Source organism: Apis florea, unplaced genomic scaffold (assembly GCF_048593485.1).
Source record: "Apis florea isolate Af1SG1 unplaced genomic scaffold, ASM4859348v1 contig_2492_pilon, whole genome shotgun sequence".
NCBI classification, from domain to species: Eukaryota; Metazoa; Arthropoda; class Insecta; order Hymenoptera; family Apidae; genus Apis; species Apis florea.
Window position 1 is genome coordinate 2,861,152 of NW_028256593.1, and position 263,824 is coordinate 3,124,975.

A 263,824-nucleotide genomic window follows, 5' to 3' on the forward strand; every position below is an offset into this window, starting at 1 on the left:
CGTGATGCAAGCGAGAACACGATCTCTTAATTAATTCTTGGTTCCCGTATTCGTTATGTATTTTAACTCGTTCGTATATCTCCATTGTGAGCAAAAAAGAAAAAAAAAAAAGGTATCCGATCGGTAAATAATCGAGGCATAAATTTTATACGTGCATATATATATATATATATAAGAGCAGATTTCAATTACGTACGTGTTGAACCATGAATAACGAGAGCCTAATTAGCGGTGAATACAAGCTGTAAATTGGCAAGAGTGAATTAATTCATTCGTTACGTAAGGGTAAGAGGTAATCTTTATTCTCCATCTCTATTGCACTACAGCATGCACCGGGCGGGTTGCTCGCTATCAGGAGCCTAACTTTCGCAACTTCGAGTCTTTATTGGTGAGGAATGGATCTAGATCGGGCATACGTTCACTGGACAAAAAATGTTCCTTTAACGCACCTCTATCGGCCTTTAATTTAAAAATCCGCGTTTCCCCATCTTTATTCTCCATCTCTATTGCACTACAGCATGCACCGGGCGGGTTGCTCGCTATCAGGCGCCTAACTTTCGCAACTTCGAGAGTTTATTGATGAGGAATGGATCTAGATCGGGCATACGTTCACTGGACAAAAAATGTTCCTTTAACGCACCTCTATCGGCCTTTAATTTAAAAATCCGCGTTTCCCCATCTTTTTCTCCATCTCTATTGCACTACAGCATGCACCGGGCGGGTTGCTCGCTATCAGGCGCCTAACTTTCGCAACTTCGAGACTTTATTGGTGAGGAATGGATCTAGATCGGGCATACGTTCACTGGACAAAAAATGTTCCTTTAACGCACCTCTATCGGCCTTTAATTTAAAAATCCGCGTTTCCCCATCTTTTTCTCCATCTCACATTTTATCCAATTATCACGAAACACTCGATATCAAAGATAGGAAAATTCTTTGAAAATGTTGCATCATCGACACGTAAGCTCTGTTTCACCTGTATCAAACGACCAATTTCCACTAATTTCACGATACAAACGCGTTTGTACCTGAACCACCGGTGATTGGTCGAACGCAATTGAGCCGCGATGGACGAGAATATCGGAAGTACTAATTGCTGTTACTCTCTGTGTGTACAAACTCCCCATAAACTCCTTTGGCCGTCTTATTGAGCGAGCCAGAGACAAAGCAATCTCTGTCGACGTTATCTCTCGAAGAACTTTCTTAATAACGATTTTTAACGATTTCGATCATTCTGTAATAATGAAAGGAAAAATAATTTTTAATCAACGTGAATTGTATAATGAACAACACTTTTTAATTTTAAGAATATGTTTACGTTACGACAAAAGTGATCTCAAATGATCTTTGAGATTAAGATCGATATTACTCGAAATCTTGGAATCGGTTATCTTTATAATTGTGACGAATCAATCGGGTAATTAATCGATCATTCGAACTGGTAGACGAAGGTGAAACATCTCTCCCGTTTAATTCCGCATCGTGCTAACAACGTATAGATCCTCCTGTTTATTGAATCAGCGCCGGAAACGCACCTCCAGTTTGCATAATCAATTTTAATGCAACCTGTAATGGCGGCATGATGCGTCTCGATAAGCTAAATGCGATATTAATCAGGATGTATCGATAGTTCGCTTGTTGTTGGCCCCTGTTTTCGGCTAGACTCGAAGTTTAATAACGTTGCTCAACGATTGCCTTTGCAAGTCGTAAAAATCCAATCCACGACGAATATTTATTTCTTCTTCATTTTTTTTTCTTTTTCATAAAGAAAACGAAGAAAATAAATACATGAATTTTATTCATTAATTCTATCCAAGTTTTTATTCAATCGAAACACACAAGAGGGACATAAAATGGCAACCAATTTTTATAACAGGATGTCGGATAATATTGGAAGAAGATAAGAAAAACGTTGTTTTCAAAATTATTTGTGATTTGTGCAACACGTAATGGATAATTTTTGCCGAGAACCGAATTCGAGCGCCAGTTTCCACCTCAAAAGTGTGTCAAAAGCGAAAAACTTTGGTTTGAATACAGCTGCGAGCAAAAAGCACGATAACGATGGAATTCCTTCACGGGAATGGACAGAAAATACTAATGATTTTTTTTTTTCAACCGTCGCTTTTCTCTTGTTCTTGCAAAAGAATCGAGGCGAAGGATTAAGCGGACTCTTAACTCCGAGGAGAAAAGGGAAGAAAACTTGCGAAAAAAAAGGTTGGAATTGCAGAGCGACAATAATAACAATAATAATAATAAAAAAGCTCCGTGAAAGGCGATTGGAATAAAATTTAATAACAATTTCGAAAGCGCTTTGAAAGTTGTTCGATAATTTGTAATCTATGTTCCCCTTCTCCCCGCGCGAAAGTGGGACGAAATCGTTGAAGTTCGAATAACGTTTCGATATCATTAAGGCCTTTCCACGACGTGCTTACCGACTTTAATGAATACTATAATTACCTCGAGAACTTTGCACAATTGTTATTGTAATAAGAATTTCTTCGTCGATTCTTCGTTTTATATACGTCGGGTATTTTAAGTAACAAGAGTAATTAATCTTAAACGAATATGAATTACATCGTGATTAATGTAGGAGAAGTTGGGGCTGTGTCAGATACGAATCTACAATTTGGATCTGGAAAAGATAATTGGAATTTAATTTAAATTTAATCACGGTTTAATCTGTATTTATTAATGTAATTCTAATTCGAGTCTGTGTGTGTTTAGAACGTGTTTATAACATACGTCTGCACTATCGAACGTTTGCTTAATCGAAAGAAATTCTATATATGATCCAAATCTAACCTAAATTTGATGCAAACTGAACACGAATCAAATTATGGAAGTTAATTCCACGAAACGATGTATATAACTTAAATTTAAACACAGATCTAGTTTATAGGTATACTTTTTTCGAAAATTATTCGAATGTTACGTGTGATTAAGAATAAAATAAAACTATGATCCAAAAGTAAATGTAAATGGAGTTTAATAGCAATTTTCATCATTCGAGAAGATAAAAAAAAGAAAAAAGAAAATTATAAAAAATGTATAATACACGATAGATATAAATTTCCAATTATTAAACATAAAGATATATATTAAAAAGAAAAAGGGAGAGGTTATGACACAACGCAGATTTCCTCCTCCACTTGATATTTAATTATGTACAGAGGTTATGTTCTTTTTTTTTTTTTTTTGTCCAAACAACTCACTTTAATACAATGTCGCGTTGATTTAATCAAGAAAGCGATATTGCTGATATTCGATTATATCTACGGTGTTTCTTATCATAGGAATTACATGATCCTTTCACATCCTTTGGGAGGAAAAACGACTGAGAGATTCGATCTCGTGAACAAGAATTTGTTGGACAACAAATTGAAAGGATTAAGACTTGGATTTTTGTGAACTCATCTCCCCGTCATTTAAACCCAATATTTTTGTATGAAACGTACTAAATCTTGTGCTTTTTCCATTCTTAAAATCAAAAACTTTTCCTCCGATTTTCTTCGGAGTACAAATATAATACTACGAAATATACAGAATATACACTCGATCAAAAATCACTTATAAAAGTTTATCTATTTCGTGATTACTCGAATTTTAACCTCAAAATTCCGACGTGTAATTTATATAATCTCTCTATTAGCTTTTCATCTCCCAAAAGGATGGATGTCATGGACCGATATGCATAATTAAAAGGTTTACGTGATAAGTAGAGTCTCGTGTCAGCGTGGCGTCAATGAACGGCCGTGTCGAAGTCGCCTGACGATTGTGATCGACGATTGGCCCGATAACCAACTATCGTGGCGGTGATCAATCATCGTCTCGCGGCGCGGACAGCACGTGCAACCCGGAAAAGTGCCTAGACCCTTGTCGTGATTAGTTTAATCATCGTGGCGATTAATCGTCACCCAAAGTAGAGTTTACCGATCCGAGTAACAGTTTACGACTCAATTTAAATCTAACCGAGCGAAGAGATCGTTAGTATTTCTCGAATTGTCACAATTTTATCTTTCTTCGAGTGTAAATAATAATTGACGAACAAAGAAAAAGATTTATATTTGCGCGATGATCGAAAGAATTAAAGAATTAAAAAAATAGTAATAAGAGGAAGAGCTGTTATCGATAAAGTAGAAATTCGAGTATTAAGCGCTATCTGGTGGCAAAAGCACTTTGGTCTAGGGATCACTATAAAATCACTAAAAGTATATAGTAATTTTTTTTTTTTTTTTAAATTTACAGATCTGTTTCACATTTAACAAAATTATTGCGTGTAGAAAATTTCAAGCAAATTTCTTTTCGATTGAAACGAGATGAGAGCGCGTAAAACGGAGCGAAACGGATGTATTGAGTTTCGAGAAACGGCGGGAATTACAATGGCGAGTCAGAGAAGCAATATCCTGACGAGATAACGAAACTATATAGGATATACCGCGGATGGTTTCAAAGGAAATTTCACTGATGAAGCTTCGCGTATCGAAGTGACGTTTAATCGATACGACTCGAACAAATTAATGCTTCGGTTTCGGAAGATAGGAAATCAATTAAATTACTGTTATCGCGAAGAGGATCAGAGTTTCATTACACGGTATCAAACCAGATATAATTCATAAATCGAATTATCATTTGAAATTGTTAGGATAACGTGTTATTAGAATTTGATCCATTTTATTATTATTAAATTTTTATTAATCTTTTTTTTTTTTATAAAATTATATTCTTCTGTATAATGATGATTAAACAAGATGTTAAATAAAGAATATTTGAAAAACTAATACATCTTTAATTAAAATAACTAGTCTTATAAATATTCTTGTATATCGATAAATTGATATCGATAATAATTAAGGGACAACAATTCTATCCAATTGTCGAGGGAATCTATTTCTTTGAAAAAAATAAACACGAATAATTAAACAACAAGAATTTTTATTCATTTCACGTAAAATAATTCACTTTGTATAGCGCTAAAATTAAATTCCAGTTTGGAATCAATTATGGCGAAAAGTGATGCGCGAAAAAAGTCCCTAGATAAAAAATAATTTATTCGAAACATACTATTGTACTCCTCCAGAGTTTCTCTTTTCATCGAAATAACAGAACTCGAAGAACAAACTATTTTCACGAACAGTTGAACTCGGATCGATAATTCTCCTCCTAACTCCTCGCCATCTTTCCATGCTTCGATTCCCCTATTCGATTCGCCTGAAAAATTTTCATTTCTATCACGTGATTACAATTCAACGATAATTCGATAATTAGCTAAGTAATCTCGCGATCTCGTAACAATGAAAATCGATCGCGATTTAATCTAGTGGCAAACTCGTTTTTTGGCGCGTATTTATTTACAAACGTATTTACAATCGTTCGGCTTGATATGAGAAGAGAAAGAGAAAGAGAACGCAGGTGGATCGTTTCCTCGATTCACAACTCGTGGCGCTTCGATCGTGATCCACTCGAAATCGACGAAAAGCTTGGAAACAAATTTTTTTTTTAAATCTATCTCCTTCTAAATTTTTATTACAAATTTGTTTAAAATAACGTTTTAAATTTTGATAAAAGAAACAATATAACGATACGATATTTGAATTATTCATCTTATGTGATAAATAAATAAAAGCTTGTTTCATATAAAATTTTAATTTCTTAAATTTCCAAAGAAAAATGTAAAATTTATTGAGAAATAATAAATGTATCGATTGCTTTTCGTCGATTTTTACATTATAATTATATACGTATGCGATCATTTGCATATATTTGGAACGGTTCCGTGTGTTTTTCGTAATTAATTCCATTTGTATATTTAGCAATTTTATTTACAAATTCGACTTAATTCTTACGGCAGAAGACTTCGGATAAGCGGCTACAACGATATTTGTAGAAAGCTTGTTCGCGAGGTTCGATTCATCACTTTCGTGCCGGAATTTCTCAGCGTATCCCAAATAGAATTCCATGTGTGTGCTCGGCAAAATAAATAAATAAACACGGTCTCGAAAATCATCATAAAATCGACTCGAGGATGGAATACAGAAAATTTTCTTCTGTAGAGAGTAAATAGAAATATTTCGATCAAATAAGAAGCTGTTTTGTCCGAAAAAATTTGACATGTCTATTAAGTATATTATCTCATTCATCGTGCAATTCATCATCTTTCGTATTGGCAATTAAAATGAACGAATAGTATAAGAAATAATTTTGGATAAATATTTGCAACAAGATAATATCCTTATAATTTTTTATTTGTTAAAAGCATCCCATTGATTGTGAATATTATTGTAAAAGTTTTGTATGGTGGTTTATTAAAAAACAAAAACAGTTTAAGTAGAGTTATTTAGTTATTTATTAAAAAGTTATTAACTCAAACTAACTCAAACTCGGCTATGAAGCAAGAAATTAAATATATTTTTGTTTAACATCAAATTAATTTATGTTGATTTCACTTCAAATTAAAATCAAATTAAAAACTCATCTAACTGTTAGCCAATTTAATGTATTGGGCTATTTTTAGTTTTGATCCGGCCATCAATTAGCTATAGTTATAAACTTGGTCAAAACTAAACTGTTTCGAAGGAAAGAAAAATTTTTGTTGATAAATTTTTAACGAACAACTGTTGCAAATAAACTTTTCAACAATGTGAACCCAAAAGTAACTCGATTATTTCAAAATTTCCAAAATTAAATTTCTTTTATCGATGACTACATCCAGAGAAAGAAGTGTATTCTCGCAAATTTTTTCGTTCCAGCACGTGTATTCCTTCGAGTATCCGCTTCGCTACTTTTGGAAACGTCTCATTGTTTTTCCATGAATCGTCCGAAAAAACCAAAAACTTTCGCACGGCAAACGTCCAACAAACATATTTATGATTCCATGTTTTCGAAAACTGGCGACTCCTCTGCCATTTTTCTTTAAAAAAATGAAAATAAAATTGTGTCCAGCAGGAGATTCCCTGAATAATTCTTATTCCAGTTCTTCTGTCTTCTCTCGAGTATCCCCTCGCTGTAAGCTTCAAAGAAAAGGCGATTGCTTTTGCGTATAATCGACTCGAATTTATTAGAATTTATTTCCACGTTCTTCCTCTCTGACTTTTTTTTTTTTTATTTCGTTCGAAGTAACGTTCAACTTACTGATGAAACACGTAGTTTTTTCACTTTCATTTTTTTTTTTCGAAACACGTTTCAGGTCGCTTGTCATCACGTTGTCACAATTTTCTTTTAACGCACTAAATAATTAAAACGTTCGTTAAAATATTCGTGCTCACACACAGTTCGTTAACTTGTACGTATTTACAAAGTTCGCACGTTTGTTAAACTTGTTTCAATGTCGAAATGAAATAGAGGTTAAAACTTTCGTTTATTTCAAGAGAAAATTCTAAATTTAAAATGGAAAAGTTAGTCTGGGAAAGATTCATTATTTCCTCTCTTTTTTGTGAATTTTAAACAAAGAAAATTTCAACTTAATGTCGTTTTAATTGAAAAAATAAATTATTAAATGGAATTATACTTTTCTCTGTTTTTATTAATTAATACAAACGTTCGTATTAGACGTAACTTTTCGAAAGATCAGATCGATCAATGGTCTAATTCGAGTTGAAAAATCAGAATTTCAATTTGGTTGGGCACTGTGTTTTACAACGAACGAAGCGATTCGATTATTCAATCAAAAATTATCTGTGATGTAAATGCAGCTCAACAAGATCGAAGATTTTACTTTGAAATTTGTATTTTTTATCTAATTTTTTTATCGTTAAGAAATTAAACGAAAGAAAAGATAGATGTCAGGATCAAATTGAATAAAGAGAAACGAAATATTCTAGAGTCACGTTACATTATATTACGATGCCTTTAGATTAGAACTAACGAAGAAAATTATCCTTTTCAAAATGAAGAATCGAGAAAAAGGAAAAAAATTAAATCCTAAGAAAATTTTTCTCGTATTGGCATCTCACTGCAATTATATATTCCATCTGAATCGAATATTTCCAAAACGTATTTTTATAAAACATAAAACGATAAAAGAAAACCGGGATCGAAATGAAACACGAACACACCAGCACCAAAATTCCCTAGCTTTACACTCTCTAGAACAAAATTTCTCTTTCTCCTTCGAGTTCGTTCCATTTCAAATTTCTTTATATTCAAATATAACTGGAGAAAGAAGATTTTCACCGGACTCACAGAAACCAATAATCCTTTACACGGTGACTTCCTCAGAGAATCTGCTTTTATCGTCCAGATTGATGACTATAGCATGCGTCCTCGCATGGCCGGATTTACTCTTGCTCTTGTCCCGTTCCCTAACCTCGCTTTTCCTCTCCTCGTGTTTCGTCTCCGTTCCGATGTCCTCGGTGGCGGGCCTACCAGAGGTTGAGACTGCAACGTCGTTGGTTCTCATTGGTTTCTTCATCTCGACGGAAACGAGTGCCTCTCCTCCTTCTTTCGACGAGCCTTGATCCACGCCTCTGATTCCGTTCTTTTCCACGCACGCCTCGCATTTCTTCCCTCCTTTCACTTCCCCACCTAAACATACGTTCGTTCATCCGTGTGTCATGTGTCGTGACTCGTCTGAAGATTTTTTTTCGTTAATTCGAGCGAGAAACATCGAGTGGCGCGATTACTTCTTTCGCGAATGGAAAATTTGTGAGAATTTAATTGGTGCATAAAGAGTGATGAGTGATTCGATGTGTATTCGATGCAACATGGCGTTTAGCGAGATTTTGAGGTTAGGTTCGATTCGTTTATGATTTATATAATAATAATAATTCTTTTTGCCGTGAAATTTGTAATAAATAATATCGATTATTACCTTTTCTGTCGCCTTTCAAGGAACCTCCAACATCCGTCTCGGCGATTGTCGTAGATCCATTGAGATCGTTCAGTCTCATACTGGAGGAGATCGCCTGGATCGTGGACACCTGCGTTTCGGCTCGATTCGCGGCTTCTTGCATCGCTGCGAGCTTGTTCACCAAATGGTGATTACCGAGCAGAACGTTCTTTTCTTTCAAAACTTCTAATTGATTGATGAATCGACGGAATTCCTCCTGAAACATTCCGGAAAAGAAAGAAAAAAAAAAAAAAAAAAAAAGAAACGAAAGCGTGAGACGAAGATCAAACGAGAAATTAAATAAGAAATATCTTTTCGCTTTTAATTAACGATCAGTGTTTCGAACATCAACTTTTAGAATTTTACAATTCCATTGAATTTTTGTTTGGATGTTTTAAGGAAGAGGAGACATTATTCCCAGTTTAGCTGCATCATTGGTAAATCTGATTTTCCAATGTCGATATCGTAATTAACGCGGCATGGTGGGCTATTAATCGGCTTTTCACACAATGGATCTCGACGGTTCAACGCCTATTAATCGGTATTTGCCTGCATAGAACGTCGATATATGAGGAGGCCTTCCAGTGCAGCTAAACGCGATTAATCTTAAATAAATTTTTACCTGCAGACCTGATGACTTGTAGGAAATAAAATATACGACGATTTTTTAAAAATTCTCTTCTCTGAAGAAAGCTCTCTTCGTATTGTGCTACTCTTAAAAAAAAAAAAAAAAAATTGCAAATCGAAAGATGATATAAATAAACGAAAATAGATCCATAATGTGTGAATATTTGGTTAATTTTTACGTGAAAAGTGATTTTACTATTTTTTTTTTATATCATTTTTATTTAAATTTTTAGAAGATACAAAAGGGATTCTGTTTTATTCGTGTTTGCTCATCATAATTTGGAAAGTTTATATACAGCGGATAGATATAAGGAGCGTGATGACTGCCTAAAAGCAGGGATTTAATATCGTGTATATTAAGGAGTGAGGGGAGAAGCATCCAACCCGACCTGTAGAGTTCGATAACAGCATATTAGTCGGTCGTATGAAAGGGGAGGCGCAATTAATGGAAGATCAAGTGGTAGCTGGCTCAATAGGCTTTTACTCTGCCACATCTTTGGCCAAAGTAAAATAATAGAGCATTCAACAAGGCATGCAAACAAACAAAGATGTGACGTTTATCAGAATTCTTTTGCATTCCATTCTTTTTCAATTCAATGAGGATATTTTCAATATGAAATATTTCTTGTACTACTTTAGAGAAAGAAATTAACGATTCTTTCTTTCAAGTTGAGAAATAGAAAAGCTTCTTTCTTCGTTGGAGAAAATTGGAATGATAATTTCTACAAATTAACTATTGAAATTAAAAAATTCAAAAATACATACGTATATATATATTTTTAATGATCACTGAAAAATTATTAATACATAAGAAAAGATCTTTTACACGAGGCAGAAGTATCGTAAGAACAAAGGAACGGAGAATTTTATCTCTAGGAGAGCTTTTATTTCAGAAAAGAGAAACCTTGCGGAAGATGACGAGCCAGAAAGTCTTTCCAAGAGCAATTTTTCGTCTTCCATGGTTAAGTAAAAAAAAAAAAAAAAAAAAGAAAAAGGAAAAAAAAAGAGAAAAAAAGAATTCCTTTCTCTCCACGTATCTTTGCAACCGAGAAACCCGATATCACGCCCGACGCCTGTGATCCAAGCCGTGAAACGAGCTTCAGAAATTACATCCACCGGAGCCATCACTCCATCGAAACGATCGTGTCGAACAGCAGGTTATAATCAGCGCTCGAATGTCAAAGCGGCCACGAACGACGTGGCTTTCAAGTCGACGGGATTCGCTTGACTTTTTGCCACGGTGGCTTGCCAATTTTTCCCTCTCCTCTCTCCCCCCTCCTCCCCACCAATGACATTCACTCGTCGCTAGGCAGTCCTTTTCACGCGTCGCCTTTTTATGTAGGCCAACAATACGCGCCCAACAATCCCAGGTTGAGGAGAAGGGAAATCTTTGAAATCAACGATTTCCATTTCCATGGTAATTGTTATTTATATATATGTATAGGATGATGCTCACGAGGAATTTTAAATTCAATATTCCTCACACATTCCTTGTGGAGTGATATAGGTTATGTTCGAATTTAATATGAATTCTATCCTGGTTTCGTAAATGGCGGTGTGCGTTGAGTTGAGAATTTTTTTTGGGAAGGGAAGGGGAAGATTGGATCGAAATTGGATTCTTTTCATTGGGATTTTTCAAGATTTCGAGATTTTCAGTATTCGTAGTTTGAATTTCGATGAATGTTTACTCGGTTGTGTACATTCTTCTAATTCATCGTCGTGATATTTAACATGAGAAAATGGCATGAGAAAATTCAAAAATTTCGAGGTGTGTAATAGTCTTTTTAGGTTAACCTTCGATGAATTCAGGCATTTGTTTATGAATTATTAATTTTTCATTTTTAATATAAAGATTATGAAGATTTGAAATATTCGATGGACACTCAAATTGGATTGTTCTCGAAAACGTGCGAAAATTTCAGATATCTAATAATCTTTTTAGGTTAATCTTCGATGAATTCAGGCATTTGTTTATGAATTATTAATTTTTCATTTTTATTGAAAATATATATAAGAGCTTGAAGATATGAAATATTCAATGGACACTCAAATTGGATTGTTTTCGAAAATATCTCATGATGCTTAAGTATTTAAGATTTTTTGTTAAATAATTGAACTGTTTGTAGAAAATACTAATTTAGATTTATGAAATTTTCAAAGTTTTCACACACTTTTATCACGTTCAATCAAGTGATATATGGAATTTTTCTCTTCTAATTGATGCACATTTGTTTCGAATTGCGTTCAAAGAACACTTTGAGTTCTCGAAATCTTGTGTCGTGTGTCACTGTCAAGGATTAGAATTTACAATAAAATTTACTAATTTTATCCAATATTTACATCACATGATTCGATCAAAATTCGATCTATTTAATTTAATATAAGAAAAATATAAATCGTAAGACGATGATTTTTCTATACATATGAATTATCTGATTTTAAATAATAAATTGTATATTGATCGATTCTTCACGATGACGATCGGTAAAAAAAAAAAAATTAATCTTCCAAGTTTCAGAAGGAGTCGTAGAAGTTTTCGTTTAGTTTCACATAATTTCCAACGATGATATCAGCGTTATAAGACAAAACAACCTGCCCTGAATTCAGTCTTTTAATAAGCTTATAGAGGGTATTAGGTTTACCCAGTACAACTTTCATAGCCCCCTTAAATGTCTCTTGGAAACTTCGTTAGAAGAATCTGCTTGTGTAAGCGGATTTCTCGAAATATATATAAATTATAAAACCCGTAAAATTAAAACGATTATTTTTAACCGCGATCTATATGCCTGATTTCATCATTGATTTCGAGTTGTTCTAACTAAATTTTATAAACAGAAAATTCAAATCTACGAAAATTTATCCAACACTTGTTCTCATCGAAATATTTCGATCGGAATGGCAACTGAATTGGTGGATTCACAGATTGGACAGTTTTACTTGATTATGATCAGAATTAAAAGCTTACGAATACGTATAATAACAATTCAGATTGGATTTGGAAATGTTAGGCTCCCATCATCAACTGTTTGACGAATATATAATATTAGGAAAATATTCGTTGTCAATAGACATTATGACACGTTTCAACGTAAAATTAGGATGCATCGATCGATAATATAATTTCGAATTCATTTGTCGTGCCCCTCGTCGATAATGTACTAAACGTATCAAAATTTTATCCATGATAAAGTATCTAATATATGTGTAATTATGAGGTTAGTTCAATATATAACAGTATATTAAATGAAAGCAAAATTTATTTATATAACTTGGAAAGATATCGTCAAAAAAAGTTGAAAACTGTTTCAACGTGATCTATTTCTTTCGCTGCTTCATTCCAAAGTTTCTCTCATCTGCGTTATTATAGTTCATCCAATCGCGAAAATCCAACGAGAATTTATGTTACGTGGAACAGGAGGTAGAGAAGAGGCGAAAAAAAAAAAAAGAAGAAAAAAGAAAAAGAGTAACCGATATCCGAGGATACATACATACATATATATACGTACATATATACACACAGAATCACGCGAACGTGCCATTAAAGACATATTTTGACGGTGGCTCGAATTCGCCATGGGAATTTAAATCGAACACTGCTGCCCTCTACCTGCCCCTCAATCGTTCACCGATTGTAAAGCAGCACACGTGTGTCCCTATTTCACAGTTTCATATTTCACGTTCAATCGACTAGAATCTTGACTTACGAAATGATGAAGCTTTTCTGTATAAGTAACATTTAGTTTCACAATTGTGATGCACAGGATTAAAGCCAGCTTAGGTGGTTAACCACTTTAGATGAGACAGTCGATATTAACCTAACCTTATTTTCCTCTGTTTATTTATTTATTTAATTATAAGTGTATACTTTCAGAATTTTTCTTGTATTTATTACATATATTGGCCACTTTGGATAATATGATCAATATTATTTTCCTCTATTATATTTATATTCATTTACTTACAAGTGTATAATATTTTCAGAATTCGACTAAATTTATTCTCGCTAATATTCATCAATTTTTAACTAGCTCGCGTCTCGTTGATTCATATAGATCGTATAAATCGCAATGTAAATTTAAAAGAAGCACATTACGAAGTAGAAAACTTCAGTCCATTCGTGTTCAAATCGACCAATTGCGTGTTTCCAATGTATTATTCATCTAGTGGCACACCTTCAGTAACTACTAACTAAACGTATCTCCCAACGATATAAAAGATTGAAAAATTATTGTAATCAAGTTCTTTCTATTACTCGTTACTTTCTATTATTTATTAAATCGCGATCAATTTAATTCTGTCCCTAATAAACAAATTTAAATTTTAATTAATAAATAAGTCTCGATCTCTAGAATCCACCTTTGAAAATGTGTTCGATATATTAACGACCGATTAATATATTAGGAATAAGATCGAACCTCCGATTAATCGTAGAAGAAAAATTTGTTTCATTCGTCCCTTCTCTCCGTTCCAAGGAGAGAAGATCTATTCTAGAACAGATCTAAATAGATCGGTGGATAAAGATACTCTTACCGTCGCTCCATCACTTTCGTCCGTGAAGTTTCCTTGCTGAAGGGATATCGAGTTTGTCTGATTGCTGGTACCAGGCGGGCGGCCACCTTTCCCCAGAAATTTCCCAGTGGCTCCAGAGTGTTTCGAGTCCTCTTTGCCCCCGCTACGGAACACCATGTAGGCCTGCGTCGAGCAACCAAGCTTCGGTTTATTTCGTTTTCTCGAAAGATCGTGGCGCCATCTCGCGGAACAATTTCAAAACTTTCTTTACGCAAACAAAGGATTTCATTACAGGAAGAAATACACGAGACGTTGACCGAAAATTATTTTTTTCTTTTTCTTTACTTTTCACTTTCGTTCATCTTTCGTTCTCTTTCATGAGTTAAGATAAAAATCTTCGAGAGAAGGAAATGCACTGGTACAATAAACTATAGTTTTGACCAGTTCGGACCAGTTACTGAATTGTAAGAAATTTAATATTGAATTTGCCCAGAGGCTCACAGCATTCTCGTTGCTGTACAACTCTATAATTTTCTCTCTTCAAAGCATTCATCCGTCGAATTAAGCGGTCAGATATATTAGGAAGAAGAGAATTACGAGGAACTGCTTTTGTTCCGTGTTAATATATTCGCCGCAGTTTACAATTGCTCCTCAACAAGGAATTGACTCTCCAGTTCAATAACCAATTAGTTAGTAAAACAACGATTTTCCGTAATTATTATTATTATTATTATTATCAAGAGATAAAGATATTTTCTCTTTCTTGGCAACAAGAAAGAAACATTTCCTTAAAAAAAAAAAAGAAGGGAATATTTCCTGACTCTTGCCAAAGAGAAATAACGTTTATCCAGAAAGGAGGGTGGGGGGGGTGGGGGTTAAGACGTTTTATATATTCAAAGTTCGACGTTAAGCGACTTTCAATTTCAAACGCGTGGAAAGGAGGGAGGAGAAGGGGGTGGTTCGCAGGCGATTTTTCATCGGCGCCACATCGGCCGGAAATAAATTAGACCACGGCTGTTCGTACACAACTATTTTACAAGTTGCAGTTGGGGCGCCAGCCGTTACTTTCGAATGATCGATATGCAAGCCGCGAGATAAATAAATTTCAACGGGTTAGCCGCAACCTTTTAGTGGTGGCCGCCATTTGTCGCGAATGAAAATATAGAAAAAAGAAAGAAAAAGGTGGGGGAGACCGATTCGATTCTTACCTTGCTGCCGAATATGAGGCAGAGCAGCAACGTGACCGTGAGCTGGGTGTGACAGAAAAATATCACGTACAGTAAATCCGGATTGGCTGGTGACTGCAAGAACAACCTGTAACCGGAAGCATCCCTCTGAACTCTATTTTTCTCGAGCGAGTATGTGATAAACTTCGCGAACAAGTTGTGTGTAAAATTTTTTTGAAATTCTAGTGAAATTCTCGTTAATTGGACTTTTTTTTTCTTTTTTTTAATTATATTTCTCTTCGTGAAATGGATCAGATTTGAACGATAATGCGATTTAAGTTTTCGTATATTTTCTCATGTTTCTTCGACGTTTTCGAGAACAACGGTCTTCCAATGGTTCGACATTAAATTCTGTGAATTGTATTTTTCCTCCAGAGTTGATAAAACACTTCGACACAATTCGATACAAACTGACGTCCATTTCTGCGAGAGAATTACTCTGTTTTTCCTTCTTTAGAAAGATAACAATGAAGGTTGAAAGGATGTAGCGGTGGATAAGAGTTAAAAATTCTGGATAACAAGAAAAAAGAAAAATAAGAGAATAAATAGATCCTAATTGTACCTGCGTAGTGTGTATACGCTTGTTGGACTTTTAGTGTGTACCACAGATGTATGATCATAATCAAATATATTATAGCCAGGCTAACAGATTAACAGAATAGGCATTTCTATTGATATAAATATAGAGTAGCATAAAATAGTATAATTGTAATAAAAAAATAGAAAGAAAAGTATAAATACATTATATTATACTAGATTGTGAATGACTTTTTAACAAAGAGATTGTTAATAGATTGTTTTTTTTAAACACATTTTTCTTTAGATAGTGAGAAATGTTTTGAAAATCGTAGTAATAATGTTACCATGCGTCTATAATTATTTAAATATACTCGCTGATTGATTTTTGGAAAATTTTCAAATTAATCAATCCTTTAATAAAACATTTACTCGAGAATGAAATAAATTAATTATAAGGAACTGTAAAGAAACAAATATTGAAGAAGTTTATTCATTTATCACTCAAACTAATTCTTAAATCCCATTTCTCAATTAATAATTCTTCGTCAACTCCCTCGCTCACATTCATTTACATATTTACATAATTAGATCACGTAATCTTAATCTCAGATGTCTGAATAATTTGCATCAACATCACCAAATATCCGCTCCAAGGAACACTTCCTTTACACACGACTGGATGTGTCAATAAATGATGTTTCACCAAGAGAATTCCAACTCCAAGGAGAGAAGAATCTTCAATCTTGATAACCTTTCTACTCTGTTCTCTCGCACACGTGTACACATATTCCAATTCAAAACGTAATAATTCCTTGATCCAGATTGAGATCCATTGATGCCTGTATCAAATCCTTCATAAAAGAAACCGTCTGTGATCATTGACACTCCAAGAATCAACTATGAATATCATAAAATCTCTCGTTTGGCCATTTTGAGGTAGTAATGTCTGTTTTACAATGGCGTCATCTGTTACAACCACCAACCTGGTGGCTGTTAATATTTAGAGAGCAATTTTTAGCGGGTCCAGGCTGATTTATTGCTATTCCAACGAATTGCTAACCGCAATGCATAAAACACTAACTGTTGTAAATTATCCGAAAGTTTCGCAGCCATTATATAGGCTTTCAAGTGCAAAGAGGCAGAATTTATCTTCCTCCCTTTTCGGAAGACGGACGAATTTCTCGAATCTGCTTGCGGTTCGTTAAAATACAGTTCATGCAAGATGGCTGTTACATCATCACCTTCACCTTCGTGGCTTCGCGTGCCACGCCAATTAATTATAATCAAGTTCTAAACGAGAACACACACTTTCAACCGATGGATCTCGTTTTGTTTTCCTTGCATCTTTTCTTGAATAAAGATCTTCAAAGATTATTTGGAATAGCGTTTTAATGAGCATTAAAACAATTGTCTACGGTTTGCCTATTTAAATTATATTTCATTTTCAACTCGTCGATTCTTTTTTCCATCCCTTCTCTTGTTATTAATTTCAACCATTAACAATAGGATATCTCAATTATCGCGAAGCTCTCCATCGAACCAGCCACTCCGTTATACGATATCTTTTGTTTATGAACACTGAACGCTTCTCCTTTTTCCATGATTAAATATCTCCCCATCGGTTATTCGTTGCCTTTTAAATAGCAGCAGTCAAATACTCGTTCACGGATCAGCATCGTAACACCTTCAATTGTAAACGAATATATTCAAAAAATTCATTCCACTCGTTTTATCTTCTTTTTTTTCCATTCAACAATTATACCACTTCAACGCTTGATACATAAATCAAATCTTTAAATGATATATAATTTCTAATATACAATTACACTGTAATCAAACCTCTTCCTGAAAAGGGTTTCATCTCCTCGACTTGGAAACAATTTTTCAAATTGGTTTGGTTTTCTTTTTTTTCGGCAACATTATTTATGCGGAAGCGTGTCGAGGCATCGAGGCGTAATAGTTTCCGGTGTTCTGCTCCAGTTCGAGAGGCATCCGAGAGGGATGGGCGCATTATTAAAATTAACGATTCGAACGTTGCCAGTTTCGCGAACTGAACAGGGGGCTGTTCGACGAGCATTAAATTCGATGACGTTTCGTGTGACGGGTGAAAATTATTCGAATGCCGGGGATAATCCGGAAAAGAGTCGGGAAACCCGTTAATTTCTCGCGCGGAAAAATTTGCATTTGCATAGGGTCGATAAACTTTTATAATATAATCCCTGGAAATGATGAAAACGGATGCAAATTTTATTATCCTTGTTTAACGCGTTTCATTTTTGGCTTGTCCACTTTGAGATCCACCACCGCGTGCACCATCAATCAGCTGAATTTTCTTTCTTCTTCTTTTTTTTTTTTTTGTACGTCACAGTCGAAAATAATTTTTGAATAAAATAAAGAAGGGAGAGGGAGGGGGGGGTGGAGGGGGAATCGTTGGATTTTTTTTATTCTTTCGAATGATAATTTTATCACTCGTTTAATTTTAAGACAAATTTCTTTCGAAATAATTGTACTTTTCTCAACAAGATTGAGGTTAGGTTAGGTTAGGTTTAAAACGTGAAATTGTTGGTTCTTGTTTCCTGTTTGGATTTTTCAAACGGATACTCACATAGAGACGTTGAGGAAGACTGACAATAGAAATTCGTTGTAAATGGCCATCGAGATGAATCGACTCTCGTTAAACTCCGACGGCGTCTTTCTCACCACGATGCACAGCCTGATGCCCCATATGAGGAACATAACCTCAACTAGAACGGAAGAGAGAAATTTTTCCCCTTTGTTATCGTCATTAGAATCATAGCTTTATATATAAGAGAGAGGTTCAATTGTGTAAGAAGTGTTGTAAAAAAAAGAAAAAAATAATTAACATTTGTAATTTATGGAAAGAACGGGTTATTCCACATAATTTGGAAATTCATAGTGTTTATTTACAGAAGTGTTTGCGTGTATCGTTTCGACAACACATCAGTTTATAAAAGAACGAATAAATCTCTAGAAATAAATAAAGAAAGAATTTTCGTTCGTTTTGAGAGGAGAATTGCTTTGTTCCTGTTTGTATCTCTTTCGAATATCTCTTTGAGGATTGGCGACATGACGGCCAAAAACATACGTCAACGTATAATAAAAGATAAAAGGAGAGATAGGAAATAGTCTTGTGTGTTCTTCTGTGTGATCAATTTGCTTTTTTTGATTGTTTGATTGCTTAGCAAAAGAAGCAATGAGATATCCAAAGTTTTTTCAACAATTTTGTTGAAATAGTTAGTTTCAAGACTTGCAGGCCGAGATGTGAGATTAGTTTTTACATTTTTTCTTTTTTTTTTTTTTTTTTGGAAATTAAAAATTTTTCTTTTTTAAATCATGTGCCTATTATATCTTTGCTTTTTGCACTGTTCACACTTTTTGAGAAGATAAGGGAAAAATTTCGCGAAGCTTATGCCAAAATATAAATTTTCCTGTTTTCCCTAATTTTCCATTTTGTACTCTTCTTCTTCTCTTTTTTTTTTTTTTTTTTTTTTTTGGAATTAAAGCGAGATACTTTTGCTCACACTCGTGCACTTCGTTCATCGATCTTCACACTTCAAACACGATAATTTAAAAATATTCTCTGAGTGAGATAATAAATTTTTAAATTTCCCATTTTTTTGAAAAAAAAAACGTTGTTATGGATAAACTGGTGGACCGTTGAAACAAACGAGTTGAATCAAAAGATTTGCTCCATTCGCAACTTCGTTCAAAACCTTTTATAAATACATTACGCGATATAATGGCGGAACTTGTATACGCGTTTTTCGTTTCAAATTACAAAAACGAATAAAATGATATATATATATATATATATATATATATATATATATATATATATATATATATATATATATATTTTTTTTTAATAATACAGAAAAATGGAAACAAGCCGTTTTTATGTTATCACGTATCACACGTTTCAGAGGAGAAAACTGTTTTGTAATTACGAAAATTCATCGCAATTGTACAATTTAATTCTTTTCGTTTCGATTCCGTCAACAATGGAACGGTTCTTGTTCGTATAATAAAAAGGAAAATGATCGAGTTCCGTTATAATAATTTACCTCCCCAAAAAGACGTTAAAATAAAACTCTCTCGCCCAATAATTCTTTTCGAAACGTTTTGTCGAATAGAAATAATTTCCATTTTTCATTAGTTATAGATAAAATTCACGTTAGAAAAAACGTAATTTTCACGATTTCACAAAATGATATTAGATCGAACTTGTGAAAATCTATATCTATATATAATATCTGCACAAGAAAACACTTATTTAAAGTGTCTCTTCCTGTGTATTTATTTCTTAGCTACATTGTATTCGTTGTTTAAATACCGAGAAAGGGATAGAAAAGAAGATTATGAACGAAACAAAGATGAAAAAGAAATAACAGTGGCAAAAACAGCTTCAGAAAGGATGGTTTTTTTCTCGTCAAGAAAGCTCTCGCGCTAATGCGCACGCGAAAAACGTGCTGTTTTAAAACCCGTGAAAAAAAAGAGCAGGCAACTTCCGGCTAAGCTGTACGCGAGGACATTCTTTGTCTGAGAACAGTAGAGCCATCTGTACCGTTTGAATTAAATTTATCGAATCAAACGAAATTCTCGAAGTCATCTTTTCAAGGAAAATTTTTAAAAAAATTCATCAGAATATTATAACACAGGATTAATATATATCTGAAATATCTTCTGAGTCACGTTAAATAACTTAAATATAGAGAATTTTTGTTGCTACTAGTGAAATTAATAAGTTCTGGGGAAAATATTTATTACAAAATTTGACTCGACGATTATCGTGAAAATTTAAATTTTGATTGCAACAATTTTTGGAAGAAATTTTTGTCGATCAATGCTTTTCTTTTAAATTCCAAAAAAAAAAAAAGATCGAAAAATTTATGTGAGAATAAAATTTCTCAAATTTTAATCAAACGGTGATTTTTGTATTTCGAAAGTTGTGAAAATTTCTTTGCGAAATTTCGAGTTTTTTTTTTTTTTTTTTTTTTTTTTTTTGCCACAATGGCATGTTCATTCATTGACGGTTTTGCTTACACCCGGTGTTTCAAAAAGAGGATTGCAAACTTTTGATTTCGACAAACTTTTTACAGCTTTGTCGGTCAAAGCTCGTATTTTCATGGCAATTTATTTCCTTTGACAACGATTAAATATTTTTTTCACGTTCTTTTACGAAGCGCGGCAATTTCAAATATACAGAATTTCTTAGTTGGTTATTCTTAGTTGGATCAAACGTCAAATTCGGTGAAATAATTGATTTCAAAAATTTTTAAAGATTTCTTATTTTTTTTTTTTTTATATCATAATTCTATCGATCGAAAAATGCAACAATTTTTGCAAAATATACACAATGAAATAGATATATTTTATATAAGAAACAAATTAAAATAAAAAGAATAAATTAAAGAAGTACAAGCAAATATGTATATATTTTCAGATTTTTTAACGAAGAATATTGGAGGCAAATTAACGTTTTTAAATGAGAATTTTTGACCATCTGGTTAGTTGACGAGACGTTTATAGAATTTTAGAGTGAATTTTATGAATGATCTGATCAAATATTTGTTGTAACGACACCAATCGATTTGTTTTTATCAAAAATATTTGTAATACCAACATTAAAGATATTAATTTTTTTAGCAAATTTAAAAATAATTTAATTATCTTGATTCGATCGATCGTGATAAATTAATTATTAAAATTAATATGGTAAATATTGTTAGAAGGAAGAGGAAAAAAAAAATTTATATTTATAGCAATCTAACGACTGCCATTTTATATCAGTGGCCATCATCTCGAATTCTCTGCCCTATCCCTCCTTTTCAAGCGGCTAAATTCGTCTTTTGAGAGCGTTGAGACCGATTGGTTTCAAGCGATGATGTTCTAATTTGCATTTTCGAATCAAGATCCCACGATACTGTGCACATCGAAGGGACATTCGAATTCTTAGAGAGATAGCGAGATGCTGCTGGGGACTCGTTAAGTTGAATGTTCTACTCGGTCGATGTCGATTTAAATTTAAACAATCAGGTGAAAAAGAGCTGTGAAGCTGTTTAATTGTAATAATCCAAATTCGAAAAGTTTAAAAAATCTAAATATTCGAAATATTCAAAACATTGAAAGTATTTTGTTTTTGAATTATCTGAATTTGTGATTTTTTTTTTTTTTTTTTTTGAAATCCTTGAAATCGTTTTCGACTTTTGAAATTTTAAAAATGTCAGTCAATAGTAAGAGTATCATAATATGAAGTAACACGAGGAAAAGAAATTTTTCTAAATGAATAAAAGTTAGATTATTATCTCTAGAAATGAGGAAAGAAAGGAGAGAGGAAAAAGTAGAATGGTTATTCGGACAAAGTTATATCAACAGCCAAATATATTCCAAGGGTAGTTCAAACACAGTTCTTTGCAAATAAAAGTTGAAACAAGCAGGAAGGTATAAGAAATTACGTCCAATTTAATCACGAAATGAAAAGTAAGTACTGTAGTTACTATTTCATCTCTCTGATCACAAATTTACTCCAGATTTGAAGCAAATAATCCGGCAAAGGTTACGCTCTTTAAATAATTTTTATATTTTAATCCATTAAATAATAATTGATCGTCAAAATGAAAATTAATAATAATACAATAATACAAGTACGAGTAAAAATATATATTGAATAAAAATTAATTTGAATATTAATTTTGAACTATGTAAAATAAATTACGTATATTTTCTGGCACGTGAACTTTTTAATATTCCATGTCTGTGAAAATCTGATGAAAAAATAAAATCTTTTATCGTCAGAAATATTCTTTTTAAATTCCCTGATGAAATTTCATTGCCAAATTTATTTTTTTTTAATTTTTGAATCTCTGCGTAATCTCAATTTTCAATTCCATCCGAAAATCAACGCACAAAGAGAAAAAGAAAAAAAAAAAAACATAAAGAGGCGTTCGAATTTAATTAATTTCAAAAAATATACACGTGATCTGAAATGTCAATTTCAAAAAAAGTTTCAAGTATCGTAAATCTACTGAAAAAAAAAAATAAACAAATAAATAAAATAAAAACACAATATCAACAAATATTCGATTTTGATCAATCCCAGAGAAAAATTCATACTTGCTTACTCGTTATAATAATTCAATTTCAAAAAAAAAAAAAAATTCCTAAAATTAACAAGAAAGAAAAAAAGAAAAGAACGAAACAAATAAGTTCAATTTCAACAATGAAATATATTAAATTTAATACTTCACTCCCCCCTCATCGATTCCAACTTTTAAATCATCTCTAAAAAAAAAAAAAAAAAGAAAGAAAATATCAACAGACGTTCGATTTTCAATCATCTTGTAAAGAGAAACGTATATATTCACTGTTTGTTCAATTCGATTCGATTCGAGTTAGCAGGTAATCTGATGAATAAATAGAACGAAAGAAGGAAGGAAGGAAGGAAGCCACGGTTTCTTTTTCTCGCGGCTTCTTAAAGTCGTGGAAAAACAGACGGCATACGTGTTTTCACGGTTCTGATAGGTAGAGGGAAGAAATAGATGAAGAAGGGATTGAAGAAGAAACAGTATAGCTTTGCCAGGCAAAACATCGAATTAGTTTGCGGTTTGTTTTTGAGAGAGGCGTGTGGCAGACGGTGAATTACATTAGAGAATATTATATAGACAATAATTCACTTCATAACGATCTTATTAAGCGAAAGGATGATGATTCGAGTAAAATTTAGCATTGCTCGCAGTTCTTTTCTTTTCTTCGGAAAATGTATCGAAAGATGAAAAGATTTCTTTGCTGTTTTGAAGAATAGAAAATTTGGATAATTGATTACAGGAAGAATAAATTTTGAACAATTTTAATTTCTTTTGAAATTCTTTTAACTCTTTAATTTTGGTGAATTAGAAAGAATGGAAAATTCGAATTATTATACGCAGGGATAATTTTTGGAAATTTCTTCTTTACGTTTGCAAGGAAACTTTTTGAAAAATTAATAATTCTTTATTAAGTTAATAAAATTTCGAATTTTCGAAGGATAAAATTTCTATCTTAAATTATTAATCCATTTCAAACAATTCATGATATTATATTCCTATCGTAATTGCATAACTTAACTGTAACATCCCCCTTCCCCCTACACTAATCCTTTAATCTCGCAAAATTCTTCGAAGCAGATTCTTCTTTGTATGAGGAAGATGGAACAATGCATCCTTCGATCGATGCATTCGATCTACATGCTTCTATTTTTCTGAATATTTCTTCTATATCACCTGTATGAATTTTTCCATTAAAAATAATTCTAACCAATTTATTGTTTCATCAGTTTTTCAAAATACCATGTTGGAAACATTAATAAAATTCCTTCCTTAAATTTGAAATACTTTATGCTGGATCGTGGCCAAAGGAGAAGGAACTGAAAGAAGCTTCTACTTGTTAAAACTTTGGCATTATTCCCGAAAGAGGTCCATTGGATCACCTGAATCTTTATCCAACGAATATCTTGGTCGATCGTATATTTCTCCAAAAAAAATATCTCCTCTCTAGATCTCGAGAAAAGTATGGAGACGAATGATTATCGTCGATCGAATTAATTTATCGTTCATCGAGCACTCTTCGTGAATACTTGGCAGAGATTCCACCGGAATGATAAAACCTTTTAATTAAAATTCTCCTATGGTCGTCTTTAAACCAATTAAGTTTCTTAGTTAAATCGTTTTAAAGATGGAAGGCTAATTTTTCGTAGAGGGATGTTACGATTTATAGCTTACAATTTATGAAAAACGTTAGAGTGGAAAATTGATACAATTCAATTGTATATATCGTTTATTATAATATCGTTTCAGATAATTCGAGATATTTCAAAATATATATACATAAAATTTTCGAATATTTATAATTTTTTTCCTTCGAATAAATCGATTTATTATTTCTCGATATTTAGAAATTATTTCGATAAAAGAGAATAATTCATCTTTCGCATTGGTTTGGTTAAAACTTTTCGAGGAATCGATATTATAAACTCTATGCGTCTCTTTCGTCGCATTTCACCATTTAGAACTTCCATTTCCCTTTAATAATGAGACCAGGACCGCGAACTTTCGGCCAATAGCGGGCCAACAGGAACAATTTCCAAACGAGAGCATGCATTTAACGTGGTTCACGAACATTTGTCGATTTATCTTTTGGAAAAGAACGATGACTCTCCACTTACTTTTTCTCAGAGAAAACTTTGTTCGTTCCTTTACAAAATTATTCTCCATCTTCAATTTGCTTAACCAATTCAATTTTCCTAATTTTCTGATTTACTTCTAAAAAAGAAGAAGAAGAAGAAGAAGAAGAAAAAATAAATTATTCAAATCGAATTATTAGCGCAACGTAAATTCTCAATTTAGTTTTGCGTGGTTACTTAAATTGATTAAAAGATAAAATATAGTAGTTGGAGTTAAATGGAATTTAGCTGAAATTTCCCATCAAAGTGCGAGAGAGCATATCTATCCATGTTTGATCTTCTCCACTTTAAAATTCATTCTCGTAATTTCACGCTGAATTAATCCCAATCATTCCATCAAAGAGTAGATTAAATCTATTTCCGTGCGTGACGTAACGTATTTCATCAAAGCAACAAAACAAGAAAAATATATATATATAAAGGAATCCAAAATGATTGATTCGAACGTTTAAAGTACTCACGTGTGGTGAAACTGTGATCCCACCAGTCGGTCCGGCACAGATAAGCTTTCAGATCGTCCGCTGTTCGCGCCACTATCACCACAGGTGGCGCCACCAATGTACGAATGCTCAGGAACACGCTGAATATCATTACGATGACGCCCAACCGCTTTAGAAGGCTGCCATCGGTTATTTTCACAGCTTTCGCCGACTTCACGCGAAATATCACCGATATCCTGCAACCGAAACGACCGGAGAAGGATTGATTTTGAGCCAGCGTCAAATAAAAATCGGATACGTCTTTTTTTTTTTTTTAGGTTAGGGAACAGGCAATTCGAAGAGTAACGCACGTGGTTATATTATAAAATTCATCGATTCTATTTCTACTCTATATCTCTTGTTGTATGTTATTGTATATTATTAGTGGAGAACGATCGATGCACAGTGTGACACGCTTTCATCACCAATTGTGGCTTGGACGTGAAAATGTGTAATTACTTGCTCATATTATGTGACACACGGTTTATAACATGACAATAGCAACGAATGGTAGTACATGTGAAATGCAGAATATTTATCGTACAGATATTGGAATATCTGTTAATCTTGCTTGACTGTCCTCGATTGATAATTACAGACAGAATAAATAAATAAATAAATTCACGAACGATATGTATTGCACGCATTGATTCTAGGATTAAATCAAGGTGGGAGAGGAACGGGTAGAAAAGAGTCTATTTCGTCGAATCGGATCAGAGTTTTTTAAATTATTATTACTTAAATAGATGTAACGAAAGAGTTCGAAACATCGACAAAGTCGAATAACATGAAAGAGAGATGGAAAAACACGAAATGGTCCCTAAATAGTCGACAGCAATGTCATCTCGAGGAGCAAAAGGGTGCTTGAGATTTAGTAGCTCGGCCGTTTTCCTGGTCAACGGAGCATGCTCAAAGGATGAAATCTCTTCAGGAATAAAAATCTCTTCCCGTAAGAGGATGCACTCGTGACAATAAAGGTAAGGACACGGACAAATTGGAAACGGCAGTTTTCCTGGATCTTTACCACTCGCCTTGGAATCCATTTGACATCATACGTCATAATGTCAGGTGAACGTTAAGTTTTAAATGAAATCTACATCGTGTATAAAATTAGAGAGAAGTTTTTTTTTTTTTAATATAATTTAAAACCCATCACAGAGATTAAAATGTGCAGATAGATCTTTCGAACTTGAAATAACGAATTTATCATTTTTATTAATAATAATGACACATCTTGACAAGATATTTTTGCAATTATTAAAAAATAAAAAACAAACGCTTTTGTCAAACTTAAAAGATATATATTTATTCGTAATGAAAATATTAAAATTAAATATATCCAATTATTTCCAATGATTGTCTATCTTTGTCACTTATAAGTATATACTCATAATTTGTAAAGTCTAGTGTTAAAATTCTAGACTCACTTTGTTTGAGCGCCAATCAAAGGAGAATCGTTCTCACAAACAGGCCTCGACTGTGTGTCACTGGATGAAGTAACCCAAGTCTCCTCCTTCGTCGATTCTAACCGACTTAAATCGGTCGATTCGTACACCGAAACAACAAAACTTGATCTCGACTCGAGCCAAGAACACAGTTCGATTACAGATGTTGTATGCAAACGTTCGTTTGACCAAGGAATCTTCTTAATCACGTGTATACCTACGTGCTGACCCAGTTAATATCACTCGAAGCGATCCTTAACGACGAATAAGCTCCACTCTGGAACTTTTCCCGATAGAGGAAAAGTTTCTTCTATTCTCTATGCTTTTTAGGAAATTAATCGATTCTCGAACAACATCGATGATGTAACTTTGATGTAAAACAACGGGTGGATGTCCGAACTAACGAGCGAATCGACGAATTTTCAAATAGCCGGGCAAGCGGAAAGTTGGAGACGTGTTGGATGAAACCGACCTAAATGTCTTTAACGTCTAAAGGATACTTTGCGACAACTTTGCTTCTTCTTAGTTTGTTTTTCACGAAAAAGGCGGTTCTCCTTGCGAATATTAACTTTTCTTGTTGCTTGGAAAACGTGTCGATCACGCGCTTTGTCTCGTCGATGATTGTCGCTCTTTCTCTTGTCTGATCAGTTTTTGTCTGAACAATAATAAATTAAAATGATGGAAGTGACTTTATCCGCAATTTCAACTATCAAATTTTGCCCATCATTCAGAGCCTTGGAATCCTTCGAGCAATTACTGACAGATCTTCAATTTATAAAATCTAAGTAATAATAAATATTTATGGCTTAGGAATTTTCTTTTTTTAAATGAAAACGTTCTAAAACAGGTTCTTCCTGAAAAACTAGGAGGAAGATCTCGAGAATCTTCGGGCATCATTTCACTCTCACTGGCAAGAACATGTTCTAAAATTAAGGGGAGAGATTGGTTATCAAAAAAAAAAAAAAAAAGAAAATGTTAATTCAAGAATTCTCTAAAAAAATTCTAAGCCACAAAATATTTATTATTTGCTTTATGGATTCCAGGACGGGCAAAATTTAATAATTGAAGTTAAGAATAAACTTACTTCCATAAGTTACCCTAACAATTTATTGTTCGTGAAAACAATAATAATCGCAATTAATTGTAACTGTCATCAATTATATAACAATTTTAATTAGTTAAAAATAACTTTATTCGAAATTTTTCTTATTTCAATTACTTATTCGATTGAATGAATATAGCTGCACAAATCGAAATTTTCACGAGGCGACTGCTCTCGAAGAAGAGGGAGAAGAAATTTTGAATTTCTTAATTATTTAAAATAATTTCTCTCAATGAATATAGCTGCACGAATCGAAATTTTCACCAGGCGACTGTTCTCGAAGAACGGACAGACGTGAAACGAGGGGGAAGAAATTCTGAATTTCTCGATCGTCCAGAATAAATTCTCTCGATGAATATAATCCCGAGTCGAAATTTTCGCGAAGAAGAGGGGGAGCAAGAGGGAGAGGGGAGGGTGTGTGTGACACGAGGGGGATGAAATTTTGAATATCTCGATTAACGGGCGCGGCGATCCTTCCGGAGCTGGCGATCGACTTTCGTTAATTATAAGTTGGAACTTGGGAAGTTGCGCGTCGATTAAGCTGCAAAGTTCGCTAAATAACATTAGAATGCCGGAAACACGGATGGCGAATGAGGCGTGGACGGCGGGGAGAAAGAGAAAGTTGGACCCCTCGGTTGTTGGGGCAAGTTTAACCAAGCAAGTTTCGGGCCCGGTTAATTGTGTTAGCTCCGACAACACAGGGTGAAAGTATACGGTTCAGATATTGCTGAAACTTGCCCGCTAAAAGGGACAATTTCGGCTCGAGATCCCAAGTTTCCAACCTGTCACGAAATATTGTATAGAAATTGCGCGGAATATGAGTAACCTTTCCTCTTGCGACTTGAGACAGAGACACGAGATCCCATGACTCGAGGAAGAAGCCTTCTTCTCTCGAAACTCGACGAAATTCTGCAAAATTTTTCAAAAGAATTTTTTATTCGTAGATGAACTAACTATCGAATTTTATGTAATCTTTGTCTCCCCAAATAACTCGTCGAAATCCAGACGAATAGAAAATGCTTTGCTTCTTTGAATTTCTTGTACTTTTATCTTGTTTATATGTGCGAAAATGTCGTATGTTGGAAAATGTTGATGAGAAATTTCAATATGCAATATATATATAATGTGAAATAACATGCAAGAGGATGGAAAATTGTAACAATATTAACACTCTTGGTATTCTTTTTAACATGTATACTGAATTTATATGGAAAGCTGCGAAATCTTGTACATTTACGTATGTCAATCAGGTGTCACTGGACATGATCGCTGTTTCGATTCTATTTTCTTCGTGCCTCTTTTTTTTTTTGAGCTCAGAGTAGTAGTAGGAACAAAGGCATCGACACGATCTTCCTATTTCCTTTATTAAATACACTTTTCATTCATTTCACAACCTGATATAATATAATGAAAATCAAATTTTAACGAATTTTTTTATCCTTTCCGACCAATTCGTTTGTCAAAATCGAATTCGCTCACAATTGTTCCATTCGAGCAAATTGAGCTAAATAAATTAAGATCCTTCAGAAATAAAAGTCACGTAATTATAATTTAATCCTATTTTATTTCCTTTGTTAAATACAATATTCTTTCTCGCTGTCGATTTCTGCTCGAATCGATTCCACGATCATTCCCTATTCTTTGCCTTCCCTATCCAAAAAATCCAGAAAACGAAAACTTCGATGGAATATTTGTCAAAAAAACGATCATCGAATTCCAACGAGCTTCGATCGAAGAAAAAGGCTTCGCGGATAATTGTCGAGATCCAGAAACCCTCTCTTCGTGAAGAAATTCTCGCACACCTAAACGGGTCGAGACGTGTTTAACGGTCTGGGGGAGAGCTCTTTAACCCTTTAACCGCGGGTATGGTTTATAAACCACGTACTAAAATTACGGCCAGAGGCGGGTGTGGTCTATGAACAACGTGTTATAATTTTTGCTAATATCAAAAATAGAGGGTGCGGCTTATCGTTAAGATAAAAATAAAATAAGTAGAATATCACTTGGGTGATGCAATTTAAAATTAAAATTTGTTTTTCTTTGCTCTAGTACAAGTTTCATTTTCACTGCTATTCTCTTTCCCTAATATAGATGAGCCTTTTACTTCTTCCTCGAGAAAAAGGCGTGTTCAATAAACTGTTGACGAACATAAGGAAGTTTTAGTATAAATTTTAAGGTTTTAACGTTTCTGTGATAACAACTCGTACGATTACTCTCTTACTTCCTACACTTTTCCTAATTTATAAAAATTAATTATATCGTCTGGTATTATTTGGATTTGATTTTAGTAAAATATTTCCTTTTCCCTTTTTTTCCTTTTTGCGTTCAGAGCAAAAGATCGACTGCGCTAAAAGTAGCCGCGATTAAAGGGTTAATAACCAAGCTCGGACAATTTACGAAGAAGAAAAGATCATGGTCGAGGCTGGTGGCCCGACTCACAAATTCGCTTGCTCGAAACGAAAGAAGAAAGAAGTCGAAAGAGGGGCGGAAATCCTGCAACCGTTTCTCGAAACTCTGGTGGAAAGAAATTTTCTAAAAAAAAAAAAAAAAGAAGGACGTTGTCACACTTGTCGACCTTTCTCCCTCTCTCTATCCTTTCTCTTCGATCATCGAGATTGATCGGCTCGAAAATCCATGGAAGGGGATGAAGAGGGAGGAATATAAGGAGAGACGATGCACCTCTCGAACGATCCCTTTTCGATTCTTTTCGGAACGGAGGGATAAAGAAGGATGGATGGACGGACTCTCCTCGTTGAAGAAGAGATTCTCGAGCTTGTGGAAAATTGGCTCGATGCTGTATGCCGAACCATTGTATGAAAAAGGATTTCTAGTTGAGAGGAAGATTGGGTACAGGGAAACCCTGTTAAAAAATAAATAAGGAAAACCTGCTGCTTTGAGGTTTTTTCCTTGGAATTGGGGAGGAAAGATACCCTTCGACAAGATTCATTTCTGAGCTTCTAGAGCTCTATTTTAGAAATTTAACGCTAAATCTACCGCGCGCGGTCAAATGACCGTTTTTCAAATTTTTTCCTTTAGAATTTCTTGTATACAAAGTTACCACATGACTTTACAATAGCACAAAATTCGGTGCAGATATAACCGATCACGCATTACTGTAGCACCAGAAAAATATTTGTTTAACATCCAATTAGCCAAAATCTCTTTCTATATTAATATACAAATGTTTCTTTGCAGCGGTCAATTGATAGTAGGAGTAGGTATACGTGAAATGTCGGTAGGTTTAGTGTTAAATTATATCATTATTTATTTATATATATTGAATTTCGTTCAAGAGACTTCTCAAAATCGTACCTTTGCTCAATTCAACGAGGAAAATGAAACTATGTAATTTTCATTGTAGTATAAACACGGATGATCTATGAATAAAATGCAAACTCGTGAGTGCGGATCATATTACGCCGCGTTCGGAATTAAATAATGTTTTTATCATCGTTACACCTTACTCACCGCCAAGTCTTGAGCATGAGAGCGCCGTAAGTGAGGGAAAATCCAATCTCGCGAAGCCAGACACGCACGGTGCAGGTTATGACGTTTGGACGGGGGTACATTACTATCGTCTGAAACAAAGAAATTGATTTCCGTTTCCATAATTCATTCCGCTCCACCCGGAGGAGGAAGGTATCCTCAGAGATTCATCAGAGAAATTCAATTTCCCTCTGGATGGGTTCCCCCCCCCTTTCCCCTTGTTGATCGAGGAATCGAAATTTTCTTCTTCATCGTCGAAACGGACGGCTCGTGTTTGATAAAGAGATTATGTTTATATTATACACGTTTGCTGAAAAGTATACGGGGAGATATATTTCGGTTGGGAAGAAAATTCGATGAAAATGTTGAATATCGAATAGAATTCCCTTTCAACACCGAGCGTTTTCAGTGCTGTGGTTCGTGGAACTTTCGCGTGGGAGATCTTCGTACGTTAAGATTCGTATAGAATTCGATTCCAACTGAAAAATTTGATTTCGAATGAAAATTGCGAAAAATCGTGGATTAATTTCTTTGAAAATTTTCATCGGTTTTTATGTTTGTAACTTTGCCTGCAAGTGTTCTTCACGAGAAGATAATCATTTACGAAGTTACGTTTTATAAAATAACATTAAAACTCGAACAATAATGAATTTCACCTTTTCGAAACGGCGTTCCACTAATAAAAAGAAATTAGACTCTGTAACTCTATGGTCTAGGCTCGCAATCTTCGTAAATTTTCAATAAAACGAGTTATTCGATCGAGCTAAAAATATAATACGAAAAGTTTTTGCGACCGACTGTATCACTGTATAATAATATCACGAATCTGAAGCACGAAAACGAAGGCTAAATGACACCGCTTCGAATAAAGGTCGAGTAATTTTGCAAAGGAAGTGAAAGAAATTACGGGATTGCACGTGATCCAATATCGACGACGACGATGTTAATGTTCTAAAAATCTAAAGTTTGAGAGAGAGAGAGAGAGAAAAGAAGAGAAAGAACGATACTCGGCATTCTTTTAGTTGGCAGAAAAATTTTCTTTCTCGTTTCACGGTGCATCGCGTGGGTATAATTGCCAATAGATTGCCAATATCGAGAGAATACTTTTCATAGGGAAACGCGAAATCGCGTGCCGCGTCACGCCACGATTGGATTAACTTTCGTTCAACGGCGCTGGCGTCGCTTTTATCCCGCCATTTTTGTGCCGCCAGTTTCACGGCCGAACGAGGGGCAAGTGTGCTCAAATTGCCGGATAAAGGGTTTCCAAACGAACTTATCAATTGTTCCAACAATGGGTCGGGACACGAGAATTTAAACGGCCGTTGCCGTTTTAACAGCTCTCAAATTCTACGATTTGGTTATGATTACTATAGTATAGTAAATTTCCCCCCTCCCTCTCTCCTACAAATCGATACATTTGGCTATTTTCTTTAATTTTAACTTTGGATTAGATCCAAGAGATTTGGATTAAATTCAATTTGAACTTCGATTAAACTTCGATTAAGTTTAGACAATTGAATAAGATTATTGGTTCGAGTTAAATTTTAGGTTAGGTTTATTGGATTATACATCTTTCGATTCAATGCATTGGGATATAAGAATTTAAAGGGATAGGTGTTTTAACAAGCTCTTGAATTGTAATTTTTTTTTTTTTTTTTTTTTTTTTTTATATTTAACTTTTTATGGTTATTTGAATTAAGTTTAATTTAAACTTCGATTAAGCCTCGATTAGATCTAGATTAGACATCGACGATTAAATAGAATTTTGTTTATCGGTTCAAATTAAGTATATAGATAAATTGGATTAAATTTTTATCAAATTAAGTTAATTAATTAATTTAAATTTCTTTGATGTAATTACTTAAAAACAAAATGCAAAATGTACAATAGAGTTTTATCAGATGATCTTTCAAAACACAAAAGTGATCTACTTACAGTGCAGTATATGAAGAACGCACCAAGCACAATGACTCGTAGAAGAACTGGGCTTGCAGCTCGTACCACCTGCGACAGCAAAAATTACCATTAAAAATTCGGAATAAAAAGGAAATCGTACGCGCCAGACAAAATTGTAACAAATCTTGAGTTTCTCAATTGAGAACCACTGGTGGACGAGCGATTCACTTTAAAAAGTGGGGGTGAAACTTGACAAAGTAGAGAAAGTATCCAATGTATTTTTAATTATCCAAGAGCAGTTTCCCTCCACTCTGTTCAGCCTCACAGTGACACAGGGATACGCAAGGGATAGACACGTTATCGAAACTCTGGGCTGGGTTCATTAAATACGAAATCGGAAGTTGGCGAATTGTATTCGACGAGAAATAACTAGTGTCGATCCGAAGTTTCTTGGACGCACAATTGTGCCTTCCCTTCTTAATCCAAGACAAGATTTCTATGACTCTCAACCCTCTCGAATCCTTATCGAATCCGCGCCGAGGACGTAAGGATAAGCATCTCTCTCGTTTTTGAACTTAATATCGTCCCCCGTCTACGGTTTTGGGATTCTTCCCTCCCCTTTTCTCGTTTTATCATAGCTCGTAAGCTTCGGTTCAATTTCAAAGTTGAGCAAGGAAGGAGTGGAAAAAGTATTGTCACGCGATTCCCTCGAAAATCCTCTCTATATACGCGATATAGTGAAATATTCAGATTATTCGATGGGACAACAGTCACGAATTGGGAATGATTTCTCGTTTTTCAGGATTCCGTTTAGCAAAGAGAAATATTCTCTTGTTCTCTGATCTGTTTTAAAATATTCTTCTTTTTTAGACGTATCGGTATTATAGTTGTAAGTCTGTCAAATCAGATTTGTAATATGATATTTTCAATTCTCGGTTTTCATTGTTGCATAGTGAAGAAATGTTTCGCATAAAGTTTTACTAGTTTTTTTTTTTGTTTTAGATTTTCATTGTTGTATAATAAAAAATATTTCACATAAAGTTATATAAAAATATTTCAAAAAAATACATATTCTGTAATTTTTTTTTTTTTTCTGTAGGATACAAAGAATGTATAAAAATCATGTGTACATATTTTTGAAATAGGATCATAGATTATTTACCAATTTGATACAACTTGATATTCTCTATTTAAAAAAAATATATATATTTTTTTTCAAAAAAAAAAAAAAAAGAAACACGCAAAGTGATACTCTATTGTTCATGTTGCAAACTTCAAATTGAAATATCTCTTAAAAATAATGTTTAAATCGTATAAAATAGTGATAAAAACATATATATATATATAATCCCTTTTAAAAAATATAATTGATCTAAAAACCATCCTTATCCAAAAAAATAATTTTCTATATTACACGAATAACAATCCGAATAATATCCGAATAAACAGAAACTCTCTAACCTGAACAAACCAAAATATTTACTCGAATATTAATCACGTCGACGAGATTAAAAAATTCGTAGAATTGGTAAAAATTTTTTCACCGCAAAGCAACCGCGGTTTAAAGATAACCAGCTCCGAGTTCCAGCTAATCTCCCTTCCTTATCTCTTATCTCGCTCCAAGGAGTGCAAAAAACTTCTCCCCACTCCTTTCCCCAAGGGAGAGCCACCACAGCCAGAGCCGCCCAGTCCGGATCCTCGCCTACGATTCTCGAAAAAATAAAACTCGAAGCAGCCTGCTCTTTCTTTATATATATATATATATATTTATATAAATGTATTCTCATTACTCTGGGGCTAAAAAAACGCGGCTATATATACACATATATCTTTCGGAGGGAGTGAATTCGCAATAAAAATGAAAAATCGACGGAGCTCGTTTTCTCTGTCTCTCGTTCGCTCGGCTCGCGAGCGACATGGGCTGAACATTTTACGACCGACTGGCCGCTCGTGCGAAATAAAAGTGGCTGGAAGGAGGGGAGGGAGAAAGGAAGGAAGGAGAGGGGACACGTGCAACCTGCCACCACTCTCCACTCGAACGTCACCGAGCATTTATATCCATGCGGCACGTGGTATCATCGCGCGTGCTCGACCATTTACGTTCCAACGATTTATTCCTTCCTTCGCCCTGTTGTGGATTATTCGTGGATCTTGGTAGTCGGACTACGGGCTATGTCGCGATATTTTATCGTTCGGTGAAAATAGGGGGGAAGGGAAGGGATTTAAATTGCATTTTTTATTTCGTCCACAACTCGCTTGCCTCGATTTTAAAAGCAACGCGGTTTTCGTTGTTGTTGTTGTTGTTGATGATGATGATGATGCAGTGGGTGAAACGCGAGCCTGTTCAGTCTTTGAAATTGAACCAGGATGAAGTTTCGCTCGAGTCGTGGTGGATTGTAAAGGTTTCGTGAACGAAGATCGGTTAGTTATGAACACTGTAATTAGAAATAGCGGATGGAATGTACATTAGAACTCGGTTGTGTGTTACATTCGCAGGAAATTTTTTTGTGCAATGGAGAAAGATAGACGCTCGAAAGAAGGAATCTCGTTTTCAAACAGGCGACTCCTCTTGCATAATTCAATTTACATAGTTAAAATTTATTAGAAGATCTGATTGATTTTTGACTATCCATCGCGTGAAAAATTACAAAATTTATGAAACAACGCGAGGAGTTCTTACCACGAAGAGAAATCTTCGTTTTATATTTTATAGAATAGAGGGAGGTGTTAACAAAGGGGGATAAAATTTATCGAATTTCTCCTAATAAAATATAACCGCAAAGGGAAGAAAGGCGAGGAAATTGAATAAAGGAGGGGGTTCGAAAACGAACAGAAAATCGTATTTAAATGAGGCACGATGAAAAAAATGAGTTTTGAACATGAAGAGGGTGAAAACGCGTTTAATCAGCGGATAGTAGATGGTAAGTAAGATGAAAAGGAACTCTTTAATGAAATTTCGGATCGTAACGCGTAATGTTTCGCGTTACAAGAGTAACGCTCGAATAAAATAAAGTAGACGAGCCCGAAAAAAGGAAAAAAGAAAGGAAAGCCACTTCAAAGGGAAGCGAAACGCTTGTCGTGTTGGGGAGGTGAAGGAGGGGAGGAAAGGAAATCCTGCGACGCGTGACGGGTCAGAGGAAAAAAACTAATGCGTTTCAACGAGACACTTGTGTGGATAAGATGCGTTGAAGAAATTTTATTTACTCGAATTCATTTTCGATTTTAATTACTCAAAAATTTCGAAATTATTATTAGTAATATGCGGATAATGAACCTTTTTGTAGAATTCAAATTTATAATGTTAATTAATCGAGACGAATGAATTTGGAGATTGTTCAATATTTATTAAAAGTTATTAGAGAATTCAAAAATGTCGACTATTCGGATCAGATTCTTCAAAAGTATCATCGAGTTTCCCATCAAAATTTCAAGAATCGTATTTTGGATCGATTCGATTTTGCAAAATTCGGCAAAATTTCTTCTAAAAGAAAATTCGATTCGATTTTATCTTTGATGAATATTCGCTCAATTCGATTTTACTTTCAGCAAAATTTCTTCTAAAAGAAAATTCGATTCGATTTTTCCTCGAAATTTGATCTTTGATGAACATTCGCCCAATTCGATTTTGTATTCGACAAAATTCGTTCTAAAAATTCGATTCGATTTTTTCTGGAAATAGTTTTCGAGAACCCGTCTTTCAACGCGCCATTCAGCGCTGTTCATTTCCTCGAAGTAAGGAAATGGCGATAACCCATTTGTTCGCGCACTTTAGTTTTCCTATAAGAGCTATGAATAACGTAAATACGGCTTACCTTCATTCGAAACGCTATTCCCCTTGTTGTTCGCAGTGGATTAGTTCCAGTAATATTCTCGACGAAATATTATCGTTCGCGGTAATTTTTCCATCTTTGCTTCATTTTCTAATGGATCGAGACTATGAATTTCACGGGGCGAGAACGTTTAAACAAAATATTTTAACAATTTTTGTTTTAAATTACGAAATTTTATCTTTTTGATAAATTTCGCCATTTACTCTTCGCTTTTTTAATTCTATTCTGCAAATTTATCACCTTTTCTCTTCTCACGAAACGATTAAACACATAAATTATTTTCCAATTTTATCTTTACTCGATAAATTACTTTTTGAGATTAAACGTAAATATATATATATATATATATATTTATTTTTTCTATTTCCTTTAATATCTTTAAAAACCAATTCTAATGATATAATTATTCTTGATTCCCTCCCCTCCTCTCTATTTTTAATCATTTTCTTATTGAGATTAATTTTTCTTTCCGCTCCAAGTTTTTCAAAAAAACTCGACAATAATTCGTAGACATGCGTTTCCCCACACATACGGCGCTTCCATTATATTACACGACCCTTCGTCGAGTCGAATATTTTATCGAAATATTTTTTAAAAAAAGTAAAAATTCAAAAGAAGAAAATTCTCTACAATCGTAAAACGCTCTTTCTCTAAAATTTAACGTGTTATAAACCCTTCAACCTCTTTATCAAAAAAAAAAAATCCATAATGTATCTCATAATCGAAAGGAAAAAAATTGTAATTCGCATAAATATCCGCAGTTTTAATTACATCGCTCAACAACTGGTATACTCTCGCGAGATTATTCGTAAATATTTTGATCCGTGGATGATTCTCGATTTATAGTGTATACTCGAATATGAATCGGCGTATAATTCGAAACGATTGGAGGAGCACACAGTGCACCGTGTACCGTAACGTGTACCGTCCACGTTTAAATATTTGCCACGGCAGGAAATATTTGCGGTGCGAACAGTTTGAACAGCATTCATCGATTTCACGGAATGGAATTCGAAAGAAATAATTTCTCGATCTCGGTTGAGAAAAAAAAAAAAGAAAAAAAAAATCTTATCCACCGCCAATTCGGAAATATTTCTTTCTCTTTCGAAGAGATGGAGGAAAAATTTTCCTTCTTCGAGATATTCGCGATGAAAACGTCAATAAACGTTCCTTGGAAACGTTTAAAATCAACTCAACCTCGTCTCGACGTACACACAAGAAAATTAGTCGGACCGTTGTAGCGATGTTACGTCGGCTACAGTGGAACGTGTCTGTCGGTAGTCAGCCCAGCCGTGGGATATTGGAAACGTAGCAATTTTTAACCGTATAGATAGACTCTACTCCTTTCATATCTGTCTTTGCGAAAAATCAGTCACAGATGGCACGAAATCAGGAACGAAGGAAATTAAAGTAAGCTTCATTTTTCTCTTTTTCTTTTCTTTCTCGCGTCCTTTCGTGGAAACTTTTCAAGAGTTAATAGAGTAGAACGAGACGAATAAGTTTTGCGCAATTGAACCGAATATTATTATTTCGCACAAGTTGGATCGATCGTTATTTCTTCTCGTTCGAAAAATTTCCAGAAAATTATTTCACTTTTAATTTCTTTCTATTTTCTTTTTATTAATTTTTTTGCACGCAAGCTTTACTCGCACCTACTTAAATACTAATCTTTCTGGGATTTTAATAATAATAAAAAAAATTATTAATCAAAAGTTAAGCAATGGATAAAAAATTGACAAGCAAGTCGCTTTTAATTTCTAAGGAAAAATTAACTAATACATTTATTTTTTTTTTTTTTAATTTTTTGCTCTACATACAAGCTTCAACGACCTAAATATCGATCTTTCTGGGATTAATGAAAAAAAAAAAAAAGAATAAATAAAAATTACAATTAAAGAATCGATAACGAAGCGGGGGAGCAATATTAATTGAATATTTTATCGCTTTCCCTCAAATATTAAACACCGAGATATCCTGTAAAAGCTGTAATTACTCTTCGAATATTCGCGTTAGAAATATTTCTCCGCGGATGCACGATGAATTTATCGATAAGCGCGATGGTGGCTGTTGATTTCAGAAGAACCTTTGGTAGGAAAAGGGAAAAGATCCCTGCCGCTAAGGAGAATAGCTCCGTTTATTGGAAGGATATACCGGCATCATCGAGCCTCTGCTTTGTAACGAACCTCGAGGGAAATAAGGGTGGAGGGTTGCTAATACAGATTGAATCGCGTTGTTCTCTTCCAGCCTGGGAGGCTGGATTTTGTATTTCATTAGCGGTAACGCGCCCTGTTTTTCCTCCAGTTTTTTTAATTCTAATCTTTCTTCCCTCTTAGCCCCACTGCGGTATGCAAAATATGGTTTGTTCCATCTTCTTTTATACACACACACACACACACACACACATACATATACGTATATTTCTTCCTCCCTTGTTTTTTATTCGTTCCAAGAGATATCTTGGGAAACAGACAGGTTTCTCTCTTTTGATGAAAATAGATAATTACAAGAAAACATATGATAATATATCTCTTCAGGAAAGACTTCTTCATTCACTTCTTACATTTCTTATCCCATAATTAACTTTGATATGTTTTAATGTTCTTCAATATTCTGTTGCATAAAAAAAAAGTTTATTCCATCTTTTTTTACATATCCATTTTATCCACTCTATATCTTGAGAAACAGATATTTCTCTCTTTTAATGAAAATAGATAACTATAAGAAAATATGTAATAATACATCTTTACTTAAGGAGAGACTTCTTCATTCACTTTTTACATTTCTTATCCTATAATTAACTTTGATATGTTTTAATGTTCTTCAATATTCTGTTGCATAAAAAAAAAGTTTATTCCATCTTTTTTTACATATCCATTTTATCCACTCTATATCTTGAGAAACAGATATTTCTCTCTTTTAATGAAAATAGATAACTATAAGAAAATATGTAATAATACATCTCTACTTAAGGAGAGACTTCTTCATTCACTTCTTACATTTCTTATCCTATAATTAACTTTGATATGTTTTAATGTTCTTCAATATTTTGTTGCATAAAAAATGATTTATTCCATTTTCTTTTATATACACATATATATTTTACATCTCTTATCCCTGGTCCTATTATTAACTCTCATTTTAATATGTTTTAATGTTCTTCAATGCCCTATTGCATAAAAAAAGTTTTATTTATCTTTTTCATCTTTTTTTACATATATACATATATATTTCTTCTTCTCTTTTTTATTCATTCTAAGAGATATTTTGAGAAACAGATATTTCTCTCTTAAATAGATAACTATAAGAAAACATATAACAACACATCTCTACTTGAAGAAAGACTTCTTCGTTCACTTCTTACATCTCTTATCCCATAATTAACTTTGATATGTTTTAATGTTCTTCAATGCCCTGTTTTATAAAAAAATGGTTTATTCCATCTTCTTTTATTTATATATATATATGTAAGATATCTTGAGAAACAGACATGTTTCTCTCTTTTAATGAAAATAGATAACTATAAGAAAGCAATAACAACACATCTCTATTTGAGGAAAGACTTCTTCATTCACCTCTTGCAACTCTGCTCTCATCTCTTGTCTTATAATTAACTTCCCCTTTGATATGTTTCAATGTTCTTCAATGCCCTGTTGCATAAAATGAATCTCGAATAAGGATTATTATTTAACAAGATAAAAATCTTCCCTTAAATTGTCTGCAAAAGTTAGGAGGGACGTTTCAACGTTGCTCTACTCCACTCTACTCCTTTGATGCTTCTCGAGAAGAGCTTTTAATGAATCACTTCTCGTGTGCTCGTCACATTGCCTGCGATGATAAAAGGCGGATAGTTACTTTCCTCTTTGCAGGAAGGGACGATTGGTCAACCTTGAAGAGAAAATTCTTGAAAGGGTTTCTTGGTGCAGGATTTGATGCATGGACTCGAGAGTTTCGCGGCAGATTGTCACCAGGGCATGGAAGATACGAGGAGCGTTCTTCTCTGTTCTCCGAATCTTATGAATAACTCATAAGTCACGTACCGTCTGGAGATTGCCAAGGATCCGGGTGATAAATCCTATTTCTCAAGAATGTCAATGTTTCTTTCTTTCTTTCTTTTTTTCTTCTCAAACTTAACCTGCGGGCAAAATATGAAACGTGAACCCGACGTAACAATCTCGTTTCGAAATAATAAGACGCGATACCTTATTCTTCATTTATATAACCAACCACAATCTGAACTCTTGTCTCACAAATTTGTAAAATACAAATTTTTGAAAAACCTTTCTATTCGTCAACAAACTGATCCAAATTCTAGAGTAGGCATTCCATATTCATATATGATAATAATTCAGTCCGATTTCTAGAATTTCTAAATTATAGGGGTTAGGCTAGGATTAAAGACTAGGCATTGATTAGATATCGTATACAACTCGAGTTAATCTCTTATTCTACGTTGTTATCGATAAGTTTGTTAATCAAATATTCCTTTTTTATTGCTGTGAGAAGAGGCTTGCTATTTCCACGAGTAGAGAAGAAAATCGATTCGACGCTTGGATAAGTTTCTCCGCAATGAGCTTGCATTTGACGAGTTTCAATTCGATTTCGAAATTGGATTGTTATGCCCCTCGAGGCTTTCTTCTTTTAATTGGCTCGATTTCGACGAAGCAAGTCACACTCAAAGATCCACGATCGGACCTCGATGGATTGAATTATGACATTTTAAAGAATGGCCTCGAGGAAAGGGAAGAAATTGAATAAAAAGAATCTATCGAGGTAGGCGGGCTGAAATAGGTGGTAGAATAGGATCTTTTTCCAATCCTTTTATATATTCCAACAATGTTGTAAAGAAGAGTGAGAGGTTAGTTGTTATCGGAGAGTGTTCTATTATTACGTTTGTCGAAGAATTAATAATGAAATTTAGGCAAAAATTTAATGAAATTTCGTAAAATAAAACACGTGACTTTCTTCCATTTATGGATGATTTGATGAACTTTTTTTAAGAAAGTTTTCGTATCTTACAGAGTTTAGAGATGATACGATTATACAATGTTTTGAGAGAATTAAAATAACACAAGTGTATTATATTTGTTCATATATAAACTCGAGAAATTAAATCGTTTTCAAAATACAACGGAAGACGATTGATAATATTGGATAGACGATGTTTCGAAATAAAAAGATTCGATCAATTGTTCTTGTTCTTGAAATATCTTTTCTGTATAATCGAGTATAAAAGATTTGTATTTCAATCGAATCACAATTTAACTTCCTCCCAAAGTTTATTTGTCCCGAAGAAGGCGTTTTGTGTTATTAATTTCTCTTAAAATTCGAACAATTCAAACTCGAAATAAGAGAAGAAAAAGAAAAATCTAGATTCTTTCAATAAATTTCTTCCTCCTCCTGTATATCAATCTAAAATCAATCTTTCATAGAATAGAATCGACAACGTTCGACGAATGGAACGTTGGAAATTTCAAACGTGTTCCGTGAAATAATAACTCTGGGTCTCTGAAAAATCTAAATTCTTCTCGTGTCGTGATAAATTTCTTCATCACCCTTAGAAAACATCATCAACGTTGGCAACGTTGCGACAAGAATTAATTCGGAAACCGACATTTCATTTCGTGCATGCGGGGATTCTGATATTTTTCAGGGAAACGGCCATGTTTTTTCTTTTTTCTTTTTTTTTTTTTTTTTTTTTTTTTGGTCGAAGAAGGTCAGTCAGCCCCGTGACTCGCTCTTCCCTCTCGGCTCTTAATTTCCCTTAGTGGTTTCGTCGTGTCGGGCAAAACGGTTGTTCCGTTACGGGGAGTGAAAAAAAAAAAAAAAAAAAAAGGAAGAAAAGGGAGAAAAGGGTCTCGGTTTTCGCATATTTCACCGTCTTTTCCCCATTCCACCCCATCGACCCGTTGCCGTTTCTTGTTATTCGGCTAACGACCAGCGTTACGAGTGTTTATTTTGAAGCTTGCACGAGAGAGAAAGCTTGCCCCGTCCCTCTTATTTTTTTTTTCCACTTCTTTCCAAATCCATGATCCGTTTCTTCAAGAAGAAAAAATTTTTCCCTTTCGCTCCCTTCCCTTCTTTCTCATTTTATCCTTTTATTTTTTTCTCGTTTTTTCCTTTTATTTTATATTTTAACTAATAATAATTGAATTTCGTCAACAACGAAATTTTTCAGTTGTGCTTCTGCTATTTTTAAATAATTAAATATAAATAACTCGCCTCGTGTTTCAACGATAACGATTTCCTCGAAACGTTGGATGAATCTTCGAGTATGAGATTCGAGCATGAGACGAGAGATAGTTGCCCTCCCTCTTTTATGAGAAACATTAAATTAATTAATCTCGCGTATAATTATTTTCCTTTCTTTTCTTTTTCGAGGAAGCTTCCTTCTTCTTCTAGACTATATAAAGGATACGAATTTTAAAATTATAATTTTTTCTTCTTCTTATTAATTTTTTAATAACAATTACAATTTAATAATAATAATAAAGATTAAATTCTATCTTTTCATTTACAGTTCGACCAACTTCTTCGCGCCATATGCACAATTTTTCAATTGCAAAGCAAATTGGAAATTATAAATTTATTTTCCACTTGATAGGATCGAATGATAAATAAATAATTGGTTACAGAATAGTCGTCGAATACATTACGAGAGTAATTTAAATATTGGATTGTTTGAAAAGTAATTTCGTTTTTTTTTTTTTCACGACAATGAACATTATGAACAGTTGAATTCGACAAATTTAATTTCGTGGCATATTGTTATTCGTCGATTCGCTTCGATCTACCTTTATTTTGTCTTAATTAGTTTCGTCGAAATTTCCGGAACGAAATTTTGAAAACCAGTTTTTACACTGGCGCATCGTTGATACACCTTCTTCTCTACAGACTTCGTATAACTTTTTTTCTTGCCTGAACGGTATTTTTACTTTCTCAATGATAAAAAACTAAAATGATCTTCTTTTGGCCTCGCATCTTTGTGATCATAAGCGAAAAACACAAGCAAAGCGAATTTTTCTTACAGATAAACTGTGAAACGCCAATTCTCGAAATATATAACAAGAACACGGTTTGGAACGAAGTTGGCTGAATAAACTAGCGACACAGGTGTGAGAAAACGGAATTACTTTCCGAGCAACCAATAGCTTGTGATCCAAATTCGAAGTCACAAACGATTGTAGATGAGAATGACGTTGAATATGTTCGATCAAGAGTGACATTTTATTTTATTTTCGAATTTTAAATTGAAAACTAATTCACATTCTAGGATTCGATGTTTAAATATTAAATTTAAGAATCTTAATTTCTGGCTACCAAATTTACAATTGATTTCTCCAAATTCAATTTATCTTAAATACCAAATATCACTCGAACTACGTATGATAAATCTCTAATTTAAAGTTTGAGTTCTTCGAGCGATTGACTCTTATTAAATACTTAAGAAACTTGGGCCTCTAATTTCCAGTTTGCTTTGCAATTGATACCCTCGAGAACAGCATTTTTACCTTTTCGATAATAAAAAGGTAAAATATGTCGAAAATAATTTCCTTTTGATCTTGCATTTCTGTTATTTTGTAATTTTTCTTATGGATAAAGCGTGAAACGCCAAAGTATATAATAAGAACACGGTTTAGAACGAAGTTGGCTGTATAAACTAGCGACACTGGTGTGAAAGAATGGAATTACATTTCCGTACAATCCAATACCATATTGCGAGCGATATTTGGTAAATTACTCGGTGCACGTTCGATGCTCCATTAATGGGCCGAGATAAAAATGTAATAGGTAGGTGAAGGCGAGAAAAGCCGGAAGAAAATGGAGTGGAAAAGACAAAGTGAAAGGAGGCGAGGGGAGGGGGTTCTTAACGGGTGCTCGAAGTGGAGGAAGAACAGTGGAGAAACCGCTCTGCGAAAGCTCCCCTTCGGCTAATCATTTCTCCTGTATTCTTGCCCCGAAGGACACTCTTCTTAATTTTCCACCAACAGATCTCCACGATCGCGTTAATTCTCCCTCACGATTTTTCCTCCTCCTCGAGATCGTTCCCAAGATGGCTTCCAAATCCATAAAAACTCGATCCTCCTCCAATTTTCTTCTTTTTTTTTTCGAACGTGATTTTCAGAATTTTTTCAAGCGAATCGATACAAAAATGGAAAATGGAATATGTATAGATATATATATCTTTCATTTTGAATAAATGAATTTGGTATTAAGCGATAAATAAGGTTGAGAATAATTAAACGCTGAACAGAGAAGCGGTTTATCATGTTTTCGATAAAAAGATCTCATTTGGTGTGTTTTATCGATCTATACTACTGACGAGCAAGAAAGAGATGTAAATTAATATTCTTGCCAGGTTGTTTGCTTTGTTCAATTTGGTCATATGTTTTTGTAAACATACCGTTGTAAAGTTTAACGAGAATTTGTACGTTTTATCTTAATTGTCGTATTTCGTCTGAAATGACTGACCGCTACTACTGGAATAATTAATTAAAGGCACGTCTAAGTTTCAATATTGCATACGTGTTCATATGCATGGATTGATATGTATAGCCACCAACGATGAATATTCCAGTTATACATGTTCAGTAGTTTACCATTGATTATTAATTATGAAGGCATGTAACGAGCCATGTCGATTCAAGTTTTTATCAATATTAATTATTTCATTTATAAATTGACCTGTACTACTTGCAAACTTCGTTGCAATCAGAAATCTATCGTAGAAACGATCGAGTGTATCGAATAGTTGCTGCTTAAAATTTAATTCAAACTGACAATTTTGAGGATACAACCTTTTTTTATTCAAACATTATTCTGTCAAATTTGTAACAATTAGCTACACTACTAGCTTCAAACATCGATGTTTCGATTCATTTCCATTCGTATTCACGAAAACTGTCTCTGTTCTTTTCTACGTTCCAACCATTCGTCCATAACCATATGTCTGACGATATGTTATCCAATACTACTGGCTATTCTAACCAGGCGACGATTTCCTCGAACTTTTCCCTTCGTAAATAAGAATTTATTCAAACTTTTCAACCCGTTGGATAAACTTCCCTTTCCTATAAATCGTTCTGACCAATCGAATCGAAGTCGAAGAATGGAGAATGAAGAAAAAATCGCAGAATGATCGAAGTTGGAAGAACTTTAACGCCTGTTCGAATATTTTTATGATATAGGCCGTGAGATTGACTGACTGACTGACTGACTGGCTGGCTGGCTGGCTGGCTGGCTGGCTGATTGGTTGGCTGGCCTCGCTTGAAGAAAGCGATACCGACAGTAATTAAGCAAACGCCAACCGATCCCCCCTCGAAAGAGTTTCTAACATTAAATCACGGGAGAGTGGCAGACTAATTTTCTTTCCTCGTGCAAATCCTTTTCTTGCGAAAGTGAAAAAAGAAGAAAAAAAGAGAAAAAAATAGATTCACGAGACCAGGCACGAGATTACGTCTGTGCGCCAGCCACGTCGCGGATTTGCATTCATCTTACTTCCTACTTCTGTAATTACATTAAACGTTTCGAAGAAAGAGCGAAGTAAGACTGTAAATGAACAAATTTAGTTGAATCCCGACCCCTTAGTTTTCATTCAATCTCTTATTCCGCGTGAAAAATTAATTTTGTTCAAAATTTAAGATCGGATACTCCTGCAATTGATTTAATTACTTTTTCTTTTTATTTTAAGAATGTTAAAAATGTAAACGAAAGAAATACTTATGATTTTACTTTTCTTTCTTCCTTTCTTCGAAGACATCAAAGTTTCGGTGAACGAATATTTTTTTTATCATGAAAATTATTTCGCTCGATTTTTCTTTCTTAGTTTGTAGAAATATTTTGTAAAGGTGTTGTATTAATGCTCCCTGAAAAATAGGTTTGACTATGTATCGGCTTATACCACTAGTCCTCGTGAAAAGTTTCTTCCGAGAAATTTCTTACTCGACACCGTCTCATAAGGTGCTTATCGTTATTTTTCTTGTATGCACATTATCGGTCGAGAGTATCTAAATATTTTCTTATTTTTTCGCGGAATGCCATTTATATTTTACTCCGTTTAAAACTTCGAGAGTGTACAATTCTTCGAGAAATCCTCTGCTTTATTTATCCGTTATTTATCAATTTAAAAATAAAAAATTGATTCCAAAATGATCGAAAAAGAAATTGTTTTTTAACAAAAATTCCAACGTAATAATTATTATTATTATAACTCCAATTTATTGGATAAAATCACGATATTTAATTTATAAAATTATTAATATCACTTTCTAATATTACAATAATAATAATAATAATGGGAATGAAAAAAAGTCGTATCGATTAGCCACGTTTTTAATTCAATTTGGCAAGCCCCGATGAATAGAAATTCGGGCAACGAATACCAAGTCTAAAATCAGGTGCACGATGAATAATATATGCGGCAACGTTGTATCCATTGGCCGCAAAAGCAGCTTTGCGCTGCTGACTCGGCGCAGTGAGCTAGAATTTTCAAGAAGAAAATTCCACTCGGTTTGGCACGTGTTCCGCAATTCGCGGATGGCTTGAGCACAATTGTCCCTACGTGATTCAGCTGTTGTGCAATAATTTCCGGGATAGTAACCGTCACAACTGTGGCAACTTGTTACACTAATGGGCTATGGGCTAAAGACCGTATGTGCGGTCTCATTACCACTTTGTGATCGTCGAATCGGAGGGTCAGTTTCGCCGTTCCATTAAACCGCCTATTTAATTGTCTTCGTTCCGCGCTATTCCCCACCCATTTGTCTTCTCGGAAGAAAAACGTTTAAGCGCGCCACGAAACGGCGGCGGCCGGTAAGTGAATCAAATTGATTGTCGGCAATCGCGAGCGTAAATCTAACCTCAATTGTTGCAGCTGCCGGACAAATCTTTGATGATATAGTTTTATGTTAACGTAGGATTTAGAGGGAGAAAGTATTGTAATATTCTAATTTCTATGAAAGAAAAATTTAAAAAAAAAAAAAAAAAAAAACAATTTTAATATGGGTTAAATATCGTAGAAAAAATTTTAATTTCTGTAGTACAATTTGACGTAAATTTACAGGGGAAAAATATTTCAAGTAGATTTTAATTTCTATACATATGAAAAACTGAAGAAAACAATTTCATAGGTTAATATTGCAAAGAATTTTTCGAAAGAAAACAATTTTATAGGTTAGATATCGTAGAAAAATTTTTAGTTTCAATAATACAATTTGACGTAAATTAAATTTACAGGGGAAAAATATTTCAAGTAGATTTTAATTTCTATACATATGAAAAACTGAAGAAAACAATTTCATAGGTTAATATTGCAAAGAATTTTTCGAAAGAAAATAATTTTATAGGTTAGATATCGTAGAAAAATTTTTAGTTTCAGTAGTACAATTTGGCGTAAATTAGATTTACAGGGGAAAATGATATTCCATGTAGACTTTAATTTCTATATATACGAAAAGCTGAAGAGAACAATTTCATTAATATTGCAAAGAATTTTTCGAAAATCTAAAGAAAACAATTTTATAGGTTAGATCTACAGGGGAAAAAATATTCCAATTTAGTAAATTCTAATTTCTACATATAATAAGCTAGAACAATTTTATAGGTTAACATTGCAAATAAATGTTCGAATTCAATAGTATAACTACTTCATATATATATATAGATCTAAATCAAGACAGCACGTAAGTAAAAGACAAGCCAAAAAAAAAAAACGAAGAATCGCAAAATGATCAGGCGGATAAAACAGAGTTCACAGTCCGAATTCGGCTTGGAGGCTCGAATTGAACAGGCGAATTATCATTAATTATCACTTCAACAAATTGGCCATGTTTAGATTTGGGTTATAATGGCGGGACATCGAAACTGGCCATTCGAACGATTATAAATTCACAGCTCGGCTTAGGTTCAGATCAGCCACTCCGTTGGGGAGGCGTTGGGAAAAGACGACACATATTGGGAGATATCGCACCCAACCTATGCGCATTTAAACGCGTCAGGTGTAACTCGCGTGCAATAAGCAGCTCTCAGCCCCTCTACGACCCTCGCCCTTGTTGTTCAATTGACCTTTGGCCACGGTCACCGAGAGGAGGCAAAGGGTTAATCTATCCGACATGGCGATATTACCTTCCTCCTCCTCCTCCTCCCTCCAGACGCACATATGGCGTAAACGTAACGCGTTACAACCGGCTTAATAATTTCGACCAAGCCAGGAAATCCCAGCCAAGTTCAGCGTTCAAAGAAACTCATTAAAACTGCTGCCGTGCCGACTAAATTACATTCCTCCACTCTCGAAAATCTTGAAAGAAGGGAGAGGGGGATGCTTACGACTCGTCCTTAAATAATCTGAAAGACTCGGCTGAAAGATGCAACGGTACGTGAAAGTAATACACTAGTTGTAATAAGTTGGGAAAGTTTGATTATTCCCAGAGCTGGGAAATCCAGATATACATACGTATGCGGGTGGAGACAGTTGGAATATTCTCCTTTTTAGGAACAACCATGATGTTAATTCAGAATATTTTCCCCGTTATTTCTTTATTACGTGTTATTTTTCTAATTAAATTGTTTTCATCTTGTTTGATGTTATCTGTATTGCTCTTGCCTCTTCTTACTTTTGGCAATTCTTGCCTTAGACGTTTCATTCCTTGTTGCTCTCACGTTTTCTGTTCGAGTTGATTCTCTTTTATTCGAGCTGCTTTTTGTAAATGGGTTGCCATAGTTTAAGGCTAGGCTAGATTAGTGCTAAGTTTATAATTGTCACTGTCTGTTTTGTCTATTCCTTTTTCCGAGGCTTATTCCTATCTCATTTATACATTAAATGAGATAATATATATTTAATATATTTTTTCTCATTTTATATTAATTTTATATTAATCAAATCAAATCATTTCCCTAATAATTTCAATGAGTAACATTTTTTTGGCACGACAACATTGATTTATACACTGATATATATATATATATATATATATATATATATATCTATTCCATTTATATGTAGTTCTAATAATACCCTTTTCTATTTTTCTCGTTGTTCAAGAGAAATATCAAAAAAAAAAAAAAAAAAAAAAAAGAGAGATCTTTTTACGCCAGAAACTTGATTGTCATTCAGGGCTTTCAGCTCCGACAAAACAGAGGAAAGCAATTATTTTTCAAGCGCGTGAATGCTTGTGATATCGGTGGCATTCCCACGATAGCTTTTGTGCATCCGCTGAATGTTCAGAAGAAATGTAGAACTGACTTAGGTCGGAGAAATTGAATTGAACGACTACGATAAAGGTCCATCGAGAGTGATCTATCTTCTTGAAAACTGTTTATTGTGACGTGGAATAGTCTCTAGATGGAATTGTCGAGGCAGAGAATAGCTTTCTTGGAGTTATAATAAAATTGTAAGTTGTTCGAAAAGTAATTTCATTTTTTTTTTTTTCACGACAATGAACATCATGAACAGTCGAATTCGACAAATTCAATCTCGTGGTTATTTCATTGATTCGCTTCGATCGATGCCTTTATTTTGTCTTCATCAGCTTCGACTGACAACGTCGAAACGAAATTTTGAAAACCAGTTTTCACACTGGCGTTGATACATCTTCTTCTCCACAGACTTCGCGTAACTTTTTTCTTGCCTGAACGGCATTCTTATTTTTTCGATAAAAAAGTAAAATGAAATGTACCTTTTTTGGCCTTGAATCTTTGTAATCATGCGCGAAAAACACAAGCAAAGCGAATTTTTCTTACAGATGAATCGTGAAACGCCAACTCTCGAAATATACAACAAGAACACGATTTGGAACGAAGTTGGCTGAATAAACTAGCGACACTGGTGTGAGAAAACGGAATTACTTTTCGAACAACCAGTAACTTATGGTTCAAATTCGAAGTCACAAACGATTGTAGATCAAAATGATGTTGAGTATCTTCGATCAAGAGTGGCATTTTATTTTATTTTCGAAATTTAAATTGAAAATTAATTTACATTCTAGGATTGGACTTTAAATATTAAATTTTCAAGAGTCTTAGCTTCTGGTTACCAAATTTACAATTGATTCCTATTACAATTTAATAACTCTTAAATACCAAAGATCATCATCCGAGCTATGTATGATAAATCTCTAATTTTGAGTTTAATTTGAGTTTCAAGCGATTGACTCTTATTAAAAACTCGGCCCTCCAATTTCCAGTTTGCTTTCCAATTGATACCTTCGATCTCGATTCCCCGAAACATCAAAGACACGCCATATACGTTTATACGTCCTCGAGAAACTTACTGAAATATTTACTTGTACCTGGATTCCCACTTTTTAGTTTCCAACTCTACACTCGGCCTCTTTAAACTTCAACGATTGGAACGTGAATACACCATCCATAAATTCCAATCTTCTGATGACGTCTTTACACGTGGAACGACGATGGAATCTGGTTCCACAACGCAGGCTAACGAGCCTCGCCAACCTATTCTCTCGATAAACAGACAGACGTCGCTAATTCTTGCCACCAAAGGACGAGAAATCCTTCGTTTCTCGGTATATGCCGACTCTGTGCAACCAAAAGTTGATTTATCGCCTCGAAAACGCAACGAAAACGCAATCAAGCTGGCGACGATATAGGATGTTTGCACCAACGATTCTCGCGCGGATGAATCGTCGGATGGATCGATTGGGTGAGGGGAGGAGAAGAGGATGTTCGCGCGATTCATCGGGCGGAAAAGCGGAACTCGGCTAGGTACAGCAACCACGCTACGATATGAACGAGGTAGTGAATTAAAGCAACGTGTAACACAGGGATCTGCCTGTGTGCCGACACCCATTGTGTCGCGGGATTGTATATTATGGAGAGACGCGTATGGAACGAAGATTCGTGATTGCATGGGTCGTTAGAATTATGAAAAGAGGATCTCGAGTCTTCTTTTCGTAATTAATTAAGAAAATTAGTGGAAATTTTGGGGAAATTAATTTTGTTTAATTGCCTATCGAAAGGGAGAGATTAATTTTAATTCTTATCGAGAATCGTTCGTGTAATTCTATTATTGAAAAAAAAAAAAAGAGGTATAAAATAATTTGGTATCTATCGAGATCTCTTCTCTTTTTAATTTTGAAACAATTAATTTTAACTTTTTTTTTATTGAGAACTATTCATTTTGTTTCATTGGGAAAAAGAATTATAAATTTCGTTCTAAAATCTATAAAAGAATTTAAGAGTCTTCTTTTTGTAATTATTAAAAACGTAGAAATTTTGTTGAATTATTTATTTATCGAACGAGGCAGAGATCTCAGGTCTTCTCTTTTTAATTTTGAAACGATTAATTTTTTCATTTGAGAATTCTTCGTGCAATTCTACTATTCATTTCATTGAAAAAGAGAACTGTTATTCCATCTATCACAAAAGAACTCAAAAAATCTCGAGTCTTCTTTTCGTAATTATCAGACAGAAATTTTGACAAAATTAATTTTAACTTTTTTATTGAGAACCGGTCGCGTAATTCTATCACGAGTCAAGTAATCGTCTCGATAATTTAATCGAAAAAATAGAGCTAACAAAAAATATCGTCTCAGCCGCTACAGAAAATAGGATCACGCATTGTGAATTTTCAATTTTCCTCAAAGATTGAAAACGTTAAACGAAAAAAAAAAAAAGAAAGAAAGAAAGAAAGAAAGAAAAAGAAAAAGAAAAAACTGTATTTCTGCTTTTTCGATGGATTTTTACACGCATGGAATCTTCTCTGGTGTCTCGGTTGTCAGCCACCCATCTTAGAGATAACTTGTACACGAGCGGGATGCATGGCTTCCGGCCAACTTTTGCGCGTCCCTGTTTATTCCATTCACGCCCCACACTGACAGCCTTGCAACCGTACGTGCATCCACGATTTCCACCGGCTCGCCTTTTATGTTCTCTCGCGATTTATTCCCTCTATGCTCGCACGAGGAAACGATATTTTCGTGAATTTTCTTCCTCCCTACCCGAAAAATTGACCCGCCTCTACAACCACTCAATACGATAGGAATAATAATTTTTTGGAATTTGTCGTCGAGAAACGTCTACATATATATATATATATATATTGGATTTTAGAAGTAAATCCCACAGAGAAGTGTGTGAAGATTCGTGAAGAGAAGGATTTATTCGTTTCGATTGAAGTGTATTATCATTTGTTGTGCATCGATTTGAATTGTTATTAATTCGTTATTTCTATCGTATTCGTGTGTAATTCCATCGATATTTCAATCCGTCAATTTGTTTCATCAATTGTTGAAATTTTTATATAAAAATGCAAAATTCGCGATTTCGATGTATATATATATATATGGTGTTATATTTAATCTGTTTAAATTCGAAATTGTTACCATGAAATCTATCAAAAGTATTTTTCGTTTCAAAAAAAATTGAAAAAATTAAAAAATAATATTTATAAAATTTTTGCTTCTGTTACATTAATATAATATATAATATAAATTATTGATAAGATAAAGAGAGAAAGAGAGATTTAAGTAAATAATTCATAATTATATAAAAACAATATACAAAAAAATACATTAAATTAAATCTTGTTTAAACTAAACTTCAGGTTAATTTGTTATCACTCAAGAATAATTTACGCGTCACGTATATCGATTAAGTGCCGATCAAAAAAAAAAAAAAAAGAAAGAACATATCAGTTCATAGCAGAATGCCTCGATAATTGATTAATCAAGTGGAATATCCCTGTTATTAGTCAGACAAATGGAATACACCGATAATTGAATAGATTTACTTCTGTTTAATCTGTTGAAATATGTATATTCCATTTACAATATTGTTAATTATCTAATCGTGTTTTAAAACATCTGCTTTTTAAATATTTGCACAATGAAACGAGAAATGTTTATATAATTGATAAAATGTTTGACCTCTGGTCGTAGAAACGAGATCAAGTTTAATAAATAATAACGTAATAATCATCAATTATTATAATTAAATATTGATATAAAATGTTAAGAAAATTGTATACGTACGAGATTATTATTTCTATGTCAATTATTCAAATAGTCACGAAATTTTTGTAATTATTTATATTTATCACGTAACTTCTTAAAATTAATTCTAAAATTTGTTGTTCTCCTGAATGAATCTATAACATTTTGACCTTTTTCATCTTTCGATCTTTAATATTTCTGAAACAAACTTAAAATTAAAATCTCACGTAATTTTCCGTGAAAAATTTATAATATGTTTCTTTCTCCATTACGAATATTTTACCTTTCAAAACTTCGTTTCAAAAAGAAAAAAAAAAAAAACGCATTCGGATTTACCATTTTTACCATTTTTACCATTTTTACCATTTTTACCATTTTTACCATTTTTACCATTTTTACCATTTTTACCATTTTTACCATTTTTACCATTTTTACCATTTTTACCATTTTTCATATTTCATAAAAATTTCCTGCAAACTTACATTAAATATAGAATTTGTTACAGTTATCCCTTCTTGGCCACGATCTTCAATTTTTAAAACACGAATTTAAAATTTGAATTAGAATCGTAATTACTTCATATTATTTCCCACGAATGTAAAAATTTACACTGTTTCACAAAAATTATCTTTCCTCCTTTCCCTCTTTCACAACGATCTTCCCAATTTTTCGAAAAAATTAAAAAATGCGAAAGGACACAACTCGTTCCGAATCTTGGATTCTCTCGTGTCTCCGCGACGCAAGTAAGTGGATACTCGTTCGTACGTGGCGCTGCACGGATGAACGAGCACACGTATCAAGAAAGACTAGAATTCTGCAACTTGTTGCATTTCGCACACCACCGGTTTGGAGCTCGTGGTGGTCAACTCGTTGCAGATTCGATAGATGCGTAACATCATCTCGTGAACGTTATTTCGATTAACAAGCCTTTGTATAACGATATTTCGACGCGATTATACCACGCATCTGAGCAATAATCGGATATAACTGCGAGATCGATTTATCGGCCGACGGTAATTAGCCACCGATTTCACGTTTCGATGCGATTCAATGCGATCGTATATAATCCTTTTTCTTTTTTCTTTTTCTCAACAATTTGTATCTTGTATTTCAAATAGCTTCGATAAAGTCGCAATAATTTAAACAAGCAATAAACTCGAATCATAACTCGATTGTTTATATCCATTTTGTAACTACCGTTGATTATTAATTTTATTTGCATTCCTAATTATCGATTTGCCCCAAAAGTAATTGAATTTTCCCTTCTCGTGTAAATATACCAGCGCAATACGATACTGTGCCAATTTGATGCGCAGTGTAATTATTTAAAAGCGGTAAACAGAATAACGAGAACGAATCTGGAGAGAGAAAGAGAGAGAGAGAGAAAGAGAGAAAGAAAGACATTGATGATCGATATCGAAATAATTCAATGGATGTTGTTTCTACGTGTCGTTTCTCCCCCGACATATTATCCAAACTTAATATTCCGTGAAATTAAAACATCTTTATCGAACAAAACTGTATTTTATACGCATATATATACATATCCATTGTAATTGAGAACATTTCGAAGTGAAAGAGCAGCGCGCTTTATTCGAGGAAAAAAATTAAAAAAAAAAAAAAAAAAATATCTTCAACGAGGAAAGAACTTTTCTATAAAATCGAGGTTGGTCATCGTCCCGTGGTCTTTCGAGCGCGAGGAAAAGTTTCGACGGCCAGTTTTCCACGAGAGATTACGGGAGAATCCATCCAGACTTGAAAGACTCGAAAGAAGAGAGGGAGGGGAGGAGGCAAAAATATAAATGGCGGAGTTGGCGGAAGTCAGTCCCGGAATCACGGAATCAGGAGAGTTTCGAAGAATAATTCGAGAGAGAGAGAGAGAGAGAGAGAGAGAAGGTTGTCCAGAAGAGAAGTGAGAAATTGAAAAGGAGAATTTTTTTTGTTTCTTTTTTCGAATCGTTGAAGAGGAAATATGTTATTTCGTGAAATAAGGAACGGTATTTGTAACCGGATATTTCCCTCCCTTTTCCTCTTTCTCTCGAGGAAAATACACAGTGTTTTTCTCTCGACAAATTATTTTTCGAGCGTAATTTACGAGCCAGAAAAAGTGGAAAAAGTATCACGCGAGTACACAAGTCGACTGTAACGAAGTTGAAATTCCACCTTTTTTACGAAAATGTCGACGACGGTCGGATGCACCGCGTTGGATGACAATGCATGTTGCAGCAAAGAAATAGGAGAGATTGATTCATCGTAAAATCTATTATTCTACTGTGCACGATAATCAATTTATATTTTTACACGCGTAATGATTAATTGTGTCCTTCGTATTTTTTACAATGATTTATTAGAATTAAATTTGTGATTCCGTTACACGACATTGATTTTATGTTATTAATAATTAGTTGAATAATTAATTAATCAATTATTTTATACTATATTAAAATTGTAAAAATATTTTACAATTTCCTTTGAAATTATTTCGTTTTCAATTCCTTTTTTTTATTTTTATGTTTCAATTAACAGGCATTGAAACAAGTTTTAATTCAGTTATAATAATAAAATATTCTTTGCAGCTAATGGAATTTGTGACAAACATAAAGTATAAATAAAATAAAAAAATAATGATGTGAAAATAATTCTTTAATGGTTAAAAAAACCAATTTGTGTGAATTTCAAAGGATGAAAGAAAAGTAGACAAGTAAAAAACAATTTATTAAATTTCTTAGAGTTCCTTTGACTTCTTTGAGTTCCTTTACATAGAAAATAATAATATGAAAAATAAGATTCATCCTCGCGAAACATCGAGTATGGAAATATGAATATATTTATTGGCTTCTCTAAAACGAAAGTTGCATTGAAATGGTGGTGTTCAACTAACAGAAAGAGTAATGCACATAAAATGAAAATTTCTAGATTTTTTTTTTTTATTTTCTATATCACTATGGAATATTAATATAATCTGGACAAGTAACTGATAAAAGTATCGATTCATCTCCGATTGATATTTACTCGTGCAATATCAAAGGAGAAGTTAAATGGAAAGAAAACGAAACGAAAAAATTTAAGCAACGAAATAGCCAATCGTTAGATGGAGGAAGGGTTAAGTTTACTATTACGTGAAACTTGTATATTAGTTAGTGGAAGAGTTTCATAATCTGTCGAAATCTTATCAGCACCGACTTGGTGGCACAAACTTGCGAAACGGGTGGGAACAATTCTGTCTTTGGGCTATTCGCGTAATAAATTCCCATAACAACTCGATAGTTGCCAGAAACTGCCTCGAAGCTTAGGTTCCCGCTTGTTTCCGGTTAATTAAAGCGAATTTATCAACCCGGACTCTCGATAGTCTTTTAGATTGGAAGGTAATTCCGTTACCGTCTCTCGTTGGACTTGATGGATTAAGGCCACATCCTGATTTATCCAGAATTTGTTTAGAATTCGTTAAAACTTTATTTTATCCAATCCCTGTAAACTCTGCTATTATCTTTCTGCGTTTCTATCTTCAATTTCACAAATTTCTCTTTATATATTTCGTCCCAAACGATCTTCACCACTTCTTTTGCAAATATTTGTTCGAATATTTGTCTCGTATGTCTTATTTTCTCAATTAATTCAACTTGTCAAGTTTTTTCGCAAATATCTTTTTTTTAAGCATCTTATATACCTAGTTTTCTCGTACACCCAGATGCACACTTCCTCTTCACACATATGATTCAATATTATAACTACTCTTACAACTACTTTTCTCTGAAACAAATAATCTCACAATCAAGAGTGAAATCATGAAAGATCAATCGATCCATTTATCCTTTCTTTTAGAAATATTTTTCCAAATGTCTTATGCATTGTTTTCTTAATTCAACTTGTCAAATTCTTTCAGAGATAGTTCTTTTTTAAGTATCTTAAATACTTCGTCATTTTCTCATTGCATTGCACACTTCCTCTTAATAACTGTTCCCTAAAATTTTCTTAGATTTCTTAGATCTATCCTCCACTTTGAGAAAAATAATTTCATAAAATCAGTAGAATTAAAAATCTATATCTTTTTTAAATATCTCGTCATCTTCTCTTTGCAACTTCCTCATCACTTAACAAAACACAATATCATATTACTCTCTAACTACTCCTAAAATTTTCTTAGATTTCTTAGATTTACTTCATCGTTTTCTCTTCCTCCACTTTTCCCTTAAACAAATAATATCACAATCAAGAGTGAAATAAAGATCAATCGATCCATTTACCTTTGCAAAATATTTTCCCCAAATGTCTTATTCACAAATAATTCTTTTTTTTTAAGTATTTTAAATATCTCTTCGCATATAGGATCCAAAATACAACATTGTTTGTAAAATTTTCTCCTTAATTCCTTGTATCTTTCCTCCACTCTTCCCTAAAAAAAAAAAAAAAAAAAAAAAATAATCTCAAAATCAGCAGAGTTCAAAGATGAAAAAGCTAGGTCTATAGGTTTTCGATTCGATGGACTCGAGATTTTAATTTCCTGGAGAGGAAGGTGGACAACATGCCTGTTTCCACTGGCTCACGCGATTATTTTTCAAAAATGCGAATTCGAGACGAGCAATTATCGAGAGGAGGGGGAGGAGGAGGACATGAAGGTGGACCAACACAGAATTCCTCTGTTGGGGAGAGGGAAACAAACGGCCTGTTATTCATCGTTTCGAAGCTTTTCTCCCTTTAATCACGGTGGATGATTGGACAGGACAGGATTCGTTAGCCGAAGAGTTTCCATTATCGGGCAGAAATGGAATACAGCCCCGAATACTGGTTGAAGTTCAACGTTTTCGGGCCCCCGATTGTTCTCTGATCCGCTCGAATCCTACCCATTATCCCCATAGAAGAATCCACTTCCTATCTCACATCGCAGTTAGTGCGATTAAAAAGTGTTAGAATCGATGGTATCTGGCACGAATAATGATCGAGAGGAATAATGAGATAAGAAAATGATCTGTCCAGATGGACGCACGTGTCAGAATGTACGAATACGTGAGAAACTCGATGGAGTTTGTCTTTTAATTCGATATGGAAGTAAGAAGATAATTGAGGATTGAGGAGTGGAATTGGTAGAATGATTAAATAAGTGAGACAGATAGAATTGGACGAATAATAGAAATGATCAAGCTAAGAAAAGAAACGGTTTTTATTTTTTGATAGACTTGTCTTTTCTTGTACACGTGACAAGTGACAAGGATTCTTTTACAAATTGACGTGAAGTGTAATTGAAAGTAATTTAATCCTTCCTGCGAATACATTCTCTTACCCGATCTTAATTATCATCTTATTTAAGATATTAACTGTCTTAATGGATTCCTTTTTTTATCCCTTTTTGTAATACGAAAATAATACGTATTCTAATTCGCAAATATCATGATTTTGAATTAAATAAATATAACAATCAATCAAAATTACGTTTCGTTGTTTCATCGTTCAAACCAGATCATTGCAAAGCTTAAATATCAAATTGCAACAATAAAGTTTAAATCCCTAAAGCAATTTTCCTTTATTAAAAAATATATTTCAATGATTTCAAATAATTGGGAAGCAACTCATTTTTACCATTTGACACAATTGCATCATTCAAGTCAGATCATTGCTCAAATATCAAATTGCAACAATAAACGTTTAAAGCAATTTTCCTTTATCAAATGATATATTTCAATGATCCCAAATAATTGGAAAGCGTTGCAACTCTTTATCTCTAAATACACTTCTGTCATTTGACACAATTGCATCATTCAAATCAGATCATTGCTCAAATATCAAATTGCAACAATAAACGTTTAAAGCAATTTTCCTTTATCAAATGATATATTTCAATGATCCCAAATAATTGGAAAGCGTTTCAACTCTTTATCTCTAAATACACTTCTGTCATTTGACACAATTGCGTAATTTTACTTGTGACATGGCAAAGGCTGCACAGGACAGGGGGCAATCTCGGTTTACATCTGAAAACTGCACCACAATTTTGCAATTCAGAGAAGTGATTTGCATTTGGAAGGGAATAGCGGTCGGATCGGATCACCAACGACAAAATAATCAGGTTTGAAAAGGCAGCTCGGCCCCGAGTTAATTAATTCCCAACTATGGATCAACTTTCGTCCCTGATTCTTTCGTCAAGAGTTTTTAAACTGCTCCACTGAACAGTGCAGCTTGTTAGATTGGATTAAAGACCAGGCCCCCTTTGACGATGGCCGCCAACTCTTATCGATAGAATTTCTTCGAGAATACGAAGGAGGGACTTTTCCAAGGGAAGATGACGTGGGAAAGGACAGCGTCGAGTTTTGATTATTTTAAATCCGGTTTGAAAATTGTTGACTCAAAAGGCAATCTCAAGTTTTGAGATTAAGATGATCGGTTTAAAGATATGCAAGTTTCGATTATTTTCAACGATTGCGTCAATTAAGAAAAAAAGGAAAGGAATTCTGATATAAATAAAATTTCATCATCCATAGTTTTGCTTAAAAAATCTTTACGATAAATTTTATAGATTAAATATATCGATGGAAATAAATTTATCCACGAATGATTCTCTTGAGTTGAGGCTCATTTTACCCGCCATTTTTCGTCCAACCACCTTTGATCGATAAAAACCAAGAATCTATCCCATGTTACGAAAAAAAATTCTGCTAATGGAATTTCTTTCGACGAATACGCCATTTTTCCTCCAACCTTCTTCTCTTTCTCTCTCCTTAATTGACCAAGCTTTAAAATCATTCTATGATAAAAGAAAGGAAAAGAGGAAAAAAAAAAAAAAAAATTCGAACATAATGAAACTATCCTCCTTTTTTAAAAATTAAATTACACCTCCTGTCGTGAGAACAACAAAAAAAAAAATCTATTCATCCGTTATTGTAAAAAAGGCAGCCCACTTGCCTTCACGTTCCCGTATTTCCAAGTGAAAAGGGCGACCGCCGGCAAACAGGCGATGACACAGCACTCCAGGATGAGAATCGCGGTTCTCATCAGCCAGTTCAAGGATACCACGCACGGGGAGTCGTCCTCGCAGGATTCGCAACCCTCGGCACAGGGAAGACACTCGAACACCCCATCCTCGTCGTACTGGCTCTCCTCCCCCTGTTGAAACGCACAAACGAAAATTAAGCTGAGACGAAGAAACGCAAGTATGTATTTTCGATAAAAATTTTTGAAGGAAAAATTCATTTTTCTTTTTCTTTTTTTTCTTCGGATAAAAAGCTGTGAATAAAAGAAAGAAAAGGAAACGAATTATTATACAACTGAAAACAAGTATTCAAATATTCAATTCATAAAGAAAATATAATGTGTTCAAAGTACGTGCGATATATATATATTTGTGCAACAAAATGTTAATAAATTCGTAAATTTACGATTCAACATCAAATTTCTCTTTTCTTGTCTTATTACAAATAATTCGATATTTTTTAATTTACAATAATAATATCGTTGTTCAAGTTGGCACAAAAATTCAAAAGTTATCGCCTAATTTATCGATCGAGTCTATTGAATACATTTCCGTTGACAATTGAAGAGCAAGGAGGCTTCCCCTTTAAAACGCTTCTTTTCGTTTCAACAGAGATAACCGTTTCGTCCCTCGTAACGGATTCTCAATGCGGCATCCCTCTCGCTCGCACGCATCATTGACCTAACCTTCCCCCACTCCACGGCCCATCGAGCCGAGTCAGCGGATTTTTTACTACGCCGTGGCGAGCGCGCACGCATTTCCCTGAAAGTGGGCGGAGCTTAGCTTAGCAATTTCGGCGGCAAGCGCGTCGACGATAAACTTGGATCTTTGCAACAAAACGAACAAATTACGTCTATTATCTACTCGTCGAGTGTCTCGAGTCGTTCGAATTTTCAAAGAAGAAATTTGAAAGAAGGAATTCGAGTCTTTGTTTTTGGAATAGAAGCTGTTTTGTATGAAGAATTTTTTTCTTTTTTTTTTTTTTTTTGGTTTTTATTTCGTTTTACACGATGAATGGGATCGATATAATGATGATGGGTTTGGTGTGAAAGGAGAAACCGATGTTTATGCGCGGAAAGTTTGGTTAGGTTAGGTTAGATTAGGTGATAAATGGAACGGATGTTGGAAGATTAAAGACCTATTGGAGTTAGATTACGTTCTTAACCGTTGATCACAGCGATAACCTCGTTAATTCTGTAACTAACGCGAACAATTAAGGCCTGGCAGAGAAAATGAGGAGGAAGAAATTTAGAAATGGACAGGTTTTCTCAGCGATTGAAAAAAGGGGGTATCAAAAGAGGAGACCGTCAATATTCTCTTATAATAACGTATAAACCCCATTTTTAACCAAGATCCAGCCTCTTTTCTTCATTTTGAAAATTCTTTTCTCTCGGAATAAAATAACGAAAACGCGACAATATATTTTTCAACTTGATGTAAAAATTAATCACACAATTAATACGAAACATCGATAGATTCATCGAGAGACGAGCCATGATATCGAATTCTAAACGCGTTCCAACATTCCGTCACGCATTTCGAACCCACGTTTTCTGAGAAAGATTCACATAATCGATCCCATCGACGGATTCACAACCGGATAATTGGTTCGTTCGATCGATGTCGAATCGTACGACTCGAAATATTTAACAGCATAAACGGATAGCTATTATTTCCTTGTATATACACAAGCTACAAATTACAGTAAATCGTAAATCGTATCGGGACTTAAGTTGGAGGGGAATTTATCGTTGTCACAAATCACTGCCGGCAACGTTATGGTTTAGGATATTAAGGGCGCAAGTAACTACATCCACAACAGTTGCCAGTTCCACGTGTATCAACCTCGCATCTTATTAGGTGGCGTGCTTGTGCTCGAAGTAATTATAATACGTCATCCCGCGAAATTTATTATCTGTGAAAAAAAATTTTCTGTTCAACAATTCTTCCCAATCGTATCGAGAACGATATGGATTTTAACGTTCAAGGAGGAGATGTTCAAGAAAATTCGAAAATTTTGATCGAGTTTTATGGATTGGCAAGATTTAATAAAAACTCACTCGACGAGCGTTTCGTTGTTTTCGATAGAGGTGCGCTGAACCTTGAAAATTTCGAGTGTTCGATATTTGGAATTGGATCGAAAGTGATGAACTTTGTTGAATATTCACTCACGCCTGTTTATAAACACTTACAATTGTACAGAGATATATTAGAAACTGAACATTTCGGGTAATTGGATCGGATTGATTCAGATTCTTAAAAGTATCCTGTAACACATATCGAATTTCCCGAGATTTTAGACAATCCAATATTCGAAGCTTCGAAAATTCATTCAATTTCAACTCATAATCGTATTCAAAATTCAAAAAATTTTCGAATAACCGATACTCGAATCAGGTGAATTCTCAAAAATATTGGCTTTTCCAGAATTCGCTCAATTTCAATTCATAATCGTATTCAAAATCCAAAAAATTTTCGAATAACCGATACTCGAATCAGGTGAATTCTCAAAAATATTGGCTTTTCCAGAATTCGCTTAATCATATTCAAAATCCAAAAAATTTTCGAATAACCGATACTCGAATCAGGTGAATTCTCAAAAATATTGGCTTTTCCAAAATTTGCTCAATTTCAATTCATAATCATATTCAAAATCCAAAAAATTTTCGAATAACCGATACTCGAATCAGGTGAATTCTCAAAAATATTGGCTTTTCCAAAATTTGCTCAATTTCAATTCATAATCATATTCAAAATGCAAAAAATTTTCGAATAATTGATAGTGAAATCAAGTTGAATTCTCAAAAATATTGGCTTTTCCAAAATTCGCTCAATTTCAATTCATAATCGTATTCAAAATCCAAAAAATTGGATTGGATTCTTGAAAGTATATATGACTGACATAAATATTCATTTTTCCAAGATTTCAGATACGTACTCGAATCGTATCTCAAGAGGAATTTTCCTTCCAATCATCAACAGTTTCGTTAACGTTTTAATCGATGATTAATTTGGGGAGGAAATTGTGTGTATCGAGATCACACGAGTATTGAACAAGCATTTTGAGCATGTAAATTAATATATGAATCCAAGCTATTGACCCGATCACTCGACCAATCATCCAAACCTTGTCAACACGGTTTATCGCGTTAATAACCGACATTAAACTTCCAACAACTTTGCGAAACTTGACACTCTGGTAATTAAAGAGGACTTACAAGTTACCTGTTTCCCGCCATATATATTCATGCGAGAAATACGCGGATCCGTAACAAAACGAACGCACAACAAATCAAACCGATCTAATTAATTGCACGAACGAACGTGTCACGTCTATTTGAATTTACGTGTTGGCTATTTGAACAATCATTATCAATCATATCTAGAATAAATCTAATTTTAACGTTACTTTGCAAGCAAACAAACAAACCTTAAATTATACAAAGCCATTTCTCGTTTAAGCTCGATAATATATTTCCTCCACGTTTCTGTTTCTCCATCATCCTGCGCACAAATACACTTTTCCCACAACTCAAACAATTCGAGATATTAAAATACGTTCAAACACTGATCTCGCAATCTTCGCCGCTAATTGACCACCAGTTTCTCAAATAATAACAATAATCGCCACTATACAGCATATTACTATATGCGCAATGAATAACGAAACGTGTTGTGTGCCAGAACAGTATGCGCAATTTCAACCGTGAATAAACGTGAAAACAATAAACATTACGCCACAATGCTTTGAAGCGATTGAACGGAAGTTAAAGTAGCCTTCATTCGTTGGGTAAAATTTTGGCCCCAAAACCTTTCCACCTCGGGTTCGCGGGTGAAATGGGTCACAATCACAGCCTTTTCCACCGGCCGCAAACATCTGTTACGAGTGGCAACAATGAAATAACTCGCGTTAACAGCATACCTGTGCATACGACCGATTCTGACGACCATTCACCCCCCCCCCCCTCCATCCGACGTTGAACGATGATAATAACGATAACGTTATGGCGACGACCATTGTCAAACGAAGCAAAAGTGTGTTGATTAAAATTCAACGCAATTGGTTGTTGCGTACCACCGATTAATTGACAATCGATTTTTCGGTGGAGGGGGGAAAAAAATCAATTAGAATTGGACGAGCGACGAGGAGGATTAATGGAATGGACGTACAACCTATGAATCAATTCATAGAGAGATTGACGGGTTAGTTTAGAATGGAAGATAGTTTAAATGTGGATGAGTTATCGTGAAAAAGAATGAACATGATATTCCGTGACATTTTACTTTTATTTTTCTTTTTTAACAAATGTATATCCGTAAAAATGTATATATATATATATATATATATATGTTGTGTTACATATTCGTGAAAAATCTAATCTAAAGAGATCGATTAAAATGGATTGTATGCTGACAAGATCAATCCTCAAATTTTTGTCACGTTCTTTATAATATATTATTTATAAGTTTTATAATCGATAAAAAATTTGCTCCAACGTCTATAATTACATTTATTATTCATTTATTTGTCGTTAGCAATACGGCTTACTTTCTTATCTGATCTGATGAAGACATATTTGTCAGACACTTGACTCTGAGAAAAAAACTAAAAAATATTCGTCGAAACACAGCAGTTTAATAAATAGATATAAATTTTATCGAACTCGTGCTCAATTATTTTCGAAATCCGATCGAACTTGATCCTACAATGGCCTTTCTCAAAATAGAAACCGACGCTTTCATATTTACGAAGATCGATGAGAGGCGAACAATTTCGAAATACGCTTCTTAGCCAACGTTCTCGATTGGTAAATTAGATTCGAAATCGTAATTTGCCTCCCCTCCCTCCCACCCCTCCCTTCGATTGTTGACAGCTTCGAGAATCGCAATCAACTAGGATAGGAATCGTGGTGTGCGGCCACGTTTGCGCATAAACTTGAAACTGGAATGCCAAGAATGTTGTGTAATCAGAAATGACACGCTTGTCACAGAGGGCGGGCATTAAGCTCGCAATATCGACGACCTCCACGCGAGTTCGATTTCTCTTCGCATCCCCCTCGTGTCTTTCCGACGTGTAATCTCATTGGCCGACGACGACGAGTGGCCGTGACAAGCATTCCTGTGCAATCTGTTACAACGTTTTAGCGAAACGACTGGATCAATCTCGTCCAAGCTATAACCCATAACGTTTTTTTTCTCTTCGCATGTTCATCTTTGTGAAGAAAGAGTTTTGGAAAGAACAAATGAAACAGTATATCGTGCATACGAATATTTTATTTTGGGCAGAATATTTATGGAAGTTAAAATTTTTGTGAACACTTTGTGAACGTAGTTTTGATTGGAAGGAATGTCGGATAATAAAAATAAAATACACAAGATTGCAATGTGGTAATAAGTGTACGAATTATAATATTGGACAAAATAATGGTGTAGATTAAGATCTTTGTGAATATAATTTTGGTTAGAAAGAATGCGGTAAGTGCATACGAATTATTATTGGACAAAATATTTGTGCCGATTAAAATTTTTAATGGAATGGAGTTGAGCTAAGATCATCCTTCGTATCACAGTGTACACTTTACTTTGAATGTGTTCTTTTTTTATCCTTTTGCATCACACGCATTGTGTATATTTAAATTTATCACAAATACATGATTAAGCAATATATAAAACAGGAATAAATTGTTGTGCATTATGTTGTCCAGTGACACTTGATTAAATATACGAGATATGTCCAATCAAATCTATAACTAAGTTAGATCTTAAACTGAACTGCCAGGCCACTCATTTGCAAAAAGCAGCTCGAATAAAGGAGAATCAACGAAGCGGTAAAGGCGAATGGACAACAAGGAACGAAACGACCAACGAACTATATGTAGCGAAAGAAACGGCATGATATATGAATCGACGATCTCAAAAACTATCCGAACATTCGGCTAACGGGACAAATGGTTCCGACTATTACGGAAACGGCGAGAAGAAACGGCTCTTTTCGACGGCAATTTTCTCGTTTCCAAAACTGGCCGCTGATCGATGGGATATCGAGAATGCAATTAAGCCACGAAGGGAAGCAAAGGCGTGATCAAGATTTCCTGCTTCGTCGAATGGAAGTCGATGAATCGTTCATCCTGCGATACAACGAATACAGAAAATTTCGAACATGGAAATTATATTTTGATTTTCACGGAATTCCAGAATGTTCCAATATCAACGTTAGTCTTCAAATTTCACGATCACTTGATTTATTTGTTCATCGACATATTCAATGCGAATTGCAACGAGAATTTTAAGGATTTCTTATGCTGTGGTTGTAAACTTTGACTTAGACGAAAAATGAGTTACGAACAAAGTACTTGTAATCGTGAAAGCACAGCTATCTTGGGTGCATTTAATTCGTTAATTAACCGCTTCTCGAACGTTCCAACGTTAAATTTTGTGATCACTTGATTCATCGAGATATTTTCTGCACAAGGATTTTCTTATGCTGTGGTTGTAAACTTTGACTTAGAGAAAGATGAAAAATGAGTTACGAACAAAGCACTTGTAATCGTGAAAGCACAGTTATCTTGGATGCATTTAATTCGTCCGTTATATTTTTATTTGCAAATATTCATCTCTATCGCGAAGTTTTATTTCAAACTGTATGTAAAAAGGAAAAAATAATATTTGATTTATTATTGACCCGTATCAGAGTTTGGTACTTTTTTAAAAGGGGCTCGTAAAAAAGCTGGAACAGCTCTCTAGAGAATAGGGAATTTCGAGGATGTGTGATGCAACACCGTTCAATGCAGACCCTCAATTACCATGGTTGTAACAGTGAATCGTGGCAGAAATTATTCGCCTTTTTTTCACCCACTTTGCGCTTTGCACGTACGTTTTTTTCCTCCACCAAGAATTGTTTTGTTCCGACGAAATAATGTCCGAACAATGAAGCCAGTTGGCCCCCGTTGGATTTCCTTTTGTTCCCTCTCTGCCTAAGCCTTTTTTCTTTTTTTCTTTTTTTCCTCTCCCTTTGTGAAAACGTGTCGCGTCACCGAGGACACCATCTGGTAAAAAGAGCAGATTCTTCCCTTTAATTGTTCTCCCGATTCTTATTCTTGTTTAAGTTATTCCTCCTGATATTTATTTCCTCTCTTCTTCTTCTTTTTTTTTTTAACTCGTTTACTCTGACGGAAATGTTGTTGGGTCTTGAAAAAAATTTTATTCCACGATAACGAGCTTGGTTTATTTATTTGTTATTTTTTTCTTCTTCTTCTTCTTCTCGTTTCTTTGCGAAATTCTGTTCTAATTGGAAAACTCGTAAAAAAGAAACGTGTGCCAAAGAAACGCACATAATAATACCTGAACGTCACAGTTTGAACATTTTTTTTTTCTTTTTAAATCCTATTTAATGCAAAAAATCACCTAAAAAAAAAAAAAAAAAAAAAAAAAAAATTCGATTGGGTTTGGACAAATTCTACTTTTCCCGGCGTATATAAAAATAATTCAATTATGTATATTTATTACGCTAATTCATTCGACAAATCGAGCGAAACGGATTAATAACGTTTCGTCGAAACACGAATCGGGAATCGTTTCGCCGATCGTGCGCAGATTCTCTCGTCAAATCGAGCACATATTATACCGCATGACATTGTGGATGACAGCACGGCCCCTGTCGATATCCATTTTCGCGCGAAGAAACGAACGATTCAACGGATTCTATTCGATTATATTCCTATATACAGGGTGGTCGTGAAAAGAAAAACGAATGGAAGGAATGCGAAAGGGAACAACAACGACAAAAGTCGAGAAAAGTCGTTGGTTAATTAATTATTGAATCACACACGAAATCTTGGACTTTAAGGGAAATAAGAAGTTTCCTTAAAAGTTTCAACATGTAGAAAACGGTTTTCATGTTTCGTGGAAAGTTATTGGAAGCGAGGAGCAACCATTAGAATCGATGTAAAATGTCAAATGGCATCGCTTGCGAAGAAACTTATCGGAATATTTCCATGCTTGGGGAAAAGGAGTGGCGAGCGCGTCTAGGGAACACTATCGAACGTTACGAAAAAATTTTAGTAACTTTTTATCTCATCTTGGATAGGCATGAATAATAATTCTTGCATCTCAGCATGATTTTTCATTAATTAATTGATAAGAAAAAATTCTCGATAATCTGAGCAGGGATCATTTTCGCCATCGCTCTCGAATGATCTGGAATCTGGTGAATTCTGAATTCAGTAGAAACGATCTGGTGATCCGGTTTATAAAATTGTACTTTGCTGGCTTTTTTTTTTTTTTTCCTTTCCTTTTTGGAAAGTTTCCACGTTTTAAAATAAAAAGAAAAAGATCACAAATGAGTTTTCGAGCGAGTCGAGAAAAAGTTAGTCAAATTTTCTGTCCACGACCAACCTTTGCATATTTAACGCACAACTTCATGCAAACATTCTATAAACGATATATTTGTTGCTTTGGCTCATTGCCAAGAAACTTTTCACCTATTTTTTTTTCCCCTGTACCCCGCTTATTAACTTTGTCAAGTCTCTTGAGATTAATTACAACTTTCCTCTTTAAAACTTTGAAACTAAATGAAATAATTTCTATCGCTTTTCAACGTGACAATTCTTTAATACTCCCGTAATTTTTATTCTTTCATTCCGGATGAAATCTTGATTTTAATCTTAGCTTTAAAAATTACGTATAATCTCATCTCGATCGACGATTCAATTTTGACAGTTTGAGAGTTGAAACGAATGTTTAGTTATCGGTTATGTTATGTTAAACAGTCGTTCAAAAGTTTGGAATTTGGGTCACTTTTTTTCCCTCAAAAAAGTAGTACATTTCAACGTGTACGATCCTGATTCGTGACAGGTTAATGGAAAATACGGCCGAACCAGGCCGACTTCTGTGTCGTTAAGTATATGAAGTAATTTTCGTGCCTCGCGTGATTTCCCTTTCACGGGGTGAGAGTCGCGTCTACGTGATATAATTTAAACATCGATAAAGATCTTTGGCTGGAAGTGCTTGGTTCGCTTTGTTTCTCCTTGAATACATATTTCAAAATATTCTTGAAAAAAAAAAAAAGATACTATTTGAAGTATTTCCAAAAAAAAAAAAATGTGTATCATTGAACACGAATTCTAATTTCGAGAACATGACAAAACACGATAAATAGAAATTTTTTTTTCGATCTCTTGCATAGTTGCATAATAGTTGCATTTACGTTTATCATCATTGCATTCGATTCATTACAATCAACGATTTCTCTTTAAACGAGTACGAATGCGGGTACCGTTTTCTCGGATGAAAGAACAATGCGAGATATTCTCTCTCTTTGCAGTTTGTAAATACATTAATTATACTCAAGGCCTCGCCTTTCGTAACGAACGCGTGTTCCTTAGTCATTTATCAGCAATTACAAGCGACCCGTGGCAACTTCACCATCTAAAAAAAACGAACATCGTATCACGTGCGATCTCGATTGGTAATTAACTTCTTTTTTTTTTTTGTCTTGATACAAAATACACTTGTTTGTCGTCTCAAATATGCTCAATCCTTTCAGGATTGGTGGATTAAAGAAAATATCCATTTTAAAAATATCCCTGTGAATGATATTTCTCAATACGTTTCTTGAAAAATTGAAACCAGTTATAAATACATACAATAAGTTAAAATAGTTGGAAATTTTTTTTTTTACTTTTGCTTATTTTTGTATCATTTAATAATAATTGAAATGATCCTGAAGAATTAAGCGGGATGGAGTTAAAAATGAATCGCTTTTCGAAACAATTGTGAAAGTGTCTTTCGATGTTGTTGGGCGAATAGTAGTCATACAGGGGCAGAGATTCTCGTTGAGTCTCTGAACAGAATGAAAGAGTTGGGCAATTTTTTTTTTTTACTTTTGCTTATTTTTGTATCATTTTGCGCGTTTAATAATAATTGAAATGTTCCTACCAGCAGAATTAAGTGGGATAGAGTTAAAAATGAATCGTTCGAAACAATTGTGAAAGTGTCTTTCGATGCTGTTGGGCGAATAGCAGTCATACAGGGGCTGATTCGTCGAGTCTCTGAACAGGATGAAAGAGTTGAGCAATCGAGATCAACCTGAATCTAATATCCTAATTCAAAGGATAACCCTAATTTAAGGCAAGCCTATCCCAAAATAACTCGAGCGATCAATTCTAACGCAGATGATCCGATCGAGCTGATTGTTGGATGATAGAGCAAGTGCTGATTCGCCAGAATCTCTTGATTAAGTGCAAGAAATTGAAGGTTGAAATAACGATATCGATGGTGAATTTTTAGTGTTCACGTAATTGTGTTTATATAATTAATATTCTTGAAATGAATGATGGTTTCATTCAATAAATTTTTCTTCAATCACATTTTATTCCAAAATTTATTTCTATCAAATGATGCAGCATTACATATCAAAATAACTTGATAATTATTTAACAATGATGGAACTTTAAATGCTATTAAGACAATCTTTTTCTTTACTTCTTAACCCTCTTCAAATTCTTAGATCTTAGACTAAAGTCATTTAGACACCCAAAGAGGTCGAGAAGTTTAAAACTTGAAAGAAGAAATTTTATTTCCTTATTTTCTTTCTTCTTGTCTCTCTCTCTCTCTCTCTCTCTCTCTCTCTCTCTCTCTCTCTCTCTCTCTCTCTCTCTCTCTCTCTCTCTCTCTCTCTCTCTCTCTCTCTCGTGAATCATTCCTGGAGTTTTTCAAGTTTCTGACTTCCAGGGAGGGAATTTAAGCATAGTTTAAAAAGATTCAAAAGTGTTTAAGGAGAAATTTTCGCGAAGAAACTAGAGATCGATTCGAACGAGCGCCCTTTTCAAAATCCTCGAGTAAGAAACAATGATCCGTGACCTGGAAGTAATGATGTGCTTATATGAGAACACGAGTTTTGCCCGGTGAGACATTGACAAATTATCGTCGAAGAAACCTGATCCAAAAGTATATCCTCTAAATCCTTCGAAACTGTACACTAATATTTCTTATTATTTTTTTAAACAACTTAAACCATAAAAATTTTCAAAGTTCTCCTCTCCCAGAATTTTGAAACTCGCTTTGAACAAAGAATTCGTTCGATATCTTCAAAAAGTATAGTTTGTATAAATTTATATCAAAATGGATTTTTTTTTTTTGCAAATAAAATTTTCACGGTTGTAATTTGAGTAGAAAAAGGAATACACGGATTGAATTTTTGCAAATTTTTGTTTCGTTGGGGAAGAAAAAAGAGAGAAACTCACCATCATCAACTTCTCGAATTCTTCCTCGATAACGGTGCCATTGTAGTAACGACTGGTGGATTTGATGTCGGGATAATAAAAGCCACGTTTGCAGATGCATCGATAGCTTCCACGACGAAATCCCAGTCCTGGAATCGCGATGCACTGTAACGGAACGATAATTAGGTGTTGATAAAGAAGAAATGGAAATGAAATGGAATAATCTGGCTGGCTACTTTCGAACCGAATTATCACCGATCGATTCTCCACAAATCGAATCGAGGATGGAAAATTTTCGAAATTTTTACAAAAACATGGAAAACATCGTGAAAATAATATCTGGAATTTGATGAAAATTGTTCGATCCTGTTTCACGCATTGAATCTCATATATTTCTTGTAACAAAAAATTATTTTTATCTTGTAGGATCATCGAAGCTACCAACCTCTGTGGTACGCTTTTTGCATTTGTCACTGGCTGCGAATATGTTCAATTGAGTGGATCCTGGAGGCAGAGGGCATTGATCTATGTCCAGCCTGCGTAGGTCGATATCTATCCCACTCGTTCCCCTGAAACGAATGATTAAAGAGTTACGTTTCGTTCGAGAGAAACGTATTTTCAACAATTTTTAAGCCAGACATGCAATAAAAAAAAAAGACATCGAAAAATTTTTGCAATTATCATTTCATCTGTTAATATTTTTCCAACAATTTTTCGAGCGAGTGAATCGAAAATCTTTTCAAAACACTTCACCGAAAGTTGTTCGCTCGATATCGATCGTTTTTGAATTCACTCACGAAGACGACGAGCTCTAGAAAAAAAAAAAAAAAAAAAAAAACAAGATGCTATTCACCAACAAAAGTTTCATCCAAAGGTGGAGGAATTTTTTTTTTTTTTTTTTCGAATATAAGCAAATAACGATGTTTCGAGGCAGAAACGGATAACAAAGGGAAATAATTAGAGGTTATTGCCATCGAAACTCGTAATGGGCCAATCGAACAGTGTCGAAGGATCCTTTGCCTTTACCTATCTATCGATCCAATTTGTTACGCGATAAATCGAGGTCTGCTTTCGTAAAGCAAAGTTGCATCAAAGCGAGAACGTCTCTGACTTTGGCCAACAATTTCACGAAAAGCCTTGAACGGAGAGTATGCGTCGATTTTAATGCGTGTACGATAAAAATTAATCTACTTACAATCTATATACAGAAATTGAGAAATATATTAAAATTATTGTATTATTAATTCCTCTTCTTCCAACGAAAAAGGTAATCGCTTGGATTTGTGATTCTATTATAATTCTCACTTGTACAGGGCAGAGAAGTTTAATGATCGATAAACTTATTAATATTTATTTTCATCGTGAATATATTAAATTATTAAACTAGCTGAACGATTCCAAAAGGTATCTCTCGCTCATTTGCCAATAATAATCTTTTGATAAAGCAATAAACAAAGTAATATCAAGTAGTTATTACATGTCTGTCTGACTAATGATAATTTTACGGTAAATTTTTCTTTCAATTTTTGTGATGCAATTTCAAGGGATCGTTTCGATCACGTTTTATTTCAAAATTTCTATCGAATAACGTAGCATTATATATATCGTTGAAAAAATATAGATATGAATTTACATCTTTGTTATTTCTTAATCGAGTTTAGGATACAATCGCTTCCTGACAAGTCGGTCACCTTGTATAGGGGAATCGGTTGTCTCGTCGTGCGCTTTCACGTCGACTAATAATAGTTTCGTCAAAGTGGCGAGACTCTATCTCTGTCGCAGCTGTAATGAATATTGCTTGCTCCATACACAGCAACTTGCATCTTGTCATTAGCGTGCAGAACAAGTACTTTGCAGAACGAAGCAAATTGATGCATGTTTCGGTGTATTTTATTTTAAACTCTCCGCAAGATGTTGCAATTTTTTTACACATTGAATTCTGGAATTCTTCAAGGGCTTACTTTCGAGCTTATTTTATTCTTGAAGATAAAAATTTCACGCGTGAAAGAATTTGATGTCATTTGATTGTTTTGCTTATTGTTCCGTATCGAAATTATCGTATTTTAGAATCGTTTAAAATTTTATATTTGAAGTAATTTTAAAATTATCAAGATAGATCTTTAATAAACGAGGATAATTTAATATCCTTCTTCATTGTGGATTCACAATGAAAATAAATATTATATACTCTAATAAGTTCATTGATTATAAACTTCTCTGTCTCTGTAAAGTGCAAGTGAGAATTAATAGAATTACAAATCCAAGTGATTGTTAATTACTTTTCTCGTTCGTAAAAGAAGAATTAATGAATAATATTCCCCCTGCAGAACAATATTCGATTCGTACGCGATTTTTATTCAACATAATTCTGTGTGTATCTATATACCATGTTACTGCAAAACCTTAAATACTATCCTATGCATTCGTGCTTGGTTCGTGAATACAGGCAAAGAGCTCGAGTCGATTAACTACGATACCGGTAGAGAGCAGGTACACGCAATTGTATACGTGAAATTCGATTATCTGATTAGCATTGGAGAAAGATGGAAATAGAGGAATTAATAACGGATCCAGCGGACGGAAGAAGGTAATGAATTTGAAGGAGAAAAATATCGAGATATCGGCCAATATTCCAAATATATAGCTATCGAGGAGGGAAAAGAAAAAATAAAAACGAAGCAGAGACATCGATTATAATGATGAAGAAGGGCAAAAACCTGTTTTTTGGAAATTGCTATGGAGGGGGAAAAATTTTAATCAAAAAATGAAGAAACGAAGGTATCGATGAGAACGATGAAGAAGGAAAAAAAACTGCTTTTAATAAAAAACAAAAAAAAAGGAAATATCGATGATAATGATGAACAAGGGAAAAAAGTTATTTTTTGGAAAATATTTGGAAATTGCTATCGAGGAGCAGAAGAAATTTTAATAAAAAAACGAAGAAACGAAGATATCGATGAGAACGATGAAAAAGGGGAAAAAAATTGATTTTTGGAAAATATTTGGAAAAATGTTATCGAGAAGAAGGAGGGAATTAAATAAAAAACAAAAAAAATAGAGATATCGATGATAATGATGAAGAAAAGAAAAAAGTTATTTTTTGGAAAATATTTGGAAATTGCTGTGGTGGGGGAAAAAGTTTTATTGAAAAACGAAGATATCGATGAAGGAGGAAAAAAAACTGCTTTTTGGAAAATATTCAAAATTGCTATGGAGGGAAAAAAAATTTTAATAAAAAAACGAAGAAACGAAGATATCGATGAGAACGATGAAAAAGGGGAAAAAAATTGATTTTTGGAAAATATTTGGAAATTGCTGTGGAAGGGGAAGAAATTTAAAAAAAAGAAAACAAGAAATAGAGATGAAGAAAGGGGAAAAAACTGCTTTTTGAAAATTGCAGAAAAAATTAAATAAAAAATAGAGATATCGATGAAGAAGGAGAAAAGCTACTTTTTGAAAAATATTTGGAAACTGCTAGAATGCTCGAAGAGGGAGGAAAAAAGAAATAAAAAAAAACGAAAAAAACGAAGATATCGATGATAATGATGAAGAAAGGAAAAAAAGGTACTTTTTGGAAAATTGCTCGATAATATGAAAAATTATTAGTTGGAAAAGAAAGAGCCGGAGCATCGCTCGAAACTCTTTGAGCCATCGAACGAATGCCAAGGGAAATTGGCCTTTTGTGCTCCGTGGAAATCCCAATTTCGAGTGCGATGGAGATAGAGAGAGAGAAAATGGAAATGCGATTTCTCGATTTGAACAATTAAACAAAATTAAGAGACTCGTAGCTCTCACCGACTTCGAGGACCCATACACTTGGGATAATCACTGCTTATTAAGAACATTGTTATAATAATTATTAATTCTCGAGAAAATACACGAAGACAAAACTCTTTATCTTCAACTTTATCCTCAACAACAAGCATATGTGACAAGCGTGTAGTATCGAACAAGATACTGATTCGATCTTTCTTTATTTATGACAATCGCGAAGAATTATGAAAGAAAAAGAAAAAAAGAAACTAATCGAAAAATTTTGATCGATCACAGATTGTGTTGTTATCGCGTGATTCCATCCGTGAAACGGAATAATCCCGGTAATTTGTTTCAACGGAAAAAGATAAGCTGCAATTAACGATTAATCAACCGTTTCGTTCAACGGGAGCGTCTTCTAATCCTTGGAGCTCGAGTTTCTGAAGTTAAATTCACCGTGTTGGCGGAACGTTTCGAGAGGAAAGGGAGAATAACAAAAGAGGATTGTTTGCCACGCGCGTCTCACGGTATAAATATTCTCTTGGCGAGGGGAAAAGGGCGTAATAAAAAGGAGAAACAAAACTGAGTGAATAACTGAGTGAAGATGCACGATCTCGTACTCCTGTTTCGGACCACCATGGGCCAGCTGAAATCGCAGAAAAATAATAAAGAACGATGCAAATTGTTTTGTTCCAGAGAGAGAGAGAGAGAGAGAGAGAGAGAGAGAGAGAGAGAGAGAGAGAGAGAGAGAGAGAGAGAGAGAGAGAAGAAAACTGGCTCGGACAGAGGCCATTATTAAAGCAGTTGGATCGGTATCGCACACTGCATTTAATTATTTACAGGGAGAATTTTTCTTGGAAGGAAACGTGCTGCAAAAAATTCAACCAGGATGATGGGGAAAATTTAATAGTTGGAGTTGCTTCGATAATTTATTGGTGAGAAATAAATAATGATTGTAATGGCGAGCGACCGACGTATTATATGAAAATTATGTTATAGTTTTTGTAAAAGTTATTATTGATAAAAAAAAAAAAGAAAGATGTTATAAATTCACTTATTTTATAAAAAATTAAATTTCCGAAACAATATGTCACATAAGAGATTATTATTAATAAATCTGAATCAGCAATACGATTCCATCCTAAAATAATATATTACGTCTTGAAATCAATATATATATATATAAATAAAATTATTATTAAATAAAAAGATCGATTTATTAATAATTCTTTTAAATTTATACATCTAATTCTATTGATAATTATTACAGAAAAAATATTTCATACCAAAAGAGATAAATATCGATGATTTATAATCAATTAAAATTAAATTTATTTTACTTATTAATAAATAAATTCCAGCTGTGATTAAAGTTGATGAATGGAGGATTAAAGGTGAAACTGGTGTTAGATGCCATTATCGCCATTGGTAACCATGGTTGAAAATATGGTATATAAATAATAATTAAATGTTATTCGAGCATTTTAACAAGTGATTAAAACTTAAACTAACTTTATTATCGAAATTTTTAACTAATGACAATCTCTGAATGCAACTAACCAGTTAATACCGGTAATAAATGTATCTACATCGGGGAAATTTTACAAAACAGCATCAGAAGTTATAATAACTATGTTATTTCATTAGTCTGATTGGCCAATTATTTATTTATCTCGTTTGATTAGCTAGACTGGTCTTATACCTCGCCAATAATTTACTCGCTCTCCTTGACCGATAAGTCAGTTTATTTGATTAATAACCGACCTATTTCTCCGGTCTGATGACCTGTTTCGACCAATAATTTACTTATACTCCTTATCTGCCAGTGACCGATTGCCCGTGTCATCTGTCCGATCAGTAACCTCCCTATTTACCTTGACTGACTAGCGGTTGATTTATACTACTACTTGTCCGTCCAATAATCGACCTATCCTAACGCTTCGCTCTATCTGCTGTGTACACTTAAATGTACACAGTCGTTCGAATTAACTTTAAACGACTAAAGTTAGAAATCAGAGATGATATCTGAGATGAGATCTTTCGCCGAAAAGTAACTTTTTAACAAGGAAAAGTTTATATTCAAGGAATCTCGAACTTAGTTGCAATTTTAATATACTTTCTAAATAATTTTATTCTCGATAACGTGTCTGTATCTATTCTTTATTGAATTTTCATGGGTGATTATATCACTTTTGCTACAAGATTAATTTTGTATTTCAGAGATATATAAAAATTAGATTTTTCGGGTCACGATATCGAAAAAAAGATCTCAAATTATGTTAAAATTGAAACGTTATTTACGAAACGCAATAAAAATATGGTCACAAAATACCTTTCGACAATGACCAACAACACTCTGAGCTTTCCAAACACGAATTACAAATTGAAAACCGTGCTCGCGACACTCTCGCGTGTTCGATTAGCAATATTTTAACCGTAACAATGAAAACCGTAATGGTGGGACCGTAAATCGGATTCGTACCATCGAGGACATCCAGTTCGTCTTCCATTTCCATGACAATATAAATCAAACGTGGAAGATTTACGATCTCTCACCGTCGTAAACATCAACCTGCCCCCCTCCCCTCCAACTTTACCTTTTGACTTCCGATCCGAAGGATACGAGAAGCAAGTCCTAAAAATATGTGTATGTATGTGTGTGTGTGTGTACGATGAAAAATGCGATCGTTAACGTCGCATTAACCGAGTCCATGCACGGTTCCTCGAATAGAATTATGCTGCTATGGATTGGCGAAGAAGAAGCCATCTGCTGCTATTCACTTACATCGTCATCTTCCCCCTATTCATCATTTCGAATAATATAGAAGGAATTTCTCTTTTTAGGAAAAGGTGAAAGAAAAATTCGACTCAATGCACGAGGTCGACTGTTATATATCGGGTAAATATTTTATTGATGCGCGCACACGATTGATTTTTTTGAAGAGAATGTATGGAATTTTATCGGTTCGTTTAAAAGTGATCGTTTGCCAGTTGTTGCAGGCCTCAATGGTAAATGTATGGAGCAACTGGAAAAGTTGTAAAGATCCGTGAGAGTGGAAAATAAAGATGAAAGTTATGACATTGGGTAATATAGGTTTGGAACTTTAAAGAAACGAGGAATATACTTCACTTGCGGGAAACGTGGCAAGGAATGAGACATCTAGCGACGATAAAGATAAATTGTCGAAGATATATTTTTTCCATCGCAAAATTATAATCTTTAAAATTTACACGAATTTATACGTATATATTTTTTCTATAAAGATATCATAATTAAAAGTATCAATTAATTCTTAAACAAAAAATCTTGAACAAAAAAGAAACTAGGCGATATCAATTTTCAAATACTTTAATTATAAATTGAAAAATCAATATCTCTCTCATTATGGATAATAATTATTGGTAAAAGAATTCTTTTTTATTATCGAAGATGAAAACGTATTTTGGTAATTGAAAAGTAATAGCAGAAATAAAAATTCTTTTTGATTAAAAATAATTATTATCGATAGTGGTAAAAGATTTCTTTTTCTTTTAATTATTTCAAATCGTTTGATAAAATAAAAAATACAAATTTAAAAGGGAAATCTTCTCAAACAAAATGTTTAAATTTTCTCAAAAAAACAATACAAACTTAGCGAATTTTCGATCAACATGCTGTGATCGAAAGTAACCGAAATGTATCTTTTCAGATATATTCAATTGATCACTTTATAATCAACAAATACTTCGTCATTCCAAAATATCATTCGCGAAATTGAATTCTTCAAAGAAATTCTCCTAATTAACTTAAAAATTAAATTTATCGTCAATTTAACGAGTGAAGAAAAACTAACATCGTATCATTAACAATCTCAACAGCGAGGACATCCCATTTTGTTTCCAAAAAACAGTTATAAAAAATAATTCATCTTGCACTGTTTCGCCTTCCCAAATCGTTTCCTTCCCACGTCTTTTTATCCCGGTGTAAAATTTCACGATGAAACGAATTCTCTTTTTTTTTCCTCCCCCCACCTTTTGCTGCAAACGATATCCCCCTCCTTCTCGAGATGCTCGGTATCGGGTTTCGGGTATTACGTTGCGGAAAATCGTCGGGTTAAACCGGACGATGTTCGTAATTCCCGCGAACGAGGGATCGATTGAAACCGCGGTGCACACGGTAAACCAAGGGTTACGGGAAGCCGGGCATCGAGTATACGTTGTATATTAATTCGCATCGTCCAGGCAAACCGCCAATCGGTGTACGAACCGTTAAACTTCTACCCGATAATGGGCCTCGCAGCCACTTAAGTGAAACAGAAATTTGAATTTGCCTCACTCTCCTGGCCCTCGAACATTTTCCCCGATCGATTGACAAATAGTTTGACGAAAGTTCGATTCGTGCGTACGCATAATTTTATTAGCCAATATTTTATTATACGAAATTTCGACGCTTGTGTTTGCTCGTCCAGGATAAATAGAGAGAGAGAGAGAGAGAGAGAGAGAGAGAGAGAGAGAGAGAGATGGAGAACGTGTGATACGTCACGTTTCAACTTTTTTTTTTCACAGATTTTAAACAAAGTTCGTTTAATCGTTTGTGAAATAGATTTGTCGTGAATCGTTGTTGTTGCAATGATAAAAGTAATAGCGTAAAAGTTCAAATTCTTATTGAATATGAATTTTATTTTATCGTTTAAGGAGAGGTTAGGTTAGGTGTTATCTATCGATAACGTAGATACAAACTATTCTACTTAACCGATAGAAATGTTATTTCGCCAATTTAATTGGGAAGATCGTTTAACTCGAATTCCTTTTTATTTAGATCGATTTATGATCTAAACCCACTTCACTAGCCCGATGACAATAATACTCCTTATTCTTATTGGAACTTTAAAAAAAGTTCGTTCCACTTCTTTCATTCGATTCGGACGTAGTTTCGTTTATTCCACTTTTCGCTCGTTTCACTCATTTCGAAAAATATCCGTCCACGGAGAATGTCCATCCATGCCATAATTTTACCATAATTTTTCCTACTTCCTTTCCATCTTTCTTTCCTCTCTCTCTCTCTCTTAAGATCCTCGAAAGAACAATCCTCATCGAGACACATTTTTTAACATTCCTCGAAAAGAGTCGGGCGGAACTCCCGCAATTATTTCGCGATCGAGGCCGCGTATAAATTAGCACGGAGAGAACGGGAGGGGAGGGGGGTGGAAATTAAAGCTCCCCTACCCCCTCCCCTTTTTTCCAGCCCCTCAACTACAAAACAAACGTCGTTTTCACGACGGAACGGTTTTAAAACGGATAAGCCCCGATCTCTTCTCTCTCGTTAAAAGGCAAACCCTTCATTTCTCCCCCTTTCATTTCTCTTTCTCGCTTCACTTTTTCTCGCCCTTTTAGACGCCTCGACTCCTTTTTCCCCGCTCTCTCCCCGAAAGAAAGTTCTTCTTCCTCGAAGAAGAAACTCGAAGAAGAGAGAGATCTCGCGTCGAGATTTTTTTTTTTTTTTTTTTTTTTTTTTTTTATTAAACTGCGCGCCAAGAAAAATATGGAAATTATTGGGAGTGGGGGGGGAGAGGGGAGAGGAAGAGGAAACGAGGCGCGATCGAAACGAAAAAGCGAATCTTTCCTCCTCCTCTCCTCCTCCTCCTCATGGTCGGCCTCGTTCGATTGTTTTCGATTGTTTCCAGGAAACTGAGGAGGAGGGATGGAGGGATGGGGGAGGGGGAGGGAATCCCCACGTGGCGCGTTCTTTCGTGATGTTCTCGCATAATTTCGCGGGGAATTCGGTGAGCGTTTAGCGTTTAGATAGAATTTCGGGATTGAATGGAACGGAAATTCGAACGGTTTTCGAATGTGAAAGTTTCGAAGCGGGGGCGGAAGGAGGGTAGATCTGTTTGCTAAACAGATAGGATGAACGATTTGTCGAAAATGTTGACGAGGAATCTTCGTGAGTATGATAAATTGTTTTATATTCATGAGAAATTTGAATATGCAATATATATATATATAATGTGAAATAATATACAAGAGGGTGGAAAATTGTAAACTAATGCGTGTAACAATATTAAGACTCTTAATCTGTGATAATATATTTTTTAATATACACGTTGAGTTTATATGTAGAAGGCTGGGATTCGTATCTTGTTCATGTCAATCGCTGTGCCCCACTGTTTCGATTCTGTTTTGTCCGTGCCCCTTTTTTTGAGCTCAGAATAAGTAGTAGGAGCAAAGGCTATTAAATGCATTCTTAAATACATTCTTTCATTATTCATTCACTTCGCAACCTGCTGATATATAATATATATTTGAATATAATAAATATTTGAAAATCAAATTTTAAATTTTTTATCCTTCCTGATTCCAATTCGTTCTAAATTCTAAATTATGATCCTTTAGAGATAAAAGTCCTCCACGTCTGTGTAACACAATTTAATTCCTATTTCCTTTATTAAACACATTCTCTTCTCGCTGTTACTTCCGATCGATTCTGCTAATATAATAAATATTTGAAGATCAAATTTCAAAAAATTTTTTTATCCTTCCTGATCAATTCGTTTATCAAAATTGAACTTGTTCTCCACGAGTCTTCTATTCGAGCCTAATCAAGCTAAATAAATTAAGATCGTTTGGAAATAAAAATCCTTTATTAAATACATTCTTTTCTCCCTGCTACTTTTGGTCTTACTTATTTACTTATCTCACAATCCATTCCCTGCTAATATAATAATAGATATTTGAAAATTTTTAATTATTCATTCTTGATCCTCGCCAATTCGTTTGTCAACATTGAACTCGTTCTAAATTCTAAATTAAGATCCTTTAGAGATAAAAGTCCTCCACGTCAACACAATTTAATCCCTATTTCCTTTATTAAACACATTCTCTGTTACTTTCGATCGATTTTGCTAATATAATAAATATTTGAAGATCAAATTTCAAATTTTTTTTATCCTTCCTCATCGAAAATTGCACTTGTTTCTCCACGATTCTTCTTCTATTCCTAATTAAGCTATTCGATCTGACTTTGAAATAACAATAAAAGTCACGTAGGTGCAAACTTTGCAAGGGAAGGGAAAAAAAAAAAAAAGAAAGCATCAGATTCGTGGCGTGAATATCAATTTCCTCGGATCAACGTTTCAATAATGAAGAATCAGAAGCGAAAGACAAGGGAGCGTGCTCGTATCGATTTCGCAGCGCCAGTTGCCGATTTTCCCACGCCTTTTCCCCGGAATCGTGTAAGCCAACTAAGGTGCTCGTATTCCCCGATAAGGGAAGACAGTCGTCGAGAATCGTCGTAAATCTGCCGTGAATCCTCCCTCCTTGTCGCCTCAGATCTCAGATTTTTCGCCTGGCTAACCACCCCCCCCCCCCCAGTTCTCTCTATTCGTTCGACTCGAAAATTCGAGCTCGCCTCCATCCCGAGAAATAATTAGCAATACTTTCGAATAACGCTTCGAATATTTCTTTAAAAGTATTCAAGCAGAAGAGTTTGGAGTCTCCTTCTATGTTAAAGAAGAAAGAGACACGGAGAATTCTATATTATTTTTTTTTTCTTCTTCTTCTTCTTTTTAATCGTCAGAAATGACTCGTGCAATGCCAAAGATGTTTGAGACGAGCTTCACCAATCCACGAGATCCATCGGATAAGATATGTAATTACATTATTCATTTTGACAATGTAGCCATTTTCAATTTCAACCTATTTCATTTCCTATAAAAATCAACAGTAAAGAGAACTGTAAAATTCCAAAGTGTATCGCATCCTTTTCACTTTAAAACCAGTGTGTGGCAAAATGAAATATCAAATTATTCTCCAATTATTCTCTGCACCTCTCTAAATTTTCTGCCTACCTTTTCAAGTGTAAGTATAAATATTGTTGAATATTTGTTCTTCCAATGTTTCCACGAGAGATTTTCAAACAATTTTCCTTATCCCATATCTATATCCTTTTAACTTTTGTTTTTCAACTACTCGAATACACGTGTGGGATACAAATCTTGTGGGGGAGGGAGAAAAAAACAAGTATCAAAGCAGCCGTTTCATCTCTTTTTCTCCAAAAGCGAAGAGAGAGAGAGAGAGAGAGAGAAAAGTCGTAAAAGAGGGAAGAGAAATCTTGGGAGTATAAACTCGAAAATGAGATCGTCATGCAAATGGAGCAACTTAGACCAGAGATCTCGAGGATATTGTGCTCGCGTGGAATCACAAGTGAGGTCATAAGTGACGATTACAAGCTGCTCGATAAGTTTGCACGTATATCCACGACTCGAGTGAAAAGAAAAGAAAAAGGGGAAAAAAAAAAACGAAAAAAGGAAAGAAAAGGGGAAAAAAAAGTAATCGCGTGTTGCACGAGACTCGAAACTCTCCTTCCCTCCTCGACGTTTAATTAAAAGTTCGCAGCCAGATATGATTTCAAATATTAATCTCTTTCTCTCTGTGATGATGAAACGAAAGATTTGATATTTTATTTTTATTACAATATAATGCAGATTTAACTTTTAATCGGCCAGGAAATCAGCAGAGAAGTTGAACATTAGAAAAATTGGCAACATTGGAACTTCAAAGAAACTAACCCTCAAAACTTGATTCGACTTTAATTACAGTACAATCGTTTGACAATGTCAAATATAAATATGTGAATCTGAGAAGTCTAGTCTGAAAGTCTGAAAATTGAAAAACTCAAGTACGATCTGATCAAATACAGTCGTATGTTGTGAACAATTTGTATATAAAAGGAAATTTGAAAATAAAAAATAAGTAAGATAATTTTCATAATTTTATTCTGTCAAAATTTCTGGGGAAAAAAGCCTCTCTGATAACCCGAACCTATTGGCATCATTAGCCCAAAAGATCCCAAAGGAAATGAAGTCGTCATAAAGAGTCTTAACCTAATCTTGATTTAACTTTGAACCCAATCCTGGAAAATACTTTCTCTAGCGAGATAAATAAACGCTCTGGTTGCTTAATAAATTTAAGGTCGTTGGTTAAGCTCTAACACCCCCTAAATGAAGAAATCAGTCTTTTGAAGAATTTAACGAGGCAAAATGAAATTCCCTGTTTCCACTTTGAGAGCAATATTGTTGAAGAGAATATTCTCTGGAAGGGAAATTTAGAAGAAATTAATCGAAAAAACGTAAATATTTATTTTTCAATAAATTTGCATGAGTTAACTTTTTATATTTTTTTCTTTTTTTCTTTTTTGTGGAAATGTTAAACGTTCGCAATTTGTATTTGTCTCTCTTATAAGGATCCAATTTCCTCGAGATTACGTTTGTCTTCTTTTCCCTTTATTCCACCCACGTGCTATTAATAAAACCAAAGCGTCTTGAGATACTTGCATAAAGCTCGAAATGCTCCACTTGTTTCTCCATAATTGATCCATATTACTTATGCAAACTGGATATCATTTGATTCAACGTAGAAATGCTGTTTCATTTGTCCAACTATATATGGCTATTACTCCACTTGTCTAACCAACTGTGATTTATGTTCCAGTTGTCCGATCATGTTTGTTCCTTAATCTACTTGCCTGACGTGCTACCGTTTCTATTTCACTTGTCTGACAAGGAATTATATTCTATCCCAGCCATGTAATCAGAAATTCTATTCTTAAAATCGATCATTCGATTTTTTGATTTATACGTTTCTTTTTTTTTTTTTTTTTCAAAATATTCAAATTTTATTCTATTTGAAAACTTCATTTGACCTGTTCGTTTTCAACGTAACCAGTGGCAGTATTTACTTTAATTTCAATGCTTTCTTCACACTTTTTGAATAAAGAACAATTCTCAAGCTGGCTTGTTTGTTGGTTTGAAAGTTGATTGAAAATCCCACTTGTTTTGATGATGAAGCATAAAGATTGTTTGTCCCAATGGTTTAATAAACGACATCGCCAATAGATAGCTCCACTTATTTAATCTAATAAGCATTATTACTTTTGAACTACTTGGTTGATTAAGCATTGACAACATACCCGACCAATTTAATAACAGAGCTAAAAAGTCTTCCACAATCTTATTCCATTGTCCACAAAGATCTACGATGCTTATCAATTCTAGTTAGCAAAACTCGTTCAATTAACCCGAATGCAAGGTATTCCATTAAACCAAACAGAAAAAATTCCCATAACTTTTTATTACCTTGCGCCCCAGTACAAGCAGTGGAAACCTCAAATTGGTGTAATAGTAAAAGTAATAGTTTCATTTTAATAAAATTCTAAACTGGTACTTAGGGAAAAGATGTTTTACAATGTGAAATCACACCCTTCCATTACGACCACTAATAGCAACGTTTTATCTTTATACTCTCTCTGTCGTTTCCTTTTAATGAAATTAATTCTGAACTACTGTACAAGATATTTGCTTTAGCATCCACTCTGTAACTCTGTCATTTATTTCTATCTGTCCAACTTTTTTCACAGTGTTCAATTTTTTTTTTTTTTTTTTCAAGAAAATAATTCAATGCTTTGTACAATTATATACTTTATGTGCTTTATCATTGAATCAGTCAGTACGTTTATCTTCACATATAGTTTCTCTTGGATAGTTGTGCATTACACACTGCATTACATCAGACGTAGATATGATGCTTTTTCTTTATGATACTCTTGATTTGATTTGATAATTCCTTTAAAAATCTTTTGCCTATATATAATATCTTACTATTGATAAGATAAGATAAAGATATTGATCATTTGATCTATTTGATCGTTAAAGAAATTATTGAATTATTACATCAAGCTACTTTTTCATGATATTCAGAATTACTAAAAATTTCTTTGCATTCTTTAAAGTGAATTGCCAGGGAAATTACTTTAAAGTGCTAACCACGATTATTCACAATTAATTGACTGACATTCTTGTCAGATCTCATACATCATCTCTACAGGCTATTCAAAATTGTTCTTTCTTTTTTCTTTTTTTTTTCTTCTTCTTCTTCTTAATAAATCTCTACAGTGAATTATCTTTAGTTGGATTTATTAGCATCGAAAACAAGAGATAATACAATATATTCGTGATATTGTATGCGCATAATGAACGAGTATTACGGGTATTGTGCGAAGGAATTCAGACTCTCGAAAGTAATCATTCTATCAACCAGGTTTATTGGATGGCTCGGGGCTTTTATCGTGCTCTAGTGTAAAATTAAACCTGCAGTGAAATTAAACGCGAAACTTGAATTCCGACCAACACCCAGCATCCATTTTTTTTTTTGCGAGTGCAATTTGAGAAATGCGACGTCATCGAATTTTGACAAAAAAAAAAAAAGAAAAATGTTAGCATAAAGCAATTACCATTACAATATTATCATCGAATCGTTGTTATTATTACATGTGAATTCGATTTCGATCCAAACTTTTGAATTTTTGGCTGGAAATGTTTTTTTGGAATATTCGTGACGCAGAATCTGCTTACAGTTAAACTATTTCGCCATAACCTCAAAAAATCTCGAAATTTTAGAAATCTTACGTGTCATTTATATTTTTAAAAATTGAAATCAAGTCAACACGCAAAATGATATACAAAATTAAATTGTTTATTGTTATTCGAGTGAGTAGACAGTGAAATATCGTTTGTTCAAGAGACTCGAATTTTCTCTTTTAAGAATTGTACGAAAAAAAAAAAACAATGATAAAAAATATATGATAAAACACGATGAACACGTTGAAGTTCCATCTGGAACAGGTTTTAACCGAATTCGTCCCATTGATTGAAACTTGGAAAAACTTAACTCGACTTTGCGACTCGTATATCCTTATCCTACATTTTGTTATTATAAATTACATTTAATATTGTAAACACATATATTTGCATTAATTAATATTACATTCTAGGAACTTGTTGTTACGATATTTTCTTTTAGTTTATGCTTAAATGTGTGTGTGTGTGTGTGTGTGTGTGTATATAAAATAAAATAAATAAATCAAAGATAACAAAGATAATAGAAGATATATATATATATATAAAATATAATGTATAATAATACAATATAATTGAATGAATCTAATATATAAATAAGTAAAATCTCTAAATCGTCGAATTTTAAAAATAATAATTTTGAAACAAATATAAAGCACAAAGGGAGGAAAAAAAAAACATTGCATTGTTTGACAATAAATAAGAACGTTTAAATATTTAATAATAAATTAATTTACACGAAAAAAAAATATGGAACAGATGAATGAAAGGATGAATATTTCGTAACGTTAAAAATGAATAACGAGTCATAAATCGATTTCGATTGGGCGCGTCAAGGTAAGAGAGAGAATAAAGATAAAGTAAAAGGTGGAACAGAGAGAAGAAATATAAAAGATAGAATGGGGGGAAATGCGTTGATAAAAGAGCGAGAATTGCAAATCGCACTTCATTCCAATGAAAAACGAAATCAATTCAAGTATTCTAGTATTCTGAGTTTTTTTCTTTTTTTTTTTAAAGTGACTATCATCCAGGTATGTACATTTCGTCCCATTTAGATCATATATTATTTAAATATCTCGTTTATAATAATAAATTAATTAACACGTAGTGGTATAATTATTATTAAAATTGGAGTACAAGGTATTATGTTATAATTATGAATAAGACTCGTGATGTAACAAAATTCTCATGAAATATTATATATAACATAAATTGTTAAAGGTTCAGGATGTCTGACAGTGACAAAAAATCTTTCGAAAACAATAATAATAAAAATAGCGAGATAAAACACGTACAAACAAGAAGTATAATACAGTCTGGAATGCCAATCTTAAGACGTAATCACAAAAATGAACTGGCTAAAGTTCAAAAGAGATCCCAAAAAGAAATTGATGATGATGATGAATCGAATAATGATGAAGAGAAAAATTCTTCACCTGAATAAAAAAAAAATAAATTTTCATTTCGAAAAGTAAAACTCCTTGTATATACTTTTTCCCAACAACTTCAACAACTCGTGATTCGATAAATTTTAATCCAGAAAAAGAAAAAAAAAAAAAGATATTAATATATAATTTATCGCCTTTTTTCGTCACAATAAAAAATGTTAACGCGTTAATACTCCAACGAAAACTATTCTTATACAAAATACAAATTATCGATGGTTATCCCATGGGATATAAACATTTATCCTACATTTCATTATTATAAATTGCATTTAATATTATAAACACATATATTCATATTAGTATTACATTCTCTTGGAGAGGGCCCCTTGCTCAACAATGTTTTCTTTTAATTTTCTGCTCAAATGTGTGTGCGTGTATAAAATAAAATAAATAAATAAATAAATAAAAGATATATACATATCATATATATGTGTAATATATTATATAAATTTTCACTGATCGAGGGATTGAGATGCGGATAATATACATAATATTTATGTATTTTTCAAAATTTTTCTTACCAAAACGGCAAGTCAACTCGTAATACATTCTCAGAAAGATGTTTTCATCATTTTTCGATCGAGTATGAAAAAAAAAAATTCCCAGTTGATTGGTAAATAAAAATAAGGGTTGAACTTTGTACAGATACACGATTTTTCAGTTGATGGAGAAAGTCCAAGTTTCCAAGAGCGGGGAAATCAACAGGGGGAGGGGGGGAGGGGGGCGGGGATAGTTACTCGCGGATAGTTAGTTAATCCTCGTGGGATGATAGAGCATTAAGAACGATTGAAAAATCCGGTTACACGACAAACACGTTCCCCCCCCCCCTCCCCCGTTTCGAGGAAGAAGAATCGTGGACGTCGTTAAACGAGTTATCGTCCGGATTCGATTTGCGATCGACCAGGCGGAGCTCTTTGCACCGAGGTTCGTTGAACACCGAGGGAAAACGGATTCGCGCGACGAAATTCGTTCGATCACGAATGATGCGAGGCGGGAATCTGTTGAAATTGTTTGAAAATTGAAGAGAAAAGAAAGAAAAAAAGAAAAAATGAGACTCGCGATGCGATGTTTCGTCGAAAGAACGGCACTTGACATTTTGGAAATGGAAATGAAAAGGAGGTGAGTATGGATTATTGATTAAGAAGAGAATCTGTTGAAACGTGAGAAAAAAAATGAGATTTGCGATGTATATTTTGTTGAAAAAATGGCACTTGACATTTTTGGAAAAGAAGAAATGAAAATGAAAAGGAGGTGAGTATGGATCATTGGTTAAGAAGAGAATCTGTTGAAACGTGAGAAAAAAAATGAGATTTGCGATGTATATTTTGTTGAAAAAATGGCACTTGACATTTTTGGAAAAGAAGAAATGGAAATGAAAAGGAGGTGAGTATGGATTATTGGTTAAGAAGAGAATCTGTTGAAACGTGAGAAAAAAAATGAGATTTGCGATGTATATTTTGTTGAAAAAATGGCACTTGACATTTTTGGAAAAGAAGAAATGGAAATGAAAAGGAGGTGAGTATGGATTGGTTAAGAAGAGAATCTGTTGAAACGTGAGAAAAAAAATGAGATTTGCGATGTGTATTTTGTTGAAAAAATGGTACTTGACATTTTGGAAAAGAAGAAAAGGAAGTGGTTGTTGAAAAAAAATTTACGATGTATATTTTTTTTCGAGTAATGAAGATAAAAAGAAGAAAACAGGAACAAAAAAGAAGAAGAAAGAAAAAAAGGAAAGAATAATGGAGAAGGGAACAAAGTAGAAAGGGGGAAAAAAAAGAAACCAAGATGGAGAAATGAAAGGAAAAAAGAACAAATAGAGAAGAGAAAGGAAAATTTTCATAGTTGTATTCTTGACTTTGCGTTCTTTCTGTAGAAAGAAAATATAGGAATTAAAAAAAATTTGCGTTATTATTATAAGTAATCGAGAGAAAGTATTTATCAAGTAACAATAAAAATAATGTAAAATTATCTTCAAATTATACTCTTGTTATATAATCTTTCGATTATAAGTTATTATCATTATCACTTTATATATTTGCTTTATCATCAAATTATAATATCATCGAATAACAAAAATCGCAATTTTAATTGTACGTACGAGTATATTTATCGCGAAATACACAAGTCAAGATAATTTTTTCGATTTTACAAATTGAAAATTGCTTCGTTCATTCTGCCATATAAATTCTCTATACCCATCGATCGGAAATAAATATGAATCTTGCACACTTGTACGAGTGTGAAAAAGAAAATCAGTATTAAACAAGTATTATACGCTCGAGTAGCAGAGAGAAATATTTCGTTTCTCACGATTATCGACTTTGGATTTGCCATTAATCGAAGAGAGAAAACTCGCGTCTATGGAAGCGAGTTTCCATCGATTATATGTCTGGATTATAGACAAAAATAAAAAAAAGTCACGAAGCTGTATGAACGCATGAAAAATGAATTTTTTTTTTTTGTAGAAAAAACATCCATCTCGAACTCTATCCAAGGAATTCGTAACGAAATATTTTGCTATATTCTGATTTTTGGAATTGATAACGTAATTTCAACCCTTTAACCTATTTATACACGTGTACTCAACACATTCCACACTCATGCATATTTCCACGAATGGAACTTTTGAAAAAATGATTATTTTTTATAAAAAAAAAAAAAAAACTGTACTGAATTAGAATATATGTAAATTAAAGGAAAAAGAAAACAATGAATAATAATAAGATCAACACTCACATCGTTCATGAATAATTCATGAACAATTTATTCTCTTATTCGTAAATTAGTTTGTAATTAATGTGTATATGGATTCTCACGAAATACAGTTTTTCACAACTCGGAATTCACAATTCAGTGTTCCGAAATAATAATCACTTTCATCAAAATTATTTCTATGAACATATAACAGTTATTCTGTATGCAAAGATATTTTTTACAACATTTGATATGATAGATCGGCGAACAGATAAAGTAGGAGATAAAAATACAATATCATTGTGAACATTGCTCGTAAACAAACCATTTAAACCAAGGATAAATTAAATGAAACGATTAAATGACTAAAAGAAAAAAGAATCGCGCTGAATCGAAGATGAAACAAAGAATGAAAATAGAAGAAGAATATAATAACAAAGAAACAAAGAATGAAAAATAGGGCATCAGAGCCAGTTCGGTTGAAAACAGAGTTTTCAAAATTCGGTTCATAGGATCATATAGGTCTTATCTAATAGTGCTAATAAAAACGACGTATCGTTGAAATTCAATTTCTATACGATATCTTACGATAAGGTAATAAATTATTTCATAAATTAATTTATTTAATGATCGTTTATCATTTTAAGAATTAAAAACACACTTGTCATTGAAAATTTCTTGAAAAACACGAGTATATTTATAAGTGCACTTCTAGGAAAACTGTATACTACAATTTTATATATATATTTCAATTTATATTAATCTTATTTAAAGCAATGATATCAGATATAATAAAATTTTGGATCGAGTTCGAAGAAATCTGGACGAGATTTTTTTTTTTTTTTTGAATATTCGTTCGATCGTTCGCGAATTCATTCATCGTTGTATTTAATACGAGCAATTTCAGGTACTCGTTTCTCGAAGAGAAAAATGAAAAAGCAAATTTTCCAAGATTTCGTACAGTCGATTCAATTATTTGTAAACATTTCCAATTCACTATCATATTCGAAAATTTATATTTGAGAATTGGAGAATTTTTTTATGAATATTTCGAACACGTGAATCATGTTTCAAATCGATTGTGTCCTGATATTTGTTTATAAATAATTTCAAGACACAATTCTGAAATATATAAAACATGTAAGAACAAGAAAAAAAATTTCGCAATACTTCGAGTCTCGGATCGAATTAAATTTTCAAAAAAAGTATCATATGACACGTGAATATTAGATTTCCAATTATTTCGAATATTGCAAACATTTGTAAGACAGGATCATGAAAATATGGCAAGAAAAATTTCGATTTCGAACTCGATATTCAAAAATCAAACTGAATTCTCAAAATTTCGTAACATTTCCAATTGTTCGAAAATACTTTTCTCCACTCTCGAAATTATATTTTTGAAAATCTGATCTAAATCGATCCGAGCGTTTCAAATTTCGATATTATTAAAAATTTCTCGCGCGTTTATTTTTTTTTTTTTTTTTTTTTTTATTAAATACAATGCGAATTCGAATATTCTCGAAAATTCTCGTTTTTCACGCAAAGAAAAACATTATTATCATTAATCAGATATCGATAAAAAAGATATTAAAAAGTGTTAATAAAGCATTGAGCATTGTAGATAAGATTATAAATAAAATTTAATAATTGAAATTAATAGTTAAAGAATTTTCTTGCTTCTAATAAATAATTTAATAATTAAGTTTCAATAATTCACTATTCAAAGTTACATGAAGAGCAGATCAATAATAATAGCATAAATGAATAATTGAATATCATTCAGGCATTTTAATAAGTAATTACTTAAAATAATTTAGTTATTCGAAATTTTTAACCAGTTACCTTTTTCAACGAGCCAACCACGCTTAAATTCGAACTTTTATTTCTAAAGGGATCTCGATTGAAAACTAAAATGTAATTCTAAATATCTATTACTGATTTTCCAAAAATTTAATACGCATGAAACAAACAGTGCGATTGAGAGAACGCTTCAAGATAAAACAAATAAAAGTCTATTTGAAGGAAAATATGAAGGAAAAAAAATTAAAAAATTAAAAAATTTACTCGAAAAAAAATATAGAACAAATGAATGAATTGATATTGAATAAATGAATGAATATTTCGTAACAAGTGATTTAAAAATAAGTGATGAGTCAAGATAAGATAATGGGGGGGGGGGGGGGGGGAAAGCGTTGATAATATAAAAGAGAACAGCGGAAAAGTGAACTTGATTCCAAGAGCAAGGTCAAGAGCAAGGTCAAGAACAAGATCAAGAACAAGAATAAGGTTAAGAAATGTTGTGAGAAGTGTGTGAATCCAATCATTTTGAACTACTATTTCTTTTGAACTACTTTTTTTTTTTTTTTTTAGAGTGATTATCACTCCAAGAACGTATGTTTTTTTTTCCATTTACATCATATATTATTTAAATATTTCGTTTATAATAATATATTAATTAACATGTGGTATAAATTATTAAAATTGGAGTATAAGGTATTATGTTACAATAATGAATAAGAATGGTTCAGAATGTCGAACAGTGAGCGTGACGAAATATCTTGCGAAAATGAAGATAGATGTGGTTGACACCAGAAATAATGAAAGCAATGATTAAATTCGAATTTTTATTTCTAGAAAGATCTTAATTAAAACTAAAATGTAATTCTAAACATCTGCTACTGATTTTCTAGAAATTTAATATGAAACAAACAGTACGATTAAGAGAACGCTTCAAGATAAACAAATAAAAGTCTATTTTGGATTTTAAATATGAAGGAAGAAAAATTGGTTTTTAAGAATAGGAAAAGTCCAATAAAACAGTTCAATTTCAAAAGATTGGAAGAAAATTTTCGGTCTTAAATCGACGACAGAAAGCAAATTTATTCATATTGTATCGTATATTTTTTTTTTATATTGCTTAATAATTATATATCCTTTTATTTATAAAAATTTAATAAATTGTAATTCGTGATTTTTTAACGATTAATTATATCAGAATTACAGAATTTTCTGTAAATAATTTTTTTATGCTAATTTCATTTCATATTTTTGCGATATACGAATATATAAAACATTTACTCAATAAAATGAATAATATATTAAATAAATAATATTGAAAAATGTTATTGATCTTAACTAATTATTGGGCACGTTACATAACATTGTTACAATTATTAAGTTGTAAATTTTATAAAGATATTCGATATAAGGATGAAAATATAAATATAATGAAATGATGATGAACGAACAATATTTCATTAATGTTTATTCGAAAAATTTATTTATTTTAAATTCCCTATCTAATAATTAAAATTTAAATTCAAAATTTATATAATCAACGTGCACAAAATAATGATTAATTAATATACGTGATTATACATATATAATCGTAACATATTATACTCTCAATAATTAATATTAATCAAATATTCAAATAAAATATTAATTATCAGAAATATATCCCAAAGATATGTGAACCTATTATATAAATAAATAAAATCTCTATGAATCATCATCGAATTTTAAAAATAATAACTTTGAAACAAATATAAATCATAAAGGGAGGGAAAAAAAAACATTGCATTGTTTGACAATAAATAAGAACGTTTAAATATTTAATAATAAATCAATTTACTCGAAAAAAAAAATAGAATAGAACAAATAGTATAGAACAAATGAATGGAAGAATGAATATTTCCTAACGTTAAAAATGAAGTCATAAATCAACTTCGATTGGGCGCGTCAAGATAAGAGAGAAAATAAAGATATAAAAGGTGGAACAGAGAGAAGAAATATAAAAGATAGTAGGGGGGGGAAATGCGTTCATAAAAGAGAACAACGAGAATTGCAAAGCGCATTGCATTCCAAAAGCACGGTGAAAATCAAGAAACGTGTTGTGAGAAGTGTGTGAATCAATCATTTTGAACTACTATCTATTTCTGACCTTTTTTTTTTTAGAGTGACTATCACTCCAGATACATATGTTTTTTTTTTCCATTTACGTTATATATTATTTAAATATTTCGTTTATAATAATAAATTAATTAACACATTAGTGCTATATAAATTATTAAAAGTGGAGTATAAGGTATTATGTTATAATTATGAATGAAACTCGCGATGTAATAAAATTCTCATAAAATATTATATATAACATAAATTGTTAAAGGTTCAGGATGTCGGACAATGAGCGTGACGAAATATCTCGCGAAAGTGAAGATAACGTAGATGAGGTTAACACCGGAATAAATGAAAATGAAGACAAGGAAGATAACGATAAAGGCGAAAATAACAAGGAAAATAAAAATGACAAAAATAACAAAAAGGTACGAATTAAAAAATATATAATAGATGCTGATCCTACGGAAGAGTCATTCAAACCTAATCACTTAAATGAAATGTGTAAAGTTTATAAAAATAATGATAATGATGAAGAGAAAAATTCATCCGAGTAAAAAAAAAAAATAAATTTTCATTTCGAAAAGTAAAATTCCTTGTATATACTTTTTCCCAACAACTCGTGATTCGATAAATTTTAACCGATTTTTAATCCAGAAAAAAGAAACAAGAGAAAAAAGATATCAAAAATTAATATTTATAATAATATTAATTTATAATATTCTAACAAAAATCATCCTTACACAAAATACAAATTATCCCATATTGCGATATAAACATTATTGCTATTTTAGATATTAAATATTGGAGATCATTTTCACCGCCCTCGGATAATCGATCGATCGGATAACCTAAAAAAATTCGAGTAATCAACATTTTGCAATTGTACCAACATCTTCCTCCTTTCTTCCTTTTTAACCCAACGTAAACGTAAACGCAAACAATCGAAGATTATCGCATCGTCGTCTCTCTCCATCGTACGCTTTTTTGGCCGATCAAAGCCAAGTAGTGGCAGCGACAGTTGTTGGAAGAAGGGACAAGACTTGGCCACGAGCCAACATTCCACAGACGATTCTCCGCACAGCCATGAATGCAGCAGCGTTTCCTACATACGCCAAGAACTCTTATTACTGCTTCGCTTAGAATTACTAGACGGCCATTTATACATTTCAGATTTACACGACCGAAATTATTCCGTTCATAACGCGGCGATGCGTTCAAAGAAATTTTTCTGGAAATATCGAAGGAAGGAATAAGATTCTTCTTCTTTAATTTCTTTAATATTCTTTTCCTCTCTTTTTGTTTTTCATTTTAAATTTTCAAACAAATTTCTCTCCGAAGAAAAAAAAGAAAGAAAAAAAAGATACGTATCTCCCCTGTTATTTTTCCTCGCGAGACAAACAATCTTTATTTACTTGGAATTAACCAGACACTTGATTAACCCAGAATACAAAATTGGACGGAATAATATTCGAGTCACGAAACGTTTCGGTCATATCTCGTCGGAAAGAATATATCCTATCTAAAATCCCGCTTAGCTTTTAATCTCGTCCCTTTGAGGATCGGAAATGGATTTCTCAGGATAGCGAGACAATCTCGATCTCCCGATCCGGGCAAAGCTGCATCGAGGGGAAAAAAAAAAAAAAAAAAAAAGGAAAACAAAAATTTCCATCTTTCGAATCGTCCGTTCGAGACGAAACTTTTCGAAACGAGATTGATCGAGTCTTTGACCAACGTTAATTAATTATTTCACCAATTATTTCACGCTTTCATCGAGCATTTTCCAACGCGGATTAAATTCAAATTTGCGATTTGCACGATTAAACGTAACAATAATTATCCTCCGTTACATCATTTCTATCGAGATACACGAAAATCTGAATTTCCCAAGATTCGTTCGATAAATTAAATTCTGGGGAGAGGGTTAAAAATGCTTCGATTAACTCTTTCCTTTTTTCTTAATATTAATTAAACCGCGATAAATTAAATAATAATCTAATTATCCGTTTCAATAATTGAATGTATGTATGATTCGACAATATAATTGATTCGTAATAAACGTTGCAATAATAATGTAACGAAAACGATGAAATTAACACGTGACGTTTGCACGTTCGCAGCCAAAATTTCAATAACAAATTTTCATTAGGGGTTTGCAGTAACTTGTAGAAATTATTAAAACGGCTTAATTAGAAATGCCAACGAAACCCTGGCTTTCCCAGTGAATGAAATTTCGTAAATTCAACGACACGTTACATCTATTATTTTTATAATTACTATTGTTGTTGTTGTTATTATTATCATTATTATTATTATTATTATTATTATTGTTATTGTTATTGTTGTTGTTGTTGTTATTATTACTGTTTTAATTTTCCACCTCGTTACACCATCCCTCGATACGTTACACGTTTCCCAATTAAATTAAATCATTTGCATAACCATTTATCTTTTTGTCGTTCGTATGTATGTATGTATGTATATATACATACACACGTAATGCGTAACGTTTCAATTGTTTGAAACGTGATTTCTTTAACGCGAATAGAGTTCACGAGGGGGAAAAAAAATATGTGTGCACGTGATTTCGAAGCTTCGATTTATTTCTGTTTCTTGAAGACGAAAAAAAAAGAAAAAAAAAAAAAAGTAGCGTAAATGGATTTATATATTTTAATACGAGAAAAAAAATTTCATCGTACAACGCAGCTGTGAAAACGAATGAAATTTACGTATACGACAGAATAAATATGAAAAGGATAGGATAAAAAGAACTTTTTTCGAATACGAAATTTCGAAAAAGAACATCGAAAATTTATCACGGGGCGCGGACAGAATTTGCGAGGCTTTCATGTTTGCCCCAATTTGTTAAAATTTCATTCGAATTACATTTACACGAATTAATCGTGAGCTTTTGAGAAATTTGAATATTTTTCTATCCTTTTCTCGACGCAATAAAAAAGAAACCGATCGGTACGTAGAAGAAGAAGAAAATATTTGCAAACTGACTTGACAAATTGCCAGTTAATCTTAGTAAATTAAGCACAGCAATCGAACATAATTAATCCCACGAACCTGACCCGGATACAATGGATACGATTAATAATTAATTATAATGTACAAATTAATTATTACCGACGAGTTGTAAAACTAACGAGCCTGTAAAAATTAACAAAAAAAAAAAGTCTAAACGCAAAAAAAAAATATTTTTCCAAAATCGAATTCTTAAACAACGTACAATTCCAATTTATTTTATTATGTAATATATTTATTTTATTATACAATTATAATTATTTTATTCTATTATATGAATTAGAAAAAGTGTATAAAGTAAGAAAAATAGTTATCAAGTTTTCGTCACAGAAACCCTAAAATCTCAAAAAAATTTATACTAAAACTTGGTCGCTATATTCGTCAATTGAGTTCGTCCTTTTTCTCTAACCGGAACAACAAGTAGAAGACTTATCCATTATTAAGGAAAGTTCGCGAAAATATACATATTGAAAGAGGCTCGAATAGCGGAACTGAACTTTTATCTACGACAAGAATAAAAAAAATAAAAGCATGGCAAAGTTTTTTATTTCATTTTATTTCTATGATACGTATATCAACAAAAAAAAATTAACATTGTTGTTTAATGTATAATCACACTCGCCTATAATTTTAATAGACGTGACTTTACAAGCCACATCCATTCGGTTAAGAAGGATCGACCAACCGTCGATCAAATCGTTCGAACCAGATCGAACGGATCGAGAAGGAACGTTGTACATCTTCCACCCGTTATTTACAATATTCTTGTTGAGGCGAACGAGTTGGATACCCGCGGAGTGGGAGAGAACGATATGGCGCACGTGGAACGCGACCGCAGCCGACACAACTCGCGTTTCAATCAAGCCCCCTCGAGCCGGGAAGTCACGCGACGTTGAAATACCAGCGGCGTTCCAGGCGGCGGGTAGACCGAATTCCCTCTGTCTCTGCTACAACACGATCCTCCTTCATTTTCCTCGAGACTCTGCTTTCCTCAGCTTTCCACCACCCCGCCCACCCCCGTATATTTACGACCGATCGGGCTGCAACCCGGACACGCGGGGACGAGGAGGAGGAGGAAGGGGGCTGCTAAATCGAGGCATCGATTTCCGGTTGAAATGCCACAATCCGGTTGGAATTATTCTATTCAACGCAGGTCGTGTGCTTTGTGATTTTGAAAAAGTGGTGTCGAGGTGAGGCATCCCGGTAGGAATGTACTTTCTAAGACAAATTAATATTTTAATACATAAAAGTGTTTCAGAGATAAATAAACTTTTTTTATTCGGTTTCTCATCCCCTTTGCGATTGGAAGCGGTTAAAATCATTTTTCCATTTTGAAAAAGAGAAGAGATTTTGCAATACAAACGTCCATTTTGTATTTTCTAATTAATACTTTAATACACAGAAGTGTTTCAGAGATAAATAAACTTTTTTTATTCGGTTTCTCATCCCCTTTGCGATTGGAAGCGGTTAAAATCATTTTTCCATTTTGAAAAAGAGGAGAGATTTTGCAGTGGAAATATTCATTCTGTATTTTCTAAGACAAATTAATATTTTAATACACAGAAGTGTTTCAGAGATAAATAAACTTTTTTTATTCGGTTTCTCATCCCCTTTGCGATTGGAAGCGGTTAAAATCATTTTTCCATTTTGAAAAAGAGGAGAGAGATTTTGCAGTAGAAATGTCCATTCTATATTTTCTAAGACAAATTAATATTTTAGTAGAGAGAAATGTTTCAGAGATAGGCAGATATTTTTTTACGGTTGGAAACGGTTAAAATAAAAGAGATTTTGCAATACAAACGTCCATTTTGTATTTTCTAATTAATACTTTAATACACAGAAGTGTTTCAGAGATAAATAAACCTTTTTTATTCGGTTTCTCATCCCCTTTGCGATTGGAAGCGGTTAAAATCATTTTTCCATTTTGAAAAAGAGGAGAGATTTTGCAGTGGAAATGTCTATCCTGTATTTTCTGAGACAAATTAATATTTTAATGCACAGAAGTGTTTCACAGATAGACAGATATTTTTTTCCTCAGTTTCTCGATTTACGATTGATTCAATTTATGATCATTGAAAGTAGGAGGGATTAAAATCTGAAGCGATTAATAACGATAAATAAGTAAGACAAATTAATATTTCAATACACAATGTTTTAGAGATAGTTGAACTTGTACTTTTTCTTATTCCGTGAATTTCTCATCTCCTTTACGACTGATTCGATTTGTGGTCATTGAAAGTAGGGATGGTTAAAATCATTTTTTCTGTTCCATTTCCAGTTTAAATATCTGTCTTGTATTTTCCAAGATAAATTAATATTTTAATACACAATGTTTCAGAGATGGACTTGTACTTTTTTTTTTATTCTCATCCTCTGAAACGCGCATTTCCTATCGATTCGACTTGTGAAAATAGGGAGGGATTGTGAAGCTGGGAATCGAAGCGTTGATTCGTAATTAAAATCAATTTAATCTGCTGTTCGATTTCGAAAAAGAATGACTTATAAAATGATGATGACGTTCGAGAAAATTAATATTTGTAATGCAAATTGGTTTCAGAGGTATTTTGACGAGTCTATTCTTTCGATCATATCAATATGAAACGCGAATATTCATACGAATATTCGGAATGCAGGCTGTCAATCGATTCTAGATCAAGGCATCATGATTGCTGGAACAATGATCGTTCCAATAACAATCAACCCTTTTAAATAATATAAAAGTGACGTATCCTTGACAGTCATTGAATTTTTACAAAATTTCGTTACTTCTATTTTTTTTTTTCTTTCTTTCTTTTTATACATAAGCGAAGAATTTTGCATAAACCAAGTTCTCAACTTAATAGCAATTTGTAATAAGCTTTGAAAGTTCGAATCGATAAAAAAAATCGAATCAAGAAGGTTATTGATACAGGCAAATTGACAAATCCTCTAAGCTGCGCGTTTATTAAAAAAATCTAGACATAAATTTATTCCGGTTAATCCAATAATCTACGATAAAAGATTCAGCCATTATCTGTTCAATCCCATACTTCAAAAACTGCGTCCAACTTTTTTTTATAAATGAATGAAGGATCATAATTTATCTTTTGAGAAAAATGTGATATTAATCACAGTGTCATCATCGAACTAATTCCGTTCGATAAAATGAGAACTCAACGATATAATATAATATTAATTAAAATTCGATCCCTCTTCGAAAATTTATTATATATATTTTTTTTTTCCCCTAAGTTCGCGACATCGATCGAAAATAATTCGAATCGAATATCGTGCGTGCGAATTTCGATTCGATTGAGATAACCTGGTCTAATATTGATTTACGGAGGATTTTTATCATCGACAGTTGTTCTTTTTTTTTTTTTTTCTTTCTTTTTTCACCGCCACCAGAGAACCAAAAACAAAATATTTGATTTATTTAATTGTTTATACGCGAATCAATTTAAGAGTTATGATTCACTTGTTTTTCATCATCATTTATTCTCGCGTTCTCTTTTTATCTCTACATTTTCCCGCCACTCCCCTTTCTTTTATTTATTTCTAGTTTTCGCATTTTTCTTCTCCTTTCTTTTTTTTTTTTCCCCGAGTCACACTTTTCCTAAGTTTATGACGCGGGGAGAATATTTTCAAAAATTTATACAGCTCCGTTTCATTTATTGGAAAAACTTTTTCGAAAGTTAAATTGATATTTAGTTTGCACACCTGTCGCGCCTGCGTTATTTATCTTAATTAACAAATCTAAATACATTTACGAATTTATTCGATTAGGTATAGATAAACAAATAAAATTACAAAATATTCGATAAAAATAAAAAAAAATATATATATATTTCCACCACGGAACGACTCTATATACATATATTGTTGTAAAATTAGAAATTTAAATTTTATTCTTCGGAAATGAAAAGAAGAAAAAAAAAAATATCGTAAAAAAAATCGTTACGATATTGTATTTTTTCCTATTAAATTTTTATCGTTCCTCCCAATTTTTTCGTGAATAAAAAGAAGAGAGAGAAAATAAAGAAACGGAAGAAACAAATGCGCGCAATCGAGTGGAAAAGATTCGGTTTCTGGAAAATTCGGGAGAGGAGGATATCGCACTCGCTCGTGCGAGATTATTTATATTCCGATAGGATGGAAACCGATAAAACTGTCGAATAGCCAGCACACGTGATGAAATATGAAAATATTGCTCGTTTTTCATAACTCGAAGAGGCTGCATTCGTATATACGATGATTTCGTTATATATATATATAGGTATAAATTTGGCAATGGATCCACTACGATAGTGAAAAAAATCTTAATAAAATAGATGCATAATGCATAGGTATAATGGAAAGGATCGATCGAGTGGAGCAAGATAAAGGCGATGAAAATTTCGAGAGTGATAAATTGATACCGTGAGATGTCAAGGTAACGTAAACATTCTTTTCAAAGCGTTTACTCGTGCAACATACTGATTTGGTCGTTTAAGGACACCTTGTATATATATATGGTTTCACGTCAAAACGAAGGACAAAAAGTTGATCCATAAAAATTTCGAAGTAAGACTCGAAGAAGATAGAATAAGAGAGAAGCGTGCGAAAAGAAAGTTTTGTGCATCGACTTTTGCGTTCGTATAAAATCGATAAATGTCGTGTAAAATATAATGATATCGTGTATAAGCAAATGTTGAGAATTTAAGGGATAAAAAGTTTGTTAAAACTTATCCTTTTAGGGGGGAGGAATTTAATTTTCCATCGGCGAAATATATCGATCGATCATTGTGAATATATATATATATATATATATATATATATATTTATATCTATGTGTTTGCATTTATTACATGTTGTTTGAAAATAATCGACAAATTACTTACATTGTAATAATATAATATCGGATAAGATAATATCGGAAAAAGAAAAAGAAACGCGAGGAAAAATGGAAAGAATCAAATAACATTATGTTTACACGACAATCTTTATATACATAAGATAAAGTATTAAAAATAATTTTTAATTACTATTTCGCGAAATGTATCATTATTTTATAATGTAACATTGATCTCGAGAAAATTATCACGAATAATAGCTCAAACAAGGAACGGCAAGCAAATTTATCCAAAGCAAATACGCGTATCGCGATATTTATATACATTTTCAAGAATGAAAGAATCTTTCATTTCCCTATGGTATTCCATAAAAATTTCAATTACACCGCACAAATATCGAATCCAGTCGTGGCGATATATAACTACAGATATTAAGTTCATTTTATTATACACGATAGATGTGTTACAATACATATATATATATCTCTTTCCATTTCGATTATGCGAATCATTTCCTGCCCCGTACAGGAAGAGACGAGGAAGTAATTTGAAATTTTCGATTGATGAATAATATGTGTGGATAACACGCGTGTATCGTGCGAACATTCACGATGAGATAGATCGCGACGATATCGATAAATGTCCCTCCGAATAATAAAACTGATGACAGATATTCCGAATCGATGATTCTCGGGGAAATGAATGATGAATCTCTGCGCGGGGATCGACGACTGATCGTACGAATTTTCCACGATAATTTATAACTGACCGTATAATAATGTATAATAATTATAATCAAGTTTCGTGGAAGTGGAACACTCGAATCGATTCAACCGATGGGTTATTACGATGGGAATATACCTGTCCTTCTCCTTGATACGTATCAGATATCAACCTGTGATACGATCCACGATATACACTTGTGATTATTAGAGTTTGTTATTTAGTGCCACTCTTCGCTAGTTTCTTCACTTTTATCGGATTTTAATATATCGTCGACTTTTCCCATTGATTGGGAATTATTGTACTGAATATTGCGATAAATATTTTGATATTTATTATATTATTGCAATAAAGATTTATTTACCAAATTTAGTCAGCTATTGAAATAAATATTTTAATCGATGGTTGGCAACAAAATATTACTACTGCATAATATACGCTTTGATATATTTTTCTATCCTTTAGAAATTTTTGTTACTAAATTTAGTCAGCTGCTGAACATTGAAATAAATATTTTAATCGACTGGTTGGTAACAAAATATCACTATATAATGTATACGCTTTCGTATATTTTTTATCGTTTCAAGATTTTAATAAATTTAATCGGCTAATAAATATTTTAATCGATTAATAATTGGTAAGAAAACATTATTATATAATATACGCTTTGGTATATTTCTATCATTTGAAGATTTTACTAAATTTAATTAGCTAATTGAAATAAATATTTTAATCGATGGTTGGTAACAAAATATTACTACTATATAATATACGTTTTGATATATTTCTATTGTTTGAAGATTTTTGTTACTAAATTTAGTCAGCTACTGAACATCGATAAAATAAATATTTTAATCGATGGTTGGTAACAAAATATTACTACTATATAATATACGCTTTGATATATTTCTATTGTTTGAAGATTTTTAATCATTTTTAATCTAAATTTAATCAGCTACTGAATATTGAAATAAATGTTAATTAATGATTGGTAACAAAATATTACTATATAATGTACGCTTTCGTATATTTCTATTGTTTGAAGATTTTACTAAATTTAATCAGCTACTGAATATTGAAATAAATGTTAATTAATGATTGGTAACAAAATATTACTATATAATGTACGCTTTGATATATTTCTATTGTTTGAAAATTTTACTAAATTTAATCAGCTACTGAATATTGAAATAAATGTTAATTAATGATTGGTAACAAAATATTACTATATAATGTACGCTTTCGTATATTTCTATTGTTTGGAGATTTTTTGCTAGTAATTTTTTTACCCCTAGATTTTAATGAACCGTATTATTAACATTACTAAACAATGCAGCTATATCATCATATCGCAATGAATATTTTATTTCCAATATTGTATATATTATATATATTTATTCGCGTATTATCATCGATGAAAATTAATTCACGCGTTATAAATATCTGTTATAATATCTGTGTATTTTATACATTTTTTTCAATTTTATTTTTATCACCAGTTTCATCCCACCAGTTCATTTTTTAAATTTCCACAAAAGAATAAATAACATTTGGAAATGGCAACAACCGTAAACATTAAATAATTACCAATCCATGAGAAAAACAATATTTAGATGAATCGATCATTGCGAACTACCAATACTGCTATCAATTTTTATCCAAGCCTGGACATGGAGAGAGAAAAAGAGGCACAAAACGAAATGGGGAGAAAAAAAACGAGATAAAGAGAAATAAACGAAAGCGTAATTATTTTGATATATATATCGTTATTAAAAAAAAAAAAAAAAAAAAAAAAAAAGCAAAAAATTTCGTCACCCACCACCGATTTCAACTTCTCTTCGAATTTTCCGCGTCGCGAGTTAAATCGCTGCACACGATCGGCCGCACCGACTCGTCGCGTGCATTTGTGCAATAAACCAAAAACAATTGGCAGATTAGAATTCGCCAGATTCACGTGACCCTGGCACGTCGTCGAGCTCATTGATTTCAAGATCGGATCAGGTAAATAATGGACTGTTACTTTCACGCCTGACCACCCATAAACCATAAATTAACTCCATACACAGGAAATTGTTCTCGAGTCCCTTTTCGTTACGGTACTTGCCTCAAGGTAAACGTTATTTTTGGTACAACGGTGATGACAATTATTGTTATATCAAAATTGAGTGTGGCATGTGGCTCTTTTCCAAATCTTTTGAAAGATTCATGAAACGAAAAACGTTAATATAAACGAAAATTGATCTCGACTTCGTCCGTCGCAATAAGTTCTAATTCTAGCAAAGATTACTTTTGGTACAAAGATGATGGATCATTTATATGCGTTTCTTACATCGAAAAGTGCAATTGCTTCGCTTCGAATTTCGATGCTGAAGTAAAAATTGTCCATGTATCCTTGTATCAAAAATTCACAAAAATTTTCACAAATCTTGGAAATCTTTTCACAACACTGGAAAAGAGCAATTGCTTTACAATTGCCATTCGATTTTGATCCTTATATATATAAATAAAAGAATCTTTATTACTTTTATTTGTTGTTTTTCGTTATCTAAATAAAAGTTCGTGTCGAACGCTATGCATTGTCCAATAAGAAAAATAATTGTAGCTCTTGAAAACATTTCGATTGATTCGCATTTGATGCCTTTTTAAGATTAATTAAGATAAAATTTTTAAAATATTTTAATATTATCCTTTTCGTTATACATAAGTATTATTTTCACAATAAAATTTATTAAGAATAATTTATCTGAAGATTCAGATGAATGGAAGATGAATTGTATCGTGCGAAAGAAAAATATTTAAAAAAAAATTATCATCAATATCGAAAAAGATGGGGGGAAAAAAATATATCCATGCGTTTTTCAATATTTGCCTGATGAATACTTACTTCACGCACGCTTATTATAAATTTTAAATTCGTTTTGCAACGAAAGAAATAAGATTTAAACTAATAATTCTCGATAATTTTTAATACGATGAATTTTCTTCTTTTTTGTAAAAAAAAATGTCCCTTTTCGAACTCGCGCCAAAATTTTCCCCTCGATAAAAATCCTTTCATATGTACGCAAGCCTTTGGCAAATAACTCGATATTTGAGAATCGAAGCCGAAAGATTAAATTTCTCTCGTTGTTCCGATTTGAAAAAAAGGAAGGAAAAACTGGCACGAAAGGGGGCATCCCTATTTTTCACATTTTCTCAAAGTGAACAATTATTGCAAAAAGGGATAAAAAAAAAATATTTGGAATAAAAAGTATATCTACAAACACGCATGGTCAACATTTACGAGCATTACGAGAAATTCACGACTCGAGATTGCAGTTGTTGAAAAATTTTTTCTTACACTAAAAAAAGTAGAAAAAGAAGATACATGTACGCGCATAAGCCGCTTCGTTTTCCAAACAATTTGAAAAGCTGGATGTGCGTTCATCAAAACCTTCCAACGAATATTCTGGATTATTTTCCAATCGAGAAATATTCGGGCGGGAAAAATAGTGTTTAACAGTGAAGATGAAGAATAAAGTTCTCGAAAAAAAAGAATAAAATTCTATTATCCGTTAAAATTCGATTAAAAAAAAAAAAAAGAAAAAGGAAAAATAACATCGTATATACAATCGTATAATTGAAAAGAATTCGACGACACTCACTTGAAGAAGTAAGTATCGTTGACGTAGCCGAAGAAGGGGACGGTGTAGGTCAACATCCAAATATTTCCACCCCCGCAATCGTAGTAAGGCTTCGACCATCTTCCATCCTCGTATCTCACCGTCAATATCTCGTCCTCCTCTCGTTCCGTGTGCGTGGTCTCGTTCAACGTGTACGTGTGAAAACCTGCGAAACCAAAGAATCAACCCCCTTTCTTAATTATTATTAACAATAATCGCTCTCAATTCTTATTAATTAAACTAGTTAGAACTAGTATCAATAACCGAAACGTCGTATCGATTAACTACACTACAGCCATCTATGCATACCACCAATGCATAACCGAATTAAATATCACGTGACGTTTCCACGTAATAAACGTTCTTATTCCACACTATTATGACATTTTATTCACGATAAAATTGTGTTCTTACAGGGACCACGCTACAGAGGGAAAATTATAGGCGGAAGAATCGAAGGGAAATACAACGTGAGGCGCAAACACAGTCGAAAGTGTATATAAAAACAGGAGGAAATTGGACGGGAAGGCGGAAACGGATGCGAGTCCCTCGGGTTACGGAGGACATCTACCAGTTTCGAGCCACTCTGTATGTTATTCGACGAGAAGGGAACGTATCGGGAATTTGTCTTGGAGAATTGCGGGAATAAAAATCCTCGTGAATCGTGGAAACGATCGTTATTTATTCCGCCTCCATCATCGCCGCTTTATTCATCGTCCGAAGCCTGTTTCCATTTCCTCTTTAAATCTTGGAATATCTCGGGATGTGTCCTCTCTCAGGGAGGAGAACGAATGTGAGAACGTTCGAAAATATTATCTCGCGCGGAGGAGATTTAAATAAATTTTTTATTCGATCGAATGATAGCGATTTGATTTAAGAAATCTTCCTTGAAATCTACTCTAACGATTCTTCATCTGAGTGAAAATGTGAAAAATGTTACGCGAAGGATTGTCTGTTTATTTTCAATGATCTGATTTAAAGTCGTGATGATTCATGAGAAGAAGTGAAAATTTGAAAATATTGTATTGCATCTTCTTCGTATTTCGTATACACGAGAGGATCGAACGTTTGAAATTTTATGCATCGATCGATCGCAAGGATTGAGATTCTTTCTGCGAATGATAGCGATTTGATTTAAAATCTGCTCTAAAGCGTCTTTTATCGATGATTCCCTCGCGGGAGGAAGGGATATCGGGATGAATGGGGCATTCGAAGTGGAAATCATTTCATAGAAATTTAAGAAAGAGACTTTCTGTCCGTTTCCGTATGAAAAGATTCGATCGACGAGGAATTTTATTGGGTCAACTATAACGATCGCGATCTGATTTAAAGTCTGCTCTACGCCGTCCTTTTATCGATTCTCTCGCGAGAGCAAAAAATAGTTCCGGCCGAGCGTTCCATATATTCGAAAATATCATTTCGTTGAGAATTAAAGAAAGGAATTTTTGTCGTAATATCCGACAAGATTCATGTCAGATGGAATTTTATCAAATCAATTTTTATTAAGAATGAATCGTTGAGTTTTTTTTTTTTTTTTCTGTAATGATTTAATTTAAAATCTAAATTATTCTTTATTGATAATTTGCAAGCTTGGCTACAATAAGAGAGTTTCAAGAGTTTTAAGATAATTAAAGAAGAACGATTCATCACATTAAGAGGAAATAATCCAGCCATACTTTGAATAATATATATTCTTTTATTTACATTCTTCAAGATAAATAGAATTGAATTTGTAATTCTAATGAGAAATATAGTTGATGATGGAATTATGTTATGATAGAATTTAAAATTTAACATAAAACAATAGAACAATAGAACCATAGAATAATAAACCTTTAAGAATTCAAGACATAATACACACATTTATCAATATGCATCTAAAAACAAATATCAAATATTTGTTCATCAAGTATTAATACTGTAGTAATATTGACACAGATTAGAGATAAGATATGATGTAGATATAGGTACATAGGTAACAATGTATATATACATAGTATGATTTCATAGTTAATATACAATATAAATATAGATACTTATATAGATATTAAACATTGATTAAATATCCATCTTTATAACAAAATCTTAAAATTTAAGAAATCTTGTCTAACGAGAATACATATTACAACAATTTGATATTAATGTATTATTTACATTAATATCACAATATCCTTAAACCTATTTTATTCATTTCAAGTTTTTTCAATATTCCAACAATGTTCAAAAGGAAATAACATCTCAATATTCTAACAATTCAAATTAACAAGTAATTAAGTATTTATTAAAAGATTCCTTTTCTAGAAATCTATTTTAATATCTAACAATATATCTAAAAAATTCTTCAAAGAGAAATTCATAGTTATCAAATATCATCCCTGATTAAAAAATCTCTTCAATAACAATCAGGATAGAGCATCTATTTTATTCATCTCTGATATTCATAACTTGATAATATTTAAAAAGAAATTCAGAATTACCATTCTTCAATCATTTTTCCACCTTGAATATTCCCAATATTCTAACAAATATTAAAAAAAAGAAAGATTTAAACCACGTTATATTAAGTCTCCTCTGCCTCATTATCGAGCACATTCTTCGAACCAAGAGCCAAATTACACCAAGAGTCTATAAGACATCTCACCCCACTACCATAAGGCCAACTGACAGTAAATTGTTACTCAATAAAGGTTAAAGTCGAAGAAGAAAGAGAAGCCAAGTTACATCCTCGCTCGCGGAGAGAAATGAGGGCGCAGGAGTCGGGCGGATATAGGGAAGCTGCAATAAAGCGCAGTGATCATAGTTAGCCTATGAGAGTGGGGAACGAGGATAGGTTAGGATGTGAAGTTATCGGCGGAGTAAAACGGGCCGAACGAATGAAGACAGTTCCGTCGATGTACCGGTGCAAATAACGTTTCTCGCATTCCCGGATATGGGGTGAACCCGATAAAGCCGGGGCAATTTCTTCTGGGACGGAAGCCCACGGCAAATAAGAACGTTATCGGGTGGACAGAGCAGGAAACGAAAGCGGCTAAGGAAACAACGGCCTCGACCAACCTTATTTCCGTCATCTACCCTTCGTTTCCTTTTTTGATCACCTCTTACGATTTTCCCTTTCCCTCCCCCCCCTTTCTTTTTTCTTTTCCTTATCGACGTCAATCACGATTCCCTTTAATAATAGTTGGTTCGAACGTTCGAAGCAAGATGTAATTATTCGTTTCTGGATCATTTTTAAGTTTTTGTTTGAGATATTTTATTACTTTTTTTTTAAATAATTATTTCTGGATGTGATTTTAAGAAAAATTTGAAGTGAGTCCTTTTTCGTGGAATCATTAAATAATAATCATTTTAATTGTAATTTAACTAAACATTTAATCAAAGATCAATTAAATTTATCTTAGTTACTAATATTATTTATCTTATCAATCTATTAATACACAAATGTGTAATCAATATCTAATCGCACGCTAAAACGTGTCCAAGATCAAGTAGATATGTATATATATATATATGACATATGATCATACAGATTTGATCTTGACATATATGTATTTCAATTTAATTACTAATTTCTTAATATCATCATAAAAATAACATTATTTTTAATATTTATGATATATTAAGTAATATAATATACGGTATAAATATTTCGTGAAAAGGAACTGGCGCATTATTTTTTATCTTTCCTATACGAGTTATTATCCTCCGAGTGAAAAGGAAAAACGAGCACGACAAGCCGTCCCATTGTTTCCCATTCTCGAGAAATCTGAGAGACAGTTCAGAACTGTTAATTAATTCCTTCGTCGAAAATATCTCGCTCATTCTATAACATTTTTTAATATTTCTTCGTTGGAAAATAAATATCATGCCTCATAATTATCCAATTGAGGATGAGGCAAACGAAAGAAGCAAAGCGTTTTATATCGAAACGTATTCGGACGAAATAATCCGCGTAAACAAATATCTCCGTTCCGAAAACATCTCGAGCCACGTGTTATTTCACGATCGAGAAAAATCTATCGATCGAAGACACGTATTTAACGAAACAAAAATTGGGTCAACGTAACTCTAAACACGCGGATATCCTGATGAAAAACTTTATACACGGCTATTCGATACGAACTAGTTATTCATAAAACATAGAGTATATCCAGATGCTGCGGGTTGTCGTTAAATTGCAAATTTTCGAGTACACCAAAATACCTTGGGAGCGTTAAAACGGAACTATAACCATTGAAAATATACGTTGACCTAAAAATTCCTCTAGGGATACGCGACAGAGAGCGCCACTGTATAACGTTGTTCGTAGAGAGTCGCATCTTCGAGACGCAAATTACTAACGATTTCAACATATTCATAACAGTATAGTATAGTTTGGTATATGTATATACATAAGAGTAAGAAAACCGTGTTAATGCTGTTTCTACATTGAATTATTAATTTGAAACATCGTACGGATCGTAACATAACTTGGCAAGATTTACCAATTAACCTTAGCGTCCTTGTACCTATAATTTCTCTGCCTTGTACCATCAGCATAATTGACCATATAATATGTGAGAAACAACGGAATGTATGATTTTGCACTAGATGTATTAAGCTGGCTTAAGGTTAAGGTTAAGTTATTTTGCTTTGACTTTTAATAATTTAATTATTTGATAAATATATTAAAATACGATTGAGAAAGATTCTTAGATCCTAATTTGACACGATTGCTAATTAATTTATTCGATCCTTAATCATTAACGATTGCTTAATCGTATAAAAGAAGTACATTGTACATCAACGTTGCCAACAAACAAATGATCTTTCTTTATCCCTTCCATCTGATACCGTCACGTGATATGCTAGTAAAAAGAAAGAATTCCCTAGATTGCGTGAGACTAAACTCATATGAAAACAGAATACTTGAGTAAAATAGCAATAAATAATATATTTGACTAACTCGTAGTCAATTTGATTGTTCGTGCGTGTTACAGATTGAACGTTTTGCTCGATTAAGAGATATATATATTTATTTCAATGAAACGTGATCCAATCTACTAACCAATCTCTTAGACATCTTTATATTTAATTTTTGTTTAGTAGAAGGAAATCTTATTGAATTTTTATGAAGTACAAGATAAAAATTATTCGTTTTTTTATTGAATACAAGTAATTTATTCTCTCTATTTTCTCACAATTTTTTACCAATAAAAATCGTATTACTTTCTTTTTTACTTCTCGAAGCAAGTTCGAAAATCTTCGAGGAAAAGCAAAAATTATACCAGTGACCTACTATTACACTCCGAATATCGAATTGATTCTGAATCTTTCCTCCGCCAAGATTCGTTCAGGATCTTTTTTTAATTGGAAACAAGTTTTTTTAAAGTTTGCAAATAGAAAGTTTTTCGCTGAATTCGGCACGGATCGATTGTAACGTGAAAATGAAACGAAGTTCTATCGAACAACTTTCCAATCGAATATTTAGTTATAATACAAAAGATTTCAAGTGGAAGTAAAGTGGAGTTTGTTTTTACAGATCTTCAACGCTGTGTTTCGATCATTTTATCATCATCAATTTTATCATCAACATTCTTTCGAATTGTTCATAAAGTCGTCTATTGATACAATTTAACGAAATCGAATATAAATAAAATCTACCAGAATCTAGAATCTTAAGTGAATGTTTTACGTATATATATATTAAAAATTATTTATAATTCTGATTCTATTTATAATATAAGATATGAATGAAATACACGATACATTATAATCTATTTCGTTATTTAACTATTAATACAAACCAATCCTTAATCCAATCAGTTTAAATAGTAATTCGCTGATACCAACCAAATCTGTGATAAATCTTGTAACAGAATTACACTCTTAACTCGACCTCTTCCTCCATTCCATCTTCAACATCATTTGACACATACAAATTCTCAAATGTTGAATTGGAACAAAACTTTTTAATAAAAAATTAATATTCATAATATCTAGAAATAAATAAACTTCACATCGTAACAGTATACAAATTCAGTGAAGCAATGTTTACTTTTACTTATCTCACATTTTTATACATTCATTTAATCCCTATTAAAAAAATTATCCGGAGCGGAAGATTTTAAAAATGGCGCCTTTGCAAACGCTCGGTTTCTGTAATGCGAAAAACGACCGCTAGTTGCACGAAACAATTAACCTCAAATTTAAACGTCGCTCGTAGCTAAAGTGTCAACCGAACCGTATTGGCTGGTGTGGTGTGATATAGTTTCTTTCTAGGGAGGCATAGTGGCATAGAGGTTGGTAAAAACAAAATAAACAGAAACAAATGATAAATTTTATTCCAAAGAAAAAGCGTTTTTAATTTCCAGCTGCCTGCTATCGAAAATAAAAGAAAAAGAAAGAAAAAAAAATCTTCAAATACTTCATAACTACGTGAAAACACGCTGACGAAATGAGATCACTTCCACTTCCTTTTTTTTTTTCCTCCCCCCTCTCTCCAACCGATAAATATCCATTCCAGTCCAAGCTTGATGGTCGAATTCCGTTCGAGCTAAGGGGATTTTCTTATCCTTGGTATCCCCGGTATCCCCGGTTACATCACAAGAGAAAATGAGGTTCATTGCGACGTGCAGAGGTATCCGCAAACGTTCTCGGCATATTGGTTGAAATCTGGATATATCGTCAGACGACGACGTCACTTGCAGCACCGATAACGAAACGATATTAGCACAAGCGTGTATCCAGCTTAAGCAGGATTTGCCCTCGTGATCACGTGATCGGGAATGCGCTCCCCCCGCCATTTTGCGACGATCAGGCAGCTTTCATTATCAAATACCGTGTTGGACCGTGTTGGGTAATGTGAATTAATTAAAAGGGGGGGAACGTGTCCGGATTACCGTCTCGAATTCCGTGCTTGAAACCGGGCATCCGCTCAAGAAAGACGGTGCTCGGAACGAAAGTATTCGACGAATTTGAAATGCTAACCTTTTTTTGCGTGTTATATTCTCGCCGCTCCGTGTTTGTGTTGTTTCTGAACGAGGGAAATTATGTATACATGTATGTATATGAAAGCTCGAGAGGCGATTATCACGTTGATCGTTGGTTTTTTAATGTGATAAAAATTAAAGATAGCAACATTTATTGATAATGGCGATTATTTTTCAACGAGAAAATTTTATTTATTGTATTTTTAATCTAGAGCTTGTCTTATTTCTTATGGAAAAACTTGTAAAATTATGTAATTTAATCGAGTGGGCATTATTTTGGATCGTTTCAAAATTTGGAAAATTTTAAGGCAGAAATACGTACGATGCCATTTTTTAAATAGATAAAATACAAATTGAAGCACAAACATCTATATAGTACGAAATTCAGTATATTCGGGGAACAGAATCGCATTGGATTATTAATCAGATTCGAAAAAAGGAAAAAAAATCTTTATCCTTGGTGATAGACGGATGGAGAGACATTTATCGAGCTCGAGAAAAATATTTTTGATGACGTCGTTTTCGTATTCGATAATATTGGAAAACGGTTTTCTATTCTTGGCATTTTGGGGATATCGAACATATTAATAAAAATATTAATAAAAAGGGGATTTTGATTGGTAATTTTACATTATCAATAATCCAATACGTATTCATCTGTTTAAATTAGATGGAACGTTTTTAGTAAAAATCGATTAACCACCGGTTAACTTAAGCTACCACGTCAGCAAATTGTCTAAATATTCCAAGAAACGTAACAAAGTATTCCACAAAACAAGTCTTGACCATGAATCGATTCGACCCACCGATCGATGTTAAATTGGCATTGATATACTGTATAAAAATTCATCCACTGAAAATTTACAGCTTGAAAAATAAATGGAATCTTTTAACCGAATATATACATATATATAACATATACAACGTGAAGAAATAGATTAAATATTAATTCCAAATAACGTAACGAAGTAGCAAAATATTTTATGAGACAAGTATGGCTATGGATCATTCAGTTATCATCTTCAAATTCATCTACCAAAAATTTACTTGAGAAATAAACAATAACGAATCGATTAATTAACTATAATTCTTATATATATAACGCGAAGAAATGGGCTAAATATTAATTGCAAGAAGCATAACAGAGTAGCAGAATATTCTATGAGACCATGGATCGATTCAAATTGGCATTGATACGGTATAAAAAGTCATCTACGAAAAATTTACAGAAACAAACAGAACCTTTTAACTGTATATACTATATATACAACGTGAAGAAATAGGCTAAATAATAATTTCAAGAAACATAACAGGGTAGCAGAATATTCTATGAGACAGTATGGCCGTGGATCGATTCGATCAATACGAATTGGCATTGATAAAAATTCATCTACTAAAAATTTACAGCCTGAGAAACAAACAAAACCTTTTAATCGACTGTATATATAGTACAACGCGAAGAAATAGGCTGAATATTAATTCCAAGAAACATAACAGAGTAGCAGAATATTCTACGAGACAAGTATGGCCATGGATCATTCAGATATCATTCCCAAATTCATCTACCAAAAATTTGCCTGAGAAATAAATAATAACGAATCGATTAATTAATTATTATTATATAACGTGAAGAAATAGGCTAAATATTAATTCCAAGAAACATAACAAAATATCAGAATATTCCATGAGATAAAAATATGACCATGGATGCTTGAAATATCATTCTCAAATTCATATAAATTTTCCTGAGAAATGAATATGAATATAATCGTTTAATTAACTATTATTTATATATATAATGTGAAGAAATAGGCTAAATATTCCAAGAAACATAACAGAATATCAAAATATTCCATGAGACAAAAATGACCATGAATCATTGAGATATCATCCTCAAATTCATCTACCAAAAATTTGTCTGAGAAATAAATAATAACGAATCGATTAATTAATTATTATTATATAACGTGAAGAAATAGGCTAAATATTAATTCCAAGAAACATAACAGAGTAGCAGAATATTCCATGAGACAAAAATGGCCATGGATCATTGAGATATCATCCTCAAATTCATCTACCAAAAATTTGTCTGAGAAATAAATAATAACGAATCGATTAATTAATTATTATTTATATATATATAACGCGAAGAAACAGGTTAAATATCAATTTCCAAGAAACGTAGCAGAGTATTCCATTCCACAAGTATGGATCGATTGGGGCATGGGTCGATACACAAGTTGCGGCATCGATCAGCCGCAAGGCCAGCTTATTTTTACAATCAGGCTACACCGACCTTTCGCGCTAACTATCCAAGCTTTCTTTCCTGTCAGATTTCAACGACGCCCTCCTACAAGACTCGCGCGGTTGGATTGGCCTGGATCGTGCGACCAGACCAGGTATCGGAAAACGGGGTTAAACATATTTTCCGCCACGGACAGTCTGTCGTTCACCGGTCAGTTTAACGTTACAACCGAGGATAATTAAATGAACGCTGGCCCCAAGGGCTGCTCCTGCTGCTGACCAAGGCCTCTTTTTTTTTAATCGTTTTAGAAATTGATCTAATCGCTCCACCTTCCTGCTGTGCAACATACGTGTGTATGTGTGTGTATATATATATACTTTTCACCATGTTTGAAAATATTTTCCATTTCCGAAATTGAAACCTCCAAGAACCCTTTTGATTCGAAGATTTTCCCTCGAGGTTCGAACTCGTGTATCGTTAAACAAGCTTGAAAATATTTTCCATTTTCTGGAGACTGTCGTGCCTCACCCGTTTCTTGCAACTATGGCTACGGTATGCAATCATACAGCAATTCGTATCATTGGCGTCCATTCAATGCGACGATCTCTCGTCGAAACTGTCCCTGAAAGTCTCTTCGCGTTTAAAGCGATGGAATCGAAATTTCCATTTGTTCACCGATCCATTCACCATGTTTAACGCGTTTTATCTCGGCTCCCGTGAAAATTATCCTCGTAGCTTCGTGTCAACTTTCCAATCGAAACTGGGGCCCCCTTTTATCCGCACAGAATTTTAAACGAAACGATCGGGATTCTGGGCCGTCTCTCTTCGAAAATATTTTGTTCCTGACCTAGGCAATGTTCAGAATATCGAATTCCAATTCGATCTTAATTCGAATCGAAAAGTGGAAGGCAGGAATGGAATCTGGCTCGCCGATCTGATTAGCTCTGACAACTCTCGTTTCACCGTTCGAAATTAACGAAATGAAATTCGAATCTGTGGAGAGGAAAATTTCGGGGGCGTCGCTTCTATAATCGGATATAAAATTGTTGTATGGAACGCGTAAATGCGTGGAATATTTGTCAATATGTTATTTTATTATCGTTTCGACGATCGGAACAGAATCGAAAATTACAATCGCTTCTGAGCCATCGACGATTCACACTTTGATTCTTTAACGCGTTTCTCTTAATTAATTTTCTTCCAAGTTAAGAGGAACATTTTCTGAACGAAAATATTTATTTGACAAGAGTTCCATTTACAACAGCCAACCAATTTTTAATTTACAGGCGAGAATTGAACAGAAATCTAGATCAAATCTGACAACTGAAATTTCGAATCCTGTCAATTATAAATTCCTAACCTCTCTCGTTTCTTGTTTTAAAATAAGGAAAATCCTAATCCGGGATTGGACGAATTCCCGCAATCTCAACTTTAGATCGAGTATTTTGCTATTTTTATCATTAAAGCAAGAATAGATCGACTCGTCGACTTTACCAATTTTTATTTTTCCACCGAGAGAAAAGAAGGAAAAAGTCAGTTTTAAATACACATCATATTTATAAATAATCCTGGCATTATCCATCAGATCCATCAGGTCTTAGAAATCGAAATTCGTTAAGGCGATTTCCATGATCCAAGATTCCCTTATTTCTCTTTCCAAATTCATCTTGGAAACAATTCGTGCATTTGTCCGATTTGAAACATCGATTCTTAAGAATTTCAAAGTCTTTCTTGTTTTTCGTAACAAAATGACAAAGGTTTGACAATTTTTCGATCTTGGAATTTCTTTGTTGTCGAGTTACTTTTTCTTAGTTTTTCCAAGAACATTTTGCAATTTTTTTCTTATATCTGTGGAATAAATAGAAAATACATTTGCCTCGTAATCATAATCGTGGATTCGAACGATTGTCAAATTCAATCTTCGGGTAATTTTGAATAATACGATGAAGTTGTTAGGTGAACTTGAAACTCGTGTCACAAACGAGTGATATCCGTCGGCAACGATACGAGTTTCTGACACGAATAATTACACGAAGCAACGGATGAAGATTTGATTCCCAACTACGAAAAGATCATTAGTGTATTGCTAAACGTTGACGTTATCCAAAAAACAGGAATAGATCAATTTGATTGTTGCTAAACATTGACATTATCCAAAAAACAAGAATAGATCAATCTGATCTCCATTTAATTGATACAATTGATAAATGTACTAAAAAGAAATATGATAAAATCCAAATATTATAAAAAAAAATCATCATATATTGTTAAACGTTGATGTTACACAAAGTAAGAATAGATCAATCTGATTTCCATTTATGATGCAATTAATAAGTGAATACTACAGAAAAATCATTAATGTATTGTTAAACGTTGACATTATCCAAAAAGCAAGAATAGATCAATTTAATTATTGTTAAACGTTGACATTATCCAAAAAGCAATAACAGATCAATGTGATTATTGCTAAACAATCGACATTATCCAAAAAAATAAGAATAGATCAATCTGATTTCTATTTATGATGCAATTAATAAACAAATACTAAAGAAAAATCATTAACGTACTGTTAAACGTTGACATTACCCAAAAAGCAAGAATAGATCAATCTAATTTCCATGCAAATTAATAAATGTACTAAAAAAGAAATGCAATAAAATCATATATTGTTAAACGTTATCCACGAAGCAAGAATAGATCAATCTCCATTTACTCCATGCAATTAATAAATAAATAAATATATATATTTATAAAAAAGAAAACGATATACAAAGTGTGCGAGTGGAGCAAAATCCAAATGGATTTGCGTGACAACGACACCTTATACCGAATGCGTATGGAAAAAAGGAAAAGTACGTGGAAAATTCTTTTTCACCTTTCACATCTCTTGGAAAAAAGTTTATGGCGTGACAGTGCGCGTCACAGAGAGCAGGAGATCCCTGTGACGCGTACGTTCGCGTCATTCGCATTCACCGTTGGAAAAAAAAAAAAAAAAAAAAAAAGAAAGAAAGAAAAGTCTGAACATTAATTTTAGACGAGTACATACGTGGTGTACGTTCGATCGACGGTGTGTTCCAACGTATTCTCTGACACTCTGGAAAAAAATCTGTTGCCGTTTTGCCTTGAAACGAGTCGGTCAATGGTGGTTGCATACGTGCAGGCGGGCGAATGGCTAGGAAAGAGAGAGAGAGAGAGAGAGGGGGGAGAAAAAGGTAGCTTCGGATGAATGGAAGATGAGTGTTCAGGCTTTCGTGCAGATAAATGGAGGCACGCGAGATTTTGTAGGGAAAACTCGGCGATCTGGAATACTCGCAGCCTCAATCTGAATGTTCATCTATCAGCCGCGATTCGAATTTGAATTTTCAAGATTCCAAAGATCTTTCTCGTGAGATCGTTGAGAGGATCTGTCGAGACGATTATCCGTTTTCAGGATTTGGAAATTTTAACCATAACTTTTGTTACGTATTTCCATTTGTTTTATTATTATACGTTCATTTGGATTATTTTATTATTGTTAGATTCGTTGAAACGATTCTTAATGCAAAGAGCTTTTTGAATTGAAAATAACATTGAACGAAGTTCGAGTCGATAAATTCGAAGAGAATGAATTAATTTCTTTTATTTATTTAATTATATTCAATCAATTACTACCTAATTTTTCATGCTAAATTCATATTAAATTTTAAAATGTGCTAATTAAACCCTTTTACGTATTTTTTTTTAATGGATTTGCAAGTTTTGCAAAATTTTGCATGCAACAAAAAATGATTGTAATTTTCGTCATATGCGAAAGAAAGTTAAGAAAAACAATATCAAGCCTGTTCGTGCAAAAGGAAATAAATGAACGAATGATGATTAAGATGCGTTTACGTGTTTTCAAATCATTTGAAATGTTTGATAATATACGAAGGAATTTTCCGCCTTTAAACTTTATGTTAAACAGTATGTTAAAAGCATTTCAGATTGAGATATTTTACGGCTAGCGTGTCAACGACGCCGATAATTTAAATTTTAAAACCCACCCTCTCTCGTCTCGTTTATCATTTTGTTTGCGATATAACTCGGTCGTGAATTAAAGCAATAACAAAGAGTAATAACTCTTGATGACAATATCGCACGTGTAAGACGTGATATCCAGAGATTTTGCAAGGGAGATATTAAATTCTGAAGATCCTGATGCTCGAGAGTTTATGAAAGATTCGAAAGGGATAAAATGAATCAAAATGATATGAACAACACCTACGCTATAAAATATTATACAATCGATAATCTAATAATGGAAAAGCCTTTTTATAGTAAAACTATCTGCAAAATCCAATTTTTCAATTACTTCTAATCGTAATATTTTCGAAATCGTGGATAATAGTAACAAAAATTTTCTCCAGTTCGCTGTAATGAGAATAATTGAATGCCAGTCCATTCTATATTTCATTTTTCACAGAATTGGAAAATTAATATCTGCAAAATCCAATTTTTCAAACTTCTAATCGTAATATTTTCGAAATTGTGAATAATAGTAACAAAAATTTTCATCAGTTCATTATAATAAAAATAATTGAATGCCAGACCATTCTATATTTCATTTTTCACAGAATTGGAAAATTAATATCTGCAAAATCCAATTTTTCAAACTTCTAATCGTAATATTTTCGAAATCGTGAATAATAGTAACAAAAATTTTCATCAATTCATTATAATAAAAATAATTGAATGCTAGACCATTCTATATTTCATTTTTTACAGAATTGGAAAATTAATATCTGCAAAATCTAATTTTTCAAACTTCTAATCGTAATATTTTCGAAATAATAGTAATAAAAATTTTCAGTTCATTATAATAAAAATATTTTTCATAGAATTGGAAAATTAGCATCTGCAAAATCCAATTTTTCAAACTTCTAATCGTAATATTTTCGAAATCGCGAATAATAGTAACAAAAATTTTCATCAATTCATTATAATAAAAATATTTTTCATAGAATTGGAAAATTAACATCTGCAAAATTCAATTTTTCAAATTTCTAATCGTAACATTTTTGAAATCGTAAATAATAGTAACAAAAATTTTCAGTTCATTATAATAAAAATATTTTTCATAGAATTGGAAAATTAACATCTGCAAAATCCAATTCTTCAAACTTATATAATAAATCGTAATATTTTCGAAATCATGGATAATAATAACAAAAATTTTCACCATTGAAGAAATGAGAATTGATGATAAGAAATGAAGATAATAATAATAATAATTGTACAGGATAAAGAAATAATTGCAACAGCACTTCGTAATCTTAATCGAAATCATCAATTGTTGTTTTTAATCACAATCAATCACAAGTCACACTTCCTTCAGAACAGAAACTTGCGATAATAAATTCGTTCAAGTTGTCAACCACTTCCAACTTTTCAAAATGAAAAGATATCGATTGGGGTTCCGATTTTAATCGCCTTTGCGAAGCGAACGTTCCACAAAATTTCACGATCCAAAGCTAGCTTCGTTCGAGGCAAGTTTATGCGAAAAGAGAAATCGGATCGTCCGATTGGTTCCATTGATTTGGAAAATCTTGGTTTCTAGAGGTTGGCAAACGACAGATTTAATTGGCCGAGATCTCGAGATCAGTTGCAGGAATCGTTGAATCGTTTCAAACTTGGGCATTCGTCGAAAGTAATGTTATAAATTCGAAAGATAATCATTTGAATAACATCGATATTGTCAATCTTCTTATCTTATAACATTCCTTGGATGATAGTATCGTCCAAAGTATCTATATATTTGTAACATATACAATTTTCGATGAATGGAGTCATTGTGTATATTCCACGAAAGAAGAAAAATATATTCGAATGAGATGCCTCTAATTTTAAAAATTAAACGATCCAATTGTAAAGAATCAATTGGACTACTTATTATTGTACACAACTCGTTGAATTATTCATTGGACATCGTTGAAATCGTCCAACTTGCTTCTTATTTTCCTTAAATATATCGTTTAAAAGAAATGGAAGTGACCTTTTCTTTGAAATTTTCAAAAGATCCTGTAAAAAAAGAATTATCGCCATTTTGGCATTCCACAATCATGGATCAGAATAATTCTTAACGGTTGACTTGTTCACGTTTCTAACAGTTTCTACAAAAGAAATATTTAAAATGATCAAACTTGTTATTCCAACTTGCACGATCATTCATATTTTCCTCCTCTTTCGTATTTTCCAAACGTAGCCACGTTCTCTTTTTTCAATTAGTCAGGATTAATGGCCGCTATACTCGTACAGAAAAACACAAATTATTACTGTTCGCTTCTCTCTGTTAACATCCTTGGCACAAACATCCTTTTTTCTTTCTTCTTTTCGTGAAGAGAAAAAAATCCCTTGATATTTGTATCCCTCGATAAAGGTTAATCGAGTAAAGGCCCTCCTCTCGCGATTGTGAGAAGCATCAATGGATCAGAAGATTCTGGCCTTGACAGGGGATGTGTTCACGTCGATGATACTTCTGTTGACCATTTCTCGTCCCCCTTGTTCCATATTTATGACTTCTTATTTTTTTTTTTTTCGATCTTGATTTATCTGCTTTCATTCTTAAACCAGTGCAGCGGTTAAAGTGGTCATATTTCAAAATATACATGCGATGCATGATGTCGATGGTTGAACTAGAGAGAGAGGGGGAGTTCAAAGAAATCCACTCGATAGATCCAATAGATCAAGAGAGACAGCGATAAAACGTTGCTTTATCGAAGAGGTTGTTTGATTTTCATTACAAAAAAAAAAAAAATCTCTGTCTTATTTTCAACATTGACAAATTATAAAAAAAAAAGAATTGTATCATTTTCGTTTAAAAAAAAATACAGGATGATTGCAAACAAAAGGATTAATATTTCGAAATGAAAATCATGCGCGATACCAGAGAGAACCGGTTCTCAAAACCAAAAAAAAAAATAAAATAAAATACTTGTACGTTGTACAGGGAATTGAACTGTGAGCGTGTTGCAGGAAAAAATTAATCCTTTAAAATTAAAAAAAAAAAAAAAAAAAAAAAAACGTGACATCGATGCGCAAAGAAGAAAAAAACTCGGCAGTAAATATAAAATATCAAAAAATATTATCCTTTTAAATCATATTTAATAAATAAAAATACAGTTATATCAAATTAATAAAATGTATATATATATATATATATATATATATATATAAAATAAAATAAAGCATGAAAATGCGAAATGATATATAAAAAAAAATGATCCATTGTATTTTTTTTTTTTTTTTTTCTAATCAATTGAAAAGGTAGATTGAATATGAAAATAGATCTCGAGATTGGAGGAGATGGAAATTGTTATCATCATTCATGGGAAAAGAAAATTTGTCATTAATATTTATAGCCTACGTGCAATCTACGATGGAACAACACCGTGAAAACAATTTATAATCAAAATAATCAAAATTGTGATCGCTCGAATTTCGAAACGAAGAAGGAATATCGAAGGCCAGAATTGAGGAAAGAGAAATTTCTAACGTGAGAAATGGATTTAAATGAATTTCAATGCGCCTCGTGTTGTCTCGAATATTTATCTCGGATAAACTTTCCAACACGGGGTTTAAGTTTAATATAATTTCAACGAAACGCAACATTAAGGCGCATTATCAAAATACAAGGATCGACTCGGGAAGTGGAATACCAGAGAAGATTAGGAGACTGAAAACTTTGTGCATTGATTAAAAATTAGAGATAACTTGTTTGATACTTATTTTACATAGATTATAAGCAAAAGTGAAATGATAATTTCACATAATTTTTTAAAACAGATATAATTTGCATATATTTATTCTATACTTTTAATGGACGAGAAGGCAAACAGTTGCACTTGTCAATTCGTTTTAATTTTATTTTTCCCTCGGATTACAACAGAATTGGAAACACACCAACGGCGTATGAGAGATGGTATTATCTGAGAGTGCACACGAGACGGTTGGCCAAGAGACGAAAAGTGAAAGAAACACGCCGGTTCCTTGACTCCTCTACCGATTCTGGCGTTTAAATTTATGCAACCCGACGAATATAAGTCTTCTTGTATGAAAAATAATCGTCCCTCGTACAATAATATTTCTCCAGCACGGTAAATTTCGCTGGATTTTCTTTGAATCAAGCCACTTCGTCCTGCTCGTAATAGTCTTTTTTTTTTTTTTTTTTCGAATGAACGAAAAAGTAAATAGAATAAATAGAAATTTCTTCGGATTTTTGGTTGAACGACCAATTTTTTTTTTTTTTTTTACTCTCGAGCACGTCGAGCAATCAATCGAACGAACCATTTTTGCCCAGCTACGTTTTTCGATTAAATGATTTTAATTAATGCGAGTAATGCGTTAATTAAATTAATGGATAAAATTGAAGGAAGGATTGGAAAATCGAGAAGAATCGGGGGATGTAATATAAATACGAGATATGATAATTCAAACACAATTAAAATTATCGTTATTCCAGCCAATAACCGTGAAATTTCAACTTCGAATCGATTTCACGTCGAATTAACCCCTCGTGATATCATTTCACCGCATTTGTTTGCTCTTTTTTTCGCAACAATGACAATTATAATCAATCTGCATAAATGAATAAAAAAGATGCTGATTGGTCAATTTGCGAAACACGTCGAAAATTTGCCGATTTTAACACTAAACCTACCACTACCAATCAAATCTACCATTTTCATGCATATTTAAACGTATTTAAAGTTATTATATCGCTATCGAACTTTTAATTTTCTCTTTTTCCTTTCTAAGAAAATATTTGTACTCTGCCTTTTATTTTTTTCCATAAATAATTTTACATAGACACATATTAATAAACTCTGGTCTATTGATTAGTAGAAAACTAACCTTTCAGAGATATATGGGAAAAAATGAAGTTTTGGTTCTTTAAGTTTATAATTTAAATTGTATAAAAATAAATTTGGACGAAATTTTACGAAAGCTCTTCGTTTTGTATACATTCGATAACTAAATTAACCATTATCTACGTCAAATCATAACCTCAAAACGATAACCTTTTTAACCGCCGATCATTCTCACTGTCGATAGATTTAGCGTTAAAAAAGATGAACAACAATGAAATTGAATACGCCCAAGATCCGATATCTATTAATATTTTATTCAAAACTTGTTTCTAGACGATACAGTTGCTCGAGAATAAAACGTGCATACTTGCAACAAAGACGATGGAACGCGAAGCAATGCAAAGAAAGAGTGCAAAACGAATTGGACGAGTGACATCTTGTCGTTCTTCGTTCGAAAACGAGAGTAGACGGCAGGTCTCTGCCCACGAAATTGGACACAAACAATGACGCAAACAATATTTGATCTGGAGCAAGCCGTGGTGAAACAAGGCGCAAACGGGGAAAGGGGGAACATTTATCTTCGACGATCGAACGCGTTTGTTCAACAAATTTGCCTTCCCCGTTAAACGCTCGCAACATTCACCATTTTGCTAACTGTTCCGACCGGTCAATATTTCGCCGACTTGTATTCCATAGCTTTTGGCATTTTGGCCACACGATGCAACGATTCGAGTTATCGTTGCCCATCAATGACTGTCTGAATCGATGCACGGTACCATAAACGATCTTTATACTCCAACGATGTGTGCTATACGATGTGTGTGTTTCGATCGTGGGAGAATTCGAATTGAATATCGAAATTAAAAATTCGATTGATGAATTTGGATTTCTACGAAATGCTTTCTATGGAATAGATTTGTAAGACGATTTGTAAGACTTTTAGAAGATGAGATGTAAAATTTGTACGTACGAATGCCTTGTTTAAGTAAATTGTGAACAGTTGGACGAAGTGAAACGTGTGAGATGGCTTTATCTGTGTTATAATCATTCACAAAATATCTTATATAGTATTATATCTTATATCTTAGTATTTAATAAATAGAATTATTGATTTCATGTTTGGAAAACTTAAATAAACATAAAAACAATTCATATTGTCACATTAAATTTTGTATCACTCACAAAATATCTTCTTTAATAAATAGAATTATTTCAAATTTGAAAGACCTAAATATAATGCACAGTTTACAAAAACATGATACTATCATGTTAAATTATACCATTCATAAAGTATCTTAATAAATAGCATTATTTCAAGTTTGGAAACTTAAATATAATACACAGTTCATAAAAACATAATACTGTCATGTTGAATTATCCCATTCAGAAAATATCTTCTGATAATATTTAGTAAATAAAATTACTGATTTTAAGTTTAAAAATTCTAAATATAATGCACAGTCCATGTTAAATTATACCACTCACAAAATATCTTAATAAATAGAATTATTTCAAGTTTGAAAGACCTAAATATAATGCACAGTTTACAAAAACATGATACTATCATGTTAAATTATACCATTCATAAAGTATCTTAATAAATAGCATTATTTCAAGTTTGGAAACTTAAATATAATACACAGTTCATAAAAACATAATACTGTCATGTTGAATTATCCCATTCAGAAAATATCTTCTGATAATATTTAGTAAATAAAATTACTGATTTTAAGTTTAAAAATTCTAAATATAATGCACAGTTTACAAAAACATGATACTATCATGTTAAATTATACCATTCATAAAGTATCTTAATAAATAGTATTATTTCAAGTTTGGAAACTTAAATATAATATACAGTTCATAAAAACATAATATTGTCATGTTGAATTATCCCATTCAGAAAATATCTTCTGATAATATTTAGTAAATAAAATTACTGATTTTAAGTTTGAAAAATCTAAATATAATGCACAGTCCATATTAAATTATACCACTCACAAAATATCTTAATAAATAGAATTATTTCAAGTTTGAAAGACCTAAATATAATGCACATTTCATAAAAATATGATACCATCATATTAAATTATACCATTCAAAAAGTATCTTAGAAAATAATATTATTTCAAGTTTGGAAAACCTAAATATAATGCACAGTTCACAAAAACACTGTTAAATTTAAGGAATTTAGTTGTTAATTAGATACATGGTTTAATGAATAATATATAAAGATGGATGAAAAATGGTTGATATCGAAGCTCAGCCTGGCTGACAATGGAACCATTCTATCTCAGAAATGTTTCCAAGGATTAGGGACAGTTTAACCTAACTTTCTACGGATTTAAGCTTATCTGATCAGCATTGGACAAAAGGTGGCTAAGCCGGAACTAAGAAGGTGGATTCCTTCAAGTTGAATCGAAGGTGGCGCTTATAATGGAATCACAGTGAGTACGGCATGACAAGAAGATAGTCTCATAGATCATTGTAACTCTGTATTTCACCTTGGATGGTAAGAAGATTTTCTTTGCCGCTTGAATTAGATAAAAATCATAAATAATTCTTCAAACTTGCTTCGATGATCATCTTATCTATCTTGTTTATCGATAACGAGATTTTAAGATTCGATTATTTTTTTTTATTTTTTAAATTTCAATTTTAAGTTATATCTCATTATCGTATTAAATGGAATTGGAGTATAAACAAATTTCGCTTTAGATTCAGCTCAGACTTCGGTTAGTCTATGTTATTACGTTGCGGTTAAATTTGCATCAAGATGAAATTATTTGAACAGAATCGAGCAAAGATTGCGAAAGCAAGCAACAACAAGATGTGTAAATTAATTGCAACATTGTTGCTCCAGTCAGTAATACGTTAATCTTGTGCTCTTGTTTCAATACATCAACAACTACTTAACCCAAACTGAAGCTAAACATTAATTTCCAAAATTTGGAGATTCGTACGTTGTTTTCTTAGTTTGTTTCCATCTCTTCGTTTCATTAATCACATCTAAGAAAGAAACACAAGTAAGACGAAATAATAGAATAAAAATGTCGTCAAGTTAAAAGATCTCGTAGCTGCAAAGTTAGTAAGTAAAGTGTGTATATATATATATAATTTCGAATCCAAGTAAAAAATTAAAGAAAACAGGGAGCAAAGCGTGTTATTTGAAGAACTGGGCTTGCAAGAGGATTACACAATTGTTTAAAAAGCTCGTTAATCATGAGACAATTTCCATTATCCAATGCATGCACTATATCTACTCCATTATCATTATATGAAGTATCAAGAAACCTGCTTCTCTTGATTCCAATTTACAATGCAATCCATTCGACCAATATCATTCGGGTCAAGCGATGGGATAATATCCACCTGAAACAGTAAGTATCGCTCCAACTTCTTTATCTTCGTTTATTCCTTTTCGAAATGTACGATTCGATTAAACGAGGGGAAAAAAATCGATAAAGCATCGAGACTCAATCTTGTTTTGTCTATGAAGCTCTTCGCTTCGTGCTTTCAATTCGATCTATGAACGATTTTTTTGCTCGTCATATTTGCCTGCATAATTGATGCATACAGGCATAGGATTCAGAGAAGGTCTGCAATCTGTCAGTCGTGAAAAACGAAAGGTGCAATTTGTGATTAAAAATTGCTATTTGAAGTCTATGATCATCTTTCTAATTTCTCAACTCCGACTTTGATTTTGTTGTTTTTTTTTTCTATTGTCCAAAAGTGGCCTAATAATACAAATGGTCAAAGGCACAAGTCATGATAAAAGAAAGGTGCAATTTGTGATTAAAGATTGCTATTTGAAGTCTATAATCATCTTTCTAATTTTTCTAACTCTGATTTTGTTTTTTTCTAAGGAAAATTAATACTGTCGAGCAAAAGTGGCCTAATACAATAGTCGAAGGTACAAGTCATGATAAACGAAAGGTGCAATTTGTGATTAAAAATTGCTATTTGAACTCTACGATCATCTTTCTAATTTCTCAACTCTGACTTTGATTTTGTTTTTTTTTTCTATTGTCCAAAAGTGGCCTAATAATACAAATGATCAAAGGCACAAATCATGATAAACGAAAGGTGCAATTTGTGATTAAAGATTGCTATTTGAAGTCTATAATCATCTTTCTAATTTTTCTAACTCTGATTTTGTTTTTTTCTAAGGAAAAGTAATATTGTCGAGCAAAAGTGGCCTAATACAATAGTCGAAGGTACAAGTTATGATAAACGAAAGGTGCAATTTGTGATTAAAGATTGCTATTTGAAGTCTATAATCATCTTTCTAATTTTTCTAACTCTGATTTTGTTTTTTTCTAAGGAAAATTAATACTGTCGAGCAAAAGTGGCCTAATACAATAGTCGAAGATACAAGTCATGATAAACAAAAGGTGCAATTTGTGATTAAAAATTGCTATTTGAACTCTACGATCATCTTTCTAATTTCTCAACTCTGACTTTGATTTTGTTTTTTTTTTCTATTGTCCAAAAGTGGCCTAATAATACAAATGATCAAAGGCACAAATCATGATAAACGAAAGGTGCAATTTGTGGTTAAGAATTGCTATTTGAACTCTACGATCATCTTTCTAATTTCTTTAACTCTGATTTTATTTTTTTCTAAGGAAAAGTAATATTGTCGAGCAAAAGTGGCCTAATACAATAGTCGAAGGTACAAGTCATGATAAACAAAAGGTGCAATTTGTGATTAACAATTGCTATTTGAACTCTACGATCATCTTTCTAATTTCTTTAACTCTGATTTTATTTTTTTCTAAGGAAAAGTAATATTGTCGAGCAAAAATGGCTTAATAATACAAATAATCAAAGTCATGAAAAACGAAAGATACAATTTTGAGTTTAACAGCAATGAAGAATTAATTATTATCATTTGTCCATTGCTGTTTGAACTCTACTTGTAATTTTTCAACTCTGATTTTGTTTTTTTTTTTTTCTAGAGAAAAGTAACATTGTTTAGCAAAAATATAAATGGAATGAAATGGAATCAATTCGACAATAATAAAAACATTGTAAAACAGTGTTGTATTCAAGATTTAGAGAGATCCTTCAAAATACTGACTTTTAGTGATGTTATAGTTACACACGTTGAAAAGCAACGTTTTTGCTTTCCCTGCTACTTTTTTCCTTTTTTTTTTCTTCTTTTTCTTTTTTTTTCCGTGCATTTCTGGAACTTAAAATACGGTTTTCAATCGATATTCCGACGTTTTTTTGTCTTTTTGCAAAGTATATGACCAAAGTGAAAGACCATTATTGCGCTCAAGCGATAAGTTTCGCCAAATGGAAAGCGACGATTCGAGCGAAAGATTGGAAAAATTGTGATTGGTGAATGGCTAAACAACCATATTCGTACCTTTTTGCTCTTGCTTTCGATCTTCCATTGGTCCGGAAATTTATATATGGTTCCAATCCTTCGAACCCGTTTCCCATATTTCTCTCGTGTTAAAATTTGAAAAAAGTGATCAGATTCAACGCATGATCATGAGTTATTGTTAATTTTTTTTTTTTTTATATAATCGTAAAATACGAGGTTACAATATAAAATCGATGATTGTCACAATTTTATCTAATATTTTATGCAACAGTTTTTTTTTTCCTTCACCAATATCATATATTTTATATTATATTATATTGAATCGATTGGTACAAATTAAATATTTATTTTAATAGAAATGATAAATTCAAATTTATATTTAACGTTATTTATTTATTTATTAATATCATTTTTGGTAAAAAAATTCCTTTATATACATATATATATATATATATATATATATATATATATATATATATTTAATGGTATCAAAAGCTCGTGTACGTATCTTTTGGATGAATAATTTTGGCATCAAATAATTCATAAAATATTATTCGAATGTATTATTAATATTATTTGGTGTTTTAATTTTAAGAACAATTGTTCGCCATCTCGCCTGTTCTTCACACACAGGATTAACAATTACAGAGAACTATATAACATAACTTTCTCTAAACAAACTTATTTCCACGCTTTCATAATTCAATTTATCTTTATTCACAACTTTTCCCCTTTTAATTTTTCCCCAACTCTTCTTCTACGAGGTTTTTTTTCTCGGGAATGGATCAAACGGCCCATAAATTACACATAATTGGCCAAGTGGAGTAGCGGGTGAAAAGTGGCGACGTTTAAGATAAGAAGAGAGAGAGAGAGAGAGAGAGAGAGAGAGAGAGAGAGAGAGAGAGAGAGAGAGAGAGAGAGAGAGAGAGAGAGAGAGAGAGAGACGTTGAACAGATGATAGACATCTAATATTAATGGTGAAAGTTAGCGAGGAGGAGAATTTGTAAAACGATAAATACCCTTTTACACGACCGATCACCATCATCCTATCTTTTCCTTTTTCCTTTCCCTTCCTACTCGCTCTTAATCTCGCTCTTAATCGAGATGGGAAAGAATTTCAAGAAGCCGGAAAGTTTCGCGCCCGCACCGCGAAAATCTCGTGTTTCGTGTTTAATGCGAGCAAATTTTTAATCGGTCTTTACTTTTCGGAAAATTATCCAAGCGTTGAGAGAGAGAGAGAGAGAAAAAAAACGTGACTTTTTTTTCCTTGGATTAAAAAAAAAAAAAGAAAAATCCTCGAAAATCTTCCCTTCTCAAATTTCAGTCAAATTTAAAAAAAAAAAAAAAGAAAGAAACGCGATTGAATCGATTCGAAATGATCGAGCGTCGATTCAAGAAATTCGAAGGTGAAAAGAAAAAAAGAAAAATCCTCGAAAATCTTCCCTTCTCAAATTTCAGTCAAATTTAAAAAAAAAAAAAAAAGAAAGAAACGCGATTGAATCGATTCGAAATGATCGAGCGTCGATTCGAGAAATTCGAAGGTGAAAAGAAAAAAAAGAAAAATCCTCGAAAATCTTCCCTTCTCAAATTTCAGTCAAATTTAAAAAAAGAAAAAGAAAGAAAGGCGATTGAATCGATTCGAAATGATCGAGCGTCGATTCAAGAAATTCGAAGGTGAAAAGAAAAAAAGAAAAATCCTCGAAAATCTTCCCTTCTCAAATTTCAGTCAAATTTAAAAAAAAGAAAAAGAAAGAAACGCGATTGAATCGATTCGAAATGATCGAGCGTCGATTCGAGAAATTCGAAGGTGAAAAGAAAAAAAGAAAAATCTTCCCTCCTCGAGTCAAATTTAAAAAAAAAAGAAAGAAAGGCGATTGAATCGATTCGAAATGATCGAGCGTCGATTCGAGAAATTCGAAGGTGAAAAGAAAAAGGAAAAATCGAGGGTTTCGTCGTCGTCGTCGTCGTCGTCGTCGTCTCGATCGTTTCGCGGAGATAAGCCAAGACTATTGTTATAAATAGCGATACTTGGCATTCAATGAGTCACGTTTTTACTTCGGGTCGAACGACCTTCAAAGTAAATACTCCACTTTCTTCGACTCATTAACGTGTCAAGGTGATCAATTTCGATAATTTTTGACGGCCAGGTATATAACTAGTAGCCGCGTGCCAGCGTCAGCTAATTTCGATATGCCGTTTCTGGCATAAACTAGTTGTTCAAGCGGAGAATTCGAATTCATCTACCCTCCGCCCCCCCCCCCTCCTCTCCCCTTGTTATATATTTTCCTATAATTTCCCCTTAAAAATCCTCCTTAAATTTATATCCAAATTTTATTATCGAACTGAATAATACAGAATGATATAAATTTCAATTTAAATTTTATTATTCGACGAATTTTCTTCGTTAAAAGATGGGTAAAATATTAAAATGTAAGAGTTTTACGCGTTAATTTGTGCGCCACAAATCATTTTGAGTTAATCGTAAGAAATTCAATATCGAACCGGTGGGGGAGAAATCGTGTGGAATTGTTGGTTGGAAAAAGGCCTGGGGCGCAAAGGGATGTAGAATGGATTAAATTTTTTTTTTATTGGTTTTTATTTTTATACAGAGTTGGGAAGATCGATTCCAGAGATTCCGGAAAAAATTCGGAATTATCGGGGATGAGAAATGGAAAGAATTTGAGAAGAATGTTTGGCAAAGAAAAAAAAAAAAAAAAAAAAAAGAAACATTTTAGCATATTTTTCACGTGTGTGTTTCATTCATACTTATGAAAGTCTCGTTTCAAAGAACTAATAACGCTTTAGATAGGCGAGAGAGTAGTTGGGTGAAAATTAAAATCGAGATTAAAATCGAGATCCACGCTTCGCTTCGATTCAAAGCGTGATAATATGCGTCTTCGTGACGCGCGAGAAAATCTTTCAAATTTTCCAAAATCAAATTTGAAATCTTGCAAATTTTTTGTTAAATATAAATAAATTTTGTTAGAGAGAAATTGTATCAAGAAGATCTAATGTTTCGACGAGTTTATTTTTTTACACGAAATATTCGAAACTCGAAAGATTTTCGTAAATTCGATAATTAATTAAATTTGTGAAATTTACTTTGCCTATTTTTCGTTGCAGAATTTATCACCCAACAATTTATAAATTTTCGTAAATTAAATCAACGGTCGGGTTGATCATCAAAGTGATTTAAAAAGAAAGAAAGGAGGGGGGGGGGGGAAAGAATTCAACTCGTCTTATGATTAATAATGAGATTCTGCCAGTGGTGAGACTCGTATCATATTAATCACACCGCACAACGACAAGGAAACAAAACCACTCTCCAAAAGAGCTCAACGAAACTTTTCTCAAGAGCAATTCAAACTTGTAAAGTGGCACAAAGTACTACTTTCACTTAATCAACATATGAACAACATCATACTGTTTAAGTGAGCCATCCAATTTGAACGAATCATTCGAATGGAATTTATATTTCGAATTTAATTCAGAATGGAAAAGATAAAAGAGAAAAGTTAAATTGTAAAATAGATTGAAACGAAAGGTAAGAAGATCTTTGTGTATTTCATCAATGTTGATTTTACATAACTAGTTAATTATATCATTGTGGATCGATTCTAGAAGCCAAAATAAACGCAAGAATTGATATATAATAATTTCGATTGAGTCTTATTATATTAAATTACGAATTTTACTTGGACAAAGCGAGATAGAGTGATATAATTCTATCTCTGTCTCGCTTCATCTTAAATTTCTTACTAGACTAGATTATTTATACAAAATAAAATTTTTAAAAACGAATATTTGCTTCATTCTTCGAATATTACAATTCGTATTATATTTTAAATATTTTGTAATTCTTTACTGGATCAAATATCGATCTTACGTTTAAATTTTACACGTAAATTTCAACTTGTTTATTTTTATACTTTATATACTTTTTTCCTTAAAATCGACTATCCAAGAATATGCCATTTAACAAATTTAAACAAAATTTTTCCCTTTCTATTTCTTCTTTTCATAAAAATTTTCATTCGAATAAAATTTAAATACAAAAAAAAATAAATAAATAAATAAATAACACGAGCGTTCGTTTGAAAAGAAGCATTTTAATTTTAACGCAACGCTAAAATTTTTCAGTCTGGAGAAACTGGCGAGACAGATCGCAACTCCCTCTAGGCCACTAGAGTGGATTGACGAAGATGGCACTGCTGTCGCTGTCAACTAAAAACTTCCTTGCAACGAAGTAACGGGCAATGGTGGCTGGAAATAAATAATGCGCGCACATCGGCGCACGTGTCCCATGGGTGCCTTTCGACGAGGGGATGAGTAACGTTCATAGGGACTCGGTGATGAATTCGTGGTCGGTTTCACAAAACGATCACATCGATCCTGGCAAGTGGAACAAGACTGGTTCGAGAATTAAACCACTGTGAAAATGGAGAAAAGAGAAAACGCAATCTTGGCTCGTACCACGCTGAATTTATCCGACACTTTACTACTTTAAAGAGAATTGTACGACGTTGAACGTTGTTCCGTAATTTGTACCTTACGTATCCGATCATCTTTCATTTTTAATGTAACGAAATGTGACGAAACGTAATATTTTTTTTTTTCTATTTCAAGCGAGAATAATAATTTAAACGAATAAATATTTTCAGGAAAATTATAGAAAATTGGAAAATGATTTAAATGATCAATGGTTCGTATAATTCTAACTTTTTCATTGCATCAAACGAGATATGGTGGATCGAAAGAGGCAACGAAATAAGTTTCTCCCTCGCACATTTATGAAAATGCGAACGCGCAAAAAATTCGATGGGATTCGATGGTCGAGTAGGCTAAAAGTGTGTCCGGGTATTTTCGAGGAAAAAATTTGACGGCTGTGGTCGAAGCTCTCGCATCTTTTTGCATTGGTTTTTATTTAATGCGGAGAAGGGACGCTGGTAAAACAACCAATAACATAACTGATAGATATTATCGGTGGAAAAATAATCTCAATTTTCTCAGATGTTGTTTCCTTTCTTTTTTTTTTTTTTTTTTTTCTTTATGAAACGGTAACAATAAAAAAGGTGAACTGAAACTGAAAAAAACTTTTCTTTTATTCGAACCAACGCTACGATGTGATATGTGGATTATATAACAGAATTTGGCAGAATAATATGTTTAAATACTTTCTAACCAAAGTGTTCAAGTGTTTGTATTTTACGTGTATGCAAACGTACTTTTGTAAAACTATTTTTATTTGTCCAATTTCGCCAATTCTTTCGTTTACACAAATATTAAGTTACGAGTAAATGCTCTCGCACGTGTTCCCAATTTCATTATCAAAAAACAATCGATGCGAATCTGTACGGACAAAATATTGTTTCCAATCGAATCATTTTTAACGTCCTATAACGTCTATAAAATTATAATTTCGATTCATTCGTTTTATACAAATTTTATCGCATCGAGAATAAATTCACGAAAATCGTCATCTTTTATCGAAATATCGAGAAATATCCTCGATTTATTTTATATATACCCACTCCAACATTTACATAACAATGATTTAATTTTGCACAATTTGTAGTTTGTAGAATAATGCAATGCTTGAAATCGATCGGACTTATTTAAAACAGGCGTTGAACGGCGTACAAATCAAGGCGCACAATTGCCGGATTTAAACTCTTCGAGCGCCTCGATCCACTTCAGCTGCTCCGCTTTCGACACCTCTAACCCTTTCTAAACTCGACGTTACACCGTCTCCTACTTTCCCGACTAATTGTTAACACATTCATTGAAACACCCTTCCCAAACTTTAAACCCCTCCCCCTCCCGCTTTTATTTTCTTATCGCGAATTGGAATAATATTCCAAGAGGGAAAGGGGAGGAGAAGGGGGAGGGAAGGGGGGTAGAAGGGAAATTAGAGAAAACAATTCAAGAATTCATTCCACGATAATTGGTTCCTGAATTTGCTACATTTGAGAATCTTGGTCGAGATTGTGAAACGCGAAATTATATATCTGGAAAAGAGGGATTCTCATAATTGATATTTATATATATATATATATATATTTTATTCTGATCCTGATTTTGCAAAAAGAGGAGATACTCCTCGATCGAATTCTGATCTCGAGATCTGTGTATCATCCGTGAACTATTAAACTAGTAACTTGATACTAGATGCACGCGAAAAGAAACTAGGTTATGTTTAAAGTATGCTGGAAAATATTGCATCAGTGACCTAACCTAAAATTTGACTCGAATCATTCTGAATTTCGGTGATTAGACGTGTCGAATAATCGGTAAGAGGTTATTGCTTGTGTAAAAATGAGTGAAAATGAGTAAAAAAAGGGAAAAAATTTTGTTTAATTGAAAAAAAACTTGCACGCGTTTCAATTTATTCATGTATAGAATATATTCTCTCGTTATATTTATTATAAACGTGTACAGTCGAGAATTAGTGAAATTCACTTTACGAGCTGGCTAAAATCTCTCCGACTTCCGTTTACATCGTGTGCGCAAAAAGCAAAGTTATGTGGAGGTTAGGTTAGGTTTATTAGGTTAGCTTCGCACCGAGTCGAAATTTCGATATGAAATTTTACGACTTTATGGAGACGGAAATGACAGCCGCGATGATATCGGATACACACGGATCGATGATAACGATGTAATTAACCCTTTCCTCGCGCCAACTTTGGTCATCATCTGTGAAACGCGCAGATTTTCGCATATCAATGTCAAACATGATCGTTATCGGTGATGATCTAAATTAAACTAACAAGCGAACAAGCTTGATAGAGGTGGGTCTAAGATAATTCTTGTAATAAATTAAAAAATAAAATTTGCAATTATAATTAAGATCTTTAAAAATTATTAGATCCATGTATTTAATTGTATAATTAAGAAATTCCACTTAGCAAATCATTGATAACTATAATTATAGAAAAATGGACGATTGTTAGAAAACCTGTTATTCTAAAAATTTAAATTAAAAAATTTCAAATACAGCAAACGAGAAAAATTAACAAATTAAACAAATTTCAAGAAATCGAATCAAAAGGAGTCTCAATTGTAAGTAAACAATATTATTTTCCTATTGAAATTGTTGCTTTAAATTCATCTTAAGCTTCTGTGTGACACGAGATCTATGTAAAATTTCTTAATTAGAAGAATTTATTCACTTACTTATTTGTCACTTTCGTAAAATGACTCGATTTTGCATAAAAATCCGCAGTCCAAGGGGGGAGGGAAAAAGAAATCGGAAGTAGAAGAAATCGAACACGAAAGGTACACCAAGTACGAGAACGTGTTAAATTGAATTCTTTCTGGACAGGAACGTTATCCTCTTGCGACGTCACGTTTGTAAATCAAACAGACCAGGCCAACTGTGGTTGCCTCGTTTGTCAGCCACCCTTTCTTTCCTCCCTCCTCTCGTTTCCTTATAGATTCAAGGTGGACGCTTCCTTCTTCCCCCCCCCCCTCTCTTTCTCTCTCTCTCTCTCTAACGCTATTGTTGTTGAAAATCTCACCGAGAGGAGAAGAACGAATTCGTGTTTGTTGCCCCGTGTTTGTCGACCACGTTTGTCCATACCCTCGAACTTGTTTCGCCATGGTTGTCCCGTTGCGAATGGGGCATCGTTCGAACTTTAGATTGATATTACGTTCGACCAAGTTGCACGAAGGTGAAACGTCCTCCGAGGACGAAAAGGAGGACGTTTCACCTTCCTTCCTTCCCTCCCTCCTTTCCTTCTTTTTTTTCTTTTTTTCTTTTTCTTTTTTCTTTCTCGTACAGGAATTCGATTTAGTTTGAAGAAGCGTTCGCTCGAGCCTTGGGTCAACGAGAATCGACTTCATTGTTTTTTCTCCAAGAAAAAAGTGTACTTGTGAATCACGTCTGTTCTCTTTTCTGGGGGGAGGGAGGAGAGGAGAGAAGAGGAGGGGGGGCACGTCTCCCTCCTTTTACTTTTCTCCGCCAATTGTCAAATCGAATTTGAGAGAGAGAGAGAGAGAGAGAGAGAGAGAAGAAATATAAAGGATGCGATGACTTCGGTTTATTTCGTGCTAGATGAAGTGTCTTTATGTATTTGGTAGAGAAATCGTATATATATATATATATATATATATATATTTTTACGTGGAAAAAATTTAAATTAGAAGTTTCAAGTTAGGTAAATGGAAGAAGAAATTAAATATAGAAATGTTGTTTTATTTGGTATGAAGAAAAGAAATCGTATATAATGTATGTTTTTACATGGAAGAAGTTCAAGTTAGAGGTTAAGTGAATGGAAGAAGAAACGAAAAGAGTGAGATTTGGGTTTATTTCGTGCGAGATGATAGATTTTGCAACGAGTGTCTTTGGTATGAAAAAGAGAGATCGTGGAAAAAATTTAAATAAGAAGTTTCAAGTTAGGTAATTGGAAGAAGAAATTAAATATAGAAATGTTGTTTTATTTGGTATGAAGAAGAGAAATCGTATGGAAGTTAGATAAATAGAAGAAGGAATTAAATATAGAAATTTTATTTTATTTGGTATGAAAAAGAGAAATCGTATGAGTTTTTACATGGAAGAAGTTCAAGTTAGAGGTTAGGTGAATGGAAGAAGAAACGAAAAGAGTGAGATTTGGGTTTATTTCGTGCGAGATGATAGATTTTGCAACGAGTGTCTTTGGTATGAAAAAGAGAAATCGTGGAAAAAATTTAAATTAGAAGTTTCAAGTTAGGTAAATGGAAGAAGAAATTAAATATAGAAATGTTGTTTTATTTGGTATGAAGAAGAGAAATCGTATGGAAGTTAGATAAGTAGAAGAAGAAATTAAATATAGAAATTTTATTTTATTTGGTATGAAAAAGAGAAATCGTATGAGTTTTTACATGGAAGAAGTTCAAGTTAGAGGTTAGGTGAATGGAAGAAGAAACGAAAAGAGTGAGATTTGGGTTTATTTCGTGCGAGATGATAGATTTTGCAACGAGTGTTTTGGTATGAAAAAGAGAGATCGTGGAAAAAATTTAAATAAGAAGTTTCAAGTTAGGTAAATGGAAGAAGAAATTAAATATAGAAATGTTGTTTTATTTGGTATGAAGAAGAGAAATCGTATGGAAGTTAGATAAATAGAAGAAGAAATTAAATATAGAAATTTTATTTTATTTGGTATGAAAAAGAGAAATCGTATGAGTTTTTACATGGAAGAAGTTCAAGTTAGAGGTTAGGTGAATGGAAGAAGAAACGAAAAGAGTGAGATTTGGGTTTATTTCGTACGAGATGATAGATTTTGCAACGAGTGTCTTTGGTATGAAAAAGAGAGGTCGTGGAAAAAATTTAAATTAGAAGTTTCATGTCAGAATGGTGAATGGAAGAAGAAATTAAATATAGAAGAGTGACACGATGACTTCGGTTTACTTCGTGCCAGATGATAGATTTTGCAAGTGTCTTTATGCATTTGGTATGAAAAAGAGAGAAACCACACATATATTTATTTACATGGAAAAAGTTTCAATGGAAGAAGAAATCAAATATAGAAGAGTGTCTTCGATTTACTTTAGATTTTGCAACGAGTGTCTTTACGTATTTGGTGCAAATGAAAAAGAGAGAAATCGTATATACAATATATTCTTACCTGGAAAAAGTTCAAGTCAGGTGAATGGAAGAAGAAATTAAATATAGGAGTTTTCTTTGTCTATTTGGTATGAAAAAGAGAAATCGTATATACAATACGATTCTTGTTGAAAAAGTTCAAGTAAGAAGTTTCGAGTTGGATGAAGAAATTAAAAACATATCGGACAAATTATATTCGCTTCAACAACTTCAATAACGATAATTTCGTTTGATTAATTTCGAAACTTGGAACACTCAGAAATTATTCAAACTTGCTGAAGAGACGCTGAATGTGAAATTGAAAAGTGCAAACAGAGGAATAGGTTTTTCCTATCCTTGTTGGATGAAAAAGTATCGTTGTTAATGATACGATTGCGAGCGAAGTGGACTCCTCAAATCGGAGATATTTTATCAGTATTCTCCCACGTAAACTTAATACTAAAATATAATTTTTCTACGAAGCCATTATTAATATATCTACCCTTCTCTCACCATGATTCTATCTTACCATGAAATCAAGCCAACACGATTTTGAAATTGCATAAATTTCTAGATTCCCTGTGATAACGAGAATACGATCCTTTACCGATGAAATTATCTAATCCAAATATAAAGTCAGATAAAAGCGAAATCAAGATTAAGATTTAAGATTGCTTGAAGGGGCAAACTTGGATGTTCCGAAGGAGATTCAGACATGTGTAGGGAAAACATAATCTGGTTTAATTCAGTCGAGTCTAATCTGAGACTAATCGAAAGCCAATAGTCTCGTTGAGACTCGAATAAGAAACCCAACCCAAATCCAACGCAATAGGAGAAACATAATTTAAATCTAGGCAAATGCGATTCGAATCCAAGGCCTGTATATACAATTTTATCAAAATACACCTCAAACCAAACTTGAAGAAATAATTTTCAAAATTTTCGAATTTTCAAATTTCATTCGATACATCTTTATGATTCATTCGTAACTTGGACAAATTTCGCGTACGTAAGATTCGAGGAAAAAGGAAGCTGAGAATATTCCGAGAGCTTCTTAACCCCTTAACTGCGGTTTATAAATCATGTACTAAAAATTACAGCCAGATGTGGTCTATGAACAACGTTATTAATTTTTGCTAATTACAAAAATAGAGGCTTATATATCATTGAAATGAAAAAGTAGAATATCACTTGGGTGATATAACTTAAAATTAGAATGTACATACTTATTTTCATTTTATTTTTCTTATCGTTATTTATAAAATGCATACTCCTATTTTTGTCCTAATATCATAGATAAAAATTTTCATTTTGACGAGTTATTTCAATATTTATACGTTTTTACGAACTCTGCCTGATATGGATAAACCTTCTTCCTCGAGAAAAAGGCACGTTGAAGAAAATGTTGACGAATATAATGAAGTTTTAGTATAAATTTTGAGATTTTAGGATGTGATAACTCGTATGTTTATTACACGATACTTTCTTACTTTCTATTTTTGTAATTAATAAAATAACTAAAATTATTATAATTATTGTCTAGTATTATGATTTGATTTTAGTAAAATATTTTTTTTGCGTTTAGAGCTAGTGCTAAAACTAGCCACAGTCAACGGGTTAGCACAGAGAAAGAAGAAGAAATGTACAAATATAAAACTGAAACTCGATCCATATTCGAGGCGAAGTATGGAAAGAATCCCAAGGAAAGTTGGGTATCTAAAAAAATTTCAGGAGACGCGATCTTCGTGTTACAAATGTATTCCATTTCCTGGCATATAACGACTCGCTCCACCTTCGACTGTAGTTTTCCGGAAAGCGAGTCCATTCCGTAACAATACGTTAACTGGGGATCTCGAAAGGATCTATGCTGCAAATCTCGATTCGAAAGGAAGTTGAGATCGAGAGACGAAGAAGGGAGGGAAATTTGGAAGAAACGAAAATTCGAACAACGATTTCTAATAAACTCGAGTTCCACGGTTATTGATTCGCCACTTAATTACGTATATACAGGTATTTGGACGGTCGTGTTCGAGACAAGCTTGGCTAACGTCGTAGTGATTCCAACATAGCTCGCACACGTGAGACCACATTCTCGACAAAGTCGAATCGAAAATTGTTCAAATTGTCGATGTGATTTTGAAAAGATACTTACTTAGAGATATGTTTCGTTGTTGTGTATTGTTAGATAGGCGTACAATAGAGATTCACGAATTAAAAAGGAAACAAAAGTGGCGTGGATAGTGACGATTACTTTATTTTGGATCGAACTTCGTTCGTTCGAGTAGAAGAAATGAAGAAAATTGACAGTTTCTTTCGATGTCCATAAGGACATGTCCCGCATCTTTTCAGTACCATGTATTCTTGTGCTAATTTCACTTTCACCGAGATAATTTTAATTATTGTGTTCCTCCTCAATAGTTGAAACTACCGCGTTTTCGTTCACTCGAACGGGTACAGGCAAGTATTTATTGCATCCAAATATTGTTGTGATTTAAGTATGTTGTGCAACAGTGAAAATTAATCGACATACAAATGAATTATTCGATACGTGATTAAATAATAGTATTATATTTATAATTTAAATATCTATATACATATAACATTTTACAAAATGTTTCTTTCATCAGAAGATGTATCGTTTAATTTTTAATTGCATTTAAAAGTAGGCCACATAAATAAAAATAAATTTAGATAAATAAACTTAGATGTAATTATTAATTTATTATAATTTTTAAATTATAGAGAAGGATAACGGAACAGGTATTTCTACATTACTCTTGGAGTCTTATTGCAATTTCTTTTATCACCACTCTCCTTCATCCATGATCTCCATCCATCTCCCTTATTTTTCATCAACGATCCTTGCCCCCTCGAGAACTCTGCGCTCTCTTTATCGCCTTCAGAATCGTCTCGAACGAGTCTCCCCCTCCACCTTACAGAACAAAAAATTACTCCTCTAAACGCGAAACTTTTTCCCAAGTTCCATCCAGCCTAGGCAGAGGATACCCTGAGAGATCCTCGGGGCGATCCTCCGTGTTATCCCTCTTTTTATCCCATCGATCCTCTACGCGCTACATCCACGGAAGTAAGTGGTTCAGAAGCAAACACGCACCGCAGAATCTGGATAGCGGTCCACCCACCGACAAACAATTTCGGTGAAAGTGACCATTATCGAACCGCCACCACTCGCCACAGGATGCTCGAGGTTCACTGTGGTGGTCGAGGTAAGTCGAGGTGACTCGGGGATTTTTGTAAAATTATTGTTAAAAAAAAAAAAAAAAAGAAAAAGAAAAGAAATCAATCTTGCACGTGTAGATACTTAACCTGGATAAACAGAGTAGACGGACAGTGGCAGAGCTTTGTACTTCAATGATTTACTCGATGATTCGGGAATACTTGCGGTGATAAACGAACTCTTATCGATTTCCGATTTTTAATTTAATATCTGTGAATGAAACGATAAACGACGTAACATTGTGTGTAGAGAAGATGTGTACAGAAGATTTCGAAGGGGATAAGACAGAAAAATATAGGATAAGATTGAAAATATAATCGATAAGGCTTCCAAGTTATAAGAATTCTCTAGAGTGCCGCGCGAATGTTGTTAACGATACGATATTTTTCGAAATTTTATACAAAATATATTAATTCTTTCGCTTCTCGACCGCGACACTCATCGCTCAATGCACCAAAAACGTGCACAATGCTCGAGAAAGATCGTAAGCGGTAAACGCTGCAATCCGAATTGCTTCAATAGTGTTTATTAAGAAAAAAATTGATGATAAAAATATCGATGCATTTCCAGAGAAATATACTCGATGCGCAATAACTCCAATCGTTCGTCGTATCGTACGATACGCGACATTTTATGCAGAGCGACTATAGTCGCCCGAAGTACGTCAGTGGCATCTTATGCAGAGTGACTATTGTCACCTGTAGTATCTCAATGACATCATCTCATGCAGATTATTGTCGCCTGTAATACGTCAGTGGCATCTTATGCAGAGTGACTATTGTCACCTGTAGTATCTCGATGACATTTTATGCAGACCGACTATTGTCGCCTGTAATACGTCAGTGGCATCTTATGCAGAGCGACTATAGTCGCCTGTAATATCTTATTAGCATTTTATGCTAATATCTTGGTGACATCATCTTGTGCAGAGCGACTATAGTCGCTTGTAATACGTCAATCATGCAGAACGATTATAATAGTCCGTAAAATCTCGATGACACCTTATGCAGAGCGACTATAGTTGCCTGTAATATTTTGGTGACATCATTTTATGCACAGTGACTGTAATACGTCAGTGACATATTATGCAGAACGACTATAGTCGCCCATAATATGTCAATGGCATCTTATGCAGAACGACTATAGTCGCCCATAATATGTCAATGGCATCTTATGCAACCGACTATAATCATCTGTAATATTTCGGTGACATCATCTTATGCAGAGCGACTATAGTTGCCTGTAATATTTTGGTGACATCATTTTATGCACAGTGACTGTAATACGTCAGTGACATATTATGCAGAACGACTATAGTCGCCCATAATATGTCAGTGGCATCTTATGCAGACCGACTATAATCGCCCATAGTATCTCGGTGACATCATCTTATGCAGAGCAATTATAGTCGCTTGTAATCAGTGACATATTATGCAGAACGACTATAGTCGCCCATAATATGTCAATGGCATCTTATGCAGACCGACTATAATCATCCGTAGTATTTCGGTGACATCATCTTATGCAGAGCGACTATAGTTGCCTGTAATATTTTGGTGACATCATTTTATGCACAGTGACTGTAATACGTCAGTGACATATTATGCAGAACGACTATAGTCGCCCATAATATGTCAATGGCATCTTATGCAACCGACTATAATCATCCGTAGTATCTCGGTGACATCATTTTATGCAGAACGACTATAATCGCCCATAATATGTCAATGGCATCTTATGCAACCGACTATAATCATCCGTAGTATCTCGGTGACATCATCTTATGCAGAGCGATTATAATCGCCTGTAATACATCAGTGACATATCATGCAGAACGACTATAATCGCTCGTAGTAGCAAAAAGATTAATTATCGGTATAATTATTATATATATATATATATATATATATATATATAAACAAAAAATATTTCAATATTTCAAATAACGTATCAATCTTTTTAGCGATCCTTTAATGGTTGCAATTTATTCAAATTCATCCGGTATATTGAACAGCTGCATGCACGCAATAGCGCGTCGCCTGACGCGTGCAATTAAACGTTTAAGCGTTTAATTTGTCGGGCGACGTAACGATTGCACATCGTGGAGAACTTGACAAGTCTTGACTTCAAAAGCCATTTGGAATACGCGCGCGCCATTTTACGCTTCGCTTATCCTCGCCTTGAGGACCTTAAGGATCTCGATTCGAGATTCAAATCTCTAAAATTTACTATGCGAATATATTAAAGATTATAAACCTTTTTATTACACCGTGAAAAATGTATGTTTATCGCGTAAACGTATTTTTCGTTTAAATAACACGAGTATCGGTAGAAGAGAATCGATAAGAAAACAAGCGTAATCCCGCAAGTTTTTCAAAGATAAGAAGAGGAAACGTTGATTCTGGGAATCGACGTGAAAGAATTTTCATCGAGAGGAGTTCGTATATTTCTTTTGTTCCGGTGCTCGATCATGCTCGATCCCCGGACAGACAACGGCATACGGGAAACGGAAGTAATCTAAGGGCTGGCCCTCCATTAAAATCTGAAACGATCTTTTGCTTCGTCCAGGGGGAAACGTTTCCAATATCCGTGATAGGAAATGATTTCCTAGACGCGAAATTAAGTTGCAAGAAGGAGAGAGAAAAATTTCGTTGAAATTGTTATTTCAGATTCTACTTTCGTCGCGATGAAAATTCACAAATTCGATTTTCGAGATTAACAGCCGTTTCATGCATATTTTGCGTGTGTATAAATACAGACAAACGCTCCGACTGTGTCTATATAAAGATTTTAAGAGGTATTTTAATCAAACTCGACGAAATGTTCGAAATGTGTTTAACCATATAGAACGCGCTCTACATTTTTTTTAATTCAATTATTGTGATCGTATTATTACTCTTAATACCATTTTTTTGTAAACTCGTTCACTCGGTTCAAACGTTTTTTAAAAAAAAAAATAATTCCCTCTTTCACCACGCGCTCAACTCCATCGACTCTGCGAGAAAAATGGAAATATTCTTCCTACGTGCATTAGGTGTGCAAACAAGTTCCTTCCTCCTTTTTTCTACGAATTATTTCACCGATCGTGGCGCCATCTGGAAGAGCGTTGTTCCGAGAGTTTCCAATCCTATTCCAACTTGGGAAATCGGCTGTCCAAGCTATCGAAATGGTTTGTTTTTATCTCGCGGAACGTGCCCTTTCGTATTAATTTTTAAGAAAATTACTATCTAAATAACTAGAACATAATTATATCATTAAACGTAGGATGGCGACTATATAGCAAGCGACGATCTTTCTTCGGACGGTGAATTAGGAGGAATCGCCGGACGAGAATCCGACCCAGAACAATCTCGTGCCTGATTCACGTAATAAAATCTTGAATTTGGAAAAAAAGGGGAAGAGAGAAGGAACTTACTTGCACACCTAATATACGCACCTAATAGAAAATATTTCTACTGTATCGTCCCCTCGAGGAGAGGGGAAAAAAGAAAGAAAGATCGAAATGAATCGACCCCCGAGAAAAAGAAAGCACTCACCGCGGCTGAACTGATCGTTATTCGCGATCACCCGCTCAGCGTTCTTCCTCGCGATGTAAAACCACTCGCTGCTGTTGCTCAGATACTTGTACTCGATCGCGAGATCCTTGACGAGTATGCCGTCCTGGTCCTGGAGGCGGTGGGCGAACGGGCAGTAGAGCCAGCGATCCTTGTACTGCAACTTGTCGTAGCAATTCCCGGCTGCGAATATATCCTCGTCGAACTCGACCATGGACAGTATGCTCGCGTGAAGCAGATACTCGGACGAGAGCATCACCTCGGGCGCGTACTTCCACAATCTCGTGAGCATGTTGGCCCTGTTCACAGCTAGATTCGCCTCCAATCGGAACTTTTCCTGGGCGTACCTGTCCACGATCCCCTCGCCCAGGTTCAAGTCGGTCCCAGCCGTGCAATTCTCGCCGAGCAGATGCTGATTCTCTATTATTCGGAGGAACCTGGTCACGATGTCCACGTGGACCGGCTCCTTGCCCGGCCTCCTCCCGCCCGACGACCCTCCATCGTATCCCTCCCTCTCCCCGTAATCCTCGTACTCCCCGCTCTCAGACCCGTTCCTGTACCCGCCCTTGTCCTCGCGCTCGTCCTCGTAGACCTCGTACTCGTCGAAAATCGTGCTCGTCCTCGACACGTCGCCGTGTCGCGAGCCGTGCACCACGTGGCCGTACACCTCCGTCGAATTCCGCCCTCCCCCGTCCAGGAATCGCAACGTCGTCCGATTCCCTTGATGATACACCCGCCACCTGTTCCTCGCCATCGCCTTCCTCAGTTTCTCCAGTGACTCGCCCCCCTTCCTCCTCCCCCCTGCCTCCTTCCTCCGATCGGCCTCGGACAGTTTGGCGAGCAGTTTGTCGAGATCGACCGAGGTGGACCGTTCGTCGATCGTTGCCTGGCCAGGGATCACTCCCTCGACCTCGTCCGATCGTAAGTGACGGGGATCCTCGGTCAGGGACGAGTTCTCGGCCCTCGAGTCGTCCGGCCTTGGCTGGATCCTCGCGACCAGGCGGCCCCTCGACCGGCCGTGCCTGATCTGGGTGGCCGGCCTCTCGATGCTCGTCTCAGGAGGAGGAAGGGAGGAGAAGGAGGAGGAGGAGGAGGAGGAGGAGGAGGAGGAGGAGGAGGCCAGCTCGAGGGATTGCCGAGGATCGTCGAGCAACGATCTGTCCGCGATGATCAGCCTGCGCTCGATGAACGAGGGCCGCTGATGATTCTGCTGGCGGTGGCGTAGGGGGTCTTTGGCCGGCCTCTCGATTTGCGCCTCCTGGTCCCCGCCGGAGGCGGGCCAGAGCGTGCACCACGTGAGCAGAACGAGGACGTAGCAGAGGCGCGGGGCGCTCATCTTCTCGGAACGCCGTTCGTCGGGGCCATGAATGCGCTAGCCGGTTGGATGGATGGTTGGTTGGTTTGGTTGGGTGCGCACGGTCACGTTCTCGGCGTAAGGGCGTAGGGAGCAGCCGGCCTCGAGTGTTCGAAATTCGAAAACGCGGTCATTCTCGCGCCACTACGACGACACATCGACCGACGATTCCCCCATCCTTGTGCACGGTTCACGAGTCACGAGTCGCGCGCCATCGAAAATTTCGCGAGGCTCTCCTCGATAAAAGTGTTTCTCTCATGTTTCTCGGGTTGGAAACGGGTGGGTTCGCGATTCAGGTGGGATCGTCGATCGTCTCGCGGAGGATCATCGTTTCTTCTTCTTTTTGAATCGCGGAGCAAAGAGGGGGGAGGGCTTGGGTTGTATTTGGAGCGCGTTCGAGCGAAGGAAGGGATCCGATCGCGCTCGCACGCGGCGCCAGACTGAGGGTTGAAACTCGACGCCAACCCCGTCGTCGTTGTGACGAGCCGACGCATGCGCAGTTTCGTATCGCGCGATCCAACGTTTTTCCTTCTCCTCGAACGAGCGATCGATGCTCTTTCGACGTATTATTCGATCCTTTGGATGGAAACGATCGGTGGATTAACCGGTTGTTGCTTGAGACGATTGTCTCGTTGATTTAAACAAGCGGTTTGCGCAAGAAGGTTTGTTGCAGAAAAATAAAAATGTAACTTATTTTATGCAAAATGAAAATAATCGAAAATAAAACAACGTTCTACGTACGTTATTTCGATAAATAATAATAGCAAAAGTTATTTTATTCACTTGAACTCTAATTGCTGAGCTTTGATTCTATTAATTGATAGTAAAAAAAATTTTTGTTTCTCCTTCTTTATATATATGTAAATGCACGTATGTGAGAATTCTTATTCCTATAAGATAAGTATATGGGGAATTGAATTCCCGTTTATTATTTTTTACACGGAAATAATTTAGAAAATTTAAAATTTATGCAATTTTGCACAATTTATATTTCGATAAATAATAATAATAATAATAATAAAATTATTTATTATACTTTATATTAAAGTATATAGTACAGCTACGTGTACTGTAGCTGTATTATTTTACATTTATATTGTTTTATCGAGAAGGAAAATTCCTTCTTCCATATTGAACGTTATATTATTTTAATAAAATGGTAATAAAATGGGGGAGGGGGAAATAAAAAGGAAAAGAAAAAAAAGACCAACGAGGAGAAATTATTTTTATTATCTGAAAAATGATGAAATGTACATTTAAACGGAAACGAATTAAAGAAAAATATTCCGTTTGTTATGGAATATCGATGACAATTTATTAAAATGCAAAATGTAGACATTTGCAAGTAACGCTTCGATAGCTAATACAGTGGAAAATGCGTGTTTCGGCGCAAAGTTTCCCCCAACCGGGGAAAAATGTTATGGCGCATCATGGAAACAAATGCTCGCCTTTGAATATAAAATGAACACGCAGCTATTTTTCTTTCGCGCTCATTGAATAAATCACCATTTCACCGTGCATTCCGTCCGCTAGAATTTATTGATGCATTTAAAATGTAACCAAATTTGAATTTCTAATCGACTGTACGTGAAAACTTTAAAAAGAGAGAGAGAGGGAGAGAGAGAGAGGGAGAGGGAGAGGGAGAGAGAGAGAGAAAGAATAGAATAATCGAACAATGTTTTAACAAACGGTGTTTAAACTATCTCTTAATCCTTTCATTTCTAACGCAAACTTCAATCGTTATCCATAAAATGACCTATAGATATTCAAAGGCAGATCCTAGATTGAAAATATTCTCAATGTTTGTACATGCGACGTTATCACTTATGTCGCTTATTTTTGCGTATCTATAAAATATAAATTCATACAATAGAAACAATAGAAATTGGCACGTGCACGTTTCTTATTCCAAAGATAAAAAGAAAATTTTCAAGAGAGTAAGTGCAAAGATATGAAAGCGAAATTTGAGAGTAAAATTCTCGATGCACATTCTCAAGATAAAAAGAAAATTTTCATTTTTCAAGATAGTAAGTGCAAAGATATGAAAGCGACACTTGAGAGTAAAATTCTCAAAGACATTCTCAAGAGTGTTCAAGAGTAACTTGATTCAAATGTAATTTTAAAAGTTAATCGATTCTCGAAACACCATCTTCGTTATTAACAATCGTTGCTTGCATTAAATCGCTCACTCGTGAACGAACGAGAGAGAAAAATAGTTAAGTTTCCTTGAAAATTTGCATTTTCTTTCGTGTAATTACAACAACATTCACAAATGTTGACGCTACATAATGAAGTATTATTGTATTATGTTAATTAAGCTATTGTGCAGAATCAAGAAATAAATTGCTTGTCTATCGTTTATCTAAATAAATTGCCAAGGAATGTGGAAAGAGTAAGGAATAAACGGAAGGAAAAGATTTCGAAATAATTAAGATTTTTATCTGTATCATTAATCTTTAGATTTACGTGTTTCGTTCACGTGTTTTCGACGCGGTAAAAAATTATACAATTTTTCATCAACCGATTGGAAAAATGACAAAGATATAAATGACATGGTTGAATTAATAACAATTCGAATACATAATTTATTCTTTAGAAACAGCTTAGATACCTGTTAGCTATCCTTAACCATCCTCCATGTTCCAAGGTTTCTAACCTAAAAATCTAAAATTTTATTCGTCCTATTGAAATCCTATTTATATCTTTCTATCTTATAATAATTAACTTATCAATGATATTACATAGTAACGATATCATTGGGGGAAAAATGTGAAGTGTGAATGAATAAAATAAAAGCGATATAACTCGCCTGACACTGAAAAAAGATTGATAAAACAATATAGGCAAGATGTCGGCAGAGATAAGCGCTCTATCATCTCTATCGAGCGGAAACCGCTTTCGACAAGATTAATTCGAGAAGAAATTCGATCGATAAAATCAATTTACACAGCGAGACGATAGGCCGATTGAAGTAATTCTAATGTGATCTGACCGAGCCGTTCTCGCTGCAGGCAACGAGGGGCTTCTTCAGACACTTGTTGCTACTCGTGTTCCCCGATGGCGATAGTGATCGAGCGTTTCTTTAAAAGACTACCGACTAACCTCGGTATATAGATAGCATTATCGTAAGATAGCAGTACGATACGATTACGAGATCGTATAAAATTGGTGGAACATAACCTATTTTCAGATCCATACTCATTATCATAAGCCCCATTTTGAAAGCTTAAGCATATATAGTGTAGTATAATAACGGGAAAGGAATTGGATTGTAATTTTCTAAAATATGTGATATTTCGTTTACTTTTCACTTTAATAAATTTTTCATTTTTCGTAGAGAATAATTCAAATGCGAAAGGATAAAGAAAAAATTGAATCGTTACTCGTATATATTTACTTTCTCTTTCGTGAGCTTTGAAATAAATATATTATATTCTTTCCAATTATTTTAAAATGTCCATCTTTATTTTATGCATATCCTTTTATAGCTATAATCTTTATTTCTTAATATTTCGTTACATGTGAACGTTACATTTTAACATTATGTAATTTTACACATGTATTTATACCATATTATTTCCTATTTATATAATCAAAATGAAAAATTACAACATAATAATCTTTTTTTCTTGGAAGATAATTTTTCTTGATTGATCGCAATTAGATAAATCGTTGTATGAGCGTGATTCACAGAAAATGGCGTCCTTCGATATAAAAGAAGCTCGGCGTACCTGCCATTACATAAATAAACGAACGCATCTTTCGTGGCCGGTATTATTTTTAAAAAAAATTTAACAAGTATCTAATCTACGATGTAATGTACGAGATCTACAGTAATCTCTAAATAAATTATTTCAATTCAAATCATATTGTATATCAGAAATAATGAAGAATTTTTTCAAACACTTGTTATTACTTCTATCTCTAATGGCGATAGCAACCTATGTATCATCGATAAACATTCCAAGTGCACCACAAGTGAAATTAGAACCGAAAAACGAAAATCTTTCAAAAGAACCAGCTCCTTCTCTCGCTATCGTACAAGTACCATGCAAATTTGGATATGTAAGAAGCCCGAAGGATAATTTATGTCGTCTCGCAATACCATCAGTAAGTTGCAATCATTTTCAAAGTTGTATATTTGCAAGAAACTAAAATACATAACTGATATTGATAAGCATATTATGATGGGCGATAATTTTAACATAATTTCCTATCGTTATCATCATCTTATCAAACATCATCGACACAGCATGTGATATTTTTTATGCCATTCATCAATCTAGCATGTGACGTCCCATGTGCCATTATCAGCTTAGCATGTGACGTCCCATGTGCCATTATCAGCTTAGCATGTGACGTCCCATGTGCCATTATCAGCTTAGCATGTGACGTTCCATGTGCCATTCTCAGCTTAACTTGTGACGTTTCATGTGCCATTATCAAATTAGCATGTAATGTCCTATGTGCCATTGTCAACTTAGCATGTGGTGATCAGTGTGGCATCCATCGATTTAGCTTGTGACATTCCATGTGCCGTTATCAAATTAGCATGTGACGTCCTATGTGCCATTCTCAGCTTAGCTTGTGACGTTTCATGTGCCATTATCAAATTAGCATGTGATGTCCTATATTGTCAATTTAGCATGTGGTGTTCAGTGTGGCATCCATCGACTTTAGCATGTGATTCCCTATGTCCTATTGTCAACTCAATAGGTGATATTTTTTTGTGCCATCAATCTAACATGCGATATCCAGTATATCATTGACTTGGCATGTGATATTATATGTGCCATCGGTCGATTTAGCATGTGATCCGACTTGTGTCTCGTGTGTTATCCATCCGTCTTAATATTCCATGTCTTGCGTGCCATTTATCGACAATGTTTCAACGATTTATATAAATATAATATTATATATATATATATATATATATATATATATATATATATATATATATAATATGTTAATCATTAACTATATAGTAGAATCTGCATCGGAGCAGCATCTAAGCTCCTTATAAATATTAATAAACATGACAGAACTGGAATATTTCCTTTTGCCAATTCGTGAATAATTTCATTATTCGTATTTAAATTAATTATTGTAATGTCGATTAAATATAATGAATTAATAATTGTTACGATACAAATGAGTTTAGTCTTAGATTGGAATATAATATTTTCTACAAGTCAGTCTCATTATTATAAATTTAAATAGTAATTAAGTTAAGTTATTGTTTAATTGGTATTTAATTTTAGAAATTATATAATAATACAATTTCAGAACTAATGAAGATGCATCATCGTGAATATCGTAAAAGGCCTTAGGCCGCCATCTGTTATCTTCATGCGTCTTCTCATCTCGACGAATCGATCTTACCGACTCAACACAATGGATATAAAGATCAAGAAATACAGAAATTTAAGATGCAAAAAATTTTTATTAATTGTGGTTAAATCTAGTTTGTGATATACTTGTAATTTTTGTTTTTAAAATTGAAGCGTGAAATTTAATAGAAAAATCTATATATTTTTTTAAGCGCTTGCCATTAACGAGATATTTGTTTTTTTAATTTGTTGAATATTTAATGTTAACCGTAGCATTTTAATACTATAGTTTAATGTTAACGAAAAATTTTTATACAAATAACAAATTTTATTGTAAATTAAATTATAAATTTATCATTACTAAAGAAATAAAACACATTTTTTTATTCTTAAGTTATTTTGACTTAAAAAAGTAGTTCACTCTTTAAATTTTTAGCCATTTATAATAGAACATCCTATATTCTAATGTATTATCAACTTATAGCTTATAGCTTAAAAATTCTTTCCGCATATAGTAAATGTAAATATTCGATAGTACAAAATCAAAAGTAAGAAAGATTTTTTTTAAGATTTATTCTATATATTCTATGTATATAATTCTTACTTTTCTTTTGGCGGAAATTATAAAAGTGTAATATTATAAATAATATTTTTCGTATAATCGAATGTTGATAATTAGCATTTCTTGAAATGAAATTTATGTTTATTGATAACAAATCCGATTACTGCATTATCAACTGATACTTGAAAATCATTAATCAGGAAATAAATAAAAAATAAAAAAAAAATTCATGTATGTCATAAATTATAATGATTAGATTGGATGAAAAGGCTATCAATTATGAAATGAAAACTGAAAAAAAATTTTATTTTAATCCCTTTTAATATTTAAATTATTTAAATATTTCTAGTTACTTAGAAATCAGTTTTGTTCTTCCTCGAGGCAAAACTTAGAGAAGTTATTTGCGAAAATTGTTTACACAACGATTTATATCTCTAGGGTATTCAAATGTGACGCACGACTGTTAAACTTTGAACATTAATGAATGAAAAATCGATAATCAAACAATGATTCACAAATTATCGAAATTTCGATTTGCCAATCTCATATATGTGAATAAATAAAAGAAAAATAACATTCATCGCAAATTATATATAGTATAAATTAATATTTAAATTGTTATTGTATATATTTGATGTTTCTTATGTTTCATTTTATCAATCGTAAAAAAATCTCATAAGTTGTCACTGTGTATAATTTTAATTTTGATTTGATTTTTTTATCGAATCGAAGAAGAGGAATTAATAATCGATTTTTAATTGAAATTAATCAAATCGACAATTTATTCAATTTTATAAAAATTAAAATTAACGATTCAATCGTTTGACGTAGATGATGACTGTTCGATTCTTAATATGCGTTTTTTGAAAATTAAATATAAACTATTATATCATCAATCGAAATTGAATAATTGAATTTGGATTATATTTATTCTCGAATTCCAAGAGAAACAAGAGAATTATTATAAATTTAATAATTAATTGCGATCAAATAAATAATAAAATCAATTATTTTAATAATTAAAACATAAAAAAAATTTCAAATTGTTATAAAAAAAAAAGAATTCTTCTAAATTACATAATAATTGTCAAATTATTAAACTAACTTAACATTTAACTCAACTCGTGTTAATATTTGTAAAACAAAGATTTGTACAAGAGTTTTTTTTTTTTTTCGTATATTGATGATTTATGTAACAAAGTTGTGCAATATATTATTCAAATATATTTAATATATTTCGATGATGTTTAACAATTAAAAAAAATTAATTAAACAATTAAATTAAACGATTTACATTTTATTAATGATATTACTCCTTAATAGGTTAACAAATTATCATAAGAAATTTTTTAAATTCGAATTATCTGTTCCAAAATTAAAATTTTTTGAATCATTAATCATTTTTATTTAAATATCAAAATTTTTATTACAAATATTTAACCATTTTATACTCCATATCTCGATTAATTAACGTTTAATTTCTATCAGAAATACTTGATCATCGATTTCATTTTCAATTGTTTCTCTCACGATCCTTCATAATCCGTCGAGCTTCTAGTCAAAGGTCAACGCCACTGTATTAGGTTATGTTATTTGTCGTAATTCACCAAGTTGATCGACAGAGGAGTCGAGTCGGTAATACGAACTCTTTCGAAAATGACCGAAGAAAGTGTTTTTGAAGTGTGTTTCCGCGCCGCGTGTATTTGCGCAGACGATTGACTCTAGCCACGGCATTGACCATTTCACAGCAGCCTAATTTCCATTTGTTGCGCAATTGATACAATTATGTACGTCAATCAGTGGGATAATGGGATACTAGAGGTGGATACCAGCTAACAATGCTGAGTTAATACGACTTCAAACGCCCGGTACGGATGAAAACATACTCCTCATCTTTTCGTTGAATAGAGAGGCGTAGACTCGGTTATACCAGGTGTCCGAAAATTTTGTATTATACAAGATTAAATGATCCTGTAATTATTCCAAAAGATTCTCGTGTTTTCGAAGCGATTCAAAAACAGATTTTGAATTTTCCTAATTTTTCATCATCATTTAAACTTTCTTTTTTTTTTTTTTTTTTTTTTTTTTGATATTCAAAAATTTCGTATTATACGAAGTTAAATGATTCCATGATTTTTCCAAGCGATTCTCGCTCATCATTCAAAGATAGAAAAGAGATTTATCTCTCTTTTAGAAATTTAAATTGTCGATTAAAATATTGATCATGCTTAAAAAAAAAAAACGAATTGAAATTTTCGATATTTATAAAAATCATTTGAATACATATATGTTTTTATATACATATTCGAATATAAGTGGTTCATATTCGATTAAAATAATACTAAATCAAGAATACTAAAATCTTCTACATAAAAGATGAATAAAAACACGATTATGCGAAAGAGATCATTAAATAGCATATGCTATAGTATATTTCTAACCTATACAAAATTATTATTCGATAATCGTATCAATGGTAATTCATATATAAGTGAAACGTTACTTTATCATATTTTCGTTTTGATTCCAAGCATTTGCCCAGAGCGACAAGAAGGTATTACATAAATAATAATTAACAAGCCTGACCTCGGCGATATTAAAATTCAAGATTGACAATTTCATCATCTCTTATACAATATAATTTTAAAATCATATATATTGATAACATTTTAGATTCACGAACTTGAATTTTTACTATTTAAATAGCTTATAGAATTTTAAAAAATTTTGAATACGAATCTATTAAAAAAAATATAATAAACTCGATGTTAAAAGAAAAGATTTTTTTAAAATATTTAGAAATCGAAAACTTATAAAAAAAATCTATTTTTCAAAATTATAATATATATAATAAGAATAATCAATCATAATATATCACCAATTTAACGATGAAAAATTTTGTATAAAATAATTTTCGAAACAGGACGTAGAATATTAAGTAAAAAAATCTGATAAAAAACTCATAAAATTTAATATATCATTTTTTGTCATCGAAGTAATATTTTTCTACTTTAACAATTTTTCAACAAACTTGTTTCTTAAGAATGCAAATATTTTAAAAATGCAATACATTAAAAATTAAAAATATTCAAATCTAAAAAAAAAAAACTAGCAGAATTGAAAAACGAGTGTTTCATATGTAAAATCATATCAGACACTGGCATAAAACACAATATGATGAAATAATTTAATTTGATGGTAATTCATGAAAAGAAAAGAGCAAGTAGAAAAGAAAATCCACCACTTTGCATAATCATTCAATCGTTTATAATAAATATTCATGATTTATGCTGTATAGATGTACGTCAATGTAAACGTTGAAAACCAGAAAATACTACTTGTGGAACTCTGAGAAATAGATTCGAGTTCAAACAGTATAGGCGTGTTTACGTATGTTCTCAAGGATGACTTTTACGAAAACTCTCAAAGTTTATTCTATATTAAAAAAATTACTAGATAAAACTATGATATTATTAATATTTTGAAAGAATTAATAAAATTTATCTACATCTATTTATATTTATTTATAAACAATGCATTTTATTTAACTTTCTATATCTATATATATTTTAATTTATATATCTATTTTAACTCGGACATTATTCTATAATGAAGATTGAATTATAATATTGATCCATTTCATTTTTGAAATGTCACAGATAGCATTATGTAAATTAGAGGGTATAAATTAGCAAATAAGTTTGACAAATAAATATAAGTGAAATTCTAATTCAATTTAATTCAATATATAGTTGAGTAGAATTAAATCAATAAATTGGATTTAAACACATCCAATCTAAACTAAAAGTTCATGTTCTAAAATAAAATATGTTAATTTTCTATGCAAATATTATAGTATTATGCAATATGTAAAAATTTAATAATAAATCAAACAATTCATTATTTACAAAATTAAGATAAAATTATATACATAAATACAATAATAAAAATATATAATGTAAAAATTTATAATTATTTTACAATCGATACAATTATTGTTTCAGAGAGTATTATAACTATTGTGATAAAGAAGAACTATTCTTGGTACTCAATAGCTTCTTTATTTTCATTATTATGATAGCATATAAAATTTCCTAAGACGGAATATTCCAGTAATCCAACTAGGAACAGAGTTTTGTTTCAAAAATTAGAGAATCAGTGACAGAAAAATCTGTGTTCACTAATACAAAATAACTGTGTATGGTTACGGGTCATGAAGTACACGCGTGACATATGAAATTCATATCTATTGCCATACAAAGTAAAAGATAACCTCCACATTTGAAAATTGTCGTTTACACCCGGTTTCCATGAAATCTTCTCGTAATCAAAAATTTTCCATTAACTATAAAAAATATAGAGATTTCACTAACATTAAAAGATCATCTTATTAAACTGATAAAATAAACATTTAAATAGTTAAATGGTGATAATTATTCGCATCTTATTATCTTGAAATTATAGAAAATTTAAATAATTAAAAAAAAAATAAAGGATTATCTATAAGTATCAATCTTTCTTCCATAAAATTCTGAGAAAATAAAAGAATGTGTTATGTGTAACTTGTTGTATTTCTGTTTTAAGATAATATTGAGTGGGAGTGCTTTTAAAAATAACTAAAATGATTATGAAATTAGACGAAAGGCCGTCTAAAAATTTCAGAGCTACTTAGAACAAAGTGTTTGGCTCGGAATCGATTTGATTCGATTACAGTAATATCATTCAGGGTCGAATCAATGTAAAAAATATCACATTCACAAAGAGTATACAAATGGGAGAAAAAATTTTTAAACGAATACACGACTACCTGTTTTGTCACGACTTCTTGTTTAACTGTTTATTCGATTGATAAAGAATAAAAAAAATTCAAGTCGCAACAGCCCCAAGAAATATTATTATTTTTATCTTTCCTAGAATTAAATTTAAAAATAATAATACAAAATAATCCCGATTTGGACATCATTTGAGAATCATATCTTGAAATTTTCAGTTCGACTTTTTCTCGAATATATAAAAAATTTAATTAAAAAATTAAAAATTTTATTTATCTATTAAGAAAAAAACAATAGTTTTATCAATAATTAAAATAATTTAAAAAAGTTTTGGATTTTATTTAAAATCAATAATCATAAAATAACTATTCATAATAAATATGATATCTCTTTTAAATGTTTTCTTCATTTAAAAAAAAAATAAAACTAACAAAACATTTGGATTTTCGCAAATATAATACTATCAGTTTACTATCAGAGAATTTTATCAAGATTTACGGCAAAGATCGATTATTTTATCTTGGATTAAATGTCATTATTAAAAAATTCATATTTTAGAATTTCATATGCTGTATTCCTGAAATTCATCTTTTAAAATTTAATATTTAAAATTAATTATTAATATCATTATAATATAGTCAAAAAGAATTAATTCAATGAAATTGATTAAAAATTCATTTACGAAATTAATTTATTTATCAAAATAACTTATAATAAGTTTATAAATGAAATCGAATATATTGTATCTACTATTGTATCGATATTTTTAGGTTAAATTGATATTTAAATTTAATTCCGAAGTTATATCTATATTCAAATTCAAATTTTAGTTTTAATATAAATCTAAATTCTATCAGATTAAAAAATCCACATATAATCCATATATGCGACGAATTTTTTTACGGAATTCTGACAGATAACTTAATTTACATTCATGTCCGAATCAGCAATTCAAATAATGCGCGTTTTATATAATGAAGTCATTCATAAACAATAAGACATGATTAACAATAATTAAACATGCAAAAATTTAATAAGAAGATAAATAAGCAGTAAGTTTTCTGTAAATAAATATCTTTAAGATTTCACAGATTGTTCTTGAAAAATTGATATAATATTTTTCTCGCATGCTTTTATATTATTTTTTCAATAAAATAAAAGGAATAGAATAATAAATAAATGCATATATGAGATTTTTTGTTAATTTACACGATTGTATTTTATAAGTTATTCCTGCATCTTTATTTTTTAACTTTAGTTGTTGTTTAAAAATACTAAAAAAAAATTTACTTTGACACAATTTGTAGGAAAGGTTATAATTCCTTAAGCTAATAATAATTTTCAAAAAAATTTCATGTCAAATATTGAAAAAATACATTGATATAATGATGATACAAAAATATGTATTTTTCTATATATACAGTAATCTATTATATTATATATTATATACATACATTTCTATACATTTATATAATTTAATTAAAACTTACCAAGAATGTAGATTGTACAATTGTACGATTTTCTTTCCTTTATTTTTTTTACTTCTTTCTCATATCAGGCCATTTAGATTGATTAATATATTACATTATCCTAATAATTGACATAAAAATATTCTTTCTATACAAAGTAATAATTTTTCAAAACAAAGAAATTATTTAAACTTTTATAAAACAAAAACATTTTGAAGTAATATAAATCTTAGATTGAAAAATATTTATGGTAATAAAAGTCACTTTTCCACATAATATTTGCAATTAAAATGCGAATTCAAACTGATCACAACAATGCAATACGATTGATGTATTTAAGATACTGTATCTAAGATACAAATAATAACGCCCTCTGCTTTCTTTTTTTTAAATATAAATTTAAATATAAATTTTCAAAACATTCATACATTTATCTCATGTTTTTGTATATAATTAATATAATAAGATTGTTATAAAAAATTCATTTACAGATTTTGTATGTATAAAATTTATATAATGATATAAAAATATGTACTAAATATTGTAATATATATTGCAATATTTTGTACATATATTACAATATTGTAATAGATGTAATAAATATGTAATAAATACTCAAAAATTCAAAATCAAAAATCTAATAACTTATTATTTTTTGTTATTTGAAAAAAAATTATTTAAAAAAAAAAACAAAATTAGAATGAATATCAATTTATTTAAAATAAAATATATTATTTAAATTTTCAGATTTATAGAAAAAAAACAATAAAAAACAATAAATTACATTGATTTGCAAACCAATTTAAATTCGCGCAAAACAATTTGTTTACATTTCACGAAACGAACTAAAATAAATTTTTTGACATAAAAAAAGACGTAAAATCGAAATATTGAAAAAAATTTCTTAGTACATATATTTTAATATTTATATAATGAATTTATGTTGTTTATTAATAAGTAAAAATTCGATTATGATAATAGATAAAGAATATAATAAAATAAAAAATATATTTAATAATTCTACAATTCTATTTTATACAGTTTAATATATCATACACATTTGAATTATTCATTAAATTGGCGAGTCTAATTGATTTCGTTTTAATGGATTTATCAAATTTTTTAGCACGTGCGTAGCAAAGACAAGAGAGTGATGACTGGCTGCATAATATTAATACATCTGCGATTGGTCGCAAGTTGGAGGCTCGACTAAATCGTTTAAAAATAAATTAGCACTCAGTGCAGTATCGTGCGGGTTAAATTGAAACCGGCCAGTGCACTCGAGAAATTTACGCCGGTCGTTCGGGTTACATACTCGTGTCGTTTGAAGTCGTTTCTTGACCACTAACACTTGTGATCATATCTGTGTTCGTTTATTCAAGGAATGACGTGCGATTCAAAGCACGTGTAACCGATTCGTGTGTTTTACGCTGTATTGCAAAATCAATTGCTGTGTTATCTACGCATAAACGTGCAGACGATAGATCGAACTTAACCTCAAAGTCGAACATAGGATTATACTTAGGGGTGTATAATTCTTTTTATTTTATTCAAAACTAACGTGCTGAAAGATATCTTAGATTATACAATATCTGATGTGTTTTTTATTGTATATAAATTATTTTTGAGTGCATTTTTTGAAGCTCGACTATAATGATGTTAATAATTTTAAAAAAATCTTGACAATGTTTATCTAACAGTGACTGTGATAAAAAGAATTGGTTCACTTGTTGCTATGTTGTTCATTAATCCCAGAATGCAAAGTGAGAAGAAAATAGATCCGAAAGAAATGATATAATTAGTATGGTAGGCATACGTAAGTAATATCGTCTGTGATGCGTCGACGTGTATTCTCATCGTATCCAATCATCGTGTATAATCGTTTTATTTGCTCGTTATTGCGTCATGAATTTATTCGAAAGAAAATGCATTTACTTATAATCTTTGCATTGCGCATCATTGATTCTTTCATGTTCTTGTGAAAATATTAATTAAATGATCTAACAATTGCGTAATGTTATTGATAACGCGTAAAAATATATAAATATTTTCTTTCCTGAAATCTTAACTATAAATATTTGCATATATAAATATCTATTAGATGTTATACAAAATATTATAAATTATATATTATTAATTACATATGTTATAATTACATATATTATAGTTATAATTACATATATTTATTAAATTATATATAAATATTTATTTTAATAATGATAATTATAGAAATTATTTATAATTGTGCTTTACTATGCATTATTATACTATTCATCTGTTACTTACTGTGCATCTTTTTTTCAATGTTTTCAGGTTAAATGTTACCAAAATGTATATGATTTAAAACATGTTAGTGAGACAGCCTTGAAATGTTTCGTAGTTTACCAGATAGGGTGGCAGGGCTATATTATGCCCATGGCCTGTTTTGTTCATCTCATCCTGTTGCAGTCATTTCATTGGCAGTTTCAATTATATTACTATGCTGGTTAGTATTTCTTTTTTTAAATTTTATATTCATTCATAATTCAGTGAGTAAATAGCAATTAAAGGCAAATAACATTATTCTGATTGTTATTATTTTTTCTTCTAGCTATCCTTTGGTTAATTTACCAATGCCTGGCAATACGCCACGAACTATAATCAATCATACCATTGTACCTGAAAACAATACAGAAAATTCTGTGTTTTATGTACAACAAGTGATATTAAGAGTTGGAGTTGTACCATGGACAGAAGAGTTAACATTGATGGATGCTTTTAGAGGTCCACTGTATGAAGTTTTTAATCTTTTAGAGATTATACAGAATTATCAGCATCCAAAAACGTAAGTTATTTGTATATCATAGAATCTTGATTTAAATTATATATTTATCTTTATTACTATATTTTTAGATTAAAAACACTTGACCAAGTATGTTTGCATATTGAAGCAGTTAAAAAAAGGAATGGAAAAAAGTCAGAAGTTTTGCCAGAATATAACTGTCTTGTTCTTTCCCCTGCAAATTTATGGCAACGAAGTATCGAACTTTATGCACAAGATACAAATCTTATAAATACTATATATTCTTATCAGGTATGAACAAGATTTTTTCAGAACAATTTAGAGAAATTTTATATATATAGTTTTAAATATAATAAATTGTTAAAAAAATAATCTATTACAATTATATATTATAGAATCTACAAAAAGGTAAAATTAGTTTAGCAGAGATAATGTTTGGCATGAATCTTAAAGAAACAGGAATAAAAAGATATCCAATGCGAATTAGACAAAGAATTTTACAATATGCAGTAACTATTTACTTAAAAAACTATGATCCTGAGTAAGTAATTAATTGATAATAATTGATAAAAAAATTATTTATTTATTATATTTATTGATTATATGATTAATTCAATTTCTAGATTTATAAAAGGATTACAATATAGATTAAGAAATTATTATCATCTTCATCAAATGGAAAGTGAAAATACTACAAATATTTCAACAGATGAAACATTACATATTTTTTATCCTGGTGAATTTAATTACAGTGATTTTTTTCCATTGATGATGACATTTTTTGCTTTGTTTTTTTATATTTATTTCTCTGTGCGAAAAATAGAATTAGTGAAATCAAAAATTGGAATAGCATTCGGTGCAACTATAACAGTGATAGGTTCACTATCTATGACTGTGGGTGTATGCTTTTTTTTTGGTTTAACTTTAAGTCTGAGTGGAAAAGAAGTGTTTCCCTATTTAGTGATTATCGTAGGATTAGAAAATGTATTGGTATTAACCAAAAGTGTAGTGAGTACTCCAGCACATTTGGATGTAAAAATACGTGTTGCTCAAGCTTTGTCCAAAGAAGGTTGGTCTATCACCAAAAATCTACTTACAGAAGTAACAATCTTAACAATTGGATTGTTCACTTTTGTGCCAGCCATACAAGAATTTTGTATATTTGCTATTGTGGGATTGGTCAATGATTTTTTTCTTCAAATGGTTTTTTTTTCCACAATTCTTGCTATTGATATCAAACGAACTGAACTTTCTAGCGAAACATCTAAATTTCACTTTCCGAATATACCAACCACGCGTAAACAGCAATTTACGACAACAATAACAAATAGAAAACCGAATATTTTTCGATCAAAATCTCATCCAAGATTAAATGGTTTGTCTAATGGTCCAACAACTGTCATAGCTCCAAATACACAGAACACTCATACATTAGCCAAAATTCCAAAGCGGTTACGCCTAGTACATTTCTGGGCAAGAACTCGAATATTTCAGCGTGCATTTATGGTATGGATGGTTGTTTGGATCAGTATGATTGTTTACAATTCTGGCATTGTTGAACATGTTATACACTTAAGTGAAACATTAAAATCAGAATCAGATATTGAAGGATACACAGTAGAAAGATCTCAGTCCTTAAATAACTATATTGAATTAAATAGTATAAAACCAGTATCAATGCCTTCAACAATAATTACTTCAGATCACTTAAATAAACAGGTAATTTAAAAATCATCTATTTATTATTTTATTTAAGTCCTAATTGTGTGGAATTTTCAGAACATAAATTTTAATTACCACATTTTGTTATACATTAGGATGACCTAACAAATAATATTACTGATGAATTAAATAAATTAAAACCAATGGAGTTTCCACCTTGGAATCGTTTATCTCTGTATCACTGGTCTTCAATTCTTTCAATGTATAATATCTCTGCCGCCGGAGGACGTATAATTATATTACCTGCTGTAAAATTATCTCATGCTGTCAGTACACAATTAGTGAAACAAATCAGTAATCCAAATGATGTACAACATTTTCAATGGCAGAGTTTTGCAACTGCTGCTCTTGATCCGTTAGACTTCTTAGGTATATAATTACAACATAGAAAAATTATTAATTAAAATTAATCATTTAATCAGTCAATTACAAATTCATTACAGATGTGGAATTACCAACTAGATCTGAAAGTCGAGGTTTTAATGCGGATACTCCTTTTATTCCTTCTAGTCCAATGGAAATATTCTTAGCAACAGTGTTGTGTCTCATTAGCATCATTGTTGTTGCTTATACAATGGTTGTTCTTTATAGATGTGTTTGTTCAAGAAACTATGCTGAATGGCGAGCTAGTTGGTATCAACCAGAGAAAGCTCCTGATTCAACAACGCAATTAGTTCTAGAAGCATTGCCTATAGTTCTTGAAGGCCATATTCAAGAAGTAGAATGCATTGCTACAGATGGCAATACTATAGCCAGCACATGTTTAGCTGGCCATATTAGAGTATGGGATGCGACGTCAGGCGAACAATTAGTGCATGTAGATAGAAAACAGTTCTTTAGTAGTCCCTACAAGAATTTGAGTCACAAAACGCCAGATGTAGATGAGTTAATGTCAGATTACGAAAGTGGTTCACCACCCTCAAGAGGGGAAATAGAAAATACTAATTCATTTGGATTGTATTCGGCAGCGTCGACTATTCATTATAGAAAATCTTCTCCTGGATTATATAATATGCATAAAGGACAGAATTATATTAGCAAAAGAAACTCAATGGGAAACACATTGGACTATGATTATCAAATTAATGAATTTAATTTGGAAAGAAAGAAAAGCGCACGTAAAAATTTAGACAATGTCTACGATCTTCCAGATTTAAAATCAGCAATAAATATTAAATTTTCATCCATGAAACAGTCTCCAGTACAACAAAATTGTGAACAAGGATTCGATTTTGGTAATCAATATAAACATCTTTTTGAAGAACACAATAAGTCTATGGATGAACTGCGAAATTCAGAAAGTTTAGAACATTTATGTAATACTAATGGAAAATTAAATTCATCTGGTTTAATAGATAATATATCTATGTTAAATACAGATAAAAATATGCAAATTGCACATATAGTATCTTCCATTTGGTGCATGGACTATCAAGAAAATCTTATAGTCGTAGGATGCGCAAATGGAAGTCTAGAATTTTGGGAAGGTACTACGGGTAAATTTAAGGTAAATATAAAAAAAATTAATATCAATATAAATATTAATATTTTAAAAAAATTTAAATATTTCAGTGTCTATTTGATGATGGATCAGGACTTGGAATATCTGCTGTGAAATTCGTAGGTAGTAGAGTAGTAGCAGCTAAATTAAATGGCTGTATTGACTTCCTACAACTAGAAAGATATAGCGAAGGTCAACAAATTCATTGGGGGTTCACTTCTTATAGAAGAAGTAAATTTATTTTCAACAATTTCGCATATACTATTATTTAGATATAAATTTTTATGTTATTTTCTTTTTCTTTAGCGCATGTTAGAACAGGAAGTGCTGGTTCACCCATGGATATAAATAACATTATGCAATCTGAAGAAGATCTTCGTTGTATGAAAATTGGTTCTCATAAAGCACATCAGCAGGCAATAACTGTACTCGATAGTGAAGGTGGTCGCGTTTTAACTGGTAGTCAAGATCATACTCTAAAAGTATATAGGTATGGATTTTATAAAAATTTTATTTTTTATAAAAATTTCACTAAATACATTTCTTTTATATTTTAAATTAAATTTTTAAATTAAATTTTATATTTTATTTTAAAATATATATTATAAAATTTAATTTTATATTTTATATAAAATTAATATTTTTATATTTTAATAAATTATAAAATTTAATTTTATATTTTAAATTAAATTAAATTTCAGATTGGAGGATCAGTTACCATTATATACTCTTCATGGTCATTGTGGTCCTATATCTTGTTTATTCATCGATAGAATGAGTCCTATGACTTCTGGTAGTGGATCTCAAGATGGTCTTTTATGTGTCTGGGATCTTTTAACTGGTATTTATTTTATATATTAAATAAAATATATTATAATTTTTTACAAGAAATTTATATTTTTTATTTTTTTTTATAGGAACATGTATGTATAGTATACAAGCTCATGATGGTGCTGTGGCAGCTATGGCATGTTCTGTATCATATGTAATAAGCATTGGTACCGATGAGAGATTGTGTGTATGGGAGCGATTTCAGGGACATTTGCTACATACTCTTCCAGCACATAGATTTGCTTATAGTTTGCAGTTAGTCATGTTGACACATCATCTACTTATAACCAGTAATCAGGTATATATCTATATTTTTTTGTTTTTTTTTATATTTGTTTTTCCTGATACTTAATAATAACTTTTGTTCTATAGATATTACTCAACTTTTTTAAAAATACAAAAAATACAAAAAAAAATACTTCTGATTTTAATAATTTCAGGGATCACTAGTAGTTTGGGACGTCCGAACTGGGGAGCCAGTGCGTGAAGTAAGGTTGGGTCATAAAGATAGTTGTATTTTTATAAAGCAAATGTTAGTGTTAAGGGATAGTGTAGTATGTGATTTTGGTCGACAACTGCGAATAGTCAGGTTCCCATTGGTTTCCGATAAATTAGATTAAGATCTAATTTATATGCACCATTGTATATAGCTATTTCGTTTCGTATTTAATTTTAATATTTGAAAAAAATCCTACCATTTATGGGGATATAGATTTTTACATGATGTACATTTTATATTTAAAAACTATCATACACGCACTTTTAATATGAATTTTTTTATATTACTGACATCATAGCCTTATATAATAAGTATTCTACTCTATCATGACAATTTAAGAGATACACAAATATATTTATCTCTTGTCACAATCTATATCTGTAGATGAAGTATTATAGAAAATTTTAATCAATTTTCGGAATTATTTGTATACATTTAAATTTGAAATACTATAAAATGAAAAATATATAGTTAAAGGCAATGATACAAAAATAAAGTTAAAATAAATCATATTTTTAGATAATTGAACTAGAAAAGCTTTTGATATCCGTTAATTGTCAAAAAAAAAAAAAAAATGGCTGTGCTATATTTCAAAATATCTGTTTTGTTTCACAGCGTGATTTAGAAGCATTTTTAAATAAACGATGATTGTTATCTTTTTTTCTATTTGATTTTTTAAAACAGATTCGATATACGAAGAAGTTGCATTTGTTAAATTGTTAAACACAGATATGAGCTGGATATCACTTCTGTGTTAGAAAAACAAATATATAATGTTAGTTAATTATGAAATCATTTATCATATAAACAATATGTGTATTGATTCATCAAAAGATTTAAAGATTTCAAATTCAGAATTCTTATTAATATTAAACAAAGAATTTATATTGAGTATCGAATGTTTAATATATAGAGAGATCTATTTTCGTTTTTATGCAATTTTATTACACGCACCACGGTCTAAGAGTGCCTTTATTCCTTTTATATTTAGTCCAACTATAATCCAAATAAAAGAATATTGTAAAGGACTGTGCAAATCACAAATAAAATAATTATGAACAAAGCTTCTTTATATAACAAGAAAGATTTTCAAATTTACAATTACATAAAATTGCAAATGTATATTAAATATTAATTCATTTAAAACAATATAAATAATATAATAATTTAATTTCATCAGCTAAAAGTTCCTTATAACTATTGAGTTTAGAACTTTTCAAATAAAACTTTTAATTAAAAGTTTAATATCCTATGTATCAAAACATATAATCCTGTTTAATTTATTAATCTATTTTTTTAAAGAGAATCAATTATTCTCAAACGAACTAAATGGGTCCTACTTTACATATAAATATATAATGTAATATAATGTAACCATAAAAAATTTAATTATCTTTCTATTTCATGATTCAATATAATTAAAAAAAATAATATATTTGTACATTTGTGACATATTTAGAATGCACTTATGTAATGATACAGGATGTGCATATCGAGCCAACATCGTATTTTTCTTTTAAATGAATAATAAATATTCGTCTGAAAGAAAATTGTGTATAAAAGCGTTCCAATTGAATCTACGTGTGAAGCTATATAATATAAATTATTGTTGAAGAAAGTGTTTAATGTTGCAGAAAGAATTCTTAACAATTAGCTGGTATACATTTAAAAAAAAAATTTCACAAATTCGATTATACAATATTAAGCTTGAAAGTATAATATCCTCTTATGTGCTAATGATTATGTTTCTAGCATAATATGCTATAATACAAAATAATATTTAAACTTCCATTTATGTAGCGATTATTCTTAATAATAAAAAATATAAGATTTTTAAGAAATAAAAATAATACTTGTCATAGAACTTTAATTAAGCATCTTTGAAATTTTTGCATAAATATGTATATCCAGTTGATTGTCATGAAATTCTTTACTTAATTTTGAAGTTTGGCATGTGTGTTATGAAATGAATGATAAAAATAGTAATCTATATATCTTTAGACTGAATTGTATAATGATTCATATTGACATGTAAAAGTATCTTTTATTTTCTGATATATTTAAGATAATTAACATTTGATCATTGATCTATAAAATAGAGATATATTTTTCTTAACCAAAGTTCTAAATCATATCAGATCATAATATGTTCATATTCAATATATTAACTGAAAGATATTAAATAAATAAGACAAAATGATTAAAAAAGAAGAAAAATGCTTCTAACAACGCAACAGTTGGCTAATATTTATTTAGGATTTTACATGACTTTTATATTTATTTAATTTAATATGTGCAGATATGTCTTATAATAGATATACTGTTCTTAATAAATTCTCACATTTATTAGATTTCGATCTATTTTCATCTTTCACTGTTATAATATCTCAGAATAAATTCAATGTATGATTGATAAATCTTTCTATTCACAAAATAAATAAAATTAATACAGCTTATTAAAAGATATTTTTCTAAGAGATAGAAGTAAAAGTATTTTTCCTAAAATATATATATTATTATATAAATATATATATATTACATATATTATTATATTTAAAAAAATAATGATATTATATTAATAAGTTTATTTTAAAAAAGTAATATTTTAATAAATATAATAATATAATGGGAAATTATTATAGTGCTAATAGTAATCTGCATATGGTGGAACTTTCCTTTAGATAAGGATTGTATTGATCTGACATATAAATAATAAGTGATTAATTCCATGCATAATATCAGATGCATATTAATCAATTTTTTGTACTGAATGATATGATATAAACGTTCAGTAATATATAATCTTCTGACATGTATATATTTAATATTATACATAGTGCCATATTTTCTAATTAATATTTTTGAAATTAGAGCATATAAGTATAAGATTAAAATAAAATTAAATTATAAATAATAAACTGGTTTTATTGGTATTAGTAGAAGATATCAAGATATTTTCATACATATTCAAAAAAAAATAATATGTGTATATCTAGCAAACATTAATATCAAAGATATACTTTTTTTTAGAATACTATATTTTTATCTTACAACTTCATTTCATTTTTTATTTTATAATAATCTTAAAATATTGAGGTCATGCACAAATTAATTGCAATTGATAAACATACCATCACTCAAAAGTAATTGATCATCTCAAGACAGACAAGTGTACATAAGTAGCTTTTAAGAAGATGACTGATAAGAAGATTCAATTTTATCTGAATACAGTTGAATTTAATTATAATATTGTCAAATTTTTTTTTTATTTTTTACATTATAAATTCTATATTATTTAGTTACTTGTAAAATTAATTGACAGATAAAAATAAAAGTGAAAAATTTTCCATATTTTCATATGACAATAAAAAACAGGTGTTAAGAACAATATATTGTTGCTACAACAAATAATATTGGTAATAATAACTTAATGAATTGATTTTTTTTAATTAATTAGTTATTATTCATTTAATGCAATCTAATTATAATTACAGAGTATTCAATTAAATCTGACTATTAAATGATAAGCAGATCATTCATATTTCATGTTAATTGATAATTCAATTAAATATAATTTTTGAAGTAATTTTTGAAATAATTACTTGATATAATGATATTTGATAAATATTTAATGTAAAAGAATGTAACATATTTCCAACAACTTTAATGAACTTCAAGACCACAAAAAAGAATTTAAAAAATAATTTCTAATATTTTATAAAATTTTGAAATATTTATAATAGACAAATATTCAATGTTATTACAGAACATTCTATTTGATTCAATTAAATTCTAAAAATTAGAAAAAATTCTTCCTTTAATAAATTTTCAAAAATAAATTTATAATATCCTGCATACATCCAATTTGAGCAACTTGATAGTAATAACTACCTGTTACCTGTTATTGCAACAGAATCAATTCTATCCAATTCTCCATTCAAGTATGTTCATTCTCACCATTAACACTTTTTTTCATCATCGTTATTTAGCTGCCAGATCATGTTGATCAATTTGCAAAGAAGATTAACATCGGTTCTTGCCCCGTCTATAACTAAACAAAGACTAATAGTAAAGTTAGATGTGAAGAATATTCGCAGAGAGGGGCAAGCCACGTGTATTCGTTTATGAAAGCTATTGTGTAAACGCGCATTTAGTGGAGGAGGAATCATATATACACATGAGTTGCTCACTTTCGTTGGTCATTTAGTGTGACTGACAACAGTCTAGCGAAGGATTAGGCTGTTGTCATCTCGACTTCCAAACGGAAGTCATCGTGCTTGGTTCACCTAGTCTTTCCTTATTTACTTGAACTTAGTCAAAGATCAAATGATCAGTTCCAGCGCAGGAAATTAATAAAATGAAGTACAAGATAGGATAGTTAAATTTAGTGTTTTCATATTACTTATATTTCTGTATTGTTTGACATAATCGGCATTTTTGAACACAGTTTTGCAATTGGAACTGATTGGAGAAGAGGAAAGTATCACGAATAATGTTTATAACTGCAGTTTTTTCAATACAAAAATTATGGATGAAAATCGGTGGGTGAGTGATTTGTGAACCACTCGTTAAATTTTGAAGTTATCAAATGCACAAGTAGCGGCTAAATTTTTGATTAATTTGAGTTCTCCATGGTAAATTAATGAATTTTAGAGATAAAGAAAGTGGATTCGTGAAGGTGAACTAGATAAGAGAAAGTAAAGAGAATTGATACTGCTTTATACATATACTGTGGCTGTGATAAAAATAAAGTGAAAGGTTTGATGGATAAAAATATTTGGAAAAGAAAATATATGAAAAGGAAATTTGAAGAAAAGATTACGGAAAAATGTGAAAGATTTAAAGAAAAGAAAAAAAATAATATAATTATTTAGTAATTTTATTAAAAAACTAGTCATTTAATTTCAATATCATCTTTTTTTTTTTATTTTAAGAAGAAGAAGACGTTGAAAACGTTAAAAACATATTCATCGGTATTATTATTTCAATTTTCTTTGTTTCTGTTTTAAGTATAAAAAATTTTATATGGAAAAATATAAATATTTGTAGAAAACGTGTCAAATAAGGAATGCGAAAATAATTTCCATAACAAATCGAAAACAGTGTGTAACCAACAACATATCGATCAAAAATGACAGAGTCAAAAAACAACGATAACATCAGGTATGTAATTATTAAAAATTTTTTATTAAATTGTTTATTTTTTTATAATGTAAAGAAAATAATTGTTATATAAAAAAATCATTACAAACGAATAACTATTTTATTTGTTTATTTTTTCTTTTTTTTTTCTAAAAATTTTTTATTAGTTTATAATAATTAAAGAATTAGTGATTATTAATTTTTATTAAATTATTGACTGTTATAACTGTTTTGAAACTGTTATCAATTGTAATACTTAAATCAAAAATATAAGTGGATAAGTATACAATTATTTTTATATTTAATACATAGTTGGGCATAATATAATACATAATAATAGTTTTTTAAATGTATTCATTATTGATAAAAAATATAAAGAAAAGTTTCCATGTTAGAATTCAAGGACGAATAATTACAATATTCTAATTTTAAATACATTTTAAAACAAATTTTTTTCTTATATTATTAAACAAAATACTTATTATTATACTATTCTTAATATTATTACTTAAATATTATTAAATATTAGTACTGAATATTTTTTAAATATTTTTAATTTTCTTCTTTATGATATTTTAAAATTATCAAAATTTTAAGTGATAAAAATTTTAATAATTTTACAATTAATTTTTCATTAATTATTCAATGTTAATTTAATCTCTTCGAAACTATTAAACTTATTTATATCTTAGATAACTTCTTTATAACTTTTATAAACTTTTATAACATTTCTAACATGAATGACATGAATCTTATTGAAATTTTTTGTCTTTATTTTATTATATATATCCATATATAATAGTCTTATATATCCATTTTTAAAAGAAAAATTTGTCTCGAAAGGATTAAGTAATGAATTTTTCATTGTTTACTTCCAAAGAATTAGCAAAGTTTGTGTAAATAAAGTTTTTAATCGCTAAATACTGCCTCATAATTAATATCATTCTTATCTTAAACTATCGTAATTATTCATCTTTTTACTGCAAATAGTACACTAATGCTATTCGAAATGAAAACAATACATAAAATATTAAATTGAACATAAAATTTTTTTTAAATTGTAAATGCTAAAATATATGACAAATGATTTATTAATTCTTTCTCGATTGAGATTATAACTTCGCTTCTTGTTTTTTTCTTCTTTGAATTGATTGCTTTAGCGAGACGAATTATAATAATTAGAATGATAAAATTTTCATCGTAGAAAAAAGTCTATCTTTTACTACTTTATTATTTTTATTTCTCAGACCACCAACAATAGTTTGTTGCATGTTATGTAATGCGATATTGTTTCATATTTATAGCCACGGTGATTTTTTATTCTTACTATTAATTATCTGGAAATTATTCCGTATCGATAAAACTAAAATTAAATTGTTGAACAAGAATGAAACGTCGATATAAATATTTTAATATTCAATATTTTAAAAATTGAAAATATTGAAAATTTTGTCATACATTTAAATATTCTTATCATTTAATAATTCTTAAGAAATTTAAATAAATATTCAAGATGCAAACAATTAAAAATTTCAGAAATTCAAAATGTGTATGTACGAAAATTTAAAAAAATTCAAATTCCCAGAAGCAAGAAACACTTAGATATTTTAAATCTTTACGTTTAAACGAATCTAATTTTCGAAAATAAAATTGAATAATTCATAAAGGTGAAATTCGGAGAATAATTGGAAATGTTAATAACAAATCACACTTTCACAAAAATACGCAGAGATCGATGTATAATAATGCGATATCGATTTCTTTCAGTGAATGTTATGCTGTTTGGGCTTTGCGCAATTCTTTTCATGTCATTATATGACATATTAGCTTATGGTTGTAGCAAATTCAATAACGATGTTTCTTACAGTTCTTTTGTTATTCATTCCTCTGCCTAATTATATTTAATCAAGATATTTGACAAATAGTCAATGTATCGAGAACGTTAAATTAATAAAATTGGTTCAATTTATTTTTTACATCCAACTAAAACCTAATTAATTTTTACAAAGAAATAGTTATATATGTACATTAATTGATTTTAATCATTATAGTCTCTTATATCATTTAATTTGAATAAGAAGGTTGCAGTTTAAAAGAAATCTCTTTTATTATAAAAAGTATTGTTATTATTTATTTTTTATATATAATAATATCTACAAATTTTCTTATTTCTTTTAGACACACTTATTTCTTTCATTTATAGGATATTATTATTTAATAATATTCATAATTGTATTTTATAGAAAAAAATATTCGAAAGCTGTTTAATTGAACAAATCGTTAATCAATTATGAATCAATATGAAATCTTGATCTGGAAATTTAACGTGAAGAAAAAGAAATTATATCAGATATATTCAAGAAATTATAATTAATTGTATTACGTGTAAGAAATTTTATATTCTTTGTTAAGTTTATTTTTTTGTCATGTGAATGACTAACAAATTTCAAATTTCTTTATTCGAAATCTTCGTTATACGTTTCATACGTCAAAACCGGGAAAACCAATTATTTAATATTTCAATTTAAATATTCTATTAACAAAGAAGCAGAAAAAATTTTCTCAGAAGATCATCATATTTTTTTTTTATTATACTGTCAACAATATAATATGATTATATCATTAATCGTCACCTCAATAGAACACAACTCATCTACTTTAAATTTAATTTATTCATCAATGATTTCTTGCAAATTCAAATTCAAAAAATTTTACAAATTAAAACTAAATTTTCCTGGATTTCGCACGTTTCAAAACTTTCTAATTCGAATTTAAAAATCAAGTTTTGGTCTATTTTTTTTTTTTTTTTTTTTTTTTTTTTTTTTTTTTATATATACTTTTAACTCTGAGAACAAGATATTTTTGCAGGCCGAGAAAAAAATCTAGACTTGAAAGGATAAATTTAGCATGAAAAAAACATGTCGTAAAAAAACGAGGAATTCGTAGAATTCAAAAGTGCGTCGAATTAAATTTCAAATCGATTATTTCAGCAATAAATTATTGCGTGAAATATTGTTTCATAAAAAACGAAACAAAAAATATGCAATTTCTGCTAGTTCGTCCTTGGTCGCGTAATTATATGATTATTTCCTTAACGTTATTGAGGATAAAACATATGGATAAGAATGAAATTATAAATTCTAGACACGACTTAATCAACATGGTAAAAAGTAACAATCCTACTTTGGGTAGACGTGAGTAGCCAAAGAGAAAGAAAGAAAATTTTCACTTTCTGTTCTAAATTTTCATTATTCGATCGATGCAATAATTTGAAAAAAATCTTTGAGGCACGTGGACAAAATCAACAACAAGATTTTGCGTAATTACCGTGTAGATTGAATGGAATATCTTTTTATGAAGGATTATTATAAGCTTGTCAATAAATAAATCTGTCATAAATTGCTATAGTATACAGTCATAAATACGAATGATAAGAGACAACGATCATTCGTTTCAACAATATTTATTTTCTTTTTAACTAACTATCTATAAAGGAAAGTTGGATCTCAAAGAAAAAAATATAATTTTAATTCAAATATTTTTATTTCCTTTTTACTTTTTAAGAGATTAATTTGAGTAGAGTGTATTACGAATTATTTTCACGTGTCTTTTTCTTCTTTTCTAGTTTCTTCACATTTATTTAACAAATTTTATACTTTGGATGCAAATAATTTTTAAAACTTCTTTTTATCTTTCATTCTTTCCCCCCCCCCTCCCCCCCTGTAATTGTTTCTTTAATTCTCTCCATTAATTTATTCAAAACCATGAATCTTTCATGGAATTCGGCCCATTAAAGATTTTTCTTGATGATGACGCATTTATAATTGAAACTAGCCACCATGAAGGTTATATACAACATGATGTCATTTAAGAATACCGATTATAAGTTTCAAAAGATCAAACGAGATAATCGAAAATTGTATTTCGATAAAATCATAAATCTAAAACTATTCTTAACGATGGTCAAGTAGTTGTGATGATAATTGATCATCTATAAAAGTCGGGAGAAGGAAAGAAAAATCACGGAAATCACATTAATTTTTAATATTTTTCAAAGATAATTATTAATCCCTTAATACTTCTTAGATTAGATACTTAGATACTTTCCAATAGATAAAATAAGAATTGAAAAAATATAAAAATATTGGAAAGATTAAAGAAGATATAAAAGGAAAATATGTGAAATACGTTTTCATTTTTTTTTTTTTTTTCTTATAAAATATTTTCATCTGTACAAATAAACTATAACTTTTAAAAATGAAATTGCAATACGGATATAAGAAAATAAACAAACGGATAATGCTTCTTTTATTATCTCTTTTTCTCGGTACTAAAATATTCTTCAATCGGTATCTTTATTATGATTTATCGTATTATTATATTTGCCTGGTATTATTTATTCAAGTATTATTATCTTTATGGAATATTGCATTTCCTTTTTTGCGAAAAAAAGAAGGAACGTATCGCCATATTGATGATAGTACGATTACTATTGGAACGTAAAAAAAAAAAATGGCGATATTGATTAATTGATTAATTGCTTTAAATTTTATTGATCGAGATTTATTTTTGCTAAATACGATTAATCGAATTTCCATCTCGATAAATCAATGTTATGGATGATTTGCAAGATCGGAATGTGATTTGAAACATGATTTGTTGAATTGTTTGAGAAACAAACTAATCGTTACATATAAGATATTATTTATTATTTCTCGTCGTCTGAGATGAATGATGACTTGAAATAACTAAAAATAACTAATAGGAAGATAAAAATCCACGCATCAACAAATAAAATAAATTTTTTTCGAACTTTACATAAAGACTAAAGTAGATGTAAAAAAAAAAAACATAGAAAAAAAATAAAGACATGATTAATTTGTTTTTTAAATTTTTTTTTTCGATGAGTTGTCATTCAACATGATCGACAAAATCGTTCGATTTAACACGCCGTGTTGGAAAAAATACTTTTTTCGAAAGAATGCGAAGAAAGGGAGTGAAAGTTAGTGGAATAAAAAAAAAAAAAAAAAAATTTAAATTTCACGATATTTTATGATTTTTTCAAAATTCTAGAACACAGCAATCAATTCTTACACATACCGAAACATGCCGTGATGCATGCACTCGAGCGATGGATTTAAGTCAACAGGTCACACGAAGCATATGGAACACAGTTGCTATCCCTCTAAAAGTGGCTCAAATGCGGCGAATTTCCACCAAGAACAAGAATATGTGATGTCATATTACACTAATTGTCACTGCACGTTAGGCAAAGATACGTCACGTGTTCCATCAAAATTCCATCAAAATCCAATCAAGCGTCACATCATCTCTTCTCATATTTCCTCTAGAAAAGATTAAGTGACGTCACATTATTCTCATTGGTACGTCGACAAAGGTATGTTGTACGTTACTTATTTGGGCAAGTGTATGATCACGCACGTGTATCTGCTTAATTTCCACTAGAAAAGAATACTTGGCATTATATTATCCTGACGGCGATTGATACATTAGACAGAGACGCGTCATACGATATGTACTTGATTTGGCTATTTGATCACGTGACATCACATTATCCTTACTATCATTGATACATTAGACAGAGGCACGTTGTCATGTGACGCGTTGCTTGGTTTTGACGTACGTGTATCTGCTTAATTTCCATTAGAAAAGAATACGTGACGTCACATTATCCTCACTGTCATTGATACGTTAGACGAAAGCGCGGTGCTTGGTTTGGACGGGTGTCACGTGACGTCACATTATCCTCATTGTCATTGGTACATTAGGCAGAGGCATGTCATATGACACGTTGCTTGGTTTTGGCGGATGTCTGATCACGTGACTTGTATGTAACAGCGGCAGTGGGGATAATGTCACGTATTATCCTCCTGTCGAAACTCGTCGCAATTGAGCCACTTTTAGTGATAGAAAGGATAGCATGTTACGCCAGTCCGGCAACTATGTACCGAAACGTGTTATATCGCTTCTAGCTTTGCATGGCTGGATCCATCGCTTGATTGCACCTATGTATCCCAATTTTCCTGTTACGAGAATGTTGAATAATCGATATGAAATCAGAAAAAAGTTTGTTTCTTTAGAAAAATATGTGAACGTGTATTTGAACGTGTATATCGATCGATTTTAATCGATAAAATTCAGAAATTTAAATTAAACTTGTCGCGTATATACGCACACTATACGCCATCGATCGTGGATATACACGGCAAGGGCAACGACTCAACAGTCGAGGATAGACAATTGGAGAGAGAGAACGATAGCATTCATGTAACGCTTATGCTAATTGTATTAATATTATATCATCAAACATCTTATTATCGAAAATTATAATAATCATTGCGATATATATATATATATATATATATATATATATATATAGTGATAAATTTTTAACCATTTAATTATTTTTTTCTTTTTATTTATTTTTATATATTTTCGTGTAAGAAATAAATCATGATCGATCTTTGAAAAATTTTAAACAAATACAAAAACGATTTAATTTTGAATTGAATAAAATTGAATATTAGATTTTAAATTCACACTTTTTTTTTAACTTCTGTTTCAATTTAAATCAAACTGCTTATAACTTAATGAAGAATGTCATCGAACGAAATTTTTCGTATCAAATTTTATGTTCGTTTGTTTAATATCAATCTATCTATCGATGATCACAAATATTCTATCGATACAGAGTGCTAAAGCATATATATATATATATATATATATATATATATATGTATTTGAAGAGTCTATTCTAGAAACGAAAACAAATGCAAAAGTTTGTATATAAAAATACTATTTATCAAGTTATAAACAATCGAAGTTTACATTAAATAAAGCAACATGAAAATAGTGATGACGATGTGATAGAGAACGCTACTTCGATTCAAACCTTCCAAAGGTGTTGGGCAAATATATTAACACTCTGTATACATCAATTACCAAATTATTAAACAATGATATAAATATATCAAAATAGATGTAACGAAAGTCGATAAATTTAAACTTTTCTCTAAATAAATTTTCTATATCTATATAACACAATCTTTCTTCAGAAATTTTTTTTGTATGGAAAAATTTTTTCCCCACGAAATTGATGAATGGAACGAACGCAGATGTAAAACGACATGTAAGTTGTACACGCCAAATCGTTTCATTCGAATTGCAAATCGAATTCCAAAGCCAATTTCCCTTTAAAATTACGCAAAACTACGGTAAAACGTGCAATCCTTATGTAACTCGGAACCTTTCACGCTGAAGAAAATCTATGTCAATGACGCCAAGTCTAACAACGTGTAAAAAAAATTGTTGGAATTGAAAGAAAGCGAGGAACGAGCGTGAATCTTTTTCTCGCAATTTCTTCTTTTCCTTTAAAAAAATCGTAACACCTTTTCCGCGTCGAGAGATGAATAAAAACGATGATTCGTGGTGTGATAAAAAAGAAAAAATGTTTAAATTTAAAAAAAAATTTTGGAGATACAACTCGATGAGAAAGAAAATAAAAGTGTTTATTAATTATTTGTCAATAAAACAAACAGATAATAATCATATCTTGCGAATTTTAATCGGACAGAGATTCGTCTCGATTTGCAACCTTGATAGTCTGTTAAGCATAAGCGCATTGGAATTGGATGGAGGACACGTTTTAAATTACGAGTTTTAAATTACAGTACGATAAAGCATAATTGGATAATCGTCAACCTGAGTGCCGTTAACTCGATTCTAAATTAAAAAAAATTTTGGAATTTTGCTCGAGAGTTATCTCTCGATCGAATTAATAAGATATAGATTATAGATTAGATTCGTTCACTTGTTAACTCTCTCAGTTACATTGCACGAATCATGTTTTGGTCAATTGATAAATTCGATCGAGATCTCTCGTGTAAGTACAATTTTTAATCAATTGATTTAAGAGGCGATCTAAGTATAATATTGATATTACTTAACGCGTTCAATCTGATAGATCTAACAATCGAATGCTTTCTTTTTTATACATTTTGATATTTTTTTTAAAGTCTGAATAGGATATACGAACGGATATATGTATAAAGAGTTTGCAAAAATGTAGAGAAACATCGATGAAACTGAGTTTATCTACGACGCTCTGCTCACAATGCACTCTGCCAATGTCTCTAATTTTCAAGGCTCTTCTCGAGCAAATAGAGAGCAAATAGAGAGAAGATCCGCCATGGTCTATTGATATTGGCATGTAGGATTTTTCCTTGGATTTTTCCCAATTTTATTGTCTGGTTCGGCACGTTACAGATATTTGAAAATTCTTTTTTACTCTTTGCAAAAAAACTTGTAACGCCGATAGAATAAAAAATTATGTTCGTGTCATTCGCATTGAATTGCAAAAAGATCTGATATTTTTGTAAAATATGCTAATACAGCTACATTAAAATGAACAATTATTAATTAATTATTAAAAGTCATTAATTAAAAATATATTAATATACTAATATTAAAAATCACTGATACGATGAAAAAGGTTGAATTGTATAAAAATAAGAAATAAGAAACAAATTATTTTTATTATCTTCAATTTTATTCGATTATTTGATTTACACAGAAACGAAACTAAAGAATTCGAATCACTTAATTGCACACTTGCTCGAAAAAACGATTAAAAAATTACAATTTTAAATGAAACGATAATTTGAACGATTCGAATTGTAAGAAAAATTAGAACTTCGCTTACAAGATTCTGCTAGGAAAAAGTGCAAGCAAGAATAATTTCTAACTGTATCAAATATTGGAAATTTTTCAGAAAATACGATTCTTAAAAAGATATTCTTCGATCTCGAGAGAAATGAATTGAATCAATTAATTTGATCTCTCTGAATATATATATATATATAAGATATAAATTCGACGTTTATTTTTGTAACGTCCACCATTTTGGTTCACGTTCCAGGAACGATGGAAAGATGTCGCAGGCTGATTTAAACGGCACCTCTGAGAATTATCCAATATCGAAACTTCGCCAAGCATTTCCACAATTCTGCGCAGTCAGCGCGAAAAATCTATTGATGATCACATTTGGATCCACTTTGGGATTTTCCACCATCCTTATCCCCGAGTTGCAGAAGGACAACGCCGAGATTCCAGTTTCCATGGAGGAATTAACATGGATCAGTGAGCATCTCGTTTACCTTGCTTCTTACGAAACAAAGCAAAATTATCGAACGTGAATACTACTTTGTTTCCCCGAACGATATTTCATTCAAACAATAGAGTTCTTATTCAAATTGTAAACAATTTTCTTTTTTTTTTTTAACAAAATTATCTATATATTTACATATTATCTACGTATATTATGTAATTTTTATTCCATACGCGATAAAGGCAAAATAATTTAAGAGTCGTTGATATTATTCTGTTCTATATAGTTAAATCATGTGTAGGCAATAAAATTATAAACGAGGATACGCAAATAATAAAATTAACTTGATTCTGTTCAGAAGAATTTTCCTTTTAACAATAATTGCAATTTTACGGTAGTAAAGATATAAACGAGGACAAGAACTAGCAACTTAAGGAGAATTTTTCTTTTTAAGCAATTTTAATACGGAATGTAATAAATTAAAGGGAGAAAATAGACTTAATTTTTAAAATAAAATGTTCAGTTCTAATGAAATTTCATATTCTAATAAACCTCCTATCAAAAAAATTGTAAACATAAATTTTAATCGTTGCAAAAATTATGTTTGTTCTACGAATTTTCAATAAATAAAGAGAGAATCTAAATCGTTTAAACGATACATTTTCTTTTTACCAATATAGGTAGTCTGAACTTGTTCCTGGTCCCAATTGGTTGCTTTGTCAGCGGGCCAGTATCGCAATTCATAGGACGAAAAAGGAGCATGATGCTTACCACACTCCCATTCGTGGCAGCCTGGGTTATTTATTATTACGCCACAACAGCTGGAATGTTATTCATAGCATTGGCCATGACGGGACTAACAGGAGGCCTCCTTGAAGCACCTGTGATGACCTACGTGGCGGAAGTGACGCAGCCCCATTTACGTGGCATGTTATCCGCCACCTCCACCATGTCCATTATTTTAGGCATTTTCACTCAGATGTTGGGTGGCAAGTTGGGTAACTGGAGGACTGTGACACTTGTCAATTTGATCTATCCGCTTATATGCTTCCTTGCTCTCTGCGCCGTGCCCGAAAGTCCTTATTGGCTTGCTGGTAAATTTTCTTATTTAATGCTCTTTCACCATTGCATCATTCTTATTAAGTTATTATCAATTAAGAGACGTAATGTGTGCACACAATTTGACGAATAAGTGTATTAAATTTGCAAATGATATTAAATAATGATTCATTGTGCGTTGTAACTATATCTTTTTTTTTTTTTTAAGATCAATCTTTGGTACAAACAAACGTAAAGTTAATCAACGAAAATAAATTTTCTTATTTTTCATTATGCATTTAAAATATTATTAACATATAGTTATATTGATGTAGTTATATTGATATAGTTATATTTTTGAGAATGAATAAAAACAAACGATAAACAGATCGTTATTTGGACTCCTTTTAATCGAAAAATCTTTTTATGTATAAATATTTTTTTAAATACCTTATCAAAAAATTATGCGATAACTAAAGTTCATTTTAAATAATTTGACTTATTATATATCCAGAATGTAAGCAAGCATGATGAAGATAGGAGTAAATAGCAATCATAAATTTTCTATTTAAGAAAGTTTTCACAATTTTCTCAATTCTAACTTATTGTCACTCTTGTTATAATCTTATTATAACCAAATATTTAAAAAAATAAGTCTATCTATATCTCAAAATTCAAGTATCGGATGAACTGCAATTGAGATATTAAAAAAAAAGCATCTTTTCAGCAAAAGGGAGGCGGAAGGAGGCAGAACAGGCTCTCTGCTGGCTTCGAGGTTGGGTCAGTCCAGCTCAAGTGAAATCAGAGTTGCAAATTATTTGCGAGGACGTGAACAAACCTGCAGCATCTCAGGAGAAAATATGGAAATCCTACAGCAAGAAAACCTTCTATACGCCCTTCCTTTTGGTGACCAGCGCCTTCTTCATAGGCAATTTTGGTGGCACCAATACCCTTCAAACTTACGCTGTGATGATTTTCATGAAGCTGCACACGCCAATCGAAAAATATACGACTGCTGTATTCCTCGGTCTAGCTGAATTAATAGGCACGATGATTTGCGTGTTTGTTATTCATTTTTCTGGTAAACGATTATTGTCTTTTCTGTCCGTCGGTGGAACCGGCCTTTGTTTTTGTTTAGCGGCAATTTATGGATATTTGGACAATAGTCGCATCATTAACTCTGAAAATCTCACATGGTTTCCCACTACGCTGCTGATCGGTGCTGCTTTCTTATCTCATGCAGGGATCAGGTTACTCCCTTGGGTTCTGGCTGGAGAGGTTTTTCCTGTGAACGTGAGTTTGTTAAATTCAAATCTAAATTTAATTGTTATCCAAAATAATCAAAATTGTAGATGCTGTTAAATTTCTAATTTTAATAGAATTTTTTAATAATCAAATTCTAAGCTTAAAATAATTAAATGAAAAATGAAAACGATTTGATTTGAAAGTATCAATTCTCTGTCGAAGAGAAAATAAAGTTTTAGTTTTATGTTAAATAAAATATCTGGATATAAGGATTAAATTTAATCAAAAAGCAAAAATATATAATTAGATTGTGAATGTTTATGCAAAATCAAATTATATAAATATTTCATACTTTAAATATTTTGTCTTTTTGCATATCATATATATTCTCTAAAAAAAATTTATAAAAATATAAGAAAACATGCATAGAAATAAGAATGGCAAAGTATCAAAACTATATTTCACATCAAATCAATGTCTTTTCACGAAAATTTCTAATTTTCCTTTTCCTTGCATTTTCGAGATGAGATTATTGTTTGTATGCAAAAAGAGAGAAAAAGGAATTATGGCCAGCTGATTATTATTGTGTAGACGATACTTACAATTTTTTTTTTTCTGTAAATTCAAATTTTTGTACAAATATATGAATCCGTAGTTTATATTCCTCGTAAAATTTCGGAGAATATAATTAATTAGAAGTATTAAACAAATTAAATTGACTAGTTACAAATTTTGTATTCTCGCGAATTTTATGAGACATAGATATTTTTGATAAAATTAAAATTATTTTTATTGATTCAAACAATAAATATAATTATATTTAATTTTTTTCATAATAATATATTCTACACATGTACATATGTATAAATTCTTTGCAATATATCCAGGCGGAATTTCAATTATTAATTAAAAATATTCAATTCAGTTTCGTTGAAATAAAGATCTTGATACAAAGATTGCAATTAAAACAATAGCGTCGCATTTTTTAAAGCTAATTTTTTATTTTATTCCAGGTACGAAGCAGCGCGACAGGAATTTCCGGTTCTATAGGCTACATCTTCAACTCTGTCTCAAATAAAATATTCCTCTACATGGTTAATGGAATGTCTTTACCTGGGACGTTTTTCTTCTACGCTTTGATCAATTTCGTCGGTGGTATTCTACTCTATTTTATATTGCCAGAAACGGAAGGAAGATCTCTGAAAGAAATCGAAGAACATTATGCCGGTATCCAAAGTTTGAAAACTAGGCCCAAGAAGGAAAAATTGGCATTCAAGGAAAAATGGGCTGCTGCAAACTCAGCTGTAATATATGACGATATTGAAAGCAAACTTTAAATTTTGAAAGAAGAATAGAGATTGTCAAGTCTCTATTTTTAAACGAATTCAAAAGTTTTATTCCTACCACCGATAGATATGTGTAACGTTTCTATCGGAAGTTCCTTGTTTAGTATAAGTAAATTTAGTTTTAGTTTCATGAACTCTATGAGATCTAAAATATATAAAAATAGCTTGTAAGAGCTTGAAGATACGTTAAATGCACACGTTTTATCCGCATAAAAGACAGTGAATTGTGTAATGTTCATAAATATTTTTGATTTTGATATAAATCATTTGACAAGAATGTGTTCACATAATTAACTTTAAACGGGACACATAATAAAATACAATTTATTTTAAGAATATTTTTAAATAAGACTTATCATTTATTATAAGATAAAGATTTTTATAGAAAAGAAAACATGAAACAAAGAATTAAACAATTTTATGATCTTTTATTCAATAAATTAAAAAATTTAATTGCCGAAATTAGTCGAGAAAAGAATCTTAACCTCATGATTTTTACTCATATTGGACTTTTTCAATCGAAAATTTTTCTTTCGCAGATATTTATTAATATTTGGTTTAAAGAACTGATCGACCACATCCAAAAAATTTTTGTGCTGCAAGATGTTGACGATATTGACGATTTTCCTTGGGATTTTTGGCACTTTTAGATTTCGCGTTTTTAGTCTACGTATATCCTTGTTTTTTAATATTCTCGAAGTACCATTTATGTTCTGATATTTTCTCAAGCTGAAGTGGGATATTTTTAAGGAAATATAATTTAAAAATTTGTCATGCAATGAAATAATGCAAATGAATTTTACGTCGAGATTTGCTTGAGCTTCGCTTCCTCGATATGTTGTCCGGATTGCGATCGTTTTACTACGTGTTTCTCGCAGCTTACTTCGGGCTCTAATACAACTTTTTCTTTTATGTAATTATCACTTGAATTAGGATTCTGAGACATATTTAAATCGTCAATTTTGCAACAGAAACAATATTCATTATAATATATCTTGAAATTTGTAAATAAATTAATATGAAATGCAAACCGTATTATATTTCATAACAAACAAAATTTCGGTTGCTATGCCATCAATTTCTCAAGAATATTTAAAACAATAATTTAATTAAAATCGAAATAACAACGACAAAAAAGTAAAGAAAGAGTTGTCAAAGAATTTTTCATGATACGCATAACATTATCGAGGTTATCCGTATAGTATTACGAAATGGCAATAGATGGCAGTGTTGTATCGCATGTTGTCAAATAATGGATTCCCCACCAATCTCGATGATTCCCTCTCTCTACGCATTCTCACTTTATACTGGAATTAGTAAAAGACTAAAGAAAATATAATATATAAATTATATATATAATATATAAATTTAATAGTTCTCAATTTTGTTTCTTCATTGTATTCAATATAAAGTTAGACACTACGCATATAATTCTTTTCATTTGCCGTACAAAAAACCCTGTCAGAAAGAAAGAACTTGATACAACCATTTGAGAAATAACCAAAATGGATCGCAAAAAAAAAATTCCAGCGTGAAAAAAGTGAAAAAATTATATTAGTGAATTTGAAGTGAATTTAAAAGTGGATTCCGAATAAGCTTTAAATTATCATTGTATTTGTAAATATATCTTATTATATTTGTTGATAAGATAGTAAATAATATATAAAATACAAAATCATTACAAAAAATATTTTTAATATTTTACGTGATTTATTAAAAAGAAACAGATTTGTTAAAGGAATAAAAATTATATTTATCTCGATTAAAAACGACATCATAAAAAAAAATAGTTATTTACTTTACCTGTGCCATTGTTGATTATTCATCAATCGCATATAGTTTTGTCAATCGAATTGATTATCAATATTCAATTGATATATTGTATGGTATAAATGCGTCGAAGTTAAACATGTATTCGATTTTGTATTTATGCACGAATATGGCATTTGAAGTATATATATTTTATTAATCAATGTTTTAAATTTATATATCTTATTTGCAAATATTCTAAGCACATACGTTTATTCAAAATATGACAATTCGCGCGTTTCATTCGTAAGAATGTCGGTATCTATATTTCGTTATTACGATGGACGGAAAAAAACTATGATATTATCGTATAAATGATGTTATCTACTACTAAAGATAAGTTAAATTTTTGTTTGATACTAAAATAATAGAGATGATTTAATTATTTTCTTTTTTTTTTATTAACAAATCACGAATAGAATTATATTTATAGGAATATTTCATTTTTATTCGTTTATTATTATTTCGTTTTTATTCTGCCAAAAATTAATTAATTTATTAATTTATTTTTAAAATTTTTCTATATTGTTGATGAATTTGATTAAAATCAAGAAATAATACTTTATATTTTTTGTGTTTCTTTTTAAACGGAGTATTCATTTATTAATATCGTATTAGTGTTACATTATTATTAGTATATACATATCTATATAAAAATGAAAGATATAATTTATGCTAAATAAAAATAAAATTTTACTTTCTCTATTAACATGATCTATGGAGTGTAGTGCGTGAATGAACTATAGTTCTATGTGTACAAGATTCCATTTTTGTATGACTAAAGTAATCAAATGTCAGATAAAATCACGAAATGCAAGTCAACAGTCACCTCTAAGGACAACAGATGATAGTTATCGATAATGTGAAATTCAATCAAAGGTAAACTTATTATTTACGAATTACTAATCAATCTTTATAAGAAACTTCTTTTTTTTTTCTTTTTATTTTAATTCGTGTCGATAAAAAGCTTAAAAAATGAAAAAAGAAAAAATAAATATAAACACAATTGTAAATTCGCGCATATTTATGATTCAAAATTTAAATGAAAATTTGATAAAAATTTATATAAATTCTGTGAAAAAATGCATTAAATTATAGGATTACATTAAAATATTAGATTAATTTAAAGCTATTAAAATTATGAAGAAATGAAGGCAAGCGTTTTACGATGACACCAGCAATTAATTGAACAATTAAAAGCAAATGCTACACAGTTTTTATCTATGAATAACAATTTGTCAATTTAAAAAATACACAATCGCAATCAGAATATTCATTACTATGATAATTATGAAGCTGCATGTACCATTTGAAAAAAATAAATGCGCAATCGTATTAGGTTATGCCATTTTTTTTTTATAATTGGCGATACTGGACGATTTGACGGAGTCAATAGCGAATCATAAATAATTACAAATTTGCTCTCAGTCGATTATCAGATGATATCGCTAACGATTTTCTTTGTGAATATTTTTATTTCAAAAATGGGAATTAATATAAAAAAATTATGAAAATATCTTGTCGAATACGAAGATATCGAAAATTAAAGATCTATTTTTGCACAACAGGTTAAAAAATTATATATCATCCTATATCACAAGCAATTCCGTCAATATCGACTCCAACTTTAAAACAATTGCTTTTACATAAGACATCGCATAAACAAATATAGGTCGTAAATGTTTTGTAAAAAATATCAACACCGCCATTATTTCCATATATGTCAATGTCGTAGAAAATACTTATTCAAACTTGAATTTCATTACCAATGATCTTCACAAAAAAACTGTGGTTTTCGATAAAGAACACAACAATAGATCTTTAATAACGTTGAATCAATTGAAAATGATTTCGAATAAACTGATTTCAATCACCGTCAAATCGCGATTTTCCAATTATAAAATTTAATGTTTCTCATGATTTTTTATATTATTAAACTGACCCTAGATAAGAAATTGTTTGAAGATGTCGATAAATATTAAACTCACAGATCTATAGTTCCATTGATGAACGTGGATATGTTGATCAATTTTATGCTGTTTTCATCGGCTTCTTTTTGCAATGGACTCAAGAGTATCTGTATAAAAACTAAATTATCATGTACGAAATCTTACAGCGTATCGTTGAAGGTCATCAACCTCGCGCTAGTAGAATTATGTGGAGTTATTTTTCACCATTCGAGAAACTAATATGCTCAATACCGTAAAATTTTTTATTAATTCCATAATATTTTTCACAAAACAAAAAATTATCCATATTGAAAACATTTATAATAAATCCAAAATATAGACAAAAACAGATCGCAAATAAATTTATCAATCCAACTGATTTGATATCAAAAATTGTATTCGAAAAATAAATCTCGAGAACATTTTCTCATCAGGCAAAGAATAATGGAAAATAAGTAAATCATTTAAATACATTTTATCAAGTGGAAGAAAAATTGTTTACGAATAATTAATAGTTCAATTTGCGATCAAAATTGAAACGATATTAAACTTCTGTCTATTGATTTCTCTATCATCCATTTTCAATGATTTTTCAAAATGTTATTCCCGTTCATTTTTTGATTTTTTTGACATTTCTTTAATGAATGTGTTTCTAGACTAATTTCAACAATACTACAATGAGTTATTAAGCAACACATTTAAAAGATTAAATAGAACTGCGTTATCAGATGGATCTATTCAATCCTGTAGTCAAATCTTAATGTAATCAGATTATAATCGATTAGTAAGTTATACCTTAGATCCATGAGTCCAGATTATAATTGATTGGTAAGTTATATCTTAGATCTTACTCAAGAAATTCATGTAAAATGGGCATTCTCTGAAGAATGTCTACATGAAAAATACTACTATTTGTATGAACAGATTAATGATTTTTGTTTCTGTAAAAAATATAGAAGGCCGCTGCCGCTGATCGTGACAAAATATTGGAACACAGCTACCATCATTGAGAAGTTAAAAGAAATATATTTGTTCATCTACTATTATTAAAGGAATGATTCATCAAAACTAAAAAATTTATTATATTATTTACGTATAAAGAATAATTTAAGTTTTATATTAAATTTAATTCATCCATATATTTAACGTATCCATAAGTATATTTCGAATTTATAGAAATTATAAAGATTCAAAATTTCCATGTAATTTTGATGAAATTTTAATTTATTGAATTTTTTATTTTATTATAATTATTGTACAAAATAATTATAGGAATTTGTAACGTTAGATAAATGAATATCAAAGCCTTCCTAATTTATTTGTTTATTTATTAATTTAATATTAGTTTTTAATATTAGTTTTTCTTAATAACTTTCATTATTTGTTATTATTCATTTATTAATTTGATATTATATAAAAATTATCTTCTTTAAGATGAAAGAATTTTTTCTATTAAAAATTTCTTTAATAATAAAATAGTAATAAAAAAAATTTTGTAATATAAATACTTATATATTATTTTTGAAATAAATTTTTTAAATATTGATCTATGAAATAAACAGCAGAGATATTAAAACTCATTTTTTAAGTTATGATTTATTAATAATCTTCAAAGATGTTGTGAAATTGCTATATATCTACAATTTCCTTCCTATTTTTATTATTTTTATCTACTAATCTTTTTGATTTTTGAAGAATTGATTTAATTTTAAGAATTTGCTCAAATTATTAAATATATATAAAAAATCAATTTGCTCCTCTTTTAATTCTATGAAGATTTAATGCATTTGTTAAATAGTTTCATCCCAATAATATATTTCATGATATATTTTTTATGACTTATAGTCTCAATATCATTTACAAGGTTAAATTGAGCAATTGCAAATTTTGCTAGCAAAACTTATATTTATTAATTCCTATTTTTGTTTTGCAATCTTCTTTTACCATCAATTTATATATATAAATATGAATTTTAATTTTTATAAATCTATAACAAATAGTAAATAGAAAAATGTTATTAATTAATTTTTTTCAACAAAATAATTTAATATAAAATATTATTATGTAATAAATATAGATACAATAGAATCCATAGCATTTTTTGTTGGAACTCTTGCTCTCTTTTTGTATTTCCATTTCAATCAAATTTTCTTCAATTATAATTTTCTTATTCATATTTCTTTAAAGACTTGTTAATAGTTTTTATTAAGTTATTAAATAATTAATTTATACTATTCAATATCCTATATAAAATATCATGACACATAAAATCATAACATTATTTAAAAAATTATTTTTAATAGAAAAGAATATTTTTAGAAAATTATTCTTTAATATATTAATTAAAAAATGAAAAAAGTTATTACTAAAATCGAAAAGAAATGTAAAAAAAAATATATATTGAAAAAATTATAAAAAATTATAATAAATTATAAAAATTATTTAGCGAAATGGCATTCAAAGCAACATTCTTCATAAAAATCATTTATGGTCAATCTTGCTAAAAAAAATGTTTTTTGTAAAATATACTTCATATGAAAAATCGTATGTAAATCAATATTTTACATATCAATAAAATTTATAAAAAATTATTTTTCTTCGTTTTAATCTAATTAATTAAATTAAAAGTATACCTAAAAAAATAAAATATGTATTTTTTTCTTTCGTTAATTATTTCATTTTTTTTAGATCATTCATAATGCAATGATGAAAAATTGATTAACAAAGAAATGCGGATTTGATAAATTTTTTATAAGTTTTACATATTTTCAAATAAGACGTTACATTATATATCTATGAGCAAGAGAAGAATACACTCTATTTCCTTTCTATGACGTACTTAATTGTATTTCAATTTTTTTAATTTTACATAATATTATATATTAAAATCATTCCTATATTTTATTTTTTTAATTTATATTTGCGCAAAACTGTTTATTTCATTCATAATAAAAGCATACACATATAAAAGCCTAACCTTGTTATTTATATATTTCAAAGTTAAAAACTAAACGATAATAATAATTTAAAATTCGAATTTAAAAATATTAGTTCTTTTGAATTGAAGGTGGCACTACTAACAAATGTCAACTGATTATGGATACTATAAAATTCGATTGTAAGTTCAAACAAACGAACAGTCTTGTCGAGTCACATGGTCAACACCTGTCTGCAACAATTTGTACAATATGTCAAAAAACGCATTTTATTTCTTTATGCTCGATTGGCAAAGACGACAACAACGACGTGGTGAAACTTTTAACAGTTTAAAAGATGTTGCAGCGGATCCAAGATGCAGTGAAGAATGGAAGGTAAGAATTTATATAATTTTTTTTATAATATAATTTTAGATAATTTTTAAAAATTGAATTTGATTACTTATTTAAAATAATGAATTATTCTAAAAGACCATGTATATTTCATTATTAAAATATTTCATTCGTTTTCAATATTATATCAACATATCAATATTTTCATTTCACAAGGAAATATTTATTTTGAATGTAAACATACAATAAGGTCATTTTAACTGTAATAAGATAACAAAATAAGATTTTATTAAATATAAATTTAAAGTAACATTAAAAAATATATATCGAATTTATAATTTTTAATAACAATATAATTAAATTACAATTGTTTTTTATAATTTTGTATGTAGAATATTTCACCACAAGAAAAAGGAATTTATATTGCCAAAGCAAAAGATAGCAAAATTAAAGCTCAAGGAAGTATGAGTAAGAAGACTACAATTGGAGAAGATTTGACTGAAGTGGAATTAAATGCAAAAAGAGAACAAGAGTTCCAACAAAAAATGCTACAATACATAGATTCTGTTGTATCTATGGGTTTATTACATAACAGTATGTATTTCATATTAAATTTTTTAAATCTTTTTTTTTTTTAAGTATTGATTAATTACTTAATAATATTTGTTACAGATTTACAAAAATTAAAATTTATATTTATACATGTAAACTGGTTCTACAAAAGGGAAATAGGAATTAATAAATGTGAGTTTTGTCCAGCAGAATTTGCAGTTGCTCAATTTAGCCTTGAAAATGGTATTGAGAATATATATCATGAAGTGCTGAAAGTGAAAATACCATTAGGATGGAAAAGAGATGCAATTGAAACTAGTCAACAAACGCACCAAATCCCTATAGAATTAGAAGATGGACAAAGTGACTTTTCATATATGTTTAATGAGTTGACCAAATTTTTAGAATCAAACAAGACTGGAAATAAATTTCCTCCATTATTCACTGCAAAAGACTTGACTCCTGTTGTGGAATCGCTGCTAATAAAAATGATTGATGCTAGCAGTAAGAACAAAAACTAATATTATACCATTAAATGATATAAAAAATGATATAAAAAATAATATTTCTAATTATATCTAATTATATTTTAGATGGATCGATTGATGATTTTATAATTTATTCGATAGAAGCTCTATTTGGAGCATTGCGAAATGCTGCTGTACAAAAGGTAGACGATCGTAGTATTCCTCTTATTGTTGCAGAAAATGAATTTTCAAAAGACTTTTTATGCAATACACGTGGCTTTGAGTGTGATGTAAGAATAAAAAATATTTTTATAAATTACATTCATTTATCAATTTCTATTTAGTAATAATAATAATTTTTTTTTATATATGTTTGTTTATAGTTCCATAAAATTATAGATATGTCTCAATACTGTAGCAAATCTATAGTAAAAAGATGGGGTTTCACAATATGTGATTATTGTTGTGAATATCTAAATATAAAATTGATTGAAGGTGTGCATCGTCCAAAAGAAACCCCATTTCTACAATCTAGTGATTTAGAAAAAAAAAGTGGAAAAGAAGCTAGTGGTATTGATAAACGTATGAAGCATATGAGCATCACTGAGAAGGCGAAAGTTCTTGAAATGAATGGAGTAAGCTATAAATTTTTAATTTTTATTATTTACAAAATTTAACAAATGTTCACGTTTTGTTAAATATTTTCTAATTACAATTTTAGGTATCTGGAGCTCACAGGAACATTGTATCTGAACGAAGTTACTGTTTTGAACAACGACGGCGTAATGAATGTAAACCATTGGATATAATTGATCATGGTAAAGCCAGTACATCTAGTTTTGATAATTCAGCAGTAAGTATTAATATTATTATAATATTAATATATATAATTATCTGAATCTTAAAATAATATAAAAATAAATTTTTAGCTAAATATTCCAACACGTCCATTACGTACACCAAAAACGATGCGTAAATATTACATATATTTATATAAAATAATTCAATAAATTATATAATTAATATAAATAAATATTTTGTAATATTTCAGCTCAAGCTTTTCTTGGATCACAAGAAAGTAGTGCAAGTGATGCATTAAATCCTAATGATTTCCCGCCAATTAGTGAGTCATTTATTTCTAAAAATTAATTTTTAAATATATTCCAAAGTATTGAAAAAGAATAATTAAATAAAAAAATAATTTTAGTTAAATTTTATTGACATTTTAAGTAAATATTGTTTAATGTTTTTTTATTTATAAAAATTTCATGATATTATTTAAACAATAATTAGATTTTTAATTTTTTTTATTTTATTATATTTTTGATTGTGTATAGTAAGGAGTATATAGAGTGATTAAATTTTTAATCTTTTTTTCATTTTATTTTTTATTTTTATTATAGGAGGAAGAGGCATAAACTATAAAAGAAAAACTACAGATATTAAATCACCTTTGGGAAAAGGTAAAAATTCATCAATTATCAATTTTTTATTATATTGAATATACTTGAGTTTTTTTAAAAATTAAATAATTATCTATTTTTTTATACAGGACGTGGAAAATGACAAAAACATTGACAATTTTGATATATTTGGATTTTTTTAATAAAACGGACTTTTATGCAGACTTTAGGATGTTCTTATGGATAAGACTTACATAATTTATGTATAACAATTTTAATAAGAAACTACAATATTTTTTTTGACTAGACTGGCAAGAAAAAGAAAAGTATAATACAATAGAAAAGTACATTATATGTACATATAAATAAAATAAGTTTGTATAAATAATAAAATTTATTTTATTATCTGCCTACAAACTTGAATTTCAATTATTTTTTTAATAATCATAATCCTCAATTTTAGATAATTTTTGATATTGAAAAATTTAATACACTTAATATGCAAATTATTTTTTATCATTAATTATTTTGTCTACAATACAAGTGAAATTTAATAAATATATTGAGTTAATTGATATATTCATTTAATTATATAATATATTAATTCTCGTTTTCGAAAAGTTAAAAAAATGAGAGATAATTACTTCTTTTTATTTTTTGATATGTCATTTTTAATACAAAATATATAGTATAAGAGCAGTACTCATGAATATATTTAAAGAAGACTTCATTATATTGTAAGTTAGTAATCATCATAATCTGTTTCTGATTTGGACTTTTTTGTTTTTTTTTTGTGTATATTGTTATGTTTTGATAGTTAAAAAATTTGAATCTTAAACTGTAATTTTTCGATGAATAACGAATAAAAGTCAATACTGATAAAAAAAATATAAAAGAAATATAAAAAAAAATTGTTTAAATTATAAATTTTAAATTATAGATTTTATTTACGAATTGAAAATTTTTATAATATATTGATAATACATATAAAGAATTTTATATATAGTTCATAACATTAGTTTAATATGTGACGCTGATTCGTACATTCCTTGCACATAACGCTGATTCGTATATTTTAAATTAATAATAAAAATATTTGATATTTAATTTACATATATATATAGTAATTAATTTTACTTTTTATTTTTTTTTTTAAATTTTAAATTTTTTATATTAATTAAATTTTTAATGTTTTACATTAAGAAATAAAGAAATAAATATTAAACAGATAGATTTGATCTATCTATTTAATATTACATTATATTAATCTTATATACATACATTAATTATATAAGGTTACTAACATAAAAAATACGAGCATATGTTTGATAATAAAATATAACTATATTCAAAATATAAAAATATACATAATGTAATTACGTGCATATAAAAAACATTCAAGAAGAAAAAAAGTATTATATTATTCTAATATTCGATATATGTATGTATATTATATTTTTTACAAATATTAATAAAATAATTATATATTAAAAAATTAAAGATTAAAAAAACATAAAAGTACAAAAATTCATGAGAATTCATTAAGCAGTCATAAAAAATTTACTAGATTTTTATAATAACGTACAATGGAACCAAGTTATTCTCAATAGTTGAATAAATAATAAATACTGATTATTAATACAGCTAATAATTAGTTTTAAAACTATTACTGTTAGCTATAATATTTCTCTGATTAAGTAAAAATTATAAAAAAAATAAAACGGCACGAATTATAATTTGAACAATGTGCTAATAATGAAGTCATAGACATAGTAGTGACACCTACAAGAAAATGGAATTAATAACGATTTATTCAATTAAATTTGTATTAAAATATTTTTCTAATTAATCTTGTTAAAAGAAGATATTTATAAAACTAAAATGTGTACATAATATAGAATGATCCATTTAAATAAATACACTTATACTTTTCATTTATGATGATATGAAAAATATTTTATGCAAGAATATATTACGTAATTTGAATGATATCAGAGATCAATACGTTATACAGAATATTTTTTAAGGTCATTTTTTTTTTTTTTTTAGTTTCTAAAATTATTGATGTTTTTTTTACAAATAAATGAATACTTTTTCTTTTGTAAAAAAAATAAAAAATAAAACAAAAAAAAAGGAATAAAAGATAAAATACAATATTTATTTTATATTGATATAAAAATAAAGAGGTTAGAATTAATACTTATGAGAAATAAATTTCGAAATCAAACACATCATCCTTATATACATATATACATACAATACATACATCAAGGCACAGCAGCAAATTGAATGATACATTTGAAATTAAAGACTGCTATATGTATATCACGAAACTAACGTCATCAGGCAATCTTCTGTAACACAAACGATACATTCGACTTAGCAACACGTCAGTAGATACTTTGAAGATGCGCCAGGTATGTCCGGTTCGACAAGACTGAACCTGCACCGACTTGTTTCGGAGCAGAATTCTGAATCATTTGACCAGACGCATTGGAAACAGATTTAATACTCTTATATTTTTTCCGCGAAAAACAAACTGCGAAATTTCAAAATGCCAATAAACAATATTATTTATTAATTTATCATTATTTAATTTATCATAAAAACAGAATATTAATAATTTCCAATTTTTAAAATATGAATTTTATAAATACTTTTCAATAGAATTCTCATATATTTAAACTATGATATTATAATAAATAATATTATCTTTGTAAATAATGTAAATAAAATTAAATAAATAACAAATATAAATAAATTATAATGTATAAATATAATACAAAATAAAATAAAATTAAATTATATTAAATTATTTTTATACAAATATCTATAGTTATAATTATTATTATAATTATATGTATTATTATTATTTATAATATATATTTATAATTGCATTGTAGAATTCTATAATATTTTTATATAATAATTAGATATTTATAAAATTTTTTTTAGAATTATAATATATATTATGTTTAAAAATTTAAATTAATAATATTTCAATTATAAGTTGCGAAAAGTATAAAATTTAATTATTTTATTATAGATTTATTTTTATATTTTTTTTATTATTCGTATCTTTTAGTAATTCTACTAATCGTCAATAGATGGTAGCACAATTGCATTTGACAGTTCCAAACAATATTTACTTTTAAAAATCTTATTTTTATTAATTTTATTGTCCAATGAGTAATTAAGATTTAAAAATGAAGCTAATTCAATAATTTTTCTTTAAAACTTTTACAATTAAATAAATTTTCAATATTAATATATTAGAATGAAATAGTTCAATTGCTAATTGATGTATTTCCATATAACTGTTTCTAAGAACAGCCATTTTTTTCAAAAGATGATGCAATCAATGACACATCGACCATATTGCTAATCATTTTTTAAATCATAAAATTATTTACCGCTATTTTTAGAAAAAAATCAAATTGTAAGATGAAATGTCATCGAAATCAGTTCTACTTTTACAATAAGTCAAAACTGTCGAAACAGTTCCCATCGGACTATAGCCTATCGGATGTTAAGCGAAAGCCGCCAGCTGGGAGTGCTATTTTGAACGAAATACAGTGTTGCCAAATCGCGAGGCAAGTAAGTTCAAACACGTGCCCTGTGTTTTGCTCTTGGAAAGAGATAACTGCGTTACCTGACAAAACAGAATGTTTGCTTTTCACTTCATTCAATGTAAAATTTTTCGCTTATCTTAATAAAAAATACAAATTTGAAATGGAAATTTGTCACTATTTAACAATCAACTTCATATAGCTTTGATTATATTTTAGAAACACGTGTCACACTATTCGAACATTAAAACATGCGAATATTCAAACGAAGAGGGAAACTTAAATCTGAGAATAAAATATTGCATGCTCCAATAAGTTTCTTATATACTACTTAATTTCACTCCAATTTAATTTATTTATATAAAAATTCTAATAATAAGATGATTTAAAAAACATTTATGTTACAAATATAATTTATATAAAATTATAATTTCTTATTTTCAAAAGAATTTTTCAAAGCCATGCCCAAGAGTCTCCAGCTGGACAAGAAAGTTCAGGTTCGATGGAGAAAATGTGGCAACGTAGCAACTGCGTGAGCCGAGATGCGCGGCATGAATAGCACCGACGTTGATGGGCCGACCCGTTGTCGACGGCTGGAGGGGAAAGGAATAGGGTAAAAGTTTCCACGATGGTAGGGATGGACAGGAAACGATGAAACGGAAGGGGGATGCGATACATTCTGCATGTGGTGGTCGTCGGTGAGAGTAATATAACCGAGGTAATGTTACCCAGTTGCTGTTTACGGAGAGTTTTTGGAAATTTCATAAGCACATCTAGTTTCCCGGTTAAATTTGAAGCGCGGCAAATCAAATTGTCCAATCATAATAATCGAACTATTACACGTTAGCTATACATCGACTAACATATGCTTCATGAAAATCAAACTAATGAGAACAACTATGATGGAAATACATATACACATATGAAATATTTTGTAAATTATCGAACTTGTAGATAATAATATCGTTAATGCTTTCACGTAGACATTCTGCGCGCGAATCAATTTAAATTCCATTTTGAATTTCACAATATAAAATGTTGATAATATTTATTATACAATGTAATTATTATATAATATAACAATAATTTGAACGAATAGTTAATTCTTACATAATCTGACTAGAGGTTAAAAAAATATCTTTAACGGTTAAAAAAAGATATACATATACATGAATTGTATTGTTTGAAAATTTTTAGTTTAAAGATTCTTGAGAAACGTCGGACATAGTGCGGCGTATTGGTGACGGTGAAATCGTAGAGGGGACGACCCCTCTTGCCCTACTCCGCTGTGCGCAACGTCATTGTGCTGTGTGGGGCCATGATTGTTGGAGTGTGTGTGCGTCCCTCGAGCTACGCGCAGACCTGCCCAGTAAATACGAGGTTTCCGTTCTCTGTGCGTGTTGAAAGAGTGCGTAGTAAAGGAAGAAAAGTCTTGTCTCATCGGCATCCTGGATCACCGGCGTGTCCATCATGCCGTTGAGTATTGGGGTTAACTTAAGAGTGACCGGACACTGTAATCAGGGCGGTCGTAAGTACATGGAGGACATGTTCAGCGTGGCTTTTCAATCGACACCGGATGACAAAGATTTGGAATATGCCTTCTTCGGAATATTCGATGGCCATGGTGGCGGCGAAGCAGCTACTTTTGCCAAAGAACATCTAATGAATGTTATTGTAAAACAGAAGAATTTTTGGAGTGATCGTGACGAGGATGTACTTCGAGCCATCAAAGACGGATATGTGAACACGCACTATGCGATGTGGCGGGAGCTTGGTAAAAATCTTATTTTCCTGTTTATTTCGTTATTTTTACTATTTTATTTGTTTCTAGTAAAATTTAAATACATTCTGAATGTATTCATCCAAAAACTCAGTATATTTAGTATTTTTTTAATAACTTCTCTCATTGTCCCGCGTATTTCCCCCACCACCTGTGCCTGATTAGGTTAGAATTTAGGTTATGTAATCTGAGCTAACCTGAAAATTTGAATTCGAAGAAAAAGTAGTTGAAAGAAAATATTCAATTTGTTTGATATTTCTATTATCAATTTGTCTATTATGAAACAAAGAATTGTAAAATGTGATTTATTGTAAAATTCTCGAACATATATGTTAATGTTAATTTATATTTTTATGACAGATAAATGGCCAAGAACCGCATCCGGATTACCATCTACGGCTGGGACTACGGCTAGCATAGCCTTCATTCGTAAAGGAAAGATTTATTTAGGCCATGTAGGAGATTCTGCCATAATATTGGGATACCAAGTAGATGGTGATCCTCAATGGCGAGCCGAAGCTTTAACCAAGGATCATAAGCCAGAAAGTGGACCAGAAATGATGAGAATACGTGAATCTGGTGGTAAAGTTGTTAGTAAATCTGGAGTTCCAAGAGTTGTATGGAACAGACCTCGTATAGGACATAAAGGACCAGTTCGAAGATCAACTCATATAGATGAAATTCCTTTTCTTGCTGTTGCTAGATCATTAGGTATATTGTTGAAATTGTATATTGTATTGAAATATTAAGAAAAAATTCATATTAATATGCAAAATATATAATTATCGATCTTATATTTTTTAGGTGATCTTTGGAGTTATAATTCTGAATTAAACACATTTGTTGTATCTCCAGAACCAGATGTTAAAGTAGTTGCAATTGATGTTGAATCACATCGTTGTCTTATTTTTGGAACAGATGGTTTATGGAATATGTTAACACCTCAAACTGCAGTAGCTATAGTTCAAGCCGCAGATAGACATAACGAAAAACATCTAATTGCTTCTCAACAAACATGTAATGGGGTATGTTTAAATTAATTTATATAAAATATTGCAAATAAATGCAAAAAATATATATTCCTAATTGCTATTTTATATATAACAGCAAACTGATAATGTTCAACTATGGATAAATCCTTCAAAAAGTTTAGTAGATAGAGCATTAGAAAAATGGTCATCAAAAAGATTACGTGCAGATAATACAAGTGTAGTTACATTGATGTTAGATCCACCAGGTCCATCTCGTAGTGAGGTATGTATTGTTGTTAATAATTAAAAGTATTTCCATTTTTCATATAAATCGTTATAAAAAATAAAAATTGCAAGAAAATATTGCTCATTTTTGTCATAATATTAATCAAAGAAATTTAAAGCTTTCTGGTTTTTTTTTAAAGGTTCTATTGAGTCAGAAAGAATGTCTTGTGATGCATCATACGATCCATACACCTACACCTGTACCTGTTGAAACTCCAGAGAGATTGAATTATAATCCAGTCTTTTTGAGTATACCAAGACCTTCTCCCATGATAAATCATAATGATCTTAAAGGATCAGATTTCTCAGATCAAATTCAAGAAAATAAAAAGGAATCGAATGTAGAAAATATTTTACTTGTAGAAAAAGTAGAAGAAAATCAAAATCAAGTAGATGAAAAGCACATGTCTATTCAGAAAACTTTTGTAGATGAAAATATTCAAGCTATAGAAACATCATCCAATAAAGTATTAGAAAGAAGTATAGAAGTAAATAATCTTGAATCTGAAACAATTCCAGTAGAAAAAATCGAAAATATCGAAGAACAAACAAAAACAACAAAACAGGAACATGATGTGCTGATTCATGATCTATTAATTTCACAAAATTCATCTGAAATAGAAAATAAAAACGATCCTAACGTTTCAAATGTGATTCACCAAAGTGCATTTTCTAATGATTGTAATGGTACACATTCTTCTGCAGTTGTTAACAACATAGAAAATAATGAAACTATTTCGGAAAATACTGCTTGTAGAGAAAATGAAATAAAAACTAACATATTGAATGGATCACGTCATAAACAATCAACAGTGTTTTCTACATCAAGAAAAGAAGTCCGAAGCAGAAGAAGAAGACACAGTTTAAATACACATTCGCGTAACACTCTCATGGATACGGGTTCTCTAGAAACAAAAACATATGTAAATTCTAGACTTAAATCGCGTAGTACAAAAGTGTCTGTGACAAATAACATGGTAGAGGAAGGTGTGAAAAACTCGGCAAATAAAACGAGCAGTAGTGCTATTGGTAAACGAAGACATAGTGCAATATCTCAGAGTGTAATTAACACGGTCGAAGAATCATGTATATTACAAGAACCATGCGTTAAAAGGAGAACGCGCTCAGAGGATCGTCCAAATCCGGTCGATGAGAATGATCCAGCAAATCAAGCCACGAAAGATGCGAGTGGTAATTTAAGTTGGACTACCACAGAATCCAATATTACTCGTTCTACAGCTGGTGCTACCACTGTACCTGTACAGGAAAGACTGTCTTCGCTAAATAACTTCCAAAGAAATTTGGGAAAGAAAGCTACACCGGTGAAGACTATTAGAAGACCATCTATTAAAGGTCTGTTAAAACAGTTGTGGGCTGCTAGTCTCAGTGCAAGAGAGTGGGATCAGGGGAGAAGTAATCGATCAAATAATTGTAACGAGCGGAGGATAAATCGAACTATGTCTATTATAGGTTCTTCGGATAATACCACCGTACCGCAACGTTGGCTCAGGTTGGTTTTCTTATTGCTTAATTTTTTTATCACATGTAACAAGTTCATATTTACACGTGATATTTTTGCAACTTCTTACTTGATTAATTGATTATGTTTTCTTCTTTTTTATTTTCAGGTCGGATACTATTGCGGCGACACCTGTAAAAACACTACGCTCACGTAATGTAGATATAACTGGTCACACGATATCTGCACAATTAGTACATCAGTATGGCATAGTAAAGCAAAGTCGACTTTCTTTGCCAAGTAAATTGAAACAGTCCAATAATAATGGATTTCTACAATCGAGTAGAGTAAGGTCTTCGTCTTTAACATCTAGTATAAAACAAGCTAGCAGTAATAATGGAAATGGAGCTTGTTCTACGATTAATCCTACCAACACGGGATGTAACTCTAGTTCCGGAATGGCTAAAAGAGTTAAATCACCATATAACCCGAGTGCTAGATCATTAAGCACGCGATCTCGCATTAAACGCCTTGGAAAATGAGATAGGGTAATGTATATTAATTATATTACTTGTTACATTAAACAGGGTATTTTTTACCCTGATCAAATTTTTATTTACTTCGCTTTTCATATTCATGAAAAGATACTAGTTGAAAGAAAAGCTATTCTCGTATTATTGCATTTTATCTTGAAGCTTAAAGATAATGTAGATAAGCTCAATTGACTCAATTTTCCAAACATCTTGTCGGGATTAGATTTGCATTTTATGGACCAATCAATTTACGTAACAAAAAATTATCAATTTCCGTTGTTTCCTATTTTAGTTCTAACTTCTTCTTACAATTTTCTTACTAGTAAGTAATAAATAATCACACGTATTACACGAAGATACTATTGTAAATAAAGCAATAGTTTGTTATCAATAAAGTAGTATCTTAAACTTCCACGGCACACTACGGGTGAAAAGTCGATCATATTTTTCATATTTGCATATTTTCACGCATTGAAGAATATCAATAATGTAGATATTCATTGAATAATGTAATAACGTGTTTTTTCGTGTTTCATTCTCGAGAAAGGAATATAACAGAAATAAAATTGCATGCTTATTTTCCGATTGTAGATAATTGAAAATCGTGATGATCTTATTGTTATTCATGTATAATTTCCCAAATGTAACAGTATCCTTTTATCACCGTACAACGCATATTTTTTGATTGAAAAGTTAATATTATTTATTTCGTTTTTCAAGTATGATTAAAATATTTCTCTTTCTCAAATAACAAATCACGATATTAATTTTATCAATTGTTTCATTTGAATCTGATTTTGTCATCAGAAAACTAAATACATTTTTATCACTTTTCACTTTCTTAAAAGTCAGTTTGACTATATGTATAAGTAATATTGAAAGACTTCTTTTATTTTTTATGCTTTCTAATATCTGACTAGCTTATGAAGCGTTAATTATAAGAGAAGAAGTTTAAAATTAAAAAAAAAAGAAGTACATGAACATATGTATAAAATATGTGAGCATGAAAAGCGTAAAAAAAAAAAAAAAAAAAAAAAACAGAGAATGACTGTACCGACAGAGTGTGTATGTGATTTGTAGAAATTATTTCGAACAATTCCTCAACTTGTTCGGACGATGCGATTTTTTAATCGATTTAATAGTATTATTAAATCGGTTAAAAAAACTACATCGTCTGAATGAGTTGTAAAAGTTACAGTCTTCTAAGAAGGAATGATTTTTAAACGGATTAACAAGTCGTTAAAGAGAAAATATGACTTGTTAGAATTAAAAATTAAAATATCTAGTACGTAGGTACGTAATCATCTGCTTTGGCCGAGTGAGTAGCTGTTCAAAATTCATTCGACATAAAAAAAAAAAAAAATGAATATAGTCGTTAAATTTTGATATTTAACTTTATACAATGATAGCACAAAGTCGTAAGAAAGTCTTTTGATACATAAAAGATTCACAAATATTTCAATGCAATTTTATTCACTATTGTAAGCGTTCAAACACGATAGAATTTTGAATAGCAACCACTTTGGCACGAAGTGATACAGAAAATGACTGTCTATTATGCGATACAAAATTTAGATTATATTTAGAGTAATTTAAGAAAAGAAGTGATTTAATGAGCGAATGAAGTAAATTTCATTTGTTTATAGATGTTCAATAATGTAAATCATTGAAGCAGTAAACTTAATACAAATGTTCCATATAATTTTGTGCATAAATTCTTAAATAGGAACATATTCTATTAAAAGTTTTGTTTTTGTGTATTTGTTGAGAATGTAATTTTGAATTTTGTGGTACTATTTTAAGATAATTTGAAATTTGTGGATAGTCAACGAAGCGTACTTTAGAAATTTAGTTTGAAAGTTTAGTTGAGTATGTGAATATGAAAAAATAAATTATAAATTGATTAGAACGAGACAAGTAAATTCTCGTCTATGTGTTACAATCTTATTTAAATGATACGATGATTGTTGACGATTTTTGTTAAGAAATATTTAAAAATATAATCAAGTTATTTTTAGGGTAATTTTTAATCAACTTTTATAGTTGGATTTTTTTCTCTATATATAAATAATATTGTAATAAGAGAATTTACTGTGTCCAAATTATCTGAATTATCTATGTAAAAATTATTTAGCCAGATAAAAATAGAGGAAAAAGAAAAGCCTGATTATATGTTGAAAAAGTTTATGTTTATATAAATTTATCAATATTTTTATATTTTTATGTTTCATTATAGACAGTGCAGAGAAACATAATTATATCAAAGAGCTGAGAAGGATATGATAAAGAAAAGAAAATAATGACACGTGCCTACAATAGTTACCATTTAAATGTGTATATATATATGTATAAAGTGTATTCATATATATCATGGACCAAGAAGAAAATAATTTTTCATTGATTTACTGGAGATACGAGTACCAAATAAGATATATATATATATATATATATGTATATATATATGTATATATATATGTATGTATGTATGTATATATATACATGAAGTAGGAAAAGGGTCAAATATATAAATATGAATGGACCTTAAACTATTTCTTCTTGGTGCATGCAATACAAGTAGCACTGTGTATACATATAAATATATATAACTATGTATGTAAATATATATAAAGACGCATATATATACATACATATGTAAAATAAAAACACGTATATTTGAAAGTCATCTACATACGTGTAGATATAATTAAAAACAAATAAGATATAGATGATTGTGCTCATAGAAAATAAAAAAACATTTTTGCTAGTGTTTATTTATATACATGAAGAATTATAATATACATAAAAATAAAAAATACGAAATAAAGAAATGGACGTGGAAAAGAAGTCCGTCTGGTTGCGCTTGTAGATTTAACATTCGTTACATAGATGATAAATTAAAAAAAAAAAAAAATCTAAGTATTTTCTGAGAGTTCAAATAAATGGAAACAGAAATAAGATTTAATAGGATAATGGAAATGTATAGTGAACGAAAATTTATAGCTGGTTTATCTCAGGTTAAGTATAGGTTGAAGGAGGCGAACTCGAACAAATGTGTGATCACGTTTCAAATCTGTATATTTTAATTAAATAAACTGAAATATACAAATGTTTTTAGCAAATGTTTTCTTTACGAATACCAGCATAAGCTCTCATTGTGCAGTGCCTAAAAACTTAATCGCAATAATTATCAAATTGTATGAAAAAAATATATTATCTAAGAAAATATTTTAAAAATAGCAATTCTATCATATTAAAAATTAAATTAATTCATTATTTTTATTTTGTTATAGATATTTTGACTTTGAAATAATGCAGAATTATTGATTAAAATAAAATTTAAAAAACTGTGGAACTGAAATGCAAAATGGGATATTACAAAAATCACTTAAACGGTTGTTATATTTCTATGCTGTTATTTGAAAAAATACAATTTTACATATATACAGCGACAGTTAAGTTGAATTTTTCTTTTTTATCTCATTTCATATGTATAATTTATAGGCATTTGCACAAATATAATTAGCTCACATACACGTATTTTTAAAGATATAATACTAATATATATATCATACATAATAATGTACATGCTAAATATTAATTTAACTTATATACCAATAATAAATACTTTCTTTTTCTTTTAAACCATCACTTTTACAAATATTAGATAAATTTTGAATAAAGTATTAGTGATGGATTACAATGTAAATAGAATTACGATAACTGACAGAATATAATTCGTTAGAAGAATTGTCATACATGCTTGTATAGTTTAATTTTTAACACAAAATGTTTTATTAAGTTACGCATTTTTATCTTATTCTTTTTTTTTTTTTTTTATTAAACTCATAGATAGAATAAAATATCCAAAATTTATAAAAGTTATCTGTAATTATACGTGTGATATAATACTGAAAATACTATAAATCTAAAATTTATATTATTACACATTATTTTTTTTTTTTTTTTAATATCAAATTTCGATTATTTTAATTTTTTTTATAATAGTAATTATTTAATTACATAATAATTTCGAATTGTATTTATGTTAAAATGTGAAAACAAATTTTTAATAATAATAAAAAAACATTATTTATTTTATTATTTAATAGTTATTTAAATTTTAAATTTTTTAAATACTTGATAAATGATTAATGAAATTTTTTATCAAATTAAATGAAATTTTAATTCAGATATAATACATTGTTTTATGTATGTATAACACCGTAATAACACAAGAAATTTTTATCATTTGCTCTTAATATTTGTAATATGTGCAATTTTATTTTTTTATCATTATATAATATTTTTGCAGCCAGTCACTCTTTCATATTAAAGTATTTATTTGAAAAATATCAATTTAATAATAATAATCAACTTTTTAAAAATCGAAATAACAAGCAAAACATTCAAAAAAAGAAAAAATATTTACCTTTTAATATTTTTTTTTAAAAAAAATTCTTTTTTAGAAAGCATATTATAAATTTTATTTATTTAATGAATTCATTATCCTGTATGCTCATAATAATAAAATAAATTTCAAAGCATTACAAATCATTTAAAAATATCTTACTAAAGAAAAAAAGGAAATGAATTACACTTTAGAGAATTTTAAAAAATATAAAATTGTATTTTAACCTCTGTCTTTCGATTCTTTACAAATTAACAATTAAAAAAATATTAAAATACTAATTATCGCAAGATATAATTATAAATATGTTTAATACATTATTTTAATATTCGTAATATCTAGAGAAAATATTTATGGAAAGTGTAATTCATTTCTTTCTTTTTTATAGCAATAAATTTTTTAAAGATTTTTTTATACTGTGAAATTCGTGTATATTACGATTATTTACAATAATTGAATCGGTATTTTAGCGTGCTTCAGTTCAAACACACGCACACGCATACGTATTAAAAGACAAATACGATAAGGCACAGAATACATATTATTATTTACGAACAATCATTATATGTGATTGTACAGCCCCGATAAATAAAAAAAAGGCATAAAAATTAAATTAATAAATAAAATTGATTAATTTTCTAGCGTGAAAGATTTAAATATTTGTATATTTTAATTATTGAAACATAATTATTAAAATAGTAATTTAATTTGTATTCTAAGATTAATCATAAAAAGATACCAGTCTCTCATTTTCCCTAATGATTCATCTCAAATCTATTTGAAATATTTTTCATTACATTCATTTATTTCTGGAATTTTATTATCATATGAAAAATCATATATATACACATTTAGCCTTTTTTAGATTATTCGGGGCGATAATAAAAAAAGTAAATATATATACTTGGTAACAGTGTAATATGTGTGTGCATTGTGTATGTGTCACACGCCATTAAGCGTATTCACATTAAAAAATTATTTATTTTTTTAAAGAACAAGTTATTATTATGATGGAAAATCTGTAAATTTTATTTACACTTACTTAAAAAGACTTAATTTATTAATTAATGAAAATACTCTTAACAACGTCGAATATTAGCATCTCTCACTCATTCACTGTCATAGTCAATTGTTTTTGATATCATTATAACAAAAATTCATACATAATTGCACAATCTGATTAAAATTTTTATTCCTAATTATTTTTTATTATTTATTTAAAGAAAATATCCTTTTTTTATGTTATACATGACATTTAGATGGTTAAATAGAAATATTACATTAAGCAATGGCATTTTTCTTTGCTGGCTTTGCATGATGCTTAAATAAAATAAAAAATTGAAATACTACTTTGTTTAATATAAATAAGTAATTAAAGTATTTTCTCAAATTTTTTGATTATCGAAAATAGCAGAATTAAATATAGATATATTTTTATCTAATTCATAAAATATTATAATTTATTATCATTTATTATCATCTATAGAGTTTGAAAAATAAAATATTAAAAATATACATAAATTTGGACGCGTCAAACATCTCATACGCCTCTTATTTTAGAATTTCGAATTCCCATTTAATGACTAATCGTGTAAAAGTAGTATGAGTTACATTATACTTATGTACTTACACTTAAACATATATAGATATTTACATTTTCCTTTTATACATAATTTAAGACATTTATAAAGATGAAGTTTTAAATCTCGAATAATGACACATGAAATAGCAATTGCATAAGAATTCTCGCATACTTTGCCTTTCTTTTTTAACATATTCCACATGCATAATTCTCTCCAGTAATTATCAAGTAAAAGTATTAGCATATAATGTATAATTATTAAATAGATTTCATGGAAAATAAAATACATCAAATTATTACCTGTATAAATGAAATCTATTATACGGAACTTATTTTTTATCTTTTTCATTTTTAGCCATGATACAAAGAATGTTTAATAATAAATCCTAGATAAGCTGATTTTACATGCGAAATCGAATAAAAAATAAAGAATAACAATGCTCATTTAAATGAAATTAAAAATTCTTGAATTGAGCAACCTTTTGTTAGTATTTATATTTTTTTATTAATACTAAAAATGATTAATTATTATTAATTACTATTATCTGTACATTTGTATGTTTATTATTTTCTGCAATTAAAAGTATAATGAAAGAATATGTTAAAGGTAAAATGAAAATTTGCACCATAATATTTTATGGTATATGTATAAGTTTAATTTTTTTTAAGAAAAATAGAAATTGATATAAAAAAAATTGTATTCTATATTTTCGATTCGATTTTTTACATGTATAATTATATGATTTTTTTTTAATGTTTATTGTAGAATACCCTATCTATATGGTACATAATACATTGTGTTTTTATTTTAGTGACAAACAAGAATGTAATGTTTCATTGTGATTGCTGTAATTAATATCTGATATTGGAAGCACCAATTCATTTTTAATAGACATAGAAGAAAGATATACAAAGAAAGATTAATATATTTACTTTAATTGGTTACACTATAATAAAAGAATCATTAAATAACTAATGACTTGACGTTCGAAGATCTTTATGACAAAAATTGCCTAGTAAACTGTTATCAAATGTTTTTCAGTCTTGGGAGAGTAAAATGTTCCTTGATTCGCGAATAGTCGTGTTTGATTCTTTTACCACGGCATTCGTTCGAGAACGAAATTAAATTGTTAAATTTATTTATTACTCGGGCATTTTATATGTTGCTCAAGTATATAATTCATCATTCTTTTTCTTTTCCAAATTTAGTTTAGTATCTTTTTTTCTTTTAATAAGACATTTAACCTTAAAGCATGAAATTATGCTTTAATTATGCTCATGTATATGCACATAAATGCATTAGATTAAAACTTAAAACGTCGAAAAACGTCGACTTCAGTCGTTTGGTTTGCAATAAATTCTACGAAATTCTCTGCACGTTGTGGCAATAAATAATTTTCATAAATACATTTTTTTTTTTTTTACTATAAATTTTTTGGAAAGTTAGGAACCAATAAATGTTCGAGACTAGTTTTAATTCAATTTTGTGAGTTAGAGTTTTGATTTATTAATATATACGTGCATTGCTTGAAATAATAATAATAAAAAAAAATGAAAGGTTTTTTTTTTTCATTTTCCAAACATTATATTCCCTTAATCAACTTGAGCAGTGTACCTTTTTGGCATATTTCTATGACCACAGTCGTTCGCGTTAGATACATTATTGTTTCCTCTTCGGGGAAATCGTAGAATGAGACAAAAATGCACATGTTCACCGACAAATCATTCAGCATTCTTGTAAATGTACAAGTATATACGAGGCACCGTTTTAAAACGCTAATATGTACAATTGTTCGTCCTAACATTCTCAGGTGAAAAATATACGCAACATGATTCTTTTAGAATGAAAACAACTACGTATGATCATTATCACGAAAAGCATTTTCTATATACTACCGATTCTGAATCTCTCGATAAATTGATTCCCATTTTATGTCAGTATTCCCTTTCTTTTCTTTCTATGCTGCCATCACACTTTTGTACTGCAAAGAAGATGAAGAAGTCAGCTTGATGAGAAATGAAGAGGAATTACAGGAACTAACGATCATAGGAGAAGTTTGCTGAAACTTTTGCAAGGTTATCCTTCAGAACCTAACCAACAAACTATTATTTTCGGCACCATTCAATTGGCATCATTTTTAACCGTCGATATTTTCTTAATCGCAATGAACGTTCTTTAAGTTAGTCTCGACACCGAAAATGCTCAGAAATGGCGGATGAACATGATCTCCATGCGTGATTAGACCAAATTTTTGGGCACTGCGAGCGCCATTGATCTTACGCTGAGCTTCAGATATTTCAGGTGTCAAAAATGATTTCAGGTGCTGCCACTTGATCGGAACACACCTGTGGAGCACACGTTGTGCTCGTTTCACTACGGGCTACACGGCACAACCTTTTCGTACCCCATAAAGGATCTTCAATTCTGGAACGATGATCTTTCTTATCAATGCGTTCGTCTTAACTGTCAACATTTCACGGTGAGGGTCCTTCTTGAAGATTTTAATGCCCGGCCGATGGACCAGGAATGCATTGTCCAAGATGAGAAAATCATAATCGAGAACGCACAACGCGTAACCCTGAAACGAAAGTTAAACCGGGTTAATGATACTTTCTTCAGAGAAATCGTATTAGAGAGAATGCTTCATGAATATTGCATGAACACTTTTTTGATTTTTTTTCTTTTTCTTTTTTTTTTCATTTTATATAAAACAAGTCGGAACTTGTTTAAAAAGATTATACTTTTATTTTTTTTTTATTTTTCATTTTTTAAATTACGAATTTTCACATTAATTTTTACTCTCATTAATTATTATTATTATTATTAATAATTATTTAAAAATTATGGATAATAATGACTATTATATATATATTTTTTTTTTTTGCTATTAATTTTTATAATTTTCAAGATTAATCCATATATGTTGGATTTAAACATTTTATATTATTTTTTGCATCACATTATCGATTTTGAAAACAATTTTTGATCGAACAATTTCATTGGAAATTTTGTGACAAAATGAAACTAGGCTGCGATTATCTCAAAACCGGAAATCATCTGCACCTGTGTCATTTTGTCGCTTTTCCCCTCCCAGCTAAGCCTCTCATCGTACAGAGGATCATTATTGGTCCCGATGAAAATCGGCTCCCAGTGAACGAAACTGCCTGTCCTTTTGCCGACATGAAACACGTGAAGATCCTCGGTTTCCGGCGCTTCTTGCCACTCTTTGCTTCGAGGAACGTTGTGACAGCCAGAACACAATTTTTTATGAAAGGGGATAGCCGTACCAGCCTTCAACATTTGAACCTGCAAAAATTATCAATTATTAATTTTGATAAAATGTATGAAATATCTGTACAAAAATCAGCGTATAAACGAATTGTTTTTTTTTTTCGAAGTCTTATTTTTTCCACGAGTCAACAACTATAATAATAATCCAATAAAAATGTATAAACGATTTCAAGAATTTGGAAAGTGATCTTATCGCATAATTGATTGAAAAGAAATTTATCGATTCAAACAGTCTACCGTTGGAATTGAAAAACACGGTATTATGTGTGTGATATGAAAAAAGAAGCAAGAGCATATGTATATGAACATGTCATGATAATGAAATAAGGTTAGTTTTTAAAAAAATGAAATGAAATTGAATAGTGGAAATAGAAATGGCGGAACTGAATTGAATATTTCATAGAAGTGCGGCCAGCGGCCAGCTGCATTTCACAGTGATGCCACTAATTATACGTATCAAGGTCCACGGTCAAAGGAAGCGCCACTGATTAAACGACCCTCGCATTCATACCATTTAACGCATTGTCGGATATTATGCAGCCGTCATTGCGCTCTTTCGTATGCGTTTAATTGCCTTCAAGTTCAGTTTTCAACTTGAATGTCAAATGGAAATGAACTGCTACTTGTGATTTCTAATCTAAATAATACGAAGATTGTTTAATTGAACAATTAAAAAATGTTTCGTTATATATAAATTTCTTTAACTGCCTGTTTCAAAAGAAAAAAATCTTTAATCGATATTTTTCTTTATTTAACTTTTCTTTACTCATTGTCGAGTATCACAGTACATGAATTGAAATCGAATTCCTTATTGAATGCAGCGGTGTTCAACTATGTTCGAATGTCACGGCATAAAGGTTAACACAAAATCGCAGAAAAAATAAAAACAACACTCCATATAAAGATTAAACAATGAATATCTATTAATTTTCTTTCTAATATTTTCTTCAAATCATATTATTAATATTAACTAATAATTCTGTTTTCGATTATCATTTGATTATTGAAAATTGTTTTTATTTCACGAAATAGTAAATAGTAGAGATGGACAAATAAGTAAGGTTGGATTACAATTACGATGTGAAACTAGCTTATATTATACTTATTATATTTACTTATTTGGATTAATTTAGGGATTTATATCGAGAAATTATTATTACAAAATGCGATTAACAAACAATCGATATCTCAACTTACCAAATGTGTTTTATTGTTAGGCGGTTGACTTTTCTCGTCCACCTCAAAGATGGACAGTACAAAAACTTTGGGGTTAGGCTTATAGAGGGCGGGCTGGTCTCTCCTTCTGATCATCTCGAGGAACTTTGCCGGCAAATCTGGGTTCGGATAAAGCTCGATATCACTGGCGAATACATAGAACGTCGGCGCCGATTCACGCGCTATATTACGGCCTACGTTCACAGGGTACAACAGTTTCTTCTCGTTTTTATACATCTTTGAAAGCGTAACGTTCATCCATGGTGGTCCAAGCGTGCAGTTATACGTGTCGGATATAACTTTCTCGGCTGGAGATACCTATTTTAGAACCAGATTGTACCATATAATAATAATAACACTTTGGAAACTGGATACTGTATAGAATAAGCCATCTAAGTCTGGAAAATCAATTATTATTCAAAATGATTCGTTATATCGATTAAAATTGTTTTGAATTGAAAATTAACAACAATATTATAAAAAAACTATGATTTCATATAATTGATTCTCTTTTTTATAGAAATATTAATGTAGAAATAGTAATGAATATTAAAATAAAATAACTTTTTTAGACGGAATTTTTTTTTGTACTTTTTTTAAATGTATCGATCAATCCAGCTTGCCTTTCCCTATAAAAGAGTATTAAATCATTTATACCCACAATATTTCCAGTCTTAAACGACTTAGACTTATATAACATCATAATGTAATTTGTAATTTCAGTGTTATTTTAATCGATACTGATAATAGATATAATAATATTCGGAAAAGAAAATTTTTTTTTCTCACAACCAAAAATGCTTCTCTGTAAAATCTTAACAAGTTTCATCAATGATATTTCACCGCTCAAAGTAAGAAATTAAATTATCGGTCAGATAATTTAATCAGATAGAATAGATATAAAGAGGAACGAATTAAGCAATGGAAGCGAATGGTGGTATTTGGCAAAAGTGAAATGAAACTTACAGACACGCAGCATGAGAAACAAATTGCTAGGAGAAATACTTCCTGCGCTCCTCCGTTCTTTTCTGTGTGGCGAAACTCTGTTATTAATTTCTTATGCGTCACAACGTAACGCCGATATACATGCACGAAATTAATTAGAACACAAAATTATGATTGCGACTCATAGATTCAGAATACTACGCGCACAATAACGATTACACTGTGTGCGAAGATCCTACTTTCAGACTATATAACATCTGTCAGATTATATATGCAGAGCGAATAAACAGCAATTCCCTCCTATCCGTTTTGCTGATTGATTCTATTTTTTTTAATTACCACTTTTCAGAGATCTCGACCCACTTTTTATTCTTTTTTTTTTTTTTTTTTTTTTTTTTTTTTTTTTTTTTAGAATCAAAAGAATAGTCTTTCCTAACTAGAGAATCTAATATTGATCTGATCATTCTTGAAAGATTTCTTCGCTTTGAAATGATGGTATACGCTCGAGAGAAAAGATAGAAAGGAGGATTAAGCCAACTTTCTAAATAGATTTTTTAATTAGAAAATTTCTTTTTTATACGAATTTTCTAATCGAAGAGTCTATGAAAAATGTTCAATTCTTCAAGTTCTTTCTATTCTATAGTTTTTTTTTTTTTTTTAAATTTCGGAGAGATTCTTATTGCCATATGCGTATAGTATCGATAGAAATGTAAAATAACATTAAATTCAAGATAAGGAAAATGGAAATACGAATGAATTAGAATAAAAGAAGAACGAACGAATTGAAGAAGTGTCAAATAAATTAAGAAAAGAAAAAGAAAAAAAAAGAAAAACTTTTTAAATTCACTAATCAAAAGATTTGCGGGAAAGGAAATTTTCCTCTCTTCGAACAATTGAACAAAATTTCCATGAATAAATCATCTAACGTGAATAATTTTTTTAACGAGAATTGAACGAAATGATTAATCGTATTCTCTGCGATTATCTCGTAAAATTTAAATAAAAGATCCTCGTTTTCATTTCTCATGAATGAGAAGATTTCCTGGACCAATTCTTTCGCGAGTATGTCATACGTAATATATACGTGTAGATAAAAAAAAAAAAAATAATATAATGCAATAAATAAATAAAAAGTGCGGAAGAGTAATTAATGTCACGCAATGGAAACGCGAACGAGACTAAAACACGGCCCATTCTACGTACTGGCAGCGTATCAACAAGTGACACGATGATATCGAAATTGTGCGCGGTCAGCAACGTCTTGTGTTTTCGATACGTGAGTGATTTACACATCAAACGTGTCGGGTGAATCTCGTGGATACCTTTAAAAACCAGCCTCACCACCAACATGTTCACAGTTTTCAGAGAAGGATCGCAAGAGCAATCTGAAAAAAAGAAATGTATCTCAACGTTTATTTCACGTTTCTGTTGCTGGGTCTGGCGATAGCTCAAGCTTCACCAACGGAGAAGAAAGAAGAATCAAGGGGAGAAGGATTGAAAGGGGAGGAACCGAAGATCGAACAGACTGGTGAAGACGTGGACAGATCTAAGAAGTCGGTGTTTCCTCACAAGATAACAGGGGTACAACACATTCAGAGAGTCTCGAATAATGTTCAAACCCTGAACATACAGCCGGATGTAAAGTCTACCAATATTCAGTTTCCACAACCTGTTCAAACTGTGAACATTCAAGAACGGCAATCTGCTCAAATCAACATCCAACCAGCAGTTCAAACGCTCAACATTCAAAGGCCGCAATCTGTTCAAACTCTCAACATCCAGCCAGCTTCTCAGACTGTTCAAACTTTGAGCGTTCGGGGCCCACAATCTGTCCAAACTTTGAGCATCCAAAGTCCACAACCCGTTCAAACTCTCAACGTTCAAGGCCCACCGACTGTTCAAACGCTCGGCATCCAACCAAGTTTACAAAGAGTCCAAACTTTGAGCATACAAGCCCCATCACAATCCGTTCAAACTCTCAATATTCAGCCAGGATCCCAAGCAATCTTGAACGTGATTCCACGTGGTCAGACCAGTGCCAATGTGATTGCATTTGGCCCTCATTCATCCAAGACCGTGCAAGTGTTCCAGCAGACGCATCCTGGCTCTCAGACCAACGTGAACATCGTCCAACCTTTGTTGAAAGAGCCAGTAGTGGAGAAGGTCACTCGTGTGGAGAAAATCGTGGAGAATGTTCCAGAAAGTGTGGTTGTTTCAGAGGTGGAGAAGGAGATCGTGACACCAGTTTTCACAGAACAAGTTGTTTATCCTCAATATTCCAGTGTCGTTATCTCAGAACCTGAAACCATGGCTGCCTACATCAAGTATCCTTTCTTCAAGTATGGGAAACCGAAAATCATCTCTACCGTGAAGTCTAAATTGTTGGTTGAACATCCTCAAAAAGTAATGGAAGTCAAGGAACACGCTCTGTTGCATATATAAAGAGTGCTACATAATAACGTAGCAACAGACCTAGTCACCGACAAGAAATGTAAATCAAAATTTTTGACCAATATTAATGCTCGCCTCGATTCAAACATATATTTATTATTTATTTATTTATATTTATTTAATTTTTCCAATAGCTCTTTTAAATTCTCTCAGGAGCAAAATATTTTTGAAATTACACTAATTGATACACTAAATTGATGTTCAAATTAAAACAATAGAATTAATGATATACTGTTGCGAATTTATAACAATTAAATATTTCCGAAATCCTTTCTTCTCTTAACTCTTCGACTCTTCTTTCATAATGTCTTCAAACAGAATTATCAGAGAATATTAAACATGAAAATATTTAGAAAAAAGTAGAAACTTTCAACCTCTTATATATATCCATCCCAACAGACGACATCCTCGACGTTTCTTTATTAATTCGAATATACATCCAAAAGAAAAGAAAAGAAAAAAAGAAGAAAATGAATGTTCCAAGAAGAGAGAAAGAAAAAGAGAGGGGCAATATATCCCTTTACCCACCACTTTTGGCACGTGTTTGCTACTGAAGAATACATGGAAGGTGACCAGCTGGGAGACCAGCGGGCTGCCACAGTTTCTCGAGTACTTGATGGCGTCGAGAGTCGCCGCAAAGTCTGTCCCAGGGGCGTGCATCGCGATCGATATCGGGGCCCTCCATCGTTCCAGCAACGGTTCCAGATTATCCAGAAACGTGTAATCCGCGTGCGTGGTGTACGTCACACTCTCCCAGCACCTCACCCCCATGCTCATAGGCACGTAATTGTAAAGGACCCAGTAATCACCCCGTTGCGCCCTTCTCGGCTCCATCGACTTTTCGTTGCACGGAACGGCCTCCTTTAGGCTCATCGTTGGCTGAATCACCGGCGTGTCACTCTTCACCTTAAGGGCAGGAAACGAACGAATTAATTCAACGGGCCAAACTTCGATCGAAGATTCTGGCTGCGTTTTATTCGATCGGGAAATTTACATTGGATTATTGGGAAGAGAGTCAATTTGGGTCAAGTTTTCACCAAGCATGATGATTCTAGCATAAATAGAGAGAGAGAGAGAGAGAGAGAGAGTAAGATCAAGATTACATATTTATAAAAGAATTTTATGGTAGAATTAGTATAGTTGAACTAATAGCAGGATTAGAACTTGTATTTTTATTGGGGAAAAAAAGACTGTTTTTTTTACGATTCTTTCGTCTAATCGGTTTATTTAATCATTTGGAAATGAAAATTAGATAAAATTGGAGACACGAGATCGAGTCAAGTTGGGCTAAAAAAGGTAAACGTGATAAATTGTTGGCAGGGATTGAATGGAAGAGAAATTTTGATCAACTTCTATCGTTTCCTTGATATAATTGTTCTTAGGGGTAGTTTATGAAGAGATGCTATGGAGAGGGTTGAAAATAATGAGATTAGATCGGGAAGGAAGGTCAGATATCGATGCGGATAGGATTAAAGTGGAAAGTTCCACTTATTGGTTGGAATTATATTCCCTGATTCAATTCTTTCGCATAAATACACGAGAAATAGAAAATATAAAATAAATTAAAATAAGTTTTAATTAAAATTGGAAAGGAAAAAAAATTTTCCTTAACCGTTTTTCGTCAAGTTGAACGAGTTCTCAGAAAAAGAAAATAATATGACTATATATATATATATATATATACATTGGAATAAATATAAATTTTGACGTGTATATGTGTGGCACACTAAATTTTGCGATATCATCAATGTTTCCTGTTGGTTATTATTATTGGATACGTTCGTGGCTAAAAGCTTTTCCTTCAATTTTACACGAGGATCGAAAGAAGCGAGAGAGAAAGAGAGAGAGAGAGATACACGTTGAAGTTCCCCTCTTTAAAATATTGAACTGCACAGCGATTAGAACCGGCCTTCGAGCTCGATTTGGCGCGAATTAATCTCTCTGTACTTCTCTCAGGCTGCGAATTGCTCGACTTGCAAAAAAAAAAAAAAAAAAAAAAGAAATTTAATCTCGCTCGTTCAGCTGACGTATTATTCAGATTTTTGAACTCGAACTTGATACGTGTCATCAAGTCTGGATTAATAATTTTTCTTTCGTCAAAAATTTATTCACCAATTTAAAAGGAATTTTACGAAGAGCTGTAAAAGATGCACGAAAAATTGCGTTCCGCTATTATTTCCGAATTATTCTATTCTGGCTAATGACGTTTTCTCTTTCGCATTTATGATAACAAAAGACGCGTATCACGGATAATGCACATCGTGTGCACAGCGAAAATAACATAAAGTGGATCCAGTTAAGTGGCGAACGAATATTTCAGAGGACTAAAAGCAACGTAGATATGATGCCATAAAAAGGAACACTTTTTTTCTGAAGAGATGAATTGCAAAATTGCAAAAAAAAATTGAATATCGAAAAATATAGCGCGTGAAATATAATAATTTCTCCAAAATTATATCGTTCAATTGTTGTCAAGGTGGTCATGGGCGAATGGCATTAGCAAAATAATAGTTAAAAATCGCTGTATCCATCGCTGTTGTATCGCAGTTCACGAACGTTATCGTGCACGACAATGTAATGCGACAATGCAAAAGCACTTCTGAATCCGACGTGATCTCTCGAGACCCAACTGATCTTATTCAAAGATTAGGATTTTAAACGAGGTCGAGCCACTTTTCGACCAATGGCGGGGAAGCGAATTTCAGACGAGAGTCGATCGTTCCGTCGATGAATACATATTTCCATGATAAAATCTGACGAGATAAGATGGTACAGAGAATTGTACACGATGGACGTTGTGCACAATCCGAGAATCCTTTACTTGCCTCGTACAATGTGTCCCTCCGTTCCTCACATTTCCTCTCCAAAATTTTGTATCTTAAGTCGAACGAACGAAATTTGATGAATACGCCTTTGAAAAAATATATCCTTGATATTTCTCTACTTTATCGACGGGGTTAGGAAGGACAGAAATAAGAAATAATATATACATAACCTCAACTCGACGATTAGATCCAAAAATAATATCGTAATATATCTGTACTGATCTGATCTATCGTTTTATAATATTATGGAATAAAGTGTTTATCCAAACGAAACAAAAATTCGTGGTATTCTTATTAAAATATAAATACAGTGTTTGAATATAATACGAGGCGTAATATAACGTAATAACGAAAGATTTTAAATTATAAAATAGTTTTTCACAATCTGTGCAGTTGTTCCGAAGAAATCTGTGCTCATCGAATACGAACGTTGACGTGGAAGATATTTGATATAAGGTCAGAGTCATCAGAGTGTAAACGGTTGAAATATGCGGTTAAAAAAGAAAGGAGAAAAGAGCGAGATATTTTATTCGTTGATAAAATTTCACAGTTCAACGAGTGAGAAGGAAAAATTAATTAATCCACGCGTAATAACATCATTAAATGGAATATCCAGTTCGAAAATTGGATCAAAGAGAAACGATTCAATTTAAAAATTGGCGAAATAATGATCAGTTCAGATTGAAATTAAAATTAAAATTCGATTTGTTTGATACGTCCTTCGTGATGAATTATTCACAAATTCGATATTTATTTACCTCGAATTATCACCGATCAATTTCACGGATCGATCAACAGTTGTTCACCGATCATTTGTCGAACGTTATTATAATCGATGGGCATAAAGCGTACATAAATCGATCCAAAAACTATTGGAGAAATCTCGTCTCATCGAATTTTTCCATCAAACGATCTGCTCGAATGGACTAATCGTCCAATTTTTTTTTTTTTGTTTTTAGCCGTTTTTCTGTTGGCCTTTCTCTTTTTTTACGTTTGGAATTGCAACGTTCAATCGCACGAACGCTTATCCAATCTGACATAGAAATTTGATTTTCTACCGATTGAAAATTAACAAAAATTAATGATTGAAAAATATTGGATACAATCGTTATAGCAACTTGATCTTTCCGTCTAACTATAGCGGGAAACCTAACCTAACCCAGATCGTATCTCCATACAATAGAATGTCGCCTAAGCCTAAATGGATCGTGAAATAATTTCCAATTATTTTAATACCAACTATTTAGATAGCCTATGAATTGAAAATAGTCGCTACTTGAATAATTTTTTCCTCATTTTCAATTTTCTGTTTTTTTCGATTATTATGGATCGAAATTTAACCTCCTACTTTTGAAATAATTAAAATGTTTAAATCTAATTTTTTTTCTCTCAAATACATAAATTTGCAATATAATAAAATAAAAACTGAATTTTTTTATATTGCGCCATTTTACGCAATTAAGGAATTGTTGCTAGGTAAAAAAGAAAAAAAAAATTAAGGAGTGCAAAGGGTTAACTAGTCAACGGAATAAAATTATTTCGATAATTCATCGAACGTAACGATAAATGGCAAATAATCGTAACTACAATAAAACAGCTACGAAAATAAAACGAAAAATCGTTCGAGCATATTTTTAATAATCGCTCAAAGCGATTTCATCATCCGGAAATTTTTAATCAACTTAACCCTTTGCGCTCGTAATTATGTTTAAAAAGGTTACCAATCAACTCGGAATTATTTTTCACATTACAAGTTTTAATAGAAAAAAAATGTGAAAAATACACAAATTTTTATCCGCATCTCGACCCCTTGATCAATAAAAATCTATATATAATATACGTATCTATATATATATATTGATTTTTCAAAATTTTTAGAAAACAAATAAAACCAACCTCTAAATTAAGAAAGAACACGTAGGACACATAAACGTTCCAATATTCGAGAGCACGATCTCGTATTACGAAAATATATAATAATAATAATTCTGGTTTGGACGTCGTCTGCCACTCGTCGTCTATACTTGCCACAGTTGTACAAGAACATACACAACAGCTTGGGTCCAACACATAACATGCAACACTATAAACAACTATAAACAAATTTATAGTTTTACTTCTTATCTCTCTCCTTTCCTTTCCGCTCCAAAGACATCCAATTTCAACCCCCTTGCCCTCATCCCTTCGAAAAATAAAAATCTCGCTCACCGTCTGATTACGCCTGCGGCCAGCCGCTGCGTCGACGCCTGCTGCCTCGGCTTGCCTCGCCTCCTCGTTGCTGGTCGTCGGCCTCGCGGCCAGATGCCTCGCCCTGAGCTGGCCGCCCTTGCCCGCCCCGTCCTTGGTCGTGGGCACAGCTGACGAGGTGGCGCCCCTCTGGGTGCCGTTCACCGGGTCCACGGCGCCGAACGTTTCCGGCTGCAGCGGCGCCGCCCAGTTGGTCGGCGGCTCCTCGATCCAGGGCCCCGAGGACCCGTAATGGGCGCATACGTAGAGCAACACGCAGATATTGAGCACCACCGACACCCGCAGTGCCCAATTTCTACGCAATATGCCCAACATGCTCATCCTCCTCCACCACCGCCACCACCGCCACCCCCTCCACCACCACCGGGGGGAGGCCGGCTACCGTCTTTATCGGGCTCGTCTCTTCCACTCTTCCTCCCCACCCCTGCGCGGGGCCCGTCCTGCTCCGCGATCAGGATCTGGCCATGGCTCCTGGCCAGTCTCGACCCCCCTCCTCCTCCTCCTCCTCCTCCCCTCTGGAGCCGCCTCTGAAAATTAGACGTGGATCACGTTCGTTGCTTCCGTGTCGATCGTTCGATTTTTCTTTTTTTTTTTTTTTTTTGATAGAAAAGAATGCAACTCGCTTTTTGGGAAAAGTAAAAACGAATCGATCATTTTGATTGGATCTGTTCCAATTGTTGTTTTTTTTTTATAAAATAATACAGTTTTTGGTAAAGCATTTTTTTTTCTTATTCTTTAGATAAAGAATAGGTCCTTCGAAGGATAGGTTCTAAAGATATTCTAAAAATAAGCGCGCGCTTCTAGTTTTGCTTCGATCGATTGAAAAACTTGCAAAGATGTTTCATCACGAGGAAAGGAAAAATTGATATTAATTAATCGATATATTGTCTTTCAACGAGAACATGAATATCATCAATCACGGTACATCATTATCACCAAAGGATCGATAAGCCGCTAACAATCCATTCGACGAGAGGAGGATCACGTTTACGCAAGAGTTCACGGTGAAATCGAGGGAGAGCACGGTTAGAAATCTGTTAGCTGGCCGGCCATTTCTTAATCGGCGGACTACTTTGGCCAGGGAAAATCAATAAGGACGGGTTTAATTTTAGCTCCGCGAACGCGGAAACACCGATATCCCATTTATTATCATTCGTCGAACAGAAATATGCAAAAATTGGCCGTCAATTGTGCGATCAGAAACGCGAATATATTCGAGACTAAGCCATCAAGTTAAATCGATAATTCGATTGATTTTTCCTTTCTGCAAATATTTAAGGATACACGCGAGCTTTTAAATTATCATTGTCAACACGTATTATAAATTCAAATTACTACTACCTCAACGACTAATCCCAAACTTTGAATTAATTAGATTGAGAAATCCGTGGAAACGCGTTGATTAAACAATATTCCACGATGGAAACGGACAATCGAATGTCATGCTTCGAGAGAGAGAGAACAAGCCAAGAGAGAGAGTTTACAACTGCAACTTGCAAGTAAAACACCGAGTCTGAATCTAAGCCAACGTCTTCTCCCCCTTCGCTCTTCAACTGGTATTATCTCAACCTGCTCTTTGAGGCCTTCCCCCTATACACACATACATATATATATATATATATATATCACTCCCAGAGGGTTGTACAAAGCCCTGTTTCACCGGTCGAACAATTCTTGCGCACGGTTATTAGCGAGAGCAGTGGCGAGAACAACGGTTGGAAATTGGCACGGCACTTTGTATCGCGACTTAATACGATATCCTAGACAGCAATTGGAGTTTCTGAAGTTGGATTGCACGTCACGAAGAGGGGAGAAGTTGGGCAACATTATGCCGGGAGGGGCACGACGATATTAGCTTTCGATGATTATTACTCCGAGGACGAATAGGGACGAACGTCACGGATTATGCTTTATACGCGCGCGTGGCAAACTTGGAAACGATGTATAAACTTCCTAAACAGATATTCTTATCGTAATTATGATATATATATATATATATATATATATATATATATATATATATATATATATATGTATGTGACCGGTTTGAAAATTATCGAACGTGAACGCTTTTCAATCGTTTTAAATTAAAATGTTTAAACGATTAATTATATTTTGTAAATATTAAGCTTTTTCATCGATCCGGAGAATTTGATATGAAATTTAGTCACCAGGAGTAGAAGAGTACTTAAAATACTCGTATCTAGACGATTAATTATATTTTGTAAATATTAAACTTTTTCATCGATCCGATGAAGAATTTGATATGAAATTTAGTCCATATACCGGGAGTAGAAGAGTAATTTTAAAAGACAGTGTTGCGAGTATTTTATGTACTTTCACTTTTCGTGAAATCGATTAAAGGAATCTTTCGGTAGATATGCGAGTTTACTTTGCTCTTCTCGTTTAAATAAAATTTAAAGACGCGGAGTTGGTTGCTCCTGGTGTCGGGCAACCCGCCCTGCATCGCACGATTACATTCAAAACGGAAGTTTTAAATAAAAATTTAAAGACGCGGAGTTGGTTGCTCCTGGCGTCGGGCAACCCGCCTTACATCGTTGCATCGCACGATTACATTGAAAACGGAAGTTTTAAATAACGAGAATAATTTTTATTATCACAAATATAGAGAAATATTTTAAACAGGTGTTATACGATATTTAAGCAGTACGATAGTACGTCGATATAATTGATGCCATCGATAAATTTGAAAAATAAAAAAAGGGTAACATAACCTTTACGCTCGACGTTTCGGTTCGACTATTCGATTCGAGCGCGATGTATAACGTTATTCGAAATAATGCACGTGTAATAACGAAGAAACTCGACGAATAGGGACGAACCGAAATTCTAATGGAAGTTGCAAGAAGGCGTCAAGTTCGATCGAATCGTAATTAATAAGATTTAAAATAGAATATTGATTATTCGAAATATTCTTTGTACGAGAAAAGAAAAAAAAAAATTAATCGATCGAAGATGCTCTCGAGCTCAATTTTCCAGCTTGGCACGCACTTCGTATAGAAGTAATGAATCGACTGGTAACGAGATAGCCCTACTTTCATTTCTTTTCTTTTTCTTTTTCGAAACAACTTTCCAATATATTCAAGAAATAATTCAATAATTCGAAGAATTATCTTGTTATCGAAAGTTTCCTTGTAAAATTTTATCGTACATAAAAAAAAGTTAAATTCTGATTGAATTTCGGCTTGGCCTATTACGTTTAAATTAATGGCGGGAGCAGACAGTCTTGATTTATTTTATTCACGAATATTATTTATAAATTGGTTGACTTTTGATCCGAACTATAATAAGGATTAAATTCTGATTAAACTTAGGTTAAGTCTAAGATCGATCCTCGTATCGCTTTCCACTTATTTTTCATTCTCTCGGCGATCTAATGTTGCATACTTGCTCGAGTGGTTCGAAAGTGTCCCAATAATGGGACACCGTTTCGCGATCCTTGCCAGACGATTGCGCCACACTCCACAATTAATCGCTCTAAACCTGAAAAGAGAGGATACGAGATGAACGGTCGACGAACCGTTTCGTCGTGTCGCAAAGTTGGCGCCAGGGTAGGGGGAAGAAAATCGATGCAACTGTTTAATACGAGTGATTCATCGGGACTCGATTACCGTGCAAACGCGCGGTAGAGATCTTTCGGCGTGCTTATCGTTCACCTCGATGGCAACATCGAAATCTCGTCGCCACGGCCTTTCCTGAAGAAAAAGAAAATCGATATTAGTCTGAATAAAATAAAATTTCGTCTCGATCCAAAATATAACAATATATCGATTGTGATAAATTTTATCCTTGATTTTGGAGTAAAGAAAATCGATATTAGTTTGAATAAAATAAAATTTCATCTCGATCCAAAATATAACAATATATCGATTGTGATAAATTTCATCGCGTATCCTTGATTTTGGAGTAAAGAAAATTAATATTAGTCTGAATAAAATAAAATTTCGTCTCGATCCAAAATATAACAATATATCGATTGTGATAAATTTTATCGCGTATCCTTGATTTTGGAGTAAAAAAAATCGATATCAGTTTGAATAAAATAAAATTTCATCTCGATCCAAAATATAACAATATATCGATTGTGATAAATTTCATCGCGTATCCTTGATTTTGGAGTAAAGAAAATCGATATTAGTTTAAATAAAATAAAATTTCGTCTCGATCCAAAATATAACAATATATCGATTGTGATAAATTTTATCGCGTATCCTTGATTTTGGAGTAAAAAAAATCGATATCAGTTTGAATAAAATAAAATTTCGTCCTGATGTCAAAATGTAACAATATCTCGATCTTGTGATAAATTTCATCGCGGACGTATGCTTGATTTTGGAGGTAAATCGATGCAAGAAAAAGAGCGAAAGTAATTAATTAATTATATTATATTTTCATGGATTACATTAACGTAACATTTCTTGTTTCAAATTCATTTAAAACAGAGTCTTTTACGAAGGACGAAATGTATTTCCAATTTTTGAAACGATACTTTTAATAACGAATTATATATTTTTAAGAAGCGATAAAAAGAATATCTAACAATACGAAAAACTCGTATATATATATATATATTTAAATATATATCAGGGCTATTCTTGCACGAGTACAACAAGTAACTGTGAACTTTTTATCGAAGAATTGAAATATCGATCTGAGGCGTTGTAAATGTGTTTGTGAAACGTGTTTCTAAATGTTCCGCAAAGCGTAAATTGTTTCACGTTACCCATTATGATTCGTTCCGGCGATAAAGTCACGCGTTGTTTAAAAACAATTTCACTTGTCGCGCGTTGGCAACGTTGATGCACAACATTAATATGCACTTCCGCAGAGGATACATTACCATAAGTACACGAAGTGTACCGGGTGCGCGTTTCTGTTTGATAAGAATCGGGGAGAGAAGATTCTGTCTGGCTTGTAAATTAACCGTTAGGGAGCCGAATCGGATCGCTGCCACTTGTCCTGCAGTTAAACTCGCCCTCCTCGTGTTCGTGAAAATTTCGATACGAAGAATTGACGAGCGATCGAAAAAAAAAAAAAAAAAAAATAAATCGAAATAACAAATTCGAGTTAAAAATAGTTCAAATCCAATTTACCTATCTTTACTATGAAAATTGGCTTAAATGTTTAATTTGAAGTTTAAAATCCTCTAATGAGGTATTCGTCAAGAAATGTCAATTATTATTATAAATCGATTAACCAATTAATATTCGAATGACGTCGATAATTTAAGTAATAATTATGTAATCTTGGCCATTCTTGGCTACAATTAATCGTGCTTATTCGCATGCTTCGATTCTTAACTTTTAGACCGTGTTTATAATTTTTTTGCAATCGACGCACAACAGCACAAATTGCATTTCAACGATATTCGATAACAGACAAGTTTAATCTATTTCTATGTAATTACACGATATATAATCTTATACGCATCACGTTCGAAAAATATACGTAGGAAAAACTCTTCTTCTTGCCGCTCGAATTCAGTTCATATTCCGTTTCCGGTGAAACTTTGCGTATCACCCTTAATGATTTCCTACGTAGGCGTTGCAAGCTACGTTCGCATGCCACTCCAGTTGAACGTGTTTCAATGAATTCGAATCGACAATGAATTTTCCCTCTCCAAGCTGTTAAATAAAATTTTCTCTCCTTTCCCCTCCCTCTCGTTCCTTCCATCCATCCATTTCGCGTCGAAGGACACGCGTCGGGATCGCTATCGAATTAAAATCAGATAACATCGTTTACTGGCACGTTGGAAACGTTGGGTGGCGCCCCATGCGTCGAACGGGCGAAACGTTCCCTCCGTGGATTCAGTGTGTTTCCTTCGTATCAATTTCGGTCACCTACGCCTACTTCCGGAAACGACCGGATGGACGGCCGGACGTCGTGGGCGTTTCGAATCGCGATCGAGATCGATCGCGTTGAAGAGAGGAGGATTCATTAGAGAAATTAGAACGAGGAGAGAACTATTCCTCTAATGGGATATCCCTCCTATAATTACGCCTTCCATCCACGCGATTTTTATCTAAATTGAATTGGATTTTCCATTCATCGAGAATGTTAATTATTTTTCCCCTTATTATTCACGTTGATGAATGGATTCTAAAAACTAGAAACTTTTTTTTTCTAATTCAATTCAATTTGACGAGTAATCGTCGAATATCATTTTCTTTTCTCCTTGTTTTCGAAATTTAAGAAAATCGAGGAATATCGATCGACAAATATTTTTCTACTTTGGCTACTGAAGAAGAGACGGTGTACACGAGTTCTTTCTCGATTAAGAAAAAATTACGGATACTCCAATCCTCAGATAAAAGCAAGATTGCGGCGATATTATTTTAGGTTGGCATCCCATCGGTTAAAACGCGATGAAAATGGGAGGGATGAAAATCAGATCAGAGAACTTTCCTCGAGTTAATTCGGCGCGCTCGAGGATTCCCAATTTCGCAGAAAAGAAACCCATTCTGCTATGACGTTTGTAATTCTCGGCCGATGCACGAGACAGCTTTCAACCTGATAATAACTCTATTACCAGACACCCGTGGTAATACTGTCCGCGTTGCGAAATACAGGCGGAGACAGGCGGACGGAGGAGAAATACGGAATTTCACGGGAAATTCAATGAAACTTTCCTCGAGAAGAGAAACGAACGAGACTCGAGTTCCTTTCCTCCCTGCTAATTACTGATATATTGGACGACGAGAAATAATAGAAGGCAACTTTTTCAACTTTTGTCAATGTCAATTACGATGATCAGCCGATCGATAATCATCGAGTTTCGAATTGGCTTCGAATTTCCTTCATTTCTGATCATCTTCGTGGAGTTCTAATTAGATTTGAATGCGACGAATTTATTTTTCTCTACAGGATAAGGTTTATTCCTCCATTTACTTATATTGCAAAGGTTAGGTTTAGCATCAAGCTAACTTCGTTTCTTGTTGTTAGAAATTAGGATTCAGCTTGAGTGGATTCATTATAGATTAAGTATTTCATTCTTCGATAAATGCAATAACAAGAAATTGCAATTCTCGTATGGAATATAAAATTTAAATCCAACATGTTCATCTTTGCAAGATCTTAGAGCGTTCTTAGAGTGATGGCTTATATGGTGGAAATGATGTTCTTCTTCTCTCTCAAGCAAGATTTCGTGCAAAGCGATCCATTGATATGGATATGTCTCGTTAATTACAGAAACACTGGCTCGAACAGAGGCTGTCCAACGCTGGTGATCGCTAATGGGAATCACAGATGGTCCAATTCACTGGATGCCAATAGACCAGGGAGGTTGATGACCTAAATTCGAAGTCAGAGACGTGTATCTCCTAGTGCACGACACCTATCCAACCTAATACAATTAATTCGCACCAACAGTAGAATATTATTTCTATAACGATTTACCCAAGAAATTGGAAGAACAGTTCCAGCGTAGGATTCGTTGTTGCCAGAACGAGTGAAAATTCTTTCTGTTTAAAAGTAAACAGATTAAATAGAATTAAATAAACTCGTTCTATTATTGATCTTCTTTTCTTAGCTTTTTCAGGATCTCAGATCTCGGATCTTTTTTTTTTAAACCATGCGTTAATAAAAAATCGTACGTGCAGATAATAAAGTACATAATAAAGTTTCGTGCACTATCACGTTCGCATGAATCAGTTTGAATTGGAGCACTGAATTAGATTACTAGGAATAATAATAGTATATATATATATATATATACAGAATATAATATTGAAACATTTTTGAATCCAGATAGATTGCAGAAGAAGCCGGAAGCGTTGATTCATTGGTAAGGTTGGTTATACGCGATGCTTGGATTATTTGATGTGATGGAAGCCAAGACGGATACAAAAGTAAGTGTACAAATATATTCGGTTCGCTTTGACTCGGTTTGATTTGCAAACAAATGTTGAAGTTTGCATTATAGATAAACCCATTCACGGACAGAGTGGATTGTCCTGGTGTCTACCTCTATCTCTCGCTTCCATAATCGTTGTTACAAAGGTGCTTCATCGATTATTATTAACCTATTATTATTGTACACTTTGCGCGTATTTAGACTCGTAATTCGAATAATCCATAGCATTAAACGTATACCGATTTAACCAATTTATATTGTTGAAATTACCTTACCCTCTCCCTCCCCCTTTCAATTTTAAATACATTCTTCGTACAATTCGTATAGAATAAAAAATAATGTAAACATTATAAACTTATATAGGCAATATATTAAATTTAATTTTTTGAAATAATATTTATTATATCGTTAAAATTAACTCTCTCCCCTCCTCCAATTTTAAATACATTCTTTGATCATCATACAATTTACAAATGATCCAAGCATTAATCGTATATACACAATAAACTGATATTAAATTAGTAATTTTTTGAAATAATATTTACTATATCGTTAAAATTAATCCTCTCCAATTTTAAATACATTTTTCAATCGTCCCATAATTCACAGTTCAAGTGATCTAAGCATAAACTGATATTAAATTAATAATTTTTTGAAATAATATTTACTATATCGTTAAAATTAATCCTCTCCAATTTTAAATACATTCTTCAATCGTGCCATAATTCACAGTTCAAGTGATCTAAGCATAACAATATATACTGATATTAAATTAGTAATTTTTTGAAATAATATTTACTATATCGTTAAAATTAATCCTCTCCAATTTTAAATACATTCTTCAATCGTGCCATAATTCACAGTTCAAGTGATCTAAGCATAACAATATATACTGATATTAAATTAGTAATTTTTTGAAATAATATTTACTATATCGTTAAAATTAATCCTCTCCAATTTTAAATACATTTTTCAATCGTGCCATAATTCACAGTTCAAGTGATCTAAGCATAACAATATATACTGATATTAAATTAATAATTTTTTGAAATAATATTTACTATATCGTTAAAATTAATCCTCTCCAATTTTAAATACATTCTTCAATCGTGCCATAATTCACAGTTCAAGTGATCTAAGCATAACAATATATACTGATATTAAATTAATAATTTTTTGAAATAATATTTATTATTATATCGTTAAAATTAACTTTTCCTCCCCCCTCCAATTTTAAATAAATCTTCAAATTCAAATAATCCAAGGATCAAACGTATATCAATTTAACCAATTTATATCGTTAAACTTATCTCCTCTCCCTCCCCCCCCCCCCCCAATTTTAAATAAAACTCTTCGATCGTCCCACAATTCACAGCTCGAATGATCCAAGCGTACGTATACACACCGATATATAAATTTCGATCTCTTGAAATAATATTTATCACACAAGCGAGTTAAAATTATCTCTTCCCTTCTCCCCCTCCCCTCCCCTCCCCTCCCCTCCTTCCTCCCAATTTCAAACAAACTCCTCGATCGTCCCACAATTATAAATCGTTCTTATCGTTCGTCATTTTAACATGCGGTTTTAACATTAACATAACAGTCGGGGCCTGATGGAGGCGCGATCGTCGGCGTGTGTACACGGATTTCCTTATACGCTACGGAGGGAGGGGGGACGACTTGTGTCGGGTTGTGAGATAAAGGAGGCTAGTTCTCTAAACTGATATTAAGGAAATTGCGATGGAAGGCAAGGTCAGTGGATGGAAGAAGAGGGGAGGGGGGGGGAGGGGAGAGAGAGGCAAACGAATACGGGTCATCCACGGGTTCCCATCCGTCTTTGGAATTGGTTTTTTAGGAGAGGGGGGGGGAGGGGGAGGAGGAGGCCCTGCGTACACAGAAAGTGTGTGATCTCTTCGCCAGTTCCACCGCCGGTTCGCTTTAATAATAGTCGTACGCCGGTCTGGAATTAGGGAAGTTTTATCGATAAAACGGAAAAAGGGGGAGGCTTTTATGTCGAGGCTGGCATCCGTTATTATCGTAACTAAATATACGCGAAAAATCCAGGTTGAAGATGGATGTACAAGTTTGTAGATTATTATTATTATTATTTTAAAGAAAGATCGCGAAAATGTCGTATATAATTTTATATTTCTTTTTTTTCTTTTTTTTTTTTTTTTTCAGAAGACGCGCAAGCTTGTTTGATTGTCGCAAATAAAATCTCGTGAAAATTATGTTTTGATTTGACAGTCTTTCTATCGTTTATCGAACTTTTCTACGCTTTTGAGTATTGAATTAAGAATTTGAGAAAATAATTTTAAAAATTTTTACGCCACTCGAAGTTCAAAATTCTGAACGAAATTTCGATCGATCTTGGAAAGTGGTTCAGATGCGTTTAAAAGTTCAAGTATGACTTGTCAAAAAATTCGTGAAAATTATATAGTGATGGCAGTATTTCCGTCGAATCTTTTATCTTCGAGTATTAAATTAATTTCGAGAAAGTAATTTAAAAGAAATTCTCGAAGTTTAAAATTCTGAAGGAATTTCGATCGATCTTATAAAGTGTTTAAAAAAGTTCAAGTATCGCCTTTTACATTTCGTTTCATGAAACAATGAAAAGCTTTGTATGGAATAGTTTCTTCAAACTTGTCGAGGATTATTTCCTTTTCAAACTTCTTCTCGTTCGATCGTCGGGGGATCGATGCGCAATTTGTTTTGTGCATGTGTGTCGTGAAAAAGAAAGAAAAAAAGGAGGAAGAAACACGTGTACACGCCACTATGCACGATGGTGAAATGAATTATGGAGCAGGAATACGGTGACCAGCAATTTCGCGACCGGTGTCTTCGTGTAAGGACACGTGTTTAGACGAGTCGATCGCTTAAACGATCGATTATTATTTATTGTGACTCGAATCTTAACAATTTTGAGAGCGAAGAGGAAAAGGTGTCGTTGATGAAATTCGAAGGTTGGTTTGAATTTAAAAGTTTGGTGTTAAAGGTATATTTAAAAAAAAAGTAAATAGAGAAACAAAACGCGGAATATAAATTCGAAATTTACTTGTTACTTCATACAATTTTCAAATGAAAAAAGAAAAAGAAAAAAAACAGGAATGTTTTTCCTCGCTGTGCAAGTGAAAAAACTATGAAAAATTCATCGATTTTATTGACACGACGAATCGGTACAAATGATAAATAAATAATTATTTTAAAGAATAATAAACAAAGAATAAATAAATAATAATTAATTTATTCTAAATTCTTAAGATAAGAAATATTTAAATTTTAATAAATTTGAATTTTAATTATTTCGATCGATTACGTAAAATGTCGCAAGAAATGCAGCAAAAGGTATTGTTTTTAAATTATTTTTCAAAATGAGTAAAAATGAGAATTACTCTATTCTACTTTAAATTTTATAAACTGTGATGATTTTTCCCGATTTTTCGAACCCATTCTTATCCAAATATCATGCACATTTGAAATTTATGAATTGACTCATTAAAAAAAAAAAAAAAAATTTTAAACCAGAAAATCTCACGAATCATAATATTTGCCATTTTGAACAATTGATTTTTATAAAATATATAAAATATAATCTCTCTACAAATAGAATAAACAAGAATAAAAATACTTTCGGAGGATTGTATAAAACCAATAAATAATAATATTCTCTCAACCTTTGACATCTAATCTAATCGTCCATTCAATTTTTTGTCTCGCGAATCATAACACTTGTCATGCAATATTTTTTTGAACAACTGATTCTTATATCATTAATAATAAATAAAGCGACAAAGTAAAAAATCAAGATATTATAAATTTTTCTCTACAAATAGAATGGAAACAAGAATAAAAATGCTTTCGAGGATTGTTACCAATAAATAACAATATTCTGTCAACCTTTGACATCGTCTCTTGGTCCGTGACTCGAGAGATTGAGAGCCACTGCTCTAAACGAAACTTGGCCGATAGAGGCGGGACGAGGAACGAAGCTTAAATGAATTTGTCCGTTTATAATTAAGTATCGTGACAAATATCTCGGGAAAAAATAAAAATTTAATAACCGAGAGAGAGATAGAAATGAAATAAAAAGAATTCATCCATTATTCCAGCATGTACTTGTGCAAGGATAATTCGTCCTCTAAAGATAGATCGAGCAAACAAGTCGAGGATAAAGCTAGTGTTAAATAACTGACTCACCGACTCATTATCGAGGCAACGGCCAAGAAATTACAGTACACGCTGTTTGCATCCTGAGTATTCTTTCTTTTCTTTCCTTGAGAAATCAAGAGTCTAAACCTTTTTTCCGACGTACAATCAAGAGATTGGTATTAATTTCAATTCGAAGCAACGAATAGCCATCGTTCGTATTTACCTTTTTATTCTTCGAAAATTTTATCGAAAAGAAAATCGAAATCGTTCCTTATTTTGTTTCAAATGATGAATCAACGATCAATCAGCAGCAATGAAATATACATTAATTAATTATATACAATTCATAATCCACAGTTGAATTTTTGAGAAGTTATAAGCTTCGTTATAACAATTTTAGAAATTTTACGAAATATCCTTCAAAGCTGTCGTTACCTCTTTGATGTCATCGAAGTGGCATTTTCTTTCGAGCGAGCTTTCAGCTTTCGAAAAAAGAAAAGGAATAAACTGCGTTGGAACGTTCTCCTCGTTTACTTTTAGCCTCCTCGATGATCTTTTTGTTTTCCATTCCTCCAAAAGTAAAGTAAACGTTGCTTTGAAAAATGGCCAAGCATTTGTATACCATAATATGGTACAAGATATTATTATTCGTGATAAATTTCTGAAAATTCGATGGTTTGATTGTACGAAACAATTTTTATATATAATTTTCGTTGAGATCGATCGTATAAATTATAACCAAGTTTACTTTCCAACAGATATAATTGGCTGTTAATTATAACCATAATAAATAGACCGTTTATAATATTTATAATTGCTTTTGGCTAAATTGCGCAGGAGATTGCGATTAATTATCACGGATAAATATCATGGATACTCTTCTTTTCGTTTCTTTTTTTTTTTTTTTTTCAAAATTTTCTTTTAATTACGTTGCGTGCGATCGCGTGTAGGTCTTGCTTTTTTTAAAAAATTTTCTTTTAAACGTAACAGTGATCTAATTGGCAATTTTAAATTCGAATATCAGAGAGAAAACAGAAAGAAAATTTGATATCCGTAATTTTCTCTCTCCTCGTTGTTTTTCCATTTCAACGTATCTCAGCGTGTAATTGTTTCATTGTTTTTCAACAATTGCATAATTATTGTTATTCACTTCGATACCGCATGAGAGAATGAACAACGATATTTTTGATCATCATTATTGATTGTGCCGACAAACACGTGATACACGCTCGTACAATGTTCATAAAATGATGTAATCAACTTGTGGACGGATGGATAAATTAAGATTTCCAACGAAACACGAAAAAGAAAAAAAAAAAAAAGAAATATAAACGATAAATTAATACCATGATATGATAGGATTGAAAGATTTGAAAAATTGGAGAAGAAGAATCGGCATGGAGACGCGCGATTCTCGCGCTATATGGACCGTTTCGTACGTCATCAAGAGTAAACAAAGGGAAAAGCAACAAGTCCTAACCCGAATCTAACCCAATAAGCAACAAGTCCCACGCTTATCAAATGCCGCTCATCATCGGCGATAAATTGGAAGCGTGGCGTACAATTTTCGTGATCCGGTCATAAATCTCTGTCAATCAGCAAGGGTATATCGGGCAAATTAGCTCATTAAGGGAGAGAAATGAACGGAGGAAAAATTGCACGTTTATGAAACGAATTATCGATCGAAGATAAGGATCGTTAAATTATTTCGTTGCACGGTCGTCGTTTCGTAAAATGTATAAAAAAAAAAAAAGAGAGAATTTATTATATATATATATAACATATATACACACTACATACACGAAGAGTATAGTTGATGCATCGTTGCCAAGGATACATTTTTCATTATTGTGTGTTATTACGAAACGGAGAAAAACTTAAGGCTTGGAAATAAGAAAAAAGAATGAAAGGAGAAAAAAGATCGGCCGGGTTATACGTGTTTCGGAACATCGATGACTGGGAGCATTGTGCAAAGGGTTACGTCAGAACAGTCCCTCGTAGCAGAAGCTATTTTATTACTTGATTACAAGATTGTCAGGCATTCGCTCCTTTCGAATTTTTTTAAAATGGTCCTTGAATAGTAAACCATTCTTTTGCAAATTAAGACTCCCAGTGTTGCCGGACGATGTTGCATTGTCCAATGATATATATTGGACAAAAAGGATATATGCTGTGATCACTTTATATATATTTTAGAGTAACTTGTCCAATGAAACCTACTAAAATCTATACATATACGTTTGGAGGAATAATGCTTTATATATATTTTAGAGCTATAACGAAATCTATATATTGACAAAAAGGATATATGCTCTGACCACTTTATATATATTTTAGAGCCACTTGTCCAATGAAATCTACTAAAATCTATACATATACGTTTGGAGGAATAATGCTTTATATATATTTTAGAGCTATAACGAAATCTATATATTGACAAAAAGAATATATGCTCTGACCACTTTATATATATTTTAGAGCCACTTGTCCAATGGAATCTATATATTGACAAAAAGGATATATGCTCTGACCACTTTATATATATTTTAGAGCCACTTGTCCAATGAAATCTACTAAAATCTATACATATACGTTTGGAGGAATAATGCTTTATATATATTTTAGAGCTATAACGAAATCTATATATTGACAAAAAGAATATATGCTCTGACCACTTTATATATATTTTAGAGCCACTTGTCCAATGGAATCTATATATTGACAAAAAGAATATATGCTCTGACCACTTTATATATATTTTAGAGCCACTTGTCCAATGAAATCTATATATTGACAAAAAGAATATATACTCTGACCACTTTATATATATTTTAGAGCCACTTGTCCAATGGAATCTATATATTGACAAAAAGAATATATACTCTGACCACTTTATATATATTTTAGAGCCACTTGTCCAATGGAATCTATATATTGACAAAAAGAATATATACTCTGACGACTTCATATATATTTTAGAGCCACTTGTCCAATGAAATCTACTATACGTTTGGAAGAATAATGCTTTATATATATTTTAGAGCTATAACGAAATCTATATATTGACAAAAAAGATATATGCTCTGACCACTTTATATATATTTTAGAGCCACTTGTCCAATGGAATCTATATATTGACAAAAAGAATATATACTCTGACGACTTCATATATATTTTAGAGCCACTTGTCCAATGGAATCTATATATTGACAAAAAGAATATATACTCTGACGACTTCATATATATTTTAGAGCCACTTGTCCAATGAAATCTACTATACGTTTGGAAGAATAATGCTTTATATATATTTTAGAGCTATAACGAAATCTATATATTGACAAAAAAGATATATGCTCTGATGACTTCATATATATTTTAGAGCCACTTGTCCAATGGAATCTATATATTGACAAAAAGGATATATGCTCTGACGACTTCATATATATTTTAGAGCCACTTGTCCAATGAAATCTACCGAAATCTATACACATTCGTTTGGAGAAATAATGCTTTATTATTTTATAGCTATAATGAAATCTATCGAAATCTATATATTGGCGAAAAGAGCATATGACTTCGTTCGGAGGAACGACGCTTTATGTACATTTTAGAGGCGCACTAGCACTCGAAACGGGTCGATCGACGCAATTCAACCAGATGAATCTTATTCGATTATTCGTCCACTGTTCGACACAAGTTTTTTCCTCCACCGTGTGAGAGTACGCGTGCACAATTCGGTGGAGAAGGTGGGAAATAGTCGTAGACGAGCGAGGCGTCGTTTTAAACGAGATCTCGAGGGACACAGAGGAGGAGCACGGTGCTCCTCGAATCGAGTTCATGGACGTGGAGCGGAGCAGCAAGTGGCACGATTGAAAGGTAGGATGGATCTACCGGGCATACGTGACATAGATGCGCATACTTGAAATGATCGACATTAATGGGCAAACAACACGAGTTACGCACGTAGTTCAGCGGTCATGGGGCAATTTAAACAGAATCTAAACCGGCCAATTTGTCGGCTACCTGCGCGCGCTGGGGACGACGTAGACCCGTGAGAGAGGCAGGTGGATATACGATTTTGAAAAGATATCGCACACATTTATTTTTATCGTTTAAATCCAAAAATAGATCGGGTTCTTCGAGGTCACGGATATTTGGCTTTCGAGAGATTTGGGACAAGCCGTGTTTTGGATCAAACTTCATTGAACTCGGATCGTGAATATAATTATCCAGTCAAGTAGTGAAATTTAATACACAAAATAACCAACAGTATTCAAAATTTTCGAATTAGAGATGTTTACAAACAACTGAGCGAGTCATTCAAATCTAAAAAAATCTGTTGAAAAAGTGAGGAGGGTAAAAAATGATTTTCAGAATTATCTGCAATTATTTATATCGAAAATTTTGCAATGAAAATTTGTTGTTGTCTCGATGCAACGAATGAAGATATATTTATGAAACGTAAATCCTTCGGTAATCAATCACTTTGGCCTCATTTTAAAACTTCTTATTGTCGCTTCGATAAATTGATTTCCCTCGAAGATGCTTTCAACCAAATTAGAAAAATCTATCGTATCTTGCGTGTAAAAAAATAATAAAAGAAATTCCTAGTAACAGCGTGACTCAAACTTTAAAAAATCACATTATTTAACTCGTATAAACTTAAAACTCAAAATTATATATCGAACATATATGTAGATTATTCAATTAATTGAATCATTATTTAACTTATATAAACTCAAACTTAAAATCAAATTAATTGAATCACATTATAATTAACTTGTATAAACTCAAACTTATATAAAATCAAACTATTGAACATATATATAGATCATTCAATTAATTGAATCATTATAATTAACTTGTATAAATTCAAACTTAAAATCAAATATATTGAATGTATATATAGATCATTCAATTAATTGAATCACATTATTTAAACTCAAACTTAAAATCAAATATATTGAATATATATATAGATCATTCAATTAATTGAATCATTATAATTAACTTGTATAAACTCAAACTTAAAATCAAATATACTGAACATATATATAAATCATTCAATTAAACGAATCATTATAATTAACTTGTATAAAGTCAAACTTAAAATCAAATATATTGAATATATATATATATATATATATATATATATATATATATATATCATTCAATTAATTGAATCACATAATTAACTTATATAAACTCAAACTTAAAATCAAATTAATTGAATCACATTATAATTAACTTGTATAAACTCAAACTTATATAAAATCAAATTAATTGAATCACATTATAATTAACTTGTATAAACTCAAACTTATATAAAATCAAACTATTGAACATATATATAGATCATTCAATTAATTGAATCATTATAATTAACTTGTATAAACTCAAACTTAAAATCAAATATATTGAATGTATATATAGATCATTCAATTAATTGAATCACATTATTTAAACTCAAACTTAAAATCAAATATATTGAATGTATATATAGATCATTCAATTAATTGAATCACATTATTTAAACTCAAACTTAAAATATATTGAATACATATATGGATCATTCAATTAATTAAATCACATTATTTAACTTATTAAATTATTAATATTATTAATATCATATAACATATTGTATTACACTTTAATCATTCAATTAACTGAATAATCAATAATCTTAAGAAAGATTAAAATACGCATGATGCATCAATTTATTCGTAGAATAACCTTACCATAGTATATAATTAACGAGGGATTAATTGCAATATTTTTTTTTTTTTCTTTGATGATCCAAGACTTCAAACCGGGTAATAATTCCGTTGATGTATTAATTTGTTTGCGCGCAAGCCGTGTAGGCGGGTGAGCAAAGACAATGAGCGCACGAGTGGAAAGACAACGTTGCCATCGATCATCGTACTTCACCGTGCCGATATCGAATTCCTGGAAGAGCAATAAAGCGCACATCATTTTCCAGATGCACGCCAGAAAAACGCCGCGTATCCATCGGAAAAAACCGACAACTCCGTGTATCCATCGGCTTTTCCAACTTATATTTCAGAAAATCTGTGGGTCAATGTCGTTCCGTGCAAGCGATGCAAGAAAATTACATTCTTACATTTTCCAAGATGTCAATCTTTGAAGAAGAAAAAGATTCGCGTTGTTACACGAGTATCATCGATACTTGTTTCTCATCGATGGGTTTAACGACACAAAAAAAAAGAAAAGAAAATGTACAACGACGATTGTAAATACACTGGATGCAAATTCTATTCGCGAGTTTGCAAGATCGATTCGAATTCGGATAAACGTAAGTGTTGATACGTGAAAAGCATTAATTGTTGGGATTTTCTTACAATTTTCCTCTTCGTTTTTATTTTTTAGAATCTTTGGAATCGATTCTTCTTAAGATTATTGAATTCGATTAATTGAACGATCGAATTTGTATCTGTATATAATATAATAGTTCAATAGTTTATAACTTGACTTAACTTGAAAAAGTTGAATGATTTTTTTAAATTTTTGAGTAAATATAATTTTGAATTTTGAATGGCTTATTCATAAATTCGTGTCATCTTATATTCGCGACACGAATCAAAGACGAACCATCTCGTATAATAGTTTCTTTTATTTGCATAAAAAAAAAAAGAAAATAATAAAAGTGGTTGTAAATATTGAAAATCTGACTGAACTGTGAGATATCGTATAATTTTGTTGAAATTTTCGTTCAACAACGATGAAAATTCGAATTATCGAATTTCATTTTTCGATCGAATCGGATGTAAATCTATCATGACAGTGTGTATCTTCGAAGAACAGTGGATTATTTTAGGATCGTTCGTTATGTATTCTCTCCTCCTAAAACTATTATATTGTGATTGAAAGTTCGTCGAAGACGATATAACATTATTCGCTCTATTGTTTGCAGAATGTAGCAGCATACATTGGATCGACTTTCCAATCCAATTTATTAAACGCAATGTTTGAGTTTCCAATTAGACTCTGGATAATATTTGACTTTCCAATTGGAAGTTATATACGATTAATAAGATCGATGCTAATAAACTGTTTCTCAAAATTAACACGTTTCTTCTTTTCTCTTCTTACTTCGATATTCGATATTTGTTGAAACTTGGAAGATAGTTCGAATGGTTGTGACGATTTATTAAATACATTTTATTCCAAATATACCTTTGATTTGAAATATTTCGTATATTCTCTTGTTACTTTCAATTACTAAACTTCGTTCGAGAAACGAGAAGAGGAATAATAAAAAAGAAGCTTGGTATTAATTATTGAAAAATAAATCGTTCGTAAAGAGTTTAAAATAAAGAAGGACGAAAAATGTGCGGCGAGCATGCGGACGAAATAAATAAATAAATAACTAGACGGAAACTGGCACTGATATCAAGAAGAAAATTTTTATCTCCACTTATCGGGAACATAAGTGTTGTTCAATTTCCTGAACACACATATGTATATAATCGTGGTATTAAAAAACGAAAATGGGTCGAATAAACGTTGCCTTTCACTCTTTCTTTCCCTTCAAATCATCCCTTTAAGAATCATCAGATTGAGAACCACTTGTTATATGTATAATATGTAATTGTATCAAAATGAAAAACACTATTGAGAAATGCTTGTCCAATCTTTTTTTCAAAGAAGGTTCTCAGGTTGAGAACCACTGCCGCTAAAATATTGCAGCAATATTGAAACTATATTAAAGAAAGAAAGAAAAAAAAACAAATAAGAGATAAAAATCGTTAATTAAAATCGTAACCCTTTCAAGGATTTACAGATTGAGAACCCCTGATCTAACGAATCCAAGAAGCAAATCATATTGAATCATACGCATATATTAAATTTGTAAAAGAACGGGCAATCCAAATTTTTAAATTTTTAAATTTGATACTTCACCGATAGATCTGTGGATTAACTCTGACTCAGAATTACGAGATTAAAGCCTCATAATTCTGATGATTCGTTTCAATTCTGTTCCCGTTTCGTTCATCATGATGCAACAAAATGTTTCTATCTCGATTCGATACATATTATTTTCCACCGGATGAATAATAAATGAATAATAAATAAACTTACGCGATTATCGAGGCACGGAATAATAATACCAGCGACGAGTTACAGCGTACAGCGCACAGTGTATATATCACGCTCGAAAACAATTATCTCGAAACGATCACAGGCTGCTGCCACGTTCTCCTCGCCTAGCAACGTGCGGTTAACAAATGTGAAATACAAACGGGCGGGCACGCAGCTTTCAAACTTGGAGAAAATTCTATCGGCCCCAACTGTCTTATACGGATGTATTTAATCATCGAGAGATTATTTTTAGAAAAAGAGAATTTTCTGAGAATTATTCGATAAAAATTGGAAAAAAAAAAAAAAAAAGATAGATTTTTCTTTTATCTTATCTCGTTTCTTCCGAGCCAGATACATTTCGTAATCGTCGTTTTTTTCTTCGATAAATCATAATATCTCTTCGTATGTAGCTTTGGTATAAATAATTAAATAATTAGACGAAGTTTTCTTCGAGTTTTCGATAAATTGACAAACTCAAGTTTGAGTTTGTTGCAACAATTTGAGTTCCCAAGTTTAGATTTGGACAAGCAATTTGATCTCGAGTTTGAGTTTATACAAATCGAGTATATAATTCGATATCAAGTTTGGGTCTGTGCTGAGTTCAAGTAACTCGATTTCAAGTATAGATTTATGTTATGCAAGGATAATGAATTTGACCAAGTCAGATTCGATTTTCTCTTTTTTTCTTTTTTTATTATTTCAAAGCACGAAATTATATATTTGCGTCGTTATTATTACGAAAATATGACGATTGTACGATGTAAACTTGTTGGAAAAATAGGGGAGTTCATCCATTCATCCATTCGTGTTCGCAATTTATGAATTCGGATCGATTTCGATGAAACGTGGATTGCTGTGTTCGGTTTGAGAAAAGATAATCGATAACAAATCTGAGTTCAACTCGGGACTTACACTTTCCTCTTTTCGAGCATAGATGAATAAGTTATTTTCATTAGTCCAATCAGCTTTCGATCTCTTATGAAATATACGCACAATCACTGAGGAAAGTTTTAATGCATCTCGTAAAAAGAGATTATTTTTACTTGAATAAAATCTCTCGCACAAAACAGCCATTTATCGACGCATAAAAACAAATAGCTCGATATATTACTGTCTTAACGCGCTATTAACTGTGCAATGAAATTTCATAGAAATTTCATTATTTTAAATAATGTCGAAATCGATCGATGAATCGAAACAATGATCGATGAAAAACGATAAAGCGGTGTCTAATCCGTGTCTGGCTTCATTGGATCTGATTCTGAGCGGTTGGCAAAGGAGGCAAATGTTTATATCGTACCGCCATTTATCCTTGGACGGACAAAATTAAAAACGTGAAAATCCTTCGGTTCGATTCAAGGAATTTCCTCGTGGCAAGTTTTATCAATAAGATCGATCGAGTCGAACAATTGCTTCTCTTTGCAGAAAAGGAGAACTACTTTGCTCAATCTTTGTTTCCATCCCACGTTTAAAATTTCACAAATTTTCACAACTCCCTTTAAATTTTCCATTCCAATCCTCCTCCCATCTTCTTCCTCCACCACGAATGGAAACACGACTCTGTTATATAGGAAGTAAGAGGGAGTAGATCCCCAAGCAGACAGACATTAATGATTCCCGTTGTAATACGTGGAACGACGCGAAGGAATAGGCGCGAGAGTGGAGAGTTTCAGAACCGGTTAAACTCCCGCGACAACCTTGAAGAGAAGTCTCGCAAAGCGAGAGAGCCGAGGCAGACCACGTTTTCACCGCGGCGGGGAAGCCTTACAAATTCTAATGGGCAAGTTCACGGTTCCTGAGCCCGTTACCGATCGTCCACATGGGACCGCTTCTCGGATGCGACGTATGCATCCTTGCAACCCTCTGCCGATCAGAATTCTCCAGAATTTTTCGAGTTTTCGAAAACTCCTCGTCCTCTTAATCGTCCTTTTATTTTCGAATATTTGATAAATAGGGAAGACACTATTAGGTGGGTGGATCTCCGCCATCTTGGAACGAGTTGAACGTTTTATTTTATTATTACGAGAAATATTTTATTTTTTGGAAAAACGTTGTTGGAAGTTAGGGATGGTTTTATTTTCGAATATTTGATAGATTAAAAATGGGAACGGATCTCTGCCATTTTGGAACGAGTTATACATTTTATTTTCGAACATTTGTGTGCGAGAAATATTTTATTTCCTGGAATAGAAAATATTGTTGGAAGTTAGGGATGGATCAAACTTCTTCATCTTCTTAGAATCATCGTTTTATTTTCGAATATTTGATAAATAGGGAAGGCACTATTAGGTGGATGGATCTCCGCCATCTTGGAACGAGTTGAACGTTTTATTTTATTATTACGAGAAATATTTTATTTTTTGGGAAAACGTTGTTGGAAGTTAGGGATGGTTTTATTTTCGAATATTTGATAGATTAAAAATGGGAACGGATCTCTGCCATCTTGGAACGAGTTATACGTTTTATTTTCGAACATTTGTGTACGAGAAATATTTTATTTTCTGGAATAGAAAATATTGTTGGAAGTTAGGGATGGATCAAACTTCTTCATCTTCTTAGAATCGAATTAATCGTCGTTTTATTTTCGAATATTTGATAGATGGAAAGCGCTATTGGGGATGGATCTCCGCCATCTTGCAACGAGTTATACGTTTTATTTTCGAACATTTGTGTGCGAGAAATATTTTATTTTCTGGAATAGAAAAACATTGTTGAAAGTATGAAGAATGTAGAATAAATGTTTGCATACGAGAAATGTTTCATTTTGAGATGGATCCTCGAAGTCTTAGAATGGATTAATCGTCGTTTTATTTTCGAATGCTTGTATACGAATGGTTGGAAATTGGGAATGGATCCTCGTAATCTTAGAATAAATAGTTTCATTTCCGAAATACGAGGAAACGTTTTATTTTGGGATAAAAAGCACTGAAATAATATCGCGCGTATACTCACGATTAAAATTAGTAAATCTATGTAATATAAATAAAAATAAATCGCAGTTTAAAGATCACAGCTGTAGGGTATATATATATATAATTTTATATATATATCCTTAAAACTTTCATTCTATTTATTGTTTTACTCGTTCGGATAAACATTCTTTGATTTAGAAATATATTGTTTGAAAGTGTTTGTTTATATGTATACTTATTGATTTAGATGAACATATGAAATAAATGAAGATATAAATGTGGAAATAAATAAATAAAGAAATAATTAAAAAATTAAATAAGTGAAAATATAAATTAAAAAGTAAATGTAAAAATAAATAAATAAGTGAAAGTGTAAATTAAAAAATAAATCAAGATATAAATCTTTTAATAATAATAAATAAAAAAATATGTAATGTGATTAAATAAATAAAGCAATAAAAATTAATTGAAAAGAAAGATGAATAAAAGGTATATAATATATCACAGTAATATTATAAACATTTTATATGATTGAAAATTATTTATTATGTATAAAAATTTCAAGTTAATGTTATAATATCGATCAGCGCGTCAACAAAGTTCGATAAGAAATGATCGTTCCGTCGCGACCTGTCTTTTATTTATAGGACGCGAAGATTTACGGAAATATACGTCTTTTGCCGATTGTTCTAAACCATCATTTTTCGAATATAATAATCAATAATTTCTCAATTTTTACATTTTTTATTGTTAATTTATACATCTATTAATTTATTACAATATTAAATGTAACGATTAATTTAAACTTTTACGAACTAAAGTTAAATTTACTGTTTTACGATATTAATGTTTTATTTATAATTGCGTTGAAATATTCTTTAGTATCATTTTATAATAGAAAATAATTATAGAGCAATTATGAATTTCTGGTGGACAATAATTTAGAATTTTTTATTAAAATAATTTATGAATTTAATAATTTTTTTCCAATATACAAATATAAAAATTATATTTTTGCAAATTAAATTCATGATATTATTTTCGATTTATAACCGTGTAAACATATTCTAAAAATCATTTTATGCTCGATTCATTTAAATTTTTGAAATATTTTAATATATTTATTTATTTATTTATATATTTCTTTTCTTTGTTTATTTAATTAATATTATTATATATATATATTTGTATTAATTCATTCACATAAAGTGTCTTGTTTCTAAATTTTTTTGTTTTGTTCATTTATATTATACCTCAAATTATTTATTTATTTATTTATTTACTTATTATTTTATTGATTCAGGTACACATAGACAATGATTTATCTGTAGATTTTTATATCTTCATTTCATTTATATATTTCATAAATTTATTTATTTATTATTTTATTGATTTAATTACATATGTATATATATTCATTCATTTGCTAGTGATTTATTTAGACTTTATATAGACTTCTTAGTCTTGTTCATTTATATGTGCATCAAATTATATATTTATTCTTTCATTTGTTTACCGTACAGTTATAATTTATTATTCTAAGCAAGGTATTTTAAACTATGCTAAAACTAACATTCAACGACATTTTTAAATACTTTTCAATGTTTAAAAAAAAAATGATATAAAAATAAACGTGGCTACAATATTCAAACACACACGCAACAATCGATAAACCTGAAAATCATATTTTGATTAAACGATATCATTGAATACAAGAACGACACTTATACATAGGCGAAAAAGAGAGAACAATTCCAAATAAATTCACTTTCTACGCGATACTAAAATTCGAAAATTTACAATCTGCATCAAACGATACAAATATCTTATTACACCGTAATACCAAAGCCTGTGAAACCTGCGTGTGCTCGAATAATGCAACAACGACGATATTACAATAATAATCTCAATTATCCTACAAGTAGCCTAGTGGCTCTGTATATCATTCATGGACGGAAGATGAAAACAATTCCACCGAGAGAGAGAGAGAGAGAGAGAGAGAGAGAGAGAGCACGTACAATAACAATCACGTATCAAAATTTGACTCTCCCCCAAACATCGTCTCTCGATGTTGCATCCTTACAACGCAATTTGCATCGAAACTTGCGGAACAAAACGTTCATTACTCAACGTAATAAAAAGTTATTGTCCCAATCTATTTCTCGTCCACGTCGATAATCGTCAAAAACAACCCAAAAAATATCGAGCAAATACTTTTTAAAAACGCCGTGAAACTTTGCTGCGACGATAAGTAATTTCGATTGTATAAAAAAGCGCGGGAACGAAGACGACTCGATTCGAGCGGGTCGAGTTTCTCGAAAGTGTGGCTGAAGCGTTCTCGATAACCCTTGAAACTCGTATAATTATTCGTTACGTGGCGGTTGATGAAATAACGGTTGATAAGTAACGCTTAACCACCGCATGCGAACCGGCCTATAAATAATCGTGGAGGCCCGTTTCCTGTTGTAAGTTTAATGCGTGGCCACGGACAAAGTGGTGTTTAAGCTTGACGAGCGCTCGTAAGAACCGGACGCGAGAAAAATCGGCGCGGCCAACCATACCTGTTCCCTCGCTGGATACCGACGCTTTATCGCGGCCAACGCTCCCTTCGACGATAATAAGTCTCGCTCCTCCCTTCGTGTTGTCATTTGGGAAAATGGCATTCCATCCGAAAATATTCTCTATCCGAGAGGAGAGGGGGCTCTCGTCCTTTTCTATTTTGGAATGTGGAATTTCTTTTCTCCGCCCGTGTGTGAATGTGTACGAAACGAATAGATGGATTTTTGTTCCGATTTTTTTATATAATTACGGAACGAGTTTTTTCGAGTCGGTTGGAATATATCGAAAATAAGATATAGAAGAAATTGTATAATAACAACATTTTTTTGAACGCGATTAGTATGGATAAAATTCGGTTGATTGTCTACAAAAATTGACTTCGTAACGTATTTAAAAATCGTCGTACGGTTTAATTAAAACGGTGAACAAGTTACACTGCTACGTTGTTCACCAAATTGTTGAAAGAAAGAATTTTTCAAAGCGCGAGACGACGTAATAATATAATAAATGAAAATAAATAAAGCAAGGATAATTTGCCATAGATGTGTAAATAGAGCAAGAAAAAAATAAAAAATTAATAATAATAATAATAATAATAACTCGTTCGATAAACGAGTTAAATTCGTAGATAAAACGGATATAAATAGAGCGGGAATTCGAATAAACGAGTAATTTATTCGGTCGTAAAATATTATTATGCAGGAAATTATAATTAAATGTTGTTGAGAGTGCGGGGATAGGAAACTATCCCCGGTATGAATGCTTTTCATGCTTCATACCTTCGATTTGCATTCGAAGTCAACACTTTTATGGCGAATTCTCAACGGGGAAAGTAAGAAGCGGTTTCGCGGATGGTTTACAGCCGTTCCGATCATACGCGTTCCTTCGACCGTTAATTAAGCGAAACAAAAAAAAAAAAGAAAGAAAGAAAAAATGACGGTGAGAGAGAAGTGAAAAAAAAAAAAAAAAAAAAAAAAAAAAACAAGCAAAAAGATTTATTGGCGAAAAAAAAAAAAAACTTCATGCCGGATTAATAAAGAGCAAGAATGTCCGTCTGTATCTATACCGTTTGAATAATTTATAGTCGAACGAGAGAGAGAGAGAGAGAGAGAGAGAGAGAGAGAGAGAGAGAGAGAAAGAGAGAGAAAAAGCGAGCAGTTCGAAAACTGAACTAGAACCCGGATCCGGTGAATCTACTTTCACGGGCGTTCGTTTTACCATGATAGAGATAAAGTCGAAACTGATACTCTCTGTGACTCTGTTTGAATGCACCGGTGCATTCGATAGGCTGCGGCTGTTTCCAAGAAATATTTTTCAGCCGAGTAATAGCATAGTTTTTCTTGAAATCTTGAAAACGATTTTGCTTTTATTGTGCTTCCAGGATATCTCTGCTACATTGCTTTGCTTTTTCTTTTATTATTATTACCTTTCACGAATAAGAAAAGAGAGGTTGGCAGCAAGGATTCAAAGGAATTTTGGATTTCGGATTCCTTCCCTCAAATGCAAATATCTTTTTACAGTCTTCTTCTCTCTTCCCATGATAAATTCATAAAGGGGAGCAATATTAGTTAGTTATATTAGTGTGAAAACGCGGTCGTTGTTGTCGTTGGAATATCATCTCAGATATTCTCAGAATGCTCGAAAGAGGATTTGTATGGGTGGAGGGGAAAGAGGGAGAAAAGTTGAGTGGAGGTTAACGATCAATGCATCGGCATTTATACTTGTTTTTTCCTTCCAAACTCGAGGCTTTGGATTTCGAAGGCATCTCACAGATTTCTTGGAGTTGTTTTTAATGCCACGAGGAAGTTATAAACGCTTTACGAGTCAATATTCTGACGTTTTTTTTTTTTCTTTCTTTCTTTAATTTTTCTTTTCTTTTTTTTTTTCGCAAATTTAAACCACGCATAATTCACTCGCGAAACGAGTAATATTTCATCGAAATAACGAAGCAATAGAGATTCTCCTCTGCAATTATTTCATCGATCGTTTTTTTTAATTTCGTCCATAAATTAAAACTATTGCTACTACTACTACTACTATTACACTACTATTGTAAAAACCAAACCTTGATTACTACAATTATTTTCAACTTATACGGAATAATCGAAAATCGATCGAAGGCAATTTTAAAAGAAAAAAAGGAAAAGGAGCGAATTAATTCGACAAAAGATCCATTTAGAGAACGGATTATTTCGAGAGAGAAGAAATCTCGATCGAATTACGGCAAGGCAAACGTTTGACCAGCTGAATACATTTCTTTGTGTGAAAATGACAAATATTATTAATTATAAATTAATTCAACGAAGTTTAAATAATTCATCACTTCGAAGGAATCTCGATCGAATCGAGGAAAAGATTTAACGAATTCCAGCTGGATACACTTCTTACGTAAAGTACAGTCGGAAGATGTGCCAATCCATTCGACAACTGTTATTAATTGACACGTGACAATGCAGGTGACGCGCCTAATTTACATATCTGTGATAATTGGAGATCGACGCGTTTACGATTGAACTTGTTCTGAAAAAATGTTTGAAACGTGAAAACGAGTTATATTAAATTCTTCTTTCGTTAATAAGAGCAGTGTTCAAGTGCAGGCTTTCTACGCCATTGATACGCGCACAACTATTTTGGATTTCAGCTGCATTTTCGCACTTGCCAAAGTATTACTATTCGCCTCCTTCGATTTCTTATGCAATGAATCGAAAGTGTCGAGCAGAAGGTAATAAAACATCTGGAAAAAAAAAAAAAAAAGAAAAGGCAATCCTTCTTTCAACGTTCAACGCGTCACTCGAAACATCATATCCAATACCTTTCGTCCAAACGTGGGAACGAAATAAAAGATTAAAAAACCGAAGTCACGAGAAGGTCTTTGCTGTACAATTAGGATAAAGAGGAGAAGAATTTCGCTTCGTTAAGAATACTTCTTTTATTCTCTTTCAAAGAAATAATGAAAGATTGATTAATATACTCCCTATATTCCACCACATAGATACAATGATGCGTCAACTTTAGAAAAAAAATATATATATATATTTTTCTCTACGTACATTCGATTATTCTTTTGCATATTTTTCCTCAAGTATTGTCATTCTGAATTTTCTTATATTTTTTTTTCGAGTATTCTTTTTTTAAACTCATTAAAAGTTTCTACCACCATCTGCGTTGAACGCATTGCCTATTCAACGAACGAATCACCTCGAAGGGATCTTCATCAAACACTGACAGATTTCAATTGGACGTACTTCTTATGTAAGCGTAGGAAGATGTGCCAATAAGCATTAGCCTGATTTATATAATCTCGAATAATTTAATAAATCGCCGCAGAGGCTTCAATCGTGCATTAAAGAGAGAGAAAGAGAGAGAAAGAGAGAGAGAGAGAGAGAGAGAGAGAGAGAGAGAGAGAGAGAGAGAGAGAGATCTATTGGAAATCGGCGGACCAGATGGAACTTGCCCTGGTCACGGGATATAGGGAACTCTGATGCATTCATGCGTGCACTTTGGGTCATCTGGAGCATAGGATGCAACCTTATACACCGAAAGACTTTCATGCATGACCACGTTTGGCCATTTTTTTGCAAGCCTGGCAAAATGGATCGATAGCCAAAAGAAAAAGAATATTCTCTCATTTTCAAAATTATACTATGGTTAGCTATAGTTATTGTATATAAATTTCTTTTGGTCAAACGACTTTAATTTATTTATATTATATTTATATTATTTTGATATATATTTCATTTTTGGTGATAAAATTAATTCCATCATCAAAATGGATAATTATAATAAAATTATAAATATTAAACGAACGATAATTCGAAAGAATGTGAAAATTCCATTTAAGTGTTATCGTAAAAGCTGGCAATAAAAATACAAATGTCTGTATCGGTTCGAATAATAAATTTGTTATAATCTCGCACTTGTGCAACAGGTAGCGTGGACATAATTGATTGTCAGGAAAGTATGATAGGTAAATAGATAATTTTTCATAGCTTTGTAAACGTTCAAAATTTATCAAATGTCGAAAGTAAATGATTGTTAAATATTTTCTAAATTTTCTAAAAAAAACTTGATATGACATATTATGCGTTCGTTTTATCATCATTAACGCTAATACGACGTTAAGATAAAGTTAATGCCAGCTACGTTTAAAAAGCAATTAGAAAAAAAAAAACTAGGATTTTTTTAAGTAGAAGAAAATTCATACGATCAGAAACTAATATAGTCAACGGTTTCCAAGCTGTGGGTCACGACCTACAAAGGAGGCCATTAAAATGAGAATGAAAATTGGAAAAAGATGGAAAGTCCAAGGTAGACCGGACAAGTTAGCATGAGAAAGAATCAAGAGTTAGCGGGGAAAACGAGGGAGAGACAAGGAGAGACAAGAAGAGACAGGGAGATCCAGGGAGATCCAGGGTACGTCTCGAGTTGCCAAAGAGTACTTGAACGTCCCAGAAAGACCGAGAGGCAAGATAAAAAAGAAAAGTCGAAGAGGGAGGGATGGAAGGAGAGCAGGAGAAAGAGAGAGAAAAAAAAAAGAATCGATAAAAATACGCGACGAATCGAATTACGTGTTATCGTTAATAGCGGTACAATATTAATTAAAGCGATACACGCGTCATTCGTATGTAAGTATGTCGACGTTTTAAAAAATGTTGATAAAAGTGACGTTTGTAACGTGTAAATTGGCAAATCGATTTATATTAACAGGAAATGATATGTCACGTATATCCACCACTACTAATCCGTTTCATCGTTTTATAATATCCATCGTTTTATTTTCCCGACTTTATTGATTATACGCCGTGACTCTCCCTCTTCGTGTCGCTCTTTCCTAGGTACCCCAACCGTGGAGTGGCTCTTTGACCGGTCGCTCACCTCCTACCTCTTGCCCTCTGAACGCACTATGTCTCTTATAATTAATAACGATACGGTTCAGGGTGGAAAAGGACTGCCTACGTGCCTCCACCTATTGAAACATCGTAAAATCGAACGCTTCTCGACTTTTAATTCTTCCTTAACCTTAATAATCGTTTCGTTGTTCGCTCGAAGGAACTCGAGTCAACAAGTTTCCCAAGTCGCGACGCGCGATCACTTTCACGACTCATTTTCTTTACTCTTCTCTCTTTTCTTCTTTCCTTTCTTTCTCCCTCGTTCAATCAACGCTCGACTTCGTTGTTGTCTAGCACGCGGGATAACGTCTGTGATCCTGATCCCAAGAGGATAACACGCATAATACATCTGCTGGTACGTTGCACCGGCTGATGTAACGATTATGTAAGCATCTTGCGACCTACTGACACAGGCCAGGCCGGTTTTACTTTCGACTACTGGAACAGAATGGAACGGCCGGCCGGCTTTAAGTCGAAGAAAGTGCTCAGACCTCTTCGACTTTCCCCATTTTCACGGCTCTCTGGGATTCCTGAGCACACTTTCCCGCCGCGACACACTTCACTGTAAAGCAATAAGTAAAAGCGCTTCAAAGAGAAACTATGCCATGCGTTCAAATCTCTCTCGTTCGGTGACCCGATAACTAAGCCACGAATGAGCCGGGACGATTTCCAAATATCTAGTTCTCATCGTTTGTAGGCTGTAATGTAAGGAATCGGATGAAGAAGCGAAAACGATCGAGTTGACCGTCAACGCTCCACTTTCTCAGAGTGGATGAATTTCAAAAAGTGTGGAATATTAAATCGTTTCTCTGTTGAAATATTTACGATATATATACGATTGTGAAGAAATTTGCAAACTCTTTGATACGTTGTGAAAGGAAATCGTGATTCGAGAAAGATTGGGAAAGAGTAGCCAGATAGGAATCTAGATCGGGTACCGTGTTTCGCTCGTCCTTGATCAAAGAGGCGTAAACGGGTGTTAAAACGAGAATATATCCTTTTAACGATTTCAACGACGATTTAGACGTCGCTCGACACAATCGCTTGCAACACATGCTTTAAAAATTTATTGCCGTACAAGCTTAATAATTATATAGCTTTTATGTTGAGTGACACATCCTGTCTTAATCATTTTTTTATCTATTGTAAAGTTATTAAATACACTTTGATAATTGGAATTAGTGTCTCGCCGATTGTTCCGTGTAATTTTCTGGCGACAATTATTGGGACATTCATCAGATAAGCAAAGTATATTTAATTAATACGAAGAGACATTCCGGATCTTCTAAAAATACATTTTCTGTTTAAAAGTTAAACAGTGAAACTGATGAAAAATTCTGATCGAACATAAATTATACGTTCTTCAACGAATGATGACGTTTGAAACGAAACTAGAGAAGCACTTTACACTACTAGTACTATAACAACAGCTATAAAGTATTCGAAAAAGGAACACAATGTAATAAATTAATTAAATTGGCCTGTAACGATTTTATTACGTAATTATTGTTATTATTGTTTAAAAGTGAAATCCTCGTGCGCGATTCGAGTTTAATGATCCTCGAAGGGGGTGGGCATTCGTTAAAATTACGAACTGACGAACGAGGATAATATCGTCTTTCCTTGGATCCGCAGACACTGTCCACGGACAATTGAGTCTGAATGAGCGTTTATCGTGCGCTCAACTTTGCGCCGACGTAAGATAGAAGGCCGAGCTTTCACCTTACGATCGTCCCCGTTTCTAGTTTCCCCCCTCGACGTGTTGGACGTCAAGGTCGTTTCGAGGATGTTAGTCGACCTCTGCGTCATTCCGGATGGAATATGCATGCCGCTGCTAACCAACCAGTGGCGTATATATATATATAACCGACTATGGCAAATATTTAATAATCTGTTGAGCATAAAGATGTGTGAAATTCTTTGTAACTCGTGGTTCGCGCACGGATAAATAATAGCGCGGTCAAGTTGGACGAAGAGTCATGTCAGAAGACAATAGTGGATAATAATTGGAATGAATAATTTTTATCGGAATGAAACTGTCTGGAAATTTATTTATATAACATGGTACATTGATCGAGAGAGACAATTAATAACGATTTTCTATAGTTATTGTGTGGTATTCGTGATGATCATGAATAGTCCTACAAAAATATTCGATTATCTCTTCTTGCAAATGCATTTTTTGATGTCTGACGTTTTACAACGTCTAATGTTTAAAGATCGGTTGATATATAAACCTTATTAAAGTCTTAAACAGGCCTAAGATAAAATGTATCCTTTGTTTATCGCCTTTCCCGATCTTTTTTTCTTTTCTGTTAGAGTATCTGGAACTTATCAGTAGACAATAAATATAATTTATTTGGTAATTTTCCTAAATTTTATCAACTGTTTCTCTCTGTGCTTAAGTCTTTTTTCTTATCATGGAATCTTCGATTTAATAGCATAAAAATGTTAGTTTTAAAATAATTTTAAATATCCATTGAATGAGAAAAATATTTAAAACATATATATTTAATAATTTCTTACTAGGAAAAATTGGAATTAAAACACTGGATTTAGTAAAGATTAAAAAGAAAAATTTCTTAATTTTTGTTCCTAATGCTACTTTATTTCCAAGTGTTCTTGAAGTGTGTAAAGTATGTTCAACAATCTACATTAGGTCAACAGCTGTTTATCTTCCGTTAAATCTCTCTTGTTACCTTAATTCAAGGACTGGCTAGTTCAAGATTCGAGTAATTTATTCGTAGTAGGTTGTAAAGTCTCACAATTATTGAAAGTTTGTTGTTGAAAAATTCTCAAGGGAATCCTATCAAATTTTTTTCACTTTCTTTAAACATTGTTTATCAAATATATTCTCTTGGCTAACGTAATCCAAAATTTTTCAATAAATATATATTCGTGGCTATTTGATAATTAACGTTTTTCAAAATAAACGAATTAAAAGAAGGAATAATTTATAACGTAAAAAGTACAAGTTTTATAAATGTTTATCAAAAATCGATATCCATTTTCAATTTTTGATTCCGCATATCCATCATTATCCATCATTTTCGATTTTTAGTGCCGCATCGTTATTCACTATTGTGGATCATTTTCGATTTTTGATACTATAAATATTCAGCATTGCAGACTACTTTTGATACTGTATCAGTATTCATCACTTTGGACCATTTTCGATTTTTGGTACTATAAATATTCAGCATTGCAGGCTACTTTTGATACTGTATCAATATTCATCGCTATGGACCATTTTCGATTTTTAGTGATATATTAATATTCACCATTGTGGACCATTTTTGATTTATGGTGCCATTAATATTCAGCATGGCAGACTATTTTTGATACCGTATCAATATTCACCTCTTTGAACCATTTTCGATTTTTGATGATACATCGATATTCACCACTGTGGACCATTTTTGGTGCCATCAATAGCAGATTATGCCAGCATTGCAGATTACTTTTGACACCGTATCAATATTCATTACTATGGACCATTTTCGATTTTTAGTGATATATTAATATTCACCATTGTGGACCATTTTTGATTTACGGTGCCATCAATATCCAGCATTGCAGATTACTTTTGACACCGTATCAATATTCATTACTATGGACCATTTTCGATTTTTAGTGATATATTAATATTCACCATTGTGGACCATTTTTGATTTACGGTGCCATTAATATTCAGCATTGCAGACTATTTTTGATACCGTATCAATATTCACCTCTTTGAACCATTTTCGATTTTTGGTGGTGCATCGATATTCACCACTGTGGACCATTTTCGATTTTTGATGCCATCAATATCCAGCATTGCAGATTACTTTTGACACCGTATCAATATTCATTACTATGGACCATTTTCGATTTTTGGTGGTGCATCGATATTCACCACTGTGGGCCATTTTCGATTTTTGACACCGATTTAAAAATCCAATAAATAAGGAATAGATATAATGATTATTTCGATTTTCCAATAAAATTTCAAATTTCCCCTCGTTTCAGAGGAACTATGAAAAGTAGCTTGGAAGCGGTCCATTTTTGCGGTAATTGGTCGACTCTAGCCCCAATTTCACGTATCATAGGCAACGACGGCGTCGTATTACAGACGCCGTATGGCGCACACGTGGTGTTAGCTAACCACCGTGCCGTGATATTTTAACTCTTTTTTTAACCGGGAAACAATCTCCCTATGCGGACGCCATTTTACGTAAACTATATATATTTACGTGCTCCAACACTATTTGCTTCTGGGCATGACCGAAGAAGCTAAAATATTTCGTTAAATTCTGTCACAGCGTTCTATATATTTTTCAATCAATATTTGTCCATCATAAAAAAATTTCGTATTTTACAAATACACGATTAAAAATAAAAATTAATTTCTTCTTTAATCCTTTTTTTTTATATTTAAGAAACTGATAAATCGAATATTCGAATATTTTTGAATATTTTAACAAATATTTCTCATATAAAATTAATATAAAGTGTAATTAAAAATATTATTTCAAATTTTGACCATGTTCTTTTCAATTATTCTGATAGAAAAAGAACTGGTTGAAAAATTCAAGTACAATTCTAGAATTTATATATAGATGATTATTAAGTAAACTTGATTACGTTTGGGTGTTCATTGATAGAAAAAATCCGCGATATCTTTATATTCTCTAATTAAAATTTTGCAAGCTTCGAGGAAACGGATGAAGATATAGATAGATAGTTGAAGTGAAACTTCAAAGCAGTGGATGCATTTTTCCGATGAGCGAACATTCTGATATCACGAATCGGTCTCGTAAATATTTTAGACTTGATCAATTCGTCGCAAAATGCACCCTGCCGCAGTCTAATATCCAACGATGCGAATATCAATAACTGATCAGCAGCTGTGGCATTGCGTACCACGCGTGACTCATTTTAACCGGCTAGGGAAAAACGAAGGGAAGCCAATGAACAAAATACAAATAACGGTACCTCGACGAACTTGTAAAAAATATTCCGCCATTTCCATTTCATTATAGATTCAAATTTCCGTAAAATAACCGATAACGAGCAATTCCTCGAGAATTTTATTTATCCCCGCGCGGTAAAATTTATCTCCCAATTTTTTTTATCCTCCTTAATGTGAATAACATTAAATAAAAAGAAATCGTTCGATAAATTTTTTTTCGAATAATAAACGGCATAAAATATACATATTTATATAAAAAGAATATTCGAGCTCTGAAAGTTCGAACAGTCGTTTCGCAAATATACGAGTTGCGTGGATGAATTACGGACGAGTATGCTCTCTATCGATTATAATACTCCCATTTGCCTCCCCGAACTTATTCAACAAAGCGACCAGCCGGCACGCAAGCCTCACAACCGAGTATTTTTCTACAGTTCATTCACTGATGCTTCTCACGAGGCTGACTTTTCTACGCATTGCCTGTTGAGGACAATTACCTTTACCTAAATCACGAACATTCCTCGCGTATTTCGAGTAAAAGTTGCTATGATTCCGGTTATTAAACTTACCCGCCGCCGTGAAAAATGAAACAACTCGAATAAACCGACGGAACAAAGGAGACGGTAAAAGTATGATGTAACTTATCCTGTAGCGTGTACTTTGTTGTTTTCAACGCAACGAACAAATATAGACATTTTCGTTGGTAATTTATTTCTGGGATCGTATATTACGTCTGTATAAGAATAGGCTATTAATAGGCTAGTAATAATAATTTCATTCCGCTTAACCAATGACCGAGGTTGACACCAGCATAATCGTAGTGGCAATAATAACAATAACAATGTTTATAATTCCTCTCTAGAAACAGAGATTATATAGTTTGGGCATTTTAAAAATCACTGAAAAGACGAAATGTTGCATAAATTCCGTGTAAATTTTAATTTTGTTACAATTGTTATAGTAATTCATTTTAGAATTATATAATATATTTTACTTCAGTTTAACCTAACCTAAGTTAAATTAAATCAATATATATATATATATATAATTAATATTGTATTTTATATTTGTTTAATTTATAGGACAATTTTTAATAACAAACGAAATAACATATTTAATTTAAATTTAATTTAATTAATATAAACGAATTCTAAAGTTAATATTGAAATTATTTAATCTTATATGTATAATATTTTGCATAGCAGTCTGTTGACATCAAGTGCAAATATGATATTTATTTATCATATCACTTTTAAATTATTTTTGTGCATATTACGTATAAGAAAATTTTATATGTGTACATAAAATTCTATTCTTATTAACTTAATGATAAAAGAAAAAAAAAATACCTTAAATATTTGTTAGAAATAACATCATTGATAATGTTTACTATTATCGCAAAATCTTAAAGTTCAGATAAAACATTTTTTAAACATAATTTCGTGCAAAACAAATTAATTTTAATTCTATTTTAAAGATTGATAAAATCATTATTAACTGTTCTCAATTTTATTCGCTGTCTGATACAATTGTTCCGAAATTTTATGGCATTAAATTTTCTGTTACGTCGTTTCTCCTGCGTCACATTGCGAGTCTCGATTCGTTTGCTGGCCCGGTAGTTTTCGTTTTTATCATTTGGACTACTGCCAAAAGATGGAGACACGCAATTAAATTTCGAACGGGTAATCTTCTGACGAGAAAATCGAGGATAAGGATTTTCAGATAAAAAGATAGAAAAGGAGATTTTGTATTGTGCTTTCATGTGTTTTGTTAGATTTTATTTTTTATTTTAATATATATATATATATATATATATATATATATATATATATATATATGTATGTATATGTAAATTTTTTTTTAAAAATCATGTATATAAATTGTGATTTTTTTCATAATTTATTTTTATATTTTTCTCAAACTTAAAAAATTTTATTAGTAATAAAAAAGCATTGTATTATAAATAACTCCAATGGTATTGCAATGTTAAAATTGTTCTAACTGTAAAATATGTATATATTTATTCCTTTTATTTCGAAAATAGTAATTGTTACTGTAAAAAATTAGATATTAATTGAATTTTAAATGCCAATTGTTATCGGAATCGTTCTTACGCGTGTTAAATCTTTCAAATAATTATATAGTAACCGTTATATCTTAACAATTGAACATTAATATTATCAGGCGGAAGTATAAATTTATATTGTATCTTTTATTTGAGAAATGTAACGAGTTTTAGAATTTTGTAAATATTGTTGCAGAAATAAATTTTTAAAATATAAAAATCCCTATAATTTTTAAAATTAAAATTCTTATTTCAATAGAAATTTAATAATAAATATAAATATAGTCAAAATTTTCATCACAATTTGTCATTAATTCTGAAATTGAATTTCAATTCGCACAGGGAGTTAATTTATTCGTTATATGTTAATACAATGAATTCAAGTTCGAGTTATAGAATTTTCGAAATAGTTATTCAATTGTATTTATACACAGGTTTTAAAAATTCTTTTAGAAACTTTTTGTAATAAAAATTTCCAGATAATTAAAATTGCAACTAAAAAGCAACACAGATTGAAAACAGGTAAACATATAGGATACTCTATACATATAGGATGCTCTCGTTACTGCAAAATATGTGATTTAGCTGTTTTGCCGAACCGATTTTCAGTAAAACATCTATTCGGAGTAAAAAAAAAAAAAAGCAGTCAAACCAGTATTGACCAATGCACCGCTGAAATTCCGGATTGAGAAGAACGTAAAGACAGAACACACTCACCGTAGGTCTTTTTAGTATGACATCTCCGGCGCCGAGTTGTTAGCAAAAATGTCGCGCTCAATTTTTCGGTCCTCTTGTCGATGCAGTCCAACCTAGTATGCAGTTATACCACGAATTATCCCGATCACGTTCAGTCACAAAAAGCACAGGACGATGTGCATTGTGACGCACGATGCTCGACTTCCACGTTTCTTTTACCGGGAGACGATGTATACTCGTATACCAAAACTTGCGTTGATTCACGTTTACTTGATAACACGGCTCGCTAATCACGAGGTCTCTCCACTTTGAGAATATGTCACACAATGCTGCAGAGTGTCTAAATCGTTCCGTAAGGGAGAAACACGGTAACATATAGAGACAGACAGTTACAGGCAATCATATGTGTGATGTTGCGACGGCGAAGCCGGTATAAATGTTCTAACTCAAAAAATATCTAAGCTAAGAGTGTGACATCAGACTAAAGAGAAAGGGACGAGAAATGTGCGATCGAAATAACTCCCCCCAGCAACAACTACACTGCTCAAGCAACAGCATCCGACTGCTTTGCTGGGCCCATCAACATCATGGACAACCTATGCAGCTGTGGCGACGTCTGGTGTAATTCTATGAATCAGCACTGATACTTCTTATTTTTTTCTGAATTTTCGACAAAAGTCAGAATGTTCCATAAGAATATTTAATGAAATATATATTTATTGATAAAATAAATTAATTTACAGTTTTTTTTATTAAAGAAAATACGTGAGAATTATTATTTATGCATTATTATTAACATGTAATTAATTAATAATATTGTAAAAAAATTATAAATGATTTAATTTTATTTTTGAAATTATGAAAAATGTAATTTTATTTTTTAGAGTAATTATTTTTTTATTCAAATTATTAGTGAAAGTTATTCTTTTATTATAATTTTCTTTATCGATTGTAGAAAAAATTGTCGATAAAGAAATTTTATATTTTTTTATAATAAAATAATATTATATCTTTTATAAAAATGGATTTAAATATAAATTAAAATTAATATATATTGCTAATATATAATCGTATTCATACAATTCATATATTGTATTCATACAATAAAGACAAATATAGAAATTTAAAAAATAAAAAATTTTAAAATAAAAAATAGAAAAATTTTATTGTTAAATCATATGGAAGTCCCAAAAGTTCTTTTGTTTTTTTGAGCGGATAAAATTTATAAAGCAAGTAGAAATAAGAAGAACAAATAATAAAAAGAAGACAGAATAAAATAAAATAAAATAAAAATTAAAGATAAAAATAAGATAAAATAAAATAAGATCAGTGCCATTTCTAAAATATGGCAAATGAAATAATATGAAATATAGATGAAAAGACTAAATTAATAGACTCATCTTTTAAGCATCAAAGAGATTCATAAGATAAGGATGATACAATAAGAATTAAAGATCAGTGCCATCTTTTGAATATTTTTAAAAAGATGGCGTTGATGGCCAATTCTTATCTTATCTTTGTTTTCCTATTATTTGCTTTCCTTATTTACACTTTGTTCATTTATGGAATTGATTTTTTAGTTACGTTCTTCTCTTTTTGTTTTTTGATGTGTGATATAACGCCAATAACAATAGATATGGAATGTCATTTAAGCTTTCATGATTTCTCTTTGAAAATCAAAATATGTAATATAAAAAAGATAATATGTTCTAAACTTTACAATATCTTTGATCATATTGAGCTTTATATACTTATTTCTAGATGACTTTGCAAAATATAATATATCCTAATATATGATTGTGAGTATTTTGAAATATTCTATCGAAAAATGATGCTTTGAAGATTTATTTGTCAAATTTATTCTTTTGTTATTTGTTATCTCTAAAAAATATTCTTAAATTCATAATTGTCCAAACTTTAATTATTAACTATTATAGGACAGAAAGAAACAAAAACTTAATACAATAGTATATTATCACAATACTTCATATAAATGTAATCATATGTAAAATACAATACTTCATATATTATATCTGCAAGATATTCTATAGAATATTTATTCTATTTTTTTTATTCATAATTTTACATTTTTTTAAATTCCAATCATTATTAATGATGCAATTCGAAATGAATAATAAGAATGACACTAAAATATATATTATCGATTGATTTTCTAATAAATAAGTTAAATATAATAATAAATATATAATGTAAAATTATATATATAATAAGTATTCATTAATATAATGATTAAGCTTTTTGAATTTCAATATACATGTCTATGTTATTAGAAAACAATATTTATATAAATAACATATACATTAATTATGAAAATATACTGTATTATTATAAATATTATTATTACAATTACAATAGTAAAATATTGAGATACATATGGACTATCCAATTTTTTAAATTGGATATTTTTTTGTTTTATATTTTAATTTTTAAGACATT

General features: G+C 31.6%; 8 protein-coding genes and 2 long non-coding RNA genes across 19 annotated transcripts; 6 read left to right on the forward strand and 4 right to left on the reverse strand.

Moving 5' to 3' along the window:
• Window positions 1-3,173: 3,173 nt before the first annotated feature.
• LOC100867051 (metabotropic glycine receptor) lies at window positions 3,174-149,189 on the reverse strand. Its single transcript, XM_086906187.1, has 13 exons — window positions 147,422-149,189; window positions 107,701-107,884; window positions 72,756-72,879; window positions 72,332-72,475; window positions 61,022-61,222; window positions 33,391-33,459; window positions 31,438-31,547; window positions 25,405-25,619; window positions 18,311-18,449; window positions 15,169-15,274; window positions 13,982-14,143; window positions 8,807-9,041; window positions 3,174-8,520 (listed from the first exon to the last, which is right to left on the reverse strand). Exons 1-13 carry the CDS (start codon window positions 148,773-148,775, stop codon window positions 8,195-8,197), a joined length of 3,369 nt encoding a protein of 1,122 aa, XP_086762313.1. The 5' UTR covers window positions 148,776-149,189; the 3' UTR covers window positions 3,174-8,194.
• LOC147657934 (uncharacterized) lies at window positions 95,409-108,576 on the forward strand. Of its 2 annotated transcripts, none has more exons than XR_015291602.1 (3): window positions 95,409-95,685; window positions 95,767-95,923; window positions 108,135-108,576. It is a non-coding gene; the product is annotated as an uncharacterized LOC147657934 (long non-coding RNA). The 2 variants fall into 2 exon arrangements; XR_015291603.1 differs by lacking the exon at window positions 108,135-108,576 and adding an exon at window positions 96,290-97,160.
• A 9,537-nt stretch (window positions 149,190-158,726) lies between the features above and the next one.
• On the reverse strand, window positions 158,727-161,488 carry LOC147657935 (uncharacterized). Its single transcript, XR_015291604.1, has 2 exons — window positions 160,948-161,488; window positions 158,727-159,030 (listed from the first exon to the last, which is right to left on the reverse strand). It is a non-coding gene; the product is annotated as an uncharacterized LOC147657935 (long non-coding RNA).
• Window positions 161,489-162,389: 901 nt separating this feature from the next.
• Window positions 162,390-169,500, forward strand: SCAP (SREBP cleavage activating protein). 2 transcript variants are annotated; one of them, XM_031916862.2, is made up of 13 exons: window positions 162,390-162,742; window positions 163,240-163,411; window positions 163,517-163,750; window positions 163,819-163,999; window positions 164,104-164,249; window positions 164,332-165,427; window positions 165,526-165,799; window positions 165,874-166,937; window positions 167,003-167,162; window positions 167,238-167,421; window positions 167,633-167,772; window positions 167,849-168,060; window positions 168,203-169,500. In XM_031916862.2, the coding sequence occupies exons 2-13, from the start codon at window positions 163,296-163,298 to the stop codon at window positions 168,380-168,382; spliced, it is 3,987 nt and encodes a 1,328-aa protein (XP_031772722.2). In that variant the 5' UTR covers window positions 162,390-162,742; window positions 163,240-163,295; the 3' UTR covers window positions 168,383-169,500. The 2 variants fall into 2 exon arrangements, with proteins under 2 accessions (XP_031772722.2, XP_086762314.1); XM_086906188.1 differs by having other exon boundaries at window positions 162,620-162,732.
• A 2,948-nt stretch (window positions 169,501-172,448) lies between these two features.
• LOC100867608 (facilitated trehalose transporter Tret1) lies at window positions 172,449-186,621 on the forward strand. Of its 4 annotated transcripts, none has more exons than XM_086906190.1 (7): window positions 172,449-172,806; window positions 172,915-173,234; window positions 173,311-173,424; window positions 182,342-182,562; window positions 183,211-183,624; window positions 184,296-184,861; window positions 185,827-186,621. In XM_086906190.1, exons 3-7 carry the CDS (start codon window positions 173,393-173,395, stop codon window positions 186,148-186,150), a joined length of 1,557 nt encoding a protein of 518 aa, XP_086762316.1. In that variant the 5' UTR covers window positions 172,449-172,806; window positions 172,915-173,234; window positions 173,311-173,392; the 3' UTR covers window positions 186,151-186,621. The 4 variants fall into 4 exon arrangements, with proteins under 4 accessions (XP_086762316.1, XP_086762317.1, XP_086762315.1 ...); XM_086906191.1 differs by having other exon boundaries at window positions 172,459-172,802; XM_086906189.1 differs by having other exon boundaries at window positions 172,459-172,806; window positions 172,915-173,424.
• On the reverse strand, window positions 183,961-187,359 carry LOC147657936 (uncharacterized). 2 transcript variants are annotated; one of them, XR_015291606.1, is made up of 6 exons: window positions 187,191-187,359; window positions 186,963-187,096; window positions 186,645-186,888; window positions 185,927-186,012; window positions 184,532-184,853; window positions 183,961-184,437 (listed from the first exon to the last, which is right to left on the reverse strand). XR_015291606.1 is itself a non-coding variant. In XM_086906194.1 (4 exons), exons 1-4 carry the CDS (start codon window positions 187,203-187,205, stop codon window positions 185,974-185,976), a joined length of 432 nt encoding a protein of 143 aa, XP_086762320.1. In that variant the 5' UTR covers window positions 187,206-187,359; the 3' UTR covers window positions 185,579-185,973. The 2 variants fall into 2 exon arrangements, 1 of the variants encoding a protein (XP_086762320.1); XM_086906194.1 differs by lacking the exons at window positions 183,961-184,437; window positions 184,532-184,853 and having other exon boundaries at window positions 185,579-186,012.
• Window positions 187,360-187,434: 75 nt separating this feature from the next.
• LOC100866653 (protein maelstrom 1) lies at window positions 187,435-196,025 on the forward strand. 2 transcript variants are annotated; one of them, XM_003694075.4, is made up of 12 exons: window positions 187,435-187,776; window positions 188,697-188,847; window positions 192,985-193,228; window positions 193,579-193,780; window positions 193,859-194,242; window positions 194,332-194,495; window positions 194,589-194,840; window positions 194,927-195,058; window positions 195,135-195,177; window positions 195,257-195,328; window positions 195,609-195,668; window positions 195,758-196,025. In XM_003694075.4, the coding sequence occupies exons 3-12, from the start codon at window positions 193,106-193,108 to the stop codon at window positions 195,769-195,771; spliced, it is 1,446 nt and encodes a 481-aa protein (XP_003694123.2). In that variant the 5' UTR covers window positions 187,435-187,776; window positions 188,697-188,847; window positions 192,985-193,105; the 3' UTR covers window positions 195,772-196,025. The 2 variants fall into 2 exon arrangements, with proteins under 2 accessions (XP_003694123.2, XP_086762319.1); XM_086906193.1 differs by having other exon boundaries at window positions 187,456-187,770.
• A 4,191-nt stretch (window positions 196,026-200,216) lies between these two features.
• Pp2C1 (protein phosphatase 2C) lies at window positions 200,217-213,588 on the forward strand. 3 transcript variants are annotated; one of them, XM_086906195.1, is made up of 7 exons: window positions 200,217-200,951; window positions 201,318-201,668; window positions 201,762-201,982; window positions 202,065-202,211; window positions 202,354-203,723; window positions 203,842-204,220; window positions 212,517-213,588. In XM_086906195.1, exons 1-6 carry the CDS (start codon window positions 200,648-200,650, stop codon window positions 204,212-204,214), a joined length of 2,766 nt encoding a protein of 921 aa, XP_086762321.1. In that variant the 5' UTR covers window positions 200,217-200,647; the 3' UTR covers window positions 204,215-204,220; window positions 212,517-213,588. The 3 variants fall into 3 exon arrangements, with proteins under 3 accessions (XP_086762321.1, XP_086762322.1, XP_012342663.1); XM_086906196.1 differs by lacking the exon at window positions 212,517-213,588 and adding an exon at window positions 207,496-208,547; XM_012487209.3 differs by lacking the exon at window positions 212,517-213,588 and having other exon boundaries at window positions 203,842-207,315.
• LOC100872130 (beta-1,4-glucuronyltransferase 1) lies at window positions 209,656-261,931 on the reverse strand. The gene is made up of 6 exons (XM_012487210.3): window positions 261,389-261,931; window positions 223,132-223,697; window positions 218,627-219,004; window positions 214,685-215,020; window positions 213,260-213,502; window positions 209,656-212,774 (listed from the first exon to the last, which is right to left on the reverse strand). Exons 2-6 carry the CDS (start codon window positions 223,489-223,491, stop codon window positions 212,577-212,579), a joined length of 1,515 nt encoding a protein of 504 aa, XP_012342664.2. The 5' UTR covers window positions 223,492-223,697; window positions 261,389-261,931; the 3' UTR covers window positions 209,656-212,576.
• On the forward strand, window positions 217,043-218,494 carry LOC116414465 (uncharacterized). Its single transcript, XM_086906197.1, has one exon. The coding sequence runs from the start codon at window positions 217,046-217,048 to the stop codon at window positions 218,087-218,089; it is 1,044 nt and encodes a 347-aa protein (XP_086762323.1). The 5' UTR covers window positions 217,043-217,045; the 3' UTR covers window positions 218,090-218,494.
• Window positions 261,932-263,824: the final 1,893 nt, after the last annotated feature.

Bases quoted from the DNA above. Each gene is read 5' to 3' on its own strand.
- LOC100867051 (XM_086906187.1), bottom strand. From the start codon at position 148,775: ATGAGCGCCCCGCGCCTCTGCTACGTCCTCGTTCTGCTCACGTGGTGC. The intron at 107,885-147,421 runs GTGAGTGCTTTC...TTGGTTTCGCAG, and splicing joins TAACGATCAGTTCAGCCGCG to GTTTTCACACGTACACGTTG. The intron at 33,460-61,021 runs GCAAGTGGGCTG...TTGCTGTCGCAG, and splicing joins GGAAATACGGGAACGTGAAG to GTGGTACGAGCTGCAAGCCC.
- SCAP (XM_031916862.2), top strand. From the start codon at position 163,296: ATGTTTCGTAGTTTACCAGATAGGGTGGCAGGGCTATATTATGCCCAT. The intron at 163,751-163,818 runs GTAAGTTATTTG...CTATATTTTTAG, and splicing joins AATTATCAGCATCCAAAAAC to ATTAAAAACACTTGACCAAG. The intron at 168,061-168,202 runs GTATATATCTAT...TAATAATTTCAG, and splicing joins TACTTATAACCAGTAATCAG to GGATCACTAGTAGTTTGGGA.
- LOC100867608 (XM_086906190.1), top strand. From the start codon at position 173,393: ATGACAGAGTCAAAAAACAACGATAACATCAG. The intron at 173,425-182,341 runs GTATGTAATTAT...TTCACGTTCCAG, and splicing joins AAAAACAACGATAACATCAG to GAACGATGGAAAGATGTCGC. The intron at 183,625-184,295 runs GTAAATTTTCTT...GCATCTTTTCAG, and splicing joins AAGTCCTTATTGGCTTGCTG to CAAAAGGGAGGCGGAAGGAG.
- LOC147657936 (XM_086906194.1), bottom strand. The intron at 186,889-186,962 runs GTAAAATTCATT...ATCCCACTTCAG, and splicing joins AAGCTCAAGCAAATCTCGAC to CTTGAGAAAATATCAGAACA. The intron at 186,013-186,644 runs GTTAAGATTCTT...GATTTCTTTCAG, and splicing joins ATATGAGTAAAAATCATGAG to AGATCTTCCTTCCGTTTCTG.
- LOC100866653 (XM_003694075.4), top strand. From the start codon at position 193,106: ATGTCAAAAAACGCATTTTATTTCTTTATGCTCGATTGGCAAAGACGA. The intron at 193,229-193,578 runs GTAAGAATTTAT...TTTTGTATGTAG, and splicing joins GATGCAGTGAAGAATGGAAG to AATATTTCACCACAAGAAAA. The intron at 193,781-193,858 runs GTATGTATTTCA...TATTTGTTACAG, and splicing joins TATGGGTTTATTACATAACA to ATTTACAAAAATTAAAATTT.
- Pp2C1 (XM_086906195.1), top strand. From the start codon at position 200,648: ATGCCGTTGAGTATTGGGGTTAACTTAAGAGTGACCGGACACTGTAAT. The intron at 200,952-201,317 runs GTAAAAATCTTA...TTTTTATGACAG, and splicing joins TGCGATGTGGCGGGAGCTTG to ATAAATGGCCAAGAACCGCA. The intron at 202,212-202,353 runs GTATGTATTGTT...TTTTTTTTAAAG, and splicing joins CAGGTCCATCTCGTAGTGAG to GTTCTATTGAGTCAGAAAGA.
- LOC116414465 (XM_086906197.1), top strand. From the start codon at position 217,046: ATGTATCTCAACGTTTATTTCACGTTTCTGTTGCTGGGTCTGGCGATA.
- LOC100872130 (XM_012487210.3), bottom strand. From the start codon at position 223,491: ATGAGCATGTTGGGCATATTGCGTAGAAATTGGGCACTGCGGGTGTCG. The intron at 215,021-218,626 runs GTGGGTAAAGGG...GTTCTAAAATAG, and splicing joins GCAAACACGTGCCAAAAGTG to GTATCTCCAGCCGAGAAAGT. The intron at 213,503-214,684 runs GTAAGTTGAGAT...TAATTTTTGCAG, and splicing joins CTAACAATAAAACACATTTG to GTTCAAATGTTGAAGGCTGG.